This window comes from Panthera pardus, unplaced genomic scaffold (assembly GCF_024362965.1).
Source record: "Panthera pardus isolate Hobbes unplaced genomic scaffold, ASM2436296v1 HiC_scaffold_27, whole genome shotgun sequence".
In the NCBI taxonomy this organism is placed as follows: domain Eukaryota; kingdom Metazoa; phylum Chordata; class Mammalia; order Carnivora; family Felidae; genus Panthera; species Panthera pardus.
In genome coordinates this window covers 9,974,433-10,262,790 of record NW_026526843.1, presented here as the reverse complement: position 1 = coordinate 10,262,790, position 288,358 = coordinate 9,974,433, and the positions used below count along the sequence as shown (strand labels likewise).

General features: G+C 43.6%; 2 protein-coding genes and 1 pseudogene across 6 annotated transcripts; 1 reads left to right on the top strand and 2 right to left on the bottom strand.

Moving 5' to 3' along the window:
• Nucleotides 1–50,414: 50,414 nt before the first annotated feature.
• Nucleotides 50,415–132,287, top strand: MCF2 (MCF.2 cell line derived transforming sequence). Of its 5 annotated transcripts, XM_019421533.2 has the most exons (30): nucleotides 50,415–50,479; nucleotides 55,885–55,999; nucleotides 57,489–57,579; nucleotides 74,031–74,150; nucleotides 74,973–75,089; nucleotides 76,689–76,838; nucleotides 78,901–79,034; nucleotides 79,858–79,972; nucleotides 82,638–82,757; nucleotides 84,454–84,645; nucleotides 85,621–85,812; nucleotides 87,740–87,911; nucleotides 89,193–89,240; nucleotides 92,336–92,373; nucleotides 96,012–96,100; nucleotides 98,077–98,143; nucleotides 98,781–98,896; nucleotides 99,023–99,092; nucleotides 100,653–100,745; nucleotides 105,332–105,424; nucleotides 106,726–106,851; nucleotides 107,421–107,642; nucleotides 114,368–114,460; nucleotides 116,568–116,646; nucleotides 117,208–117,274; nucleotides 119,005–119,114; nucleotides 121,490–121,602; nucleotides 124,663–124,775; nucleotides 125,661–125,761; nucleotides 130,507–132,287. In XM_019421533.2, the coding sequence occupies exons 1-30, from the start codon at nucleotides 50,455–50,457 to the stop codon at nucleotides 130,545–130,547; spliced, it is 3,222 nt and encodes a 1,073-aa protein (XP_019277078.2). In that variant the 5' UTR covers nucleotides 50,415–50,454; the 3' UTR covers nucleotides 130,548–132,287. The 5 variants fall into 5 exon arrangements, with proteins under 5 accessions (XP_019277078.2, XP_053747637.1, XP_053747638.1 ...); XM_053891662.1 differs by lacking the exon at nucleotides 89,193–89,240; XM_053891663.1 differs by lacking the exons at nucleotides 74,973–75,089; nucleotides 89,193–89,240.
• LOC109250417 (40S ribosomal protein S26-like) lies at nucleotides 52,098–53,414 on the bottom strand (annotated as a pseudogene).
• A 9,066-nt stretch (nucleotides 132,288–141,353) lies between the features above and the next one.
• Nucleotides 141,354–172,807, bottom strand: F9 (coagulation factor IX). Its single transcript, XM_019421527.2, has 8 exons — nucleotides 172,555–172,807; nucleotides 166,347–166,510; nucleotides 166,121–166,145; nucleotides 161,489–161,602; nucleotides 154,637–154,765; nucleotides 151,829–152,067; nucleotides 142,957–143,071; nucleotides 141,354–142,300 (listed from the first exon to the last, which is right to left on the bottom strand). The coding sequence occupies exons 1-8, from the start codon at nucleotides 172,640–172,642 to the stop codon at nucleotides 141,753–141,755; spliced, it is 1,422 nt and encodes a 473-aa protein (XP_019277072.1). The 5' UTR covers nucleotides 172,643–172,807; the 3' UTR covers nucleotides 141,354–141,752.
• Between the last annotated feature and the right edge of the window lie 115,551 nt (nucleotides 172,808–288,358).

Below are 288,358 nucleotides of genomic sequence, written 5' to 3'. Positions count from 1 at the left end.
TGCGAATTGGATGGGCATGCATTTTCAGACGGGACTCAAGTTATTGATTCCAAATAGCTGATTTGGCCGGGCGCCTGGCTGGCTCAGTCGGTAGAGCACGCAACTCTCCGTCTCGGGGTGGTGAGTTCGAGCCCCATGTTGTGCGTGGAGACTACCTTAACAAAATAACTAACTTTGCTTAACTGCAATCTGTTTCACAACTCTATACAGTGAAAACTATGTATAGGACAAATGTACACTCATGACAATAACAGGTGAACAATCACGAATGGGAAAATTCTAGAAGTAGTAACTGCCTTATGAATGTACGATACAGGGGCGGCAGGGTGGCTCTATCGGTTAAGTGTCCGACTTCGGCTCAGCTCATGATCTCACCGCTCTGTGAGTTCGAGCCCCGCGTCGGGCTCTGTGCTGACGGCTCGGAGCCTGGAGCCCGCTTCGGATTCTGTGTCTCCCTCTCTGTCTGCCCCTGACCCACTCGCATTCTGTCTCCGTCTCTCTCAAAAATAAGTAAACGTTAAAAGAAAAATTTCTGAAAAATGTATGATACAATGTATGCATGTATAAGGTGATTAGTGACCAGGCATTAGTGATTTGCACTACTAAAAATGGTGAACTCAAGAGTGTGATTTCCACTCAGAATTCTCCAATAATTAAACTCATGTGAGCCATCACAGGACAGATGGCTGTGCTATTTAAAACAAATTATAACCTTTAAGGATGAACATGTACTATTGAAATCTAAATATAAATTTGCTTTGAATTTTAATTGAATAGTACTATTGTTTAACAGGTAACACTGAAGTAAAGACTTCAGTGGGTTTTTTTTTTTTCCCATAGAGTAAGAATATATCTCAAATGACAAAAATATTAGTCAAGCAAAGGTTATTTATGCAATTTGTCAATATTTCTGGAAGCTTTTGAAAAGCCTTTTCCTGACATTTAAATTATCTGTTCTATTGAATAAGTTTGGAACTAGAAAGGGAAGACAGATTTTTATCTTGTTTTCTTTTCATGCCTTAAAATTGGCCTATATATAAAATTTAAATAGCAATTTTAACTTTCTTGTCAGTCACTGAAATGTCATCAAAGGGTGTGAATAACATTTTGTTCACCGATAGCATATTTCATACTCGAGCCCCCAAAGACGTTCCTTTTGATTATAAGAAATCTTCTGGCCATTTGATTGAAAGATACTGCCTAATCCAATGTTTGGGTTTCAGTGTCATATCTTTTTACCTTGATTATCCTTGTGGTATTGAAAATACAATTTTGGCTGGTTTCATATTGAAAGCCTAAACGTGTTTTTCTTCACACTTATTAAAATGCTATTGCCAGTGGGAAATGAGTCCACTTTAATACTTAGTGAAAAAAAGTATTCAAAATTATAAACAGTATGATCTCAAAAAGACTGGGGGGAAATGCCATAATATTAACCATGGCCAGTGAAAAACACAATTGAGGCTGGGTTCTTTTTCTTTTTTAAATGTTTATTTACTTTTGAGAGAGAGAGCCTGAGCAGGGAAGGGGCAGAGAGAGGGAGACACAGAATCTAAAGCAGGTTCCAGGCTCCGAGCTATCAGCACAGAGCCCGACGCGGGGCTCGAACCCACAAACCGTGAGATCATGACCTGAGCCGAAGTCCGAGTGCTTAACCAACTGAGCTACCAGGCGCCCCATGCTCTTCTGTTTCTTTACGCTCTTGCATAGTTTGCAAATCTTTTACAATGAGCATGTGTTAGTCTCATAATCAACAAAATGCAAACACAAAAAGCAAACAGTAATTCCCAAAGAATCAAAGTGTAATAAGTTTGCACAGTTTAGTATTTCTATCTCTTCTTAGGCCAAAGCTTTCGTCTGAGGTCCCGTTACAACTTTGTCAGTGAACGCTTTTGGTTTCAATTCCGAAATACACACTGTTGATCCCTGAGAGCTGCTCATTTGTGGCAGACACGGTGCACGTAAATATCACCAGGGCTGTGATATTTCTGGTCGTTTACACGTTCATTTTCAAATGTGGCAAGCTTGCACGACGGAGGAACTGAGAGCCGCTTGGCTGCAAAGGACAGAGAGTGACATGAGTTCCCAGGGCACTTTCTGAGTGGGCACCTGGCCGGATGCCCTTTGCTGCCTCTGCGGCCCCTCTAGTTTCTCCTATACAGTAGTCAGTGTGCCGAGTTTCTTCCGGTTCTCTTCTCCATGCCCTGGGCTTAAGGATGTCACGGTCCCACGATGCCAATGACTCTTCACGGAGAGTTTGAGACGGGGTGGCCGAGATTAAACTCAGCGGCTCAGTCCAAAGTCATGATCAGGTCATGATCTCCTCATGTGAGTGGACCCCCGCGTCGAGCTGTCTGCTGTCAGCGTGGAGCCCGCTTTGCATCCTCTGTCCCTCCCTCTCTCTCCCCCTGCCCCACTTGCGCTCTTGGTTTCTCTCTCTCTCTCAAAAATAAACATTGAAAAAAAGGTTAGAGGGGCGCCTGGGTGGCTCTGTCGGTTAGGTCTGGCTTCAACTCAGGTCATGATCTCACGGTTTGCGAGTTCGAGCCCCGCGTTGGTCTCTGTGCTGACACCTCGGAGCCTGGAGCCTGCTTCGGATCTGTGTCTCCCTGTCTCTCTCTGCCCCTCCCCTGCTCACGCTCTGTGTCTGTCTCTCAAAAGATAAATAAATGTTAAAAAAAAAAATACAATCATAAGGAAGAGAAAATACATTTACAGTACTGTACTGTAAAAAATCTGTAGGTGCCTGGGTGGCGCTGTTGGTTAACCAGCTGACTCTCAATCTCGACTCTCATCGTGATCTCAGGGTCGTGAGTTCAAGCCCCTCATTGGGCTCCACATTGGGTGTGACACTTACTTACAAAGACCAAAAAATCTGCATATAAGTGGACCTGTGCAGTTCAAACCCGTGTTGTTCAGGATCAACTGTACAAGGACTATGTAACCATTCCCTAGCTGATGGCCATTGATGTCCTCCTCTTCCTCCTCCTCTTCCTCCTCCTCCTCCTGCTAATGTGAATGACATGGTAACGCGCTGTGTACAAAAATATTTGCACACGTCCCAGATTAGCTTCCGGTATAAAATCAAAGATGGAGAATTCCTGGGGCAAAGGAGGTGCACATTTAAAATTCCGATATGGGGCGCCTGGGTGGCTCAGCTGGTTAAGCTTCCGAGTCTTGGTTTTGACTCAAGTCATGATCTCAGGGTTCGAATGTTCAAGCCTTGCAACAGGCTCTGTGGTGACAGCTCAGAGCCATCAGAGCCTGGTTAGAACTCTCTCTCCTCTCTCTCTGCCCCTCCCCTGCTCATGTGCACACACACTCTCTCTCCAAACAAGTAAATAAACATTTAAAGAAACTGGAAAAAAATAAAGTAAAAAATAAAATGAAATTCTGATACAGGACGTCTGGCTGACTCATTTGGTAGAGCATGTGACTCTTATGTCAGGGTCGTGAGTTCGAGCCCCACATTGGGCTTCATGCTGACGGCTCAGAGCCCGCTTGGGATTCTCTCTCTCTCCCGCTCTCTCTCTCCCCCTTCCCCACTTGCTCTCTCTCTCTCAAAATAAATACATTTTTTAAAATTCCTATTTTTTGTTTATTAAAAAAAATTTTTTTTATGTTTTTATTTTATTTTTGAGAGCGACAGAGAGACAGAGTGCAGGCAGGGGAGGGGCAGAGAGAGAGAGGGAGACAGAATCCGAAGCAGGCTCCAGGCTCCGAGCTGTCCTCACAGAGCCCGACGTGGGGCTCGAACTCATGGACTATGAGATCATGACCTGAGCTGAAGTCGGACGCCTCACTGACTGAGCCGCCCAGGCACCCCTAAAAAAAATGTAATAAATAAATAAATTAAATAAATAAATGGGGCGCCTGGGTGACTCAGCTGGTTAAGCGTCTGACTCTTGACTTTGGCTCAGGTCATGATCTCACGGTTCAAGTGTTCGAGCCCCATGTCGGGCTCTGTGCTCACAGCATGGAGCCTGCTGGGGATTCTCTCTCTCTCCCTCTTTCTCTGTTCCTCCCTGCCCATGCTCTGTCTCTCTCTCAAAATAAATGAAATAAACACTAAAATAAAAAATAAATAAATAAAAGTAAAAAGAAAATTCCAATACATATTGACAAACTGTCCCTCAAAAGCTTCACCCGTCTATATCCCCAACAATGAGCCCACTTACCCTCACCAGTAAGTATTACCTATCTTTTGTCATTCCGGGTAGATTGGGGGTTGGCAAACTAAGACTCCCGGGCCAAATCCAGTCAGCCTATTTGCTTTTAAAGGGTTGTCAAAAAACGACAACGAAGAACGTGTGAGACAGACTGTATGTGGCCTACAAAATGGAAATGTCTACTGTCTAGATCTTTACAGAAAACGTTTACCAACCACTGATTTAGAGGAAAAGGTAGTGTCTTGCTCTCGGTGGTATTTGCTTTTCTTGGTTTCTTTGTAAATTTAAATATTTTAAACATGTAGGTGTTTGTATTTCTTCTTTTATCAGTTACATTTCCTTTGCCTGTTCTCCTAGTAGGCTGCTCCTCCTTAAAATACTTGCAAAATATATGGCAAAACGTACATATCAGGAAAATGCACATTAAACAAAAATTGTTTAATGTTTATTTTTGAGAGAGAGAGAGAGAGAGACAGAGAGAGAGTGCACGCAGAAGAGGGGCCGAGACAGAGGGAGACCCAGAATGGAAGCAGGCTCCAGGCTCTGAGCTGTCGGCACAGAGCCGGACTTGGGGCTCGAACTCCTGGACCTCGAGATCATGACCTGGGCCAAAATCGGACGCTTAACTGACCGAGCCACCCGCGTGCCCTGAAAATATACATTTTTTACAAGGCTTTTATTTATTTTTTTTTTTAACTAACCTCTACATCCAAGGCAGGCTTGAACTCACAACGTGAGCCCTTTGGATCAAGGGGAATTCTGACAGTGGGAACATCGAAGGCACAGACCCGGAGACAGGAGCTTGTATGGCTCACTGGAGGTACTATCAGGAACGTGGTGTGAGGAAAACGCAGGGAGAGGGGTCAAGGTTGAAATCGGCGAGGTAGGGAAGGTTGGGATCACGTAGAAGCTCGGGAAGGACTTGATGAACACGGACTTAAGTTACGAAAAGATCACCGGAGCCTAATTTTGTTGTCTGTGTTTAAATACGTTTCGTGTTTTCTTATTATAAACTAAATCCTTGAGGGATATATATCTATATATCTTAAGTTCAGGAGGCACGTTAAAGATCTTTTGCTCCAGCGGCACCTGGGTGGCTCAGTTCAGCATCTGTTCGCTGTCAGCGGAGCCTGCTTGGGATTCATTCTCTCTGTGTCCCCCTGTCTCTGCCCCTCCCCAGCTCGTGCTCGTGCTCGCTCTCAAAATAAATAATTAAAAAAAAAAAAAAAAAAAAGATCTTCTTCTCCAGCCCCTGGTACATTGTGAGCAAAACATATTTCCCTTTGGCCCTGGCGGGCTATCTCTTTTGAATGCAAGTTCCACTTCCCCAGTGTTGTCCTTGTAAATAAAACAATTACAAGTTCCCCTTCCTCTACTGTGATACAATGTATGGGGTTTATGAAATTGTTTGAGTTCTCCTTCAAGGCTTCTCTACCTTTTTAGTTGCTGACAGCAGGCTGATTTTGAAACATTTTTCCAAATCTTCGAGTTTAGTTTGAAGTCAAGAGCAAGAACGGATCTGCCCTCAGAGCATGTGACCGGATAGGCTGCGATGAACTGTGTTTCAAGGACAAACATTTGTGGTAAGGATTTCTTGGCCTTAGGCCGATATTAAAAAATGGATTGGGCCCCTGGCTGGCTCAGCCGGAGGAGGAGCGTGGGACTCTTGACCTCGGGGTTGTGAGCTTGAGCCCCACACTGGGTGTACAGATTACTAAAAAATAAACTTAAAAAAAAAATGGATTTAGGCAAGAATGGGTCAGTCCCGGAATATCCTATCCACCATAGGTAGAATTCTGGTCACTTCCATTTCTTACAGTCGTCTCCTTTCCCCCAGAATTCCACATTCTAGGGCCAACGATTTGTAGGACACACTACAATTCCCGTAAAGGTGTATCCGTACGTACAGGCTGTGATAACCGACTTCAAATTTCTGCTCTTCCGGTGCCTCCTAAAATAATTGGGGACCTAAAGGAAAGGTAGGCAGAGATTTCCCGATTCCGGATTAGGACTTCACCAGTAGTAAAGCTGGGGTTAACTGGTGCAACACATCCGGTCGGCTGGCTCTTGGCCGTGAGTGTCACTGAGCTTTACCACGGCGGGGTCGCTGTGGAATCCAAGCGTCTCAGACTCTGAGCCCAACGGTGATAACCTGAGAAACTGCCTCATGGGGCCTAAACTTATGCAAGATTGGCTCCACATCTGGACACCAAATTATTCATTTTCAGTGGGGAGAAAAAACTTTTTTTTTGTTAATGTTTATTTATGTTGAGAGAGAGAGAGAGAGAGAGAGAGAGAGAGAGAGCATGAGCAGGGGAGGGGCAGAGAGAGAGGAAGGCAGAATCCGAAGCAGGCTCCAGGCTCCGAGCTGTCAGCCCAGAGCCCGACGCGGGGCTCGAACTCACGGACCGCGAGATCATGACCGGAGCCGAAGTCGGACACTCAACCCACTGAGCCACCAGGGCACCCCAGGGAAAAAGCCTTTTCACTATTTGTGTCCAGTTCATTTTAAGCAAAACAGTTTTCTAGAACCAAAATGCCTGGAAACCACTTTGGTCCCTAGAAGGCTGGGAAGCATAGCCTTGGAAAGCGCAGAAAAATACAAGGTCTTGAGGACAGTTTTCTACAAGAATATGATGGCATTTGTCACGTTGTTTATGACACCATTGTTTTTATTTTTTGAATATTAAAGCCAGAACTACACAGTTCATTCCTAGCAGTATTTTCCTACAGTATTTGATGTCCCTAAAAATTAAAGTTCATGAAGAATATAACAGGGTAACTGTCCAAATAGAGATTTTCTTATTGAGGAAAAAAAAAAAAAAAACAGATCATTTTTCACCCCTAACATGATGAAACCAAGACTTTTGACAGATTTGAGGGATTTACTCTATGGACCACATTGGACAGACAACTAGAATTTGCCTGGGGTTTTCTCTCTTCTATTTTATTTTATTTTATTTTATTTTATTTTATTTTATTTACTTATTTATTTTTGAGCAGAGTGTCTGGCGAGGCAAAGTTTTCCATTTTCTTTTTGCTCTCTGGTATTGATCGTGGAGGTACAAAGTTTCGGGGAAAGGAGCGGGTACATTTATGTAAGACACGGAGGTCTTCTAAGAATGAAGGGTTGGAACCTTCTTTCTCTGATAGACAAAGTTCTTAAAACCGGTTTGCATCAAAAAGGGCCAAGTAAGGCTCACGGAACTTGGTAGAAGGGGTGGAAAGGGACGGGAGCGTCTGAGCTGGCTGTCCTCCAGGCTCGCTGCACGTCTCTCCTTCTAGAATTTCCTTTGTCTGTCTCCTGGGTTGGATCACTATTTCCCGGATTCCTTGGCTTCCTCTTCACTGAGTTACTTCATTTTGGGGGCATACGCTCTCTAGCAACTTCCTAAGAAAGGTTTATGGAAGATGAGCTTTTTATGTGCTATTATTTAGATGTCTGAATGTGTCTGTAGTCTTTTTTTTTTTTTAAGATTATGATCTTCATTTTTTAAAACGTTTTATTTATTTATTTTGAGAGAGAGAGAGAGAGAGAGAGGGAGACAGAGGACCTCAGGCAGTCTCCGCGCTCAGCGTGGAGCCCCCACAAAGGGTTCCATTACACAACTGTGAGATCACGACCTGGGCCGAAATCAAGAGTCGGACGCTTAATCGACTGAGCCACCCAGGCGCCCCTGGAAAGGTCTTTAGTCTATCTTTGTATTTGTTCGAGACTTTGGCTTAGTAAAGAATTTTAAGGTGCAAAATATTTTCCTCATAATTTTGAGTGTATTTTAAGTAATGTCTACACCCAACACGGGACTTGACTCCACAACCCGAGATCAAGAGTCGCACGCTCCACCCGCTGAGCCAGCCAGGTGCCCCTCATCTCATTTTACTTTTGAGAAGCCCCTTTCATACAAATATTCATGTCCTTCCGTTCTAGAAAATTTTTCTTTTGTTTCTTCTGTTTCTCGAAATGTCCCTCCCCATTTTCCCTGGTTTTTCTTCCTTGGGTTCCTGAGTCTCCGTGTCTCTTCTCTCTCACCCGACGCTGTCAGGCAATCCCACTGCACTCTCTTAGAAAGCCAGTTTTCCAGTCTGAAGTACCCATTTCACCTGTCCCTTCTCGCCTCAAAGTTCCTACAGCTGTTCCTCCTTCTCCTTGCTATCATTTGATGACTTCAATTCCCGCCTTCAGAAGGAAAATTAGATACAGGAGGAGGGGGGATGACTGGGCAGAGAAGCCACACTGTAAAGTCTTCTCATCCAACCCGACGGGAGGGAGGTTGGGGTCGTTGGTCAGGGCGGCCCCTGTTCGGGGCAAGGGAGCTGGACCTTAACACCCTGCGTTGTCCAGTCATTCAATATGGCTTGCCCTTGGCAGGACCTTGGCTTAGGTGGCCCTGTTCAGCTGGGGCAAGCCCTGCACGAGGCTGGCAGCTGAAGACACTTATCTGGCTGCCTCGTCAACAGATGGGAGGACGCAGCCTTCGCTCCTGAAGGGAGAGCTGATTGGCACATCCCGGCCCCTAACACGTTCGCCCACCTGCACCCGGCAGCGGTTCACCGGAACCAGCATCGGTAACGTCGCGTCGGCAGCTGAAAATCAGCCGTGTCGTGGAAAGGTTTGCCGATCACTTTCAGCTCTACGAGCCCCCTTCCTTTTTCTTTAAGGGTTTTATCGATCAAAGTAAACAATTTTTTAAAAAATAAAAATCGTTTAGTTCGGGGCACCTGGATGGCTCATCGGTTAAGTGGCTGACTTCCGCTCAGGTCCCGATCTTGCCGTTCTCAAGGTCGAGCCCCACGTGGGGCTCTGTGCTGCCAGCTCAGAGCCTGGAACCTGTTTCAGATTCTGTGTCTCCCTCTCTCTCTGACCCTCCCCTGCTCTCATTAAAATGTTTTTTTTTTAATGTTTATTTGTTTTCAGAGAGAGAGAGAGAGAGAGAGCGAGAGAATCCCAAGCAGCTACGTGCTATCAGTAATTTCTGCATCCGGCATGGGGGTTGGAACTCACAAGCCCGAGATTAAGAGTCATTCACTCCTCAGACTGAGCCAGCCGGGCACCCCGAAGAGCTCTCTTTCTTGTTCTGTAATTATTCCCTTTTCATAACATTCCATTACTGTTTACATTTTCTCTTTGAAAACAATTTTTTTTATGTTTATTTTTGAGAGAGAGACAGGCAGACAGAGGGAGCAGGGGAGGGGCCGAGAGAGAGGGAGGCACCGAATCCCAAGCGGGTTCCGAGCTGTCAGCACAGAGCCCGACACGGAGCTCGAGCTCACAAGCCACGAGATCACGACCTGAGCTGAAGTCGGACCCTTCACCAACCGAGCCACCCAGGCGCCCCTATTGTTCGTAGATTCGGATAAAGACTTGGCTCTTTCGCTGTCTCAACACTTCGTGGTTTTGGAAGTTAATGTTGTTTTTAAAGTTCTCTGTTCCGCCGAGTTTTTCATTTTCCCATCCATATATCAGCTCTTCAAACAAAGGACCAGGCACTGAGTTAGGTGATGGTGACACAACAGTGAACCGGGCACAAAGGGTCCCCGTCCTGGCGCCTCCCTGCCGGTGGAAGCATCAGACAGCAAACTAATAAATCCGCAAATACAGCATGTGGGAATGGGGGGGGGGGGTCTGTTTTATGTTTTTAAGTTTATTCATTGAGAGAGAGAGAGAGAGAGAGAGAGAGAGAGAGAGAGAGAGAACGTGCACATGAGCGGGGGAGGGGCAGAGAGCGACGGGGGGAGAGAGAGTCCCAAGCAGGCTCCGGGCTGATAGCACCCAGCTGGTGAGATCCTGACCCGAGCCTGAATCAAGAGTCGGACGCTTAAGTGACTGAGCCACCCGGGCGCCCCTGGGGGTGTCTGTTTTAAATTAGAGTGGTCTGGGAAGGTGTGTCTGCAAGAGGGGACATTTGAGCAGAGACCTGAATGCAGTGTGGGGGCAAGCCAGCTCAGCCTTTGCAGGGGGAGGCAGCCCCCCGGAGTCACAGGCTCTGAGAAGAGAACAGCATGTTACGTCAAAGGGACAGCAAGGAAGGAGTCCAGCGAGCTAGCGGGGTGGTCAGATCGTTCTCGCTGTTTATCTGTCTTTGCACTTGGTGACTTAAAAAAAATTTTTTTTAATGTTTATTTATTTTGAGACAGAGGGCACGAGCAGGCGAGGGAGACCCACAATCCGAGGCAGGCTCCAGGTTCTGAGCTGTCGGCACAGGCCCGATGCGGGGCTCGAACTCACAAACCGTGAGATCATGACCTGAACTGAAGTTGGACGCTCAACCAGCTGAGCCACCCGGGCGCCCCTCCACTTGGTGAGTTTTATCAGCCAGAGTTGTACCAGAGAAACAAACCAGTAGGATGTGTGTGTGTGTGTGTGTGTGTGTGTGTGTGTGTGTGTGAGATACATCTATAAATTACCTATCTTTGTACAGGTAAAAAGAGACCTGGAGACAGAGACAGACTGAATCAGAGGTTTATTCCAAGGAATTGGCTTAGACATCCACAATCGTGGGGCCCATCCAGGCAGGTTTGAGAGGAACGGAGCCAGCCTGCAGGTTGGAAACCCTCAGGCAGGCGCTAAAGCTACAGACTTGAGGCCGATTTCTCCTTCCTCAGGGAAACCTGTTTTGCCTTTCAATGGATTGGATAAGGCCATGCGGATTTTCTAGGACAATTTGCTTGGCTTGAAGCCAGCTGATCGCAGCTGCTTTAACCACTTCTACAAAATACCCCATGGCAGCGTCCACATTAGTGTTTGATTGAATGGCAATCGCCTGGCCAAACTGACATATAAAAGCAACCATCACCGTAATTTGCCTCAACATTTATTGATTCTTGCCAGCGGGCTCAGATTTAAAAACGAGGCCCAATGGGGCGCCTGGGTGGTTCAGTCGGTTAGGCATCCGACTTCAGCTCAGGTCATGATCTCACAGTTTGTGGGTTCAAGCCCGGCATCGGGCTCTGCACTGACAGCTCAGAGCCTGGAGTCTGCTTCAGATTCTCTCTCTATCGCTCTCGCTCTCTGCCCCTCCCACACTTGCTCGTTCTCTCTCTCTCTCTCTCTTAAAAATAAATAAACTTAAAAAAAAAATAAAAATGAGGGGCACCTGGGTGGTTCGGTCAGTTAAGTATCCAAGCCTTGATCTCGGCTTGGGTCATGATCTCGGAGTTCATGGGTTTGAGCCCCGCATCTGGCTGCGAGCTGACTGTGCAGAGCCTACTGGGGATTCTCTCTCTCTCCTCTCTCTCTCTCTCTGCCCCTCTCCTGCTTGCACTCCCTCTCTCCCTCCCCCCCTCTCTGTCTCTCAATGGATAAATAAACAAATTTTTTAATAAAAAAAATTTAAAAAAATAAAAAATGAGGTCCAAGTTTATGGGATGTCTTTATCAACTTTTGACTTCTTTTATATATACGTGTATATATATATATATGTATATATTTAACTTTATTTATTTTGAGAGAGACAGAGACAGTTCAAGTTAGGGAGGGGCAGAGAGAGAGGGAGAGAGAGAGAGAGAAAGAATCCCAAGCAGGGTCCGCACTGTCAGCGCAGGGCCCGACGCGGGGCCTGAACCCACAAACCGCGAGAGCGTCGCCTGAGCCGAAATCAAGAGTCGGACGCTTCACCGACTGAGCCCCCCAGGCGCCCCAACTTTTGACTTTTGCAAACCGTATTGGAATCTCTTCTCCTCTCGGAAGCCCTTTCCCATTCTCTTCACCTTTGTGGATTTATAAGTTGATAAACAAAACTACTGCGGCCTCTTAGAACAGAAGAGAAATAAATAGTGCGTTTCACCTGCACTCTGAAACCGCTCAGGCTAATTTTGCATGAAATCGCCTTGGTTAAACATTGGGAAGGAGGGGGGGAAAGGACTGTCCTTAGCATCCTAAGAACCACAGCGGCCCAGGAGGGGTGTGCAATAGAAACGGGTAGAAACAGAGGCAGAACTGGTGGCTGAGATCCAGCTCAAGGCTACAGACCGTCCCAGCTGTGGTTGCCGCCCGAGGCCTCTGGCTCCACGGCCTGTTAGTGGGGGTGGAACTGGGTCCCAGCAGCAAGGGTTTTGCAAAGTCACACCAAAACGTCAGTGTTTTGTTAAAAATCAAGAGATGGTTATCTTTTTTTTTTTTTAAGTTTATTATGAGAGAGAGAGAGCGGGGGAGGGGCAGAGAGAGAGAGGGAGACACAGAACCTGAAGCAGGCTCCGGGCTCTGAGCCGTCAGCACAGAGCCCGATGCAGGGCTCGAACCCAGAAACTGTGAGATCATGACCTGAGCCGAAGCCGGACGCTCAACCGACTGAGCCACCCAGGCTCCCCAAGAGTCGGACGCTTAACTGACTGAGCCGCCCAGGCGCCCTCAAAATCAAGATGTGGTTATCTTCTTTGCTATGTTATAACGTGCTGTTGCTCCCAGGGGAGGCTCGGATGAGGCCGTTCTGTCCTACTGGGTTGAGTGCCTCCAGCTAGGATGAAAAAAGAAGGTCCTGAGTAGAATAGATTATCACAGAGGAGGAGGGCTAGGATACTAAGAAGGAGATCTGACCTGGGTGAAAAGCAGGGAGGGACAAAGAGGGGACCTAAATCAGGGAACAGGAGGTGGTCGAGTTCAAAGGGAAGAGCTAAGAACGGAGCTTAAGAACCCCAGGCCCCCATCCTTTATCCTCTCATAATCCCCCCTATCATAACTTCCGTCCCTGGAACCCCCTTTTTTGTTTTGAGAAAGAATGGGGGGAGAGAGAGGCAGAGAGTGAGAGCGAGAGCATCCCAAGCAGGCTCCATGCTTGGTGCAGAGCCCAATGCAGGGCTTGATCCCACAACCCTGGGATCATGACCTGAGCCCAATTCGAGTCAGACGCTCAACCGACTAAGCCACCCAGGCGCCCCTACCCTCAACCCTTTTAACACTTGCACCCCGTTCTAAGTTTCCTCCACCCCATCCTAAGAGACCTCTGGAAACTGACCAAGAGTACAAGCAGATTCTGAGAACGGATAGATGATAAGGGAACAGAAAAACATGCTCAGCTTCACGAACAACCCAGAATCGGTCATTTCAACGACAATAAGAGACCTCGGAAGGGTTTACACAGAGGAGACAGGTTATCGAAACACTTTGACGATGAGTGTATCTCTGGTCTGAAATTTTAAGGCAGGATATACTTCTCTGTGAACATCTCAAGATTAGATTTTTTTAAATGACAGTGTTCTAAGGAGAAAAACTATTTTGTTCAAACATATCCAGATTTCAATATTTATGCATTAAAACAGCACAGTATCCATCCACTGATGAGTAGATGAGCAAATATTCATTATAAAAGGAACAAAGTATTGGCGTGCCTGGCTGGCCCAGCCACAAGAGCATACAACTCTTGATCTTAGGATCCTGAGTTTGAGCCCCATGCTGGATGTAGGATTACTTAAATAAATAAATAAACTTAAAAGAATATTTAAAAAACAGGAATAAAGTACTGACATATTATTTTTTGAAGTAGATTCCATGCCCAGAGTGGGGCTTGAACTCATGACTCTGAGCCGAGACCAAGAGTCAGATGCTTAACCAACTGAACCACCCACGGGCCCCACGGACATATCCTGTAATGTGGATGAATCTTGAAAACATTACGCTAAGTGAAAGAAGGCAGTCACGAAGGACCAAATATCGTATGATTCCACTTATATAAAAACACCCAGACTAGGAAAACCCATAGAGACAGAAAGAAGATGAATAGTTGTTTGGGGCTGGAGGTGATGGGAGGCTTGGGAAGTGATGACTACAAAGGGTTTGGGTTTCTCTTTGGAGTGATGAAATGTTCTCAGATTAAACTATTATGGGGTGCCCAGCTGGCTCGGTCAATAGAGCTATGGGACTCTTGATTCCCAGGTCATGAGTTCAAGCCCTGCGTTGGGAGTAGTGTTGACTAAAAAATAATAATAATAACATAAAAGTAAATTATTGTGCTGGTTGAACATCCCTGTGAATATGCTAAAAATCATCCTTCCTATTCCATGAGCCTTTTTTTTTTTTAAGATCTTATTTTTTTTTTTTAAGTAATCTCTACACCCAACATGGGGCTGGAACTCACAACCCTGAGATCAAGAGTCACATGCTGGGGCGCCTGGGTGGCTCAGTCGGTTGAGCGTCCGACTTCGGCTCAGGTCATGATCTCACAGTCTGTGAGTTCAAGCCCCGCATCAGGCTCTGTGCTGATGGCTCAGAGCCTGGAGCCTGCTTCCGATTCTGTGTCTCCCTCTCTCTCTGCCCCTTCCCTGCTCATGCTCTGTCTCTCTCTGTCTCAAAAATAAATAAAAACATTAAGAAAAAAAAAAAATTAAAAAAAAAAAAAAAGAGTCACATGCTCCACCAACTGAGCCAGCCAGGTGCCCCAATCAGATCATTTTTAAATTAAATAATAAGGGGGTGCCTGGGTGGCTCAGTCGGTTAAGCATCCGACTTCGGCTCAGGTCATGATCTCTCAGTTCGTGAGTTCGAGCCCCGCGTCGGGCTCTGTGCTGACAGCTCGGAACCCGGAGCCTGCTTCGGATTGTGTCTCCCTCTCTCTCTGCCTCTCCCCCACTCACACTCTGTCTCTGTCTCTCAAAAATAAATAAAAATGTTTAAAAAAACTCACGATTCATTTGCATGATTGTTTCCACTTAAGAAATGCTAAGACTTAGTCAACAGATATAGTCTAGTTCTAGTTATGCTACAGACTAAAATACATGAGCTTAGGCGACTCTCAGTCTCTCAAAGCCTCAGTTTCTTGGCCTGGAAACTGGGTATAAATAAACTGAGTCTTCCTTACAGGTTTGTTGGAAGGACCAAATGAGATGACGGATGAAGAGGAGCATCAAGGTGAGGTGTGAGGGGCCCCTGGCTGGCTCGGTCGGTGGAGCGTGCGACTCCTGATCTCAGGGTCACGGGTTCAAATCCCAGGTTGGGCATGGAGCCTACTGCAAAAAAAAGATGGAGGGTGACAATGGAGATGGTAGGTTGATTAATTTTCTTATTGTTAGTAACAGCAACTCCAGTTATGTCAGATTAAGATGGTAACCTGCTGGGGTGCCTGGCTGGCTCAGCTGGTAGAGATGTATGATTCTTGATCTCGGGGTTGTGACTTCGAGCCCCACGTTGGGTGTAGAGATGACTTAGAAATAAAATCTTGAAAAAAAAAAAAAAAAAGACGGTGACCTGCTAATCTTGTAGGCTTGGATCATTACATTTGGCATTATATGAAGTCAATGACATGTTTTATATTTTTCATTGGTCATCGTTGCCAGATTTTATATATGTATGTATGTATATTTATTTTGAGAGAGAGAGAGAGAGCGCAGGTGCATGAGTGGGGGAGGGGCAGAGAGAGAGGGAGACACGGGGCTCGATCTGTGAACCGTGAGATCATGACCTGAGCCAAAGTTAGACGCTTAACCAACTGAGCCACCCAGGGGCCCCGAAAGTGGTTTTCTTAAAATCAGGCTGTCTAACTTGATCATCTTTTCAGATGCCAGTTTTGAGTTCCAGTTCACTTTAATAAGTAAATAAAGAAATACTAATAAATATTTGTGCAGTACAGAAATTCAGCAGAAAACAATCCGTTTCTATTTCATTGTTTAGGCTGAAATTAATCTTGGCTAATGTGGAAAGAGGCAGTCCTAGTTAGAAATTAAAGAGCTGGGAAGTAATGATTTCACATTTCTACTTGTGACTCGAATTTTGTCCGTTTCCAATATATTCTCATTGCTTGAGAAAGTACCATAGCATTTCATAAAAGGACTGCCAATATTTACAGGAGCAATTCTTTGCTGCACTACAAGTATAATTCCGTTGGAAATACTCTTAAAGCATTTGGCTTATTTGTCAAATATACCCCAAAGCTGAAAAGAAAAAAAGCATTGGGCCATCAGAACTAAGTTAGAAACAGGCACTTCACTTAACGAACAACAGAAATATAAATATCTGCCTCTGAAACGATGCTTTCTTCGGAAACCAAAGTTTGGCTTTTAGAATGGCATCTAATCAAAAATTTTAAAAATAGTAACAAATGAAAAGATTTCTGTGGAATTTCCTGTGAAGGGGTGAACTTAAAGTCAATGTCAAGGACTGAGCTCGATCAACTAATTAATCTCTTTGAACTGACTTAGCCCAGGGTGTCAAACAGGCTCCTCTGTATTTAAATACAAGCATGTTAAATACATGCATGTTAAATACACGCATCTAGAAGGTTTCATGGTGCCAATCTAGAATTAAATGAGAGTATGTGTTGCATTCATCATAATTAGTTGGGGTTCTTTTGGTTGCAAATGATAGAAACCCAATTGCAAACAGGTTTAAGCACAGAAGAATGTATTGATCTATGTAACTGAAAAATCCAGGGGGTGGATATTTCTTCAGGCAAGGCTGGATTCAGATGTTCCAATAACTGCTTTTGTCACATTGATTTCATTCCCCGGCAAGCTGTCTTTGCAGCCCCAAGGCTTACCTCACCCCTGTAACTAACAATCCCAGCTAAGAGTTATTTTCCTGTTCATGGGTTCCCAAAAGCCCTGGGATGGTGTCTCATTGGTTTCAGCCTATCACAGTGGTCAAGGGACAGAATACATTGATTTAGTAGACCTGAGTTACTTCCTTAAGGGCGTGTGTGTGTGTGTGTGTGTGTGTGTGTGTGTGTGTGTGTGTGTGTTACTGACAATCTTGTCTGTAGCACATGGATTTAGAGTGGGACAGGGACAGGCACCTGACTGACTCAGTCTATAGAGCATGTGACTCTTGATCTCAGGGTCGTGACTTCCCACCCCACACTGGGTGTAGAGATTACTTAAATAAATACACTTTAAAAAAAATAGAGCGAGACAGGGAAGATTCTCTATAGGAATATTGAAATACATAAATACTAGGCAGGCAAAAATGTCAAAGAACCTAGCACATTGTGAAACTCAAGACAGCCCTTTATGTACTAGAAACATATTTAATCCAGACAAATTGTGACGTTGCTATTATGTCTATTCTCCAAATGAGTTTTCATTTGGTTACCCTGTCACATGTCAATAGACTTCCCGAATTCTGCAGAACCTTCTCAAAATCAAAGGTGATAAGGGGCAAATAAGGATACCTGTTAATTTTATTGTTCCCCTTCTTCTTTCAGCATTTTAGACATTCTGGTTTCTCAAAACCTGTGTCTAATTTACTATAATAAAATATTTCCTGTTACTCAAATCCCTTCTGATCTACCTAGGCGGGATGGGATTTACGGATTCAGGTAAATGGGATGAAATGTTTTCCTATCACTGTTAGTAGAGGAAGGAATTTGTTACAAGTCTAGCTTTCATTTGTTACAGTCCTTAGCTTTCATCCAAGGGCATCAACAAACTCACAAAGGACCTTATTTCCAAAGATGTTAGTTATATTGTAAGGCCTGTGTCAAGGGCCCCAACGACCTTTCTGTAGAACAACTCAGTGTAGGGGATGTGAGCGTGCTATACAAACTGGGGAAGATTGAGTCATAGCTATGCATTTTCTTCTTCAGCTCTGAGAACCCCTGAGGTTAGTGTTCTTTCGAATAAGGGTCCACAGCAAAATTAAACGACTGTTCAGCCACAATTGCTTTATCCACCCATTTGAGTAACCCACATTTTGAGGGCCTGCTCTATGCCAGGCCCCGGAAGACAGTGCTTAATAAGACATTTCTCCTGTCCTCGAGGACCTCAGAACTGATCCAGATGGCCGACCTACAAGCAGTTACAACACACGATGAGAATCAGTGTGTGGGAGGCAGGACAAAGGGACGTGAGAGAAGGTATCTGGCTCAGAGAGCGTGCTTTACAGAGGAGATAATAATTTTTAGTGACGGCATAATTAGCCATCCTATGGACGACACAGAAGGAGCTTGTGTAAGTCCAGTCTTCTCGTTCTCCTATCAATTTGCCTGTGTATCTATCTATCTATCACCTGCCTGTCAATCGACCGATCGATCAATCTATCTACTCAATGTTTCTTCCAACATGTTTTCAGTGCTTATAGATGGCATGTACTTCAGATTATACCGCATATTGTTTAAAAATGAGATTTTTTTATTTGAAGATAATTGTAGATGTGGAAGCAGTTGTAAGAAAGAATACAGAGAGGTATCATATACCCTTCATGCAATTTCCCCCAATGACATCACCTTGCAAAAGTATAGTACAATATCACAACCAGTATATTGACATTGATACAATCAGGATGCGGAACAGTTCCATTGCTACAAAGGAATGTCATTTTTATTAACTGCTTAATAATCCATTTTATAAATGTATCATAACTTATTAGTCCTGCTATTCTCTGACATCTAGGTTGCTTCCAATTTGGGGCTATAGGGAATAATGTTGTAGAGAACATCCCTGTATATAAATCTTTGCCAAAATATCTGATTATTTCTGTAGGGGAAATTCCTCGAAGGAGACTTGCTGAGTCAGAGGATATGTACATTTTAAGGTTCTCAATACTGATTGCCAAGTTGCTTTCCAGAAAGGTTGTACCAACTTAAAGTTGAGTATTAAAAGTCTTTGCCAATTTGGTGAGTGAAAAATGATATCTTGGGATTTTTAAAGTTTATTTTATTATCATTGAAGGTAAACATTTACATAGATACACACATATGTATATATTAGATTTTTTAAATGTTTTTGAGCGGGGCACCTGGGTGGCTCAGTCAGTTGAGCGTCCAACTCTTGATTTAGGCTCAGGTTGTGATCTCACAGTTCCTGGGATCAAGCCCCTGTGGGGCTCTATGCTGACAGCCTGGTTGGGATTCTCTCTCACCCCCTCTCTCTTCCTCCCCCCCCCCACTCATACGCTTGTGTGTTCTCTTTCTCTCAAAAGTAATTAAAAAAAGTTCTCCTTTTATCTGTTCCTATTTTCTGACCATTTCCATTTCTTATTAATTTATAAAGACTCTTTACATATTAAGGATATTATGTGACAGCTTTATTAAGATAAAATTAAAATACCATACATTTCATCCGTTTAAACTACACCCAATTTCATGACTGCTAGTGTATCTACAGAGTTGAACAGCCATCAGCATAATTTTAGAACATTTTGTTACCGTAAACAGGAACTCCAATACTCTTATCTGTTACCTCCAATCCTTCCATCCTCCCCATTCCCTGGCAACCACTATTCTACCTTCTGTCTCTATACACTTGCTTATTCCGGACACCTCATATCAACAGGATCATAAAATATGTGGTCTTTTGTGCCTGGCTTCTTTTACTTAAGCATATTGCTTTCAAAATTCATCCATGTAGTGGCATGTATCAGAATTTCTGTTTTTATTTTTGATTTTTAAAAAAAAATGTTTATTTTTGAGAGGGCAGGGACGGAGAGAGAGGGGGACAGAGGATCGGAAGCGGCTCTGCAGTGACAGCAGAGAGCCTGATGTGGGGCTCGAACCCACGTACAGGGAGATCATTACCTGAGCAGAAGTAGGACACTTAACCGACTGAGCCACCCAGGCGCCCCCCAAGATTTTATTTTTAATCTCTGCACTCAACATGGGGCTTGAACTCACAACCCCAAGACCAAGAGATGCTTGATTGAGCCATCCACGCACCCCTGCCATAATTGCTTACAGAGCAAAAAGCAAGAGCTCCCCCTTAACCAAGTGACTCCCAATTTCACCCTCCAGAGATCACCACTGTTAGCGGTCTGTATCCTTCTCGACCATTTTCTATGCACATACATATGTGTAGTGTTTAAAAAGTGGGCTAAAACAATGAAAAGGGAGATCAAACTATAAATACTGTTTTGCATCTTTTTTTCACTAGACAATACAGCAGGGCATCTTTCCATCTGTGGATCACATACTTTTTTTTTTTATTATGCTAAGTAAAGCCTTCTCTACCCCATGATTATAAAGATAGCCTCCTAGTCATCCAGTACCTTTATGGACTGCTGTTCTTAGTTCTTTATCTTTCTTTTTGAGAGAGAGAGAGAGAGAGAGAGAGAGAGAGAGAGAGAGAGAGAGAGAGAGAATCCCAAGTAGGCTCCACACTGTCAGCACAGAGCCCAACCCAGGGCTGGATCTAAGGAACCTGAGATCATGACCTGACCTTGAGATCATGACCTCAGCTGAGATCGAGAGTCAGCCGCTTAGCTGGACTGAGCCACCCAGGTGCCCCAGTTTTTAACTTAAAATCATTAAAGATCAACAAGTGTAGCGCTGGTGGAATTCTTAATACCATCTTCTCCACAACGGAGGGGACAATTATAAACCTTTCCTCCTCTGCCCTCAGCACATATTCCAGAGAAGGGCTGGAAAACAGTCTGCCTGTTGACTTAACACATTCAGAGAGCGCTTACCCTGGCCAGAGGGAGAGGTGTGTGAGCGTGTGCGGGAGCGCGTTTTCCCCCCTTACTTTTGTACTTGCCCGCACCCACTTTCCTCGGGTATAAATCAGGGGCTCCCCACAGAGTGTTTACAAGATCCACCTGGAAGGACTGGCCTGTATAACATCAGACCACTCTTCCGGACAGAAACCTTTGAAAAAGGATAAGGATTAAAGAGAGAACTGGCCCTTGCAATTCCCACAAAGACTTCTAGCACTGAAGCAAAATTGGGGGCGAATCCCGGTGGCATTGAGTCGGTTTCAGACTTGTGCCGTGTTTATACTGGCATTCCCTGGCCTCTCCTCAGCAGGCCGCGGGTTCCTGGGGAGGGCTCCCGCGGGTCCTGCTCATTGCAGGCACTGCGGGACCCCATCTCTCCTCTGCCCCATTTCCCACTTGGCTTCTTCAGGAGGGTCGCCTCCTCTCGCCTTTCGGTTTTCTTGTGGCCTCTATACTCCTGGTGCTCTAAGACCTGTGAAGATCCCCAAGTCGCTGAGGGACGGCAGCCCAGGTGTCTGTACCGCGTGCTTCCTAGGACCCCGGCGTTTCGAGAATCGGGGATCTGGAAGGCAAGGGGCTTAGCATCCCCAAGAGATCCGACTGGTGTGTGTGTTTGCGTTGGGGGCGGGGAGGGCATCTTCGGGCTGCAGCACAGACCCTTTTCAGACCATCCAGGGCCAGTCTCTGGGCGCCGGCTGGGACTGCGGTGCCGCTGGGGCCACCCGCCCGTGCGCTCGCTGAGCGACGCCCCCGCGCGGCGGATCCCCGCCTGGCCGCTGCGGGCGGGGATGCTGCGGAACCGTCGAGACCTGCAGGAGTTGCCAGGGGAGTGCGAGGCCGGCCGTCCCCTCCCACCACGCGTGCTCGCCGGGCCCGGCCTTCCCGCCCCTGACAATAGGCGTCTCTGCAGGGGTCCTCCCCGCGGGCTCCTTGAGTCCCTCCTCCGCCTCCTCCGCCTCCACTCTTCTTCCTCCGCGCAGCTGGGAGGGGGCGTGTGTGCGCTCCCCGGGGCGGTCGCTCTCGCTGCGGCAGCCGTCCGAGGCAGCGCGCCGGGGCCCCAAACTCCGAGCAAGTTCCCGGGCTCCGGGGACGCACGCGCGCGCGCGCGCCCGGGCTGCGGAGCCGGTGGCGGGCCCCCTCCGGTCCTGCCCGGATGCTCCAGGGCGGACGCGTGGCGGAATTCGGGGGTCCCGGCCCGGACTCCGAGGCGGGGATGGCGGCGGCCGGCTCCGCGCCCCACCCGGGCGCGTCCACGCCGCCGGCCCGGTCCGCGCGCCTGGGCTCGGCGCCCCGGCCCCCCGCGCTGTGCGGCGGGACCCCGGGCCTGCCCCCGAACCGGGACGGCGGCACGATCGTGCCGGCCGCCCGGGCCGTCCCTGGGCAGGTGGACATGGCCGTGGCCCTGCGGCGCGTGAGGATATCCGAGAAGTACGGCAAGAGCTACCTCTGCCTCCTGCATGCGGTCTTCGTGGCAGGTGAGTTCCCTCCCCGCGCCCGCCGCCCGGCCGCCTCGGCTCCCCGCTCCCTCCCCGGCGCGGCCGGCCGGCCGGCGCGCACACTTTGTTTGAGCTCGCACCCCGCGCACCCTTCCCCACTGCGGGGGGCGCCCGTTGTTCCCCGGGCCGGGCGCGGCGCTGCGGGCGGCCGGGCGGTGCGGGGAGGTCTCCGCGGCCGCGTGTCACGGGAGAGGTGGGGCCGGACGGCTTCTTCCCGGTCCGCATCCCGCGGACCCGAGACAGGCCTCCCCCGGGCCGCGCTTCCCTTCTGCTGGTCCCTGAATGCAGGGAAAGTGGGGGGGGGGGGAGTGGGGGGGGGGGTGGCGAGTAACACGTGCAGGGGAAACCTAGTCCAAAAAGACGCTGGGATCCGCGGGCCGCGGTTGGAGGAGGGGTAGAGAGACGGTGCGGCCGCCGCCGGGGCTTCCCTCCCGCCCCCCCTCCCCCCCGGAGCGGTGGATGTCTCCAGCCGGCCCGCGAGCCTCCTGCCTCCTGGTGGTCCTCACTCCGATGGCCGAAGTTTTGGTGTGTGACAGGACGGACAGACAAAATCGCCCCCCGACTCACACAACTTTCGGTGCCGCCGCCGCGTTTTGGAAAAGGGGCGTGAGCGGCGTAACGTGGCCTTGGCCACTTGCCAGCCGCGGGGCGCGTGCGCGTTCACCCAGTCGGAGGTGCCGGGTTCCCCGCGGGACCGTGCAGACCGGGGCGTGGGGACACCCCGGGGACGGGGTGCAACTCTGGGACCTTAAGTTCAGCCGAGGCTTTCGGGACAGATCTGCGAGGCACCGCGGTCCGCCCAGGTTGTGGTTTTGGTTCAGCAGGTGCTCAGCCTTGCAGTGGGAGTTTGGGCATCCGGAAAAAAAAAAAAGAGTTGGCAATTTTCTGCGCATCAGGGGGTCACAACACACGTTCCAAAGATTCCTCCTTATTCAGGGTCATCCGCGAGTCCAGAGGAGGCCGCCACACAAACCCCTTTACTTATTAGACCAGAGTAGGTCGGGACGGCCATCTGTGCACCTTCGGAACACAGAACTTGTTGGTCTTGTCCGTTTGGGTTTTGAGGCGGTCAGCAGTGATTTCTCTATGTAATAAATCATTAGGGGGCAGTGTGGTGACGGACGCAAATATTAAGTTAGCGCTGCTGTGAAATCCAAGCTGACATTTCTACCGCTGGTGATTTCCCTTATTTCTATATTGTGAAGTTTCATCTTCCGGTATTGTGGAAGGCTCCTGCCCGTGGGCAGGTCCCTGTGGCCTTGGCATCATGACAGAGCACGGCACCTAAATAATACCAGTTGCTGTGCTGTCTTTCCAGGGGCTTGCGGTAGTTTTCTGCCTTTCAGCATTTTTGGCAGGAATGCCTTTCACCTTGTGGATCAACAAAGTGTCCCGGAAGTGGTGCGTACCCGTGCTGTTAGAACACAGGCCATGGTACCAGAATGTTATGCGTGAAAAAGGATTTCATGTGTATTTCATATATTTTAAGAATGCTAATGTATTTAAAAAATGTGTTTACAGTGATTTTCATTGTGGGGCAGAACTTCCTGAAAGATGGTTTCACTAATGATCGTTTATAAACTGCTCACTACCAGGAGCATGGTACCGTGTAATAAGCTAAATTACACGTGCTCGTGCAGTACCTGCTGGGGGCCAGCCAGAGAGGGAATGGTTGCCTCTATTTGAGTCTTCAGGGTGGACAGTTTGCAAGTGCACTGGGGGCGGGGGATAGAGTGGTGGGGATAGGTAGGGAGAACGGTATTCTAGGCAAAGGAACTGAGATTTGCAAAAATAAGCAGAAAAGGGGCAGCATAGTAGGTTTGGGGAACTGTTTTGTTTTTTAATGATTGGAGTGCAAAGTGTGGAAAGTACAGGAGAGAGAAATTTGGAGAGGTAGGCCGGGACTGGATCAGGCAGAGCCTTGTCATGCATACTAAAGGGCTTTACTTCATTTGTAGGGCAATGGGGGAGCCCATGGAGAGGAATACAGCAAGGTTGCTGCATATGGTTGTACAGGTTGTGCACTGCACAGCCCTTAGGGGCTCCATTCACATTTACTGCACCGTGAACAATGCCCTCGCTAGGACTGCACAGTGCGTGGTGTGCACGGTGATCAACGGTGGCAGCGCATGGTGGGGCTTCTTGTTTTTACAGATCTCACCCTGGCCTTTGTGTGGAGGACACAGTGTGTGGACAACGCAGTAGAGAGGAAGCCCTGAGGTAGGGCGGCCAGTTAGAAGGCATTTGTAGAAAGCCGAGTAAGCGTGCACTAAGTCCTGGACTGAGTCCGTTCTGGGACCTGGGGCAAGCTTGGAGGATTGAGAGGGTACAAGTGATTTGACTCGGTGACTGGTCGTGAGGTTTGAGGGACAGGGAAGGAGACCCATTAATTCCGGATTTCTGCTTAGGGTGACTGGGTGGAGGAGGAAGAGCACGTTTTGGGTTCAGTTTTGGGGGTGTGGTTTCTGTGGAACATTCAGAGAGAGCTGACCAGTAGGTCTTGAGCTGGGAAGAAGCAAATCTTTTTTTTTTTTTTTTAATTTATGTATTTATTTTGAGAGAGAGAGAACACACAAGTAGGGGGAGGAACAGAGAAATAGGAGAGACCGTCCCAAGCAGGGTCCGCACCGTCTGCACGGAGCCAGATGCGGAGCTAGATCCCAGGAACCCGTGAGATCATGACCTGAGCCTAAATCAAGAGTCAGGTGCTTAACCGCTTACACGGGTTATCTCGATAACTCAGGAAGTCTAGCACAGAAGTAGCCCACACTTGGGGTGCCTGGGTGGCCCCGTCGGTTGAGCATCTGACTCTTGATTTCAGCTCAGGTCATGATCCCAGGGTTGTGGGGTCGAGGCTTGTGTTGGGCGCTGCTCTGAGGGTGGAGCCTGCCTAAGAGAGTCTCTCCCTCCCTCCCTCCCTCCCTCCCTCCCTCCCTCCCTCCCTCCCTCTCTCTCTCTCTCTCTCTCTCTCTCTCTCTCTCTCCCCCCCCTCCCCCCCCCGCCTCCAGTGCTCTCTCCTTCTCTCTCTCTCAAATGAAAAAAAATAGCCCATAGTTTATTATAAAATTACCTTTTGAACTTGTCCTCAAATAAATGCTGCCCCCCCCCCCCCGCCACACCCTCCTTACCCGAGGATGGAAAGAAAGAGGAAAAAAGAAAGTAATGTTTTACATTCCTTACAGGACAAAAGAATGCAAACTATACCTCGGATAACTCAGATAAGTAGTTGTGAGCACCTGCTCACTGGAAGGTTTATTTTGTGAGGGCGTACATGTCGCATACTGAGTAATTAACTTGTGTTGTCATCCACACATCTTTCGGAGCTACGCCCTTACAAAATCAACACGTGTTCCACATGACTGAGTGTTTCTGGGTAAATGAGGTTTAGCCCTTTTGGTGCTTGATACATCCCCCTCCCCCCGTTGTCCCCAGATCTGTCACATTTTGGGTGGAAAGCCTTTCGGAAAGATGATTTAGTCTCCTAACTCCTGAACCTGGTAATAACTGCATCTTTTTTTTTTTTTTTTTTTTTTTTTTTGATGACTCAAGATTATCCTTATAATAGCATTAGTTACTTTAAAGTGCTGTATATAGTGTTGTCTCAGGGGCTCCTAAAGTCTGGGGGGTTGGGTACAGATAGTTCTGCCTCTTAATTTGTAATGCCTGCTTTTCTAATCTTTTCATATATCCCCTGTCTGTTAGGTCTCATTTTTTGCTGCTGTTATTATTTTTTTTTTTAATTTTTTTTTTAACGTTTTATTTATTTTTGGGACAGAGAGAGACAGAGCACGAATTGGGGAGGGGCAGAGAGAGAGGGAGACACAGAATCGGAAGCAGGCTCCAGGCTCTGAGCCATCAGCCCAGAGCCCGACACGGGGCTCGAACTCACAGACCGCGAGATCGTGACCTGAGCTGAAGTCGGACGCCTAACCGACTGAGCCACCCATGCTGCTGTTATTTTTTAAAAATGCTTTATTTATACTTGAGGGAGAGAAAGCCAGCAGGGGAGGGGCCGAGAGAGAGAGAGAGAGAGAGAGAGAGAGGGGTGACAGAGGATCTGAAGTCGGCTCCCTGCCCACGACAGACAGCCCAAGCGGGAGCTCAAAGTCACAAACCGCCAGATCTGACCTGAGCCGAAGGTGAATGCTCAACCCCCCGAGCCACCCAGACGCCCCTGCTGCTGTTGTTTTAAACTGTTTCTGGGGTGGTTTGTGAGTTCGAGCCCCGCGTGGGGTTCTGTGCTGCCAGCTCGGAGCCCGGAGCCTGCTTCGGATTCTGTGTCTCCCTCTCTCTCTGCCTCTCCCCGCCGCGTGTGCTGTCTCTGTCTCTGTCTTTCTCTCAAAAATAAAAAGTAAAACCATTTAACAACCCCCCACAACTTTCTACCAACCGGCAGTCCGTGTCTAGTCCTCTGGTTCCTCTGCCATTGGCTTCTTCTAACGTGCTGCTCTGAGCAGGCATGCACGTGACGAAACCCGTTAGAATTGTCTGCAAAATAGGAGTGAGTAGATAATGAGTGGGGCCACGGGGAGTCTACTTCCATGAATGTATGTGAACTTTCACACTTGGACTCTGTGCTGTCAGTTCTGATTGCATAAAAGCCTTTTGTTTTCTGTTTTTCTCGTTGCTGGTGGTGTTTTGGAGGGTTGGTGATGTTAAGTAAGTTATCCGGAAAAGCCCGTGTTCTCCTGTCACATGGCGTAGTAATATTTTAGTTTCTTGGAAAACAGACGAATGCGTTTGTTCAAGATCTGTCAGAAAGTCAAGGTTTCTTTTTTCCATTGCATTTCTCGGGCCCCAGGAGGCACCTCAGTCTTAGACGTCGCCCCCCCCCCCCCCCCCAAGGAAAGCAAACATCCCTGTTACAGCGTCTTCTGTAACAGGCACCCTCTGGGGGTGACAGAACTGCCCCTCACCTGCCCCAGGGCGGAAGCGGGTCAGCCCCGGAGGGCGAGATGCCCCCGATCTGGCTGCGGTCAAGGTGAGTCTCCCCTCTCTGTTGCCGCCAAGGTCTTGTCCCGGAGGCAGCTCGCCAAGGTCTTGTCCCGGAGGCAGCTCGCTCCTGGCAAGAGGCCAATGTCACAGCACTTTCTCCTACTTAGTTTTCACCCAAAGCATCCCCACGTTGTATGTGTATGACACACGTAAGGATCTGACCAGCTGGCGACTCCAGCACTAGGAAGGTGACGTGGAACAAACACCTTACGACTCGGGGGGTGTTCCAGGCAGAGGGGACCGTGGGTGTTAAAAGGCCCTGACACAAGAGAATACTGACAAGTTCAAGCCACAGGACAGAGACGCGTGTGGCCGAAGCAGTGTGTTTTGTATTCATGTGTGTGTGTGTGTGTGTGTGTGTGTGTGTGTGTGAGAGAGAGAGAGAGAGAGAGAGACAGAAAAATAAATAAATGAATAAATTGCAAAAAAAAAAAAAAAGAGACCATTAGGATTGGTGATGGTGACAGAGGTGGTGAGCAGTGCTCAGGTTCTGGATCTCTTGAAGGTGGAGCCAAAAAGCGTTTGCCAAAATGCTTCGGTTACACGGTCCGAGAGAAAGAGGAGGGGTTGTCATCGGTCGAGACGGACACGTGTGCAGGGGGAGCGGGTCTGTGAGAAGAATCGGGAGGGCGGGGGTCTGGTTTGGCACCTGTTAACTCGGAGGCGCCTACGTGCTGTCCTCGTGGAGGTGTCAAGTAGGCGATGGGACGTGGGGACCTGGCATTCGAGGAAGGGGCCTCGGACGGGGATGTAGGTTTGGGCGCCATCAGGCTTCTAGGTGGTGTTTAAAGCCTGGATGCGCGAGCGTAGATGGAGAAGAGGTCAGTCACGAGAGACCGTTGTTCGTGCCCCAAAGCAAAATGTTCTTGAGGAGGAACGAGGGCGCAGAGTGGAAGCACTGCTCCCAAAAGACAAAGCGTTGCTGGGATTTGTTGCTCAAACGTTCGTGCTGTCGGATTGGCTCCCGGGTCCCTTGGACTCATCGTGTTCCTTTGCTCATAGTCTGGAACCGGTGTAATCTATGCCTGGGGGTGGAGAAGAGGTCTGTGCTCAGAGCTGTCCAATGAGACAAGCTACAGCTTTAACGGTAACTGATCCTACTTTACTGGGGACACGAGATCGGTAGTTTATTATACAACCCCCTCCCTTTTTTTATTTCTTTTTACAAATTCTCTAGTTTACTCTTTTATGGTTTAAATTCATGCCGGAGATGAATCCTTTCCCATCTTATTCTTCCTTCAGTCGAAATATTAAGCAGCTGTTATTGCTTTCCAGTTGAGAACCTTATTCATTTATGTCCTATCGTTTTCAATACCTGGTATAATTTTCTTTTTTTTTTTTTAAACCATTGCACTTAAAAAATTTCTTTTTATTTGAGAGAGAGAGAGAGAGAGCGAGCGAGCGCATGCGTGTGGAGGAGAGGGGCAGATAGAGATAGTGTGGGACGGGAGGGGCAGAGAGGGGGAGGGGTGGGAGAGAGAGATAGAGAGAGAATGAATCCCAAGTGGGCTCCACGCTCAGATCCCATGACCCTGGGATCATGACCTGAGCTGAAATCGAGAGTCTGGATGCTGAACTGACTAAGCCACCCAGGCGCCCCCCCCCCCCCATGGTATAATCTTCTAAAAAAAATTATATCTTAATGGAAAAACCAAAAGGTGATGGCATATTGGAAAGAAGGACCATGGTACACTCACAATTAAGTTTGGGGCTTATCAAATAGTCGAGTTGTGGTTTTCCAAGGTACCCCAGATAGCAAGTATAGTGACGTTTTAATATACTGAAATTTACTCTTAAAAATAGATTATCTTCTCTCTGACTTTCAAATATTTAGTAATGATATTCTCATCTCTGTCATGAAGAGGTTATGTTGGCTGTTAACCCTGCAGATGCTGGGTTTTATCGCAGTACTTAAAATTTACATATGTGTATTCTGCCTCTTGAAAATTATGTGCTAGCACCCGTATGGAGATACATCTACTCTCTTTTCGGATAATTTTTTGCATCATTTTGTTTTTTGCATTATTTTGAAAAGGGAAAGCAAGGAGGAGGAGAAAAGAGGTTTTTGAAAAAATTTTGTTAATGTTTGTTTATATTTTGTGGGGGGAGGGGCAGAGATAGAGCAGGAGACACAGAATCCGAAGCAGCCTCCAGGCTCTGAGCCGTCAGCCCAGAGCCCGACGCGGGGCTCGAACTCACAACCATGAGATCGTGACCTGAGCCGAAGTCAGACACTTAACTGACTGAGCCACCCAGGCGGCCCTCAAGGTTTTTTTTAAACTGCTTTGTTGAGATATAATTCACATACCATGCAATTAACCCATTTAAAGTGTACACTTCAGTGGTTTTTAGGATAATCACAGAGTTGTACAGTCATTACCAGAAGTTCAGAATATCCCTGTCACCCCGGAAACAAACCTGCCCACCGCTCATCCCGCCAACCCCTGATGGCCGATACTATACAGTGCTTTCTACCTTTCTAGATGTGTCTATCCCGGGCATTTCAGATAAATAGAGTCATATAATATGTGATGTCTTGGGGCTGGCTGTGGTTAGCATAGCGTTTAAAGGTTCATCCATGTTGTAGCATGTATCAGCATGTATTCGGTTGATGGACATTTGAGTTGTTTAAACCTTTTTGGCCACCGTGAGTAATATTGCTGTGGACGTTCTTAGACAAGTTTTTGTGTGGATGTATGTTTTCATTTCTCTGTTTAAAACAATTTTTTTTTAAGTTTATTTATCTTGAGAGAGACAAAGACAGCATGAGCAAGGGAGGGGCAGAGAGAGAGAGGGAATCCCTAGCACTCTCCACACTGCCAAAGTAGCGCCAGGGCGCTGTGGGGGAGGGGCAGAAGGGTGGGGACAGAGGACCCGAAGCGGGCTCCGTGCTGACAACAGTGAGCTCGATTGGGGGCTTGAACCCACAAACCGTGAGATCACCACCTGGACCAAAGTCAGACGCTCAGCCGACTGAGCCACCCAGGTGTCCCCCTTTTTTAAATAATACATATTTTTTATGTCAAACGTTTCAGATCTACAGCATTCGATGTTTGCATATACTGCAAAATGATCACATTCACTCTAGGTGACATCTGTCACCATGCATAGTTTACAAAATATATTTATTATAATGAGAACTTTAAAAATTTACTTTCTTAGCAACTTTCAAATATGCAATACAGAATTATTAATGCTGTACATTAGGTCCCCCGGACTGACTTATTTTGCAACTGGAAGTTTGTACATGTTGACCCTTGTTAAACCAGGCACTACCTCCCTCCCCCCCGCCCCGCCCCACACCCCACAACCACCAGTCTGTTCTCTGTATCTTTGAGCTTGCTTTTTTTTTTTTTTTTTAAAGATTCTGCATGTAAGTGAGATCATCCATAATGCCCTCAAGGTCCATCCATGTTGTTACAAAAGGCAACATTTCCTTTTTATGGCTGAATTTATTCCATTATACACACACGCACACACACGCACACACACCAGTTTTCTTCATCCATTCATCTATGGATGGACACTTCATTGCTTCCATATCTTGGCTATCCCGAATAATGTTGCAATGAATATGGGCGGGGTGGGGGGCAGGTGGTTTTTTGAGTTAGTCTTTTGTCTTCTTTGGGTAGCTACCCAGAAGTGGGATTGCTGGATCTTCCAGTAGTTCCGTCTTTAACTTTTTGAGGAACCTCCATATTGTTTTTCAGAGCGGCTGCACCAATTTACATTCCCACCCCGTAGCCCACGAAGAGCGTCTTTTTCTCCGCATCCTCCCCAGCAGTTGTTATTCTCTTTTTGGTGACGCCCATCCCGACTGGTGTGAGGTGATAGCTCACTGTGTTTTGGTTCGCATTTCCCTGATGACTAGGTAATTGTTTAAGCACCTTTTAATGTACTTCTTGGCCTATTTTTTCTCTGGCATCGTCTGCCTTTGGTGTCCCATATGAGAAAAGCTGGCCTGGGGCACCTGGGTGGCTCAGTTGAGTGAAGCAGCCGACTCTTGATATCTTGCTATCGGCTCAGGGCATGATCTCGCGGTCATGAGTTCGAGCCCGTGAGTTTGCGCCGAGCGAGGAGCCTGCTTGGGATACTCGCTCTCCCTCGCTCTGCCCCTCCCCCGCTTACACCCATGTGTGTTCCTGCTCTCTCTCAAAATAAACGTTAAAAAAAAGAGAAAACCTGGCCTAATCCAAGATCACAAAATCACACCTATGTTTTCATATGTGTTTTAGGGTTTTTTTTAAATGTTTATTTATTTACTTATTTATTTTGAGAGAGAGAGAGAATGCACACAAGCGTGCACAAGCAGGGGAAGTACAGAAAGAGAGAGAGAGAGTCTCAAGCAGGCTCCAGGCTACGAGTGCAGAGCCTGTCACGGGGCTCGATCTCATGAACTGTGAGATCACGACCTGAGCCGAAACCAAGAGTTGGAAGCTTAACCAACTGAGCCACCCAGACGCCCCTGAGTTTTAGAGTTTTAGCCCTTACATTTAGGTCTGATCCTTTTTGAGTTGATTGTTGTGCATTATGTGAGTTAGGGGTCCAAGTTCGTTGTTTTGTGTGCACATGTATGCAGGCGTTCCTAGCATCGTTTGTTGAAAGAATAGTCGTTCCCGCCGAAACGTCTGAGTACCCTGGTTTAAAATGACCATAATGTAAGTGTTTATTTCTGGACTCTCAGTTTAATTCCACTGCTCTATCCACAAGTCTGTCATACCTGTATCGCTGTCTTGGTTATGGCAGCTGTGTACGAAAATTTGAAATCAGAAAGCGTGAATTTTTCAACTTCGTTCTTCTGTTTCAAGATTGTTTTGGCTATTCTGGGACCCTTGCATTTCCATATTTTAGGACCAGCTTGTTAATTTCTGCATAAAAAAAAAAAACTAGCCGGGATTTTGCTAGGAATTTTGCGTTGAATTTGTGGATCAACTTAAGGAATGCCTGAACTTAATTTTTATGAGGCTTCCCTAAATTTGGGGTAGTCACATTTAAAGTATTTGGAAATTAGGAACTATGATGCATTCTGGCCCGTCAGTCAGTGTTCATTTTGGATGGTTATTCGTCTGTCGTTTTTCATGAGTTTAGGAAGGTTACCATATACGAACTCATTCCCCTTGTGGGAATTATTCTCGAGCCCCTGCCGAAAGCTTAAGAGGCAAAAAAAGAAAAAAGAAAAAAAATATCCACAAGAATTTTTCCAAGGAAAAACAAAAGCACAAGCAAAGACACAAACATCGAAATAGTCACTAACTCCATTGCCTCAGTGGTCGTGATTCAGCCTTTGTTGTGCAAGTCTGTGTGGGAGCGGGGCGGGATAATCTAGAGAAAATGAGAGGCACGTGTTTTGATACTATATTGACCAGGAATCTGCAAAGACCTTTCCAGGGCAAGACCTTTTGTCAGTCAAATGTGCCATCCGCATCCCTGCGGCTGGCTGGAGAGGTCTTTTAGGAAAATAGATTGCAAAGCCTAGACGGGTAAGCTTAGGTCAGCCCTGCTGTTGCTTTAAGGAGGAAAAAAACAGTTATTTATCCCTAGTTTTCCTTCCAGTAAATCACCACATACGGAGTTCTTTATGAAATGGTTCAGTCCCTCTCAAAATGTACCTGCCTGTAGTTAGGAAAACCTGCTGTCTCCATTGGGTGGCTTTTAATCTGAAGGGGGGAGGGAGGAAAACCTTTCCATAGCTATGCTCTTATTTTTTTTAAGTTTATTTATTTATTTATTTATTTATTTATTTATTTTTGGGGGGGAAGGGCGGAGAGAGAGTGAGAGAGAGAGAGAGAGATTGAGAGTGAGAGAGAATCCCAAGCAGGCTTGCATTGTCAGCGCGGAGCCTGACGTGGGGCTCGAACCCATGGACTGTGAGATGGTGACCTGAGCCGAAACCAAGAAAACCAAGAGTCGGACGCCCAACTGACTGAGCCCCCCGGGCACCCCCAGAGCCGTGCTCCTAATTAAACCTACTGCAGACATGGGCGAGGCCCGGCAATCTGGGACACCAAGCCCTGGGGTAGAGGTCGTCCCTTCCCACCTGCTGTACCTCATTTTCCTCAGGTACTTTTTGGCCCTTTCATTGCTTTCTCTTCACGGTTTCTTCTGTGTAGCTCTCACCTCCTTGCCTAGCGCCTTAGATACTCCTTTTTTTCCTGTGTGTGTCGTGTGTTTGTTTGTTTGCGTGCAGGGAGGAAGTATCTTTTATTTTTCCAGTTTCTTATGTGCTTAAATCACGTCTATATGATGTTTGTCGAACATCTAAACCGCAAATGCCCATAAACTAATGAGTTGAAAGTCACCCTTCTGCCTAGCCCAGTCCTACTCTCTGGAGGAAAACGCTAACAGTTTGGCCGTAGGGAATTTTCTGTGGGCATAGATAGTTCAGTAAATATTTATTGATCACCTTCTACGTGCTAGACACTGTTGGCACGTTTCGCTGAACAAGACAGACACAAATCCCTGCCCTCAGGGAGCTTATTTCTAACCGGTGAGGACGACAATTTAAGAATCCAGCCGTATCTAGGTGTTTTACCGAAGTGGGATCATACCCCATGTGTTGATCTGTGGCTTACATGTGTATGTGTTTATTTTTAAATGATTTCATTGTGGAAACTTTTTTACATTTATTCATCTTAGAGAGAGAGAGAGAGCGCCTGAGGGGCAGAGAGAGAGGAGAGAGAGAGAGAGAGAGAGAATCCCAAGCAGGCTCTGCACTGGCAACGTGGAGCCTGATGCAAGACTCGAACCCACAAACCATGAGACCATGACCTGAGCCGAAACCAAGAGCCGGATTTCATAATTTTCAAGAAACAAAATACATGCTTTGAAATCATTCTGCTGTGTTACTCGAGCGTTTTCCTTCCGTAGAGCACAAAGGCTACTCCATTTTTTCAGCACAAAAAAAAGCATTTGTCCCGTTTTGTCTTAGTGGGCCCAGGGTTGAAATAAACCCAGGGAGAAGCTGTCGTACTTGAGAATGATACATTCTTTACCCAGTTATCCACACTGCTTCTGTCTGAAGAAGTAGATCAAATTTTATTGAATCTTTCTGTATTTCCTTGATCTAGATGGGACCAATTTCATACTGAGACCACCTCCAGCTACTTAGGAAATTAGTTAAGATGAACAGGAGATTTTTTCTTTTTTTTCAACAAGAGATTCTAATATAGACATTATTGAAGAAACCGATCCTCATTTGTCTGATATGTGTTTATGGATGTATACGGCCAATGGCTTGAAGATATAATTTCAGTGTCACTGTTATTAATTTATTGTTATTCAAATGATCTCTTAGAAGTAGAAGTTTGAACTTTATTTTTTTTTTGAATGTTTATATATTTTTGAGAGAGAGAGAGAGACAGAGCACAAGTGGGGAAAGAGCAGAGAGAGAGGGAGACACAGAATCCAAAGCAAGCCCCAGGCTCTGAGCTGTCAGCGCAGAACCCGACTCGGGGCTCAAACCCACAAACCACGAGATCGTGACCGGAGCCGCAGTCAAGAGTCGGATGCTTCACTGACTGAGCCACCCTGGTGCCCCTAGAAGTTTGAACCTTAAAAAATCAAGTTATCACTTCCCATCCCCCAAAACCGTTCCATGACAACATTTTCTCACTGGAAATAAGATTTAAAATCAAGTTACACACACACACACACACACACACACACACACACACACATAAAATATGTGTATGTATATGTGTATATATGTTGTATATGTATTACACATATATTATATATAATTATATACTGATTTCATTTTTAGTAAGTTGCTAATGACTCTTCTTTGTAAAGCCTGCAGGCAGAAGAAAGCTTGTAGATGCTACTAGAATATTAATTTTAAATAACTTCGTGGCCAGAAAGTCTGGCCTGGCAGTGGTTGAGTTGCCTTTCCAAATCTACTTTGGTTGGGTCGTCTGCTGGTGATGTAGCCAGGAGAGCTCTCATTCGGGGACACTGGGTTTTCTGTCTCTCAAACCTTCATTTGCACTCGCAGCCCATAGTTAAGTTGAAGCATTAGCTGTTTAATGTATAGTCTGATCAGAAAAACCACAGGGGATGATTTTAAATAGCATTTCCTCTATTGAAACTGAAATGGGGGACGTCCGGGTGCCTCAGTGGAGGTCTGACTTTGGCTCTCAGGTCATGATCTCACGGGCTGACAGCTTGGAGCCCAGAGCCTGTTTCGGATTCTGGGTCTCCCTCTCTCTCTGCTCCTTCCCCGCTCAAACTCGCTCGCTCTCTCTGTGTCTCTCAAAAAGAAATGTTGATAAACAAACGAACGACCGACCGAACCGAAATGGTGTGATGAGATATCCTTAGACTCGTGGATAACACTTAAAAGTAACGTGTGTGTTTTTGAGGGGCATCTCTGAGTTTGTGACTGATCACAGCAAAATGCAGCAGCCAGCCCTGGTTTTTACTGCCGTTTTGCACTTGACAGTTTACAAAAGAGGGTCACGGTTGCTTCCTTAGTTAACACGTGCCAGGGACCACAAACAGACGACGTGTGTCTTTCGCATGCCTTCTAAGCGAAATAAAGTAAGTCGTTTTCATTGGATTTACCATTGCAGATGCTGGGTATTTCAAAATTAGGTTTTCTGAACCCGAGAAGAGGCGGATGGGCACGGAATAGGAGATGGGGCAGGTAGTCGTGTGGCTGCGTGGATGTCGTGAGTTCTGACGTTAGTGGGTCCATCTTGTGTACTTTTATAGCTCGTGCTTTAAATAGCTGCTCTCGAAAGGCCTGAAGTTATAATAAAGATTTAAGAAGAGGCTAAGGTGAATGTTGATTTTGTCTTTAAGCTCATGTTCGGACGTGTCCCTGCTCATCTGTACTGTGGGCGCTGAATTGCGATGATTTGGACGAATAAAATGATGCCCCTTTGATTTACATGGCTTTTCCCCAAATTTCTTTTGTTACGGAATGAGTAGGAACATTTAAAATTGTGCGATGAAGAGGGTTTTTAAAAATTTTTTTAACGTTTATTTTTGAGAGAGAGAAAGAGAGACAGAGCGCGAGCAGGGGAGGGGCAGACAGAAAGAGAGGCAGAGAATCCGCAGCAGGCTCCAGGCTCTGAGCTGTCCGCACAGAGCCCGACGCGGGGCTCGAACTCACAGACTGTGAGATCATGACCTGAGCTGAAGTCCGATGCTCGACCCACTGAACCACCCAGGCATCCCGAAGAGGCTTGTTTTTTTGTTTTTGTTTTTGTTTTTTTTTTATTAAAAAAAATTTTTTTTAATGTTTATTTATTTTGGGGAGAGACAGAGACAGAGTGTGAACAGGGGAGGGGCAGAGAGAGGGAGACGCGGAATCCGAAACAGGCTCCAGGCTCTGAGCCATCAGCACAGAGCCCGACGCGGGGCTCGAACTCACAAGCCATGAGATCATGACCTGAGCCAAAGTCGGACGCTCAACCGACTGAGCCACCCAGGCGCCCCTATTTTTGTTTTTTTTAACTGTGCTTTCAGAAGCACCCAAGGAAGCTAATTCTCAAAGACATTTATTTTCAAAGATTTTATTATTTTTTTTCAAAGATTTTAAAGTAATCTCTACACCCAGTACAGGGCTCAAAGTTACAACCCAATATCAAGGTCACTCTACTGAGTGAGCAAGAATGCCCTTCAAAGACATTTATTTTCATAACAGTTGTATAGTTTTTTTTTTTTTAATTTTTTTTTAACGTTTATTTATTTTTGAGAGAGGGAGAGACAGAGCATGAACAGGGGCGGGTCAGAGAGAGAGGGAGACACAGAATCTTCTCTGTATCGTTCCAATTTTAGTATATGTGCTGCCGAAGCGAGCACGAGACACAGAATCTGAAACAGGCTCCAGGCTCCGAGCTGCCAGCACAGAGCCCGACGCGGGGCTCGAACTCACGGACCGCGAGATCGTGACCTGAGCTGAAGTGGGACGCTTAACCGACTGAGCCACCCAGGCGCCCCAACAGTTGTATAGTTTTGAAGATGATGGGGATACATTAAAAAAAATTTTTTTTAATGTTTATTCATTTTTGTGACAGAGAGAGACAGAGCATGAGTGGGGGAGGGGCAGAGAGAGAGGGAGACACAGAATCTGAAATGGGCTCCAGGCTCTGAGCTGTCAGCACAGAGCCCGACGCGGGGCTCGAACTCACGGACCGTGAGATCATGACCTGAGCCGAAGTCGGACGCTTAACCGACTGAGCCACCCAGGTGCCCCGGGGATACATTTTTAAAAGCACTTTTACTTGGGTGCCTGGGTGGCTCATTTGGTTAAGCGTCCAATTCTTGATTTTGGCTCGAGTCATGATCTCAACGGTTCGTGGGTTCGAGCCCTGCGTCAGGCTCTGCGCTGACAGCGCGGAGCCTGCTTGGGATTCTCTCTTCCCCCCCCCCCCCATCTCTCTCAAAATAAAAAAATAAAACGTAAGCAAAATAAAAGTACTTTTACCAGAGTTCTGGCATCAGTAAAGATTTAATCAATTGTGTGTGTGGGGGGGGGGGGGGACTGTAAATTTATGTTATTTTATCATCGTTTTTTGTTTTTTTGACCGTGGTTGACTAAGGGGCTGCAAATTAAAATTATTACAAGTTTTTAAAAATTTATTTTGAGGGAGAGAGCACGATGGGGGAGGGGCAGAGAGAGAGAGAGAGAGAGAGAGAGAGAGAGGAAGAGAGGGAGAATCCCAGGCAGGCTGCACGAGGGTGGCACGGAGCTCGAACTCTCGTAACCTGAGTCAAACGCGAGAGTCCATGCTCAACTGATGGAGCCACCCAGGCGCCCCGGGGCACATCTGAAGACACGTGTTCAAGTCACCCAAGAGCTTCAGAGCTGGGGTGAAGAGTAAGAAAAGGCTCCACACTTCAGGTTTTACCTTTTCCTGTCCCTGTGAGCCTCTTCATATTGCGTATTGACTTTACAAGTGATCTTAAAGACGGAGGAGTGAACTTTCCAGGCTCGCCACACGGCTGATGGCAATACTAAAAATTTTCCTACCTGAGCGCTACGTACCTGTGCGCAAACCCATAAACACCGGTGTTTGCAGAAGTTGCGGAAATGCCTGCTTCCCCTTCATTTGCGGCACCCGCAAACGTGTGTGATCCGTGGAAAGGTGAGGAAGCTCGCCGCTCTCCTCGTTGGAAGCAGGTCACCTTAGAGTAAGGTGCGGCCAGGATCTGAAACTTCGATGCTGCCAGTGAGTCCCAGGAGGTATTCGGCATAGGTTAGGCCATGAAACTATTTCTTTGTTCTTGTTTTGTGTTTCTACATTATCTGTTTTGTGGGTTTAGTGCCGGATGTCCTTTTGTCGCTGTGCTCCCAGCATCCTGGGCTCAGTGCTGTTTTAACTCCGCACTCTGGGCTGTTACTGCCTCCTGCTCCTGGACGAAGAGCCTTGTGGGGTCCAGGTCAAGGTTTTAAGCGCTTTCAGTGTCTCCGGCACTGCACAGAGCCTGGCATGAGATGGGAGTCTGACGATGGTTTGTCAAAAGGAATACGTGAGTGGTTCGTGTGGCTGATCGATAAATGAGAGGCATGTATGTAACGTTGGGTCGCAATGTGGATTCCTGTTTTGTGTTTCCTGTTCTTTCCTTCCATCCTCTCATTTCTTCCTCCCATTTCCCATCTTCCCATCTTCCCCTAGAGTTCCACTCGGTGCTGCTGGGGTAAAACCGTCCCACGGGTCCTGCCTTCAAAGCACAATTAAAAGGTTGAGCACCTGAGAACAGCCAGACCTGTGGATTTTCTTCCCTGAATTGGAACCTATTCATTGTCATGTGCAGTGTAAGCACGTGGTAAAATGGTGTTGAATGCATAGTAGGTACTCAGGCCACGCTTCCCAATGTGTGATTTGACGTTATATGTGTCTTTTATTTTATTTTATTTTATTTTATTTTATTTTATTTTATTTTATTTTATTTTATTTTATTTTCATTAATGTTTGTTTATTTCTGAGAGAGAGACAGAGCGTGAGCTGGGAAGGGACAGAGAGAGAGGGAGACCCAGAACCCGAAGCAGGCTCCAGGCTCTGAGCTGTCCGCACAGAGCCCGACGCAGAGCTCGAACCTGTGAACCACGAGATCATGACCTGAGCCGAAGTCGGACGCTAAACCCACTGAGCCACCCGGGCACCTCTGACGTTATATGTGTCTTTAAAGGGACCTCAGAGTTCCTTTGATCTTTGTTGCCACATCTAACTGATTAATTTTCCATTTTAGACTGTGTTAATCGCCGTATTTATCCTTCAGCTCTAGCAGGGTAGAAACTCTACCTGATACATTTTCTTACTGTTATCACTAAAACAATTTTTAAGGTGGTTCTTTCGAAGTGGATGCTCCGTGGAAAAAGAAATCTGTAGTAACAGCCAAGGCCAAAACCAAAGCATACCTGTGGTTATGTTGTTGTATGTACAGGTGCTTGCTAATGTTGGTTTTTAAAAATTGTTGCTTAAGTGGTTGGTAGAAGAGATGATCTTATTGTCCTTGAAATTTGCATTTCCCACAGTACAAATGCAATCAAGGACCTTTTTTTTTTTAATTTTTTTTTAATGTTTATTTATTTTGAGGGAGAGAGAGAAATAGAGTACAAGCAGGGGAGGGGCAGAGAGAGAGGGAGACACAGAATCCGAAACAGGCTCCAGGCTCCAGGCTCCGAGCTGTCAGCACAGAGCCCGACACGGGGCTCGAACTCACAAACTGTGAGATCATGACCTGAGCTGAAGCCGGATGCTCAACCGACTGAGCCACCCAGGCGCCCCAAGGACCTTTTCAAACGTGTCGTCATCTTTGTGAAATGCCCGTTTGTGTTATTTTTTTTCACTATTCTATGGGGTGATTTGTCTTTTTTTCTTACGGACTCTCATACATCTTTCACATATCCTTGATTCTATTTGTCACTGTTTCGCAAACACCTGCACATGGTTTGTGGCTTATCTCATTTTCTTTATGATGTCTTTTGACGAAAGAAAAATTTAAATTTAATGTAGCCTAAATGATCAGTCTTTTATGCTTTGGGCTGCTTGTGTTCTGTATTTTCTCTGATCCGATTCCCAGTGCCGGAGACTTTGAATCTTTACTAGTGCGTGACCATGAAAACCAAGTTCTAAGTCACCTGGGATTTGGCAGGTGCCAATAGGGCAACTGCTCTTCTCAGTTGGCCCGTCTCTCAGGATCTGCACCCCCGTAATGGTTTTGGCCTCTGAGGATTTCCTTGTTTTTCCAGCTCAGCCATACATTTGAAAGTTCAAGTTTTATGGTCAAAGAGGAGATCTTCTAAGAGTTTTCCTTGTATACAAGACCTGAGATACGGACAAGGAACCACAACCTATTCCCCCGTTTGCAGATGAACCAAAAGATGGAAGTAGGGGCGCCTGGGTGGCTCCGTTGGTTAAGCATCTTCTTGGTTTCGGCTCAGGTCACGATCTCACAGTGCGGGGGTTCGAGCCCCGCATCCGGCCCTGTGCTGGTGCCGTGGAGCCGGCTTGGGATTCTCGGGTCTTCTCTCTCTGTGCGCCCCTCCCCCACTCACACGCTATCTCTGTCTCTCTCAAAATAAATAAGTGCATGTTTATCTGCCGCCCGATTGCTCACTGGTACGCTAAACCTTTAACGTTACAGTGTGGCTTTTCTTTATTCTTTAACAATTTCACATTTATTGAGCACTTGCCATTGCAGCGGGCAGTGTTCCAAGTCTTCGTGTGTACCGACAAGTTTGCTCATGATAGCAGCCCTGTGAAATAGGTCCTATCACCGTCCCCATCTGACCAGTAAAGGAAACTGAGACGCAGGCTGCTTTAGCAGGTCGTCTAGGGTCCAAGGTCCTGCAACTTGCAAGGGCTGAGGGCGAAATTGGAATCCAGGCAATCTGTCCCTGAAGCGTGTGCTCCAAAGTACTGTGCTATATGACGTCTCTAAGAAATATTTATTTGTGTGAAATTGTGTGAAAAAAAAATCAGAATTTTTAAAAAATGTTTTAATGTTTATTTATTTTTGAGAGAGACAGAGACAGAATGCGAGTGGGTTAGGGGCCGAGAGAGAGGGAGACACAGAATGGGAAGCAGGCTCCAGGCTCCGAGCTGTCAGCCCGGAGCCCGACGTGGGGCCCGAACTCACGAACCGTGAGATCATGACCTGAGCCAAAGTCAGACGCTGAACCGACAGAGCCACCCAGGCGACCCCCCAAAAATCAGAATTTTATGTGTATACATCACCCAAGATAAAATCCAGAATAAAACCACCATTTTAACCTATTGCTTCTGTGATGTCATTGTGCTGAATCGTTATGCACAACCTTCATCTTTTTTTTTTTTTCCTTAACATTTATTTCCAAAAGTTGAGCTTACTTCTGTTGGTTTTTCGTGATTAACTTCCCAAGGAAGGAGAGATAGAAAAGGTGCATCCTTGGCTCCGAGGAACTTTTTTCTTTCTTTTTTTTTTTTTAATTTTTTTTTCAACGTTTTTTATTTATTTTTGGGACAGAGAGAGACAGAGCATGAACGGGGGAGGGGCAGAGAGAGAGGGAGATACAGAATCGGAAACAGGCTCCAGGCTCCGAGCCATCAGCCCAGAGCCTGACGCGGGGCTCGAACTCATGGACCGCGAGATCGTGACCTGGCTGAAGTCGGACGCTTAACCGACTGCGCCACCCAGGCGCCCCAGCGAGGAACTTTTTTCTTACAAACACTAATTCTGCCCTTCATTTCTTTCTTTTTTTCTTTTTTTTTTTTGGTAAGTTTTATGGAGATATAATTCACTTATCATACAATTTGCTCATTTGAGGTATAAGATTCACTGTTTTAGCACATTTACAGAATCGTGGCACCATTGTTGCAATCAATTTTAAGACATTTCATCATTTCTTTTTTAAAAAAATTTTTTTAAAGTTTAGTTATTTTCAGAGAGAGAGGATGAGTGGGGGAGGAGCAAAGAGGGGGAGAGAGAGATGGAGACAGAGAATCCCAAGAAGGTTCCTCACTGTCAGCACAGACCCCTACGCGGGGCTCAAGCCCACGAACTGTGAGATCATGACCTGAGCGTAAATCAAGAGTCGGACCCTCAACCCACTGAACCACCCAGGTGCCCCAACATTTCATCCTTCCTAAAAGAAACTCTACCCTTCTGCCAACATGCCCTCAACTCCTCCATTTCCCTAGCCCTAAGCAACCACGAATCTGCTTGGTGTCTCTCTCCGTATGCCTATTCTGGATATTTCATATAAATGGAATAATAAAACCTGTGGCTTCCTTCACTTAGCAGAATATTTTCCAGACCCATCCATGTCGTAGCACGTATCAGCCCTTCATTACTTTATTGCCAACGAATGCTCCATTGTATGGATGTGCTACCTTTAGTTTATTCTTCAGTTGATGGACGTTTGCATCGTTTCTACCTTTTGGTTATTGGGAATAATGCTATTAACATTTCTGTGCATGTTTTTGTGTGGATGTACATTTTCATTTTTTTAAGAATTTATCTTTAGATGAACTCTACACCCAACGTGAGGCTCGAATTTATAGCCCCGACATCAGGAGTCACAGACTCCATCCACTGAGCCAACCAGGCACCCCTGTCTTCATTTTGGGGGAGGTATATGCTTAGAACTAGAATTGTGGGCCATATGGTAATTCTCTATTTAGCTTTCTTTCTTTTTCAAAAAATGTTTATTTATTGTGAGAGAGAGAGTGCGAGTAGAGGGGGGAAGGAGCACAGAGAGGGAGAGAGAGAATACCAAACAGTCTCTGCATTGTCAGCACAGAGCCTGATGTGGGGCTTGATCCCACAGCCATGGGATCATGACCTGAGCTGAAATCAAGAGTCAGATAGACGCTCAACCAGCTGAGCCACCCACGTGCCCCCTTGCCTTTTTATTATTGATTAGTAAGTGTTTATGCATTCCAGATGCATATTCCTTAACAGATAAATGATTTGCAAATATATTCCCCCTTTCTGTGGATTGTTTTCACTTTCTTGTTGGTGTCCTTCGAAGCACAAGAGCTTAAATTTTGACAAAGTCAAATTAACTATTTTTTCTTTTGTTGCTTGTGCTTTTGATGTCATGTATATGAAGGTTTTGCTTAATGCAAGGTCCCGAAGATTTATTCCTATATTTTAAGTGTTTTATTGTTTTTAGATCTTATGTTTCTTTTTTTTTTAATGTTTATTTATTGGGGTGCCTGGGTGGCTCAGTTGGTTAAGTGTCCGACTCTTGGTTTTGGCTCAGGTTATGATCCCACAGTTTGTGAGTTTGAGTCCTGCATCGGGCTCCGTGCTGTCAGCTCTCTCTCTCTCAAAATAAATAAACTAAAAAAATGTTTTGAGAGAGAGAGAGTGTGAGTGACTGTGGGGGAAGGGCAGAGAGGGAGAGAGAGAATCCCAAGCAGGCTCCGTGCTGTCAGCACAGAGCTCAACAGGTGGCTCAATCTCACAAGCCATGAGATCATGACCTGAGCCGAGATCAACAGTCAGACGTTTAACTGACTGAGCCACCCAGGCACCCGTAGGTCTTCTGTTTCAATGTTTGATTCCTTTGCGTTAATTTTTGTATATGGTGTAAGCTAGGGTCCAGTTTTATTTTTTTCCCCAACGTTATTCATTTGAATGTGGACATCCTGTTGTCCCGTCACCATTTGTTGCAAAGACTATTCTTTCCTCATTGAATTGTCTTGTCCTTGTCAAAAATCAATTGATAATGTTGTGTCAGTTTGGTTTCCTCAGTTGTAACATGTACCTCTCTGGTACATCTAAAATGACAGCTGTGGGGGCACCTGGCTGACTCAGTTGGTAGAGCCCGTGACTCTTGATCTCTGGGTCGTGAGTTCAAGCCACGTGTTGGGTATGGAGCCTGTTTAGAAAAATACAAATCAAATGACAGTTGTGAAACCTAATGACATGTGTACGTGTGTCTACATGTGTGTGTGTGTACACATGTTTATGTATGTGTATATATCTCAACCACAAAGAGATTGGGAATGTATTTTTTAATTTCCTGTTTTTCCTTGTTATGATTGCAATCGATTTGTTCTGAGGTACTTAATAACATAGCGTTTTGGATGGAAGAATGAAAAACTGAATAAAATGTGATGGTGAATCTAAGGTATCTCCAGATTTCAGAAATGTTAACATTGGAAAATAAAAAAGAGCATTTTACAATAGTACTCAAATCAAGTTTTTTCTGGAGTTTGGAACACACACTTTCCTTTTCCTTCCTGCACGCTTTGTTGTGTAGGTGCTTAGAAATTACCCGAGTTCCGGGAACCTTCGGTGAATTGCCTGAGGTTACACCAGAAGTGGGTAGCTAACCGATCATGGAATCCACCAGTCTCTACAGCCCTGTTGTCGTGTTGCAGGAGTTGCCTGCCTGGAAAATATCTTCATGCTAAGTCAGTGATCCTGGATCAGAGGCATCTCAGAAGCCTGTTCTCTGGAGGCCTGCAGAGTTCTCCGTTTTTTGCTTCTAGTCATGCTTTCTGGCTTTGGCTAGACTATCCCGTACTCTAAACTCAAACCATATCAGGCCACACGGAGTCTCCCATACCTTCACCTGCTCCTGCACAGGCCCCTTGTTTCTTTTACCTGGAATGTCCTCCGTTCGCCGTCCACGTATTTGAACCCTGATCGGTTTTCAGGGCCCAGCTGATGTTACATCATCTCTGAAACTGTCCTTTTTTCTCACTTCCTCAATTTAGATGTAATAATTCTCACCCCTTACATCCTATATTGTATATTTCTATTATAGCACATACTGCACTATATATTATGGCCTGTTGTTTATATGTTGTATCTTCTGTTAATTTTTAAGCTTTAAAAAAATTTTTTTAATGTTTATATTTTGAGAGAGAGAGAGAGAGAGAGAGAGCGAGCATGAGTGGGGGAGGGGCAGAGAGAGGGGGAGACACAGAATCCGAAGCAGGCTCCAGGCTCTGAGTTGTCAGCATAGAGCCCGACGTGGGGCTCAAACTTGTGAACCACGAGATCATGACCTGAGCTGAAGTCAGATGCTCAACCGACTGAGCTACCCAGGCGCCCCCATTTTGTGATGGTTTCAGAATGACCCTTTTGTTGATACTACTTAAAAAAAATTTTTTTTTAACATTTATCAATTTTTGAGAGATACAGAGTGTGAGGGGGGGAGGGGCAGAGAGAGAGGGAGACACAGAATCGGAAACAGGCTCCAGGCTCTGAGCTATCAGCACAGAGACCCATGTGGGGCTCGAACTCTCAAACTGTGAGATCATGATCTGAGCCTAAGTCGGACGCTTACCTGACTGAGCCACCCAGGCGCCCCTGATTCTACTTTTTAAAGCATAACACAAGTTCAGCGTGTTGCATGTGCTAAGTCATTGCTGTTTACAGATGGATAGTGGATCTGCCTCTCATATCGAAAGAGAAAAAATTACACCCCTAGAATCCCATGTGCCTGGCGACAGGATTTAGGACTCAAGACCTAATTTTATCTGAGTTCTGCACATCAGCAACAGGGAACTTTCAAAGAGATGATGGCTAAAAGTAAGCATCATTGTTAAGAATTTCAGGCTGGAAAAATAATGGTGTTTCTTGCAAAAGATTGTTGGTAAACAATCTTGGTATAGTTTGGAATGAAACTCTTCCTGGAAGGAAATGGCAGGTGATGGAGACCTCCCTAGTTAGTAATTTGCATTAGAGCTAATTGTGGATTTTCTTCCGAGGGCAGATTTTAGACCGTCTGTCTGAAGAAGGCTAGGGGACCGAATAGATAGGGCTGTAAAAGCTTCTGCTAAATCTACTGGTTTCTACCACAGGTCTGAGCAGTGCTTGCTGCCTCATAGTTGTTCAGTGTGAATTTCTTGAATGAATAAGTGTGAACGGGAGCCTCTCCGAGCCTGTTTCCTCATCTGGAAGGTGAGGGTTTCAATACACATCTTGGGAGATTGTTGTTGAGACCAGAGAAAATGCATCCAAAATGCTCTGTGCTGTGCCTGGCAGATAGTAGGTGCTCGGCAAATGACGTGTACTGCTAATCATATGCTACAGTTTTCCCGTCTGTTTTCATCCTGGTGGTGGCCATGGAAGAGACTGGATCCCTCCAGTTGACGGTTCTGTTGTTTTCCCTTCTATTTTAATCTGAGCTCCGTTTTTGCTTTTTATTTTTAGGAAAACTTGAGGATATTAGTGGTGTTTGGCCTTTGAAGCAGTTTGTTTGCCGTGGTTCTTTTGCGCCCGGACAGAATGGCGTGTGTGTGCAGCACGGTTCAGAACTCCGTTTTCTTCTATCGTCTAGGGACAGAAACCCCGGAGAAAGGATAAACGTCCCTGGGAGAGAGCGTCACTGTGAAATAAAGCTCAAGGGTTGGAATTATTGCTGTTACACAGCAGGATGTAGAGTAAAAACGTCAGTGGAGCGTGCGACTCTTGATCTCAGGACTGTGAGTTCAAGCCCCGCGTTGGGTGTAGACATTACTTATTTTTGTTTTAAAGTAGGTTTCGTGCCCAACGTGAGGCTTGAACTCACAACCTTGAGATCGAGAGTCACGTGCTCTACCCACGGAGCCAACCAGATGCCCTGGGTGTAGAGATTACTTAAAAATTTTTTTTTTAAAAATATAATTTATTGTCCAATTGGCTTCCATACAACACCCAGTGCTCATCCCAACGGGTGCCCCCCTCCATGCCCATCACCCGCTTTCCCCTCCCTCCCACCCCCATCAACCCTCAGATTGTTCTCAGTTTTTAAGAGTCTCTTATGGTTTGCCTCCCTCCCTCTCTATTTGTAATTTCCCCCCCTTTCCCTCCTCCATGGTTTTCTGTTAGAGATTAGTTAAAATTTTTTTTTACAAATCTTAAAAAAAAAAAAAAGAGAATGCTCGTAGGTACCAAGTTACCTAACTTTCTAAACTACCATTTTCCCTCTAGGGGTTGATAAACCCAGTGGAGTTGTGGTTCCTTGGAATGGAAATACATACTCACATCATGGAGGCATGGACTCTTGGAGAAGTAGGACACGAGAGAGAGAGCATTTATTCCAAGCCAGCTGCGTGCTTGGTTGTCCTCGCCAGCCTCCTTCCCACAGAGCAGCTCGGCCTGTGTTCAAACACTATTTGTGACGGGGAGGGCTGCTCTGTCTACCTCCCATGGCAGTCATTTCATCTACAGAGCATTCTGACTTGTATTTTTTATTTATTTTATTTCTTTATTAAAACAACTTTTTTGATATTTGTTTATTTTTGAGAGGAAGAGAGGCTGAGCATGAGCGGGGGGGAGGGGCGGGAAGAAAGGGAGACACAGAAGCAGGCTCCAGGCTCTGAGCCGTCAGCACAGAGCCCGACGTGGGGCTCGAACTCACGAGCTGCGAGATCAGCCAACCAACAAACCGAAAGTACGTGATCAAATAGCACGCATACTGCAGACATAGCCCAAGGAGTTGCATGGTGCGTATGTGTCTGTGCTGGGGGATGTTGCGGTTTGCTTCAGACTCACGATTTCACAAACTAATGTGAACGCGAACCTTTACTTTCACCCAGAACATCTATCCACACTTAACAGTGTGTAACACCTAGTAGGGACTGGATAAATGTTTGTTTAAAAAAGCGAATGCATACAACATCGGTCTTTAAAAACGATATTTTTTTGTTACTTTTTTTTAAAGTAGGCTCCATGCGGGGCGCCTGGGTGGCTCAGTCGGTTGACTTCGGCTCAGGTCACGATCTCACGGTTCGTGGGTTCGAGCCCCGCGTCGGGCTCTGCGCCGACGGCTCGGAGCCCAGAGTCTGCTTCGGATTCTGTGTCTCCCCCCGTCTCTGCCCCTCCCTTGCTCACACTCTGTCTCTCTCTGTCTCTGAAAAATAAACAAACACTGAAAAAAAAATTTAAAGTGCACTCCATGCCCACCGTGGGATTTGAACTCACAACCCTGAGATCAACAGTTGCGTGCTCTACTAACAGAATCAGTCAGGTGGGTGCCCCTAAATTCTTCAGATTGGAATTCTGAGCTCGTCTCCTCATTTGCGCAAACCTTTGTGTGTGTGTGTGTGTGTGATCTCTATGTCCAACGCGGGGCTCACACTCACCACCCCGAGACCAAGAGTTGCATGTTCTGCCGACTGAGCCAGTCAGGCGCCCCTGCACAACTGTCTTTTATAAAAGAAACGTTCATGATCGGTTCATAATTTATGGTCAAGGCAGTAAAAACTTGTCCTCGTTTGCTTCCTAGTCCTATGTATGGAATGAATGAATTGGCAAGCACTTTACCTGTCTTTTGCTTTTAGGTTGTGTGTGGTTGTGTTAGACGGTTCAAGTGCATCGTCGTCCTGCAGAGCTCTTAGTGAAGGGCTGCTCCGTCGGGGGGGGGGGTTTACGGTGTTCGTAACCAGCTCGTTTTTGGTTTAGCAACCAGTCCCAAGTAAGACAAATGTGTGCTTTTTGTCTAAGATCTCTCTCTCTCTTCCTCTCCCTCTCTCTCTCTCTCTCTCTCTCTCTCTCTCTTGTCAGCAGCCGTCTCCCCTTATCTTTTGTGGCTGCTCAGTGATAACCCTGTGTCTTCTGGCTCCTCTCCCTTCAGTCTATTTCCGATCCAGAACGTGATCATTTCTTAGAGTAGTGACGTGTTCCCTTTCACCCATTATTTCCCCCTTTTTCATTAGTGTGGAGATGTTCCTTTTATGGCACAATTGGGGGGTGATATTTTACTATAGAAACATCAGTTTTTCTTGTAACTATGGATTTTACCTGCTCTTGGATCTCCTAGAATGGAAGGGGACCAAGAAAGCATTTGTTTTCTGAAACCGGGACAGTGAGGCCGGTGGTCTGGAGTAACTTGCTCAGGGTCGCAGCGCTGCTCCGTGGCCCGGCCCGCACTAGGCCTGCGTCCTTCCACTCGCAGCTCTTGGCCTAATTTTATTTTACGCCCTGGTGCCTCTTACTACATGAACGGATTAAAGAATTGTAGACTAGGGACGCCTGGGTGGCTCAGTCGGTTAAGCATCTGATTTCAGCTCAGGTCATGATCTCACGGCCCCGTATTGGGCTCTGTGCCGACAGCGTGGAGCCCGGAGCCTGCTTCGGATTCTGTGTCTCTCCCTCTCTCTGCCCCGCCCCCACTCATGCTCTGTCTCAGTCTCTCAAAGATGAATAAATATTAAAACAAAATAAAAAAATTTTAGGTTTATTTATTTATTTGGAGTGGAGGAGGGAGGGACAGACAGAGAAGAAGAGAGAGAATCCCAAGCAGGCTCCGTGCTGTGGGGCTCGAACCCATGAACCGTGAGGTTATGACCTGAGCTAAAGTCAAGAGTCGGGCGCTTAACCGACCGAGCCACTCAGGGGCCCCACAAACACATTCTTTGATGTGAGGAAACTTGTAGCATTAAACAAATAACTGTTCAGCAGTCTGGATGTGAAGGCTCACAGATGGAAATGCACGGGCCTGGGCCTGGGACGTAGCAGGAATCTACTTTTTTAATGACAAGACGTTTTGGGGAATTGACTGTTATGTCCTGAGAGATTGCAGATTTTTAATGGCACGCGTTTTATGAAAATGGTACGTCACTGAATTTTTTTTTTTTTTTTTTTTATGTTTTACATCGGGAGGATTTATGTGAGGGTGGGTCATTCCATGACTGATACCCATTACGCTGTCTAGGGTGGACCCACCGAGAACTTGGGTTTCTAATTCCTTTCTAATGTGCCATCAGCCTGACACCACCATCTACTTGGTCTTTGAAGGCGCTTTGTGTCCGAGAGCCGTGGAAAACGTGGCTTCTGTAGGGGATGTGGAGCCACAGGCATTAAAACCAGCCATCCAAAATAGCCCTGTTTCATGACCTGTTTCCTTTAAAAGGTTATCCCTGCCCATGGACCAGAGGCAGGTAGTAGGCTTTGATTTTTGGCTCCTGTAGAGTTCACTGGAAAGGGACATGAGAAATTAGCACTGAAGATCTGGGGCAACTAAAACCCACTTAGCAATGCCTGGATGTCGTTCCGCCTCTAATAATCAAAGGCAAGTTCATATGTTACCGTTTCCTGAACGCCAATAAGCTGAAAGATGCGAGAAGTGCTCTGTAATCGCTAATAAGCTTTGCAGAATGAAAGGGATTATCATTATCAGAAGTAGAAGACCGTCCGCTACGGTGTCTCTGTGTGACAGCCTACCCTTTAAACAAATCGGGACGTCCTGGAGCTGGGACCTTGGCCCCTGGCTTTCTGGTGAGGGAGAGTAGCTTATGCCCTAGGTATAGACTCTGAGAACCGGGACACTGGTCCCGCTTCCCCAGCGATATTTTCAAGAGTGCGATTTCCTTGCGGTGTAGCCCAGAGGAGTAGAGGGGGAAGGGCAGCGGTGTGTGTGCGGGACCCCCGGGGTTCTTTTCGGCATGATGAGAAATCGTGCGGATGCTTCCGGCCGAGCTCCAACACGCGTGTCATCTCTCTCCCTTTCTCGTTTGTCATAGAAACCCAGCTGCTGCTCCATGTGAAGGACATCAGTCATTTCTTAATGCAAGATATCGCCTTCTTGTCCGGTAAGCAGACTTTTCGTATGTTTAGACTAGAACAGTGTATGAATTTCTTTTTGTAAATTATGTATTTCCTCACTCTCTAACGCGTGTAGTTTTTTTTTTTAATTAATTCATTTATTTTGAGAGACCGAGAGCGAGCGGGGGAGGGGCAGAGAGAGAATCCCAAGCAGGCTCCTCGTTGTCAGTGCAGAGCCCAGCGTGGGGCCCGAACCCACGAACTGTGAGATCGTGACCTGTGCCAAAATCAACAGTTGGATGCCCAACCGGGTGAGCCACCTAGGCGCCCCAAATGAACGAATTTCTTAGCAAAACGAGTGTGGTCACCCGTTTATTATATAAGTAGCCGCACACATAGGTGCACGCGGAGTTTGGGAAGCACTGTTTGTTTTTTTGTTTTTTTTTAACTTTTTATGTATTTAAGTAATCTCTGCACACGACGTGGGGCTCAACATGACCCTGAGATCGAGAGTTGCTTGCTGAGAGGCACTATTTTAATGAACGTTTATGCATTATGCACATGGTTGCTAAACAAATAGACGTTTACAGAATAGAGGTTTTAAGTGTGTTTCGATTCGTGACGAAAACAATCTTGCTACCCTCGTACGTTTGCCTTTCAGACACGCCTTTGGAAATCTGTGATAGGTGCAAGCAGAATTCTGAGAGAGAGGGTGGTAACTGAGGTGACTTCCTGGAGATTTTCTCTTCTGCCATAGCTCTGATTATTTAAAAAAAAATTTTTAATGTTTACTTATTTTAGAGAGAGAGAGACAGACTGCGAGTGGGAGAGGAGCAGAGAGAGGGAGACACAGAATTGAAGCAGGTTCCAGGCTCTGAGCTGTCAGCCCAGAGCCTGACGCGGGGCTCGAACTCACGAACCGAGCCGTGAGATCATGACCTGAGCCAGAGTCGGACGCTTAACCGACGGAGCCACCCAGGCACCCCTCTGATTATTTAAATGTTTCTTACAAATGCCATCAAGTGACCCTAATTAAGCAGCTTGTACTAAGTTATTTTTTTTAGAGTTCCATTTACGAGAAAGTTTTACTTTTCACATATATGTTCTATGCCTTGGTGTATGCATATGCATTTGTACGTAGTTTTGAAAAATTGTGATAAAATACTCATAACGTAAAATTGACCACCTTAACCATTTTTTTTAAATTTTTTTTTTTTAACGTTTATTTATTTTTGAAACAGAGAGAGACAGAGCATGAACAGGGGAGGAGCAGAGAGAGAGACACAGTATCCAAAACAGGCTCCAGGCTCTGAGCTGTCAGCACAGAGCCCGACGCGGGGCTCGAACTCACGGACCGTGAGATCATGACCTGAGCCGAAGTCGGACGCTTAACCGACCGAGCCACCCAGGCGCCCCCTTAACCATTTTTTAAAAAGTATAATCTCCATTTGGGGCGCCTGGCTGGCTCAGTGGGTTAAGCATGTGACTCTTGGTTTCCACTGATACCATAATCTCACAGTTTGTGAGGTCGAGCCCCGTGTCGGGCTCTGTGCTGACGGCATGGAGCCTGCTTGGGATTCTTTCCCTCTCTCTACCCTTCTCGTGCTCTCTCTCGCTCCCTCTCTCAAAAGAAAGAAACATTCAAAGAAAGTATAATCTCCCATTTTATCTTTTTCCAGAGAACAGTTTTTCTTCGGTCCTCAAGGTCTTAGCTCCTGACATGGGTTTTGGTCGAGGTCGTGGGGCAGCACCCACGGGTCTAGATCGGGGTGGGGGTGTTCGGTCCTTCGGGGCTTCACGAGAGCGATTCCGGACTACCTTGCGTAGTAATGTAGTCTCATACATGGCTTGGGAAGCACATAGGCATTGAAGACACTACCTTGGGAAATGTCCCTGATGGCAGTAGCCTCTACTGTGGTCTGAATACCAAAATTCTTCTTCTTCTTCCTTTTTTTAAGATTGTATTCATTTTCTTAAAAGTAGGCTTCATGCCCAGCATGGAGTCCGATATGGGGCTTGAACTCATGACTCTGAAATCAAGAGTCACATGTTCTACTGAGTGAGCCAGCCAGGTACCTCTTGAATAATTAACTTTTTTTTTTTAAGTTTTATTTAACTATTCTCTACACCCCACGTGGGGCTCAAACTCATCACCCCGAGATAAGAGTCACCTGCTCTTCTGACTGAGCCATCCAGGACCCCCTCAACCCCCCACCCCGAATAACAAACTTATTTATTTTTTTTTAATGTTTATTTATTTTTGAGACAGAGCATGAACAGGGGAGGGTCAGAGAGAGAGGGGAGACACAGAATCTGAAACAGGCTCCAGGCTCTGAGCTGTCGGTACAGAGCCCGACAACACGGGGCTCGAACTCACAGACCGTGAGATCGTGACCTGAGCCGAATTCGGAAGCTCAACTGACTGAGCCACCCAGGTGCCCCCGGAATAACGAACTTCTTAATGGCCTTGTCCTTGGGCATGCAATGAGTGCAGTTGCTACAGCAAATAGGCTGCATGTGGCCGTGGCCCTTTGTGTCATGACCCTTATTCCTTCTCTTCTTGGTTATCTTGGAAGTGAGGACCCGAGAGCGCCATCTTAACCCTTTTTTATTAAATATGTATTTTTTGAGAGAGAGAGAGAGAGAGCGTGCATGAGCAGGGAGGGGCCGAGAGAGAGACGGATAGAGAGGATCCGAAGCAGACTCCGTGCTGACAACAGAGAGACCAATGTGGGGCTTGAACTCACGAACCGCGATATCATGACCTGAGCTGACGTCGGACGCTTAACCGACTAAGCTACCCGGGCGCCCCATTAACCGTTTTTAAATGTATAGTTTGGTGGCATTAAGTATGTTCACGTCGTTGTGCAGCCATCCCTGCAGTCCATCACCAGAACTCTTGATCTTGGAAAACCGAACCTCTGTACCCACTAAAAAATAACTCCCTGTCCCCTTCTCCCCCCGGCCCCTGGCTACCACCATTTTGCTTTCTGTCTCTGGGTATTTGACTACTCTAGGTTCCTCATATAAGTGGAATCATACAGGATTTGTCTTTTTTGTGGCTGGCTTCTTTCACTTGGCATGATAGCCTCAAGGTCCATCCAAGTTGTATATGTCAGTATATGTCAGAATTTCCTCCCTTTTTAAAGACTGAATAATATTCTGGGGCATCTGTGTGGCTCAGTTGGTTAAGCGTCTGACTCTTGATTTCAGCTCAGGTCATGATCTCTCTCTGTCTCTGTCTCTGTCTCTGTCTCTCTTTCTCAAAAATAAACATGGAGGGGGGAGCCTAGATGGCTCAGTCAGTTAAACAGCCGACTTTGGCTCAGGCCGTGATCTCACGGTTTAGGAGTTCGAGCCCCACATAGGGCTCGCTGCTGTCAGCGCAGGGCTGGTTTTGGATCCTCTCTCTCTCCCTCTCTCTCTGCCCCTTCCCTGCTCACACGCTCTATCAAAAATAAATAAGCATTAAAAAAAAAAAAAAGATTGTTGTTTAAGTATACTGTATCCTTGCAAATTTCCTGTCTAGTTGTTCTGTCAGTTGTTGAGAGAGGGGTGGTGAAATTTTTTGGCTCAAGTTGTGGATTTGTCGGTTTCTCCTTGTAGCTGTATTAGTTTTTGTTTTATGTATTTTGAAGCTCTGTTATCAGGTACATATGCATTTAGGATTATTATGTTCTTTTGATGAATTTACCACTGTTTGATCATCAAATGATTTTCTTTTCTTTTTAAAGTCTGTTTGTTTATTTTGAAAGAGTGTGCACAAAAGAAAGGAGGAAGAGCAGAGACAGGGAGAGAGAGAGAATCCCAAGCGGGCTCCACGCTGAGTGTGAGGGACCCAATAAAGCCATCTAATTTTAGACAAAATAGATTTCGGAGTCAGGAATATTACTAGATATTAAGAAAATCATTTGAGGGGCACCTGGGTGGTTCAGTCGGTTAAGCATCTGACTCTTGATTTCAGTTTAGGTCATGATCTCACGAACTGTGAGATTGAGCCCTGACTCAGGCTCTGTGCTGACAGCGTGGAGCCGGCTTGGAATTCTCTCTGTCTCTCCCCTGCTTTCTCTCTCTCTCTCTCTCAAAATAAATAAGTAAACTCCAAAAAAAAGAAATTAAATTAAAAATAAAGTGTGTTTCTTGTAGGTAGTGTATAATTGGGTCTTGATTTTTTTTTTAATCCAACTTGATCATCTCTAACTTTGAACTGGGATGTCAAGATTAGTTTCATTTAATGTGATTATTCATATAGCTGGGTTTAAATCTACTATTTTACTATTCGTTTTCTACTCGTCCCATTAGTTCTTTGGTTTTTTTTCGCTCCATTTTTGCTCTTTTGCATTAAGTATTTTTACTCCATTTTCTCTCCTTTGCCATCATCATAGTTTTTTAAAAGTTTATTTATTTTTTTAAGTAATCTCTACACCCAACGTGAGGGTTGAACTCACAACCCTGAGGTCAAGAATCGCATGCTCTTCCAACTGGGCCAGCCAGGAGCCTTGCCCTTGTCATATTTTTATTGCGCGTTGAATTTTTTTTATATCCTGATATCTTTATTCACTTGAATTCAGCCAAATAAGAATTACAACTAAACTTCTCAAAAAATTTCCATTAGCAAGCTAACTTCGAAGGCCACCCTATAACTTTCCTCCTAAAAGAATCCTTCAACTTCCATTTAGCACTAAGTATTTATTGAGCACCTACTCTGTGCCCAGCTGTTGGGCAGGCTGTAGAGTAGGACCTTAAACATGTGTAAGGCTCATCCCTGCACTTAGATGGCTTTCATTCTGAATGTTCCATAGTTTCCGAGCTATGGGGAGGGCTCTGGGGTAGGGTGCGCACTGAATTTTAACTCACAAAGAATTTATGGTCTTTGCTGTTTCTTTGCATTCATCAGTAAGAGTTCTATACCATTGTCGCCGTTACTGCTTATGTTGTTTCTTCCACAAATCCATTTGAACATTGCTTATTTCCTGTAGTTTACATCCTGTGTTCTTTCAGGCTCACCATAGCTGTAAGTGGTTGACTCTATCAAGGTTTCCATTTCCTGTCAGGCTGTCAGTCACCAGTTGGGATTTAGGCCCTTAGCATTGGTATGGAAACAGTTATTCCCCAATACTCTTGGCTGTCCAATATGAGGGCTCAGCTGTGGTTTCAACTACATTTATTACATGCATTCTATGAAAATTTCTTCGGACTCTAATCACTCCTTTTGCCTTCTCTCTTGCTCCCTCTTCTTTCTTGCATTGTTTTCATGTAGAACTACTTGGCTGCTTCTTAAACTTTGGAGCGTGTTGCCATTTTGATTTATGCGGAGACCATCATCCTTATATAAGTTACATTGGCCCCAAACTGTCTTCTAACCGCCCCTTTCGAATCCTCTCCCTTGTATTGTTGTCACATGAATTGTTAATTCGGCTGATTTTTTTTTTTTTTTTTCATACTGTTTTAGGTGGCCGGGGAAAGGATAATGCTTGGATCATTACTTTTCCAGAAAATTGTAATTTCAGATGTATACCGGAAGAAGTGATAGCGAAAGCGTTGACTTACTTGACATCTATTGCAAGGTATGGCGTCTCGTTACATTTTTTTCAGTTTGTTATGAATCAGGTACCCATTTGAATGTAACAGGAAAATGCCTTTGTAGTGTGGCTGTAATTATTATTGTAAGTGGATTATAAGACTCACCTTCAGAGGAGATAAGAAAGAAAACGTGTAAGGGGAAGCGGACAGCCACCTAAATTGGTAAAAAAAAAAATTGTACCGAGGATCTAGGAAAACAAAATTGGGAGTCTAGAAATAATTGTCCTCGTGAAGAAAAGCATACGTTGAAAACGATGATCAAACTTAAAGCCTTCGATTTGTCTAAAAGGAAATCTTCCTAGCCAAGAGTGAGGGTAAGTTTCCAAAGCTTCCTGAAAGATTGTATTTAGGTTGAAAACAAATTTTTATTTATTTTTTTAAAAGTTTATTTATGTACTTTGAGAGAAAGAGAGAGAGAATCCCAAGCAGGTTCAGTGCTGTCAGCACAGAGTTGGATGCGGGGCTTGAACTCATGAACTGTGAGATTATGACCCGAGCTGAAGTCGAGTCGGACACTTAACCGACTGAGCCACCCAGGTGCCCCCAAAACAGATTTTGTTTGTTTGTTTATTTAAATGTGAAATTTATTGTCAAGTTGGTTTCCATACAACACCCAGTGCTCGTCCCAACAGGTGCCCTCCTCCATGCCCGTCACCCACTTTCCCCCAAAAACAGATTTTTAAAGGAAACATTTTCCACTTATTAACCCTGAAGACTAAGAGGGCACAAGTCTACAATGGTAAAAATATGAAGAGTCTCATGAACGAAAAGTCAAAATCACAGAAAACTAAATTTATAGTGCACCCCTTAAAGCCTAAAAGTGGTCTTTTTAGGGCAAATAAAACATTCGTTAAACTTCCTCCTCTAAAGGCACAGACAGGATAGAAACCTGTATTTAACAGTGTTTTTCTGAGTGAGTGAATGGATGGATGGATGGATGGATCATGGGCTCTTGATGGATTGCCATGAAAAGTTAAATCTGTGTAATGAAGGACAGCTGTCTATAAAGTTTTCCCACACCCAGGATTGCACTATGCCAAATTTATCCTAGTGGCCTATTTGCATTATGCTATCCCTTGACTATTTAAAAGAATGACATTAGGGGCACCTGGGTGGCTTAGTCGATTAAGCATCTGACTCTTGATTTTGGCTCAGGTCATAATCTCACGGTTTGTGGGATTGAGCCTTGCACTGGGCTCTGTGCTTGATAGTACGTTCTCTCTCTCTTTCAAAATAAACCTAAAAAAAAAAAAAAGAATGACTTTAGTGCCGAAAAAGAAATTTTCAATATTGAGTGGTGGAACACGGAATTAAACTGGTTTTCCCATGTAGCGCTTTGTGATAGCTTTCCCAATCCAAATAAATTTATCTTTGGCTGAGACAGCAAATGTAAATGAAACAGTCAGAATTAAGGACATACCTAGCAAATTTGGGTAGTTACTAAGCAAAACATGATTTCTTCTTATCTTGCAGGCAAAATGGATCTGACTCCCGGTTTACCATTATTCTTGATCGAAGATTGGATACATGGTCTTCTCTCAAAATTTCTCTTCAGAAAATCTCAGTAAGTACTGGGGCGCCTGGTTGGCTCGGTTGAGCGTCCGACTTTGGCTCAGGTCGTGATCTCACAGTTTGTGAGTTCGAGCCCCACGTTGGGCTCTGTGCTGACAGCTCGGAGCCTGGAGCCTGCTTCGGATTCTGTGTCTCCTTCTTTCTCTGCCCCTCCGCCGCTTGCACTCTGTCTCTGTCTCTCTCTCTCTCTCAAAAATAAATAAACATTAAAAAATTTAAAAAAAAACCTCAGTAAGTACCAATGCATTCTGCAGATACTTTTTTTTTTTTAATGTTTTATTCATTTTTGAGAGCGAGCACGAGCGGGAGAGGGGCAGAGAGAGAAGGGGACAGAAGATCTGAAGTGGGCTCTGTGCTGACAACGGCGAGCCCGACTCGGGGCTTGAGCTCACCACCTTGAGATCACAGCCTGAGCCGATATTCAAGAGTCAGATCCTTAACCTGCTGAGCCCCCCAGGTGCTCCCACTTTTTAACATTTTGATGTGTGTCTTTCAAGACATTTCCTCCCCTGGGATAGAGTAGGGCAGTGACTCAACAGTAATAGAACTTAGCTCCCCTGTTGGATTCTAGCCCCTAGCTTCCCAAGACCCGGATGGAGAAAACAGTTTCCCTAAGAGAAAAACATGAGAGCTGCAGTCCTGCTCACAGCCTGGGTGATCTTTCACATTACTAGGCTCACGTGGATGCGGTGGCATTGTCAGACCCTTCTTCATAGAAGAGGAGGGCAGTGTGGGACCCGTAGACTACCTAGCTGGCAAGATTGGGGCTGTCTGTAGAAGTACCATGCGGTTAACTTCCTCTATCAGACCAGAGTAGCTGGGAATCAATGTGTGTGTGTGTGTGTGTGTGTGTATTTAATGTTTATTATTGAGAGACCGAGCATGAGTGGGGGAGGGGCAGAGACAGAGGGAGACCCAGAATCCCAAGCAGGCTCCACGCTCGGAGCACAGAGCCCAACACGGGGCTGGATCCCACGAACCGCGACATCGTGACCTGAGCCGGAGTCGGATGCTCCAGCCGACTGAGCCCCCCAGGCGCCCCCAATACATTCTTTTCTTTGAGAGTCCAGCATCATCCATCATCAGAAATCTTCGTCTCCCCACTGACATGGGAGGCCACTCTCACCGGAGGAAGTTGATTTAGTGGCGAAGGCAAGCCAGAGATCTAAGTTGTTGGACTTCTTGACCGGCGTACCTTTTCCTGCGCTAGCCTAGCCAAAGAGCGTAAGAAATCTACCGGCACTCACATGGTAAAATGCATGAGATTCTGTTCATACCCAGCTTGAATGATTCTTCATCTTGAGCCAATCAGCCAAGTGGGTTTTTTTTTGTTTGTTTCTTTAACAGAAGTGTTTAACTATAAGCAATGGAGAGAAGAATACCAAATTCATACATGTGACTGAAATAAAATAGCAAAGCCTTGACTTCATGTAATATATTTTTGCTTTTTCAAGTGTTCACATTTATTAAGTAATGGTCATTCTGTTTCCTAAGTACTGCAGGCAGGTATCATTATAATTGTCTCATAGCTGAGGGAATTACGTCGATATACACACTCAGGAAAGGTTTTGTGTGAAATCCAAGGTCAAATATCTAAGTAACTAAAAGAGGCGGAGCAAGAATTGAATTGTCATGAACTTCAGTTGTTGCACTTTCCACCTGCTGCTTTCTATCATTTTCCAGATGACTTGTGGATAGACCAAAAAAAAAAAAAATGTTAAATTTTTTTAATGTGTATTTTTGAGAGACAGAGAGACAGCGTGACGGGGGGGGAGGGGCAGAGACAGAAGGAGACACAGAATCCGAAGTAGGTTCCAGGCTCCGAGCTGACAGCACAGAGCCCCACTCCGGGCTTGAACCCATGAACTGTGAGATCATGACATGAGCCGAAGTCGGACACTTAACCGACAGAGCCACCCAGGTGCCCCTTAAGTGTTTTTTGTTTTTTGGGTTTTTTTTGAAAGGTAAAATTCCTTCGGAGAGCATAAATCTGCCTGGTGTATACTATTGAGCCGTGTCAATGGGGCAAAGTCAAGTCAGAGCTGTTGACCTTGCTCTGGCCTTTTAGGATCTGTCCTTGCGCTTGTTGACGAGATTTCAGTTTACAATTCTTTTCTACTTAATATAGCACTTGTTACAATAAAACACTTTTTATTACCCAGCCCAGCTTTTTTCTTTTGGCCAAAACAATCTGCTTGATTAAATTAATTTTCGTTGAGTGACCGTTTGGCACATAGCATCAGTTTTTTTAAGGTTTTATTTTTATTAATCAAATAGGCCACTTGGAACAGAGGGTTGTTTTTTGTTTTTTGTTTTTTTTTTCTAAAAGAGAAATATCAGATTTGGTCTTCATGCTGTTGGTTGCAAGTCAACGGAGCAGAAATGACTTGTTTCTTGGGAGGTGTAGCTCCCCTTTCTGCTTTTCTAGGGACGATCTTTCAGTGGGGAAGTGTGAACCCTGTTCAGCACAGACCTTGGCACGCAGGGTTCCTTCATTCTCTTTACTGCCAAAGTGATGGCGCTGGGCAAGATTGGGAGCCCAGGTGATGAAGCGTATAACCAGCTATAGATTACTTTAGGTGTTGTTTCTTTTTAACAGGTTAAATGTTTCTGCTTGTGGTATAGTTTCTACACCCATACTCAAGAGCACATTCATTACAGGGGTGCTTGGGTGGCTCAGTCGGTTAAGCTTCCAGCTCTTGATTTAGGCTCAGGTTGTGATCTCATGATTTGTGAGATCGAGCCCCACGTCAGGGTCTGCACTGACAGCACAGAGCCTGCTTGGGATTTTGTGTCTCCCTGTCTCTGCCCCTCCCTCCCTCCCTCTCTCTCTCTCTCTCTCAAAAATATTTTTTTTAATGTTTATTTTTGAGAGAGAGAGAGACACACAGATAGAGCGTGAGTGGGGGAGGGACAGAGAGAGAGGGAGACACAGAATCTGAAGCAGGCTCCGGGCTCTGAGCTGTCAGCACAGAGCCTGATGCGGGGCTCGAACTCACGAACTGTGAGATCGTGACTTGAGCCAAAGTCGCACTGAGGCACCCAAGTGTCCCTGTCAAAAATAAATAAGTAAACATTTTTTAAAAACCCAGCACGTTAATTACATCCCAACCATTAGTAGCCATTGGGCACTGTTTGCATTAAAGATAAATACTGAATACAAGCTAATTTCGAGAGCAAAAGTTGGATTCAGCAAAAAGGATTTCTGGCGAAAATTGCCACTGAAAAGATAAGGTGTAACTGTCTTTGGTATGTTACCTTAAACATCTATGAAATAATTACACAACTCAATTTGAAGACCTTAATTTGTAAATTCCAAAATAAACTGCAGTCAGGTTATACTTTTTAATGATGGGAAACAAGATTATTTTCAGTTTGTACAATTGGGGGAAATGTCAGTCTGGGAGAGAAGCCTATCCATTATTAGAAAGTTTGTGTGTTCTTTCTAGATTATCATCAAGACAACATTCCACCAACCGGTAACCTGTCACAAGGCTTAAACTCAGAATAGCATTTAACCATAACAACAACAACAAACCTGGAGTGAATTTTCAGTTACGGATCAGGGTAGGACAAGAATAAGGGTATCCGTTAATACTACCTTCACAGAGATTCTCAGCATTCCACCTTAAAAATCAAACTGCATAGAGGAGAAAGCCAGTCCCATCAAGCCCCTAGGAGAGAGTCATTTTTTTTTTCCCCCTTTCTCCACTCTCAGGACATGCCTCATCTTCAGCGGTCCGGCAGGAGCTAATCCATGAGGTTCAATCTGGCTAAGTAATTGGGGGAATGTGTCAACTCTGAATTACAATGAGCAGCCGGGAAGGCTCGTCAGCTGACTAATCAGGAAGAGTGGGTGTTTTTGCTGTGCTGCCACGCTGGTAATGGAAGCAGCTACGGTAGCTTTGTTTGATAGAGATTTTTGGCTGCCGTTTTTAAATACTACCCAAGAAGCAGCTCATATTTCATCTGTGTTGCACTGACAACTGGAAGAGAAGAGTGTTATTGTGTATAGTCGAGATGGCAGAGGCAACTCCCCCGAGAGGCAAGATGAGGTTCAGAAGGAATGCGGTAAGGGCTCTGCCTGCGGTCCTGGAAAGCCTATATTCCCAAGTTCAAGTGCAGGGATGCTGCGGCATGGTGCTATAGCACAAACTGCTGCCGAATGAGGCTTTTAAAGGACAGATGGAGAGAGAATGGAGACTTGTGTTTGCATGAATTGCATTGATGCGATCACTGTGATCTTGACATAGGGAAACATAAAGGAGTCAAGGAGGTTGAATGCAATTTCAAAATCTAAATGTGATCAAGTTTATGAGGAAACATCGTCAGGCGTGTTATTTGTCGAAGGCCATGTGAGCAGTTTTGAATCGGTTGGCAGAGTAGCTTTAAATCGCGAGTTAAGATAATATCTAACAAAAGGATGCATCCTTTCACCATGGTCAAGTAGAGTGTGATATCATGGACAGGTCTGGAGCTGACTTCATCAGCGTTTGAAAAGGCAGCCCTTCCTGGGTGTTACTTACTGTTCCAGTGAAAAATTTTAAAAGTCTGATGACTTGAAATCTTTCTGATTGCAATTGTCTTCCAAATTCAAACTTTAAAGATGCAGAATTCTAGCCTGTTGACAACTTTTTTTTTTTAAGGGAAAGAAGTGACTTGATTTTTATTATAGACTAGAATTTAGAAATCTCTCCATTCAATAGGTTTCAAACACTTTTCTAAGTAAATTTTTCCCTTCATTGGTTCACTTGTGTACTAAATTCCCAGCAAATTTCTTAAGTGACGTTTAGATGTATTTTGGGGGTGTGTGAAATAACACTAATTTAATATCTGGTCATCAACAAGGTTTTAAATGTCACTCTTTTTCTTTGAAAAGTTAATGTTATCGATGTTAGGATTTAAAATACAATCCTTGCTCGTTGAAAAAAATCAAGACAACACACACAAACATGAGAAAGTAAAAATCAGCCTTAGGAAAAAAAAAAAATGACATCTGGAATCAAAAGTAAGATAAGGAAACTAAACCAGTAAGAGTTTTATTGTGGTTGAAGGAGTGTTAACTTCAATGGGTGAGTAAATGCTTTATTTTCTACTCAAGGTCTTGGCACAGAATGATGTAGTTTAAACTATAGTTTAGGTTATGAATCTTTCTATTTCGACAAAATTGTGTATCTTTAGCTCTACACATGATTTTGTACTTTGGGAATAAATAGTTTCAGACCCGACAATTTGTAGTGTGCAAGAAATGCCTTTGTACGTGCTTCGTGGCATTGGGGGCAGCTGGCATCGGTACTTTTGTTATCAAAAGTAACTGGCTTAAGCTTCCGGAAAGTTCCCGATTCCTTTATGTACACAGATATTTTGTCGGCGACAAATTTAGTTTCGTGTATACGCACCTACGTTAATAGACACACAAGTGAATTCAGGACACGCGCACTCATTGAATACATATACCTAGTAGTAGGCCAATAGACTACTGCGTTACACACAATATAGGTTTCGCCAAGGTAACTATGGCGTGACTGTTGCACTGAAAGAGCTCTCAATCTATTTCGCGAAGGGAGGACATGTTCATAACTAACTCTTACCAAAGAACTTCCAGGTGGATGGCTTCATGAAGGAAATGAATATTGGTTTGGACCTTAAGCAAGAATGTAGGTTTCTATTACCTTTCTTTGTTTCTCTCCTCCATTCTTCTCTTAAATGAATTCTTTCAAGTGGCCCCTAGGGATCAATGTCTTGAAATGCAATTTATTGGATTAAGTCGGAAGCCCAGAACTCTAGTGGAAGTCGCATTTGTTCTGTTTACATGGGTTGGCTTGACCAGGGCAAAAAATGTGAAACTCACCGGTGACACAGCGGTTTGACCTTGCAGGATCTCTGGAGTTGGGCTGATTTCGGAGACTGTGATATAAGTAGCACCTGAGAGGATGGGACAGTGGATTTAAAGTCCAGAGAGAAGATTGAATGGGTTACTTGGTGGAAATTGCAATGACTGTGGCCAAGTGGGAGGGAGGGCATGATAACAGATAAGTGACGAGAAGGACAGATGTCAAGGAAGGACCGTTGCCCACGACTCTTCTGCCCCTGAGGTCATGTGGCAAGTTACTTGGAGGTCTGCAGAGTCACTCCTACTTTCTGTACTCTGTAAGGGCGCGGTCTGGGAGAACAGTGTGGAATTCGTTCACGACGCTGGAAATTCTGCTCTGTACCTGAAGTCATGAAATTGTCCTCGGTGTATTCTGAAGAGGTAGTTCGGACCGTGTCAAGGTCAATCACATGGCCACGCCTGAGCATTCTATTCTGTTAGGCTATTGGATTAGAGCAGTCTCTGTTCAATGGGCTCCATGATGCCAGATTCTTTCCCCCAGTTTCTTTTGACCATTAATATTTGTCCCATTCTGTTAGATGTTCGGGTCAAGTGATTCCTGAACGCCAGGCAGCAAGTGTCAGTGTGCATTCAGCCTGTGTAACACTGAAAAGTGTTCTGTGTCTTAGAAAGAGCTCTCCCTGAGGATTCAGGTAGGCCTGGGTGCCCCTGCTCACTGGCTGAACCCTGGACAAGTTACTGCACTGCTCTGTGCTTCGGTTTGTGCATCCGAAAAAGGCCGTAAAAGCTACTCGACCGCAGTGTTATGGGGGTTCACTAGGTAATGTGTGTACCAAGCCTCGCACATCTGTAATAGGCTTTCAGCCAAAGGTTTCGTCTTAGTGTTACTGCGTTGCTTTGCCTTAGAGATTAAAAAACGGAGAAAGTCTGTGGGAATAGAAGTTGTTTTATCGTAATGTAACCAAACTTCTGCGATGTATAACGCACTTTAAACATTTTTTTTCCCAAGTTTATTTAAGAGAGGGAGAAAGAGAGCAAGCACCAGGGGGGTAGGGGCAGAGAGAAGAGAGAGAGAGGAGAGAGGAGAGAGGAGAGAGAGAGAGAGAGAGAGAGAGAGAGAATCCCAAGCAGGCTCTGCACTGTCATCGTGGAGCCCTACACGGGGCTCGAGCCCACAAACCGTGAGTTCATGACCTGAGCCACAATCAAGAATCAGATACTTAACCGACTGAGCCCCCCGGGCGCCCCTGAACATTTTAAAAGAAATAACTACAGAATCACAGACAAGTGTATACAGGGTGTATGAATTGCCTCTCTTTGGTACTACACAAAGGATTTAGGCGAGGTTAATTTCCAGACTTTAGGAGTGAGATGATGCGTCCAAGTGTATGCCTTTTGTTGTTCTTGCTGTCCTTACTGCTATAAGGCTATGTAGCTGTGGAATTTGAGGGTAGGCGTGAGGAGAAGGGAGTAGATCTTCTCTAGGAAGGAAAGGTGAGAGAGAGAGCGAGCTAATTCTGTGCCCATTAACCGGAAGAACCAGAGAGATCTGCTGCGGGGGCGGGGAGGGGGGGGAGGGGGGGCGTGTCGCGTATAGTGACTGGAGAATTGTTGGCATGTTCATTCTACGGAGGTGCCTTTAAGCAGTCACATGTTGAAACTCCAAAAAAAAAAAAAAAAAAAAAACCCGCAAGAAGCTAAAAGCAATGCTGTTTCCTCTCCCATGCTGGCTTTTTTTTTTTTTAATAAAAATAAAAACAAAATAAAATAAGGCTGACCTTTGGTCACATCCCTTTGCTCTTTTGACAGGCTCTCAAACACGATTTATAGTTTTACAATCTGGGGTTTGTGGAGAAAATAGAAATTGTGCTTTTTCATGTTTATATAACCATAAAGATTAGGGATTCTTAAAGCAGCATACCAAAGAATTTAGAAATGTAGTATCCCCAAACAGAAATGGAAAAGCTCAATGGTCTTGGGTTATCTTTGCTGTAAGATATGTGCGTCTGATACTAGTTATGATAGGTGATATGCTGTTTGTTCATTTAAACACTAGTTTTGGGGCGCCTGGGGGGGGGCTCAGTGAAACATCCGACTCTTGATTTGAGCTCCGGTTGTGATCTTGTGGTTTCTGAGTTTGAGCCCCACAGTCGGGCTCTGCACTGACAGTGTGCAGCCTCCTTGGGATTCTCTCGCTCTCTGCCCCTCCCCCGCTTGTGCGTGCTCGCTCTCTGTCTGAAAATAAAATAAACAAAAAATAAACAATAGTTTTTGTTTTTAATTTTTTTTAACGTTTTATTTATTTTTGAGACGGAGAGACAGAGCGTGAACAGGGGAGGGTCAGAGAGAGGGAGACACAGAATCTGAAACAGGCTCCAGGCTCCGAGCTGTCAGCACAGAGCCCAATGCGGGGCTTGAACTCACGGACCGCGAGATCATGACCTGAGCCGAAGTCGACTGCTTAACCGACTGAGCCACCCAGGCGCCCCTAAACAATAGTTTTAAAATGGATTATCTTGAAACTTTTAGGCAAATGTGTGCATACTGTATAGAGAAAAAGCACTCTCTCTCCCTATGTGTATGCTCATAGTCAAACATCTGCAACCTGATCTTAAATCCATATGGCCTTTCTGGTTAAAATTTCTCGAGTGCTCTGTCCCGTCGAGATTCTCCTAGCCAGCGATCACAGAGAGAGGAGCATATATTGATACCTACCCATGTTCAGATGACATGAAGCTTTAGGTCACAGGTCACAAACTGGTAGTCCAAAGATGTGTTCTGTTTAGGTCATACAGTGTTTCAACAAACTTTGAACTTGTTTCCCATCTTTAAAAATCCTGATGTTTCACACAACTCTGGATTTCTGGCTTCTTTTGAGAAATTGAAGATTTGGCAAAGCCCACCTTTCCACCTGACATTTAGCTGAAACTGACTAGTGGTGCCCCCCCCCCCCATGCTCTCCAGTTCACCATAATCCCCACCATTTCCGGTGACTACTCACCATCTGGGAAGAGTGTGAGTTGCCATTTTCCACCTCCTTCAGGCTGTGTTTTGATGAAGCCCTGCCTACTTCACGTGTTTCCATTCTTCCCCTAACACGTGGTAGGCATTCACATTGGTCACCTTTGTTTTGGGTTTCAGGTTTAGACTCTTGACCTTGAACCCGATCCTTGTACCATCGTTGCCACGCTTCCCCAAATTCCTCCTGTTGCTCCTTTTTCTATCCATTAGGAATTTCTCCAGAGGAAGGAAAGCTGAAATGAAAATACTCTTTTTATTTTTCAATCATAGCCTGTTTAAGAGTCAGGGGAATGTGGGTTTTTTTTTTTTTAATTTTTTTAAATTTCTAATGTTTGTTTATTTTTGAGAGACAGAGAGAGACAGAGTGTGAACAGGGAAGGGGCAGAGAGAGAGGGGGACACAGAATCCGAAGCAGGCTCCAGGCTCTGAGCTGTCAGCACAGAGCCCGACGCGGGGCTCGAACCCACGGACCGTGAGATCGTGACCTGAGCCGAAGTCAGACGCTTAACCCACTGAGCCACCCAGGTGCCCCAGGTGAATCTGGGTTTTCATTCGGCCACTTACAAGCTAGAAGTTTTTGGAAAATTGCTAACCTCCCACAACCTCAGTGTATTACTTCCCTTTTGCTGCTGTAACAACTTACCACAAACTTAGCAGCTCGAAACAACACAAATGTATTCTGTTAACAGTTCTGGGATCAGAAGTCCAAAATGAGTCTCACTGGGCTAAAAGAAAGGTGTTCGTAGGGCAGCGTTCCTTCTGGAAACTGGAGGAGAATCCACTTCCTTGGCTTTTCCAGGTTCTAGAACCGCCCACCTTCCTTGGCTCTCGGCCCTGCGTCCCTGCCCTGGGCTTCTCATGTCACATCTTCTCTGACTCTCCTGCCTCCCTCTTCATCTAGTAAGGATCTTTGTGATTACATTGTTCCCACTGCAAGAGTCCAGGATTATCTCCCCATCTCAAGACCCTTAACTTCCTCATGTTTATAAAGTCCCTTTTGCTTTATAAGGTAATATATTTACAAGTTCCAGGGCTTAAGATGTGGGCATCTTTGGGGAGTGATTATTCAGCCTACCACAGGCAAGTTCTCCAGTTGTGAAATAAGGATAAAAATAGAATCTAATGTATGCACTCAGCACAATATCGTAATTATGCTCATGGCGATCGTGATTCTTGTAAAAGGCTTTCAGTAAAAAGCGACATTCTCACCCATGGCCAGCTAGTCAGTCTCCTTTCCCTTACCATAAGGCCTTCAGAGGTCCCAAACATACATAAATGTGTGTGTGTGTGTGTGTGTGTGTGTGTGTGTGTGTGTGTGTGTGTATTTTAAAAAGTTTTGGGGCGGGGCGCCTGGGTGGCTCAGTCGGTTGAGCGTCCGACTTCAGCTCAGGTCACGATCTCACGGACCGTGAGTTCGAGCCCCGCGTCGGGCTCTGGGCTGATGGCTCAGAGCCTGGAGCCTGCTTCCAGTTCTGTGTCTCCCTCTCTCTCTGCCCCTCCCCCGTTCATGCTCTGTCTCTTTCTGTCTCAAAAATAAATAAACGTTAAAAAAAAAAAATTAAAAAAAAAAGTTTTGGGGCGCCTGGGTGGCTCAGTCGGTTAAGTGTCTGACTCTTGGTTTTGGTTCAGGGCATGATCTCATGGCGTGTGAGTTCGAGCCCTTGCATTGGCCTCTATGCTGACAGCGGGGAGCCTGCTTGGGATCCTCTCTCTCCTTCTCTCTCTGCCCCTCCCCCTCCTCTCAAAATAAGTAAATAAACTTTTAGAAAAAGTTTAAAAATGTTTGTGTTCGAATATAGTTGACGCACAGTGTTATGTTAGTTTCAGGTGTGCAACACAGTGATTGGATCCTTCTATAAGTTCTACTGTGCTCGGGGCAAGGGTAGCTACCGTCTGTTACCCTACAAGGCTGTACAATCTCATTTTCTGAATTCTTTGTGCTGCACGTATGTAAGTGTTTGCTCGAGAGAGTTATGAAACGGAGTCACTCATGCGAGGCTATGGATTTGCTGTAACTAGACAAATATGGCAAGCACCTTTTTAGGTTGGGAAAGTAAATGGGACCGGGATCAAAAACTCCAGTCTATCCGATTGGCACAGGGGATTCAATGGGTGGGAGGGATACAAACCGTATACGTGGTCTGAACTGTGTGATTTCATTTTCTAAAAAAAATAAATAAATAACCGACCAGTCAGATGGATTTATTCCTCTAAGTGGCTTTTAAATTTGAGAGTAGCTATTAGTTTAACGGAGCCCGTGTGTTCCAGGACGATCTGTGTGGTCGCGAAATAAAGATTCTCTGCCTATCCCATCATGAAAAACACTGTAAATGCAAGTATGCAGGCAATAACTGAAGTTTTCATCCTTGATAAAATTTTTCTTTAAAAATGCTACTTTTTGTGGGCTTTTGGCCACAAGTGAATCCCTAAACATTTTGAAAGAATTAAGGAAGGGCAACGTATGGCCGAATAATCAGGAAGTTTTCCTTAAGCATGATATGATTAGAATGTAGAATTCTCTTTAGAAGGATTTTTTTTTCCAGGTGTCCATGTTTGGGGCAAACCACTTTGTCAAATATAGGCAATGACTGATTCCGTAAACGGGGGCGCCTGGCTGGCTCAGTCAGAAGAGCGTGCGACTCTTGATCTCGGGGTCGTGAGTTCAAGGCCCGCGTTGGGTGTAAGAGATCACTTAAATAAATAAATAGAAGAAATAAATAAGTAAACGAGACAGTTAAATGAGATGGTTAAAATGTTAAAAATAATAGCTACTGTGCTCGCTTCGGCAGCACATATACTAAAAATAATAGCTACATAACATCCCTGACTTTTAAGCAGCGGAGCACCCCCAAACCCTGCCTGAATTCGCTTCCCTGTGGATTCTATAGACCATGATTCTGCTTTTTCTCTCCTCTCTCCTTTGTTCCCTGCCGTGTGATGGACCTTGGACCTAGGTGCTGGGACAACCTTGCTCTCCCTGGCGTGGCAGGCTAGAGACCGGGGCCTTTACCCCAGGCAGAGAGTTGCCAGGCTTTAAGTTGGTCAGGCTTAGGGCCACCTAGAGATTTCCTATGTGATACCAGAGACTATGGTGTTAAGGAAAGTCCGAGAGGAAAAGATGATGAGACCAGATCAACCTAGGGTCCATGAAAGAACAAAACACATTTTGCCATAAGTGTTGACAGAGGTCGGGTGCTTTCAGTTCCATTTGAAAGAAAAAAAAAAGTGGAAAGGCAGCTGGGTCAAGGCAGGAAAGTATAATGGTTTTGGGAACTTACCCGTGTGAAGAAGAAGGAGAGGCTTAACTCCTAAAGCAAATGGCATCGAAGTAGAATCTATGCTTTCTATCTAAAAATAGGCCCAGAGGGGCACCTGGGTGACTTGGTTGGTTAAGCAACTAACTTCAGCTCAGGTCATGATCTCTCGGTCTGTGAGTTCAAGCCCCGCGTCAGGCTCTGTGCTGACAGCTCGGAGCCTGGAGCCTGCTTTGGAGTCTGTGTCTCCCTCTCTGCCCTTGGCCCGCTCGCGCTCTGTGTGTGTGTGTCTCTCTCTCTCTCTCAAAAATAATGAACATCAAAAAAAAATTTAAAAATAGGTCCAGAGTTTTCCCAAGGCTCTGTCAGAGTCTCCCCTTTAAGCAAGCCTTTATCAGAGCCCCTGGGTGGCTCAGGCGGTTAAGCATCCAACTCTTGATTTCCGTTCAGGTTGGAATCCCAAGGTCGTGGGATCGAGCCCTGCATCGAGGGAGAATTGGGATTCTCTCTGCCCCTCCCCTGCACACGCACGCTCTCTCTCTCTCTCTCCCTAAGTCAATAAAAAAACTTAACCCAATACGACAATGTATGTTAACTAACTTGAATTTAAACAAATTAAAAAAAAAAAAGCAAGACTTTATCAATATCCTGGAAGTTTTCTACCTAAGCCTACTTGTCTTTAGATCTAAGAATGCAAGGTAAAAATTAAAGCCTATCTTCTTTTTTTTAGGGCTTAACAAAGTTCCTCTGTGTTCATTATTTAATTTAATTCTTACGATAACTATAGGAAGTACGTACCATGTTGAACATAAAATACACACTATGTACATCATAGAGGGTGTGGTATATAGCATCGTTGGGACTCTGTCTCTGCTTCTAGTTCTATACGCATGTTAGCTGCGTGCTTTGAAGTAAGTTTTCTCCAGCAGGTTCACGGCGACCAGCAGCTCTGGAATTGCACCCTCAAAGTGTTCTTCCCTCCACACTGGTGTGAAAAATCCCAGGGCAGGACTTCATCCCACTACTAATCGCTGTGTGTTAGGAGGGCAAGGTCATGTAGGAAGATCACAGTTCTTTTTTTAAAATCTTTATTTTTGAGAGAGACACGGTGGGAGCGGGGGAGGGTGGCAGAGAGAGGGAGACACAGAATCTGAAGCAGGCTCCAGGAGGGGTGAGGGGTCTCTCTGGGGTCTCTTTGATGAGGGCACTAGTCCCCTTATGATGGCTCCGTTCTCATCACCCAGGCACCTCCCAAAGGCCTCTCCTCCTACCAGCCTCACATTGAGGGCTGGGTTTCAGCACAAACTTTGGGGGACATAACCACTTAGTACCTGAGAGAGGGGAAGAAGTCTCTCCTGAAGGGAGAGGGTAGCAGAGGCACGGCCACCTGGGGGAGTTCGGAGTTGGACAGCCAGCCCGATTTGTGTCTGTTTATGATCATTGATTAATTTATTGATTTCATTTTGACCTCTTTTCTTTCACTTATTTGTGAGTCTCCCACTCGGTCCTCTTCCCTTGCTCTGGTTCTCATGGCCACTTAACTGTTGATGCTTTATCACCGTCTCAAGTTGTATTTACGGATTTTATTTTTAAGTAACCTCTACACCCAGCGTGGGGCTCAAACTCACAACCCTGACGTCAGGTGTCTCACGCTCCACCGACTAAGCTAGCCAGCCACCCCTCAAACTGAATTTAAAATATCCCCATTTTCTTTTTTTTTTTTTTAATTTTTTTAATGTTTATTTTATTATTTTTGAGACAGAGAGAGACAGAGCATGAACGGGGGAGGGGCAGAGAGAGAGGGAGACACAGAATCGGAAGCAGGCTCCAGGCTCTGAGCCATCAGCCCAGAGCCCGACGCGGGGCTCGAACTCACGGACCGCGAGATCGTGACCTGAGCCGAAGTCGGACGCTTAACCGACTGAGCCACCCAGGCGCCCCAAAATATCCCCATTTTCAAATGTGTATTTCCCAAGAGTCTAGGTCTTAAACCTGAGTGAAAGTTCCTCTTTTTGTTAATACCCACCTCCTAGCTCGTCTGTCTGCCTCCACTCTTGTCCAAATCTAGTCCTTTCCTAAAGCTGAAGTGATCCCTCTAAAATGCTGATCGTGTTGCTCCGCTGCCTAAAACCTCTTAGAGCCTCCCCTTGCCTCCACGAAAAAGCCAAGGTCTTTCCTGATCTGGCATCTACCTGTCTTTCTAGCACCATCTCCCGTTGCTACACTCTCGAGCATCATTTTCCTCTAGCTTTCCTGACCGGGACGTCTCGAAGAGATAGGGAAGCGTACAGTGATTAACAGCCCCGACTTACGGGGCACCCGGGTGGCTCAGTGGGTTAAGCGTCCGACTTCGGCTCAGGTCATGATCTCGCGGTTGGGGAGTTGGAGCCCCATATTGGGCTGTGCCTCTGTCAGTGAGGAGCCCACTTCAGATTCTCTGTCTCCCTCTCTCTTTGCCTCTCTCTCTCTCTCTCTCTCTCTCAAAAATAAACATTAAAAAAAAAAAAGAGCACTGATGCAGGCATAGATTAAGACTTCACCAGCCAGGGCAAGTTAAACTCTCTGAGCCTCAGTTTCTTTCTTTTTTTTTTTTTTTTAATGTTTATTTATTTTTGAGAAAGAGCGAGCAGGGGAGGGAAAAAGAGAGACGGAGACAGAGAATCTGAAGCAGGCTCTGCACAGAGCCCAATGTGGGGATTGAACTCACCAACCGTGAGATCATGACCTGAGCTGAAGTTGGACGCTCAACCAACTGAGCCACCCAGGCGCCCCCGCTTGCTTTATTTGTAAAAGACGCTAGCTTAACTACCTCACACGATTATTATGAAGAGGAACTATGATAATGTTGGCAAAATACTTGGCATAGAGTAAGCATTTGATATATGGTAGTTCATTATTAACGTTGGGCCATACTGTTCTGTCTCTCACTAATTTTCCATAGTCCCCTCCTTATCTTTTTAAAAAATGTTTATTTATTTTAAGATAGAGCACAAGTGGGTAAGGGGCAGAGAGGGAAGGAGAGAATCCCAAGCAGGCTCTATGCTGTCACCGAACACCCTGATGCGGGGCTCGATCCCGTGAACTGTGAGATCATGACCTGAGCGAAAATCAAGAGTCAGATGCTCAACTGACTGAGCCACCCAGGCGCCCACCCTCCTTGTCTTTCTTTCAGCAACTATTTCTTGACCACCTACATGTCCGTATTCTGGAAACGGGGGAAACATTGGTGCACCAGAATGGCATTCTGATCGAAGTAATTCCTTTTCTTAGGCTTCAAACAGACCGTTTTGACCGTCTGTTGTGGATTATTCTTCTTCCTTTGTTTCACTTATCAACTTGTGCTATAGAGTTAACGATTACTAATGAACTGCACTATTAGACTGATTTTCTTGCAAACTGGGTAGGGACTACATCTTACTAATTTGGGGACACCGACTGCTAACAGTGCGCGACAGTCGTTCGCTTAGGTACATGGAATGGACATGTAGAAGAGACTCCGTGAATGTTGCTTGGATGAAAATAAAAATATGATTCCATAACACAGGTTTCTTCCATTGCTTAGTGCATGTATATAATGTTTAAGCTCCCTTTGACTTTTGGGGTTATCCTAGGAACCTGCGTTCTAATTCTGTTTCACAGGGAATAAATGCAATTCAAATACAAATGACTAACTTTAAAATGACGTTTCAGGGGCACCTGGGTGGCTCAGTCGGTTAAGCCTCCGACTTTGGCTCAGGTCACGATCTCACGGTTCATGGGTTCGAGCCCTGCATCGGGCTCTCTGCTGACACTTCGGAGCCTGGATCCTGCTTTGGATTCTGTGTCTCCTCTCTCTCTCTGTCCCCCTCCCCCTCAAAAGTAAACATTAAAAACATTTTTTTTTTAAATGAAGTTTTAGGGTATGGTTCGTGGGGTGCCTGGCTGGTTCAGTCGATAGGGCGTGTGACTCTTGATCTCGGGGTTGTGAATTCAAGACCCATGTTGGGTGTAGGGATGACTAAAATAGAAATAAACTTAAAAAGTAATAAATAAAATAAAAACCTAGATTTATTTTGTAAAAAAGTATAGTTGTTCTTAACTTGGGATCTACTTTTGTGTGAGAAAATTCCCCGCCATGAACATCGCAAGGGTCTGATCTGATGACCTTACATTAGTTCTGTTTCTGTTTCCAAGTTTTTAGATTGTATCAATATCCATTTTTAAAGTTTTGTCCTTCTAGTGGCTTTTATTGCTTTAAAAACGGTTTCCTTTAATTACGTATTTTCTGATACGTGCTCAGTCGAGTGCACGTTTTGACAATTTGTTCTTCCTTTCCTGCGTTTCTCCTTTCCGTAGGTTTCTTTTCCTGGGAACTTGCACTTGGTGTTGGTCCTACGTCCCAGCAGTTTTCTTCAAAGGACTTTCACAGACATTGGATTTCGATTTAGTCAGGAGGATTTCATGCTGAAGTTACCAGTAAGAGTATATTGTTTAAATGTTTTGTCTCTTTAATTCTTGTGAGGACTTTGTACCATGCTGTTGATGCTTTACCCGTGCTCACAAAGCATCTGAAAGAAAAGAAATAGAATTTGTCTTCCCAAACTACAAACTTGAAATCCCCCAAAGTCTTCTGTTTCTATTGTTAAAATAAAGGAAGAGTTTCGTCAATTTGTAACAAAGCAATCCCTGTTGAATGAGATCTATGTCACCTACGTTATTTATGTGTGTGTATATGCACGTGTGCGTGTGTGTATAAAATCAGGACGTTTTATTTTTAGGGAAAAAATGAGCGTGTGTTTTACGTATTTGAACTCCCATGAACTTAGCATCCTGAGCTAGTTCATAGTACCATGATCTTTTTTTTCAAATATATTTTTATACGTTTATTTAGGGTTAGGGATAGAGTCCTCGTAAATTATGGTACTTTTGCGAAGATCAGCCCCTCCTGATAAGTTATAACTTACTACAGAAAGCCCTTTTCCTCCGTCGTAGGCATAACATTCTTTCGGAAGGTTGGCCATTAATAATGCAAAATTTTAGATCAAGGAGAACCAGCGATTTGGGTTTCTATGGAGATTAACTTTGCTTTACAGAGAAATGTTTCGTATGTGAAAACTGTTATTACCGAAGAACGTAGTGCAGACGGACGTGGGCGGGGGAGGGTGTACAGGAGAGAACTGTTAGAACCATTTGCAAAAGGTAACTTTGTGCTAAGGAAATGCTGAAGTTCATTGTACAGTTGAATGGAGGGATGCCGCGAAGGGCAGTTAACAGTATCTCTCTTGCTTATTTATATAGGTGGTTATGCTGAGCTCAGTTAGTGATTTGCTGACATACATTGATGACAAGCAGTTAACCCCTGAGTTAGGCGGCACCTTGCAGTACTCCAACAGTGAATGGATCATCTTCAGAAATGTATGTTGCCTTTGCTCTTACCGTAGAGCCTGTAGTTCATATTACCCTTTAAAATCTAGTTCCGGCATTGTGCTCCTCTTTGGGAAAGACAGCTTGCTGCGGCTCCTGTTTTTCAAACACATATAATTCAACATCTTGATTTTCTTCCCTAGGAAATATCTAGAAATGATGAAGAGGCACTGAGGATGGCAGTTGAAGGAGAGGCCTAGGGAGTAAGGCGATCATGCTCTGTCCACTGCCTCCGGTGGCCGTGTAGTAACTTGGAGAAACAAAGCGTTTTGGGTTCAGACCTCAGCACTGCTGATTTTTAGCTGTGTAACCTTGTGCACGCTATATAGCCTCTCTGGCTCTCAGTTTTCCCAACTATACAATGGGAATAATACTACTTTACGTCATAGGGATTTTGGGAAGATTAAATGAGATAACAGATGTAAATTGCGTGGCACAGTGCCTAACAGATGACAAGCCCTCGAAACATGCTAAGTAATACGATTCATGTCATCCTAGCGATGCTTCTGAGGCAGTTAGGATTACGGTAGAGTTTCCTTCGGTTCTAGACATTGGCAAATAGGCAAAGACCCTGTGCCTCGCAGATGTGAGTTTATACTAGAAGAATCTTTGTCCCAGATCCCAGCGATAAGGGAACCCTTCTGAAGGAAATGATTTCTCATTCAATCAGGATCCTGTTTTCCTCATCTTTGTCACTCAGCAGTTCTTTTTGTTCATACGAAAGCGTATCGTCAAAATTAGTAGCGTCTAGCCTTTCATAACCTCTAAAACTGCAAACGAAAGAGCAGATCACCTCGAGCTGCGTGGTAAGCAGAGGGTTTATAAGGTCTCTACGGGTTGCTCCCCCCCCCCCCCCGCCCCCACTTTTCTTTTCCCGAGCAGTTGATTTTGGAAACAATCAACAGCGCAACGCGACTTGACATTTGAGGGCGACCGAACCTTCGCGATCACAATTTCAAGTCTTGTGCCTGAATGAATTGTTGTGGCCAGTTTGTTCCCCCATCACCCTCGTGCATTGCTTTGTTGGAATGCTAATGCTTGCTCATAAGTTATAATAAATGTCCGGTGGCTTTGGTGTTCTCTTCCAAAGTAAAGTTAGTATCAAGTAATTTTACATTTGCAGGGTCTAATGGGAGAGACCTAAACAAAGTCAGAAAGCAAATGACTCAGTCCACGGCATCTTTAAGAAATTGTTTTCAGGGGCGCCTGGCTGGCTCCGTCGGAGGAGCACGCGACTCTCGAGTCTTGGAGTCGTGAGTTCGAGCCCCACGCTGGGTGTAGAGATTACTAGAAAAAAAGAAAGAAACTTTAAAACAGAGACATTGTTCTCATTGGCGTTCAAGAGATGAGTACAGAAGTTTAGATCAAAGACATTCAAGAAGACTCTTTAACCTCACGTCAGTTTCGTAGAGGCTTAGCTACAAAGGTAGCGTTGATTGCCAAGGGCAATGCCAACTTTCCTTAGCAGAAGAGAGGTCATAGTATATGTGCTTGTTGTCATACCTAGATGAAAGTGAGTATAGTTACTGATCTAGGTATTGATGTGCTGGCAGTTTCCATGGAATTAAAAGGATCGCTGGGTCTTTGCAGGCTATAGAAAATTTTGCTCTCACAGTGAAGGAAATGGCTCAGATGTTACAGTCCTTTGGAACTGAACTGGCGGAGACAGAACTGCCAGATGATATTCCTTCAATAGAAGAAATCCTTGCGCTTCGTGCCGAGAGGTATCACATGTTAAAGGTATGTCTGAAAGCGTCAACAAACAACCATGACCCATGGCCTTTCTTTTACGGCGCGCGTGCATTTCACACTGATTGGTGGGTGGGGGACCCACAAGGGGAAAATGGCCCGGATCTGTTGAACGTAAGTGGCCCCCTTGTAACTGGTGCATTCTCTTGAGAAGTTCTTTATTTGTTAATGGAAGAGTCCATGCTGCCCCAGAATAAGAAGTCTACAGTCCTCTTTGTTATCACGGATTCTTTATCTTTTCAAAAGGCCCGCTCATTTGGAAAGCTGGAGAATCAGAAGGCAGATGGGTGATCTAGTTTTACGCCCACCCCAGGTGCGACGTGAAGTGGAGAAGGAGAACCAGATGAGGAGTCAGGGGGCCTGCGACCAAGGCAAACATTGTTAAATTGATCACAAGCTTTCTTTTACACAGAGTACTAGGTTTTTTTTTTCCTTTTTTTAAAGTAGGCTCCACACCCAGCACGGGGCTTGAGCTCACGACCCTGAGACCAGGCGTCACGCGCTCCACCGACTGAGCCAGCCAGGCATCCCCAGAGTACTAGCTTTTGTTGTTTTCTACCATAGACCTTAGATGGCAAGTTGACTTTGCCCTCCTACCCAGTTGTCTGGAGTGTTGGGTTGTGAAGGATTCTGAGTCACAGTTCAGACAATCACCAAGTACTTTGAGATGCACGTTCTCCCAACAGTTGAAGAATGATCTCAAGAAGCACCAGGCTCTATCACTCATGTCCTTCTGGGGCGGGGGGTGGGGGGGGTGGGGGTGGGGAGGCGGCGCTCGGATACGAGCTCTGTGTAGAGACGACGCTCGTATTTTAGTTTGAATTGCTTTTTGAGGGGACATTTGTAGATGAAGAGGAGAGAGACTGAACTCGTGAATCATAATCTCAAAGTAAAACTGTTCCAGTAGAGAAAGCTCTGACCCTCATAAGCTGTGTGATCGGGCAGTTTGCCCCCTCCCTCTGAGTTGAGACAGGGAGAGACAGAGCACGAACAGGGGAGAGTCAGAGAGAGAGGGAGACACAGAATCGGAAACAGGCTCCAGGCTCTGAGCTGTCAGCACAGAGCCCGATGCGGGGCTCGAACCCACGGACCCTGAGATCATGACCTGAGCCGAAGTCGGACGCCTAACCGGCTGAGCCACCCAGGCGCCCCAATATTAGCTCTTTTTTTTAAAAAAAATTTTAATGTTTTATTTTATATTTGAGAGAGAGACAGACAGAGACAGAACATGAACAGGGGAGGGGCAGAGAGACGGGGACAGAATCTGAAGCGGGCCCCAGGCTCTGAGCTGTCAGCACAGAGCCCGACGCGGGGCTCGAACTTACGGGCAGTGAGATCATGACCTGAGCCGAAGTCGGACGCTTCACTGACGGAGCCACCCAGGCGCCCCGGAAATATTAGCTCTCAGTGCTTATGTTCTTATTTATATTGGTGGTGGCTTAGAACCTGTTCCCGGACAAATACAGGGCACCCACATTTTTGCCTAACAGTTCAGAGGACCCTTGGATTTCCTGAAGGGAGTCATAGCTCACTCTTAGATGCCCGAAGAATCTACCCACCAAGGTTAAGACCTTCTGAATAGAAAGCAGCGTATGCTCTGTGAGGAATTAATGAACCCAAATGTGACGTAACATAATATGGCAGGCGGCGGTTGATAACCATCTCCCTATCCCTGAATGTGCATTAAATATTATGTTAACTGTATGCTTTCCAATGTAGTAGACTTCATGACGCTACGACTGCTTTATTAGAGCACGTTAAAAATATTAGTAGAGTAGAATGAGTTAGAACTTTCTACCAGTAAGAGAAGGAGACTACATCTGGACCACAAAGGACTGCTGCCTATAAAGATCTTATAAAAATAGCGATCGCAACACCCGTCTCAGTAGGCAGAGGCTTCTTGGAAATCCTCACGGGTTTCGGATTCAGTAGAGGCTGTTCTAGAACTGCTGTTTCTCTTCTATAGCGTGCTCTAGCTGTACGCTTCCTTGTCGTGAAGTCATGCGGGATGGGTTGCTAGCAGGCTAATTCATCCCACCGTGCCTTTTTCCAGAATGATATTACAGCTGTAACCAAAGAAGGAAGAATCCTCCTCACAAGTCTGGAAGTGCCTAGCATTGAAGATGTCGTCAGTTCAAGACTTGAACGTCGGCCACAAATCAATGGTGACTGGCAAACCGTTAATAAGTGAGTACTCTCCTTTTGGTTTGGAATTACTGATCTTACACTTTCGAACGGGAATTCTAATTTTGCTTCAGTCTCTTAAGTGTGCAAGTATTTCTGGACCTTTGGGAATCTGAAAACAACTTCCCTCGTCTCACAGACATCAGTTTGCTTGTAGGAGAGGTTCTGTGGACATTGATGGGCTCTTTGTGGACCGAGAGTCATGGTCTCTGACTTTGCTTACAATTCTTTTTTTTTAATGTTTAGTTTTGAGAGAGAGAGAGAGAGAGAGCGCGCGAGCGCACGTGTGCAGGCACACGTGAGTGGGGGAAGGGCAGAGAGAGACGGGGACATAGGATGCAAAGTGGGGTCTGTGGTGACAGCAGAGAGCCTGATGTGGGGCTTGAACTCACGAACCCTGAGATCACGACCTGAGCTGAAGTCAGACACTTAACTGAGCCACCCAGGTGCCCTGACTTTCCTTATAATTCTTTTAAAAAAAATTTTTTTTTATTTATTTTTGAGAGAGAGTGAGAGAGAGAGCGCGCAAGCGGGGGAGGGGCAGACACACACACACACACACACACACACACACACACACACACACACACGCACACACGCAGAATCCGAAGCAGGCTCCAAACTCTGAACTGTCAGCACAGAGCCAAGCATGGGGCTCGAACTCATGAACCGCGAGATCGTGACCTGAGCCGAAGTCGGACGCTCAACTGACTGAGCCACTCAGGGGCCCCTCCTTATAATTCTTAATGTCCGGACCAGATTTATGTACTTCCCTACAGAACAAATCGCTGGTGTGAAGGAATTCTAACGACTTTTCTTTGTTAAGATTGCTGACTCAAGTACATGATATGGAAATAGCTTTTGATGGATTTTGGGAAAAACACCAACTAAAAATGGAGCAGTATCTGCAACTATGGAAGTTTGAGCAGGATTTTCAAGAGGTCAGTTAAAACATTCCTTTATACGGGGTTTTTCATTATTGCCAGCGGCTCTTACTCCTTGATCATGAGAAGTACAGTCTCACAAGATGCCCACTGACACCCAGAGAGGGATGGAAAGGGAGCAAATGTGAGCGAACCCTGCCAAGATGTCTTTCTTGCTTACTAATCTCCTAGGATAATGCACTGAACTTGTAAGGAGGACTCAGTTGCTGTCCACCCTGATGTTTATTTTTGAAACTTATTTTACATATAAAATGCTTTCAGGCTATGGACTAGGTTTCCAAGGAAATAATACCCACTTCCTTCTTGTTGTTGTTGTTTTAATACCATATACTTATACTGACCGTATTTAATACGACCTAACAAAAACATTTTTCTTTTTTTTTTAATGTTTATTTATTTTTGAGAGAGAGAGAGAGAAAATGAATGGGTGGGGGAGGGGCAGAGAGAAAGGGAGAGGGCTCTCAGAGCCCGACGTGGGGCTCGAACCCACAAACCGTGAGATCATGACCTGAGCCGAAGTCAGATGCTTAACCGACTCTTCCACCCAGGCACCCCAAAACATTTTTTTGCTGATCCAGTAATTTATTTCTATGAAAAGCCTGATGGGTGAAGTGAAATCGTGTTCAATTATGCATTATTTGAAAGGCTAAAAGTACATTCTAGTTGGATGCTTCTGGAAAATACATCACACTTGGTCAAGCGACATAGTCTCTTTCATAGTACTTTTCCAGGAGATCCGAAGAAAACTCACCTCTTTTCTCTCTCACATGTGGCTGGCTTGTTTTCTACCCATGACTTTCTTACTTACTTGGTATTTCATCTGTGTGAGCAGAATTGGGTTTGGGTGCCACATTCTGGACACAGGGCTCGGGATTGCCAGACCTTTCCCTCCTGTGACTCAAACAGATTTTGGAATGCCATGGTCTCTGTGAAATCTTCCTTAAAGAAAGAATAGGCCAAGTTGCTCTTGGTCCTTCCAGATCTTTCCCTCCTCCCCAACCGAATCCATGTAAGAACAACACTTTTCCTGAATGTGCCCCATTGTCCCTCCACTCCGGTGTTAGTTTGCATCCATACTGCATTCTTGACCTGGAGTTACATTCTGTTTCTTCAAATCCTTGTTGCCTCTAATCGGTATTGTTCTTTTCCTCGGATCGTAACCTCACTGACGTGATCTGTATCTCATGGTGATTTGTCGATAGGTTCTGTGTATTTAGGAACTTCACTTAAAAAAGGTCTTATTCGTAAATTCAGATGTACAGAAAATTTGAATATTCTCAAACTTGAGATATTTTTGAATCTACAGGATAGGAATATTCTCTTGCATAATCACAGGACAGTTATCGAATTTAGGACATTTAACAATAACGCATTCCTTTTATATCACCTACCATTGGTATTCCAGTTTTATCAATTGGCTCAATAATGCCATTTATATCATTTCCCCCCCTCCAGTACAGGAGTCAGTCTTAGAGGGTTGGGTGTTGGATAAGTTGTCCTGTCTAGTCACCTTTAATCTAGAACAAACATTTCCATAGCCTTTCTTTGTCTCTTATGACACTGACATTTCGGAAGAACACAGTGCTTTTTAATATAAAATGTTCCTCATTTTCCATTTGTCTGACATTCTCTCTCTTTTTTTTTTTTAAAAGTTTATTTATTTATTGAGAGAGGGGGCTGTGTGTAGGAGCAGAGAGAGAGCTAGAGAATCCCAGGCAGGCTTCTCACTCACAGCACAGAAGCCCGACACGGGGCTCGATCCCACGAACTGTGAGATCGTGACCTGAGCTGAAGTCGGACGCTTAACCCACTGAACCACCCAGGCACCGCTGTCTGACATTTTCTTATGATTAGATTAACCATTGTATGACCAGCAGGAATACTCTATGAGCGATGTGTTCTGCTGAGGGTATTGTTCTTGGCCCTTCCCGATCTTTCTCTCCTCCCCAACCGAGGGAGTTAATGAAGTCCACCTGCCCCTCATCGTTGATGTGCATTTCAATTACCCAGTCAGGCTTCCGTGGAGTTTCTCCACTAATGACTTTCCCCCACTTGTAACTAGTAGGAAACGTGTGGGGAGAAAATTTAAGGTCATGCAAATATCTTCCTGCTCATCAGAAGTTCTTCATGGTTTGTGATTCTTTACTGTTCTTAACTATTTTGGTGTTTCTGACTGGCTACTGTGCCCTTGTGACACATCCAGACTTTTTTCGGGTTATCACTTCTTTACTTTCTGGCATAAAGAGATGTTCCAAGCCTATCTTGTACCTCCTCTGCTTTAGCCGTGGAACCAGCCATTTTCCTGAGGAGCCTTGGTTTCTTTTTCTGGGATATGATAGGAAAGACCAAGATCTGGGTTCCAAGTATGCTGCTAATTACTACTGGGGGAACCTTCTTTCCTGGGACCACTCACCATAGCGCTAGGGAGTATATATGCAAGTACATAGAGATATTTACAGATCATGAGTATCCACTGATATCTAGTAGGTTGGGTGTTAATAGATTATATCGATTCCTGGGAATAAAATGACAGAAGTGTTTGCCACATGTGCGATTTTTCCATATCGCTGTTCTTATTTACTAGCACTGCCTATGAAAATGATCAAAGGAAAAATGCTTAATAATTTGTATGCTTAAAGCCTTGGTTTTTTCCTATTTGCAGCTCGTGAGTGAAGTCGAACTTCTGTTAAACCAACAAGCAGAGCTGGCAGACGTCACCGGGAACCTAGGTCAAGTAAAACAAAAAATTAAAAAGTTGGAAAACTTAGATGAAAATTCTCAGGTAAGAGGACATCTCAGACGGTCGCTATTGTAATAGTTCATTGTGAGGGTTCAGGAGCATGAGCCCTCCCGGTTCACTTTTCCTGGTAACAGTCTGCGTAATGGGTTTAATAACACCGGTCTGTATTCTTTCCCAATCAACGCGGGCCAGAGGTGACCCTGCCGATGCGTCATGTAGTTGCAACGGGCAGTCTCTGAGGTCACCGTGTGAGCGGTTTCAGGCCCACCGATAGGAACAGAAGCATAAAGCATTCTGAAGAAGCCAGCAAAATGTCTCTCAGGAATGCTACTTGGAAACAATAGAAATGTACAAGAGCATAATTTCTTAAATACCCATCATGTGGTATCTGCAGTTGAACCAAATATGGATTCAGACAGATAAATCTGCTTCGTCTTACTAGCTGCATGACCCTGGGCAAAGTGATTAAATGTTCTAAGCCTCAACGTCTTCATCTATAAATTGGGGCTAAAGTGGCCTACTTTGCAGAATGATTAGGGGAGGACTGTTTTCGATGTTGTAGATAAAACACTTAGCACAATACCCGGGAAATGTGGTTGTAGAATAAGTACTCAAAACGATGATCACTTTGCTGGTCTTAAAGCTTGGACTCATGGCTCTAACAGTTAACAAACTAGCTTTGCTCTTCTGTCTTGTATGAGAGAGCAAGGCCACTGGTTTTTGTTTTTTGTGTTTTTTTAGTTTTTTTTAAATGTTTATTTATTTTTGAGAGAGAGAGAGAGAACACAAGTCGGGGAGGGGGAGAGAGAGAGGGAGACACAGAATCCGAAGCAGGCTCCAGGCTCTGAGCTGCCAGCGCAGAGCCCCACGCGGGGCTCGAACCCATGAACTGTGAGAGCATGACCTGAGCCCAAACCGAGAGCCGGACAGTTAACCAACTGAGCCGCCTGGGCGCCCCCGCCCCCATCTTAACCATTTTTAAGTACACGGTTCGGTAGTGTTAAGTGTAGTCACATTGTGGTGCAACAGATTGCCAGAACTTTTTTTATCTTGCAAAACTGAAGCCGTACCCATTAAAAAAATAACTCCCTGTTATAATCCTGTGTTTCCCCCCGGCTAGGTAGGCCAGTCACTTCATCGTTCCGGGCTTCAGTTCTCCTTATTTTACCTCGCCAAATATTTCCTGACCTCCTGCTCTTTCAGTTGCTAGGTCGGGAGCAAGTGGGGGACCAGGGTGCGGGGGGGCGGGATGCCAGTAGTTGGTAGAGTGGAGGCAAGGCCGCCAAGATCCCTTTGGACTTGAGAGCCCTGTGGTGTTCACTTCAGGATGTCAAGGAGGCGGGCAGGTGCTGACTCTAACGAGATTTCCAGAGCTGAGACGGCATGAAATCCGTTCGCTTTCGTTTGGCTGGTGTGTCCCTCATCTGATATGTGCAGTTCTGTTCTAAATCTGTACATACCGGGAGAAGCAAATCTCGTCCACACTCTGAGCAGGCTGGTTCATTTTCTGTTTCTGTGACCAGAAACACGTGGGCTTCTGATGACGTCACTGCCGTAGCTAATTACTTGTAACCCCGAGCTTTCTGACAGCCTGCAGAAGTATGACAATGCAATCATATTTTTGGCACTCCGTCCGCCCTGCCTAAGCCAATTTGCTTCTCGGTTGCTTTCTTTTTGCCCCCTCCTCTATTTGCACAGCGATCATACGGTGTTTATTTTACTTCTTTCTTAAAATTAGGATCTGTTAGCAAAGGCCCGCTTTGTGATATTACACGGACACAGACTTGCTTCAAATCACCATTATGCACTTGATTTGATCTGCCAGAGGTGCAATGAACTCCGTTACCTTTCTGATATTTTGGTTAATGAGATTAAAGCCAAACGGATACAGCTCAGCAGGATCTTCAAAATGCATAAACTCCTGCAGCAGGTAGTGTCGTGAGACCTGATACATTTCTTAATAAGAAGACCGTTTGTTTTTGCTTTCGCGTTCTAGGGTGAGGGTCTGGTATAGCCTCGGAGTTGAATGTGCAAGAGGTGGAAGGACTGAATTTGATGATGTTTGCTTAATCCATGTACCTCTGCAGTATTCCTGGCAGGTCTAGTATCGTAAGCATTGCGGGTTCTGGTGTGAACATTGAGATCACGGTCGCGATGGCTTCCTTTCTATTTTGGGTACATCTCTGCATCCTCTCCTCTGGTGATAATTTGCAGTCGGAACACTTTTCACAGCCCTAGAGGCAGTTTGCTAACGCCAGAAACTCCTTCCACATTTCATAGTTACCGCAATAAGAAATTAAACAGGGACTGGAAAATACTCCTCCCTGGCTTGTGGGTCTGACCCCTCTCAGAAAGAGGCAGCGAAAGGAAGATCTGGCCTCGGAAGCGGAATGTAAACGAGGGATATCATTTACAGACATCGCATCTGAGCGTGAACAGTTTAACCTGTCCCCCCTCCTTCTTTGGCAAGGAAACTTTCATCCTTGTCCTTGGCAGGTCACTACACATTTATAGGACACTATGTATTTTGCGAGGTGTTTCATATTTCACTTACTGATTTGGGGAAAATAGCACGCAGCTGACGTGTTAGCGCTGAGAGAATGGTCAGACTCTCGCTGCAGAATGAATTCCTTGTTGTGAAAGAAAATACCGTGCTTCTCAGCCTTGGCTATGCGTGCATCAGAAATACCTGTGGAGCTCTGCAGAGCTATGAACGCCTGGCTTAGGGCCCAGAGCTACTGAATCAGAATTTCTGGGGGCTGCACCCAGGTATCTTTACTTTTTAACAGCTCTGGAAGCAGCTCTGATTCACAGAGGCTGCTAAACACTCCTAAAAGGCGAACATATTTCTGTTTATTCATTCATGGTTTTGTGTGTGTGCGTGCGTGTGTGATTTGCTCGCCAGGCTCGTCAGTGCTGTGATGAAGGAGAATGCCTTCTAGCTAACCAGGAAGTAGAGAAGTTTCAGTCTAAAGAAGATGCTCAGAAAGCCCTCCAAGACATTGAAAATTTTCTTGAAATGGCTCTGCCCTTTATCAATTACGATCCTGATACCCTACAGTATGAATTTGATGTAATTTTATCACCCGAGCTTAAGGTAGGAGGCTGTCGTGATTTTTTTTTTCGCCAAATAAACGCATTTTTTAAAAACTATGATTCCAGTCAAGTTCACAGCTAACTTTATTCAAATTGTAGTTACACGGCTCTCTGAAGGAGGAGGGGTGATATTAGCCCCACGGGTAAGCATCAAAGAATCCAAAGGCTTGGGGAGCCTGGCTGGCTCGGTCAGAAGAGCGTGTGACTCTTGATCTTGGGGTCACGAGTTTGAGCCCCATGTTGGGCGCAGAGATTACTTTAAATAAATAAACAAACAAACTTAAAAAAAAAAAAGGAAAGAATCCAAAGGCTTATGCTTGGCTGTGTAATGAGGAGTGAGGAGCTCTCACGTGCCATTGTTTTGTGCATCCTTGGAGACGGGGCCAATGCTGTCCTAGGAGAACACTGGGTCCGTGTCGAGAGCATTCTACGGCAAATGTCTTGTCTTTCTGCTGCCGGGACCACCACCGGTGCTCTGTGGACACAGATCTGGCTCTCCTACTCAGCTTCTTGGGGAGGGGGTGCCAACAGATGTTGGTATTAATGAGGCAGAGACCTGTGGATTAGCTCGGTGCCCCCCTGTTGGAGATGTCGTGAAGCCCTCTCACCACACTGTAGCTCAGAGCTTTTGTGATGCTATTTGTGGCCAAACTGTATAGTCGACCCCCCTTTTTTTTTTTATCTTTTTTTAATTAAAAGAAAATTTTTTTAACTTCTTAAAGCTTAACTGTTTACTTTTGAGAGACAGCCAGTGAGCACGAGCAGGAGAGGGGCAGAGAAAAAGGGAGAGAAATCCCAAGCAGGCTCCGTGCCGTCAGCGCAGAGCCCAGCGTAGGACTCGATCTCACGAGCTGTGAGATCACGACCTGAGCTGAGATCAAGAGTCGGACGCTTAACTGAGCCACCACCCAGGCACCCCTGCGTAGTTGACTCTTAATTGGAACTTTATCTAAAACCGTGCTTAGCTGCACATCTTAGGGGGTGCCCCAGAAAATCAGAAATGTGCCTATAGCAATAACCAAGTGATTTCTCTGGAAGCCACCAAGCGAAACTAACTGCCTCATATCATCGAGGAGAGTCAAGGAGGAGCTTTTTACAACACAGAGAGCTATAGAATGTCCCGCGGGCTACAACATAACAAACTTCTAAGACAGTGCTTACCTTGGTGGCTTTCTTGTGCTTAAACATGCCTTCTTTTCCAGCCGTTGCTTTGTTCCAGCCATGAAGGGTAAAGCACTTTATACAGTGACCGATTTCATGACTGCTTGAGAAATTTCTTTGTTTTATTATACTTTTTTTTAAATAATTTTTTTAAAGTTTGTTTACTTATGGGGCGCCTGGGTGGCTCAGTCGGTTAAGCGTCCGACTTCGGCTCAGGTCACGATCTCGCGGTCCGCGGGTTCGAGCCCCGCGTCGGGCTCTGGGCTGATGGCTCAGAGCCTGGAGCCTGCTTCCGATTCTGTGTTTCCCTCTCTCTGCCCCTCCCCCGTTCATGCTGTGTCTCTCTCTGTCTGAAAAATAAATAAACGTTAAAAAAAAAAAAATTAAAGTTTGTTTACTTACTTTGAGAGAGAGAGCGGGAGAGGGGCAGAGAGAGAAACAGAGAGAGAGAATCCCAAGCAACATGGAGCTCGAACTCACGAACCATGAGATCATGACCTGAGCTGAGATCAAGAGTCGGGTGTTCAACCGACTGAGCCACCCGGGAGCCCCAGTAAATTTCTTTTTCAAGTTGTTTTGGTTGAGAGCTTCGGGTTTTATAACCGTGTGAAGACATTGCATTCATCTGTTTTCTGTTACTTTCCTCATTTTTTCTAGTTACATTTTAAACTCTAAATTAATTTTTTGACTGAGTCTGAGAAATGTAATAAGATTTGTAATGAGCCCAGTCCGGAAAATACTTCATAGAATTCTTACGCAACCTGTAGGTGCAAATGCAGACAGTCCAACTCAAGCTTGAAAACATTCGGAGTATATTTGAGAACCAACAAGCTGGGTTCAGGAACCTGACGGACAAGCGTGTGAAGCCAATCCAGTTTGTGGTACCTGCTTCTGACAGTTTGATCAGATCCGGAGTACCCTTTTTGTCACCGAAACATGGTAAAGTATCTTGCATTCACGTTTTAAATCTCTTCCTTTCCTGCTGTCGTTTGTTACTCCTGATGTAAACACTGAGTTCGTTCTTCGATCCCGATGGATGGAGATTTTATGTCAGCATCTTTGGTCACGTTTAAACTCTGATGCACAGGGCAGGAGTCACGGCTGAGAGGATCATACGACAGTAAAGCATAGGAATGCAGCGTAGTAGGGACTGATGAAAATGTGGACTGGATAGTCCAACCTTGCAATGAGCATGAACATTTTACCAGCATCAAACTCACCCCTTTCTTGAGCAGGTGGAGGAAAGGATATGGATCTGGTCTACACACGCAAGCGTGTGCACGCGCTCACACATAGTTACTACTTAAATGGATAAACTATTACTTGGTTCTTATTCGCTTCTAGTAAGTGAATGGCTCAGATAACAGAATGGATTGCCTTTTGTAAGTGCAGATAAATAGAATGATTCTGCTAGAAACGAACTGTTAGAGTCCATTCTCCTGTTGTAATATTTGTAGACGAGTTTTAGCCATGTAATATCCGTTTCCTTTCTGCATTCTGTGGGATAAAATAATTTTCGTGACGGTGGTGTTGAACTAATCTGGAAGTGAGATGATTCGATTGCCCAAAGCTGCCCTTGCGCGACCTCTGGGGAGAATAATTTGGCCTTTGGGGCCCTAAGTTAGTTGAGTAGGTGAACATGGGACTAAATTCGGTCTGTCTAATCTGAGAGGATCACAGGTTTCATTAATATATGTACGAAATGCTTTGAAATGCAGAGAAAGCTTGAAGGAGTATAAAAACCCAGGGCAGTCCCAGCATGGATCATCTGAGAAAGAGGTGATGTAGGCATGTAACTAAGCTAAGACGATGAAAGCTGTGTAGCTGATGGTTATTAAATATAAAAATATACTCACAAATGAATAATGTCGACTAAGAAGATACTGGGCAAAAAAACAGAACCAAACAAACCCCCCCCCCCCCAAAAACCAATAAGGGCATAAGCATCTACCGCTAGGAGAATAAAAATAGAATACGTTGATATTCCTTAGCAGAAGACAGACCTCAGTTAGACTTCTGGCTCTGTTTCCTGGCTGTGTGACCTCGGGCCGTTCACGGAACGTTCTTCAGCCTCGGTTTCCTTGTATGTAAAACGGGAACAATAACGCCTGCTGCCTTCAAAGGGTTGCAACGAGACAATCTGTTCCGTTCTGTTTTATTTATTTTTTCTTTCTGATACTCTCATTTAATGCCATTACACTTTTTTTTTTTGTCCTGCAGTGGGAGTTGGATACTCTTTCTTTCAAGCATGTAAACTTTTTTCAAAAGGTACCCATCTTTATTACTTCGGTCCATTTTCTGAGTTTGTGCACACGTGAAAAACCAGTTTGACGTCTAAAGCCAGCAGCAATTTATTCTCGAATGTTGCCTGCAATTAACTGTCTCCCGTTTTTCATAACACGCATCCGTTATTCTCTTAGCATTCAACTTACCTGGGAAAACGACTGTATGAAAAGTAGACGATGCCTCTAAACTCCCATTTCATCGAATGACCGCTCGTAAAAAGAAACCAGGGAAACCAATCGGCGATGTTAAATCAAGGTTTCTTTCATTTTAGCGACTCGGGTGTCATCCGCAGTACAGCTGTCTGTTGGGAGCAGCTTAGATCGGCTTCAGCTTAAGACCGCCTCATGTATTTATGAGGAAGAAGGCAGCTTACCGAATAAATGATATGGATGGATAAGTGATTTTACCCACTATTTATCATGGTTTCGAAATGAAATCAAAGCATTATTTACGTTGCAGGCATTGCTACGCCAAACATACAAGATTTGGTCCAATCAAATTGTGTTCGTTTTTCATACAGTGCGTCAAACTGGTTTTTTGGGGGGGGGTTGATTTTGTTTATTTTTATTAATTTGCGTCAGACAGGATCCCATACCTAGCGCAGTGCTGGCACCTAGGAGGATGTGATGAGTGTTGAATTAACGATTTACTACAAGGGGTACAAGTTAGCGAAGAACACTGTGAGGGGGGACATGTGGTTTGAGCTGTAAAACCTGTAGCTCTAGTCTACACCTTTCTCATATGCTTCGGACGTGGCATTTACAATTCGCCTCCTTGAATTTCCTGTAGGCAAGTCAGATTCCACATGCAAACCTTCTTTCCAACCCCACTGTTAGCCCTCACTGCCGCGTCCTTAATCCCAGCTAACATCTGTTGCCTTGACAACCGCAGCTGTCTCCCTGCCTCCCCAGATGCCCCTACCTGTCTTGCCTGTTGGATTTTACAATACTCTTCTCTCTCTGGGATGCTAGTCCCTTCCCTCTCCCTTTCCCCTTTGCTAGCTCTTCTTCTAGCAGATTTCCTGTCTCTAGTCCATTCTCTTCAGGTAAGCTTTTCTTTCCTGCCTCTCTTACCCCCCCACCCCCCCGCCCCGCGCCCAGTTCGCTTAGGTGTTCATGCTGTGGGCTAACAACCCCCCACTTTGGGTCTTCACAGCTTTTGTGTAATTGCCTCTTTTCTGTCTCTCTTGTCAGCCTGTAAACTCTGTAAGGACAGGGACCGTGCTCAGTTCACCTTTGCATCCCCAGCACCAAACACAGAACCTAGCACGTACCCTAGGTGCTCCATAATTTTAGGGATACAGTAAAACCTCGGATCGCGAGTGACTTAGTCCGCGAGTGTTCTGCCGGACGAGCAAACATTTCCCGTAAATTTTACCTTCATGCACGAGCGATGTCCTCCGTTACGAGGAGTACGTGACGCCGACCGCGGCGTGACAGCTGAGCCAGTGGTTCTTGACATTCGCTCTGAGAGATGAATGCTTTGGGTGACAAGCATGTTTCTGGAACGAATCATGCTCGCGAGCCAAGGTATTACCGTACGTTTACGTTGTTGCGAGAATGAACTTGTCTACCTTGCTTTTCAGAAAAAAAGATGCATTCCTCATGAGTTTTGTGTCTATTCCTTTTTCATCTCTTAGTGCAGTTGCAAGGAATCAATTAGTAAAGCTAATTAGAGAGGCTCCCTAAGTTACCTTTATAAATAAGTTCGGATCTCTGTGGATCAGGTGTCTTTTAAATGGTAGACATCAGTGTTCATGGAGAAATTGATTTTATGTGGTAAGTGCCACTACGTCTAACTTATATATTGATATAGCTGATGTTATAAATGTAAAACTTGTATATAAAAAATACATATTTAAAAAAATTTTTTTTATTTGAGTATAGTTGACACACAATGTTACTTTAGTTTCAGGCATACAGCACAGTCATTCTACGTCTGTATATATTTTAAGTAGGCTCCCTGCTCAACATGGGGCTTGAACACACAACCATGAGATCACAAGTCACATGCTCTACTAGCTGAGCCAGCCAGGCGCCCCTAAAATATATTTTTAAATAATGAAAGCGAAGTATAAAATTTGGAGAACAAAACAGCGCGGCCTTTCCCCGAGGTTGCCTTGCAGTGGTTTCTGCCGAGGAGGAAAGGACAAAAAGTATATTCCATAGAGAGAAGAGATCCATGAAGCCTGTGTGGGTGGCAGCCTTTTTAGCTGCAAATAACAACCTAGTCTTGCACTTGAACCATGCCCTGGGCTTTGTAGGGACGTTTGGACTCCTTGCTTTAAATAATATAGGGGCTTACCCATCATAAACAGAACAGAAAGAAAAGGAGGGGGGAGCCTGGCTGGCTCAGTTAGAAGAGCATACGACCCTTGATCTCTGCTCGTAAGTTTGAGCCCCACGGTGGGTGTGGAGATTACTAAAAACGAAGAAATGAACTTAAAAAAAAAATACAGATGACTTTCCTTTCAACGTGTTTAAAAAGAGGACAGAGGAGAGATTAAACAGGAAGAGCAGAAAGATTAAAGCTCGGATTTTGACAAAGTTGTGTTGTTTTAGCATCTTACCGTGCTTCAGAATTGTTGTTTTATGTAGCTGTTAGAAACGTATATTCTGACGGCGGACTATGCACATTTGAATACCACCTCTGCTTCCTGGACAGGACACTAACCATACTTATCTACAAAGTGGGGATAGAAATCGTCCCTTTCGGGTAGGGTCGATTGGAGGATTAAAGAACAAAATGGCCGTGTAGGGCTTAGAACAGTACCTGGCATATGCAGTAAGTGCCAAATAAATGTTACTAACTCTTCGTGGTCACTTGGCAATCAGGGGAATGCTTGATGAGTCAGAGAATGGGTGAGCACATAGCAAGATGATGCTGAATAAGAAGTCGAAATCCTACAGATAAATCTGACCAGTCACCTGTTTCGTGTAGCGTGATTTAAAAGTACTCGTATAAATAAGTTGGAATAGTCCCGTGTCTCTAATTGCTGAATAAACATTCGTGTATTTTAATTAAAAGTGTTGATTTTCATTCTGGTCTGAAATTCTTCTTTCATATTTTTCTACCAGGGAAGAAGAGTTGGAGACAAAATCAGAGCAACTTAAAAGTAAATATCATTAATTAATTCAACATTGGCTTTATTGCTGTAGTTGCAGAATCGGTGTGGAGGCTTAAACCATATTTTTAATCCACTAAACCAATATTGTGTGCTCAAAAGCCTCTTTAATCCGAAAGAAAAAGCTGCTACTGATGCATTGTGTCTAATTGCGGTACTGACATCTCCCCAGATGTGTGAGCGGTTTCTTAAGTCTTGGCTCAAGTTCAGAACTAGTTTCTGTAGAGCATCTATAAGTCCCAGCTTTTCTTTCCCCCACACCACTTCAATAAACTTAAATAAGTATTGCACCTTTCTACAAAAGATTTCTTTCATAATTGATTACATTCCTATAAGTATGGAACACGGACAGAGGACAGGTTCTAATGGTCCATACTCGGGGCTCAAAAAACACACATCTGTTCATTTCTTGATAGAGACAAGATTCCTTCTCAGTTACCCATGATATTCTGGTACCTGCAGAGAGTAGCCTCGTCATAACTGTAGGGCCCTACATTTTCCTTGTGTCTTCTTGATGGTCAGTAAGGACAAGAACATCTATCTCCGAGAGGCAGTATAGCAGTGATACGGATTATTGAGCAATTGTAGAGACTACCTGGGTTTTCATCCCAACTCCGACAATCACCGGCTGCGTGACCTCGGGTAAATTCTCTCGCACTCCCGTTTCCTTATCTATAAAATGGGGATAATAGAACACCCTCATCATAGAGTTAGTGTAAAAATGAGATAATATTTGGGAAGTATTTCCAATAATGCGTGCCATACGGTAGTGTTCTAAGTGTCCAATACCATTATTAGGCTAGAGAATGGCCTATACTGATATACCATGCCTGGTTATCACGTTGTGCGGTCACGGCTTGTGTTTTCAAGAAAGAAACGGACTGAATGCCAAATTCCATCATCTTACGTGTCTTACGGTTCCACGTTCCTCTCATGACACCTTAACATTCCTCTATGTGGATCTTTTTATTTGCATGTCTCAGGGAATAAATAGGAGGCTGTGGCTCTGTACATTTTCTTGGTGAGATTTCTAGCTGGTGGACCCAGTTCCAGAAGGCACACCTTCTTCCAATTCTAGCCATTTTGCACAATCCTTAGGCATTTAAAGGTATAAAGTTACGTTTCAAAACTTTCCAGCCTTGGAACAGAAACCTGTTAGGAGTAAATGATGCTTACCTATCTGATGAGTGACGTACATGGTATTTTCAGTCTTAGTGTATGAAAATGGTAACAGTTAATACATTCAGATAGAGTAAATCAGACCATAGTCTTGAAGAGGGAGCATAATGGTGACACATCACAGGCTTGACTCTTTCATCGCTTACCAGGTATGTGACCTTGGCCCTGTTGCTATAGCTCTGAGGCTCAGTTTTCCCATATGTAAAATGAGGATAAGTGTGCCGTAGCTTGGTAAATTGCTGGGGGCGGGGAATGGATACAATATATGCACAATAGATAGGAATATATAGGAAGTAGTCGATACATGTTTGTTCCTTTCCACATGGATTTGTCATATTTTGTGGAAATGCTTTTTAGCCGCTAGATCTTGTACTTCATTTTTGGGTTCTAGTGCTACGTTTACGTGGAGTTCAGAGATTTTTGCAAGCTCAAAAGTCCCGTACAGCCAGCATCCCTGGAAGATACTTCTAATGCTTCTGAAGAACAAATAACCATCCCAGAGCTCCTGTAGTTGACTCACTGGGCCAGTCCAAGGACTGTAGAGTCTTTTTTTTTTTTTTTTTAATTTGAAACTAACATTACTTTTATTGATTTTTTTAATAAGAAGCTTATTGTCAAATCGGTCTCCATACAACACCCAGTGCTCATCCCCACAGGTGCCCTCCTCCATGCCCATCACCCACTTTCCCCTTCCTCCCAGCCCCCATCAACCCTCAGTTTATTCTCAGTTTCTGTGGTTTGCCTCCCTCCCTCTCTAATGGTTTTTTTTTTTTCCCTTCCCCTCGCCCATGGTCTCCTGTTAGGTTTCTCAGGATCCACATAAGAGTGAAAACATATGGTATCTGTCTTTCTCTGTATGGCTTATATCACTTAGTGTAACACTCTCCAGTCCCATCCACATCGCTACAAAAGCCAGATTTCATTCTTTCTCATTGCCACGTAGTATTCCATTGTGTATATAAACCACAATTTCTTTATCCATTCATCAGGTGATGGACATTTAGGCTCTTTCCCTAATTTGGCTATTGTTGAAAGTGCTGCTATAAACATTGGGGTACAAGTGCCCCTCTGCATCAGCACTCCTGGATCCCTTGTGTAAATTCCTAGCAGTGCTATTGCTGGGTCGTAGGGTAGATCTGTTTTTAATTTTTTGAGGAGCCTCCACACTGTTTTCCAGAGTGGCTGCCCCAGTTTGCACTCCCACCAACAGGGCAAGAGGGTTCCCGTTTCTCCACATCCTCGCCAGCATCTAGAGTCTCCTGATGTGTTCATTTTAGCCACTCTGACTGGCGTGAGGTGGTATCTCAGTGTGGTTTTGATTTGTATTTCCCTGATGAGGAGCGACGTAGAGCATCTTTTCATGTGCCTGTTGGCCATCGGGATGTCTTTAGAGAAGTGTCTATTCATGTCTTCTGCCCATCTCTTCACTGGATTATTTGTTTTTCGGGTGTGGAGTTTGGTGAGCTCTTGATAGATTTTGGATACTAGCCCTTTATCCGATATGTCATTTGCAAATATCTTTTCCCATTCCGTCGGTTGCCTTTTAGTTTTGTTGATTGTTTCCTTTGCTGTGCAGAAGCTTTTTATCTTCATGAGGTCCCAGTAGTTCATTTTTGCTTTTAATTCCCTTGCCTTTAGAGATGTGTCAAGTAAGAAATTGCTGTGGCTGAGGTCAGAGAGGTTTTTTCCTGCTTTCTCCTCTAGGGTTTTGATGGTTTCCTGTCTCCCATTCAGGTCCTTCGTCCATTTTGAGTTTATTTTTGTGAATGGTGGAAGACAGTGGTCTAGTCTCATTCTTCTGCATGTTGCTGTCCAGTTCTCCCAGCACCATTTGTTAAAGAGACTGTCTTTTTTTCCATCGGATATTCTTCAAGGACTGTAGAATCTTCGAAATAAGATCGTGGTTTAGGATCAGAGAAATCACCTGTAGCAAAAGCTGACATGTGGCAGAGAGCAGAGGCAGAAATAAACAAGTTACGGCCATTTTAAGAAAGAATAGTTACCCACGTGTTATTAGCCCCAGAGTGTTAACCCTTGGATTTTATCACATCATTCATGTTCCTGATGATACCTCTGGATCATTGGAAAGAGAGTCAATGATGTTGTGTTTAAAGGACTCCAGGATTCATGTCATATTTCCTAGAAAGGCTTCCATTAAAAATCATTAAGGTTAAAAAGCTGGGTTTTTTCTTCAGTAGATAAACGAGTTATCTGGAAATTCAACGTTTTATACATTAACCTCACTTCCCCGAAGTGCCAAATAAAACGTTATTTAATGTGTACAATAAATTCTAATTAGCATTTTAAATCTGAAAAAAAAAATCCTAGTGTTATTTTTCAAGTTATGTACACACTTAGGACCTAGAGAAAACTTAGTTTGAACTAGATTTCCTTCAAGAGGAACTATACGTACATAGATGCTAATTTAAGTCTCATTTTCATCATTTCAGATCGAAGTGGTGCATGATTGTCGGGAGCAGAGAAATTCTGGTCAATCCTCCAGTCTGGACAATGACAATAGCTTGGATATTTTACAGAAGTATCGTTTCTTTATTGACATACACTTCTATACACATCTACCAGTAGGAATCTCTGATTCAGTGGTCAAGGCGAATGTGCTCTGTTTGTGTGACTTGAAAATTAGCCAGAGTTTTCTAGATTCTTCATCTCCTCTATTGTAAAAGAGATGACAGGGAATGGGACAGTCGCTGTTTCAAAAACTACAAGGATTATTTAGACATACAGTGTTATTTTAGAGATGTTAAAAATAGCGTGCTCACTTTTATAACGTTACTATTTTAGACATAAGAATATTCACCTTTCGGGGGGGTGCCTGGGCGGCTCAGTGGGTTGGAGCATCCGACTTTGGCTCAGATCACGATCTCGCGGTTTGTGAGTTCGAGCCCCGCATCGGGCTCTGTGCAGACAGCTTAGAGCCTGGAGCCTGCTTCTGATTCCGTGTCTCGCCCTCTCTGTGCCCCTCCCCGCCTTGTGCTCTGTCTCTCTCTCTCTCTCTCTCTCTCTCTCTCTCTCAAAAATAAATAAACGTTAAAAAAATTAAAAGAAGAAGATTCACCTTTAACATTTTATATCCTAGAGTTGTGTGGCGATACATATTCAGATAAATAATGTTAATGCTTATAAATGTAAAAATAAAAGAAAGGCAAAGGTAGAAGTTAAATGTGTTACCTGTATTGGAGAGTGAGGAAATGAATTTTATTTATTATTTATTTTTTATTTTGTTAACGTTTATTTATTTTTGAGAGAGAAAGTGAGAGAGAGAGACAAAGCATGAGCGGAGGAGGAGCAGTGAGAGAGGGAGACACAGATTCTGAAGCAGGCTCCGGGCTCTGAGCTGTCTGTACAGAGCCCGATGCGGGGCTTGAACTCCCGGACCAGGAGGTCATGACCTGAGCTGAAGTTGGACGCTCAACCAACTGAGCCACCCAGGGGCCCCAGGAAATGGATTTTAAATATGGTATTGAGTTGCCTGAGTGGCTCAGTCAGTTGAGCGTCCAGCTCTTAATTTCGGCTCAGGTCATGATCCCAGGGTTTTGGGGTCAAGCCCTGTGTTGGACTCCTTGCTGAGCGTAGAGCCTGCTTAGGATTCTCTGTCTGTCTGTCTGTCTGTCTCTCTCCCTCTCCCTCTCTTAAAAAAAAAAAGTGTCAATTAGAAATCACATTGGAAGAAGAATGTATTTTATTTTAAAGAGATCAAAATTACTAAGGTTTAAATATGATCTACATTTAGGAAAACCAGTAAAATAAATCCATTTCAGGTCTTGGAAAATTTCAGAACATTACTGGGAAAGGGGAAAATCGGGCATTAAATGTTAATATCATTATGTTTTTGGAGAGGGAGAAAGAGAAACTGTCTTTTTTCCTACCCCCCACAACAAAATAAACCAAAGTTTTAGGAATAGATTTTTGAATTTTTAATAAATTGACTCTTAAGCTTAGTGAGATAGAAATAAAGTGGGCTTTTTTTTTCATTTTGAAAAATAAGTCCTGAGTCCCCTTTCCTTTGTTTTAAATATATTTTATTTTTATTTTTTAATTTTTTTAATGTTTATTTATTTGGGCGGGGGAGAGAGAGAGAGAGAGAGAGAGAGAGAGATAGAGAGATAGAGATGGACGGATGGGCAGAGAGAGACGGAGACTATCCGAAGCAGGCTCCAGGCTCCAGGCTCCAGGCTCCGAACGGTCAGCACCGAGCCCGATGCGGGGCTCGAACTCCCGAACTATGAGATCATTACTTGAGCTGAAGTTGGAAGCTTAACCAACTGAGCCACCCGGGTGCCCGCCCCTGTTTTCAATATATTTTAAAGCGTCTTGTGGGTGATATTTATTCTAGAGACTGTATGATTCACTCCATATTTTGATGATAAAGCCAAAACCATTGGTAGTTCCTAGGTGTTAACAATTTTTACCTTAGACAATTTATGATGATAACGATTGAAAGATTATAATTCCAAGGCAACAAAATAACTGATAAATATTGTCTTTTCGCTTTAGCCACGTCCTAAATGAGCTGATACAGACAGAGAGGGTCTATGTTCGCGAGCTGTTTACTGTTTTGTTGGTAAGTGACTCAAATTCTATTTTCGCACCTTTGCCCCAGTGCTCTCCCTGCTACGTTCATTAGGAAGTACTGAGGACAGTCTTCTCTGTCCCTTTCCTTCCTTGTCACATGCCAGCAGTAGGTGTTTCTCCCATTGTTTGAGGCTGCCCATGCGTTAAATGTGCGTATTCGGGTTCTCCCTCAGTAGTGAGAATTGTGCTGTGTAGAAATGGTGCTGGAAAGAGTTAAAGGTAAAAGAAAACCATTCATTTGATACACATGTCATAATATTAATTTGGTCTAAAAACCCACACACTTACTGGCAGCTTAAGGAGAGGTTAATGACCTGTAATACAGTTTTTCCTGCTTGATTTCTAGTTTGTTTCCTATACCATCAGCTACCCTGAAGGCCAAGAGAGTCACTTTGTTCTACGCGCTGAGCGGGCAACGATGATTTCCTTGTCTGGCTTTCTGAGAACAACAGTTTTTTGTAAATGGGTAACTTCGGGTACTGGAAGATTTGATTGTTGGAATTACAAACAGCTTTCACCCAGGAGTCCTGCCGTACACATTTCTGCTGTAGCTATACCCTTTGGTGGCCCAACCGAGTGTTAACGTGAACGTGTTTTAAATGAACAAATGTATTTATTTTGGGTAGGGCTACAGAGCGGAGATGGATAATCCTGAGATGTTTGATCTTATGCCACCTCTCCTGAGAAATAAAAAGGATGTCCTCTTTGGAAATATGGCAGAAATCTATGAATTCCATAACGAGTATGTAATTGCCGAATTGAATGTTTCTTTTGCATCGTATTATTTAAAGGGCTGTTGACTAATTTACTGTATTTGATGTAAAATTATATCGTGGTTTTTTTTTTTTTTTCTCTGACATTTTCACAGCATTTTCTTGAGCAGTCTGGAAAATTGCATTGACGCTCCAGAGAGAGTGGGACCTTGTTTCCTCGAAAGGGTTTGTTAATTATTATTTAAAAATATATAAATATGGGCCACTAAAATAGCAGCTCGTTGTATAGAGACCGGATTTGTATAGGTATTGTTTTTTATGTCTTTATGTTTTGGGAGGAGACCCATCACTCCAGCAAGTATTTAATGGTAAACCCAGTTTTGTTACAGAGACTGATGGAATCAGACGCTTCAATGGCTCAGCTTGTGCCCACTGACCTCTGGGTGATCCCAGGAGTCCAGGGACCAGCCTGGCTATGAAGATGTGAGAGTAGGAATCATCTTAGCTCAACCATTCTTGGATTGGTTAATTTTTAGCCTAAGAGATGCCTTGGTATTCCCCTCTAATGCACGTAAAGTCTTAGAATCAAACGTAGTCTGGCTTTCAGACACCAGGGCATCTATCATGGGGACTTTGCAAAACAGAGGGCTGTCTGTTCTTTTTATTCTATGAGATCATTCAGGGAGGCTCATTTCTCCACATCCCAAGAGAATACTTAGCACAATGGACTTCCCAAGCTTTGTAATCATACTCTCCTCCATTAGAATTTTCCTTAGAATATTCTCTGCTTATCTACTTATCTACTTCCTCCTCTTCCTGAAAAATCAGTTCCATCTTGATTTGAGAGTCAATTTGATAATGGTGATCATTGAAAGCTTCCAAAGAGATGTCTTATCGCAGAAAGCGTTAATGGACTCAGAATATGATATGGTTAAGAAAAAACTGTTTGTCCTTACCTTTCTCAATATATTCGGACTTTAAACATATTTAAGTGGTAGCCAGATTCTTCCCTGACTTCCCTAAGCAACACCAGTCTTTTTCCTTCGGGCTCATATAGTACTTAATGTCTGTGCTGCTCGTTGGAGATTTTATATTTGACCAAGACTATATTCACAGAGAAGAACAGGGGGAAAATCATTGTATACAGTGTGAGTTGTGCTGTATCGGGAATATACGAAAGATCCTGTAAGAGCCAAGAAGAGGGGCATCTGACATAGATTGGAGGTATAAAGGATGGCTTTCCAGAAGAGATGACTCATGAGGTGGGAGTTAGAGAGTGACTAGGAGGTAGCCCATTAGATGGGGGTCCAGGAAAGATGATTCCAGGGGGAGAGAATAGCATGGTCACACACCCAGCGGGGTCATGGTACAATGATGATATCCCAGTGACAAGCCAAGGGACTTGGAAGTTAGCCACAAGTTCATTCACTAGGGAACTGAGAGGCTGGTGGCATGGAGACGGCGTGTTCCTTGGTACCCTCTTGGCTTACAGCTGTGAACAAATTCATCTATTTGTATAGTTCAGTCGGAGAAGGCTTTTCCCTAGCTCTCCAACTTGGTAAGTGGAGGTGGTGAAATTCCTGAGATAATTATGTGTTCCTCTGCTCAGTCTGGTGGGCATGTTTTTCTTGGATTCCAGAGAGGGATCCTGACTTACTGCCAGTGTGGCAGGCCCTTTAGGCCACGTGTAATGCTTGGCTCTACTCATTCTAGCTCAGCCTTTCTTGATAAGAACAGTACATGTTCACAGGTTGATAATACGTTTGAATGTGCTTTTTATCACAGAAAGATGATTTTCAGATGTATGCAAAATACTGTCAGAATAAACCCAGATCAGAGGCAATTTGGAAGAAGTATTCAGAATGCGCCTTTTTCCAGGTATAGTAATTATTCAGGTATTGGATATACTCTTTCCGGAAGACACTGGGATAGTTCTTATTTATGAATCCATTCCTACTGTGAGTTGTATATAATACAGATAGATCAAAGAACAACTTGACCCTGCCACACAATGTGTACGTGCACACGCGTGCGCACACGCGCACAAATCTGTGTGCTGCTTCCCAGAGGCAACCACTCTCGGTTCTTTCAGCTGCTTCCTTTGATATTTACTTCCATGTTTCCGAATAACATTTATATCGCTACTTTAGCCCTCTTTCACTGCCCCTGCCTCACCACCAGATACATACACATACTTCTTTTCCTCCAAAACATCCAATATGGTTATAAGTTTAGTTATATCGATACAGTGGTAAATTAGTAAGACTAGGTAATTCCTATGTTCAGACGAATCCTCCGGTATAAGATGGTTGCATTTCCATCCCTTTTTTACCCCTGCAATTGTCTTTTTTACTTCCTTAGTTTTTTAGATACTTTTCCCTATTCTACCTACCCATAGACTCTCCGAGTTAAGAGAGTTACATAAATTTCTTCTTAGTACATTTAAACATATTCTTTTTTCTCTGAATTTCATTTTGAATTAATCTCTCCTGGACTTGTTTGATCTGCTCATCAAGGCTCACTAGACCTGTTGCACAGCTGTCAACTTGGGATCTTGTTGAATATAACTTTTGGGATTCTGTTCATGGTCTCTTGCGTAGGCTCTCCTGTTTCCTAGGTGCCATATTTTTTCCTTGTTTCACTCACTTGTTTTGTAGAACATATCCTCCAGCAGTTTTACTGAGAAAGTGTGCCTGGGAGGTAAAAGTTTTGAGAACTTGTATGTCTACTGGGAGGTAAAAGTTTTGAGAACTTGCATGTCTACAAATGTCTTGAGTGTATCTACCCTAACACTTAATTGCTAGCTTGGCTGGGTATAGAAGTCTATACCCAGTAAGTAAAAAATAATTTTCCTCAGAATTTTAAAGGTATTTGCTACACTGTTTTCTGGCTTCCAGTGTTGCTGTTAAGAAATCTGATGCTATTTTTATTTATTTATTTTCTTGAGAGAGAGAGAGAGAGAGCATGCACACACACAAGTGAGCACAAGTGGGCTAGCAGCAGAGGGAGAGGGAGAGAGAGAATCTTAAGTGGGCTCCTTGCCCCATGCAGAGCTCAATCTCATGACTATGATATCATGACCTGAACTGAAATCAAGAGTCAGATGCTTAACCGACTGAGGTATCAGGTGCCCCCCCATTTTGATTTTCCATCCTTTGTGTGTAACCTATTTTTGTCTTCTCTCTGAAAGCTTATGGGAACATATTGTATTTAGAGTTCTGAAATTTCACAAATAGTGCCATGACATTGGCACTATTTTCATCCGTTATGTTAGTCTTGTGGTGATCCCTTTGAATTTGGAACCTCTTGTCCAAATTTACTTGGATTTTTTTCTTTGATTTTCTCTGCACAATTTTTCTATTCTGTCTTTCTGGAATTTTTGTTGTACAGATGTTGGACATTCTCGACCATTCCTCTAATTCTCTGATCTTTTCTTTTTATTTTCTGGCTGTCTTGCTCTAATTTTTGGAATTTGTCTTTCAGTCCTTTTATTGAGAGTTTTGTGTCTGCCATTATATTTTTAATTTTGTAGAGCCTCTACCCTTTTTTGTTCCCTCAATGTTCCTTTCAATAGAACCCTGTTTTCATTTCATGAATTCAGTATCTTCACTTATCTTTATGAGGGTAATAAGAATAGATTTTCCTTTTAAAACTAGTTTTCTTCTCCTTGCATAATTTCTGCTGTCTTCAGATTGCTTTTGTTTTTTCTTTTTCTTCATTTTGTTCCTGTCACTCATATTCGATACTTCCCACAATGTCTGGTGACACTTGTTTGGCCACTTACCTTGAGAGTAAGCACTAGAATACAAAGCTCGCTGGAATTTTCCTGCACATATGTGGATTTATTGACCATGGTCCTCACTATTGAGTGATTTGTGTCAAGGTGTTTCCTTGAGGGGATCCCCACACCTGTATCTTTCTCAGGCTGGTTAGATTCCTAAGTCTACTACCTGGTGAATAAGGACCTGGTTGCCAGTATTCTGGTAGCCAACTTAGGTGAAAACGCTGAGAGTATTTAATTTGGTACATAAATATTCAAGTAATCTCTTTGCTTTCAATATGGTACTCTGTCTTCAACTGGATCAGATATTCCCTAGTTCATAGGCCTTCCATTTTACTTTTTTCAGGTAAACATCCATTCTCCTGCTATGCGATGGGACAGGCATCCACCTAGTTGTGCAAGGTGGCATGGTTCTCTGAGCCTTCTCTCCTTTTTTTTTTTTTTTTTTAACTTTTCTGCTCATTTAATTTTGGGGGTAGCCACTTCATTGAGGTGTAATTAAAATTCCATAAAATTCAGCCTTTTCAAATGTGTAATTAAGTAGTTTTACTATGTCCACAATGTTGGGCAACCATCACTGCAATCAGTTTAAGAACAATTTCATGACTCCAAAAACAAAAAAAAACAAAAAAACCCCACCCATACCTTTTTAGTAATTACTTCCCGTTCCCCGCCCCCCTCCCCCCCCCCCATCCAACAGCCTTCTGTGATCGGTAAGCTACTTTCTGTCTTTCTAGATTTGCCTGTTCTAAACATTTCATATAAATGGAATCATAAAATATGTGATCTTTTGTGTTTTGCTGATTTCATTTGGCATGATGTTTTCAGAGTTCATCCATGTGGTAGCAGATATGAGTTCTTCTTTCCACTATATGGGTATTCCACATTCAATGTACCCATTCATCAGTTGATGGTAATTTGGTTCTTTTCCACCTCTTATGTACAAGTTTTTCTGTGGACATATGTTTTCATTTCTCTTGGCCATGTACCTGGGTATGAAATTTCTGGGTCATTTGGTAACTCTCTCTAGCTTTTTGAAGAACTGTTGGATTGTTTTCCCAAGTTGCTGCACCATTTTCCATCGCGGCCAGCAGTGTGTGATGTCCTGATCACTGCACACTCGCACCAATGTGTGTTAGTGTCTACTTTTTTTTTTTTAAAGGTATAGATTTATTTATTTATTTATTTGCTTTTTTTTTTTAGAGCATGTGCGAGCAGGGGGAGGGGTAGAAGGTGAGAGAGAATCTTAAGGAGACTCCATGCTTGGCCTAGAGCCCAATGCCGGGCTTGATCCCATGAATCTGGGATCATGACCTGAGCCCCAAATCAAGGCTTGGACGCTTAGCTGACTGAGTCACTAAGGCACCCCAGTATCTCGATGTACTTTTTTTTTTTTTTAAGTTTATTGATTTTTGAGAGAGTACGAGCAAGCAGGGGACGGGTAAAGAGAGAATCCCCAGCAGGAGCCGCACTGTCAGTGCACAGCCTGAAGCAGGGCTCAAACCCACGAACTGTGAGATCATGACCTGAGCAGAAATCAGGCGGCGGATGCTTAACCGACTGAGCCACCCGGGTGCCCCTCTACTTACTTCTTAAGCAGACTTTTAACAACCACATTTTTTGAAACCTGACCTTCCTTTCCCCCCTTTCAGAGGTCCTTGATGTCTGTAATTCTGGAGTCTTTGTGGAAGCGGGGAGAAGGTGTTCTATAACATAAACTGACTTGTTCCTTGGCTTTTCCGAAAACTCTGCCAACTTGAGAGTCACGTTTCTCTAGCGTGCACAGTTGTCTAACGTTATCACTTTGGCGTTCAGTTTCCATATTTGGTTGATGTGTTTTTCCTCTCCCATCTTTGTAACTTTGGGTTTTGCCTTGTAAAAATTACTTTTTAATCATTTCAGTTGGGTTTCATGAGTAAGGGGAGCTAAATGGATGTATCGGTCCATCATCTTTAACCATAAGGCGCTAACTGTGTGAATTAGATTGTATGTTGGTTTTTATCTATATTCAGAGGCAGGTCCCAGATCTTACACATATATAGCCTCTCCTACTCTCTCTGTGTTCTGTACTGCTTGCATGTACATTTCATCCAAATCAGCCCCATCTCGCCCTAGTTAGGGACCCTACAATGTTCCCAGGACCCAAAGGCATGACCCTCATATTTATAGTGGCAGCGAGCCAATAATCAGATGAAATATAGCACCAGTTGATGAGGTCTCCATTTTTCTTGTGGTGTTCAAAAAACCTCTCCTCATACCCAGTTTGATTTATATTCAGCACAACCTGTTTCTTTTCTTGGCCTTGACCTGTGCAGCTGAGCCCTTTAAAAATTTTCTTACGTACGTTTTTTAGTCATGTTTCATGTTTAATCATGTTCATCTATGGTCATTCATTGCTTTCTCATCTTTTAGGCATTCCACATCAATGCAAATTTTAGGTAAAAACTTATTAGTATTTGAAATCTTGGCATTTTATACCTCTCAAATCCTTAAGGCAACATTTACAGTGGTTTTTTTACGTATACCGCTGCTTATAATTTCCACACCATATGTAACAGTGGTTTTCCTGGTAAATTTCCCTTGAGATGTAAGAAACCTGCATGCATTGGGTCTAATCAGTGAATGCTTGGTATTTTCATGGGTGCATGTCTTAAATTCATTGATAATTATATTTTAATGACAGGAATGTCAAAGAAAATTAAAACACAGGCTTGGTCTGGATTCCTATTTGCTCAAACCCGTGCAACGAATCACTAAGTATCAGTTACTGTTAAAGGTAATTACATAAAGCCTTTCTTTCTTTCTTTCTTTCTTTCTTTCTTTCTTTCTTTCTTTCTTTCTTTCTTTCTTTCCTTCCTTCCTTCCTTCCTTCCTTCCTTCCTTCCTTCCTTCTGTGGGTCAAATGTATCAAAGCCATTAAAAAGGAAGCAGGTGACTAGGAAGCACCAGGAATAGGTAGGCTCAGGGCCTGGGTTCACTGTGGCCCTTAAAGTGCCTGGCGCATAGATATAATCTGAGGCTGTCTGGAGTCTTTATAGCGAGTTAATTATCCATACCAGTTACGTTGATGTATGTGTAATGCCGAACTTTTACTATTTAAAAACAGTTTTTTTAATGTTTATTTATTTGAGAGAGAGAGAGAAAGAGACAGACAGAGCATGAGCGGGGGAGGGGCAGAGAGAGAGGGAGACAAAAAATGTGAAGCAGGCTCCAGGCTCTCAACTGTCAGCCCAGAGCCCCATGTGGGGCTTAAACCCATGAACTCTGAGATCATGACCCAAGCCGAGATCAAGGGTTGGATACTTAACTGACTGAGCCATCCAGGTGCCCCTAATGTTTATTTTCGAGACAGAGAGAGCGCGAGCGACCACAAGAGCAAGCGAGCAGGGGAGAGGCAGAGAGAGAGAGGGAGACAGAATCCGAAGCAGGCTCCAGGCTCTGAGCTGTCGGCACAGAGCCCGACGCGGGGCTCGAACTCACGGACCGTGAGATCATGACCTGAGCCCAAGTCGGACACTTAACTGACTGAGCCACCCAGGCGCCCCAATCTTTTTACCATGGTTGAGAAGAACTAAACACACATTTCGTAGAGTTTGAGACAGTATTTCATAGTAGCCTTCTTGATGAAAATTGGAGGAGGCTCACCCCTCGTGTCATGTTGAAATTCAGGTTACAAAAATGTTAAGTGTAAGCACCGAGCTTATTTGACAGTATGTTTTCACGGTGTTCTGTGGTCTAGGCAAAATGAATAAGACAAATTGTTGTATGTCGAAGGCCAGAAAAGTGTGATTACTTTAAACATAAATCTCTAGTGGGTCCTAATAGCTGTTTTTCTGCAGCTTCAAGAGCAGTGAGTGCCCTTTACTCGATGCCGTTTAGTCACTATTCCATTTCTTCCCAAATTTTGACACGGTTTTTAAAATATAGTACTCATGGGACGGATAGCAAATGAAAGGTATTACTCACAAAATGACATTATCTGTGGACTCCTCCTTGAAAGCATGTTAGCCAGAAATGTATTCATTTTCTCCCGCTATTAATATGTGCCCAATATTAATTTTTGACTTCTAATCACAGGAGCTGCTGAAATATAGCAACGGCTGCCAAGGGATTGAACAATTAAAGGAGGCTCTGGACACGATGCTGGATTTACTGAAGTCAGTTAATGACTCCATGCATCAGATCGCAATAAATGGCTATATTGTAAGTAAATTGTAACGATTGTCGCAGTTTTGTGGGTAAGCGAGTTAAGATCTCTTTCTTCGTCGCCACCCGGAACCAGCTGAGAAATAAAAAAGAGCCGAAGAATGGGAGATCTTGTTTGAAGGAATGTTTCGGTCTTCTAAGGAGATGTATTGCCCCGGAACTGCTGCTCGCATAGTCCCAGATAGATACGGAAGAAAAAAAATCAAGTCTTTAGACTTAGCTCTGCCTAGTGGGGATCCCTGGACCGGTAGATGTCAGTCGCCAATCAGGATTGAGGAGAAGATGGGCGGGGGGTGGGGTGGGGGGTGGGCCTACCCCGAATACATCCACATGGAAACAGGAAGCCAGGGAAAAGGAGCTTTCTTCTGTCTCTTGTCCCCGCCCTAATTATGTACCCGTGTGACACATGGCGTGTTTTCATGTAAAGTTGTGATGAATGACGTTTTAAAGACCGTGCAGATTGTGTTGCAGGAATTTAGTAGCTCAAGCTACACGGTACAACGTTGATGTCAGAGGCCCGAAGGTAGCTCCACCTTGTACTGATGAGTGTTGATTTTCCTTCATAGGGAAACTTAAATGAACTGGGCAAGATGGTAATGCAGGGAGCATTCAGTGTTTGGACTGGACACAAGAAAGGTGCTACAAAAATGAAGGATTTTGCTAGATTCAAACCAATGCAGCGGCATCTGTTCTTGTACGAGAAAGCCATTGTCTTTTGTAAGAGGCGCGTTGAAAGCGGAGAAGGGTCTGATAGATACCCATCGTACAGCTTTAAGCACTGTTTGAAAGTAAGACAATTTAAATTGTGTAACGTAATGTTATTTCATATGTAAAAAAGCTTGTGCACCTTTTCAAGTGAAATGAGTGGGTTTTATACATGCATATCCCTTTATTTATTTATCTACTTATTTATTGATTGATTGATTGTTTTTTATTTGAGCGTGAATGCGAGCAGGGGAGGGGAACAGAGAGACAGAGACAGGGAGAGGGAGAGAGAATCTCAAGCAGGCTCCCACGCTCACCGTGGAGCCCAACATGGGGCTTGATCCCGCAACCCTGGGATCATGACCCGAGCCAAAATCAAGAGTCAGACGCTCGACCAAGTGAGCTACCCCAGGTGTCCCTCACATCCCCTTTTTTCAAATGAAATCTTTCTATTGAGGCATTATTGACGTATAACGTTATATCGGCTTCGGGTGTAAAACACAATGATGTGATATTTGTGTGTGTTGCAAAATGATCGCGATAAGCCTAGGTAACATCCATTACCACACCGTTGTAAGTTTTTTCTTACGGTAAGAACTTTTAACATCTTCTGTCTTAGCAACTTTCACGTGTGCAATAGAGTATTATTAACCACAGTCACCAGGCTGTACGTGACATCTCTAGGACTTACTTATTTTCTGACTAGCAACTTGTACCCTTGAACTCCCTTTGCCCGTTTTGTCCTCCCCCAACCCTCAAAATCTTCAGTAGAGGTCTTTTTTTTTTGTTTCTAATGTTTACTTATTTTTGAGGCAGAGAGAGAGAGAGAGAGCGCAAGCGAGCATGAGCGGAGGAGGGGCAAGAGAGAGAGAGAGGGACACAGAATTTGAAGCAGGCTCCAGGCTCTGAGCTGTCAGCACCGTCTTAGTCGGTCACGTAACTGAGCCACCCAGGCGCCCCTCAAGTTTTAAATTGTACAAGCAGGGGCGCCTGGCTGGCTCAGACGGTGGAGCATGTGACTCTTGACCTCGGGGTTGTACGTTCGAGCCCCACGTTGGGTGTAGAGATTACTTAAAAATAAAATCTCAAAAAAATTGTAGAGGCAATATAACATGGAGAAAACTATTGCCTCGCCTCCCCAACCACCCTGACTTGAGTCATTTTTTATGAGCATGTTCTTTCCTCGTTGTCAGCCATTTGAAAATTGACGACGTTTTCAGCAGCAGGGACAGAGGATAAGCGATGTGTCCCGAGGTGTTTTGTGTCTGGAGTCTCCCAGATAAGCAGGCCCTGCTTTTGATTCTCCCCACAAGGCCGACAGTCCCAGGCTGTTGGTAACAAGGTTCCTACCCAGAGTTACGACCCGATTCGGGCCTCTTCCTACTGTCGAGTTTCCCCTGCTTTGCTCTGAACCCTCAGCAGCGCCACAAGTTTCCTTAACTCCGGCTGCTTTTACAGCAAATGCACCGAGTTGCCCTTTTGACATCAGCAGCCCGCCTCCACGTCCCCCAGATCTCCGTTGTTCTTTTATGTCTCCAACAAACATCGATCGAGCACCAAGATTTTATGGTTGACCTCAGCCAGGGTTTAGATCTCTTGCTGTCTCTGTGCCTATTTCTGGGGATGAGACTCTCTCCATAGGCGTGTTGGACCCAAATGCATTTGGTTAGCTTTTTATTTGTAGAGTGACCTAGCCAGTACCTAATGTTGTATTTCTGATTTGTATCGATTTTTTTTTTTAACTTGAATTTGTCACTGTGGTGGGCAACAGAATGTTTCTGAAGTACATTAGAGTGAGGAGGGACTGGTATTCGGGAACCAAGTCATGAGAATTCAAACTATAATGGTTACCATGGAAACAGGGTCGGCTAGATGCAAGAAACATTTCAGTGGAAGGAGACCGACGGGCTTGGTGACTTACTAGATACAGGAAAGAAATAATACCTGCCATTTGAAGGGAAAAAAAAAATCAGTCTCCTTTTTCTTTGGTTTCCCGATAATGTCTAATATTTTTAATAAAAAAGATTATTCAGTGCTGCCTGCAAAGATTTAGGCCAGGAGTACCAGGAAAATGGTGATCGCACTGACAGACAAAGATGGAAATTGGGCTAGTTCCTTTTTCTTTCTTTCTTTCTTTCTTTCTTTCTTTCTTTCTTTCTTTCTTTCTTTCTTTCTTTTAATGTCTGTTTATTTATTTGGAGAGAGAGAGAGAGAAAGCACAAATCGGGGAGGGGCAGGGAGAGAGAGAGAGTCGCAAGCAGGCTCCGCACTGTCAGCACAGAGCCCGGCGTGGGGCTCAAACCTACGAACTGAGATCGTGACCTGAAGCAAAGCCAGACTCTTAACTGACTGAGCCACCCAGGCGCCCCGAGTTTGGCTGTTTCCTAAGCCTCAGTCTGTTTACTTCTTCTTGCTTTCCTATTGTGAGATTCTGGGATTAAATCATCGCTAGCAGTACTAGTCGGTGTGTGACGTAACGATTGGGGTTCACGGACCGTTGTCTTGAGTTCATCCTATCAAGCTAGAATCCCGTGGCCTAACAATCGCATGCTATATTTTAAGCCGGCCACTTCTGTACAAAGGAAAGGCCCTCAGGTCACAGCCAGACGGAGAGGTTCGAGTTCTTCAGATTCCTCAGTTCCTGCATTTATTATCATCACCTAATTTTTTTTTTTAATTTAATAACCCTGCATGGAGTGCTTACTATTTGCTAGAAGCTGATCTAAGTGTTTATAAATGGCACTGTTAACTCATTGAACCCAGATGGCAACTTTAGATGAAGTAGGAACTATGATGAGCCCCATTTTGAAGGTGGGAAAGCCAAGTTCCAGAGAGGCGACTGATTTGGTTAAGGGCACATAGCTAGTAAGCCGCGCAGCACGGGTTCAAACCCAGGTAGATGGTTCCAGAGTCCATGCTGTTAATCACCGCACCATGCTGGAAGGCCTTGTTTTTTTGTTCGTTCATTCTTTCATTCCTTCCTTTGTTCCCTATTCTCCACACTTAATTTCCTCTCTACTCCTGTAGCAACCATTCTCATTTATTTGATGTATATCCTTCAGTTTGCGTGTTTTTGTTAAATGTGTGTTGATGTTCTGTGCGCATCTAGTTTAATTTGCATAAATTGTAATCCGTTATAATTCTCTTTTTTCTTTCTTCTTCTTTTTGGTCTCAGAAACTGTTTTTAAGATACAGCCATGTTGGGGCGCCTGGGCGGCTCAGTCGGTTGGGTGTCCGACTTTGGCTCAGGTCATGATCTCACGGTTCGTGGGTTCGAGCCCCGCATCAGGCTCTGTGCTGACAGCTCGGAGCCTGGAGCCTGCTTCGGATTCTGTGTCCCTCCTCTCTCTCTGACCCTCCCCCATTCATGCTCTGTCTCTCTCTGTCTCAAAAATAAATAAACATTAAAAAAAAAAAAAAAGATACAGCCATGTTACCGTTTTATACCCAGTATCTTTCTTGTACCTGCCTCATAGCACTTACATTTTAGCTACATTTTTTGTTAATGTGATTCAAGATCAATTTTTTTAATGTTTATTTTATTGAGGTACCTGGGTGGTTCAGTCAGTTCAGTGTCCGACTTCAGCTCAGGGCGTGATCTCACGGTTTGTGAGTTCGAGCCCCACGTCGGGCTGTCTGCTGTCAGCACAGAGCCCGCTTTGGATTATCTGTCCTCCTCTCTCTGCCTCTCCTCTGCTTGTGCACACACACACACACACACACACACACACACACTCTCTCTCTCTCTCTCTCAAAAGTAAATAAACATTAAAAAATAAAATAATTTTTTTAAAAACAAATGTCTGTCTTATTTAATTTTGAGAGACAGAGCGCGAGTGAGTCAGGGACAGAAAGAGATGGAGAGAGAGAATCCCGAGCACGCTCCAGGCTCACTGCAGAGCCCCACGCGGGGCTCGATCCTGCTACCGTGAGATCGCAATCTGAGCCGATATCAAGAATCGGATGGTTAACTAACTGAGCCACCCAGATGGCCCTCAATATTTTAAATTATACTAACCCAAGAAGTAAATACATTCTATTCCGTAAATATAAATGTCTTCAGCTTGGTAGTTGTTGGTGATCATTGCCGAGTTCTTGACCCACTGGATGACTTTTAACAATGTAAAGATTTGACATCTTTACGTTACCTTGATGACAAAAAATTAGGTTACAAGTTGGAGCCCTCACTACTTGACATACTGAGATGTCTTCAGATAAAATGCTTTATAATAAAGGATTTATGTTCATAGCTACCAGGAATATGAATGCAAACATAATAGATACAGCAGAGACCACAATTCGGATGTAACTATAGAATCAGGCTTGTTATTATATATAATATGTACTATAGAGTACTATATAACTATATGCATATAGTTAGACCTTTAACTGCCTCTAGATTCTAAAACTGAGTAAATTTCACGGTATAGTAAACACTTCATGGTATCGTAACATTTAATAACATCTGACAACCTTTCAGTAAAACCTTTGCATTCCAGTAGATCATTTGTAAGTGAATTGTTTGGAACTCAGAACAAGATTGTCTGCTCGACATCATGGTTAGATTACCAGGGCAAATCAAAAAAAGCTCCTTTAATCTATAATGCTACGTATGCTATACGTATGAAGTGAAAAATAACAAAACTACTGTAATTCAAACAAGGGTAAGTTTACAAAGCAAACTCATACTTTAAAAAGCTCATTATACGATCTAAGCATTTAATGCATGCTATTTAATCCTTTAATCTACCCTGTGAAGAAGGTATTCTTTCCGTTTTAGAGTTGAGGAAACTGCCATTCAGAAAGGTTAAGCAACTTCCATCAGAACACATAGCTCTTAATAATACGAGATGAAATTCCAACCCGGGCCTCTCAGACTCCAAAGCCCAGGTGTGATCCATCTTGAGCGATTAAAAGTATGTGTTGAAATGCAATCAATTTAAATAGGGATTGAACATGAGGTTATTATTTATCTTAAATCCTGATGTTTCAGCCAAAGTACGTTTAGTTGGGGCGGTTGAGTAGGAATACGAAGATATTTTTGGAGGGGTGCCTGGGTGGCATCCAACTCTTGATTACGGCTCAAGTCATGATCCCAGGGTCGTGAGATCGAGCTGCATCCGGCTCCACACTCAGTGCTTAAGTTTCTCTCCCTCTGCCCCTCACCTCTGCTTGTACACATGCTCGCTCGCTCTCTCTCTCTCTCAAAAGAAGGGGCGCCTGGGTGGCTCAGTTGGTTAAGCATCCCAACTCTTGATTTCCGCTCAGATCATGATCTCATGGTTTGTGAGATCAAGACCTGCACCAGGCTCAGCACTGACGGCATGGAGCCTGCTTGAGATTCTCTTTCTTTCTCTCAAAATAAATAAATAAACTTTAAAAAAAGAACCTTAAAAAGTATTTTTGGAGACTCTGGAAGTAACATGGGACCACATTCAGGGTAGACATCAGAGACTCTTGTATGTATGCATCTCATTTCTAAGCATAATCCCCTTTCTTTCCCTTTTTTCAGTGTATGTTTATTTTGAGAAAGAGAGAGAGAGAGAGAGAGAGAGTGCACATGCACAAACAAGGGAGAGGCAGAGAGAGAGGGAGAGAGAGAATGGGGCTCAAATTCACTCATAAACCATGAGATCATGACCTGAGCTGAAGTCGGATGCTTAACCAACTGAGCCACCCAGGTGCCCCCCTTTTCTTTCCCTTGATATGGTGATCTCACTAGGGGTGCTTTTAATGCTTAGCAACTCTAATCAGCGCTGTTTGGGGTACTTATAAATGGAACAAAGAATGAGATATTCCTTTAGATAATTAGACGGGAATTGAACAAAAACAGAAGGCAGAAGAGAACTAAAAGAGAATGTGTGTGTGAGGGAGTGAAATGGCACAAAATAGAATTAACCAAGCTATTAGCACAGGATGAAAGAAAATTGAAAAGTTTGTGCTTTGCACAATCATACAGGGAAGAAAAAATTGTGGTAATGAAGGGATATTGCATACAAAAACTTCACTGGTTGGGGCGACTGGGTGGCTCTCTTGGTTAATTGATTTCGATCAGATCATGATCTCACGATTCATGAGTTCGAGCCCCATGTCTCTGCACTGACAATATGGAGCCTGCTTGGGATCCTCTGTCTCTCTCTCTCTGCCCCTACCCTGCTCGTGCTCTCTCTCTCGCTCTCTCAAAACTAAGTAAATAAACATTAAAAAAACAATTTCACTGGCTACGGGAAGATCTCACTCTGCTATGACAGATAATTTGTCTTCCAGAGAGGCTGAGAGGTTGGTGGAATAGAGGGGACCCTTGTGTACCTAGCTGGTTTTCCCCCACCCCATAAATTGGTTGTTTATCACTTATAAGGCTTCCATAGAGATAAGTAATAATCTGTCAGATGAATTTATCTGACAAAGGATTATTAAAAGTAACCATTTAAATTACTTTGGGATGAGCTTTTTTATTGATGTTTAATGACTTTTAGTTCTGCGTTTGACACAATAATTTGTTTTCATAGTGTGCAGTTAATTGTAATGGGATTCGATCTTATGGGGACTAGTTGGAGGTTCAGATTTGTAACATTTGTTTCCAGCTCTGGAATGGAATATGTAATCTATACTGTAAGCGCATGGCTCAGTGAAAACACTTAAATACTCAGGTCTGTGGTTGTATTTATCATTTCATATTCTTGAATATAAAATGTGTATTTTGCCAAGTGAGAAATTCTGTTTCATTTAGAGTATGACGAGTGTAGATTTAATGTAATTTCATATTCCAAATAAAACCCTCATGACAATTTTGACTAACATATTCTAGATGGATGAAGTTGGCATCACTGAATATGTAAAAGGAGATAACCGCAAGTTTGAAATCTGGTATGCTGGCAAGGAAGAAGTTTATATTGTCCAGGTTGGTCCTTTAAGAATTATTCTAGAAGCCATAACCTGCAACGAACAAAAATAATTTTGGTTCCATTATAAAAGTTCTCATTCCTCTCACTTAGGTCGCTTAAATATTATTTCATATTTTTTTGTGGTGTAATCAAGCATTTTTTCAGTAGCACATGTTTTCTTTAACTTGAGATGGGTCTATGGTGCTTTCTCGGGCTTTGAGTTTTTAAATGAATTTTTTTAAGTTTGTTTATTTATTGTGAGAGAGAGAGAGCACAAGCAAGGGAGGGGCAGAGAGAAGGAGAGACAGAATCCCAAGCAGGCTCCTTGCCATCAGTGCAGATGCCCGACGTGGGGCTCGAGCTCACAAACTGTGGCACTGTGACCTGAGCCAAGGTCAAGAGTTGGACGCTTAGCCAACTGAACCACCCGGGTGGCCCTCTAGGGCTTTGAGGTTTTACAACTACAAGGATACTTATCAACCGGAGCTGATAACCAAGAACTTGGCAGCGCTTCTCTGTCCCCGTCAAGCATCTAGAGTTACAGATTTCGAATGGTTATGAGTTTTTCTTGGGCTTGGTATTCTCATTTGTGAGATACAGTGATATGACAGTTCAGATTTGGTCACTGTCTCTCAAAAATTTGCTTCAGAGTACCCTTATCATGATGAAAAAAATAAACATACGCTTAAAGCCCTGGCGTGATGCACTATAAGGTCCAACCTGTTTCAGGGAAGGGGAGACGAATGAGAGCATTTCAAGAGGATGTTGTCATCGTGATAAGTATTTGTATATGACTTGTGACCTGTGAATGTGCTGTTATTTGTTGAAATTGCTCAGTGGTTTTTCTTCGTTTTAGTTCTATATTAGGTGATAAGAATTCACAAAAATACATTTTCTGAGTTTGATTTACATATAAGACTTCTTGCTGTCCTTTTACAAACTTGTAAGTTATCAAGATTACAGTAGATTATCTTTTCAGAATCAGGAGAACTTGTTTCATTTTTACCAAAATGAAACATAAAAATGTTTATATATACGTGTATATATACATATACATACATATACATATACACGTATATATAAATATAATTTTATTTATTTAATAAATATAATTTATTGTCAAATGGGCTAACATACAGTGTGTACAGGGCACTCTTGGTTTTGGGGGTAGATTCCCATGATTCATCGCTTCCATACAAACCCAGTGCTCATCCCAACAAGTGCCCTCCTCAATGCCCATTACCAATTTCCCACCTCCCCCACCCCCCCATCTACCCTTAGTTTGTTCTCTGTATTTAAGAGTCTCTTATGGTTTGCCTCCCTCCCTCTCTGTTTGAAACTATTTTTCCCCTTTCCCTCCCCCACGGTCTTCTGTTCAGTTTCTCAGGATCCACATAAGAGCGAAAGCATATGGTATCTGTCCTTCTCTGTATGACTTATTTCACTTAGCATAACACTCTCCAGTCCCATCCACGTTGCGACAAAAGGCCATATTTCATTCTTTCTCATTGCCACGTAGTATTCCATTGTATATATAAACCACCACTTTTTTACCTATTCATCGGTTAATGGACATTTAGGCTCTTTCCATTATTTGGCCGTTGTTGAAAGTGCTGCTATAAACATTGGGGTCCAAGTGCCCCTCTGCATCAGCACTCCTGTATCCCTTGGGTAAATTCTTAGCAGTGCTATTGCTGGGTCCTAGGGTAGTTCTATTTTTAATTTTTTGAGGAACCTCCACACTGTTTTCCAGAGCGGCTGTACCAGTTTGCATTCCCACCAATAGGGCAAGAGGGTTCCCGTCAACATTTATATTTTTAAAAGGACCCTCCTACAAAGGAAAAATAATTTAGATTGTATTGTGCTTTTTCTCTGAGCATTATTTTTTTTTTTTACCTGAGCATTATTTTTTAAGGGCAGTTTCAAAAGGGTTTTGATGATTTCATCTCATCTGATGGCTACCTACTTGCTTCTTAGAAGTTTTAAGAATCAGATAGTAGAGTTTGAATTTGGTGGTTTGGGATGTAGATCATGTGTGATATACTTAGTTACATTTGTTTTGTTGTGAAGCGTTCTTTTTCAAAGGAAACCTGTCCTCTCCTCCTCCCTTTTGAAAATCTTTAGGCTCCGAATGTCGATGTGAAAATGACATGGTTGAAAGAAATACGAAGTATTTTGTTGAAGCAACAGGAACTTATGACAGGTAATTTCAAGCTTGCATTCTTCAGAACAAGAAGTACAGTAACAGCTCATTGACTCCTGTTTTGGGATAATTTGTACCGGGAATGGGGCTGATATTTACTTTATACTATTTATAGTGAAAGGGTTTGTTAAACTAATTAGTAGAAGACCAAGGTTCAAGGGGTTGTTTGAACTCTCTTGGTGAATGAACTTTACACTGGCAAGTGAACTCCACTGCTTGAGAAGTAACACAACAAACTAACCGTATTAACTCTAAGTCCTTCCCATGAGTGAACTCTGCCAGGGACCTCAAGCAATGTTCACATGGTGATGGTTACAGTTATAAACTTGAATTTCTTGATAAAATACTACGTAGTTCAGTCCTTTTCCATATTTCACATCCAGACCGGCCTTTCCCCCTGGTCATTTCCGGTCTGTGAAGTTAATTCTAATGGGAATGGTGTGTGTGTGTGTGTGTGTGTGTGTGTGTGTGTGTGTACACGTACGTGCATGCGTGTGCATGATTCATGGAAGAAGTGCGGCTTGTGAATGGTGCTCCCATAAGCTTTGTTTTCTTTCACAGTTAAAAAACGAAAGCAACACAATCAGTTAACACAACAGGATCAGCTTCCTACTCAGCAGATTGATGCGTAAGTGATTATTCTTTAAGAAATTATCACTCCTGCAGTCTTCTGTTTTCTGTATGTCCACGAGACAATGTTATTATAAAGTATCTCTGAGAAAAACTACCCTCTCTTTTAGGAGTAACTCATCAAATTCCATAAATACATCATCTTCTCAGCTCTATCCTTATACGTGGAGCCTAATGATCCTTAATATTATCCTATTGTTTCTCTGGATGTTAAAAATAATATGAGAGTTTGGGCTAATTTTTTTAAATGTTTCTTTATTTTTGAAGGAGAGAGAGATTGAAAGCATGAGTGGGGGAGGAGCAGAGAGAGAGAGAGAGAGAGAGACACAGAATCTGAAGCAGGCTCCAGGCTCTGAGCTGTCAGCACAGAGCCCGACGTGGGGTTCGAACTCACCAACTGTGAGATCATGACCTGAGCCTAAGTCGGACGCTTACCCGACTGAGCCACCCAGGCACCCCAGAGTTTGGGCTAATTTTTATTTTATTTTATTCTTTCTTTCCATCTATCTATCTACCTCTTTATTGAGAGGATGTTCATCTATCTATCTACCTGTTTATTGAGAGAGAGAATGTGTGTGCGCACACGAGCACAGGAGGGGAAGACGAAGAGGAAGAGAGGGAGACTCTCAAGCTGGTTCCACATCCGGCACAGAGGCCGACGCAGGGCTTGATCCCACGATCATGAGATCACGACCCGAGCCGAGATTAAGAGTGAGATGCTTAACTGACGGAGGCACGCAGACGCCCCTGGGCTAATTTTTAAACATGATTACAGATGCTTTGTCCTCAGTATATCCTGGAGGGAGTAGCGTGTTGGCAAACAATGGCTGCACTCGTGGCTTTCTGTTCAAAATAGTTTTGGTCACCTTCAATCTGATTGGAGAAAGAGAGTTGTAAGAGTAACGAAGGACCGGCAGCCACTGCTGCACAGAGGAAGAGCCATGCTGAAATAGAGAGATTCCTGATGACATTATTTAAGCTCCTGGATCCATATGTGTCCAGTGTTAATCCTTAGACTTTCAGTTACAAGAGCCAATAAAGTCCTCCTTTTATGGGACTTTTTTGTTTACATTTTCCCAACTGTATTGAATTATAGTCGACAATTAAAAACGATATATATTTAAAACTTGGCTTGATATACATACACGTTGTGAAATATGAATCCCAACCATCCTTTTGTGTGTGTCATGAGAGCATTAAAGTCCACCTCTTAGCAGGGGCGCCTGGGTGGCTCAGTCGGTTAAGCATCTTGCTCTTGATTTCGGCTCAGGTCACGATCTCACGGTTCTTGAGTTCGAGCCCCGTGTCGTCAGGCTCTGTGCTGGCGGCATGGAGCCTGCTGGGGATTCTCAATCAATCTCTCTCTCTCTCTCAAAATAAATAAATAAACTTTAAAAAAATTATTTAAAACAAAAGATCTACCTCTCAGCAAATTTCAATCATATAATACAGCACATGATAAGAATTTTAAACAATATACCTGTCGTGGGCCCTGAAGGGAGTACCTTTTTCCTTCTGTGTTAAAGAGAGATCCTGCTGGCTTGGATCAGCTTTTCTGATATTACTATCATTCCACGGGCTGAAATTCAGGGGGCAGTCAGCTGGGTTTGAATGATTCTTAGAGCATGTTCCTAACGCACGAGATCAGTGGGAAAATTCCATGTTTAATTTCTTGTTACTCTTAAAGCATATAAAAGCTCACTTGTTTTTACACACTTACTGTCTCAGAAGGCAACACGGATCCTTTATGGGTGCCGAGGAGACTGAATCAGAACACAGCAGCACTGTGGTGGACGTCCGGGAGACCGTCCCACTGGTTCAGGCCGAAGCGAACACAGGTATGCATAGTGGCCGTAGGAAGGTAAGACTCATGGCTGTGCACAGTGTTTCCTCCCGTTGTTAATTTGGAAAATCTTCCTGTCCGCTACCTTAGTATAGAGAAAGCAAAATTAACCCATTTTCATAAGGTCCTTTTGTTTTCCGCGTGCAAGATAACGCTGGCGGGCCCTGCGGCTTGGGTGTCAGAGCTGTGCCTGGACCAGTAGCATCAGCATCACGTGGGAACTTTTAAGGAAGACAGACTCTCTGGGTCTGCCCCAGACCTTCTTAGTCAGAAACTCTGGGAGTGAGACCCAGCCATGTGTGATTTAACACGTTCTCTATGTGGTTCTTCTTCTTCTTTTTTTTTTTTTTAATTTTTTCTAATGTGTATTTATTTTTGAGAGAAAGGGAGACAGAGAGAGAGAGCACAAGTAGGGGAGGGGCAGAGAGAGAGGGAGACGCAGAATCGGAAGCAGGCTCCAGGCTCTGAGCTGTCAGCACAGAGCCCGACGCGGGGCTCGAACCCACAAACCGCAAGATCACGACCCGAGCCGAAGTCCGACGCTTAACCCACTGAGTACAGAGATGAGTGAAACATCTCCTGGCTTCGAGGAATGCACACTTCACTCACCATAGCTTTAATGAATAGAGAAGAGTCATTTACAGCTGGAATCTTTACTTATTTTTTTGCAAATTGTGTCATTTAGGCTGATTTCAAACAAGTTGGTTAATTCAACAACTATAACCCGGGCTGTGTGCCAGGAATTGTGCAAAGCTTTGGGCATACAGTCTAAGATGCACTCAGTTGTGGGGCACCCGGGTAATTCATTCGGTTAAGCCTCTGATTCTTGATCTCAGCTCAGGTCTTGATCTCAGGGATGTGAGTTCAAGACCCACACTGGGCCCTGCACTGGGTGTGAAACCTACTTTAAAAAACAAACAACAAAAAAAGATACACTCAGTTGCCATCCCTATGAAGCCAGGAGGGTAGAACGATCATTTAAGAAGCAATTACTGTGTTATAGTAGAGAAATATAATAGATTGCTGTAGAAGCACCTGGCAGGGTCACCTACACAACTCTGGGATAAACAGCATAGACTTTTCTAGAAAAATGCTTAAGAGAAATGCTTAGCAAATGTCTGATACTTGATACGTGAATAAGAAGGTCCTCAGTCCGGACGAGTTCTCTCCTAGTCGAAGAGAAACAAGCAATGACAGCCTTGTTCAACTGAAAGTCACTTCCTTCAGGTCATCTATGCTGCGGCCCCTTGAACAGTCAGGATGAGGGCCTGGTACCGTTGCCTTCATTTGCCAGATGAGGAAACCAAGTTAGAGAAATTTGACGTGATTTTTCCAAGATAACATGAATAGTTTAGTGTGGCCAAGATGAGATTCTGTTAGTTCTCTGCCTGTATGAGATTATTTAATCTGTATCAATTCAATATATTTTTATTTTATTTTTTAATGTTTTTATTTTATTTATTTATTTTTTTGAGAGAGACAGTGAGAGCTGGGGAGGGGCGGAGACAGAGAGGGACAGAGGATCGGAAGCAGGCTCTGTGCTGTCAGCACAGAGCCCGATGCGGGGCTCGAACTCACAAACCACGAGATCATGACCTGAGCCTAAGTTGGATGCTTAACCAACTGAGCCACCCAGGCGCCCCTTTGATTTTTTTTTAATGTATATTTATTTTTGAGAGAGAGAGACAGAATGCGCTCATGAGTGGGGGAGGGGTAGAGAGAGAGGGAGACACAGAATCCGAAGCACGCTCCAGGCTCCGAGCTGTCAGCACAGAGCCTGACGCGGGGCTCGAACTCACGGACCGTGAGATCATGACCTGAGCCGAAGTCGGACACTTAACCAACTGCACCACCCAGGCGCCCCTGATATATTTTATGAATTAAGCACCTCTTACACGCAGGACTCTTACGGATATACAATGTACGACCCACGGTCTTTGCCTAATAAGGAAGTAAGACAGGTCAAAGATAATAATATTATTAGGTAGGATGTTGTAAGTGCTGTTTGAGTAGGACCAATAGCAATTCCATAGAAAACAACTTTGGAAGGGATTATATTCTCTTCTCTATAATATTCTCTATATCGAAAGGGTCAATATTCTCCGGAATGTTATTTAACTTATTAGTTTTAATAATTCTCCCACCAACTCCAACTTGCAACCATCCTAGGAAGTAACAGAAGTATGTGACATTCCAGGCCCTTTCTGAAATATCAGAAATTCTAAACTAGTACAGTCTAATTGGAGGTGTTATTATATAAGGATACTGTTCTGGGCCATTGACGGTTATAGCCTTAGTTTTACTTCACTCCCTGTGTTAGACCAGCACCATTAAGGAACTGCACCCCCCCCCCCCATGTTTTTCTTCTAGTTTGGACCCAGATGTCATCACCTGCAGAAATTTCTGAAGACCCTGAGGAGTGGTCAAGCAACTATTTCTATTCTTCTTATGATGACAATGAAGAAGAAGAAAGGCCCCTAATGGTCAGTAATGACATATGCAAGTAAATAAATAAAGAAAAACGGTTGGGGCAGTTTTACTGATGCAATAGTGAGGCACGTGGGGGCAGTCTTCCGTCCAGATCCTCGAGGCCGTTAGGTATATTTCGTAGCCAAAAGATTTGAAACCAGTCTTACCATGAACATTCAGTAGTAAGCACTCCTCTCTGCTGGTAGAATGGGTTTGAGCTCCCTGTGGCGCTCTTGCTGAGCGCCAGCAAGATGTCAGATGGGACATGTGGTCTGTCAATTCCGCGTTTCTGTACATGGACCAGTTTTCTCTCTCGTTGAACTTCACCCCTGTCTTCAATCGCAGCGGCGGAGATAAAATCAGAGAGCACAGGAGAGAGTCACGTCTACTTTACTGATCAGTTTCGATTCCAGATTGGAAAACCTAGGGAATAAACTTTACACGTATGAAACTCTTTGATAACATCTGGGGAGCACATTTTTGTGGGTGGCCAAAACATGTGTCAGTGGTGCCACATCGGCCTGACGGAGCAAGGGAGCACCCCATAAAACTAAAAGTTTGTTTTAGAGTAAAAGTAACTTCTAGAAGAAATAGTGTGTGCTGTGGTTAGGATCCGAGCCGATTATTAGGAGAGGGGCAGTTAGGACTGTTTAGGGTTCTGTCTACAGTTTTCCGAGGTCAGCAGCTTGGAGGGTGGGAACACTCCTGTGGAGCGGACCTCTCCTCGGTGCCCTTCAGAGCAGCAAATGCAGTTGGGCCGTTCTCGTGTTGGGCTAAGGGGGTTAGTGGTGTGGATAGTCACAGAGCTGCGTAGCACCGACCCTGGAATGCTTTCTTTAAGAAGGTAACAGAATTAGGGGCGCCTGGGTGGCCCAGTTGACTAGGCATCTGACTTCAGCCCAGCTCATGATCTCGTTCGTGGGTCTGGGCCCCGCATCGGGCTCTCTCCTGTCAGTGCAGAGCCCGCTTCAGATCCTCTGTCTCCTCCTCTGCCTCCCCTGTGTTTCCTCACTCTCTCTCAAAAATAAATCAAACCTTCAAAAAAAAGTAACAGTAGTCTTTCTCTGAATGAAACAGTGGCCGTAATACATATTTGGAAGGGAGTTTTCTTTTTTTTTTTTTTTTTTTTTTATTTTTGGGACAGAGAGAGACAGAGCATGAACGGGGGAGGGGCAGAGAGAGAGGGAGACACAGAATCGGAAACAGGCTCCAGGCTCCGAGCCATCAGCCCAGAGCCTGACGCGGGGCTCGAACTCACGGACCGCGAGATCGTGACCTGGCTGAAGTCGGACGCTTAACCGACTGCGCCACCCAGGCGCCCCTGGAAGGGAGTTTTCTTAATTAAATACTATCTGAGGACGGGAGAGAGAGTTCAGACGTGAGCAAAAATTCAGAGGAAGCCAGTTCGGGTTTAGATGTTTTCTGCAGATGTTCTGTGAAGGGCTCGTCAGGAGCTATCAAGGTGCTGAGTAAGCGTTTTCCCAGCCACGGTGGCAGAAAACGAAGCGTGTAGGCAGCGTGACTTTCATCACGGGATGGGGATGGAGAAGACCCTGTAAGCTCTGTCTCCTCGCCGTTATTCCCTGAGTTGCGCTACTAAGGAGAACATACGAGAGAGCAAAAAGTAAAATGGGTTGCAATGAGCCGCTCTGTTAGGCTGATGAAAAGTACTGCTCAAAAGATGTTTGGCCCGAGTGATGTGGATATTGTTTTCAGGTTAATTCCTTGGCATGTGCAAAGAATCGATACCACGTAACTCTTTCATTTAAAAGATTTTTAGTTACGGTACTCGTTTTAAATGCCCGTCTTCAATGGGTGAGCTGCTGTGCTGGAAAATGCCTCATCTCAGGGCACCTTTGGACTTGGGGCGCCTGGTAGGCTCCGACGGTGGAGCACGCGACTCTTGATCTTGGGGTTGTGAGTTCAAGCTCCGCACTGGGTGTAGAGATTACTTGAAAATAAATTCTTTTTTTTCTTTGTAAGTTTATTTATTTATGTATTTATTTTGAGAGAGCAAGCACGAGCCGAGGGAGGAGCAGAGAGAGAGAGGAGAGACAGAACCCCAAGCAGGCTCTGCGCTGACGTGAGGCTCGATGCCACGAACCACAAGATCATGACCTGAGCTGAAATCGAGAGTCGGGCGCTTAACCAACTGAGCCACCCGGGCACCCCGAGATTACTTAAAAATAAAATCTTTAAAAAAAGAATACTTCTGGACTTGAAAATTATTTCGTCTCTCTCTACGTTGTAGCAAAGTGCAATCAGTGGGCCTTGGATAATTTATTTAGCTTCTTAATGAATCAAGCTCACATGATAGCTGTCAAAAGATTAAGGCCAAGTAAAGCACAGCAGTATGGTTTAATGTGCTTTTATTGGACCCAGAATGTCTGTGTTCATTACTTTTACCTGTGCAAAATGATACAAATCCCAGAAATCCTTTTGAGGGTGTTAGTCTTTGCTTAGGGCTGCTGCCTTTTGTGTGTGTCTAGATAAATTTTCCATGGGAGCAGTTTACAAGTAACCGTATTGAAAAATTAGTTTCACACTGGGTTTTTTTCTGGGTTTATGCTTTTTTTTTTTTTTTTTAAAGTTTATTTATTTTGAGAGAGAGGTGGGGGGAGGGGCAGAGAAAGAGGAACAGAGAGAATCCCAAGCAGGCTCTGGGCTCACAGCACAGAGCCCGATGCGGGGCCTTGAGCTCACGAAACCGTGACATCGCGACCTGAGCCGAAATCAAGAGTCAGACGCCTAACCGACGGAGCCACCCAGGTGCCCCGTGGGTTTGTGCTTATAATTCATAGAAGTTAAAGTCATCGTGCTCTGTTATCTTCTGTGTAGTTCGTGCTCTACTTCTCTTTTTTGCAAACAAAAATGAATTCTTCAGGCTCCATAAGCCCATGTTCTGCTTTTTCTTCCCCCATCGCAAACGGTTCCGTGTTTGCTCATCCCCGCTGGGCTGCTGTAGCCACCACTATTCCCACTGAAGGGTGAATTCTTTATGTCATAGAGCATGCAGTTACCCAGGCCGTTTTATAGTCAAGTTTGTAATGTGATCTTTCAAAACAACCTTATAGTCTCCAGGCAATTACAAAGCCCTAGCAGATGGCAGGAAGAGGGGCCCAGAAGACCTCCTGATCAGAAATGGAGATGTCTTTCGGTTTCTCCATGAAGATGCCGAAGGTCAATGGTGAGTGTGTTCTCCGTGCTTACGATGACCTTTGCCGGGGGCACATGCATATCTAATCAAATGTTCCGCTTTACTTGTATCTTTGTTATACAGTCCCAAGAAGCAGAAATATCACATTTCTTATCAGTATCTCATTTTCATTGCTTCAGCTATGCCTCTATAGCTCACTGAAAGGAATGTTAACCTTTGGTGAGTGAAACATGCTCTGAAAGAATGAAATGCTATGAGTCTGCATGCTCTTTTGTGGTTTACCCTTGGCTCAGACATTTCAACTGAGAGACCTGGCTTTGTAATGGCTACAGATCCCACTACATTTGGTCGTTGAAGTCACTCATTGACTCATCTCATTTTTATTGAATGCCTACCAGTGTGTGCCAGGAACCATGCTTTGCTACTTTACGACACAGTCACCTTCTCTTTGTCAATTCACATATTGACTTTTTAGTCCTACCATTCTACTCTAATGCATTTGACTTCACTTAGCACCGATTGCCAAGATGGTTCTGCCGAATATACTGTGTAATTATAGAGAGTCCAAAGCAGGAAGGAAATCTTGTTTGGGAGAGGACTGAGTGAACGAAACTTCCATAAATCTTTTGGAACTTTGCTGTGAAATGATTGTTGTCTTCACTGTGCCCATGACGTTAGCTGAAAGGCTACATGGAGTGTGTACTTTGACTCTAAAGGTGGACGAGTACAGGCCAGGGTGAAAAGTAATGACGGATCATTAAAGTAATCAGCATTTTTGCTAGTAACCTAAGTCCCTTGTAGGTCACTCAAAGGACTCAAGGACAGTGTCATGAAGGTCATTGGATTACATGTGTTTTTTGTTGTTGTCGTTACCGTATATTACCACTGTTGGCTACTAATTCATTTATCATTCAGGTTGGTGAAAAATCTAAACAGAAGAAAAGAAGGTCTGATTGCCGGGAATACTTCGCAGATTTTAATTGGTGACTATGGGTTTCGGAATGCCAAAGTTACAGGTATAATATGAACAGACTGTATACTGTTTGTTTAAAGGCTAACAGTTTTAAAGCTCCACCAAGGATGCAATCGACATAGGCAAGAACTTCTCTGCACTTAGAAATAGAGCTGCAAGCATATTATGTTGGCTAGGATTTTATTTTTTTTTTTTTCCTTTCGTAGCTTTAAAATAACGAAGAAAGATTTTTAAAACATGTTACACTTTTCCCTGCGAGGTTGACTGGTATGGAAGAGAGTCTCAGATACCAAGGTGTCTTGTAAGAGATCCTTCAGAACTAAATACTGATGATGTGCTTTTAAAGTACCAGCCTTATACTGTCCAAGAACGCTTTACCAGTGTGTTTTAGTCAGTTCTGAGTACGTTGTTTCCTTACATTAGCTTTCAGCCACATACACACACACACTCGTGTCTGTGTCCAAGACGTCATATATGAAGGTAGCATAAAGTAATGAGTGCTGACCTAATATTCCCTTCTATTAACCCTACACTTAATACATAAAACTTCTGTATTTGAAAATAAACCAGTATTCTTTTACATTTTCCCCCTAAGTAATACTGAGCTATCTATCGAAAGGTATCACCAAAAAAACCCCACGAAAACACAGACTTTTTGTGAACATTCTTATCATATGCACATATTTCCTTTGAATTCCTAGGTTTGGACTTGTATTGGAATTCTGTATTGGCTCAATTAGAAGAGCATGCGACTCTTGAGCTCAAGGTCGTGAGTTCAAGCCCCACGTTGGGTATAGAGATTAGATGGTATAGAGATTAAATGGCATAGAGGTTGGGTATAGAGATTAAATAAATAAAGGTCACTTCTTGTTTGCTTTTTTAGGTACCCTAAATCTGGGTCACCTTTTAGAGTTTTTCCTCACCGGTTGTTGAATTATTTAGATAATTATTGAATGATTTACATAATTAGTAATCAGAAGAGTCTGACATATCTGAACTAGTTGACATTTATTTAAAACCTGCACCCAACGACTGTAGAATACACCATTATTTTTAAGTGTACATGGAACATTCACCAAGATAGATCATATGCTGGGTCATTAAAATAAGTCCCAGTAAATTTCAAAAGACTGTAATCATATAAAGTCTTAAAAAGCATTAGAAATGGATGTCCGTGGATCTCTGGGTGGTAAGCAACGCACCTCCAAAGAACACGTGGGACCAAAAAGAAAGCACGAGAGAAATTGGAACTATTTCAAATTGGATGTTCAGATACTTGTGTTACAAACTTAAAAATCACCGCAATTCACCATGTGAACGTAACAGAGGGGGAAATTATGTCATCCTTTAAATAGCTGACAAGAGTCCATATTCATCCGTGATAAAAACTCTCACCAGACGAATAAAGGGAATTTCCTCAATCTGATCATGTACGCTCATGAAGAACCACAACTAACATCACACTTAATGGTGAAATATTGGAAGCCTTCACCCTGAGATTGGGAACAAGCCAAGGATATTCACTCTCACCATTTCTATTATAGCCATTTTCATAACTCAAGATAAAGAGAGAACAAAATGAAGGGAAGAGGCAGCACCGTCATGCCGAGCAGATCACGTATTTGTACAAAACCATAAGGAACCTCTACACAAAAAGACCCTAGTAGAAGTAATAACATTTTATAAGGCCATAGTGTACAAAATCATTATACAAAATAAACTGTAATTCTCGATCCTAGCCACAGAGAATTGAAAAAACTGATTTCAAAAAACAATACCATTTACATTAGTCATATAAAATGTAAAATAAATAGGGATAAATCTAACAACAGATGTCTAAGCCTTCTATACTGACAACCACGAATCACTGCTGAGATATATATAAGAGAACTTAATAAGGGGGAGGGAGAGATACCATGTTTAAGGATTGGAAATCACAGTGTTGTTAAGAAATCCGTTGTCCCCTGGGGCACCTGCATGGCTCAATCAGTTAAGTGTCCAACTCTTAGTTTTGGCTCAGGTCACGATCTCACAGTTCATGAGTTCAAGCCCTCATTGGGGCTCTGACAGTGCAGAGCCTACTTGGGATTCTCTCCCTCCCCCTCCCCCTCCCCCTCCCCCTCCCCCTCCCCCTCCCCCTCCCCCTCTCCCTCTCCCTCCCTTTGTCTCTCCCTCTGTCTCTCCCTCTCTCCCTCCCTCCCTCCCTCCCTCCCTCTCTCCCTCCCTCTCTCCCTCTCTCCCTCTCTCCCTCTCTTTCTCTCTGTCCCTATTCTACTTTTGCTTTCTCACTCTGTCAAAATAAACTTTAAAAAAATCCATCGTCACCCAATTGACCTATAGAGTTCACGCACTCAAAATCTGAGTATTAAAAAAAATGCAGGTTTATTCTAAAATGCATATGGATGGGTGCCTGGGTGGCTCGGTCAGTTAAGCGTCTGATTCTTGATTTTGTCTCAGGTCATGATGTCATGGTCGAAGATCGAGCCCTGCATCAGGCTCCACACTGAGCGTGGAGACTGGTTAAGATTCATTTTCTCTCCCTCTCCCTCCCCCCCACCTCTCCCCCCCCCACCTCTCTCCCCCACTCATGTTCTCTCTCTTTCAAATAAAAAAAAAATGCATATGGAAAGGCAAAAAATCCAGAACAAAAGAATCTCAAAAATCTGGAGGACTTACATATCTGGTTTCAGGACTTACTATAAGGTCATAGTAACAAATGCGATGTGGTATTGATGTAAGTGTAGAAAGATACAGAGATTTCTAACATGGATCCACATGCACATAATCGAAAAATGTTCAATCAAGGTACCGAGCCAGCCGGATGGGGAAAGGCAGGTTGTTTTAACAAGTGGTGCCTGAGCAACTGGGTATCCGTATCGGAGAAGAAATGAACCTTCATCCGTACATCTCATACCGTATACAAAAAGCGGTTTGAGTTGGATCATAGACCTGAACATAAAACCCAGAGTAAAAGCTTCTGAAATCTGAAAGCACAGGACAATATCTTCATAACTGCAAGTAGTTAACAGTTTCTTTCTTTCTTGCATTATACGAGGCAGAAGAAGCACTAACCATAAAAGAAGAGTATCAAACAGAAACCTTGCACATGCTGAATTGAAAGTTGCACATACAACTTTAAAAATTTGTATCTGTTAGAATAAGATAAAATCTAAGATACTAAAAGCCAACACTTTCAGAAGCCAGATAGTTGTACCGAATCACATGTCCCCCCAGATTTCACTGATTCCATCTGCTACATTGAAAAGTTTGAAAATCAACATGGCCAGCTTTCTGCTAACTGCTTTATGCTTATTTAAATGATTGACGACAGGGGCGCCTGGGTCGCTCAGTCGGTTAAGCGTCCGACTCTTGATTTCGGCTCAGGTCACGATCTCCCAGTTCATGAGATCGAGCCTGCTTAGGATTCTCTCTCCCTCTCCCCACCTCTCAAAACAATAAAATAAATGATTCATGAGAGAAGAAATACAGGAGTCCCTGAAAGTACATGCTGGAGAAGCTGTTGAAAGTAACGTATATAAATCATTTTTTATGAAGCAGTTCAAAAACCAATAAAGCCATGTGTGTATTGGAAAATAATGGCGTTTCTTGTGCTCCGGTCTCCAAGATTCAAAACTGAAAACACCAAGTATGTTCATCTAGCTTCCATATATATAATACAGGAAGACTTGGTAGGTTTTCCATCACTTGTATCATCATTTTAAATGTAGAGCCAGATTGTCCTCATACTTAATTCGGGACAAAGTTAATTACATTACATTTCAGCTAACTGAACTGTGGGACATGTAAAATTACATATTCGATTAGCTTTAATTTGAAGTGATTCCATTACTGTAACCAATCACCTTAGATTCAGTGTGTGTCACTACCCTCTGGAAAGCACGTGGCCGAACAGCTTACACTGGCTTTGGGCCAGTGCTTGTTTTCCAGACGGCAAAGGGCTTACTCTATGTTTGTTAACGTGTACACTTTAGTTGGCAAAAACCGCATTATCTTTTCTAGTTCTTTTAATTGTCTACCGTAAGTATAGTTTTCCAATAGCCTTTTCTTTGTTTCATGCCATCGGGAGGGTAGAAATGTAATGTATTGATAGATCACCAGCACTTAAAGCATTTACTGCTCTCAACGCGGTATGCTACTGGATCAAGGCTCTAGGTCCCCTTGGTCCCTATTCTCTAGAAAGTTCTGACTTCAGACCTTTTGAGAGCATGCATGCCTTTCCCATCACGTGCATTTATGACTTAAGTCCTTTGACACATTGATACTCATTGGTAGATTTTTGTTGAATGCTATAATATCAAGTGGTCTGGATTGAGATCTACCCTCATTACACTGCATGGAGCAAAACAGTGTATTGTGGCCTACAAAAATTGAATCTGTGCCAGTTAGTGGGTTAGGAAATTACAGTTGACCACACAGGCAACTGTCGGCAGCACTTAGGTTTAAAGATAGACACGAGGCTATCTTATTTGGAATCTGGCAAATACAGGGTGAACATCTCTTTGATACTTACGTGCTTAACATGTTTCCTGTTATCTATATGCACACAAGCATAGCTCATATAATATTTATGAAATCCAGTTGTAGGAGATGTGAATTCTGTTCATTTTGCTGCCAGTAAAGTTATGCCATTCATAAACTAGATGGCTTCAAGAAATAATCTTGTACCAGAATAACACCTTTCGTAGTGAAATAAGCAAGAGACGTCACCTTTGGATTTAGGATGCACCTTTTGAATCCTCACGTTGATCATTCTTCATTATTTTGTAGCCGCTGCTCTGAGTAACACAAGGAAACTAAGTTCCCCTTGAATGAAAGGAGAATGAATAGACTTTTCGAAATAAGATTTCCTTGGGAGGTGTGAACTAGATTATATTTCTTAAAAGCGTTACAGATACGTAGCACAAGAGTCAGGATGATCTGTGCTGCCCGTGACATTCACAGAATTTCCTCAGGACTGAGAAGGACTTTGTCATTCGCAGTTTGTCTCATTCTTGCAAGAACCATCTTCACACCTTCCGCCCCCCCCCCCCCTCAGGTGACAAGTGCAGGTTACTTCGCTTCCAAGTAGGGTTTTCCACGACAAGCATTCGGACTCCATCTAAAACCCAGAGATCAGTCACTCGGAACATTTCCAGGCAAAACGCTTTCCCTGTAATGTTCGGGGTGACTTTTCAGTAACAAAACAAAACGAAATTCCAAAGAGAGAAGAGAGATAACCAGAGAGTGTAAACCCCTTTGTGGGCTGATGGTTTTATTTCATTATTTACTTCTGTTATCTGTGGGACTCTAACGTACCAAAGGGATGTGTTCTGAAGGACCTCTTTTGCACTTTGACTGGTATTAGGGTTGACAGAGCTGTCTTACGGCTCTGGAAAGATCCAAAGCCAAAAATCCTGTAGTTAGGATGTGTTGAAGTTTACATTTTACGCATTGAAACTTGGATACACGTGTCACAGCTTTAAGTGAAAGACTCCTATTTGCACAAGAGGTGTTCCTGTTACAAAGCTCTACGTTTCCAGTGTCTTCACTTGCTTTTGCGTTTTGTAGAAAAAGCAGTTCTGGTAAAGGTGTTCTTAAGTTATATTGTGTCTCTTCCTAGGGTTTTTGTTTTTGTTTTTGTTTTTGTTTTTGTTTTTGTTTTTGTTTTTTGTGATCCGTGTAGAGATGTCTTTCTTCTAAATATGTAAAAAGCGTGACCACTTGCTTTAAAGCCCAGGGCCAGCTTTTGCATGCGGTGTTGAATTTATGCTTGGAGTATTTTCTTTTATGGACCACTGAAGACAATGGTTTGAAATTGCTGCCTTTTGAATCACGGGCTGTGAGTTTTCCTGTCAAGTTGGCACATTAGGCGCATGGTTTTTGATTATGGTTTTATGATAAACACCACGATAACTATATTAGACATAAATGTATCTTTTAAGTAGGTTTATGTGTCATGTTAAGATCATAGTTAATGCCAGTGGTATCATTTGATGTAACAGTTTGTATGACAAACGGATTGTATTTTATTCAAAGGTACCTGCAAATTATAAGTCTTCGAATGTCCAATTTGCCGAATTTATGATGATTGATTTATAACTCGCTCATGAAAATGTCCATAAATGTGATGTTTCGCTTAATGCTTCTACGACAATAACAACAACAAAATGAGACTAAAGTACGTTTCTCTTGAGTGCTGACCCTGTGGTTAGAAGACACAGCTAGGAGATAAAATTTTTGATTGATGATGCCCCTCTGCACAAAACGTCTTCATTTTTATGGTATTAAACTAGCGATTTTAATCCTTTAAGACGATACTGAGTTCTGTAGTTTCAAACATACAGTTATAGTCTTTTAATGTCTTAATCACTGTACAACGAATGCTACATTTGTATATGTATTTGTACATGGAAATGCACTGTATTAATTTTATTGGGCTATAAATGTGTGTTACTATAAAACATAACAGCAATTTCCCTTTAAGTCTTCAAAACTTAATTACATTGTAAATGTACTTACAATGTAAATGTACTTGTGTTAATTCCACATTAAAAATATTCAACCTTAAATTTAGTCGTGTATTTTTTTCAGTTTAGTATAGTATCAATTATATGTTGAACCCTCCTTTCCTCTCCTTTATTAGCGACACCCGAAAGATACCAGAGGTATTTTGAGTTAAATGTTGACCTTCAGGTTCGTCATAATGCGGTAATAAATAAAACAGTGAGAATTAGCCTCATGGTAGCCAGATACAATAGAACAGAGAAGAGAAACCAGAAACAAGGTATTACACATATGGAATTTGCTGTGTTATTGGATGTAGCATGGCATGTGGGGAAATTGGGGACTGTTTAATAAACGATGCTAAGAAAATTGGGAAAAATAGATGTTTACCTTGAGCCTTGCTTCATAATTCCCTGAGAGACAGAGATGGAGAGATCTGACTAGAACTAGGATAAAATGTTGTGTTCAAAAAGTTTCTTCATTCAGGGGCGCCTGGCTGGCTCAGTCAGAAGAGCATGTGACTCTTGATCTCGGAATCGTGAGTTCAAGCCCCATGTTGGGTGTAGAGATTACTTAAATAAAGAAAAACTGACTTTTTTTTTTCTAGGGCTCCTGGGTGGCTCAGTCGGTTAAGTGTCTGACTCTTGATTTCGGCTCGGGTCGTGGTCTCACGGTTCATGAGTTCGAGCCCCACATTGGGCTCTGTGCTGATGGTGTGGAGCCTGCTTGGGATTCTCTCTGTCTCCCCCCTCTCTCTGCCCCTCTCCCGCTTGCAATGTGTCACTCTCTCAAACTAAATAAACTTAAAGACAGTTTCTTCCCCCAAGACAGCTGTAAATGAGGTTCCAGGGGTCAGATGGATAGCCACATTGGTGAGTGGATATTTCTACACTCTGAAAAAAATCTGCTTCCATATCATGGAGCCCAAGGAAACCCGGAAAACAGCTAGATCTCTGAGATGGTTTTCTGAACCATTGCTTTTGCAAAGGGCACCTAGTTGGGTTCACCAGACTTCACCTCTTCCAAAGCTCACTAGGGAACCAGAACTTTGGGCTTAATACAGAGAAGGAACAAAAATCTATCAAGTTGGTTCAACTGAATCTTCTGTTCTTTAAAAACTGAGAAATGTTTCAGGTGCCTCAGTGAGCATCCCATCGCACAACGAAACATTTCTTTTGCCTTTAAATTTACTTTGAGTTTTTTTTTTTGAGCAAGTGCTTTCAGTGAACTAGTTAGAAAGAAGCTAATCTCCAAAGAGCTCCTTGAAAATTAAAATGGGTATTCCAGTTTTTATTCCTATGTTGGCTGAAGAGTAAACGTTATTGGTGACATTTCCAAAATTGCGTATGAATCTCATAGAGTTGTTATGAAAGCCATGCTGACATCTGGGCTCTAGTATTCTCTTAAGAAGCGAGGACATTTCTGAGTATATTTTTGTAAATGTAAGGGAGTATAATGCTTCACTGGAAGAGAAATTAGTGATTCTGTTTGGGGCTTGGTCAGAAATCACTCCAGTTTCACTCAATAGACTTTCTCTGAGAAAAATGCTTATTATTAATAGGTATTAGAACATAGGAACCTGCTTCCCCTAGGGGCAGTAAACTCGAGAGTGCTTAACGAATCAAGTCTCAAGCAAGTAATTGTCAAAGCAAGTTATTTTTATCACATTTTGGTACACTTCCCTACATTGATTTGAAATGGTCAGTTTGCAGTTGGTTTCATGGGGCCTGCCCAAGGCCAGCAAAACGCTTAGGAACAAACCAGTGCTGGGGCGCCTGGGTGGCTCAGTCCGTTAGGTGTTGGACTTAAGCTCAGGTCATGATCTCACAGTTGGTGGGTTCGAGCCCGTGTTGTGCTCTGTGTTGACAGCTCGGAGCCTGGAGCCCGCTTTGGATTCCGTGTCTCCCTCTCTCTCTGCCCCTCCCCGACTCACACTCTGTCTGTCTCTCTCTCAAAAATAAACAATAAACATTAAAAAAAAAAAAAGGAACCAGTGTTAAAGAGAAAACTTAAACCCTTTGTATTGTTGAAAAGAAAATCAGTAGAAGTGACAATAGGCTTTCCTTTTTAGTTCAAAATGTATTATATATATTAAAGCTCATGCATGATATATTTAGGTCTTCAGTTTTGCTTTGCACTTAGCGAGCGCCTATCCGATGTTTGTTGATCACCTCATTTTCACACGTACAAATTAGCGCACTAAATTCTGGGGAGATGCTTTCAGCGTATGACCTCCAGATAGGACTATTAACGTGTATTGAGAACAGCCAGTGAAGTTGGACTTCATGAAGATGCATTCCTTCAGCTAAATGAAACTTTGGATAAACCCAACCAAGATCAAATATAAACCATTTCGAAGATACATTTCATCTGCATATTTGTGAGAGAGACTCATTAACTTAATCACTATCAAAATAAGCAAAGAAATGCAACCAGGCTGGAGAACAATTAAAATATCATAATGGAGCAGAAGAGAAAGTCAAAGATTTGAAGCATGAAAAGAGCTTGATGTGCCTAGGATTACTTCAATTAACTTTTTTTTTTTAATATTTATTTTTTGGGAGAGCACAAGCGGGGGTGGGACAGAGGATCTGAAGTGGGCTCTGTGCTGACAGCAGTGAGCCCGATGTGGGGCTCGAACTCACAGACCGCGAGATCATGACAGCGGAAGTCGGGGGCGCTCGACCTCAACCCACTGAGCCACCCAGGTGCCCCCTACTTCAGTTAACTTTTACTCTCAGTTTGATAGTGAATGTGCTCTTTTCCATGACAATCTATGAGAAATCAAAGCAGAACAAATAAAACATTAGTGACTAACGGAACCGGAACTTTTCCACCATGGCGGACATTTTGGAATCTATCTTCAGAAGCTAAAATGATCTCTTTACTGCAGCTGGGGAAGATATAGGGCTATACCTCCCTGCACATTTACAACTAGTTTTAACATACCTGAATTCAGTGCAAAACAGCCATCTTACATACCGGAATTAGGACCTTAGAAATCTACCTGGATTCTGAAAACACCAAGTGCTGGGGCAGGGGAGGGGGTGGGATGTGAAGCAAGAATTCTTACACGGTGCTACCGGGAGCATAAACTGGTGCAACACTTCGGTAACAATTTTCCAATAGTAAGCAAAGTTGAAATGAGTACTGTATAACTTAGCAGTTCCGTTCCTAAATATCTGCCCCAGAGAAACACACACGTGCTCGAGATGTGTCCCAGAATGTTCATAGTAGCACAGTACAAAATTTGGAGACCACAGGAATGACCATGAACAGAAGAATGGGATATTATGGAATATTCTACAACAAAATACTGTGTAGAGGTTAAAAGGAAAGATCTAGAGGGGGCGCCTGGGTGGCTCAGTCGGTTGAGCATCTGACTCTTGATTTCAGCTCAGGTCATGATATCAGGGGCGTTGGGATTGAGCCCTTTGTTGGGGTCTGCATTGTGTGTGTAGCCTGCCTGGGATTCTCTTTCTCTCTCTCTGTCTCTCTCTGTCTCTCTCTCTCTCTCTGTCTCTCTCTCTCCCCCTCCCTCTGCCTGTCTCTCCCCTCCCCCCCACTTGCATGCTCTCTCTCTAAAATAAAATTTAAAAAAAAATAAAAAATATATAAGAGCTCAGGGCACCTGTGTGGCTCAGTTGGTTGAGCATCCGACCAGGGCATGATCCCTGATTTCTGCTCAGGGCATGATCTCCCAGTCGTGGGATCGAGTTTGGAGCCTACTTGAGATTCTCCCTCTCCCCCTCTCTCTTTCTTTCTCTCCGCATGCCCCCCCTCCCCCGCTTAAAATAATTAAAAAATAAAAGATCTAGAGCTATGCTGTCATTAATGAATCTCACAGGAAACTGCAGGATAAATATGATACCATTTGTATAAAGTTTTAAAATATGTGTACTTTTAATGGGTAATTTAAAGTAAAAGTATATGCTGGATGATGATGAACATCAAATTAAGGTTGGTAGCTGAGGGTCGGGGAGAGAGAAGGAATGGATGGGTATTCATACGTGGGAGCTCATGATGTTATTCTCTATACATTTTTATGCATCCAAAACATTTTATGCTGTAGAAAACTATGCTCACTTTAATTCAGTACTGAAAAAGTGCAGTATAATGTCTTATCCCCTGATGGCTGAAATGTAGTGAAGCCCTGCCTCAAACTCCTGTTCCATACATCCCTGTGCAGATTTTTTTTTTAATTTTCATTAATGTTTATTTTTGAGAGAGAGAGAGAGAGAGTGAGACAGAGCATGAGCAGGGGGAGGGGCAGAGAGGCAGACACAGAATCCCAACCAGGCTTCAGGCTCTGAGCTGTCAGCACAGAGCCCAAGGTGGGGCGTGAACCCACGAAGCTCAAGATCATGACCTGAGCCGAAGTCAGACGCTTAACCGACTGAGCCACCCAGGCGCCCCAGGGATTATTATTATTATTATTATTTTAAATCTTACATGCTGGCTGAGAACTCTCTTTGTCAAGAACTGTCAAGAACTCTTTTCCACTCTATTCCATTTATAAATATTGTACAAATTACAGTGAACGAGCATACCAGCAGAAAGCGAGCACAGAATAAACCTTTGTCAATTTACCACTGTGTGAACGTGTTATATAGGAGAAATATTTGCATTTAAGGAACGTTATGTTTTCTTTGACTACATAAAGTACCTGTTGCTCTCTGAGAACAATTTTAAAGGTCTGATTTTTTAGGCTTTCTAGCTCGTGAATATTATGCTTTCTTAAGTAACTTCTGTATTTTAATTCACAGTATTATTTAGTGCTCCCTTACAGCAATAATTGAGTAGCAGGACTGTAAAAATGAAGACTTTTTAGTCAAATAATTAGATTCTACCCACTGGTAGGTTAGTAAATGTTAAACAACTGGGTCTCTTTAAGAAACAAACAGGGCATGATCTCACGGTTCGTGGGGTTTGAGCCCCTCGACAGCATAAATCACGGGACCACTTTATCGTTATGAGGTCAGTGCTTAAGCCACTTCCCGGTTACTGATCTGGAGAAGTCACAGAGGACTGCATTTTTAAAAGTTTAAGAATGACAGCATCCAGGAGATTTGCTATTTCAGCAAATTTTTATAGATTAAGATCCCATATTTAACATTGCAATGAAGCAACCTTTTGAAAAGAAGTCTTTGGAATCAGGAATATCCATGTCCTTATTTCTACCCTTCTCTCAACCAACTGGGAAAACTCCTACCGGAGTGAGCGATCTGGCGGGGCATTCGAAATCCTACCGTTGTTCTGTAAGGGTGTGGAGAAAACGCTGTGGCCCTGTTCCAGAAGCCATTGCTTCTTTATATCTATATATCTATATCTATATCTATATCTGTATCTGTATCTATATCTATCTATATCTATATCTCTATATCATCTATCTATAGGTAATATCTATATGTATCTATATATATCATCTATATCTGTATATATCTCTATCTATATATCTCTATATCTCATCTATATCTATATATCTATCTCTGTATCTCTATATATCTGTCTCTCTGTGTCTATATATCTACATATCATCTATCTATATCTATACCTATATCTATTTCTATAGGTAGATAAAAGAATCTGCGTCCTACTCTTCTTTCTGGTAACTTTCCCCATGCTCGAGGCTGAAATAACTGCAAATCTCAACGCAAGCCCTAAGTTCAAGGCTAGGGTGGGAAAAGGTCTGCCTCGAAACTACCGTCGGAGAAAATGAGTAGAGTGGCCGGCGTGCCCGGACTGGTTGAAAGGGGCAGAAATTCCAGTCTTTTACCCCCTGGGACTCCTTTGGCAGCCTCCGCGGTTTGCAGAACACGTTGATTTGGGGGGCTTTTAACCATGAGATTTCTAGCCGGCCTTAGCTTCGGATTCAAGAGGAGCCCCGGTTCCCGAGGGCGTGGCTCAGACGGGCCTGGGGGCGGCTGAAGCCGGCCTCCTGGTCCCCCACAGCTGCTCTGCGTGGGGAGAAGTTCGGCTTCTGCGGGCCTCTCAGCTTCTGGAGTGGTCTGCCGTGGCCCGCTGTGTCTTAGCCGGCACAGCCGCAGTCAATTGAATCGAAACGTTGCCGAATGCCTGCGTGCCGGAGGACACCGACGAACCTGTTCTAGAAGTCGGGTGTCACATCTGGAAGGCCCAGTGTGCACGGCCGGGCTAGAGGCTAGAGCCCAGCCCCGCGGGTCTGTCCCACACGTGTTGTGTCACCGAGTGCCTGCCAGGAGGCAGTGGCCGCAGCCGCAGTGTGCCGCTCTACCTTCCGGACGACCTGTTGGCCTTGATTTGGTCACCTGCAGATGTCCCCGGCTGCCCTAAAAACAGCCGGCTGTCCGATCGAAAGCTCTATAGAGTGGGGGACCTGAGTTCGAGTCCTGACTCCTCCAGTGTGTTCCTCTGGGCCCGGCCTTATCTTGGCCTCCATCTCCTCATCTGTTCAATGGGCAGAGTGGTTTTGATGGTGTCCGAAGCATTCGGAAGCTGTTTGGGAAATCATAACGAAGCGACTCTGTGGCCTGGTCTGTCGCGGTTTCGGAGAGTAGAGAAGAAAACCCATTCTTTCTCCTTTGGCAGAAAAATCGGACAGTGCTCCGTTCCCGCCATCAGAAACAACGGGGCTTCGTGCGGCCCCCCGAGTGGCTCGGTTGGGCGTCCGACGCCCGCTCGGGTCACGATCTCACAGTCCGTGGGTTCGAGCCCCGCTTCGGGCCCTGGGCCGACTGACGGCTCAGAGCCCGGAGCCTGCTTCGGATCCTGGGTCTCCCTCTCTCTCCGCCCCTCCCCCCGTCGCACTCTGTCTCACTCTCAAAAATGAATAAGTGTTAAAAAAGAAAAAAAAAAAAAGAAAAGAAAGAACCTACGGAGCCTCAGAAGAACCAAAACCCGTCATACTCAAGCACTAAGATGACCGCCCTGCGTGAACACACATTTCTTCCCTCAGCGTGAGTTCTGTTCTAACCTGTCGCTTCCAATATTGCAGCGGTGTGTTTCCACCCGTTTAGGTTAAGTAGCTGCAGCCGTTTGAAGCGCTAACGCTTCTTCCATGGCCACTGCCAGCGCCCTGGGTGGAGTCTAGCGAGGACCTGGCTGTGAAGTCGCTGGCTATCGGGCGGGCTTCGGGGCCCCCCCACGTGTTGGGTTGTGGCCACACGTGGCAGGTGGCTCCCGATGACTTCAGTCGTTGTGGGAAAAGGAGAACCGTGGCTGGGAGACTTAGGGGCCCAGGATCTTCTTTCTCTGCCACGGGGAGGACCTGTCCCAGGAAGTGTCAAGCCACCCCCCCTTGCGGCCTTTGTCGATGTGGTCTCCGTGGCCACCGGGCCTCGACTGGCTCACTTTGATCAACCCTGGAGGGCTGGGGCTCCAGACCGTTCGTCATTCACACATGAAGTAACGCGTTTGCACGCGTGAATCGGGATCCTCCTCAAACCTAAGGCGGCCAATCGGAGTGTCTCCTGTCTCTCCCTCCTTTAGCCAACAAGAGCAGAACTGGCTTCCTCTGTTCGTGAAGCATCAGCCTCACTCACTATTTTTATTCCGGCCTCCTTTCATGATACGTCATTTTAGTGCCGTCCCAAGATACATAAACGTGGATTCATATTGGACGAACACGTCAGCGTTTGGCACACAGTGTTCAGTCCTTGAATATTTGTTGAATAAAGGAACGAGACATCCCGAAATCACAGACTAGCAAGGTCCATGAAAACTCAGATGTGCTGTATTGCACTTGGGCCCATTACGCCGAGGGCCCTGCCGAATGTAGTGTTTGGGACACGTCTCTGTGAATGACGCGACAAGGAACACTTTCTGAGACGTTTGAAAATGCATTTATTGATATTTAGGTTTGGAAGCCTAAAGTAAAAAGGTATGAACTAGAGGCACTTGAAAGACCTCAGCGAGAGGGAGGCCTGGCTGGGGGTGAGGTGAGGGCAGCAGCTCGGTGGGGTCAAAGTGGTCCCAGACGTGATTTTGTCAGTAGTTCCCCACGTCATGAAATACAGGATGCCTGATTCACATCAACCAAGTTCACAAAAAGCTGAGCTGTGAACCGGAACACCAGTTTATTAAATCATAAAGGGAGCTATTCTAACACACTGAGGTCTATACGCAGGTGGGTCAGCGACCCCGTAGAAAAGGGGAGTGAGTTGGTGGGTCAGCCACCCCAGAAGAAGGTGAGTTGGCTCCCTGGAACGACTCATGCCTGTGAGCCCCCCGGGCACCCTTCTTCACTGTGGGGATGGGCTAGTTTAGGACCCATGATGCTTATGTTCTCTGGTCTAGGGCAACTTCTTCCTTAGCCTCGGACGATATTGGAGACACGTTGGTGAATTCTTCCTCGAAGACTGTACTAGGTCTAGATTGCACGCTGACCGTTCTCTTTCTGTTAACATTTTTTTCAGGTGGGAGACGAGACACCTGAGTGGATGTCACCATTCTCAGTTACCTCCATCACAACTCAACTGCAAGCTCTTAGAGAACTATTCTGGTGGGCCATTCCTTCCATGATTCATGTATTTTAATAACACGACTCTCTCAGAGGATCCTTCCCCTCAAGCTCCTCAGGCCCCTTACGTCATCCCTTTGCTCTGAAAAGCAAGTCAAAGACCAAACCGAAAGCAAGTCTGGGTTTGATAGACATGTGTAACCGTGGACAGCGGTCACACAGAATGATGTGGCCCTTCCCTCCTTTAATGCCCATGTAGGGAAAAGGAGAAAGGGAGGGGGCTGATTTGGGGATTAGGAAATGGAAGAGATAAAGGAAGCGGGAATAAGGGTACAGAAAAGGAACGGTGTTTCTGGTGAGTTTCACCCTGTCACCTGCTCCTGTGTTCTTCCTTCATGAGTGTGATGCTGGTCTTATCGTGAACTAGACCAAATATCCTGGATACAGATCTAATAAATTGTGACGTTTTGGTGGGAGAGGTAAGAATGCTCTGGAACATGGAATGCTGCCAAGGTGGAGAATCAGAGAGTTGCCCCAATGGAGGATGAAGAACTTAACTTTACAATGTTGTCAAGGGTTGGACCTGTAGAAATGGTCACAATTTCCTATCAAAGTATATTTCTGTAGTGATTACATTTTCTTTTTTTAAAAAAATTTTTAATGTTTATTTTTGAGAGAGAGAGAGAGAGAGAGACACTTTTTTAATGTTTATTTTTGAGAGAGAGAAAGAGAGCATGAGCAGCAGAGGGGCAGAGAAAGAGGGAGACACAGAACTCAAAGCAGGCTCCAGGCTCTGAGCTGTCAGCATGCAGCCCAACATGGGTCTTGAACTTGTGAACCATGAGATCATGACCTGAGCCGGAGTCGGAGGCTTAACCGACTGAGCCGCCCAGGTCCCCCTAGTGATTACATTTTCTCATTGACTTACTCTAGTAAAATAGGAATTCTAGTTAGATTTTTCCCCATAAAGAGAGAGAACAGTAGTCATAGAATGTATACAGTCAAATCTAAAGAGATAGGAAAGTGATTCGTTAGTAAAGGACCCTGACCATTTTCAACCCCCAATATGTCAACCTTGGAAATACATTTTACTTTAAGTGAGTTTTGTCTTTTCTTTAATCCAGTTGACATACCGGGACACCTTGGTATATATTCCGTATTTTCCTTTCATTGCACACTCTTCACCCCAGCTAATAATTCCAGTTAAGAAATTAATGCCTTCCACTTCGGTAACATGGGGTCCCCCGCTATCTCCCTGGCACGAATCTTTACCTCCCTCATGGAAGCCAGCACAGAACATGTTATTATAGATGGTGAACTTGGTGGACCTAAGGCATGTGGCTCGGTCAACAAGGGGGACTTTAAGGTACTGAAGAATGGTGGCCTGTCGCCCTTTGTTGAAGACTTTCCCCCAGCCACTCACGTAGCCATATCCAAATTTGAGGAAGGTGTTCGTGTATTCCCTGTCAGCAACGCAAATAGGTGTTACGTAGCTGTTTAGCGTTAAGGGCTCGTCCAGTTCCAGAAGGGCAATGTCATGGCTGTACTTATTAACAGATGCATTGTAGCTGTGGTGAAGAATAGTGCGAATCACGTTTCGCTTTTGCTCTGTATATTCCGTCTCCTCGGTGTTATGTTCACCTACGGAAAAGAAATTTCTCTTCAATCACAAATAGTCTCTCCCGTAAAGAAGCAGATTTTCCAAGATTTTCGGCATCGCTGAATTCACTGGTAGCCAAGTGTCAAAGATCCCAATCTTACATCGTTAGGATTTTGGTAACACGTAACGAGGGCCGATGCATACTTTCCAGACCCAGAACCCATTCAGGACCATCGTGGGCTTGTTAGTTGACCCAGGCTGATACAACTCTTACATCGTTCGCGGATGATCAGGAATCTGCGTGTCACGAATTATCCTAGACCCTCCTACTTTCAAGTATTTTGACCCCCTGTTTGAGCACAGATAATACATTCATTTGCTCATTCGTTCAGATGTTAGCTGAAGGCTCGCTACATACAGGCTCCAAGATGAGTGATATGACGTGACTTTTGGGGAGGCTCAGTGCGCTGGAGAAATGCGCACCTCAATAAATAATTCTACCCCTGTGAGGCGGGCGCTAACATAGGCACACCCAAGGAACAGTGGGGGGCTTGGTGGATGCAACAAGTTGGGTTCTGGAAATGTGTCTCCTCTAGCACTAGCCCAACTTATTTAGGAAAGCTCTTCTTAGACCTTAGGAAAGTACGATGCCGCATACAGTGATACCACAGATTGCTATCCTGTTTTGTTCATTTACCTGCAACAACAGTAATTTTAACATCCGGATTAATACAGTGGGCTGCGGTTACCACCCATTTTTCATTGATGATGGAACCTCCACAGAACGCATCAATTTTCCCTTTCAAAAGGACCTGTGGAAACAAAATTGTGAAACTCACTACATCATGTGCTTGATCTAGAACAAAATAAATTCAGGTGCTGTTTATAGGAGTGGGCAAAACGTTGGATTCTAGGTGCTGGCAGAACTGGAGCGTTTCTGGAAAGTGTCAGCTTTGCAGATGAGTGTTTCCAGAGCACGATCAAAAAAGCCATTTCTGCAACGGTCTCAAAGAGAATGTGCAATGAGAGCCAGGGGGAGCTCTAGATGAGGCAAATATGAGGGAACAGCTTCGGTGATTTGTGGCCCTTGGATGCCTTTTCCAGGTGAGTCAGATGCTCTGATGGCACACACATCGTTTCATGGGGATATGGCAGGTAAATTCAGAGATGCGCTGACTTGACTCCTCCAGATCCATTGTTGTTATTGGGTCTTCTGTCCCTGCGTGAGGAACTCTTGCTAGAGGGTGGTTTGCAAGAGAAAAACTACTGATATTTCCATGAGGTCCTTTTTTTTTTTTTTTAATGTTTATTTTTGAGAGAGAGAGACAGAACAGAGTGTGAGCAGGGGAGGGGCAGAGAGGGAGGAGACACAGAATCCGAAGCAGGCTCCAGGCTGCGAGCTGTCTGCACAGAGCCCAACGTGGGGCTCCAACATACCAACCGCGAGATCATGACCTGAGATGAAGTTGGACGCTTAACCGACTGAGCCACCCGGGCGCCCCTCTGTGAGGTCTCTTTAAGTATGAATTGAGACCACTGGGCTCCATAAGGGCAGTGCTTACAGCCATCCAGGCAGTGAGACACAGCAGGACACATGCACTCCTTCCCTTGTCCCCCTAGCCATATTCCACACCCCTTGGCTAGATATGCAAGCTGCCTCTGTCCTGAAAAGGTCTACTTAGCTGTGCTTGGGCAAAGTGGACAGAGGTGTTTGGGTGCCTGGTTTGAGCCTGGGCGTTATTAGACAAGAGGCCGATCCATTCGTTCATCTGTACGTTTATTGTATAATCAGAGTGGACAATGAATGTTTTTACCACCTCAATATCTAGATCAACTTGAAAAATTTCACTTCCATTGCACCCTGAGCCACCTGCTCAGGAAAAAAAAAAAAAAAAAAAAAAAAAAAAAAAAAAAAAAGCTGAGCAGTACAGACACTAGAGGGCGCACTGAACATTTGGAAAACCTTGTGCAAGTTGCTGAGTAACTCCTATGAACTCCTGCCCTTTTTCCTAAAGCACGCCTTGTCCCAGGCATAAATCCGTTTCTAGACTAGAGAAAGGGAGTGGTCAGTCCCCTTAAGTGGGAGTCTGAGAAGGTCCTTGGCGCATGTTCTAGTGAAGATTCTTTTTGTCCCGAATTCAATTTACTGAACACCTACTAAGTCCTAGACACTGAAGCATTGGCCTCCCCCCCCAGAGACCTATGGGGCTGACCCACTGCAAGCCTCTGACCCCTTTTACCATATTTTAGCTTTCTCTCTCATTCTAGCTGTTGCTTTTTAAAAATTTATTTTATTTTAAATTTATTCATTTTGAGAGAGAGAAAGAGAGCGCATGGATGAGTGGGGGAGGGGCAGAGAGAGAGGGAATGAGAGAGAATCCCAGGCAGACTCCACACTGCAGGCCTGGAGCCCAACCCAGGGCTCGGCGGGGCTCAACGCAGGACTCAAACTCATGAACCATGAGATGATGACCTGAAGCCGAAATCAAGAGTTGGTGGATCAACTGACTGAGCTCAGTGGGGGGAGAGGACAGAGGGAGAGAGAGAATCTCAAACAGGTTCCACACTCAGCGTGGAGCCTGACGTGGGGCTGGATCCATGACCTGAGCCGAAATCAAGGGTGGGACGCTCAACAGACGGAGCCACCCAGGCAGGCCTAGCTGTTGCTTTTTATTTTGAAAAGTTGTAAAATATAGGAAAACTCACAGAATAATATAATAAACACCAGTGTAGCCACCACTCAGACTTAACCGTCTCCTTAATTTTTTTGAACATTTATCGATCGCTTCCTGTGGACGAATCATTGTGCTAAGTGTTTTACGTCGGTTTAAAACAACACTTTATGGAGTGATATTAACATATCCATTTACAGATGACCTCACTCCCCTAAGGTTACTTAGGTTAGTTAGTGGTGAAGCTGGGATATAAACCCTAGTCTGCCTGGCTTTGTAATCGATGCTCCTAAGCACACAGTATGTCTCCAAGTGGGGTTAGTGGGCCAGTTGCAGTAGAATCACCTGGGATGTTTGTAAAATGCAGAATTTATTTTATTTTAAAAGTGCTCAGGGGCCCCTGGGTGGCTCAGTCGGTTGAGCGTCCGACTTCGGCTCAGGTCATGATCTCCCGGTTTGTGAGTTCGAGCCCCACGTTGGGCTCTGTGCTGACAGCTCAGAGCCTGGAGCCTGCTTCGGATTCTGCCTCCCTTTCTCTCTGCCCCTCTCCTGCGCACACTCTCTCACTCTCTCTCTCTCTCTCTCAAAAATAAATAAACATTAAAAACATTTTTTTAAGTGCTCAGTTCACCCCAGAGCTGACTACATAATTTGTGGGGCTCAGGGCAAAATGAAAATGTGGGGCCCCTTGTTCAAAGACCAGGAAAAAACATGCCATTGAAAACACTAACATACAAAACGCTTCTCTTTCTTCTGTGGTCTCTTGAGAGCTATCATGGTGTTTTTAGTTTATTACTTAATGTCACGCTTTCTCAGGTGTGGGGGATATTTGTTGGGAGAGTGCAGACACTAATGGGTGCCCAGGAGCCACACCCTGTGATTTAGCATGCAAGCACGAATGTCCCTGGCCGTCAGGTCCCCTCTCCCACCAGCCCCAAGGGAAGATAAGTCAATCTTCCCTTCTCACTGGCCCACTGCAGCGACCAGCAGTGGAGGGGGGGGGGGGGGATTCCCAAGGGATTACAGCTTCCATGCCAGGATGTGCTCGGTACCTGGAATGGAGGTGGGCAAGAAGCTTGCTCCCACCATTCACCCTCCAAATGTGCTGTGACAAACATCTGGTCCTCAGATGCTCTGTGGCCCTGACCCGTCCCCAAATGGCATAGAATGCGTGCACCCAACCTCAAGCCTCCCTGCGCCTGTGCAAGAGGAGGGTGACAATGGAAGCTGTTGGAGATGAGGACGGAAGTGTGCCAGCGTGCCACGGGTTGAGGGGTGGCAGTGGTCATTGGGCAGGGGGGACAGGGAGTGGGAGGGTCAAGAATCCATCCCCGGGAGGTGGGGAGAGGTTCCAAGTTCTCAGCGCAGGGCTGCTCCACTGTCTCATCAGACTTAAGTTACAAAATACAAAGCATTAAACTCCAAATTCAGGACCTTTCCAAAAGCAAGGCCCCACGCAAGTACACTGGTCACAAGCTCATGAAGCTGGCCCTGACCCCAAGGGATATTTTATCACTAAGCAAATTTGGGCAACACTGTCCTACACGGATCTGAATGGTCACATCTGAAGACACCTGTCTAGTAACTGGAGTTCTTTTCCTTTTTCTTTCTTTCTTTCTTTCTTCTTCTTCTTCTTCTTTTTTTTTTTTTTTTTTTTTTTTTGCCAATCGCTGATTGGTATTAAAAATTTTAGCAAATATCTTTGCCAAGAAAAAGCCCTAAAATATATTTGCATTTAAAGATATTACATTGGTTTTGGAATGTTTACTTGGCTACCTCAGGATCACAGCTATCTAAATATGAGCTATTTGGGGATGAGCTGTCTGCTTGGCCAAGGACAAGTTCTAGTAAGACATCCCTTTGGCAAATGAAGGGGAAAATGGGAGAGCATGTGCTCTGAGCAAAGCATCCAAGTTCTGATCTGTCAAACATTTTCATGTTTGTCCAATCCTAAGAGGAGCCTGTTTTCTCTCTTTGTGACACATGCACAGAGGCACGCCCAACACCCCCACCTCCAGCCACAAAATACACATACACAGAATAATAGTCTAAATGTTCTGTCTAAAATAGTTTTGTGGGGCCAGGTGAGATTACATATGTCATCATCTTATTTCTCTTAATTGACACTTGAGCTAGGAAAACTAGAGGGTTACTTTTTCCAGGTGAAGATATGTCTATAGTCTTAGGACCTTCTTCTGAAACCTTTTCCCCAACCCTCCCCTCTTCCAATAAAAAAAAAAAAGAAAGAAAGAAAGAGAAAGTTCTGATTCATGCGTATGGTAACTGCATGCTGTCACGGGCGTGTGTCCTAATCAAATGGAAAGCATTGGGTGCGTGTAGGTAGCTGCACAGGTCGAGAGCTCGGGTACCTTTAAGGAAAGCTTCAGGTTAAGCTGAGGAAAGCCGAGACTGGGGAAAATGCAAAGACGGTTTAAAGATCGTTTAGGCCAAGAGCAGAAGAAAGAAAAGACAGAGTGTTTCTAAGACATTTTGCTGGTTGAAACGGTTGAATATTGGCAATTGCATATGAGACAACCTACTACAAAGGTCACTTGGTGCCCACTGTATTCCATTTTTTTTCAGTTTGGTAGAAAGATTTCCCAATTATTAAATGTCGAATAAATATGGCTCGGGTGCCCGGGTGGCTCAGTTGGTTGGGCGACAGACTCTTGGTTTCGGCTCAGGTCATCATCTCAGTTCATGAGTTGGAGCCCTCCGGGGCTCTGAGCACTGACAGCACAGAGCCTGCTTGGGATTCTCTCTCTCCCTGTCTCTCTCTCTCTTCCCCTCCCCATCTTGCTCTCTCTCTCAAAATAAATAAATGATCTTTAAAAAAGGGAATAAATATGACTACTACAGAGCTGAGGCCCATGATAAAACAGGAAATAGACCAGGTACTTCACATTCAAGGCCCAAAGCGGAAGAGGTGGGAGGGGCTCTTGGGGCAATTTTGCTCGGGCTCAGACTTGGCTGACAGGGTCAAGGGCGTGGGACCCAAACCAAAGTAAAGCTTTAGAAAGCAGAAACGTAGTGTTGCTTTCTCTCAAATCTCTCTTTTAAGCTGTTGATGAAGGTGATCTCGTAGTATTTCCCCTTTTTTCTCTAACGTTCAAAGGTTTTCATGGCTTCCCTCTGCAGCTGTAGGAAATTGGAGTCTTGTTTTAGTTCTCCACTCTAAGGATACAGTGACGCTAGGAAACATCCTTTCTGTTCCCATATAATGCACTTGACCCTCTAGCTTCCTCTCCGAGCTCACGGCCTCGCGTCTCCCACCGCAGCGAGTTTAGAGGTCCCGCACTCAGTCTGCGCCATTGGCCTTGGGTGGGGGCGGGGCTGGCTGCGCCGCCGGAGCCGGAGGGGCTTCTGGGAAGCGCCAGGCGCAGGGGGCACGTTCCGTGCAGCTTCGCCTCTCGCTCGGAAGCTGAAGTGAAAGCCCTCGAATAAAGGTAAGAACCCGACGCGGCCCTGCACGAGCTACAGGGAAGGTGAAGCTCACCTCTTAGGGTCTCAAGCCTGGATGGGGTGGCAGCGGTCCCCTGTCCTGCTCTAATCCCCCCACCGGGCGAGCCAAGGCCCTCAACGCTCTCCCCGCCGGTTTAGCAGGCCGGGGCCGTCCCCAGCGACGGAACAGCTCTTCCAGTTGACAATTCAACAAACATTTGTTCAACCGACGTTTCCTCCCAGAGCTGCTCAGCCCACGGCACCGACACTGGTTGGAAAGGGCTTTCTTAACCCAGCGTCAGAATCTGCCTGCCTGCCTGCCTGCCTGGGAGATTCACCCGTAAGCCCTCAAAGAAAAAGCCGTCTTCCCCTTTCCTCTGTGGCCCCTTAGCTCTTGCCGACCGCCAGCTTAAACCTTTTCCTTAGCCAACGAAACCTTTCCAGCTTGTTCCCGCCATTCGTTACTCCAGATGAAAGCGACCTCCCTACGTTCTTCTTTGTGCGATGCGTTCACCCAAGTGGTCGTTTGTATCTCCCCCAGCCCCCTTTACTGAAGCATGGGAATGTTGAATCCTGTCTAGGTGAGATCGCGAAACCGTTTCGAATCTCAGAGCCCTAGGTCTACTGTTGTGGCCACTGAAACCCCAGCTGTTGCTTGCTTTCTCCTGATGCCTCGGCTGCAGCAGGTGTGTTTGCGGTCTTGCGTGCAAGCAAGTCAAGCGTTTCCACCTTGCAGATTAGCCGCGCCGTGGAGCTGGCGCGTCCGCACACGAGAGAGTCCGACTGGTTGCATTTCCTGCTTGGTCTTTGTCTGCAAGTGACTTTTTGGACCCTCAGTTTACCTCCTGGTTTTGAAAACCGGTAGCCTTTTGTGAGAAACTGGGTGGAGGTGGGTGTGGCGAGAGTGCTCTCGGGTGAAAAGGAACCAACGCAGGGGGGTTTTGGGGCCTTCTTCGGCTATGCTGCAGAGTAGCTCGGTTTTTCACCTTTGGAAAAGACTGAAACTTCGTGCTTTGTGCCTCTCCGGTCTGCAGTCCTACTTCATATGGATGACATAGGGAGTGACCATGTGCATGAGTGATCTTGAACTTTCCAGATGAGCTTAGCTAGGCTTGATAGGAAAGAGTCAACAGGTATACTAACTATGTAAGTGTGCAATGAGGAGGGTATGAAAAGATTTGAGATGATGTGTATCCTACCTTGTTCCTCACAGCCATCATCTAATAGTTTGTTCTGCTTAAAAGAAAAAAAAAATAGCTAGCGAGAGCAACTAAAGTTTCTATTAGGAAAGACTTGCATTGATAAAATATTGGCAAGCATCTGGTTTAAGGGGGTGGGTGGAGAATGGAGAGATTATGTGACTAAATTGACACTGTGTTACCCCCCCCCCCCCAGCTCTTATTTAAACGTGTTTGGCAGTTTCACTTCTGGGTTGACAAGGGGACAATGCTAAGCTCACTCACAATGTGTGCATCCTGAGACATATTTTTTTATCCTTTTTTGAAAATCTTTTTTTTTTTTTTTTTTTTTAAGAATAGTCACCTTGGGGGGCACCTGGGTGGCTTAGCCGGTTAAGTGTCTAACTTCAGCTCAGGTCATGATGTCACAGGTCGTGGGTTTGAGCCCCGTGTTGGGCTCTTTGCTGATAGCTCAGAGCCTGGAGGCTGCTTTGGATTCTGTGTCTCCCTCTCTCTCTCTGCCTCTCCCCCACTCACTCTCTGTCTCTCTCAAAAATAAACAATCATTAAAAAAATTGAAAAAAAAAAGAATAGTCATCTTGGCACTAATAAAACACCCCTGGGTTTGTGTATCCTCCAGCCTAGGGACTGCCTTATGTCCCACAACCCCAAGGAAGATCATTGTTATAAAGTAGGGTCTTTTGTTCCAACCACCTATCCCTGGAAGTTGGATACGTATTGAGAAAGAGAATGCACAAGAGCACAAATAGTAACATTAGATAGATTTAGATCCATGGACGTTAAATAGAATGAAAGCATGATTAGAGTTGCTGGATCCAATAGGGGCTGTTCAAGGAAAGGTCAATGTAGATTATGAAGAGTCATGAAGGACGGTAAAGGAGTGGATGAGGGAAGAGATACTGGTAGGAGGCCTAAATTGGGGGTAGCGGGGGCGTAAAGGAACATGCGGTGTATTTTATTGACTGTAAGATCAAGTCCAACAGATATTCTTAAAAGCAAAGCCAAGGTAAAAGAACAGAAAATATAGTCTTGGTCGTGATGGTCCACCACCATTCAGTACCATCGTCTGCAATGACTGTCCAATACCTGCCTCCCAGGTATATGTTCAATATATTACACCCATCATATTGGAAAATGCTGAAGAATCCTGAATAGATACATAGTCTTAGAAAACTCCAGGGGTGTTAAACCTGGGATGATTACATGATCGTGGCTTAAACTGTTAACCGGTTTGATGATTGAAAAGTCTTTGAAGCTACTGGTTCCTGATGGCAAAAGTTCCAACCTCAGCAGAGAAAATATTTTGGAGTGAAGCATCCTTGAGATAGCCACAGAAGCATATAATTGTGGCTACTAGGGAGTTTTTAGACTATTATAAGCCATGTCCGATAGAACTTTCCATAACGATGGAAATGGTCTGTATCTGTGCTGTCCAGTACAGTCCAGCCACGTGTGGCTGTAGTGCACTTGAAATGTGGCAGTTGTGACTGAGATGAATTTTTAATTTTACTTAATGGTGTTTAGAGTTCAATAGCTACACGTGGTTAGTAGTTATGTTATTGGACAGCACAACTTTATATAAGGGCCAGCCTGGCTCCTTGCTTCTGGGGTGGGGTGGAGGGGGTGGGGTGGGGGGGCTACTTCTTCTCTCAGATGGAATCACTTAGGCTTTAGCTGTAGGGTCAATTGCAAGTTTTGCTACAAATCTAGCTCTTGGACGTTGCCCCGGAAATGTGCACAGGTGATTCTGTGCTGGCACAGAAAACTGCTAACAAGTTTTCATGTGATTCTGATGCTGGCACACTTTGAGGCTTCGACCAAGCCCCTGTCACATACCCTAGTTCCAGTAACTCAGTTCTTGCCTTACTCCTTCCTACGTCAGTCCTTTTAAAAATGCCTTCGAAATCAGTGTCTCTAGACCTGGAGACTTTCTCTCGCCACTTCTCCCACGAGCGGAAGTAGCACCCTGAACCCCAAGGCGCACGACCTCACTCCCAGACCTTGTTGCATGTCTGGAATGCTGCTATGCTATTTCCATGATGTCGGACTCTCCTTGACCTTGTGTGGTAGCTGTCCCTGGACTTCGCATTCACCAGCTCCCCACCAGTGAGGGCTTCTTCATATTGCTTAGCGCTGAAACTTGCCCAAACGCTTCCCTCACCCCAGTAGACCTGTCTGGTGTCCTAACGTGAGCCCCCACCTGGCCTGTCCCTTGCCCTCTGGGCTCCAGTTGTGACACACCATTAATATAGAGTACCTGCCAAGGGAATTGACCTGGTTTGGCGGTTTTTCCACCAACAATTCGAGTCAAGTCGTTCAATGGTTGGGTGACGTTATCCACATTTTTTTCAGCTTCGGTAGAGTTTTCATAGTCCGTAGTGGAATTTTCATAGTCCGTAGTGGAATTTTCATAGTCCGTATTGAGAAAAAGCGTTTCAGCGCGGGTGTGCGTCGTAGAAATGTGTGGGACGGAAACTCTTCCGCATGGAAATGGCACTAGAAAAATGGAAAAAAAAATTAGTGTTCTGATATTTCTCATTGGCAAGCAGAGCGTGTATTACAGAAATCGAGAATGAGGCCCATCCTTGTCACTTCTGAGAAGCAGGCCCATCAATATTTAAAAAATCTAATCAATGAATATAGTCTCAAACTAAAAGGTTAATTGCATTATTTTCATGGAAAGTTTTCAAACCCTTCATGAAAAGAACATTTGGCTCAGGAATCCATCATCTTTACGGAAATAGAATAGGTGTTCCAGAATCCAATTTTGTGAGAGTTTTATAAAGTCTCATGACTTTCTGTTGTGTTTCTTTTCTAAAAAGTCTCCGTCCCAAGGCCTGTCCCTAAATCGAATTCTGAGTGGTGCCATGGAACTTTAACTTTAGAATTAGGTACTTGGGACCTCCGCTGCTTTTTGTGAACCAGGATTTCTTTTGTAGACTGGAATGCCTTCTAGACTCCAAGGTGGATTTAAGGATCTGCTGGGAAGAAATCATGATTTAATTATCTGGCTTGGTTAAGCATTAACCAAATAAATTGCTGGGGCACCTGCCTGGCTCAGTCAGAAGGGCATGTGACCCTTGATCTCGGGGTCATGAGCTTGAGCCCACAATGGGTGTAGAGATGACTTAAACTGAAAAAAAAAAAAAAAAAAAAAAAAACTTTAACCAAAGAAATTGCTAATATGATTATTGCAGCCACATCCACCTGGGACCTAGCCACCCTTTTACCTTGGGTCAGTTTATTTCCTAAAGACAGGAAATCATGTACTGATACGTTGGGGACAACCAGAATGGAAATCTGTAGTCAAGCAAAGTCACCTCACATTTGATTTTCATTTCTCACGTTCCTTCTAGCCACATTCCTTATAACAGACATTTCTATAGCAACCAGCTGTAGCAAAGTATCATGAAGACAGCATGTGGTTGGGAAAACAGGAAATTAGTTCAAAATACTTATGTATAAATATAAATCAACAATGGCTGGAGAAAAAGGACCATTGCTATTGAAAGGCAGAAAAGCTCATTTTAGGTTTGGCCTACTTTGCTAAAGATAAGGCTATAATCAAATATAACACTGAATAGTAAGAGGTGGTTCTCAATTCTCTTTTTCCTTCTAACGTGGAAGGGCTTATGAGGGTTTAGCTACTATGCCATCTGTCTACACTGGAAGTTAGATTTTGAAGGCTTTTTTTTTTCCCCTGAATATAAATCATTTTATTTTTAAAACGACTTCAGATTTGAAGGTTAAAACATAGAGATACTCTCCTCTGGAGGTGAGCTAGCTGTGAAGCACTGTATGTGAAGAACCAGGCAGAAGACAGGTAGGTAGGTCCGTGAAGCATTAGAGACTGCCCTTCGTTTTAGTTGCAACAGCATGTATACCCTTGGCTTCTGGTCGTTTCTTTAATTTCCTCTGCCGGGTGCTTTGGTGAGATAGGTATCGAACCCAGTTACAGAGGATTGGTGCATGATTTAATGTACCAATTTAATATCAGGCTTTGAAAATGCAAAAGAAATTATATCTAGTGTGCTTCAAAAAGGCCCCTCATTTATCAACTATAACTGATCCTGCGGAGCCTACTTTTTTTTTATTTTTTCTTTAATCAAAGTTCCTCTTGCTTTCATGTTCAGAGGATAGCAATATGAGCGTGGAGTGGAGATGTTCTGAGTACCACCAGTCAGCTGTCAGCGTGGTGGCCCGGTCGACATGACTGGGAAACATTGTTTTGTTCACTGCTGTGGAGATGGACCGTGTGAGTCAGCCTGGCACAACTTGAAACAGATGGTCGTCAGAACCATGCTGATGTCAAGCGCGTAAACTCCGCTCGAGACCCGAGGATGGGAAATGACTTTCTCAGAGTAAGCCAGCCACACCCTGGCAGAGTCCCGCGTTACATTCCCCGTTCCCTGTGCTAGAAGCCTATGGGTCCATCATTTGTGTACCTTTTTGTGGTCTGGGATTACTATATTAATTTGACTTGGTTAATTACAGATCTATAGAAATCATATAAATTGATTGCTTCATGATATAAAAGTCAGGAAAAAAGTGGGCACAGTGAAGAATTCAGACTGAATACAGTCCTAGAATTTCTATTTAAAATGACTATGCAATTTGGAAAATTGTCCCAGCTACTAATCTCTTCTGTGATCTCAAAGGAGAGGGGAGCCTGGGTGGCTCAGTCGGTTGAGCGTCAGACCTCGGCTCAGGTCATGATCTCACGGTTTGTGAGTTCAGGCCCCCACATCGGGCTCTCTGCTGTCAGCGTGGAGCCAGGTTCAGATCTCTCGGTCCCCACTTCTCTCTGCACCTCCCCCCCCCTCCCCCCGCCGCTCATGCGTGCGCGCTCTCTCTCCCTCTCCCACAAATAAAAGTGAACATTAAAAAATATATCAGGAAAAGAGTCCACCTATAATTAACAAAACACCAGAATTATTTAAAAAAAGAAACAAGTAGAGATTATAAAAGTACATAGGCCAGTTAAGATGCTGAAGGTTCAAATAGAGATTTGGAGAATGCATCCCCCTAGCTTACAGACGACAACAACACTTATTTAGATTTTGACCTGCTGGTTCACAGGACTTTTGGTCCTCCGCAAGTTGGTATCCGGTAGTACAGGAACAAACCACCTTGTTATCAGCATCCAATTTACAAAACTGCTTGCACCTGCCATTCTTAATGTTGCACGTTACATCTGAAAGAAAGCCACATCAAAAGTAATAGCGTCAGTTCACATGCATTTCTAAAAAGTACATGAAACTACTCACTCATGTGAAGGTCAGATCTAAGCAGGGGGCATTCATGGAGAGAAGCTTGGGAGCCTCGAGCTAAGCGTAGAAAGCAAGATAAAATTCTGAATAAGGCATCAAAAGGGCAGCAATATATTTGATTTGGCATAAAACTGAAGGTTTGGATATTCTGCTTTCACTAAATCTTGGACTGCAATTAAAAAAAAAATCTGTTTATTAGAGTATAGTCTACATTCAGAGAAATCCCCAAAACCTCGCGGTGAATTTTCACAAAGTGTGTCCACCCGTTTAAACACCCAACGGACCAATGCATAGGACGCGATCCACATCTCAGAAGCTCTCCTAATGCCGCCTTCTACTGCACCATTCCTCCTTTCCAAAGGCGCCATCCCCCCCAAATTCTAACAGTGAAGTTTGCCTGTTCGTGAACTTTGTATCAGTAGAAGCTCGCAGTGTGCCCTCCTCTGTGTCTTTTCATTTAATACTTTGTGAGATTCATCCGTGTTCTTTGTACAGCAGTTCATCGACATGCTGTGTCGTATTCCATCGCGCGAATATTACTATCTTCATCCGTTTTACCGTTGATGAATATTCGAGTCGGGTTTCCAGTTTTTGCCCCTTACGTATAATGCCGTAATGAATGTGCTTATACGTATCTTTTGGTAATATGCGCACGAACACTGGATGTATACCTATGAGCGCAGTTATTGGATCATCTGTTCAGGTTTGGTAGACACTGCCAAGTGCGTTTTCTAAAATGTGCAAATTTAAATTCCCACCATCGGTGTGTGAGAGTTCCAGTTCTTAGACGTACGTAATGCAGGTTTCTTCTCCCACTCTGACTTGCGTTTTTGTCTCAGTGTGTTTTGCTGAATAGGAGTTCATGGTTTTAATAGAATCCAATTTATCTGAGCACACTTGAAGCTGGCCAAGGTGGGTATATATTAACACAGGAGAATGAAATTGGGTCCCTTAAGGTGGCTCCATGCCAAAGACATTATGTGTTGGCAAGGACGAGCGTTCTGGTGGCCCGCATTCTCTTGACTTTCCTGTACAGTCTCCCTTATTCATAGGAAGTGTTGTTCTTTGTTTCTTACAATGCTTTTTGTCTTGGATTCTATTTTGTGTGAGATTAAGATTGCTTCACCGGCTTCTTTTTGTTAGCGTTTACCTAAAAATCTTTTTATATCCCTGTATTTTAGCCTCCTGGTGTAATTTTATTTTAGGTATCTCTCTTGTCAACAGCATACAATTCTATTTTTCACTCCAGCCTGAAAATCTGCCTTTAACCCCACTTCACATTCACGCTGATTTCGGGTATCTTTGGCTTATTCCTGCCATCTTAGTCGGTATTTTTTAATTACTGCGCTTCCCTTGGTTTCTTTTATGCGATCTCGACCACCGGAAGTAGCATGGTTCAGGGCTGGCTAGCCGAAACCCGCTGAGTTCAGACACGCGGGCTCTGCCCTTGGGCCTATTTCTGTCTCTAGAGCAGCCCAGGAACACGCTGACTAGGAGATCCCTTCCCCCTTCCCTACCTGCTCAGCCACGTACAACAGAAACGCTCACTTGTGGGTACAGTTAGACCCGGAAAGTTTGAAGGCGAGGGACTATACTAGACGCCTCCTGTGTACCACCTTCCTTCCTCTCAGCCTCATGGGTGTCCTTTCCCAGCACTGAGGCCGTCAGCTCTGCCTTGACTTCTCCTGACCTCACACGGGTGCAGCCTTGAATTGCCTGGGCTCATAGCTGCACTACGGGCCTCTCCCTCTTACCTCGGCTCTTCCCTGTTGAGGCCGAGGCACGGGATGCTGTATGACCTCTCCAGGTGCCCCAGCACGTACAGCCTGGAGATGTGGGGGGAGTTAACACCCCCTCGACTAAACTTTTGACCACTGGGAGACAGGTGCTGATGGGCAAACTCCCGTCTTCTCCCCTCTCAGATGGACTAAGCCGAGGCCAGTTCTGTGGCTCCTTGGAAAACTGTCCCAAGAGATCCAGTAATCAGTTGCAGATGAGGAGGGATGACCCTTTCTATTATTGGTTCTCCTTTCCTCCCTGCCTCACCCCCCCCCCCCACCCCCCATCCCTTACTCTTGTTCTCTAGGATTGCACACCCTAATAAGTAAGCTTGAGTCACAGACTCTTTTTTTTTTTTTCTGGAAGAATCCAGTCTAGTAGAGTGACTATATGGTTTTGGAGTATATTATGGATTCTTGAGTGACAGATGTAAATTTTCAAATTTATTTTACATGGCTAGCATAGGTTAACGTAATAATTTGCTCGTGTTCCTTCCTGACACTTAAGGAATTAAGGGGAGGCAGGGGCGCCTGGGTGGCTCAGTCGGTTGAGTGTCTGACTCTCGATCTCAGCTTGGGTCTTGATTTCAGGGTCATGAGTTCAAGCCCTGTGTTGGGCTCCACATTGGGTGTGGAGCCTAAACAGGAATTAAGGGGAGGCAAATCAGCTGTTGCCAGGGAGGCAAAGGAACCAGCTTGAGCTTTAACCTTTGCTGCCAATAATCCACTAAGTGCATGATCCAAAAAGATGGCACTTGGTCCTTTGTATTTAGTTTTCAAAGACCTTTCTCCTCACTTGTGGTGATTACATCCCTGGCCCTTTTCATGTTTTTGGCTATCATTTTGTTGCTACAAAGCAATACTAAAGTGTTCAGCCAAGTCAAATACCACCTGTAGAAAGTGTTCAGTCACTATGACATTGGGGTAAGTCAACAGAGGTAGGTGGTAGGTGCTGTGGCCTAGTTTGGTTCGGACCCCGCACAACGGGAATGAATGAACTCTGTGTGGTTTTCCCAATTCTGCTTCTGTGTCCTTGGCTAAGTGATTAGACCTGTCTACCGTTTTCCTCATCTGCCATTTTTCTTCATGGCTTGGGTTGTATGTGCAGTGGGGAGTGGTGCTGTCCAATCGGCAGTCTTTTGCTCTCAGGTAAAGGACTCAAGATTCTGGAAATAGAATAATAGCTCAAGGAGTTCCAGTGGAGACGTCCCTAGCCCAGGATCTAAGGAACCGTTACTATGGGGCTCATTCATCAGTGCTTTATTGAGCATTTAGATGTCAGGCACTGTGTTGGGTATGGGTTCTCCCTGGTCCCGAGGCTGGTCTCTGTGCCTCTAGACTATCCGTTGAGCCTCTCAACTCATCTGTTCTTTTCACTTCATGGTAGCACGAAGGCCTCTTTCTAATTTTCCTCACGCCTACTGCCAAAGTTATCCTGTTCGGCTTTCTTTTACTCTGCCGCCATCCCCCCTCATATATTCACTCTTGTGAAACCAAAGCTTGGACAAAAGATGTTCTATTTCACAAGGTTACCATAGCATATGCTCTTATTCAGCTAAACTCAAGGTGTTTTCTCCATCCCACAGAAATACTCAGTAAATGAGAGTGTGGTATCTATGATGTGTTCCCAGAGTGAAAAAAGTGTTTATGTTGCTTGTGATTTTGTTTTCCTCTCCATCCTTGCTTACTGTAGGTGGATGCCTCTTACACTCTTTAGAGGGGACAAGAGTGACCCAAGTTCTTACACACCTTGATCTATCTGGAAAGGCCTCAGATGTAATGTGTAAATGGGGACATATGGTGGTCATTATTCTAACCAAAGGGACACAACAGCCAATTAATTGTTATTCTTTTAACTAGAAAGCATGCCCTAAATGTTTGTACTCCTTTCTCTGGAGAGGAGCCTGATGAACAAGGGACAAAGCAAGTAACATGATCTTGACAATGGAAATCTCCCTTTTCCCCCCTCTGGAGACAAGGGTGAGGCAAGAAACTCGGGGCCTCGGTTCTCTTATAAACTGTGCCACTTAGCAGCCTTTGAGGTCAGTCTGTGGATCAGTTTGAAGTGACAGCTTAAATGGGAGTTTGTAAATGCTTTTGCTTTCCTCCGGTGTCCGAGATAAAGAGATTTTTGAGAGGATCCCCACTTTGTTTCTGAACCGACTGTGCCGAGAGGATTTTTCTAGACCTTGATCAGGCACGCTGGGGGAGATCGAGGCTCCCTAGGGGCCAGAGGTGGTGCAGCTGCAGAGCTGTGACCAAAGCAGAATGTGGGGGACCTGAGGCCTGAGACGGTGGCAGCTGTAGACTTAGCACTTCTGCTGTGTGGCCCGTTAGCTTCACGCAGGCGATGGAACGTGTTACAGAAGTTTTGTGCTTACGTTTACATTCCTCGGGGTGATTCTCCTCCACTAAACCGTCTTTGTTTTGTTTTATTTTATTTTTAAGTTTATTATTTATTTTGAGTGAGAGAGAGAGTGAGCGAGTGAGCTTGGGAAAGGGGGAGAGAGAGAATCCCAAGCAGGCTTTGCACCGTCAGCGCAGAGTCCGATATGGGGCTCGGACTCACGAACTGTGAGATCGTGACCGGAGCCGAAACCAAGAGTCGGATGCTCAACCGACTAAGCCACCCAGGCGCCCCTAAAGTGTCTTTATTTTAAACTAAAGACATTTAGGGACACTTAACGCTAGATGCTATTTTTTTCAAATTGCTCCTTATTTTATTTTATTTTACTTTCTAAAGTAAGTTCTTGGCCCAACGTGGGGTTGGAACTCAAGACCAAAAGTTGCATGCTCTACTGACGGGGCCAGCCAGGCACCTCACTAACCACTATTTTCAATTATACTTTGCTACAGTGTGCCCTTCATTTTTAACAGAGACTAATTGAGTCATTCATTCCCGCAGCTCCAGTGGTTATATTATTTAAGCTGATAATGAGTAACTACTGCAAAGATTTCCGTACGTTTCCACAATAGCAGGATCAGATTTATCTAGGTAAGTCTGAATTTGAAATTAGAACCTTCCCAATGAAAGCGCTGCTGAGATCGTGAACCACACCCACAGGGATCGGGAGGCTTTGCCCCCACGCTGGGAAATCTGAGGGGTGGGGGTCCAAGCCAGGGCTGTCCGCCTGCATCCACTCTTTTCTTCTCACATGTTTTTGCCCGGCCACCTTTTCCTTTTCTTATCTTCTTTTCTTTTTTATCTTCTAGCTCTCAAAGGAAGATGATCACTGGAGTTCTCTGTAGTGCTGAAAAGATTCCTAAATGACATTACAGGCGACTTTTTTTTTCTTTCCTTTCTCTGCAGGACAATTGCAGCTGGTGACTTTCATTTTGTTTTATACCTTTTTCATCTGTCTGGCAGGTGGATGGCTAGAAAGTCTTAATAGACTCCTGCTAATTTTCTGCTCTTTGCCCCTAGTCACGTAGGCTGTGCTGTTAAATTCTTTCCCTAGGATTGCATCTCCATTCTTCCAGAGTTTCAGAGTAGAAAGAGGATCTGTCATTAGCGTGGTCTGTCTTTCACAACCATAATACCAGTAATCTTGCATCCAGAGATAATAAGCAAGTAGGAGAGGACTTTGGGATTTAATGCTCCAATTGCCAAAACCTCAGCAAAAAAAAAAAAAGAAGAAAGAAAAAAATTCTAGACTACAAGGAGGAAAGATGCGCAGTGCTCATAGGTTTGCTATGTAACTCTTTCGGTGTGATCCATGTGGTCAGATTCGGGAGCGAGCTCTGATTTTTGTCAACAAATGTAACATGCGAAGCGGTTCGTATGTGCCAAAAAGCGCCTGTTTTAGGGAGAATTGGCCTCCCCGTATCTCAATTCTGTACTTAATCGACTGCCGCCGCCTATGTTGATAACAGTTTAGTCATGAGTGCAAACAATTTTATGGGTTCGGTTTTCTTTGCGTTTTGTGGACAGTAGTTAGAAGCATGGGTTTTGGTCAAACTGAAGTTCAAGTTCTGGCTCAACAACCATTTATTGCCTCTATGATTTTGAGCCGTAGTTTCCTCATCTGCATAGAATGGGGATAATAATGGGACTGACCGCATATGGTTGCATTGAGGGATAATAGCAAGGGGGGAGCATCATGACCACATAAGATTAGCTACCAAATATTATTGCTCTTGCCGTAGTTTCTTGAGCTCGTCCGAGAAACTGTGACTACAGACAAACTGAATGTTTATAAGGTTTGGAAGTATATGACTCATACCCTGGAATATTATTCGGCCTTTTTAAAAAAGGAAACCCTGTCCTATGCGACAGCATGGATGAACCCGGAGGACATTATGCTAAATGAAAGAGGCCAGTCACAGAAGGACAAATACTGCCTGATTCTACTTATCTGAGGTGTCTAAAAATAGTCAAACACAAACAGAGACTACAATTGTGCCTGCCAGGCGCTGAGGGAAGGGGAAAATGGGGAGCTGCTGTTCAGTGGGTATGAAGTTGGAGTTCTGCAAGCTGAGTGAGTTCTAGAGATGTGCTTGCAGTACAGCACGGTGTCTAGTTCTTTACTGCAAAAAGAGCACGTTTTTCAGAGAAACTTCTACATAAATATTACATTTTCCAGTTTCATCTGGTTCCACAGGCAAACATGGAACCATGAGTAATCAAAAAAGAGTTACTTACCGGGGCGCCTGGGTGGCTCAGTCAGTTAAGCGTGTGACTTCGGTTCCGGTCGTGATCTCATAGCTCGTGCGTGGGTTCGAGCCCCGCGCCGGGCTCTGTGCTGCCAGCTCAGAGCCCGGATCCTGCTTCGGATTCTGTGTCTCCCTCTCTCTCTGCCCCTCCCTGCTCGCGTTCTGTCTGTCTGTCTCTCTCAAAAATAAATAAACGTTAAGAAAAAAGTTACTTACCTAACTCACAGTTCTTCCCTTCAAATCCAGTCTGACACCAGCATTCATAGGAATTAATGTCATCCTTGCATATGCCACCATTCAAACAGGGATTGGACTCACATTGATCTCCATCTTTGAGATAGGTTAAGATAAAGTTGCGTTAGCACGTGAACCGCTTAGAATGCCTCCTTGTACAGACTCGTGGGGAGGGGAGCCTCCCTGATTCTAGGGTCAGGACTGCTGATGCTGCTCCTTGTGGGATGACCCTGTCTTCCTGAGTTTCTAAAAACAACCCAAACAAAGGTTCCCCGGCTAATACCGTGCTAGGAAATTGCTCTGGGGCAGCCGTGCTCGTAGTTGATGCAACCCAAGGGACGAGGAAGAGGGGGAAGAAGGTCTGAGGTTAGAAATGGACTGTGCGAGCATAGAGAGAGAAGGGTTTTCATTCCTTTCTTGTAGAACGATGGCAAGTGAATTCTAAGTCAAGTGACATCACTTCAACCATTATTATCTCTGTGTCATTCAGGGCCCACTATCAAAGGTCTTGCCGAACACGCCGAGCATGGTAGCATATGGCATTTGCACTCAAGGAACCGGCAGCCTAAGCTTGGAGCAAATGCATCTACTTCCTTGTGTTGTCATTTCACTTTTTGTAAAAAATTGTAGCAGGCAGTAGTGGTTCAAAACCTTGGAAGAGATGCCGGGAGCATCTCTCGCTGCTTAAAGATATTCTGCTGTCTGTGAAGTGGTCCCAAACGGTCTAGGTCAAGTGAGAAGCAGCTTTTATTTATTTATCTCTTTTTAAGTTTTTTAAAGTGGTAATTCTTTACATTTAAAAACAAATTAAAAAAATATTTTTTATTACGTTTATTTATTTTTGATAGAGACAGAGCACAAGTTAGGGGAGGGGCAGAGAGAGAGGGAGACACAGAACCCGAAGCAGTCTCCAGGCTCCAAGCTGTCAGCACAGAGCCCGACGCGGGGCTCGAACCCACGAGCCGCGAGATCATGACCTGAGCCGAAGTCGGACGCTCGACCAACTGAGCCACCCAGGTGCCCCTAAAACCAAAGTTTTAAGTTTCTATTTTAATCTCAGTCAGTCGACATAGAGCATCCTATCGGTTTCAGGTGAGAAATAACTTTTAATACAAAGAATTAAAAACGAAAAGGTCTGAAAAGAGCTGAAGATCTGCTTTATTTATGTAGCGATGGGCTGTGTGTCCTGTCCGCCCTTCCTGAAGTTTGTACCTTCCCAGCGTCCTCGAGAGCCTTTGAAGACACCGGTGGAAAGAAAACAGGAGGAAAGAATCGGCAAGAGGGGAAGGGTCAGGATGAGAAGGGAGCCTTTCAGTCTGGTTTCTGAACGCTCCGGCTCCATCCACACTTCTAAGGAAGCTTCGGGAGAAAGGGATGAATAGAACCAGAGGGGAGACGGGTACACGCTTTGAGCTAAGAGAAACAGCCCGGAAGAAAACAATAGGAGCTAGATCTGCAAGAGGAAGAGGTAAAAGCTGACATCAGAATGAAAGAAGGAAGAAGAGGGCAGCAAAAGAGGCATTTCTCGTTGTCAGTCATACTCAAGAGCCAAACTCCCTGCCACCTAGCCTGTCCGTGTGCCTGCCCTAGGGAGTACGGCGGCGCATCTGTCGTGCTCCCGGTCACTGTGTATCCGGGTCCCGTCGACCCGGGGTTCCTCTCCCTTTCTCAGAAATAGTCCCTTCTCTGGGAAGGCTGCTTGCCGTAAAGATTAGACCTTGTCCCCTCTGCCCCTTGATCCAATGTGCTTTTGCACAGCTAGTTCAATTTGTTCCAATGCTCTGAAAACAAAATACGTTATCTCTGGGTTATTATTATTGATGTTCGAACCGGTCTAAAAAACGAGCTACGTTTGCGCTTTATATTACAGACCAACGGGTCTGAATTATTTAGGATGTTTCACTGAAAGGGTCTGGGCTTGCAGCCAGCGACGCAGCAACTCATTTGCTGAGACATATCTTTAAACCGAGTGTCATTTTATCCTGCATTTAGTCCTCCTTCGGGTGCTGGCCTGCGTGTACCCTGGGCTCGGGCAAAGCCACGGACGGCAGGGGTCAAAGACAACAAGGGACAAGATCTTGCCAAGCGACAGATTCCCGTTTAAGGCTACTAGGTGGTGGTTTAATGAATAACTGCATTCAGAGTTCAAGGCCGGGAGGGGTGATTGCGAAAGAGAAGGGCTTGCACGTTAGGGAATTTGGGTTCTTTTCCGGGCTCTGTGCCCACCCCCGCCCCAGCTGGGTGACCTTTAGGCAAGTCTCTTAGCCTCCCTAAGCCTCAGCGTCCTCCGTAAAATGAGGCGAATACTGCTTTGCTCACAGGGTCGGTGTGAGGCACCCACAGTGCTTGACCCACGCTAGCTAATGTGCTCGGGCATCTTTCTGCTCCAACCGGGCCCTGTCCGGGGTGAGTTGATAGCAGAGAATAAAGCAGGCGAGTGAGGGCCCTGCGCCCCGCAGCCTGTAAAAGCCCGCCCGGTGAGAAATAGCATCGGCTGTTTCTTGCTGCAAGCGAAAGACTTAGGCATGGCGTTTTGGTTTTCTTTTTGCTTTTTTGTTCTTGTTTTTGGCGGACAGAGCGGTAGGGACAGAGTCGCGCCTCTGATGTTTCCGAGATAATCTTGGCCCCAGATACAGTAAACAGTGCGGCCTGTGGCCTAGAAGGCAGGGGCCCGGCTTCAAAATGCGGTGCGGTGCTTGCGAGGTTTGGGCCAACCCTGCTGGGGGGTGGGGTGAGCGAAGAAGCGGTCGTGGGGGTTTAAGTACAGCCAGGGGTTTGGGAGGGGGGGAGGGAAGTAGAAATTGATTTGCTTTAAAAATTTCTCACAGGGCACCTGGTGGCTCAGTCGGTGAAGTGTCTGACTCTTGGTTTCGACTCAGATCTCATGGCGTGTGCGTCCAAGCCCCACGTCAGGCTCTGTGCTGACAGCGCAGAGCCTGCTCGGGATTCTCTCTTTCTCCCCCTCTCTCTCTGCCCCTTCAGCGCTCGCTCTGTCTCTCTCAAAATAAATAAATAAACTTAAAAAACTACATGTCCCAAGGGGCACTTGGCTGGCTCAAGTCAGTGGAGCATGCGACTCTTGATCTCCGGGTTGTGGGTTCGAGCCTCACGTTGGGTTGTAGAGATTACTTAAGAATAGAATCTTGAAAAAAATAAAAATGTATCACAAGATTTAAAGTTGTAAATATAATAGAAACGGAGAATAAAAAGACTTCTTTGCGCTAACTGCAGGGGAATTACCTGAGGAGAGAATTGCCACGGTCGCATTCGTTACTAACAAGGAAAGGCAAAGCGAATGTAATAGAGTGCACCTCGTCCGTCCTTCCTCACGATTTAAAAACAAAAGTGGACGGGGCACCTGGCTGGCTCAGCCAGTTAGATCACGTGTCCCTTGATCTCAGGTTTGTGGGTTCAAGCCCCATGTCGGGTGTAGAGACTACTTAGAAAATCATCTTAAAAAAATGAAAACAAAAGCGGAGACATTATGAGTTACCAGCCTATGAATAAGTCTAACAGTGTCCCCAGAATAGCAACTGGAAAATAGAACTAGATCTCAAAGTGTTGGAAACTCCGCGAATTTGCTCTCTAGGTTTTATCCGTGCAGACAGATACGCCAACCTGTGGGGCTCACGCTGCCTCAGAATCCTGCTGCCGGATTCTACGTGAGTTTGCGAAGCTTAGTTGTCACGAAAGTTTGGCTTTTCCTCTTTTTGGTCGACCCATTCAACAAATATTTACTCAGCGCTTCTGTACCGGGAGTACGTCAGTAAACAAAACACTTGGACGCCCCCGCCAACGGGAAGCTTACATTCTTACGAGGTGGGGAAAATAGATAATAAGTGGCACAAATAAGAACGTTATAGGTTACCTCAGATGGTGAAAAGCACTACGAAAAATAATAGAGCCGGATGCGGTTGCTAGGTGATGGGGTTATGGGGAGGCAGCTGAAATACTAATAGATGATCAGGGTGGGCTTCATGGAGATGGTGACGCTCGCGTGAAGAGCCGAAAGAGGGGAGGGAGCGCCCCTAGGGGAACCTGGCGGAAGAGAACCTGGCACCGTAAAGGAACAGCCGGATCAAAGGCCAAAGCCAAAGCATTCCCGCAGCATTTCCGGGGTGTGCAGGGAGCCGCAGGGAGGCCAGGATGGCTGGGGAACACCCCCCTCTCCCCCCTACTTCCCACTGTGTGTGAGGAGGTGAGCAGGAGGAGAGGGTCCCAGGGCCAGTGGAAAGGGAGGGCCGGGACCATCACGGGGAGCCTTGGGGGCCATCACAAGGAGGAGGACTTGTACTAGACAATACACATCTCAGTCCGTCAGCATTCTCACATTCTCTGCTGAAGACTGCGAACTCTGATTCAGTCCCCAGACACAGGGACCTGAGTTTCCTCCTTCCGGCCGCCATGTTTTGAAAGCCCTGGGGAGGAGTGAGCTTATCTGCCAGCTGATCCCTCCCATGCTGGCATAAACCTGTCACGAATCACCGTTGGGTCTTGAGTAAAAGAGTCGGACCCTTTGGACGGAGTCTAATATACTGTCTGTTTACACAGAGAAAAGAAACGTAGTTCTCAAATGTTTCGTGTCCCAGCCAGAGGAAAAAATTAATTGCTTACCGACATACTGCTTCCAAAATTCAGTCTATAAAGAAAAAGAGGACAAGTTAATGGCAGTACTTAAAATGTTTTGGATTTGATTGCTTCCCTTCTGTAACATTTGTCATACATCTATGTGTGTAGCTATTTAAAAATTTCAGAGAGACGGTTCTTTTTTTTCTTCTTCTTTTTCTTTTTAGGATTTCTGTTCTTAGCATCTGAAGTATGTTACGTGGAAAATACTCACGGTTTTTTCAGTGTTTTCAAAAACTTCTCGTGCTTCTTCAAAGCTACACTTTTCTTCCATACATTCTCTCTCAAGGTTCCCTTGAACAAACTCTTCCAGTTTGCCTGAATTATACCTCTTGGGCCGGCTCAGAACTTTCGTGGCATCTTCATGATCAAGAAAAACTGCAATTTAAAAGAACTGTTCTTTAGCTTTAGGAAAAAGAAAACATCGTGAAAATTAAATACACCTCTGAAGAAGGGCTTTGTTTTTAATCCAAGGAATCCCAAAGCCAATTTATCTTTGGGGCCTAGAGCCAAAAATCTATGATGTCCTCACAGCACCGTATACACACGGAGCTTTAGGAATTAAAATTCAATTTGGCTTTTAGTCAAGAGAGCTCCAGTAATGAACGGTCAGGTTTTCAATTGTATTTGGATTTACTTTGGATGAAAAAAGAAAGTTCTCAAATAAGCAGTTAACTTCACACTTTGTCATCATTTGAAAATAGCTAATTGCAGATCCGCGCAAGGTGATCCATCACCCTGGCCGGGCTGTGTTTTCAGGATGCGGTTGCCCAAATGACTCTGCAGCAAATTTCTCTGGGAAAAACAGAAGCCTGATTGTGGGCCCGCTGCACGTGCAACCCCAGTGTCTCTCACTAGATGTTAAAGAAAAACCATTGCACTAATTTGTTTATTTCCAGACTCACAACACCATCGGTTGGCACGTGTTATGGGAATTACAGTGACAAGTCCGTCTCTGGGATTCAGGATGTGCCTGCCTGTGGGGCAGTCCTGAACTCTGGAGGACTGAGGTCTCTAACCTATTTGTCTCCTTCCGTCCCTCCCTCCCCACACTCACTCACTCACTCACTCTCTCTCTGTCTCTTTGTCTCTGTCTCTCTAGATAGATATAGAAAACATATCCATCTCTATCATTTTTTTAAAAGTTTATTTATTTATTTTGAGAGTGAGATAAGGTGCGAGCAGGGGAGGGGCAGGGAGGGAAGGAGAGACAGCATCCCAAGCAGGCTCTGTGCTGTGAGCACGGAGCCCGATGCCGGGCTCCGACTCCCAAACCGTGCCATCACGACCGGAGCCGGAATCGGATGCTTAACCGACTGAGCCACCCAGGTGCCCCTCCATGTCTATTATTAATAACAGGAACTTGAGAAGTTGCCGGAGTTGTTCCTTTCTTCGAGGGACCCATCCCATGTCAACAGGACCAAGTGCTTACAAGATGAACTTTCCAGGCATTTTGGGACTGCTTGCTCATGAATTCAAAGAAAAAAAGAACGAACGAAAGAAAGAAAGAGAAAGAAAGAAAAAGAAAGAAAAACCAACTAAACCATATTCCCTTAGTTTCCCTGCAGCTGGTCACTTTACGGACACTTCTAGTCCCTCGGCAACCTCGCTTTTTCTGTGGCTCTGCGAGTCCTCTGGGGCGTCGCTTGTTTTCCTGGATGCAGCAGACTCTTCCTCTCCAACCCTTGCCAACTTTCTCGGTTCCCTTCGCTCCCTCTTCCGTGCCGCGGGATCCTGCGGTTCCCCGCCGCCAGATCAGTGCGGCCACCTGCCCGTCTTGCCTTCCGAGGCAGCCCGGGCGCCGTGGGAGAAAGCCACGCGCTGCCGCCACCCAGCCTTGCCCAGCGGGCCCTCCTCTCTGCCTGGCGATCCGTTTGCTTGGCCCCGGGCTCCCCTACCATGGCCTCTGGGTCTGCGTCCAATTTCAGCCTGGGCCGGGCGGAGAAACAGGGGTTTGCAGCCAGGTCCGACCCACCCGGATGTGAGTCCCGTGTCGACCACCCGTCGGCCGGGGGGACGCCAGGCGAGTGACGTGAGCGCCGAAGCTTTACCTCGGCCAAGTGCAAAATGGGTACGGCAGTCGTACGATAGGAACATTGAGCTCACGGTGTTGTGGGACCGGGATGGGTGAGCGGATACGCGTGCGCAGCACGTGGCGGACGCGGGCTCTGCCCTCTTTCTCCCCGCTCCTCTCGTGCTGGCCTGCCTTCCTGTTTCTCAATTCCCTTTGTAGCTCCTTGGTGCCCTTTTCTGGGGCTCTTTCCCTTCTTTGCTCCCATGCGTATCCTGAAATGATTCCTGTCGGGATCGGCGGTGACCTCCTGAAGGGTAACTTTGAGTCCACGCATTTCTTGACCGCCCCGTAACATTTCTAATGCTTCGTCTCTCTTACTTCGTGGTTCTCTTTCCACGAGGCCACCCCATTCTGGTTCTTCTCTTTGCTGTAACTCCTGTTACTCATCCACCACTCGAATCAATTCACTCCCCTTTGCCTGCCTGCCCCTTAATGTCCGAGTTCTCCCAGGTTCCTGCCCCGCGCTTTTCATGCCATTCGACTCTACCAGGTACCCGAGGCATCTGGGGCATAGAACTTAAGGAGACACTCTCTCTCGGTGCGTGCAAGTACATTTATGCTCTGTGTGCCTTGATTGCCTCACCCTAGTCCAGCCCTGACTCTTTCAACACTATTTTCTTTTTCTTTTTTTAAAGTTTATTTATTTTGAGAGCGAGAGAGAGAGAGACTCCCAAGTAGGTCCCGTGCTTTTAGCGTGGAGCCCGACGTGGGGCTCGAACCTACGAACTATGAGATCATGACCTGAGCTGAAACCGAGAGCCGGCTACTTAACCGACTGAGCCCCCCAGGCGCCCCTCAACACCGTTTTCTGAGCGCTCACCGCAGTCAGGCACTGTGCTCGATACCACATTATCCGTGCTCCCTCCCTGGATCCTCACACACGGTTGTAAGTGCGGTTTCTACAACGGTGGGCTCCGTTTTTTGGTTTTTTTTTGCATTTTAATTTTTTTTTGATGTTTATTTATTATTGAGAAACAGAGCATGAGCCTGAGAGGGGCAGAGAGAAGGGGAGACACAGAATCCGAAGCAGGCTCCAGGCCCTGAGCCGTCAGCACAGAGCCCGACGCGGGGCTCGAACTCACGGACCGCGAGATCGTGACCTGAGCCGAAGTCGGACGCTTAACCGCGTGAGCCACCCAGGCGCCCCGACAACGGTGGGCTCCAAATAGCCATCTCTAGTCAGATATATCTTCTGAATTCCAGATCATCTTCCCAGCTCCCTAACTGTACATTGTCATGCGACGAGTCGGAGCTGATGATTATCTAATGCTTCTGCAGTGCTGGACGTGACGCTCTGTGCTTTGCAGCCATCATTTCATTCCATCGTCACAGCAGCCCCATGAGATTGATCCCGACATCTCATTTTTGTAAAGGAGGAAAATGGAGGTTCACAGAGGTTTAAGTAATTGGCCCCGGGTAACACACTGAAGTGTCAGAACCAGGGTTTAGACTTTGGCAGTCAGACTGCCCGGTCCACGCTCGGAGGTACCGCTCCGTGTCCTGGAATCACATCAGATGCCCCAGATGTGTACTCCACACTTGTCTGAACCTGTTCCCCTTCCATAGCCAGAGGGGTAAAAGCCCTGTCCTTTCTACGTCCTGGATGTCACTTGATTCCCTTTCCTTCCTCTCTGCACAACTAATGTCCAGGCTCCGGCCCCTCATGCCTTCCCAGGATGATTGCAGTGGCCTCAAGACGGTCACCCCATGTCTCGCCACCCCTTCCTCCAACAGTTCACTAGAATGTTGCCAGACTCATGATAGGTGATGGCGCCTAAAGAGTGCCCTTGTCGCGGTGAGCACCAAGTAATGTATAGAATTGCTGAATCACTATATTGTACACCTGAAACTAATGTAACGCTCTATGTTAACTACACAGGAATGAAAATAAAAAATGCAATAAGAAAAAAATGATAAAAATGTTGCCAGACCGAGCATTCTAGATCAGCCATCATCAGCGCCATTCACGTTTCCACGTCCGTTGACCCGACGGTTGGGCTCTGTTGTCCAAACTCCTTAGTTTCAGGCCTTTGTTATCTGGTGACCTGACCCTGTCTAGCTATCCTACTTCACTTGTCATATTTAATATTCAAAACACCCTGAGTTCCTGAAAGACCTCACATTCTTTGTGGATCTGGATCTTTGCACGGGAGTGAGTCTCTTTGCGTAGGATGCCCTAGATCAGACATTAAAGGACAGTGAACCTACCCCTCTTTTAAGACCCAGCCCCAAATACTGTCTCTGTGCCGAGTGTTTCTCCAGTTAATATATCCCTTTGTCCTCCTGGTACACATGTTGTCACGTTACATTGAAATCTCTCACCTGACCTCACGATACTTCAGGTCAAAGAGGGAGTCCAGATGATCCCTGCGCCCCTAATACCTCACCCCAGCACCTGGCACCGTGGTCACTCAGTCTTGTGAAGTTCTGCAAAGCATACGGACCGAGGCTGTCTTTCTTTCTTTCTTTCATTTCATGCATTCGTTCTGAATTGAAGACCCCTTCAGTCCGTATACGTTACAAAATCGAATTAGTTCTGCAGAACGGGTTTGATTTCAAAATTCTAAACTGGTGCAAATAATGCCTAATGGCAGCAGCCATGAAAATGTAACATCTCCGTAAGTCATTCGTAGAAACAGCTCTTAGAAGCCAGTGACCGCTTAACAGCAGAAGAGAGCGCTGCATTAGAACTGTCCATCCTTTGGGAAATTCCCTCGGCTCTCTCCTCCAGGGCCTGTTATCTCTGACTGCAGTGACTCCAGAATCACACTGCCTTTCTACACAATTGTTTGACGGTCGTATATTTAGCCTCTCTTCGGGTTTATCTCTTCTAGCCATTATTTCCCCAGCTCTGAAATCCTACTCCCCGTCCCCGCTCCATACCTATCCTTTTTTCTCCCCCAACATCTGAGGTCTTCAAGGGAGCAGTAGCCTTCCAGAAACCTCCGTCATCTCACCACTTATCTTGAAGGAAGGGCTTGGATCTTCTGTGGTCCTAGATCTCACACTGATGAGCTACGTGTAAAGACTTAGCCTTATGTCCCACTTGGTGAATTTTCCAGCTAAATTTCTTCACCGTACCCACTTTGCCAGTTTGATTTAACCTTTGCCTTCTCGTACCATCATTTCTGCATTTCAGCGTGCCATCATGTCTGGAGTGGGAAGCACGGGGCCAGTCTGCTTTCCGGGGACCCTTGGGGTTGGCACCCTGATCCCGGCACTGGCAGCTGCTAGATTTGATTATAGTGGGTTGACAAGTAAGGGTGATAAATGCTTCCTGTGAGAACACGCCGTTTGCCTAAATGGGGTAATTCCTCCCCTGTGTGCCTGCCTTTGGGAAGTGCATAAAGTCACTGAAGTTGAGGGGTGCCTGGGTGGCTCAGTCTGGGTGACTTCGGCTCAGGTCATGATCTCACGGTCCATGAGTTCGGGTCCCGCGTCGGGCTCTGTGCTGGCAGCTCGGAGCCTGGAGCCTGCTTCCGATTCTGGGCTCCCTCTCTCTCTGTCCCTCCCCTGCTTGCGTGCAATCTCTATCTGTCTGTCTCTCTCTCAAAAGTAAATAGACATTAAAAAAAATTTAAAAAGTCACTGAAGTTGTGAAAAAACCAAGCGATATGCATCGCATTCACTCTGTTCCCACTCCTTATGTCAGCCTTGGACTCGTTTTGCTCAAGTGAGTATTGGGTTTCCCCCTGTATTAACTCCGAGATGTTTAGAAGCAGAGACAAAAGAATTTCTCCTAATCCATGAAAAAGTTTAGGGATAAATAACAACTTAGTAACGAAGACTTCGTTTTAAGTAACACGTCAAATTGAAAGTGTATGCGTTTATGGATATTTAAAGCCACAAGCCTGCCGCATTTTATAGTTCTAACATTTTGAACTGTACCAGATATCTTAAAAATCAAGCTCTTTCTGTAAATAAAACCATTGTGGCTTTCATGTGTCCCGTTTTGATCTCAAAGTGGTGAGTAAAAAAAAAAAACAAACCACATGACAGAGTTAATGTGTTTCATATTCTGCTGTGTCCTGGTTAAAACGTTTTCCCACTTTTATTTTTCTTTAACCCAGGAGATGACTGTTTTCAAAGCAAATTTACCTGGTCAAATCATAGGCCTACCAGTGTCCGTTAAAAAAGAAAAAAGTACCATAGGCATTGTGAATCTAGTTTTCGCAGTTAAGAAGACACAGCTCCTAGAGAACCGGCACCTACCAACTCACATGCCGATGACTGGGATCTTAAACGTTGCTGTCAAATCCTGTAATCACTGTTTAGTGGAAAAGATAGCACCAGACATTTCTATATCTAAAAGGCAAGCATACAGTGTATCTTGAAAAAGGAAACCAACCTGTACAGTCAGCACCGAGTAGATATCCTAAAAGGCAGATGGTGATGAGGCCCGGTGGTTCTGCCATGATCATGTTCAGGCACTGCATAACCTTTGCCGACAGATTGTGCAAGTAGCAAGGTTGACCAATTGTTCCAAAGTACAAGCTGAGCTGTATTTACTTCTGGGAAACAGTGTCCGTCTCCCCCAGTGGGTCTTTGGGTGATTTCCAGTGGCTTCTTGGGTTAAGTGAAGAGTATAGGCAGTGTCAATCTTTAAACTTCACCTCTGATTCTGTGGACTTCTACCGCAGTGGCTGATGGGAGACTGAAGCAGGAAATGACACATCATTAGAATGGGGTGGGGGGAGGGGTGGTGCAGCGGGTACAATGGCTGGAGTGGCCGTGGCAGCAAACTTCATCGGTGGGATCCATGTTTATCCTCGTCAGGGAGCACTAATGGCATATGGTTTAAAAGTAAAGAGAGACAACGAAGTCATTTGGTTACCTACCTTAAAACTCACTGCTCAACATACGTTGGGCCGCTTGGTAGATTCTTAGTATGTTCCTTCTCACGACGACTCAACTTCCTTGTGCCATGTACCCAAATGGTGAAACATAAGGACCCTACTCAGAACACACGTATGTATGAGTGTGTATGTGTGCATATATACTTATATATTTCTATGATACGATGGACGAGTAGTAGTATATAATAGTTTGTGTTAATATGTCCTACCACTTCACATACAATACAAAACATCGACGTATACCAACGTTTACCTATCATTCTTTGTGCTGTTGTTGTGATACATTTTATTTGTACATGTTATAAACTCTACGTGATATGATTCTGCTTTAAGCAGTCAGCCTTTCAAAGAAATTTAAAAATGAGAAGAAGTAGTTTCTATTTAGCCACATATTTACCATTATGAAATTCATTTCTTTGTTTAGATCCAAGTTATAATTTTTCATCACTTTGAATACTCCAACAATTTTGATAGTATAGGGCTTCTTATGATGAATTTTCCCCGCTTTCGTTTGAAAATGTCTCCATTTTACCTTCATTAAAAAAAATGTTTTTTGAAGTTTATTTATTTTTGAGAGAGACAGAGACAGAATGTGAGTGGGTCAGGGGCAGAGAGAGAGGGAGACACAGAATCTGAAGCAGGCTCCAGGCTCCGAGCTATCAGCACAGAGCCTGACGCGGGGCTCGAACCCACCAGCTGTGAGATCACGACCTGAGCCGAAGTCAGACGCTCAACTGACTGAGCCACCCAGGTACCCTTAGGGTCACAGGAAATTGTAAAAACAGTTCAGCGAGGTCTCGTATACCTTTCACCCAGTTACTCCCAATGTTTATATCTCACATAAATGTAGTATAACATCAAAATCAGGTAATGGATGTTGGCATAATGTGTGTGTGTAATTCTACGTAATTTTATCACGCGTAGATTTATGTAACCACCACTGCGGTCCGGGTACAGAACAGTTCTATCACCACAAAGATCTCTCTTGTGCTACTATTTTGTAATCACACCCACCTCCTTCCTCCCAATTATTCCTAACCCCTGGCACTACTAATCAGTTTTCAGTCTCTGTAATGAGAATGTTGTATAAATAGTCACAGAGTATGTGAGCTTTTGAGACTGGCGTTTTTCATTGAGCACAGCGCCTTTGAGATCCATCTAGGTTGCTACATGTTTCAATAGTCGGTTCCTTTTTGTTGTTGAGAAGTATTCCATGATGTGGATGTACCACAAATTGTTTATTCACCTACTGAGGAACATTTCGATTGTTTCCAGGTTTTGCTATCGTAATAATGTGCTATAAACTTAAATGTACAGTTTTCTGTGTGGATGTAACTTTTTAATTTCCCTGGAATAAATGCCCAGCAATGCAATTTCTGGGTCATATGGTATGTTTAAGCTAAAGTTGAATGTTAAGCTTTTAAATACACTGCCACACTGGGGCGCTTGGGTGGCCCAGTCAGTTAAGCGGCTGACTTCGGCCTAGGTCACGATCTCGCGATTCGTTGAGTTCTAGCCCTGTGTCGGGCCCTGTACCGACAGCTGGGATCCTGGAGCCTGCTTCGGATTCTGTGTCTCCCTCCCTCTCAGCCCCTCCCCTGCTCATGCTCTGTCTCTCTCTGTCTCTCAAAAATAAATAAATGTTAAATAAACTGCTATACTGTTTTCCAAAATAGATGTGCCACGTCTACATTCCCACCAACAATGGGTGAATGATTCAGTTTCTGGGCATCCTTGCCAGCATTTGGTATTGTCACTGTTTTTTTTGTTTTTTGTTTTTTTTACTTTAGACACTTTCATAGGCATGTTGTGATAGCTCACTGTGTTTTAATTTGCATTTCCCTAATGGTTCATGATGTTGAACACCTTATAACTTACTATCTGTATATCCTCTTCAGTGAAATGTATGTTCATTGTTTGATTTCTTGTTCAATTTTTAAAAAAATGTAAACACGAGTCCTTTCTCAGATGCATGGTTTGCAAATACTGTGTCTAAGACCGTTGCTTATCTTTCCATCCTCGTAACTGAGTCGCACAGCCAAAGTTTTAAATTTTGATGTAGCTCAATTTAACATTTTTTAACGACCATACCTTTAGTGTCGCATTTAGAACTCTTCCACTAACATGAATCTTGAAGTTTTTTTTTTTCCCATTAAAAATATTGTATAGTTTTACGCTTTAGATTTATTCTGGTGTTCCATTTTGAGTTAATGTTCTGGTGTTCCATTTTGAGTTAATGTTTCTAATGTATGAGGTTTAGGTTGATTTTTTTTTTTTTTCCTGTGGGTGTCTGATTCCTCTAGCACCATTTCTTAAAAAGAGAATCCTTGCTTGTTGAATTGCTTGTGCGTTTTGTTGTTTTTTTTTTTTTTGACAAATCAGTTGAATATCTTGTTTTGGGTCGATTTCTAGGTTCCCTCTTCCGTTTGATTGGCGTATGTGTGCCTTCCTCTGCCAACGCCACCTGTCTTCATTACTAAAGCTGTCTAGTAAGCTTTTATATCAGGGAGAGTGATTTCTCCCACGTTTGGATTGTGTGGCAAGATTATTTTGTTGCAGGGTTGGGGGGGAGTTACCAAATTACTTTATTTCAAGGAGTGGTACAAATGAAAGAAGTAGATGTTTTGGTACAACTTGGAGAAAAGGTAAACGTAACCCCAATACGCACGCACTGCCCCGCTGACCTGGGAGGTCACCCTTGAGGCAATGGGAAGACAGCGTAAGGCGTAGCTCTCCTTATCACTGTTTCCCAAGGTGTGCTTATCATAGACACTTGGCCCTGCCAGATTCCAGAGCCCCCCGTCTCGCCCAGGTTGATTATGTGGTCGCCGACTTCTCCGGTGAATTTCACCTGCTCATTCACGTAATGCGTCTCCGTGAAGTCCCTCGGACAGGGTCCTTTTTATGAGTGGCCAGTTCGTGCAGTTCCAGGGGTGAGTGATTCACGCTCTTCTCCAAATGTAATGCACACTCTATTCGCAGTCATATCAGGGTCTGGTTCCTTGATACCCTGAAGGAAGATTCGGGCACCTGGTTGGTTTTGCAGCTTCATCAGTTTCTCGGCATGTTCCCTCTCCTCGTGCGATTGGCGAAGAAAACGTTTGGCAGAGTTCTTCAAGGCCACGCCTTTGCGGTCAAAGTAGTAAGGCGTGTTAGGTAGACGGGGGAGGCGTAGAGCTCCAGGTTGCTGTGGTGGTTGAGGGTGGCCTCTGAGTCCTGGTGGTAGTTCTGGCACACCCCTGAGGGGGAGGCGGTCGTCAGGGCGGTGGCCGAGGATGGCCAAGGACAGGGTGCGTGGCTGCGTGGTGCTGGAGTGGCTTCGGGGGCGGTGGGCAGGTTCACGGGCACCGTGAGGAGATGGCAGAGGGCTGGCTCTGAGCGGAGAGCTGGGGTGGGGGACGAGCGCCGGGCTCTGCCAACATACTATTGAAACAGGAAACTGCAGGGGCTCCTGGGTGGCTCAGTCGGTTAAGCGTCCGACTTTGGCTCAGGTCATGATCTCACAGTCTGTGAGTTCGAGCCCTGCGTCGGGCTCTGTGCTGACAGCTCAGAGCCTGGAGCCCGTTTCAGATTCTGTGTCTCCCTCTCTCTCTGCCCCTCCCCTGTTCATGCTCTGTCTCTCTCTGTCTCAAAAATAAATAAACGTTAAAAAAAAAAAAAAAAAAGAAACACAAAACTGCAGTGACTCACAGTGGAGACTGAGTATTTTGAGGCAAGATTATTTGAATTATTCTAGGGCCCATAACTTTCTATATACATTTAAAAATAACCTGTAGCTACAAAAAACTCTTGCTGGGATTTTGATAGGGATTCCATTAAACCTGTGTGTGTATTTGGAGGAATTTACATCTTCACTCTGTTGAGTTTTCCAGCCCCTGGACATGGTATGGACACGTATGTCCATTTCTTTAGATCTTTGATTTCTTTCATCAGCATTTTGTAATTGTTAGCATACAGGTCTTCTATATCAACTTATCCTTGAACAAGACACTTTGAACTGCATAGGTCTGCTTATGTGCAGTTTTTTTTTTTTTTTTTAGTAGACCCACAATATTACATTAGTTTCAGGTGTGCACCATAGCGATTTGACGAGTTTATACATTATGCTCTGTTCAATTCAAGTGAAGTTACCATATTTCCTGATATGTTGCCGTCACGGTACCGTTGACTATATTCCATACGTTGTGCCTTTTATTCCCATGACTTATTCATTCCATAACTAGAAGTCTGTATCTCCTACTCTCCTTTACCCATTTTGCCCAACCCCAAACCTCCTCCTCTCTGGCAACCATCAGTTTGTTCTCTGTATTTATAGGTCTGATGTTGCTTTCTGTCTATTCATTTTTTTTTTTTTTTAGGTTTCCCTTATGAGTGAAATAATATGGTATTTGTCTTTCTCTGTCTCACTTATTTCACTTAGCATAATAGCCTCTAGGTCCATCCACGTTGTCTCAAATGGCACAATCTCATCCTTTTTTATGGTGGCATCATATTCCATCATACAGATGGCCACATCTTCCTTATCCATTTGTCTATTGAAGGACACTTAGATTGCTTCCGTATCTTGGCTACTGTAAATAACGCTTCAGTAAACATAGGGGTACATATATCCTTTCAAATTAGTGTTTTCGTCTCCTTTCGGTAAATACCCAATAGTGCAATTATTGGGTCGTATCATATTTCTGTTTTTAATTTTTTGAGGGTCCTCCACACTGTTATCCATATTGAGTCTGTCAATCTACATTCTCACCAACAGTTCCTTTTCCTTTAAATCCTTGCCAAAACTTGTTGTTTCTTGTCTTTTTGAGTTTTGGCCATTCTAAGACAGGTAAAGTGATATCTCATTTTTTTTTTTAAGTAGATTCTAAGTAGACTCCCAGCATGACCTGACTTGAACTCATGACCCTGAGATCAAGACCTGAGCTAAGATCAAGAGTCGGATGCTTAATTGACTGAGCCACCCCAGGCGCCCCTCATTGTGGTTTTTGATTTGCATTTCTCTGATGATTAGTGATGTTGAGCATCTCTCCACGTGTATGTTGGCCCTCTGTACGTCTTCCTTGAAAAAATGTCTATTCCAGTCCTCTGCCCAGTTTTTAATCAGATTTTTTTCATGTTGAGTATAAGTTCTTTATATATCATAGATATTAACACCTTGTCAGATACATCATTTGCAGTATCCTCTCCCATTCAGTAGGTTGTCAGTAGTTTTTGTTTTCTTGATGGTTTCCTTTGATGTGCAAAAGATTTTTATTTTGAAGTAGTCTCAGTAATTACATTTTGCTTTTGTTTTCCTTGCCTAAGGAGACGCATCTAGAAAAATGTTGCTGTGGCCAGTGTTAGAGAAATTACTGACTGTTCTCTTGTAGCATTCTTATGGTTTCAGGTCTCACATTTAAGTCTTTTTTACAAGCTTATTTATTTTTGACAGAGAAGGGAGGAAGGGGCAGAGAGAGAGGGCGAGAGAGAGAATCCCAAGTAGGCTCTGCCCTGGCAGAGCCTGACATGGGGCCTGAACTCATGAACCAGGAAATCATGACCTGAGCCAAAATCTAGAGTCGGATACTTAACCAACTGAGCCATTCAGGTGCCTGTAGGTGTTTAATCCATTTTGAGTTTATTTTTGTGTAGGGTGTTAAAAGGTGGTCTAGTTTCGTTTACGTGTAGCTGTCCAGTTTTCCCAGCACAGTTTATTGCAGATACTGTCTTTTCTCCATTGTATATTCTTGCCTCTTCTGTTGTAGTTTTTAAAAAACTTTATTTATTTTGAGAGAAAGAGAATGAGTGGGGGAGGGGTAGAGAGAGAGGAAGACAGAGGATCTGAAGTGGTGCTTGAACTCATGAACCATGAGATCAGGACCTGAGCCCAAGTCAGACACTTAACCGACTGAGCCACCAGGCGCCCCTCCTCTGTCATAGACTAATTGACCATATAATTGTGGGTTTATTTTGAAGCTCTTTATTCTTTTCCATTGATCTGTGTCTGTTTTTTTTTTTTGCCAGGACCATACTGTTTTGATTACTACAGCTTTGTAGTATATCTTGAAATCTGAGAGTGTAATACCTCCAGCCTTGTTCTTCTGTCTCCAGATTGCTTTGACTCTTTGGGATCTTTTGTGGTTCCATACAAATTTTGGTATTATTTGTTCTAGGTAGGTGAAAAATGCTATTGGTGTTTTCATAGAGATTGCATTGAATCTGCAGACTGGTTTGGGTAATATGGACATTTTAACAATTGCCAATATTCTTCCAATCCATGGTGGACTATCTTTCCATTTGTTTGCATCATCTTCAGTTTCTTTCCTCAGTGTTTTATAGTTTTCTGAGTTACAGGTCTTTCGCCTCTTTGGTTAAGTTTATTTCTAAGTATTTTCTTCTTTTTAGTGCAATTGTAAATGGTGGTGTTTTCTTAATGTCTCTTTCTGCTACTTTGTTATACGTGGATTTTTTTTATAGTACTTTAAATATATTTTCTTTTTTATGACTTGCTTATTTAAAAAAAAATTTTTTTAACGTTTATTCGTTTTTTTGATAGAGACAGAGAGTGAGTGGGGGTGGGACAGAGAGAGAGGGAGACACAGAATCTGAAGCAGGCTCCATCCAGGCTCTGACCTGACAGCACAGAGCCTGACGTGGGGCTCAAACTCACAGACTGTGAGATCATGACCTGAGCTGAAGTCGAACGCTTAACCGACTGAGCCACCCAGGCGCCCCTTTTATGATTTGCTTATTAATATTTTCTTTCCTTTAGCTTATTTTGTTGTAAGAATACAATATGTAAGATAACATACACAATATGTGTTATCCCACTGCTTATGTTGTTGGTAAGGCTTCCAGTCAACAGGTTATTGGTAGTTAAGTTTTGGGGGACTCAAAAGTTATACAAGGATTTTGATTACTACAGCTTTGTAGTATATCTTGAAATCTGGGATTGTGATACCTCCAGCCTTGTTGTTCTTTCTCAAGATTGTTTTGGCTATTTAGGGTTGGCTCCCCTAAGCCCCGTGTTGTCAAGGATCAACTGTACATGTTTTGGTAGGTGTAAATCTATGTATTTCATTTTATTTAGGGTAATTTAAAATATTGCATTTTTAATATCTGGCTTTGCATATTCATTCTTAGCAAACAGGAATGCAGTTTATTTTTGCACATTAATTTTGTATCTTCTGACCTTGATGAAATCACTCCTGGTTCTAGGAGTTTATTTTTCTTTTTGTAGATTGCTTGACGTGTTCTATGATAAAATCTGCAATTTCATATTATTTGCAGAGTTATAATTTTGTTTCTTCATTTCCAGTCTGTATGCCTATGTATATATACATACATACATCTATATCTATATCTATATCTATATCTATATCTATATCTATATCTGTATCTATATCTCCTACTGTAATTGCTAGAACTCTCAGTACTGTGTTAAATCACAGTGGTGAGAAAAAATCCTTATCTTGGGGCACCTGGGTAGCTCAGTGGATTAAGCATCCGACTCTTGGTTTTGGTTCGGGTCATCATCTCACAATTGATGGGTTTGAGCCTCCCATTGGGCTCAGGGCTAACAGCACAGAGCCTGCTTGGGATTCTCTGTCTCCCTTTCTCTCTGCCCCTCCGTCACTCGCATGCACTCTTGTGCGTGTGCTCACTCTCTCTCAAAAATAGACAGATACTGTGTATTTTCACTCTTATGTGGATCCTGAGAAACTTAACAGAAGACCATGGGGGAGGGGAAGGAGGAAAAAAAAGTTAGAGAGGGAGGGAGGCAAACCATAAGAGACTAAAACTGAGAACAAACTGAGGGTTGATGGGCGGGTGGGGAAGAGGGGAAAGTGGGTGATGGGCATGGAGGAGGGCACCTGTTGGGATGAGCGCTGGGTGTTGTATGGAAACCAATTTGACAATAAATTTCCTATTAAAAATATATAAATAAATAAAAATTAAAATAAATAAATAAACTTTAAAAAATTAAAAAAAAAATCCTTATCTTAAACCAAGAAACAGATTGTTAACTGTAGAGAACACACTGATGGCTACCAGAGGGAGGAAGGGGGGGTGGGTGAAATAGGTGATGAGGATTAAAGAGTACGCTTATCGTGATGAACACTGACTAATATGTAGAATTATTGAATCACTGTATTGTACACCTGAAACTAATAAAGCACTATGTTAACTATACTGAAATTAAAATGAAAAGGCTTTAATTAAAAAAAAAATCTTTGTCTTATTGCTGATCTTAGTGGGGAAGTATTCAGTCTTTCTACAATAAGTACAATGTGAGATGTAGGCTTTTTCTAGATGTTCTTTATTGAGTTGAGGGTAATACTCCTCTTTCCTGAGCCAAGATTTTTTTTTTTTAAATCCTGAATGTGTACTGGATTTTGTCATACTTTCTGTCAGTTGATAGGATCATAGCATTTTCCTTTTTTATCTTGTTGATAATGTGGATTATAGTGATTGACTATCAAATGCTGAACCAGCCTGTATACCTAGGAAAATCCCACTTGGTCATGAGATATATCTATATATCTATATCTATATATCTATATATATAAAACATATATGTTATATATGTATATATATGTATATATATGTATATACATGTATATATATGTATATACATATATATATCTCTACACATATGATAGATTTAGTTGACTATTGTTGAGGATTTTTGCATGTAATTTCATTAATGATATTGGTCTTTTCTTTTTTTGTACTTTGGTTTTGGTTTATGGTAATAATGGCCTCCTAAAATGAGTTGGGAAATGCTTCCTCATTTGTATGTTCTGGAACAGTTTATGTTCCGGCATGAATGCATTCTTTGTATGTTTGGTAGAATTCGCCAGTGAAGCAGTGTGGTTCTGGAGAATTCTTTTTGGGGAACTTTTTGATTACAAATTCAGTTTCTTTCGTGGTGGTAAGGCTATTCAGCTTGCTCATCTTGTTTGAGTTTTGCTGGTTTGTTGTTTTCAAGGAATTTATCTATTTCTTTAACTTGTTGAATTTATGGGCATAAAGTTGTTTGTAGTATTGTGTTCCCTTATTATTTTTGACGGTCGCGGGATCGGTAGTAGCAGACTCTATTTTATTCCTGATAGTGGTGATTTGTTTCTTCTCTTTTTCTCTTCTCAGTGTTGCTACAGGTTTATCAACTTTACTGATTTTTCCAAAGAACCACCTTTTTGTTTAATTAATTTTCTCTATTGTTTTGCTGTTAATTTCGTTGATCCCTGCTCTGATACTTAGTATTTCCTTCCTTCTGCTTGCTTTGTTTTCTTCTTCCTTGTGTTTTCTTGAGATAGGAAAGTAGATTGTTTACTTGAAATCTTTCATTGGAATGTGATCATTACTGCTATAAATTTCTCTCTTGGCACTGCCTTGGCTGCATCCCCCCAAGTTGATGTGTTACATGTTTTTTTTTATTCAGTTTGTTGTACTTTTGCATTTCCCTTGAGACTCCCTCTTTGACACACGGCTTACTTAAAAGGGAGCTGTTTGGTTCTCATGTGTTTAGATATTTTCCTGTTGGCTTTCTCTTACTGATGTCTAGCTTGATTCCATTATTGTCAGAGAATACGCTGTATAATTTAAAGTTTTAAAATTTGTTTTATGGCCGAGAATATGGCCTATATTTGTAGATATTCCACGGTTCTTGAAAAAACTGGGTATTCTGCTGTTGGGTGGAGTGTTCTTTGCATGTCAGTTAACTCCTGTCGGTTGAGTGTGGTGTTCATGTGATCTGTGTTGCTGATTTTTTGTCTAGCACTCCTGTCGCTTGCTTGGAGGTGGGTGTTGAAGTCCTCAACTATAATTTTGGATTTGCCAACTAATCTTTTCAGCTTGATCAGTTTTAGCTTCATGTGTTTTGAGGCTCTGCCTTTTGGTGTACACATTTAGGATCTTTATGATTTCCTGGTGGATTAATCCTTTTAGCATTGAATGTCCTTCTTTACTGCCAGGTTTTCCTTTGCTCTGATGTTTCCTTTCTTTTCTTTTTTTTAAGTAAACTCTTCTCCCAACGTGGGACTCGAACTCATGACCCTGGGATCAAGAGTCCCATGCTTTAGCAACTGAGCCACTCGGGCACCCTATTTAGAATTTTTACGTGTATCTTATTGTGTCATTGTTGTAGCTGTTGCTCCGGGTTTCACAATATGCATATGTGACTTATTACAGTCTACTGGCATTGGCGTTTTAATACTTCAAATGAAGTATGAAGCCTTGCCTTGATTTTGGTTCCTTCTCCTTCCCCACTTTCAAATGTCATTGCCTTGATAGTCAGATGATATTAGTTCTTTTGTTTTAAATATCAAACATGATTTGTGAAACTCATGAGGAGAGGGATAAGCCTAATGAATATGTATGTATGCTGTTTCCATTGCTTCATCTTTCTATCCGTTGCTTCCCATCCAATTCTTTTATCGTTTGCTTCTCTTTTAAAAACTTCCTTTATGGTCTTCAAGCTGTACTACAAAGGCGTAATCATCAAGACGGTATGGTGCTGGTACAAGAACAGACACTCAGATCAAGGGAACAGAATAGAGAACCCAGAAATGGACCCACAAACGTATGGCCAACTCATCTTTGACAAAGCAGGAAAGAATATCCAATGGAATAAACACAGTCTCTTCAGCAAGTGGTGCTGGGAAAACTGGATAGCGACACGCAGAAGAAGGAACATGGACCACTTTCTTACACCAGACACAAAAATAAACTCAAAATGGATGAAAGACCTAAACATAAGACAGGAAAGCCATCAGAATCCTCGAGGAGAAAGCAGGCAAAAACCTCTTTGATCTCGGCCGCAGCAACTTCTTACTCAACACGTCTCTGGAGACAAGGGAAAGAAAAGCAAAAATGAACTATTTGGGACCTCATCAAAATAAAGAGCTTCTGCACAGCGAGGAAACAATCAGCAAAACTAAAAGGCACCTGACAGAATGGGAGAAGATATTTGCAAACGACATATCAGATAAAAGGGTTTATGTCCAAAACCTATAAAGAACTTATCAAACTCAACACCCAAAAAACAAATAATCCAGTGAAGAAATGGGCAAAAGACATGAATAGACACTTCTCCAAAGAAGACATCCAGATGGCCAACTGACACATGAAAAAATGCTCAACAGTCTCATCATCAGGGAAATACAAATCAAAACCACAATGAGATACCACCTCACACCGGTCAGAATGGCTCACATTAACAACTCAGGCAACAACAGGTGTTGATGAGGATGTGGAGAAAGAGGATCTCTTTTGCATTGTTGGTGGGAATGCAAACTGGTGCAGCCACTCTGGAAAACCAGTATGGAGGTTCCTCAAAAAATTAAAAATAGAAATAGCCTACAACCCAGCAATTGCACTACTAGGCATTTATCCAAGGGATACAGTTACGCTGTTTTGAAGGGGCACAGGCACCCCCATGTTTATAGCAGCACTATCGACAATAGCCAAAGTCTGGAAAGATCCCAAATGTCCATCGATGGATGAATGCATAAAGAAGTGGTATATATATTCAATGGAGTATTACTCGGCAATCAAAAAGAATGAAATCTTGCCGTTTGCATCTACGTGGATGGAACTGGAGGGTATTATGCTAAGCGAGATTAGTCAGAGAAAGACAAACATCATATGACTTCACTCATATGAGGACTTTAAGAGACAAAACAGATGAACATAAGGGAAGGGAAACAAAAATAATATAAAAACAGGGAGGGGGACAAAACAGAAGAGACTCATAAATATGGAGAATAAACAGAGCGTTACTGGAGGGGTGGTGGGAGGGGGGATGGGCTAAATGGGGAAGGGGCATTAAGGAATCTACTCCTGAAATCATTGTTGCACTAGATGCTAACTAACTTGGATATAAATGAAAAAAATAAATGAAAATTTTAAAAAATCAAGTTCACCTAAAGAGTATGTATAAATAAGTAAATACATACATACATACATACTTGATGTAGCCATTTTTTAAAGATAGGTCTCCTGATACTAAAGTCTTTCCATTTTCCTTTGTCTGACAATGATGTTACCACTTCTTTCCTGAAGGATAATTTCACTATATAGAATATAGACATAGATATAGAATTTGTGGTTGACATTTCTTTTCCAGGACTTGAAAAAATGTTGCGCCATTTCCTTCTGGCCTCCATGTTTCAGAGGAGAAGTCTACTGTCATTCAAATTGCCCCCGTTCTGTAGATAATGTGCCAAAAAACCCTGGCAGCCATCAAGATTTTTTGTTCGTCTTTAGCTCTCAGAAGTTTAGTTGTGATGTATTTTGGCGTGAGTTCCTTTGGCTTTGTACTGTTTGGGGTTCATTCAACATCTTGAATCTGTAACTTTTCTTCTTTTGCCAAAATTGGGAGAATTTCAGCTATTGTATGTTTGGCCCCACTTTCTTTTTCCTCTGCATCTGGGATTCTGATGACATGAATGTTGCATCTATTTTATTGTCCTAGAGGTCTCTGAGTCTCTCTTCATTAGTCTGTATTTTCTCTCTTATCAAGTAAATTCTGTTCAGTGTTTGGTGAGTTCTGCATTCTCTTTGAATTTGCTGAGTCTGTCCTCTGTCATCTCCACTGTGCTGTTGAACCCATCTGGAGATGTGTTTTTTTGTTTTTAGTTTATTGTGTTTTTCTTTAGCTTTATAATTTCCATTTTCTTCTTTTTTTTATAACCTCTACTTTTTTGCTGAGGTTTTCTAATTAGAAAATTTAAAATTAAAAAATATTTTTTTAATGTTTGTTTATTTTTTGAGAGAGAGAGACAGACAGACAGACAGACAGAGCATGAACAGGGAAGGGGCAGAGAGAGAGGGAGACACAGAATATGAAGCAGACTCCAGGCTCCGAGCTGTCAGCACAGAGCCCGATCATGACGTGAGCCGAAGTCAGACGCTTAACCATCTGAGACACCCAGGCACCCCGAGGTTTTCTACTTTTTAAAATTTTTTTGAGCTAATCTGTATTTGGCTGTTGAAACGTTTTTATGATGGCTGCTTTAATATTCTTGTCAGATAATTTCAACCTGTGATTCATTTCAGTGTTGTTATCACTTGATTGTCTTTTCTTTTTTAATTTTTTTAATGTTTATTGATTTTTGAGAGAGAGGGAGAGAGAGACAGAGCTCGAGAAGGGAAGGGCCAGAGAGAGAGGGAGACACAGAATCTGAAGCAGGCTCCAGGCTCCGAGCTGTCAGCACAGAGCCCGACGCGGGGCTCGGACTCACTAATCGCGAGATCATGTCCTGAGCCAAAGTCAGACCCTTAACCGACTGAGCCACCCAGGCGCCCCTTGATTGTCTTTTCTTATTCAAGTTGTGATTTTCCTGGTTCTTTGTGTAATGATTGGTTTTCATTTGTTTTCTGGACCTTTTATCCAGTATGTTAGTAGACTCTGGGTCCTGTTCAGTAGGCAGTCAGCTGTTAGGCCTAGCCCACATGTTCTGGTTAATTTTTCTGGGCTGTGATTCCAATGCCAATTTAACATTCAGATCTTTTGTAATATTATTTTGGTAATTAAAGTTCCAAGTCAGTTGGTGTTATAATATAGAGATTATCTGGGTGGGCCTGACTCAATCAGGTATGTCCTTTAAAAGCAGAGAGTTTTCTCTAGTTGCTACCAAAAGGAGAAGTCATATTCAAAGTACATGACAGATTCAATGAAGTGTTCGTAGCTTTGAAGATTTGTGGGGGTGCGGGTGCATGTGGAAGGACCAAAGAGTGTTCTCTAGGTAGGAGCTGGGAGCCATTTCTGGCTGAGACCCAGCAAGAAATCAGGGATTTCTGGGGCACCTGGGTGGCTTAGTTGGTTAAGCATCTGACTCTTGATTTTGGCTCAGGTCATGATCTCTTGGTTTGTGAGACTGAGCCCTGTGTCAGACTCCATGCTGACAGCATGGAGCCTGCTTGGGGCTCGCTCGTGCTCTCTCTCTCTCTCTCTCTCTCTCTCCCTCCCTCCCTCCCTCCCTCCCCTCCCTCTCTCCCCTCCCTCTCTGCCCCTCACCTGGTCGTGCTCTCTCTCAAAATAAATAAATAAATTTGAAAAAGAAATCAGGGATTTCAGTCCTATAGCCAAATGAAATTTAATTCTGTCAACAACCTTAATGCGTCTGAAAGTGGATTATGCCCTAGAGCCTTCAGATAGGAGCCTAGTTGGCTGACACCTTGACTTTGGCCTTGTGACACTTGAGATTGCTTGTACTTACTTCTGTTTACTGAACTGTGATATAATAAAGGGATATTGTTTTAAGCCACTAGGTTTATGGCCGTTTGTTTTGTGACAATAGAAAACTAACACTCCATCATTAGTATTTCATTTGTGATAAACATTGCTTTTTCATGAAGTTCTTTTTGAACTATTGGTACCTCTGGGAGGGTAAACATTCCATTTTGAGAACATTAATTTGAGTTTATAAAAGCTTTATCGTTTTAGCTTTTATTTTTTAGTGTATGATATATCTTTTTTTTTAATTTTTTTTTAACGTTTTTTTATTTTTGAGAGAGACAGAGACAGAATATGAGTGGGTTAGGAGCAGAGAGAGAGGGAGACACAGAATCCGAAGCAGGCTTCAGGCTCCGAACTGTCAGGACAGAGCCCGACGCGGGGCTCGAACTCACCAGTTGTGAGATCATGACCTGAGCTTAAGTCGGACGCTCAACCGACTGAGCTACCCAGGCGCCCCATGATACATCTTTTTTAAAAAAAGATTTTATTTTTAATCTCTACACCCAGCATGAGGCTTGAGCTCACAACCCTGAGATCAAGAATCGCATGCTCTGCTGACTAATCCAGCCAGGTGCCCCTATGATATATCTTGAAAAGATTTTGTGTATGAAGTGAGGTTAATATTTCAGGTTAATTTTTTGTTCTTTACAAATAGGGATTTTTGGGGCACCTGGCTGGCTCAGATAGTTAAGCGTCCAACTTTGGCCCAGGTCATGATCTCACGGTTTGTGAGTTCAAGCCCCACGTTGGGCTCTGTGCTGACAGCTCAGAGCCTGGAGCCTGCTTCTGATTCTGTGTCTCCCTCTCTCTCTGCCCCTCCCCTGCTTGCATTCTCTCTCTCTCTCTCTCTCAAAAATAAACGTTAAAATTAAAAAAAAAAATGTATTTTTTTTCCAGTACTATTGATTGAGAAGACTCTCTTTTCCCCCTTCTTATTATCTTGTTACCTTTGTCAGAAATCAGTTGACTCTGTACATATGAGTTTGTTATTGAGCTGTCAATTCTGTTTGCATATATTTGAATGTATACAAATGCGTGTGTATTACATATCTCATTGTTTTTCTTAAATTTTTTAATTCAGCGCCTTCATATTAAGATTCATTTTTATTTCTATGCTCTTACCTGGTCTGATGCTTCCAACTGTTGCCCGATGTGCATATACCATATTTTTTCCCTAACATCTCTCCGAGGTATTGACATCTAGGTGGCTCAAAACACCTTACTTCCGGATACTGCCACAACCCCTCTGGAATAATGGGATAATTTATTTGGGATGTATATTCAGGAGCAGAATGTCTGGGTCTTAGGATAGACATATTCCTGATCTAATTGCTGCCAGATTTTTCTTCATCTTGGCTCCACCAATCTACACCCTTACCAGCAGTGCGTGTAGATTTCTATACTGCATATTGATGCCAATTCTTGGCATTATTCTCCGTTATAATTTTTGATAGTTTAATAGAGAAAGTGCTATCTTATTGTTTTAATTGGTGTTTTCCTTATGCCTGTGAATTAGAACATATCTCTTTGTGCTTTTCAGACTGTTGGGTTTCCTCTTTTCTCAATCGCCTGCTTATAATCATTGCCCACTTTTGTACTAGAATTATAAAATTGAAGGCTTTTCCGAACGTTCGAGATATTAATCCATTATCAGCTTTAGACATTGCAAATAATGTTTTCCATTCCGTCACGTGTCAACTGACTTTGTGATTCTTTTATGCTTTGTTGAATTGAAGTCCTCAATTTGAATTTATTAATTTCATCAGTTTTTGTTTTATAATCTCTGGGTTTTTTTTAAGGTTTGTTTGAGACATAGTTCCTTGCCCCCGGGTCATAAAACTATTCTTTTACATTTTTATACTAACTTTATAGCTTTGTCTTTCGCATCTAAACTTCTAATCTTTAAGTCGACAATTTGATAACAGGATTGATGAACGTATAGGGAAAGTATACTCACATATACTATTGGTAGGAATAGAGTTCTGGAGGTCATTTAGGCCTTTTCAGAAGCCTCAAAAATGCGTATTTTTGACATAGAAATTAAGGAGATAATTATAAATGTAAAAAAAAAACCGGTCTCAAAGGATATATTTTGCAGTTATTGTGATAGCGAACTATTGAAAACAATCCAAATATCCAACAATGAGAATTTTGGTACCAATTAAACAATTGACTGTTGAGCTATTAACATCATGTAGTTTGCCAGAATAGCCAAAACGGTAGGGAGTTGCTGTTTAACAGGTATGAAGTTTTAGTTATGCATGATGAACAAGTCCTAGAGTTCTGCTCTATATTGTTATGCCTATAATTAAAATAAATAAATAAAAGGAACAAAGTTGGAGAACTTGTGCTTCCTCTTTTAAAAATTTACTACAAGGCTATAGTAATCAAGACAATGTAGTACTGGCATAAGGATAGACAGACTGTATTAGTTTCCTATTACTGCTGTAACAAATTGCCACAATTTCAGTGGCTCTAAAAAAAATTTATTATCTTATGCTTTTGGAGGTCACGAATTCAAAATCAGTCTCACGAGGCTAAAGTCAAAGTGTTTTTTGGGGCTGGTTGTGTCTGTAAGCTCAGAGAGGCCAATTTATTTCCTTGGCGTTTTCAGCTTCTAGAGCCTGCCTACATTACTGGCTCATAGCTCCTTCCTTGTGTTAATTTCGGTCTCTTGTTTCCATAGTCATTGCCTCCTACTGACTATGATCCTATTGTCTGTCTCTTACAGGGATCCTTGTAATTACATTATGCCAACTAGATTCCTATGAAATCTTCCCATCTCAAGATCTTAATTACATCTACAAAGTCCCTTTGGCTCTATAAGGCAACATATTCATAGTTTCTGGGGATTAGGATGTGGGCATATTTTGGGGGCCACTATTCAGCCTCCCGTACAGAACAGTGGATTAGAACTGAGAGTCCATAAATTCTCAAATTTATGGTTATTGATTTTGACAGGGGTATCAAGACAATTCAGTGGGTCAAAGAACGGTCTTTTTAACAAATGGTGCTAGGGCAATTGGATATGCACATGCAAAAGAATGAATCCCTGCCTTGTGTTATATAAAAAAAAAACAACTCAAAAATGGATCATAGAACTAAATGTAAGAATGAAAATTACAAAACTCTTAGAAGAAAACTTCGGCATAAATTTTCATGAAACTGTATTAGGCAATAGTTTCTCAGGACACCTGAAGCATACGTGCACAAAAACAAAGGAAACAATTGACAAACTGAATCTCATCAAAATTTTTGCATCAGAAGGCACTAGCAGAGAATGAAGGTACAACCTACAGGGGCACCTGGGTGACTCAGTGGCTGAGCATCTGATGCTTGATTTCAGCCCAGGTCACAATCCCAGGGTAGCAGGATCAAGCCCGTGTTGGGGTCCATGCTGAGTGTGGAGCTTGCTTGAAGTTCTCTCTCCCTCCCTCCCTCCCTCTCCCTCTCCCTCTCCCTCTCCCTCTCCCTCTCCCTCTCCCTCTCCCTCTCCCTCTCCCTCTCTCTCCCTCCCTCTCTCTCTCTCTCTCCCCCCACCCCTCCACTTCATGTTCTCTCTCTGTCTCAAAAACTACAACACACAGGAGAAAAATTTTGCAAATTATATTTGATAAGGGACTTTTTATTTTATTTATTTTTTTAAATGTTTGTTTATTCTTGAGAGAGAGAAAGAACATGAGCAGGGGAGGGGTAGAGAGAGAGGGAAACACAGAATCTGAAGCAGGTTCTAGGCTCCGAACTGTCAGCACAGAGCCTGATGCACGGCTCAAATTTACGAACCACGAGATTATGACCTGAGCTGAAGTCGGATACTTAACTGACTGAGCCACCCAGGCACCCTGATAAGGGACTTTTTAAGCAGCATATATAAATAATTTTTACAATTCAGCAATAAAAATACAACCCAATTTAAAATTGGCAAAATATCTGATCAGATATTTCTGCAAAGAAGATATTACAAGTGACCAGAAAACACGTGAAAAGACGTTCACATTAGTCATTAGGGAAATGCAAATCAAAACTGCAATTAAAAATTTTTTTTTTCAAAACCACAATTAGAGACTACTTAAAACCCACTAGGATGGCTATAATCAACAAAATGGAAAATAAATTCAGGGAAGATGTGGAGAAATTGGAATCCTCATACATCGCTCTTGATGACGTAATATGGTGCAGCTGCTGTGGAAAATAATTTGTTGATTTCTGAAGAAGTTAGAGTTCTACTTGTAGGTATGTACTGGAGAGAAATGAAAACTTATGCCCACACAAAAGCATGTATGTAAATGTTAACATGGCAGTGTTATTCATAATAGCAAAAAAGTGGAAACAACTCAAATACCCATCAACATGTGAATGGATAAGCCAACTATGGTATAGCCCTGTGAGAGAATATTATTCAGCCATAAATGGGAGTTAGGGACTGATCCATGCAACGACTTGGATGAATCTTGAAAACTTTGTGCCAACTGACAGAAGCCTGTCACAAAAGGCCACGTTTTGTATGATTCCATTTATATGAAATGTCCAGAATAGGTAAATCCATAGAGACAGGAAGTAGATTAGTTGGTTACTGAGGGCTTTGGAACGGGGTTGAGGGGAAACGGGATGGGTACAGAGTTTCTTTTGGTGGTGATTAAAATGTTTTAAAATTAATTTTACATGGTTCCACAACTCTGTGAATGTAATAAAAACCATTAAATTGTATACTTTCTTTAGTCATATACTTGGATTCCTTTCTCTGTTTTTCTCTGTTCTTTGCATATCTGTAACCAGTTTCTGATTTTTGTTTTCCATTAGATTTATGTATAACGTCTTATACATATATCAGTCAATATTAGGTTGATGGTTGTTTATGTCTGATTTTACTCTCATCCTTTCCCCACATTTTAGGTATATGGTGTCATACTTTATACTTTTTGTGTGTGTGAATCCCCTGACTCATTTTTATAGGTACTTATTTTAACTGCTTTTGTGCTTCCTACTTTTCTTGCTCCTATTTGCGATCTTTCCTTTCCACTCAAAGAATCCCCTTTAGCATTTCTTGTAGGGCTGCTTTAGTGGTGATGAATTCCTTGAATTTTTGTTTGCATGGGAAACTTATTATCTTTCCTATTCTGAATGATAGCCTTGCTGGATAGACTATTCTTGGTTTCAAGTTTTTTTTTTTCTTTCAGCATTTTGTATGTATCATGCCACTCCCATCAGACCTACAGAGTTTCTGCTGAAAAATCAGCTGATAGCCTTATGGGGTTTCCCTTGTATGCACCTGTTTTCTCTTGTTGCTTTTAAATTTCTCTTATCACACACAAAAAAATAAATTTCTCTTATCACTACCTTTTACTGTTTCAATTACTATGTCTTGGTGTGGACCTCCTTGAGTTGATTTTGTTGGGTCCTTTCCGTGCCTCCCAGATCTGGATTTTTCTTTCATTCCCCACATTCAGGAAGTTGTCAGCTATTATTTCTTCAAATTCTTCAACTTATTTTTCTGCCACCTTTTCTCTCTCTTCTCCTCGATCCCTATAATGCATATTTTATTTTCGATGTTTTTCATTTATTCGATGTTTTTTCATTTATTATCTTTTTTTCTATTATTCAGCTTAATTGCTTTCCATTCCTCTGTCCTCCAGTTTGCCGATCCATTCTTTTGCTTCCTCTAGTCTACTGTTTTTTCTCTCTAGTGTATTTTTCATTTCAGTTTTTGAGTTCTTCATCTCTGATTGTTTTTTTTTTTTTTTTAATCTTTTCTGGCTCTTTTTTGAAGGTCTCACTGAAGTCTTCTACTCTTTTCTCAACTCCAGTGCGTGTCTTTAACAGCATTAGTTTAAATGTCAGGCATATGCCTTATCTCCATTTTGTTTAACTATCTTGCTGTGATTTTTGTCCCGTTCTTTCATTTGGGACCTGTTTGTTGTGCTGTCTCTTTAAGGGTGGGGACTCAGTTTCCTCTCACCCTCTTGGCTCTCCCAGAGCTAAGCCAGCTGATTTTCAAAGTTCCAGGTGGTAAGCTCTGCTGATTATAAGAACTCATGAAATTACGCCCCTCTGGTATTCAAAGCCAAATGTTACAGGGATTCATCTTCCTCGTGTGGGTTCCCCGTGCCTAGGTTGCCTTGTGTGCGGGTCTGTTTCTTTTTCCTGCGGGTCTGTCCCTCCCTCCTGTGGAGAGTCCCATGGATCCGTTTAGCCTCTGACTGCGTCTCCACCCTTGCTACCCTCTTCGATGTGGCCTCTTCTCCACATTTAGCTGCGGAGGGTCTGTTCTGCCAGTCTTCAGGTTTTGTGGGTTATTTACACTGATGTGGGTGTTATCTAAGTGTATTCTTGGGACAAGGGTGAGCTTAGGATCCTCCTACTCAACCATCTTCTCTGGAAGTCGATTACCCCAAAGTTTTCAAACTGTATTTTGCTTGGGCTAGGTTGTAGGTTTTTATTTTTCCTTTTTCCTTGTTTATAATTTAATTTTTTTTTTGTAATGAGCATGTATTTTTTTAAGAATAAAACTCCTGAAGCTTATGTCCTCAGTTACAGCGGTGCTCATGAAGTAGAAAAGTCCATAAAATCTCAGCTTTTCCCCTCTCACCTCTGCTCTGGAGCCATTGGGAGGGGAGATAAACTTTGCATCATTGATATGACAGAATGAACCAGCTTCTTTCCTACAGCGCATTGGAAGAATTGAGGGGATAAGAGGCACACTGTGGTGTTCCTATTTGTTTTGAGGTAAACCCTCAGAACAGCAGGCATATCCACAATCAAATGTAAGCACCCAAAACACCTAAAGCTGGATGGAAATTAATTTTAAAACGCCTGTTATTTTCCGATGAAATTCCCCACATCTTTGTTAATTTGCATTAGTACAAGTGACATATTATTTGGCATTTGTTTGTAAGTTGTTTCATTTTGTATATTTGGTGTCTCTGAGCAGCTTGGGAGTTTTTCAAGGGCATGGGATCTTGGCTTTTATTCCTGTTCTTCTCTCCTAGAGCCCAGTAATGGTGCTTTGCACCCAGCAAGGACACAGCCCATGGAAAATGAAATGGTTATGTTGGCAGAAACCGGGAGACTTTAATCAACTATCCCTACTATCTATTTGTAGCCAGAAAGGGTTTTTGTTTTTTATTCTAAACTTTTGGGGGGGGGGGGTTGCAGAGGAAGAGGGAGAGAAAGAATCTTAAGCAGGCTCCACACCCAGCATGGAACCTGACTCAGGGCTCGATCTCACAACTGTGAGATCATGACCTTGGCTGAAATCAAGAGTTGGATGCTTAACTGCCCGAGCCACCCAGGCGCCCCTGTGTATTTTATTCTAAAACTAAAGTTTTTATTTTTGGCAAGGGGTCCTCACCATCTAACTGTCTTTTAATTAACAAATGAAATGCCCTTTTGGCATATGTTTTAGAGCGAGTCTATCTTGTAATATTAGAAATTTATTTTTGTGCAACAGGTTACCACAAACTTAATGGCTTAAAACAACACGCACTTATTATTTCAAAGTTTTTGTGGGTCGGAAGTCTAGGCCTACCTTAGCTGGGTCCTCTTTGTGGGGTCTTATGAGGTGATTGTCAAGGTCCCAAGTGTGCCGTGTAGTCATTTGGAGACTGAACTGGGGAAGAATCTGCTTTCGTGTTCACTCAGGTGATTGCGGTTCAGTCTCCTGGGGTTTTGAAGACAGAGGGCCCCTTGGCCTTAGGTTGAGTGGCAGCTGCCGTCAGGTCATAGAGGCCACCCCCGGTTCCTTCCTATGTAGGTTTCCTCAATATGGCCACTTACTTTAAGCCAGCAAGGAGTCTCTGAAGCCAGGCCGCTAACAAAATGAAGTTTGTACAGCGTAACCTAATCACAGGAGTAACGTCTCATCACTTTGGCCATTTGTATTATTTAGAAACAAGTCACGTGTCCCAGCCATGGTCTGGATGAAGGTGTTAGACGAGAAGGTGGACACTAAGAGGAGGGCATCATGGAGATCCTTATGATTTATTTGCCAGCCATACTTTGTGAATTATTTTAATTTTTTAAATGTTCATTTATTTTTGAGAGACTGTGTGTGTGCGTGCTCACACGTGAGTGGGGTAGGGGTGGGGGACAGAGGATCCCAAGCAGGCTGACAGCAGAGAGCCTAACGTGGGGCTCAAACTCATGAACTGTGAGATCATGACCTGAGCCAAAGTTGGACACTTAACCAACTGAGCCACCCAGATGTCCCTGTGATTTATTATATTTATATTTATATTTATATTTATATTTATATTTATATTTATTATTTATATTTATTTATATTTTAGAGACAGAGCATGAGCAGAGGAGGGGCAGAGAGAGAGAGGGAGACACAGAATCCAAAGCAGGCTCCAGGCTTTGGGCTGTCAGCACAGAGCCCGATGTGGGGCTCGAACTTATGCACCGTGAGATCATGACCCGAGCTGACGTCGGCTGCTTAACCGACTGAGCCACCCAGGCGCCGCCCTACCCCCCGTGATTTATTTTAAAGTACATGCCAGAAATGTATGCTGTGCTAGGTTAGACATTTTATGATCATTTTATGTATTTTTAAATAACTGACGTATTTGATTTCCTGTAACCACACTCGCAGCTGAAGTACACGAGTCTGTGCTTAGTTGGTAGTCCAGAAAGCTCCATTTCAGTGACTTGTCAGGCAACATTTCCTAGGACTTGCCGATGGTAAAGACCAAAGCTCAGTTGTGGGAACCATATTTATGGAGAACTGCGTACAAATTATGTCATCTACCCATTCCTACGGAAGGGCTACAGCTTTTCTCTAAGCCAGACCTTTGCGGATCTGCCTCCCTGGGTTCGATCACGCTGCCTCCCTCTAGAAGTGCTTTGGCGGGACTGTGCTTTGGCCTGAAATCAGCAGCCTGTAGCGAGCGATCCAATAGGAAACAGCCCTGTGAAAGGTGTTACTACAGATGCTGTAATGTCATGTCTGGTCTTGACACCAGGAATACTTGGGCTTCTCTTGTCTGCCTTATTTCCTGGAGGCATTGTAGATCACGTAACTACTTTTCTTCCTTCACACTCGCCGATTTTGTAGCTTGCTGTTAGCAAGTCTTCCAGACTTTCAGTAGACATTTTGCGTACTAACTTTACTCCTGGCTTTGTTTTTACCTTTCTGCCTTTTTTTTTTTTTCTTAAACCTGGCCCTGATTTCTTTACCTTTTATCTTAGTTACAGTTTTTACTTTATCACGAAATAGAAAATAAAGTATATCATGTTATATATCTAGTAAGCTACCTAAACTTCTACATATAGTAAGCTACCTGTTGGTAACGAGGAGTATAGACAACTCGTTTGAATGTCACAAAAGTCTCAAGGTGAACATTGTGGCTGTGCCCATAGAAGCCAAAGCATTTTTCTTTTTTAAGTTAAAAAAAATTACTTGTTAAAATTTTTTTTAAATTTATTTTGAGAGGGAGCAAGTGAGCACGTGCCAGGGGAGGGGCAGGGAGAGCGAGAATCCCAGGCAGATTCCATGCCATCCCCAAAGAGCCTAACTTGGGGCTCAGTCTCAAGAGTCGGACGTGTAACTGACTGAGCCACCCAGGTGCCCCCAAAGTATTTTTCTTAAATGGAAGGGCAGATGTCATGCTGAGCCTTTTGAACCTACACAAGCTACTGGTATGTTCAGTAGTGAGTCAGAAAGATTGTTCTTTTGTGGCAGTCACTTGCCTTGGCTAATGGGGGTGCCAGTCTAAACGGCTAGGTGCAGAAGAGTTAGCAGGCATTAAGTTGTGGTACTGGGGGCTGATCTTAAAAGAAACTAGAACTGTACAATGCAAGGAGAAGGGGTGAAAACAGAGACGTGGAGGGACCCTAACGGGAATGTTTATTCCTCAGCAATCTTACTTGCTGTAGGGCCGCCTAGGTGGCTCAGTCGGTTAAGCATTGGACTTCGGCTCAGATCATGATCCCACAGTTCGTGAGTTTGAGCCCCGCATCAGGCTCCGTGCCGACAGCTCAGAGCCTGAGCCTGCTTCAGATTCTGTGTCTTCTTCTCTCAATCTGCCCCTCCCCTCCTTACGTTCTGCCTCTCTCTCTCTCTCTCTCAAAAATAAAACACTTAAAAAATTAAAAAAAAAAAAAGAATCTTATTTGCCCTCGAGTTCAGGCTTTTTGTAGGGATGATTCTTATAGTGTTGGTCCCCCTCTCTCAGTCATCCCTGTCAGTCCAGGCCTGTACACAAGCCACGGTCAAACAGGTTTGGGAAGCTGTACACAGAGGCAGTGTATGGGCAGGATTTTCTATGGGGCCAGATTGATCGAAAAGTGTGCTATCGTGCAAGTTATCGGCCTATGCGAGAGGGAGAGAGGATAGAAACGTTCGGTCAGAAGGGAAGCCAAGTTTGTACGGATGAGATTATCTGTCCATCCGAGAGGGTGATTTAAAGTTGGAATGGCCAGGGGGCCCTGGTTCAGTCAGTTAAGCATCCAACCCTTGATTTCGGGTCAGGTCGTGATCTCACTATTTGTGAGATCGAGCTCTGTATCAGGCTGTGCGCTGATCGCGGGGAGCCTGCCTGGGAATCTGTCTCGCTCTCTCTCTCGCTGCCCCTCCCTTGTGCTCTCCCTTTCTCTCTCTCAAAATAAATAACCTTAAAAAAAAAGTTGGGGTGGTGAGGGGCCAGTGGAAAAGAAGTGAGAGTGAGGAAAAAGGTATGGATTGAGCGCAGGGGGGCAGTTGAGGAAATGAGTTCGTGCACACTGGGAATGTGTCAGACTGTGGCAGGGCCAGCTTGTTAAAGCACTCTAAACGGCTGTGCCCTGTTTCTTCCTGGGAAAAGGCCAATTAAAAACTTTCTAGGAGTCGACAGTTGTGGCACGTTACCATTAAGATGGAGTTAGCCATTAAATTAATTTCTGACTCTGCTTGCCTGCCATCTGCATGGTCTCTCTGTGGCCAAAATGGAGCCTCAAAAAATGGTTTGTTCAAATGTCACCATATGCTTTCTTCCAGTAATCCTGACCCTAGAGAAGAACTGTTGAAGCAGTTATCATTGTCAAGTGAATAAAACTGAGAAATAATACCACATTCAAATAAAAATAGCACTTTTTTCAGGACTAACATTGGAAAAAGCAAAGCTAAAAAAAAGAAATCTTTCCAATTTCTTTCCATTCCCTGACTTCTTTCAAGATGCCTGACATCATTCCTATTGCATGGAACTGTCACTAGGATTTAAGGGGTTAGTGTATACGATTTGTTTGGTTTCGTTTTTAAATTTAAGGAGTGATAAGGTAATATAAAAATTCTTTTGCCCATTCCTTATTAAAATATAAAGCAAGAAGGAAGCCTATCACTGAACACCTATTAGGTGCCAGGATCTTTTATACACTGACCCCTTAAATCCTAGGGACAGTTCCAGGCAATAGGAATGATGTTTGTTACGGATGGGGGAAATTGACACTCTGTAGTCACACAGGTTCTGTAGCTTGTCCAAGGTCACACAGATGTGAATTGGGGGAGCCACAATTCAAATCCAGAACTTCCTCGTTTCAGAACCCTGTGGCTAGCTACTATGTTGGCACCTACCTCTTAGAGCTGTCAGGATTAAATAAGACAATCAGTGTAAGGTACTCAGCAGAGTAATATACATAAATAGCTCAATAAAGGGAAACTGCCGAGTAATATACATAAATAGCTCAATAAAGGGAAAGTGCCATAACCACCACCACCAGCAGCAGCACTGTTCTGCTTTCCAAGTAGTTGAGATTTGCTAGAATACGCGATGTGTGAACAACTTGCTACGGAGTCTGAATCATTAAGATGTATTTAACCATGTCAGTGATACTCCCTGAGCGTGAACCATATACCAGAGGTTTTTCTCGCGTTCTTATTCTCTTTTCATCCCAACGACATTGTAATGCTGGTAGTTGGGCTCTCCATACTTTACATAAGGCAGACTGGGCCTGAGAGTGATGAGGCAACTTGCTGAAAGTCACATCTAGAAAATGGTAGAATCCGAACTTGGCTCCAGGTTTGTCTAATTCCCAAGCCTGAGCTTTTTGTGCTGCACCTGCGTGCCTGTCTATAAGTCCAAATCACTGCGGTTATTTCTGTACCAACCCGCAGTTGTACAAATAGTACCCTCCGTGTATTAGGCCATAATTTATGTGAATCCATTCACAGATCCCACTAAAGAGGGTTGGGTTGTGATCACAAATTTCCAAGGACCATAATAACTTTTGTTGCGACTGACTGATTTGTTCAGTTTTTCTGAAATGTGACATCATCAGTTGAAAGAAATCTGGGAGCGTTAAATGCTCTGATTAAGTCTTTGTGATTCACGAGTTCTGATCTCTGTGGCTTCAAAATGGCTCAGAGGATGGTTCAGAATTTAATGCAGACCCAGCTCTCAGAGCATGCCTCGGGTTCAAAGGGATCCATCAAAGGGTGGCCCTGAGAAACGCCCCCATTACACTTTCACGGTCGAGATAACTCGGAGTTTTGAATAGTGCAGCCTGTGAAAGGGAAACCGTTACAATCGACTCATAAAGAAGAACTTTTGAGTAAAAACAGTTGGTGACTATCCTTTTCTTCACCAAAGCCTATGGAATGAGAATGATGATTAAATATGCAAAGAATACTAAAAGTAATTAACAGACTGCTCTGTATTGTAGAGGTTGAAAAAAACAATGACTGAACATAGTGTTGGAGCACCTGAGTTACTAGGTGTGAGACTTCTCCTCCCAGGTTTGTTTAAGCCATCCACAAAATAAATAACCCTCATGCTGCAGTGTATCTGGGAAATAATTACTGCTGTCAGATGAGCTCTTGGTCAGCCAGACAAGCCAGCATGCTCAGAAGATGAGGGCCCAAAGAGCCAGCCTGCGCAGAGCTGGGCCAGAGAATCTCACGCCAAAGATGATGATCTCTAGGGGCGTTGCCGGTACAATTTCATCTTCTCCTTTTCACTTCGCTCTGCGCTTTGCCTGGCTCGGGGAGAGAAAGCCTCCAGAATTATTCCTCCGTCGGTTTCCCCTGAAACACTCTCTTGCGTTTCTGCAAGAGAAACAGACACAAGAAGTCATGGGGGGGATGTGTTAGGGATCCTTGTGCCGATTTTTAGAGATGAATTTGTGTTGCAGGGTATAACGGTGGGGCAGAGAATTCTTCCATTTCCATATATCACATCCTGCAGGGAAACCGTATTGTTTCCCTCAGTTCAATAAACTGCTGAGTATTCTCGCTGCCCAGAGACAACTCTGGTTGTCAGTCTCTGCCTTCTCCATACTGGAGCCTATGGACTCAGCCCCAACCAGCCCTGAGGGAGAAGGGATGTTAAGAAGTCCCATCCTCACCGTTAGATGAGGTCTGGACCTACTTCTGTTAACACGTTTATATCCATTATGCCTGAGGTGAACACCTCCTCCCCCAACCAGGCCGTATGGCTGGGCTGGTGCCTCATTTTCCCCCACCTCGCCCACCGGTTCTCCACTCTCCCATAACCACCTACTGAGCTATATTCTCCGGTACCCATTCTCTCCCTGGAACCTGGAGCTGGTGGCCCTTATAATCGCAGTGGCTCATCACTTCTCAGCCTTTTGGCGAAGATCAAGTGTAAGCTTAGCTGCTCACTTTCCAATTCTGAAATACTGACCAGTGCTGCCAGCTGCCTGGGCCTAGGGACACTGGCCCCTCTGGAGAGTCCTAGCTCCCCGTGAGCCTTTGGGTTATGTAGAGTGGACCGTTGACTACTTTGTTCAGAGACCAGACCTTTGCCTGTTTACAGCTTTCTTCCCCACTGGCTCACCCCTGTCTGAACTTACACTGCTTTTACATCACTGTGCATCGATGGATACTTGACCATCTCCGTGATGTGATGGAGGCATTTTAGTATCATGGAAAGGACAGGAAAAGAGCGATTTAAAAAAATTTGGTTTAATGTTTATTTTTGAGAGAGAGAGAGAGAGAGCATGAGCAGGGGAGGGGCAGAGAGAGAAGGAGACACAGAATCCGAAGCAGGCTCCAGGCTCCAAGCTATCAGCACGGAGCCCCATGCGGGGCTCGAACTCACGAACTGTGAGATCATGACCTGAGCCGAAGTCAGCCGCTTAACCGACTGAGCCACCCAGGCGCCCCGAGAGTGATTTTTCTAATTATGCTTAGCAACCGTCTTTAAGGACCTTTTGTGTGGGTGGAAACAGCTTCTCTTACGTATCATCTACTGAGAGGTCTCATAACTTTGGGTGCGTCTGTGAATTCAAGGCAGACTGTTGGGGCAGCAGACAGAGGTGCAAGCTGCAGCTCCGTTACTGTGTAGGACCTTGGGAAAGACGCATCATTCTACTGGATCTTAGCTTCCTCATCCATAAAAATGGTGGTGATAATGGATACATATATCTCACGATACTGGCGAGATTAACGAAAGATGGGATGTGAAAATGTTTTGGGAACTCCACTGTGTCCTGTGGAAGTGAACCTGCCACTAGAACTTCATAAACTGTTCCTCGCACGCGAAGAAACGTGTCAGGGTATCAGCACATCTAGTGACTGAAAAGTCTGACCACCAACTGGTGCTCGTTAAGTAGTACAGTTTCGTAGCTTCAGGTGTAGGTTTGTGACAGTGCTTAGAAGATCCAAGATGATGCATTTGATTGCAGTCCCAGTTTGAGGAGGCAGCATGTGGTCACGGAAAGAGCATGGGCTTTAGAGTTAGAAATCCTGGGTTCAAATCTCCGCTTAGCTATTTAAGGACTAGGGGAACTTGGGCAATTTAAGCCATCTCTTTGAATCTCAGTTTCATCACGATAACACTACCCCCACGCTGTTGGTTTTTTTAAAAAGCCAGTCGGACAGTCTTTGTCCTGTTGACTGGAACATTTAGCCCAATTAGAGTTAATGTATTTGTGATTATATTTGGGATTAAATTTTTCATTTCATTGTCTAGGGTTCTTGGGTCCTTTTCTTCTTTGTCTTTCAGTTAAGCATTTTTAACCTTTCTGTTGTTTTTCGTTTAGCAGTCAGAAAGTTGTGCACTCTTTCTATTCATTTAGATGTTACCCTATAAATTATGACATAAATAAATAACATATCAAAGTCTAAAGTGAGTCAAAGCCTTTATCCTACTCCTAGCTATTAGAAGAATTTTGGAACATATTTGTATTTTGTTTTCCCCTCTGCACCTTAAGCTTAAATGTTTTATTGCCTGGAATTTAAAGTCTCTGTTTCACTTCTCTTTTTAATTCCAACAGATGCTATTATTGTTGCTTTTATAGTCAATATTCATTTATATTTGCCCACATTTTTAAACAAAGTGTATTTATCTATTTTGAGAGAGAGAGTGTGTGTGCCAGGAAGGGGCAGAGAGAAGGCAAGACAGAATCCCAAGCTTGATGTGGGGCTTGAACTCGTGAACTGTGAGATCATGACCTGAGCCGAGATCAAGAGTCTGATGCTCAGCCGATGGAGCCACCCAGGCAGCCCTGACCACATTTTTAGTACTTTCCTTATGCTTCATTTTTTTTTTTTTTCCCACAACTCAGATATTCCATCTGGTATATTTTCTTTTGGCTTTAAATAAATCTTTTACACTTTATTAGAAAAAATATAGGCTAATGATGCATATTATGATTATTACCATTATTACATTGCCTATAATTGTCTCTATTTTGCATGAATTCTTGAAAAGTATGTTTGTGGAGTATAGAATTCTAGGCTAACGGTTACTTTTGTTCGGCACATTGAAATAGGAGACCGTCTTCTGGCTTCTGTCGTTGGTATTGAGAGGTCAGCTGTTTATTGGTTATTCCTTTGAAGTTAATCTTTATTTCTTGGCTACTTTTCCTTTTTTTAAGTAGGCTCTATGCCCAACATGTGACTTGAACTCACGACCCTGAGATCAAGAGTTGCGTGCTCTACCAACTGAGCCAACCAGGCACCCCTCTGGGCTACTTCTTTTTTTTTTTTTTTAACATTTATTTATTATTGAGAGACAGAGAGACACAGTGCATGAGCAGGGGAGGGGCAGAGAGAGGGGGAGACACAGAATCTGAAGTAGGCTCTGGGCTCCGAGCCGTCAGCACAGAGCCCGACGTGGGGCTCGAACTCACAAACCGCGAGATCATGACCTGAGCTGAAGTCGGTCGCCCAACCGACTGAGCCACCCAGGCGCCCCCACTCTGGGCTACTTTTAAGGTTGATTGAGTCTCTCTTTCATACACACATAACCTCTTCTGTTCCCCCCACTCAACTCTGTCTCAGCTCGGTTTCATTATGACGTATCTAGGCATGGATTTCTTTTCCTTTATCCTGCTTGGAATTCACTGGACCTTTTGAATCAGAATTTGTGTCATTCTTTTGCCTGTGGTGACTATATAATTTATTCGCCCAAGCAGGACTCTGCTGAGAGTGGAAGGAGGTGACATTAAGTTTTAAGCTGGGGTTAACAAGCCTACGTTAGGGCTGTCACAAGGAAACAGGTATATCTGGTCACCATACCTCTGTCCCTCTAGTCATTTTATGCTTACTGTTGACAGGGCATGTCTTTTCCTTGTCATTTACTTTTGACCTTTCAGTGTGTTCATAGTTTGTCTCCTGTTGGCAGCATATGGTTCAATTTTGCTTTTTTATCCATTCTAACAATCTGTTCCTTAAAAAAATTTTTTTAATGTTTATTTTTGAGAGAGAGAGAGAGAGAGAGAGAGAGAGAGGAAGGGAGAGAGAGAGAGGAAGGGAGAGAGAGAGAGAGAGAGAGAAAGAAAGAGAGAAAGAGAACAAGCAGGGGAGGGGCAGAGAGAGCGGGAGACACAGAATCTGAAGCTGGCTCCAGGCTCTGAGCTGTCGCCACAGAGCCCAGCACGGGGCTTGAACTCACAAACCGTGAAATCATGACCTGAGCTGAAGTCAGATACTTAACTGACTGAGCCACCAGGTGCCCCAATAATCTGTTCCTTTTAATTCAAGTACTTATACTATTACTGTTTAATGTAATTCTTGATATGGTTGGATTTAAGTTTACCATTTTATTGTTTTCTGCTTGTCTCTTCTGTTTTGTTGTTGTTGTTCCTGTCCTGTTTTCTCCCTCATTTTGATTATTTGAATATATTTTTGTATTCTCTTTAATCTGTTGGCTTTTAAAAATAAAGTTTATTTATTTTGAGAGAGAGCACACACATGTGTACATGCATGAGCAAGGGAGTGGCAGAGAGAAAGAGAGAGAATCCCAAGCAGACTCCGCACAGCGGAGAGCCAGATGCAGGGCTTGAACCCACGAACTGCGAGGTCATGACCTGAGCTAAATTCAAGAGTTGCGCGCTTAGCCGACTGAGCCACCCAGGTGCCCCAATCTGTTGGCTTTTTAGCTGTAATAGTTTGTATTAGTTTTATTGGTTGCACCAGCAATTAAAATATACATTTCAAAACTTCACTAGTCTATTTAGAATTAATTTTGTGCCATTTCATGTAACATGTAGAAAGTTTTTAACTATATAGTTTCCCTTTAATTCCCACTCTCGTCCTTTATAATTGTCCTATGTGTTAAATCCACCTATGTTGAAAATCAAACAAGAAAATGTGACTCTTTTTCTTCAAATAGGCATATGCACCTTAAAGAGCTTGAGAAGCACATCATTTCTAATGCTTTTCATTTGTTGTTGAGGATTCGTTCAAGCCTCTCTCTAGTACTGTTCCCCTGCAGTCTAAAAAACCCCGCAATGTATTTCCTTAGTTTTCCTTTTGCTGAAAATATACGTCTTTCCCCTTTATTCCCGGTGGATGTTTTCACTGGACATGGAATTCTGGGTGGCTTTTTTTTTTCTTTCTTCATTTTCAATATGCTATTCCACTATCTTCTCTTCTTCATATTTTCTGATGACTAAATCTATAGTCATCCCATATTTACTGTCATCAGATAAATGCAAGTTAAAATCACTGTATAGGACCTGTAGCTTCTTTTTTAAACGGCTTTTTTTTTTTTTTTTTAGTTTATTTATTTTTTGAGATAGGGAGAGTGAGCAGGAGAGGGTCAGAGACAGAGGGAGAAGGAGAATCCCAAGCAGGCTTTGCACTGTCAGTGCAGGGCCCGACGTGCAGCTTGAACTCACAAACCGTGAGACCATGACCCGAGCTGAAATCGAAGGCCAGCTGCTTAACTGACTGAGCCACCCAGGTGCCCCTCTTTTTTTTTTTTTTTTTTTTTTAATATTTATTTATTATTTTTGAGAGAGAGGGCACCTGATCATGGGCAGGAGAGGGGCAGAGAGAGACAGGGGCAGAGGATCTGAAGTGGGCTCTGTGCTGACAGCAGAGAGCCCAACACGGGGCTCCAGCTCACAAACTGGGAGATCATGACCTGAGCCGAAGTCAGGTAGTTAGCCGATTGAGCCACCCAAGGAGCCCCAGGACCTGTAGCTTCTGATATGGTGGTATAATCCCTCAACAGACCAGTCTCCCCCTGGTAGCTCCATTTGACAAAATATGCAAATAACCACCTGAGGATTCTGATGAAAAAAGGAAGGCACACAAACTGGAGGAGAGCTGAAACTCGGGAAGCGTTGGGGACGGGTGTGAGTTTTGTGGTTTTTGTGACCTTGCCTCAAGGGCAGGCATCGGTGAGGGCAGGCATCGGTGAGGGCGGGCAGCGAATGCAGCTTCAACTCAGAAATGGTGCTTTCTGGTTAGGAGGACCAGGGAAAGAGAGCCAGGCCACCGGGACTACAGAGTCCCGTTGGGGAGGGCGTTGGGGAGAGGGCCCTCCTAATCCTGTATATAAATACCATCAAAGTCTCAGGCAGACCCCTGAGCCACACAGGTACAGAATACACTCAGAGGAGCAGAGCAAAAGCAGAAAGACTTGATCTAATGTTTCAACCACAGTCACCCACGGATCATGACTCTTTTATTTGTATTGTATAATTTCCATTCAGTTAAAGGTTTTGAATTTCTCTTTCTGTTATTTCTGTTCTAATTCTGTTCTGGTTAGAAAACCTATTCTGGATGGTTTCATTATTTTAAAATATGTTGAGGCTTTCTTCAAGGCTCAGCATAGAGTAGATTTTAATAACTGTTCCATGTGCCCTTGAAAAAATGTGAATTCTGGCTTTTTTGGATGCAGAGCTCCATAAATGAGTATTACATCAAGTTTGTTAATTGTGCTCTTTAGAACTTTTTTATGTATACTGCTTTTTTTTTTGTCCGTCCTCAGCCATGAAGATAGATGGGTTAGTATTCTTTTATGATCGTGGGGTAGCGTATTTCTCTTGTTTTCTCAGCTTTTTCACTTTGTGTCATATACTTAGAAGCCATGTTATTATGCGTATGCAGTTTTAGGATAGTGATAATCTTCTTATTGATGATTTTGGCCTCGCCTCTTTATCATCATAAAGATATTAAAGAGCTATTGACTTGTTTATCACTACAAAATGTAGCTCTGTCTCCAGTTAATGCTTATTGCCTTAATATTTACTTTGCCTGATATTAGTGTAGTTATGCCAACCGTCTTTTGGTTACTGTTTGAATGATGTATTTTTTTGATCCTTTTACTTTAGACCTTTCTGTGTCCTCGTATTTTTTAGAAAGTGGTTTTTGCAAGCATGTTACAGTTACTTAAAAAAAAAAAAAAAAAACCTATAACAGCTTTACTGAGATATAATTTACATACTATAATGTTCATGATTATAACTGTGCAGTTCAATGGTTTTTAGCACATCCAGAGTTGTCAAACCATCACCACTAATTTTTTAGAGCATTTTCATCACCCCAAAAAGAAACTCTGCAGCCATTACTCTCTTGTAATTCTCTCTTCACCCCAAGACCCGAGAAAATATTAATCCTCTTTCTGTCCCTAGGGATTTGCCTAAGGAGAATATTTCAATAAATGGAATCATACGAAATGTGGTCTTTTGTGTTTGGCTTCTTTCAGTTAGCATGAGGTTTATAAGGTTCGTTCGTATCGTACCATTTATTTATATGCTTTTTAATGTTTGTTTTTGAGAGAGAGAGAGACAGAGCCTGAGCAGGGGAGGCACAAAGAGAGGGAGACACAGAATCCGAAGCAGGCTCTGGGCTCTGAGCTGTCAGCACAGAGCTCGATGCAGGGCTCCAACCCGTGAACTGTGAGATCATGACCGGAGCCGAAGTCGGACACTTAACTGACTGAGCCACCCAGGCATCCCACATATCGTACCATTTATTAATTTTTCATTCCTTTTTATGGTTGAAAAATAACCCATTGTATGTATATACCAAATTTTTTATCTGCTTGTTAGTTGATCGACATTTCAGTTGTTTCCACTCTTTGGCTATCATAAATGATGCTGCTATGAACATTCACATAAAGGTTTTGTGTGGACATATGTTTTCAGTTTTTTGGGGCATATACTTAGGAGTGGGATTGATGGGTTGTATGGTAACTTTAAATTTCATATGAAGAACTGTCAAACTGTTGGGCTCCCAGTTCTGTTCCACTGATTTATGTCTATTTTTATGTCAGTATCACAATGTCTTAATTTGCCATAGCTTTGTAGTAAAATTTGAAATGAAGAAGAATGAGTCCTCCAACTTTGTTCTTTTTTATAATTCGTGTGGTTATTCTAGATCCTTGCATTCTCATTGACTGGATTGTCAGTTTCTATACAAAAGCCAGCTGCGATTTTGATAGGAATTGCGTTGAATTTGTCGATACATTTGGAAAGTATTGCCATCGCGACAATATTAATTGTTCCGCTCTATGAACTTGGGATGTCTTTGCATTTATTCAGGTCTTCTTTAATTTCTTTCAACAATGCTCTGTAGTTTTCAGTGTGCAAGTCTTGCACTCCTTTTGAAAAATTTATTCCTCAACATTTTATTCTTTTTGATACTATTGTAAGTGGAATTGTTCTCTTAATTTCAGAATGTGCATTGGTAGTATATAGAAGCACAATTGATTTTTTTTAATTTTAATGTTCTTTTTTAAATTTACATCCAAGTTAGTTAGCATCTAGTGCAACAATGATTTCAGGAGTAGATTCCTTAATGCCCCTTCCCCATTTAGCCCATCTCCCCTCCCACAACCCCTCCAGTAACCCGGTAACCCTCTGTTTGTTCTCCATATTTATGAGTCTCTTATGTTTTGTCTCCCTCCCTGTTTTTATATTATTTTTGTTTCCCTTCCCTTATGTTCATCTGTTTTGTCTCTTAAAGTCTTCATATGGGGGCGCCTGGGTGGCTCAGTCGGTTAAGCGTCCGACTTCAGCTCAGGTCACGATCTCACGGTCCGTGAGTTCGAGCCCCGCGTCGGGCTCTGGGCTGATGGCTCAGAGCCTGGAGCCTGCTTCAGATTCTGTGTCTCCCTCTCTCTCTGCCCCTCCCCCGTTCATGCTCTGTCTCTCTCTGTCTCAAAAATAAATAAATGTTAAAAAAAAATAAAGTCCTCATATGAGTGAAGTCATATGATATTTGTCTTTCTCTAAGTTCGCTTAGCATAATACCCTCCAGTTCCATCCACATAGTTGCAAATGGCAAGATTTCATTCTTTTTGATTGCCGAGTAATACTCCATTGTGTATATATACCACATCTTCTTTATCCATTCAGCCATTGATGGACATTTGGGCTCTTTCCATACTTTGGCTATTGTCAATAGTGCTGCTATAAACATGGGGGTGCATGTGTCCCTTCGAAACAGCACACCTGTATCCCATGGATAAATGCCTAGTAGGGCAATTTCTGGGTTGTAGGCTAGTTCTATTTTTAGTTTTTTGAGGAACCTCCATCCTGTTTTCCAGAGTGGCCGCACCAGCTTGCATTCCCACCAGCAATGCAAAAGAGATCCTCTTTCTCCGCATCCTTGCCAACATCTGTTGTTGCCTGAGTTGTTAATATTAGCCATTCTGACAGGTGTGAGATGGTATCTCATTGTGGTTTTGATTTGTATTTCCTTGATGATGAGACTGTTGAGCATTTTTTCATGTGTCAGTTGGCCATCTGGATGTCTTCTTTGGAGAAGTGTCTATTCATGTCTTTTGCCCATTTCTTCACTGGATTATTTGTTTTTTGGGTGTTGAGTTTGATAAGTTCTTTATAGGTTTTAGACACCCTTTTATCTGAAATGTCGTTTGCAGATATCTTCTCCCATTCTGTCAGGTGCCTTTTAGTTTTGCTGATTGTTTCCTTCGCTGTGCAGAAGCTTTTTATTTTGATGAGGTCCCAATAGTTCATTTTTGCTTTTCTTTCCCTTGTCTCCAGAGATGTGTTGAGTAAGAAGTTGCTGCGGCCGAGGTCAAAGAGGTTTTTGCCTGCTTTCTCCTCGAGGATTCTGATGGCTTCCTGTCTTATGTTTAGGTCTTTCATCCATTTTGAGTTTATTTTTGTGTCTGGTGTAAGAAAGTGGTCCATGTTCCTTCTTCTGCGTGTCACTATCCAGTTTTCCCAGCACCACTTGCTGAAGAGACTGTGTTTGTTCCATTGGATATTCTTTCCTGCTTTGTCAAAGATGAGTTGGCCATACGTTTGTGGGTCCATTTCTGGGTTCTCTATTCTGTTCCATTGATCTGAGTGTCTTTTTTTGTGTCATTGATTTTTGTATATTAATCTTGAACCTGCAACTTTGCTGAACTCACTTATTCTAATAGTCTTTGGGGGGGTGGCAGAGTTCTTTAGGAATTTAAGATAGTGTCATCATCTGCAAATAGAGATAGTTTTATTTCTTCTTTTCTAACTTGGCACATTTTATTTCATTTTCTCGCCTAATTACATCTTTGTCTTGTTCCTGATGTTAGGAGGGGAAATGTATGATGTTAGCTGTAGGTTTTTCATAGATGTCCTTTTTTAGGTTGAGAAAGTTCTTTTCTGTTTCTAATGTGTTGAGTGTTTTCATCAGGAAAGGGTGTCAGATACTTTTTTTTTTGCATCTATTAGGATGATCATGTAACTTTTGTCCTTTATTATATTAATCAATTAATATGGTTTATTACATTGATTTTCATGTTTTTTATTAAGTATTTGTCTTAATTCCAGTTAACATATGGTATTCTATTAGTTTCAGGTGTACAATACAGTGATTCAACACGTCCATACATCACATTGTGTAATTTTCATAGGTTAAATCACCTAGAATTCCAGAGATAAATCCCTTATGGTCATGGTTTATAGTCCTTTTTATGTCACTGAACTTACTCTGCTAGTATGTCATTGAGAATCTTGGCATCTATATTCATAAGACATACCAGTTTGTAGCCTTATTTTATTGTGATGTCTTCAATTTTAGTAGCAGTGTATATAGTTGTGTTTTGGTTTTGGTTTTGGTTTGTTTATCTTGTCTGGTTTTCTAGCCTTAGTCTTTTACTTGGAACAGTTAACCCCTTTACATTTATTGTAATTACTGACATGACTGAGTTTGTATATATCATGTTAATATTCATTTCCTTCTTGACCCATCCATTTTGTTCCTTTTGTCATCCTTTCTTTCTTTTGGATTAATATAAAAATGTATTGTGCTGTTTTTTTCTTAAAATTTGTACATTTTTTGGCTATTCTGATAGTGGTTATTCTAAAGATTATAACATGCGTTTATGAATTATTTCATTGGAATACAAATTATTTGGCATAATCCACATAACCTTAGGGCTTTGGAGCCTATAAATTCTGTTTACTGCTCTGTTACTGTTATTATTTTGTTATTAATATTCTTTTTTTAATTTTTGATTTTTAATTTTTTTAATGTCAGAGAGTGCAAGTGGGGAAGAGGGGTAGAGGGAGAGAGAGAATCTTTAGCAGTTTCCACACTTAGGGCAGAGCCTCAAGTGGGGCTCGATCCCATGACCCTGGGTCATGACTGAGCCAAAATCAAGAATCAGACATTCAACCGCCTGAGCTACCCAGATGCCTCTTGTTATTAATATTCTTGTCAATAACAAGATATTCAATGTGAATTCTACAAGGCAGTATTATTACTTTGTAAAGTCAATGCTTATTTATATTTGCCCACATATTAGTCCATTCTTTTTTTAAAAAGTTTGTTTAAGAGAGAGAGAGATAGAATGTGAGCAGGGTGGTGGTGGGGGGGCAGATAGAGAGGGGGAGAGAGAATCCCAAGAAGGCTCTGTGCTATCAGTGCAGAGCCTGATGTAGGACTTGATCCCATGAACTGTGAGATCATGACCTGAGCCAAAATCAGGAGTCAGATGCTTAACCACCTGAGCCACCCAGGCACCCCCATATTAGTCCATTCTTGTGTTCTTTATTCCTTCTTGCATTTCCCCATTCTTTCTGGGATGCTTTTCCTCTGTCTCAAGAACTCCCCTTATTTATTTAGTGTAGGGCTTGAAATGGTTGTATACATTTTAGATGTGCTTTTAGGGTCATTTAGTCAGTTGTTACTGAAGCTCTCTCAGGCATTTTTTTTTAATTTAATTTTTTTAATCTTTATTTATTTTGAGAGAGAGACAGAGTGTGAGCAGGGGAGGAGCTGAGGGGAGGGAAACATAGAATCCGAAGCAGGCTCCAGGCCCTGAGCTGTCAGCACAGAGCCTGACACAGGGTTCGAACTCACGAACCGTGAGATCATGACCTGAGCCGAAGTCGGATGCCCAACCGACCGAGCCACCCAGGTGCCCCTCTCAGGCATTTAAAATATGAGTTTTGTAATGTATCCACATTTAATTATCACAGCAAGAGTATTTATTTACTGTAATATCTCGTATTCTACCTGGAAGCAGAAGTTGTGAGATTATTTTTCAACATCTGTTTCTTTCTTTCTTTTTTTCCTTTTTTCTTTTTTTAAAATAGGCTCCAATATCAACGTGGGGCTTGAACTCATGACCGCAAGGTCAAGAGTCACATGCTCTACTGACTAAGTCAGCAGGCACCCCTAAATAGCTGTTTCTTAAACTTGATTAAAATCTACCTGGAGGTAGGAATGCTGTCTGGTGTGCTTAGTTTGGGTTGTCTGCCATTTATAAGTTATTGGTGAATAAATTAATGAATGAGTGAGATAATGTCTATAAACTGCTGCTCAGATAGTAGATATTTGATAAACTAAGTGCTACTTCTCTCTCCTAACTCCTTGATTCCTGTCCACTATATATCATACTAGGGTGGGACCGAAAATTTGCACCTATTATCAGTTATTTTTGCCTACCTTTGAACAGAGAGCAAAGAGAATGGAATAGAATATTTATAGATATTAATAATAGAATATTCTATTTGAATAGAGCAAGTACAAGCATCAGGGAAGACTACGGAGCGGGGATGTTGAGGTACAACTGACTGACCTTAACTTCTATAGGTTTGGGGCGATTTGGGTGGCTCAGTCGGTTAAGTGTTTGACTTCAGCTCAGGTCATGATCTCGCGGTTCGTGAGTTCGAGCCCCACGTCGGACCCTGTGCTAACAGCTCAGAGCCTGGAGCCTGCTTCGGATTCTGTATCTCCATCTCTCTCTGACCCTTTCCTGCTCGTGCTCTGTCTCTCTCTCTCTCTCTCTCTCTCTCTCTCTCAAACATAAATAAACATTAAAAAAATGAAGAAAGAAACTTCTACAGGTTTGTTGGCACTCAGTAACTGAGAGCGTGAGGATTTGACCTTTTTCATTTTACGGTGTTGAGATTTGGGCCGTGCTAGTGGATGATTTGTGAAGTAACCCCTCTCGTATTTCAGCTGCAGAAACACGTTAAGTTCTACTTAGTCTGTTTATGAATTCAAACTGGAGGATGCAATGATAAGCACTTCGCATCCTCTCTGGGTAAAAATCTGCAAATGAGCAAAATAGCCTGGGGAAAATGAGGTGCATACTGTGACTACATGGAGAAAAGGAGCAGAATGGACCCCATTCTATCTAAGTTACATAATAAGGTTTTTGACATACAAGAAAATGGTGCTGTGAGGGTAGCTGGCTTTCAGCGTGTATCTCAGGTTCTTGTAAAAGTAGTTGCTGCCTCCCTGCGTTCTGGAATCAAGAGCCATATTGGTCGGAGAGAGCCAATTATAAGTCAGCTAGCCGCTCTGGTTATCGATTGTTATGACACAAATTGAGGGGAAAGGATTTATACTTGGTCATTTTTCAAAAAGGATGCTCTAAGAGACATTCATTGTCTTGTCTGAACTGCTTAAATTATTAGCCTCAAAGTTGTGACATTTTTAGAAGAGAAGCATCCTATTGCTTCCAAAGAGAATACATCACGGCCAGTGAAAGGTAAAAGGAATTTTTGAGTGACTCAACACAATAATATTCTTTTGCTTTTTTTTTTTATGTTTACTTTTTGAGAGAGACAGAAAGAGCGTGAGTTGGGAAGGGGTGGAGAGAGGGGGAGACACAGCATCTGAAACAGGCTCCGGGCTCTGAGCGGTCAGCACAGAGCCGGATGCGGGGCTCGAACTCGGGAACGGCAAGATCATGCCCTAGGCTGAAGTCAGACGCTTAACCGCTGAACCCACTGAGCCACCTAGGTGTCCCTCTTTTGCTTGCTAAAGTACTTTATTTTTGGGAGGAGCCAAAGGGTTCTACATTTTAACAATTCTGTGTGGTCTTCCATGTTGAGAATAAGTTAAAGTAACTTCCTCCTAGTTGTCCCAGTAGTTTGGCTTATACATGGCTGGCATTTTTTAATTGGCAGAGCTCACTCCCATTCATTTTAATTTGGGTCTCATGGTAATCCTTTGAGGTGGGCAGGGAAAAGAGTAACTATCTGTCTTACGGGTATGGAAACCAAGACTCTGAGTCCTGGCCAGTGTTCTTGCCTTTATCCCACTCTGCCATCCAAGAAGCTGGGTGTATGTGGACTGGCTTTGTTATTATTTGTTCAGCCATTTAAAACCCCCCCACGTTTCACTTTTTTAATATATTAGATAGGAAATGAATAAATGAATTTTTAAATTCTTGCTGGATCAAAAGACCTTTTTCCCTCCAATATTTAATTAGATTTGTATGTGGTACCCTACCACAAACTCTGCTTTCATCTGAGAGGTCCTGTCATGGTAAAATACATCCGGGAGGAAAAATATCGAAAGGTAAAAGAAAAAAAAAATTCAGGTTGAGATGAAGTGTTTGAGTTAAAGAAAAATTCTTGCAACAATAGCTTTCCCACTCCAATGACAGAAACGAGTGGTGAGAAAGGCAGGACTATAGTAGAAAGGACAAACATGATTATTAATTCATTAGTAAACCTCACTTCCCTCCTGTAGCATTGATCATTTTCCTTCTATTGGGCCTAGTCTGTTTCTCTGTTTGATGATGAGCTATCAGATGAAAAAATAATCAGACTTGGTAACTGTTTATAACTGATTATATCCATTTGATATAGCAAAATGAAGAGCTTTCAGCCAGGGGTTGGATGAATCTGCTTTTTTGTATGGTTAATTGAATTGTCAGTAGTGCTTCATCATAAGCTTTGCAAGATTTTTGTAGAGCATTAGGCCTACAAAATTGGCCTTCACCCTAGTGGTGACGCAAGGGACTGGAAACGCCTCTGTTCAGCCACGTCATACCCCTTCTTGTCTGTATTCCTTCATTGCTGACTGGTGTAGGCGCTCTGTGTGTGTGTGTGTGTGTGTGTGTGTGTGTGTGTGTGTGTGTGTGTAAATAACTGAGTGCACCTTTAAAAATTTTTTTTAATGTTTATTTTTGACAGAGACAGAGCATGAGTGGGGGAGGGGCAGAGAGAGAGGGAGACACAGAATCCGAAGGAGGTTCCAGGCTCTGAGCTGTCAGCACAGAGCCTGACGCGGGGCTCGAACTCACGGACCTCGAGATTGTGACCTGAGCCGAAGTCGGACACTCAACCGGCTGAGCCACCTGGGCGCCCCTGAGTGCACCTTTTCTTCAGTGTATACCTACTTTAATAGCCTTATTTTTACTCTGAGTTTACTGTTGCCTTGAGATGAAGTTCATATATTCATATAGTATTTGTTGAGCACTCACTATGTGTTAGGTACTGTTCTAGGCCCTAGAGATAAAGCAAAAAGTAAGGCAGGAATATATCCCTGACCTTATAAAATATACATTCAAGTGACAGGGGAGACAGAATCAAACAGTAAATAACAAGTACGGTATGTTGGCGATAAGTGCCATGGCGTAAAATAAAGGAACATAGACAGGGAGTGTACTTGTGGTATATGGGAGATGGTACCATTTGGGATTGGGTGGCAAGGGAAGACCTCGCTGATAAGGTGCCATCTGAGTGAAGACATAGAGTATTTGAGGGAGTGATACATGCAGACACCAGGGAGAAAGAACATTCCAGGCAGAGGGAGAGTAGCGTCTGTATAGCCAGTTATGTGAAATGTCAGATGACTAGAGCTGAGTAAAGGAGGTGGACCATGATGGCAGACAAAATCACAAATCACATGGAGGTCCAGATCACGGAGGGTCTTGTAGTCTCGTGCCAGGATTTGAACCCAGATTCTGGAAGAAGTTGGGAGCCAGTGCCAGCGTCTGCACAGAGAAGGGATATGATCTGACCCGTGTTTCCCGGATCACTCCACCCGCTGTGTTGAAAACAGATGTAAAGAAGCACGGGCCGAAACAGCTCACTCAGGAAGCCATTGCAGCAATCTGGGGCAGAAATGATGGCAGCCGGACCAGGGCGGTAACCCTGGAGGGAGTGAGAAATGCTGGGGTTCTAGATGTATTCCGAAGGTATTGCCAGTAGGATCTTCTCACAGATGGAGTATGGGTGTGAGAGAATGAGAGGAGTCAGAATGACTAAGGATTTGGCCTGAACAGTAGGAAGGATGTGATTGTTAACTTGGATGGGGAAGACTGAGGAGGGGCAGGTTGTAGGGGAAAGTCTGGGTTTTGGTTTCAGACATGTTAAATTTGAGGTGCCTGTTCGACACTCAGGTGGAACTCTTGAGGAGGCAGCTGGATACACACATCTGGGCTTCAGAAAAAAAACAGGCTTACATTTGTGAGTTTTCTGCATAGAGGTGGAGTTGAAAGACACGGGACGGATGAGACCACCAAGAGAGTAAGTGTAGAGAAGGGGCGACGGCCAAAGACTGGACCCCGGAGCCCTCTAACATTTAAAGGTCAGGGAGACGGGGAGGAGCTGGCAAAGGTGACCAAAACAGAGATGGCAGCGAGATGATCTGAGCGACCCCAAGTGTGTGCCTGACAGAGTAAATGCAGAACAAAATTTGTTTCCGGGAGTCCTTCGCTCTATTCGGCCTTTGGTGGAGGGACTTCAGAGTGGACTGTGTGTGAGGGGTCTCCTCACGTAAGGTTTTGGGGTGGGGGAGACCACCCCCTGATGACTTTGTTACAAAATGGCGAAGATACTGGGCAGTGACAGATGTGTCAAAGCAACTAGTGTAATGGAGCCACTTTTTGTTCTAGCAAATGCAGTGTGTTTTCATTAATGAAGACATTGTTGCATTCCATCCTCATGACGGGTTACTTTAGTACTTTGCCAGTCTTTCTCTTCTTCTTCTTCTTCTTCTTCTTCTTCTTCTTCTTCTTCTTCTTCTTCTTCTTCTTTCAATTTGGGGACAGGACGGGCAGGATAGGGATGTAAAGGTCAGCATGAAGCAAGAGAGACTATTTGAACGTTTGACATCGTTGGTTCTGACATTCAACAACAGGTGACACAAAAGAGGACCCAAGAGCTGTTTTTCCCGTCTGCCACCGTCAAATGTCATGTCACCAGTGACAGCTTGGAAGCTGATTCCATATCTCTGTTTGTTTGAAGAGCTATCCTTGATATACACATGTCTTCTGAAGCAGAAGGTCAAGGCCGTATGTATTGTGAATTGAACCCTCAGCCCAACTTTTGGTTCTTTGCTCTTTGAATTTTACCTTCCCTGAAGTTGCCTGCCAGTATCTGTCATTTGTAATCAATTTAGAAAATCAGTGAGCAGGTGCAAATTCTGAGAATACCTTCAAGTCCCAGGTGAGCCTTCGCAAAGCACAGCGGTGGTGCAGCATCCTTGATGTACCTAGGAATAGTACTAATTAATTTTCAGTGCCTTTCCCCATCTGAGAATTTTGGTCAGAAAGACTCATTTCTAAAAGATGGCCTGGAGCAGATTTAAGCACAGAGCCCTTTAATTGGCGTGAGCAAGCACCAGTTGGACTTTCTGAATTGAGTTCTTTTGTGGTTAACCAGAGCGCATAGAGACAGCGCTAATTGCCTCTTAGCTCCCAGAAGGAGAGGAGGAAAGGGGGTTGCGGGGGGAAAGCCAAGTAGTGAATGGTTTGACTGAATTAGTCCATGGGCATTGTTGCTTGGCTTTGTTTCTTCACGTGCAGCCTCCTTTGAAAATAAAACCTCTGAATTATAAACAGGTAGTGTAGCAGGTGGACTGTGTAATGATTTTTATAATTTGATACAAAACTTCAAAAATCGACTTCTGTGAATCATAGCTTGAAGTGACCGGGCTTAGTATTTGAGCCTGTCAGGTTTTCTGAAACCTTCATTTTCTTTTTGGGTAGGCTTATGGAGTTGAGGCTCTTTTTGATTCAAATACCGGAACATTCTCTTGGTTATTACACCTGCACGCACATACCTACAAACAAAGGGTGCTGGTTTATGAGAGCTTTTCATTTCAAAAGAGAACCATCGAGTTAGTAAGAGAATAAAGACTATAGAGTATGTGCTCAATTATAAGATGTCACATTTTATGTGGAATGACTCATGCCCTTAGGCAGGTAAGCTAAAAATAAACTCTTGCCATAAATAGAGCCTTCACGTATGAATCCAAGAGAACTTTTGACGGGAGAGAGAAGTGGCTTCTGCATTGTGTTGTATTCTTTTTTTAAAAAAAAAAAAACATTTATTCATTTATGAGAGACAGCACAAGCAGGGTAGAGGCAGAGAGAGAGAGGGAGACACAGAATTGAAGCAGGCTCCAGGCTGCGAGCTGTCAGCACACAGCCCGACGCGGGGCTCGAACTCACAAGCTGTGAGTTCATGACCTGAGCCGAAGTCAGACGCCCAACCGACTGAGCCACCCAGGCGCCCCTTTTGTGTTGTATTCTCCAGGCCACTGTTGTTCACGGTCGAAAGAGAAGCGGGGCACCTAGGGGGGTTTTGGGTCCCAGTCTGTAGCCTTGCACCGACTTGCTAAAGAGATCCTGGGAACGCATTTCGTGTTTTTCTAACGGGCTTTCTCAATTCGCCAAAATGAATACGGCGCGGTGTGGCAGGAGTCCTGCTTGACCGAGTTCCAGGTTAGCAGCGCCGGGGCCCGCTCCACACGGCGCTGCCCGGATCTCTGGAGCCGTGGGGGCCGCTCCGTCACCACCACGTCCAGAACATCCATTTTCACAGAGGCCCATCGCGTGCCGATCTGCGGGACTTGCACCTTATCCAGTAGCTGCGGATTTCGACAACTAGGTTGAAATAGTGACGTTCTTCTTCATGATGTGATAAGGGGTTCCGGTCCCACGCTTAACTGCTGCTCACCCTAGCTGGAAATGAGGGTGAGGGGGCCGTGTGCTCGTTTTCTCCGCAGATGTAGGACCCCTCTTTGCCATGTGTCTTGACACAGAGGTGTTCGCCTCGTTGACATCCTTGTTCGGTGCTTTCTCCCTATCTGTCCACGCAGGCCTTTGCCTCGTTTTAACCTCAGCCATGCAGGGCAGCGTATGAATTTCAGGGGTTTTTTAAAGTGTTTATTTATTTTGAGAAGGAGGGAGCGCGCAGGGGAGGGGCAGAGAGAGGGGAAGAGACCGAATCCCAAGTAGGCTCTGCGCTGTCGGCGCACAGCCCCACGTGGGGCTCCAGCTCACCAACTGCGAGGACCGTGACCTGAGCCGGAATCAAGGGTCCGACGCTTCACTGCCTGAGCCACCCGGGCGCCCCTGAAGTTCAGAGTTAAGTAGAAGCAAGACCGGATTATTTTGTCTCCTTCTCTTTATATTCACCGCTTGACTTATTCACTCATTCAGGCGTTTTTCTAGAAATAACTATGGGAATCATCCTGTGATACTTTGCATCAGGTGGTAAATAGCACCTGAGAATTAGCGGCAAAGAACACTGTCAGTGATGGTATAAAGCCATAACTGCAAATTGCTGAAGAAATAGGAGGCAGGCTTCTGGAGAGTCTGGGAATAAGAGGTGGGCGTAGGTGATGAAGATGTCTTCAGAAATGCACAGAACTATCAGTTGTTGGAATCTTCTCTCCCCTTCTCCTTTGTTTCAGAAGCGACCTTATTTAGAAATAGCCTTTTTGGAGGTAATCAACGTAAGAGGACATCTTTAAGGTGGGCCCTAATCCAGTATGATTGGTGTCCACATAAACAGGGGAGATTTGGACACAACAGACATGTACAGAGAGGGGAGACCATCTGCAGGCCAAGGAACACGGGAGGCTACTAGAAGCTTGGAGAGGGGCAAGGAACAGAGCCTCCCTCACAGTCCTCAAAAGGAACCATCCCTGCCAACACCTTGATCGTGGACTTGGAGCCTCCAGACCGGTGAGAAAACGAGTTTCCGTTGTTTAAGCGACCCAGTTGTGGTGGCTTGTTGTGGCGGCCCTAACACACGACCATGGTGGGCACAAGGAGGATTTCCTAATCATTAAATCTAGAGGCCTTTTCTTACTGCGGTCCACCATTCTGTACCTTTTAACCCTAGTAGCCGCCTTCACTTTTGAAATTTGAGAGTCAGCGTGGCGAGATGGCATAAACCGGAGCTCTGGAATTAGGCCAGGCTCGGCTCAAATTCTTGGGCGATTTAATTCATCTTCTCTGTGCCCATTAAATGGCATTTGTATCTACCTCGTATGGTCGTCGTGAGGATTACATGAGATAACGTATGAAAAATAGATGTTATCCAACGAGCACAATGTAGATAAAAACCGAACGTTCGCTCTTGTAGCCAAGCTGGGAGGGACCCGGACACTGGGCAGTTCGCTGAGATGGTAAGTCGTCCTGGTGTCGGGTTTTCCTCTGTGCTCCTGCCATTCTCACTGTGCTTAGCACGCCGGATACTTTGATTTGTGCATTTCCTCTCCTGTTAGATTTTGAGGTCCGTGGGAGTGCGCGTAGTAGATGCTTGATGAACGGGGAAGGAACTGAATGGGACAAACCTAACAGCATATTCGGCCAATCCAAGGGCTAAGTGCTCGTGCTGTTGCATCCAGACTCACTGTGGAAAGCAGAGAGCGGTAGGAGGCTGCGAGATAATAGAAGCTACTGTGAATGAGTCGATCGTTTGCATTAAAATGTGTTTTTCTGAAGTTCTCAGCAATCCCCTTAGCTAGGACTGGATTTCAAAAAAAAAAAAAATTAGTTTTGGGGCGCCTCGGTGGCTCAGTCGGTTAAGCGTCCGATTTCGGCTCAGGTGATGAACTTGCGGTTTGTGAGTTCGAGCCCCGCGTCGGGCTCTGTGCTGACAGCTTGGAGCCTGCTTTGGATTCTCTGTCTCCCTCTCTCTCTGCCCCTTCCCTGCTCATGCTCTGTCTCTCTGTCTCTCAAAAATAAATAAATGTTAAAAAAAAAATTAAAAAGATAAACCTTTTACTTTTGTTTTTTTCTAAGCAGTTTCTCCCTTTAAAAATGCAGAATGCCAAAACCAGAAAGAGCACTCGAGGTATGGGCCAAAATTCTATAAATATGAGTAGATCGGAACTTCCTAGTTCCTGTATCACTCGAAAAAAGCCAGCTGACTGCATGCAAGAATGGACTTCTTCAGCAAATACTAATTTTCTTTAATGAACAGTCTGGAGGCTCTTTGTATTCCTGATTATATGAGACGCTGAGATGGGTTTACATTGATTTTGTTGTAATTCAAACATAAGGGTGCCTTTTACATCAATCTGAGGGTTATCTTTTCTAGTCATTCGGGAGCCTGAATGGCTTTGCAAATAACTATTTACTCATTTTACGCATGGCCCCTCTCCTACCCTCCAATTTTTCTAGTCTAGGTACAGCTATTTCTCGGCTCAAGCCTAGAAAGAAAAAAAATCATGGTGGACTTTTCTAGTGCTATTCATTTCAGGCTTTATTATGGAGCTTAAAAAGCTCTATTTCTGCTTCCCTGAGTAAGAAGGTTTCCTTGGCTAGATAAGATGGTAAGCATTAATAAAATATTATTACGGTTTAAATGCAGGCAACAGTTGTGTTACCCACCCCCACCATCCTCGAAAATAAAAAGCATAAAGTAGGGAGTGGCAGGAGATAAAACTGAACAATGAAGCATTTTTTGAGAAAGAGGAGTAGAGTGCTTCCCAGCTCCAGGCCAAATCCGTGGCCTGACTCTGACCCGATTCAGCGCAGCCCCATGTACATTTCACCCTAAAACTCAGTGTAGGGTAAACATAATCAGTATCCTTTTGTATCCTACAACCCAGGTTGTCTTTTTTTTTAATTTCTTTTTATTGTTTGTTTATTTTTGAGAGAGAGAGAGAAGAGAATGCAAGCGGGGGAGGGGCAGAGAGAGAGGGGGAGACAGAATTCAAAGCAAGCTCCAGGCTCCGAGCTTGTCAGCACAGAGCTCGACGCAGGGCTTGAACTCGCGAACAGTGAGATCATGACCTGAGCCGAAGTCGGATGCTTGACCAACTGAGCCACCCAGGCGCCCCACAACCCAGGTCTTCTTATAAACACCCTGGCATGCATCTTCTCATCTCAGTGTTACGTCTCACACTGAAAAATTAGGAACAGCCCAAATGGCAAATAGTACTGAACTGGTTAAACTAGGATATAGCCATGTGATGGCATGTTATGCAGGTGATAAAAATTTTTGTTGTAAAAGGACGTTTAATGGGGGCGCCTGGGTGGCTCAGTCGGTTGAGCATCCGACTTAGCTCAGGTCATGCTCTCACAGCTTGTGAGTTCGAGCCCCGTGTCGGGCTCTGTGCTGGCAGCTCGGAGCCTGGAGCCTGCTTCGGATTCTGTGTCTCCCTCTCTCTCTGCCCCTACCCCTCTCACGCTCTGTTTCTGTCTCTGTCTCTCTCTCTCTCTAAGATAAATAAATGTTTAAAAAAAAAAAAAAGTTTAATGGCATGGGATGATTTCGCAATATATCAGTGATTAGGAAAAAAGCAAATGACACAATTGTAAGTACAGTAGGAGCCTGGTAAAATATGCGTATACATTCATAGAAGTCTAGAATATAATTTCTCAATTGCTAACAGTGGTTATCTCTGGGTTATTGCATTAAAGGTTGATTTTATTTTTGTGCCTTTTTTGTATTTTCTATACTCTTGGTAATGAACAGGTATATACAAGTCAGAAGAGAAAGAGGTTACCACTTTGTCTTGTAAACACTGTGGGTTGAATGGAGGACCCCCAGAGTACATGTCCGTGCCCTAACTCCTAAAACCTGTGAATGTGATCTTATTTGGACAGAAGTCTTTACAGATATAATTAAGTTAAGGATCTTGAGATCGTTCTGGATGATCTGGGTGGGCCTTAAATCCAATGACAACTGTGTTTATAAGAGACGGAAGAGGAGAAGGCATAAACACAGCAGAGAAAGCTAAGGCAGAGTTTATGATGTGGCTATAAAGTAAAGGAATACCAGAGCCAGAGCTGGCAAGGAAGTGTTCACCCCTGGAGCCTCTGGAGGGAGCATAGCCCTGCCGATTGGCACCTTGATTTTGAAATTCTGGCCTCCTCCCTGTCCCTCTGCTCTTTACTCTTACTTGTGAGGCCTTCCTTCCGATCACTCCGGACGGCACCTGCTGTTTGGTCCAGGCTGAGAGCCTGCCCTTCTGTTTTCTTTGGCAGGCAGACATCTGTTACTACATATTCTCAAAAGGGTTTTAATGGCTGCCCGGGGCCTCTGTATTCTCAAAGGAGACCCATCGACTTTCACCCCCCTTTAAGATAGCTGCTTAAAGAGGGGCGCCTGGGTGGCTCAGTCGGTTAAGCGTCTGACTCTTGATTTTGGCTCAGGTGATGATCTCACAGTCATGAGATCGAGCCCTGTGTTGGGCTGCGTGCTGGCTGTGGAGCCTGCTTGAGATCCTCTCTTCCACCCCTGTCGTGCTTGTGCTCTCTAAAATAAAAATATATATATATAAAAATAAAAATACTTTATTAAAAAGTATCTGCTTAGAGGGGATGGCAGCCTGGGTGGCTCAGTCGGTTAAGCGTCCAACTTTGGCTCAGGCCATGATCTCACAGTTCATGGGTTCGAGCCCCACGTCGGGCTCTGTGCTGACAGCTCCGAGCCTGGAGCCTGCTTTGGATTCTGTGTCTCCTTCTCTCTCTGCCCCTCCCCCACTTGTACTCTGTCTCTCAAAAATAAATGTAAAATATATATATATGTGTATATATGTGTGTGTGTGTGTATATATATACATATATATATGTATATATATATGTATATATATATGTATATATATAAATAAATCTGCTTAGAGAGACTCTCAAATGATATTGGCCCCCAGGGTATCTGACATATGCTATTCTGTTGGCGGAGAAAGGGAAATTCTTTATAGCAACACAGGGTAAAAATCTTTCCCAGTGTCCCTGAAGAAGTTGCCCAGACAGCAGAGGTGGGTAATGTGCAGATATTTTGTTGTTCCTATTTGCCAAGGAAGTAAAGATAGCTCATCAGTGACTCGCCGCAGTCTACCCTGCCAGCGTTGTCTCCCGTCTCCTGCTGATAGTCCGCAGTCTCTAGGTGCTGAGTCCCTCACCCCCATGCCATTGCTCCCACTGTGCTCTGCCTGAAGCGGGGCCCTCCTCCACCATGATCTTCTTAGCCCAACTCACTCCCCTCTCTTTACCCTAATGGTTCAGATGGGGCTCAAGTATCACCTCTAAGACGTCGTCCGTGACCTCGGCTTCTCCATCTGGGCCGGATGCCAGGCCTGGCCCTTTGTGCTTCTTCTGTGGCGTCACCTCACCTCCCGCTGCTCTAAAGCACAGTGTGTGGAAGCGATCTCTTTGTGGAGGTGGGACATTTTCAAGTTCACGGTGCCTGATGCTATGGTTTCCCCAAGACAAAGGAGAGGGAGAATTGAGCCAACTTTCCTTCGGATGGAATATCGTCTGTGGCTGAAAGAACTCTGCAAAGAAAAGGCTATAATAAGCCACTGCCATAAAAATCTCTTCTCTTCTGCCCACTGGGTCTATATGCAAGATTCCCTAAGCAAAACTTTCATTTTCTCTCGCAAGAAAAAAAAGAAGGTGGAAGCTGATGGAAAAAAGTAGAGCCGGGGCTTCCCAAATGTGAGAAAATGCTTGCTTTGAATGCTCATAATAAAAAGGCTCTGTCTGGCTCTTCTCTACTGTACTGTGAGCTACTCGAGGGAGGCGACCTTTGTACTTAAATATTTGTGGACTAGGAGACACCTGGGTGGCTTGGTCAGTTGAGCATCCGACTCTTGATTATGGCTCGGGTCATGATCTCCCGGTTCCTGAGATCGAGGCCCATGTGGGGCTCTGTGCTGACAGTCCGGAGCCTGGTTGGGATTCTCTCTCTCCTTGTCTCTCTATCCTTCCCCCCGCTCGTGCACTCTTTCCCTCTCTCTCCCGAATAAAGAAACGTAAAGAAAAGATATTTGTGGAATAAAAGAGAAAATATCTTCCTCGTGGCCCTGTGCTTTCCGTTCTGGAACTGTGAAGAGAGAAACAGAGCAAACAGTTTGATACCAAATCTGCCATTTGTCCGGATTAGTATCCTGAAGCCCTTCAGACAAGACCTGCCTATCACCCGTCTGAGGAGCACGAAAGCCTGACGGGACTTTTAGCAGGTGAGAATGGGTAACAGCCGATTACGTTCTCTCTTTTCAGTCTAGAAAAAGTACCAACGAGGAGCTTTATGCCCCAGGAACTTGATCAGGACACTGCAGACAGCGGGGAATCAAGGCAGAGTTCCTCTCTGGTCAGTAAACATGGAGATTTTGCTGAGAGACTAATCAACTCCGGTCCTGACGTCCCTCCACAATAGGACCCAGGATTTCGGGAATGATAGATGGAAGGTGACGCACCCAGGCCTTTGCAAGCTGTCCTACTCGTGCTAAAATGGGAGGCGTTTTTCAGTTATTGCTGTCAGACCCAAGCACAAAATTTGTAAGCGGCTCCACAGTTATATGACCTCCCCTGGGCTGGGATAGAACTACGACTCCTGGTTAAGAGGTCTGGGGGCCAAGCCAAATGGTGTCTTGGAACTGAGTCTCAGGAAGTTCTGCGTCTGGAGGACGAAGGCAGTTTATAGCTGGGAAGGAATCAAGAGCAGGAGAATCAGGAGCCACAAGATTGACCACACAGGGCACCACACTGGAAGGGCGGTGTTAGCTAGAAGCCAGATAAGCGTAAGGGAGCAAGCAGGGAGGAGAGCACAATGTGGGGGGCTGAAACAGGTGCCCAAAGTCATTTCATGAACACAGCCTTCCTCTACATGGCCTGGTACGTTTCCCCGGCAAGGGGCATGCTTCTAAAGCTCTAGAATCGTTCTTTCCTTTTTTCCTGGCCCAACAACCATGAAAAATTGTATGTTTTGACGTCGAGTGGAATTGGGAGACCACTGCCAAAGGCGGCACTCATGTTGAAGGGTTAATTTGAGGATTAATGATATATTCTTCGTGAAACATAGAACATCACACACTTCAAAACATAGTCACTGAGCTGTATTTATTGAGGGGAAGACACTCTAGAGTAAGGAAGGCATACGTAGCAATAGAAATGGGTATTACATTGCCTGTTCTCAGTAAATTTATGTCTCAAATACTAAAAGCAGGGAAAGAGATTAGAAAACGTTGCTCGTATTCCATGTAAAGTAGGGGTGTGACAGGGAATGAGGCTGGAAAGATAGGTCAGGGTAAACTCCATTGCTAGCCAGATTAGCTCCTTAGAATGCTAATTGGACAGTACTGTATAGAATATCTTGGAAGCGTGGAAGGCAGGTGGCCGCTTAGACAGTAGTCTAAGTCGAGATGAAGTGAGGCTGACCTAACCTGGTGACAGTAGGAATAGAACAGGGGAGGCAGGACTGACGGACGTATTGGAGAGCTAAATTGGCTTTGACTTGTGATGGGCTGACTGTTGGAAATAAGGCAGAGAAGCAACGAAGATGACAGCAAGTTTGCAGGCCTGGGCGACTAGATGAATAGGGGCTCTCCTAGAAATAGAGAAATCGGCTGCAGTCATTGATGCGAAAAAGGAGATCTGCCTGGTTTTGAACATGTTGGGTTTGCGGTGCTGGTTGAATGTCTAAACAGCGATGCCCCCAAAGCTGTCAGAAATGTGCCACAAGACTAGGCTAGATCCCCCTGCCGGAGGGTCCTAGAGATCTCTCCATTATTCTGCCTACCTCTACTCTCACCACCTTTCCTTGCAGCTCTTTGTGTAATGAGTTTCTATTAGCTTCGTGTAGAGAAAGACTTTGCTTGTTCAGTGTGTAACTGAGAAATCATAGGTTCACAGTACTGTGTTTTGTTTGAAATCGGTACACTGGTGATTGGGAGAGAGGTCGAGGCCAAGATTGATGGGTCACAGGCACAGAAGTGATCATTCAAACCACTGAGTAGGCAAAATCACTGTGGAAGTAATTTTTTATTTTTATTTTTTATTTATTTATTTTTACGTTTATTTATTTTTGAGACAGAGAGAGACAGAGCATGAACGGGGGAGGGTCAGAGAGAGAGGGAGGGAGACACAGAATCTGAAACAGGCTCCAGGCTCCGAGCTGTCAGCACAGAGCCCGATGCAGGGCTCGAACTCACGGACTGCGAGCGAGATCATGACCTGAGCCGAAGTCGGACGCCCAACCGACTGAGCCACCCAGGCGCCCCAGTAATTTTTTATTTTTTAAACATTTTATTTAAATCCAAGTTAGTTAATGATAAGGAGTCTGAGCAGTAAGCCCGCCGACCCAATCAGAGGAGAGACGCAGAGACTCGGAGCACAGTGAAGCGAGGCTTTAATCAGTGTTCTCGCGAGAGCGGGTGCCCGATGGACAGGCACACTGGGGCAGTTACAGCAGACCATTTATCTCCTAGCGTGTAAGTTCCTCCCCTGGTTCCTCATTGGCTGAGGGCTACAGAGGTTACAGCCTTACCCAGAAGTCGCCTATGGCCACGTAAGGGAAAAAGTAGTCTGATTGGAACAAATGTACATTCCTTGAGGTGACGGAGAGACTTCAGTTCTTTGGCGCATGCTCCTTGCGAAGCCTGCAAAATAAGACCACAAAACAGAGAGGGGAAGAACCAGGATGTGAGATGTCTAAGGGTTTGGGATTCCATTGGGGCGGGGGGGGGGGGGGGGTAGGGGTGGGGGCGGCCGGGCGGGTAGTTCATACATATTTCCAATAGACTGTAAACCTATTGTAGACTAGACAGCACAGCTTTTATTTGGTATTTCTGAAAATGAATCCTCTCCCTTCTCACAAGGAGCATAAGGCAAGCTGACACCCCGCACCCCCCCCCAAGGGGGATATGTGTGACATTCCTCAGGCACTCCAGGCTGCCCTAGAGCAAAGGAAAGGACAGAAAACAAATGGTTAAACTGATAGTCTGCATCAGTTTACAAATATCTTTGTAAATTACAAGGAAAGGGCAATCTTATCAATAGCCTAATCTCCAGGAACTTCCTACTGTCTTAATGCTAATGCTTTGCTGGAGGGAAAAACCACCTTAGCTTGACAAGAGCTAGGCCTCCAGTAATCTGTGAGTCTTCTTTAGCATATGTGAATCCCTTTAAGAAATTTCCACTTGACTTTATCTCCCCTAACTGCACACTGTATAACCAGTCACTGTTCGCAACCCCAGTGCAACTCTTTCTGCCCATGGGGTCCTGTCTCCATGCCTTACTAAATCCACCTTTTTGCACCAAAGATGTCTTTAAGATTTCTTTCTGGGCCGTCAGCTTGGAACCCCACCGTCACCCCCAAGACCTTATCAGTTAACACGCAGTGTAATAATGGTTTCAGAAGTAGAATTTAGTGATTCGTCACTTACATATCATGTCATCACTTACATATCACTGGGTGATTTCCCAGTGCTCATCCCCACAAGTGCCCTTTTTAATGCCCGTCACCCATTTAGCCCATCCCCCACCCACCTCCCCTCCAGCAACTCTCAGCTCTCTGTATTTAAGAGTCTCTTAATGTGTGCCTCCCTGTCTTTATCTTTTTTTTCCTTCCCTTTCTCTATGTTCATCTGTTTTGTAAATTCACCGTGGAAGTATTACTGGTGGAATTGTCTTCCCAAAATTCATATGTTGAAGCCCTAACTTCTAATGCCTCAGAATGTGACCTTATTTGCAGGTAGGGTCTTTACAGAGGTAATCAAGTTAAAATGAGGTCATTAGGGTGGATCCTAATCCAGTATGACTGGTGTCCTTATAAAAAGGGAAAACTGGGTCAAAGAGACAGACTTGTATATATATTCATCAGGAGTAGCTGGATAATATTGCCCTAAGCCACCCTTAAATTTCAGTGTTTTTGAACCCATTTCGCAGTGAGAAATGCTGATTTCTCACCCCTACTGTATGACCATCAAAAGCCAGTGGAGAGGTCTCTCTTTGACACAGGCTGACAGAGGCTTCAGTCATCTTGCTCTGTCTTATGGAACACGGCATCTCTTTCGTTGCCTCTTCAAAGAAAAAGCGCATGAACATTTCACACTGCCCTCCTAAGCTTATGTCCCCAAATGACATGTTACTTCCACTCACAATTCATTGGCCACAAACTAGCCCCAGGAGCTTACCTAACTGTAAGGCAGGGGGAAGTGCGGGCTTCATTCACCCGGGAGAAGAGAAGTGGATATTGGTGAGGATGAGTCAGATTTGCCTGGAAGGTGCAGAGAAGCAGAAGAGGGATTTAACCAGGGAGAGAACTGAGCATGTGCGAGGGCCAAGAGAAGGGTGCCAGAGGAGGAGGAATTTGAAAGGGGAAAGGAGGAGGGTGAGAAAAAGCAAGAATTAATAGGGTAAAGTCCTAGAAGAGGGACGGGCACAAAAGCACCAATTAGGATGTGCTTAACCTTCGAGAGGGGGGCTCTTTCTTGAGAGTCATAACGTGAACAAAAGAGGGAGCATGAAGCCTGTGAGATTTTGTAGGGCTCACAGATTCTCATCATCACTATTAGCAATATTATTCTCAGACTAGACCTGTCCTTCCTTTCTCCTTTCCAGATTTCTGTTCACAGTTCTTTCCTACGAGCGGTCAGACGGCTCCAACACTCCTTAAAGGTGAAGCTCGTAGTTGAGTCAAAGCAGATATTTCAGGGTCACCTGGGGATTGGCAATTCGATGTTTTCCTTTTTGGGGTTATGTTTTCTTCTGGGGGTTCCCAGAGTGTCAGCTCTCCTGGTCATTAGCATAGGATTACAGTTTGAAGAGTGAATTACCCTCCTGGGTTAGGGAAATGGTAATGCCATTGCTTCCACCGTACTTATAGTTCAAAGTTACCAGCAACAGGATTCTGGATCGGCAAGGCACCGTGAGGTAGGACCTTACTCAACTGACTAAAGAAGTGAAAAAACGATTGCTTTTCTATTTTTAAAAGCCCGCATCAGCGGCTGACGAGCCATTGGCTCCTTTCCCCCCTTTTTAAAAAGCTAGCCTAGTTCGCTCACCTTGCATTTGAAACGTCTGTTCTCTTGATTTGGCCTCTATGGACCTGGAGAACAACTGTACAAGCCCTTCTGTACATGCAGAGCATTATTATTTCGTCTCATTGTCTTAATTTCAAACATCAGAATATCTTTTCTCTTTACCACAAGTGTATCAAGTGGCTAATAGGTGGTAGTTATTGGGGCTATAAAATTAATAAGGTAATAAGTCAGTGTGCCTTCGAAGGACTTGTAGGGGAGGAAAAATACTTTCCCATGCCTCTGTGGGTCCTTGGCCGAAACCCTGATCCCCCACCCCCGGAGGAAAACAAAGTTTAATGACCTGTATACCTCTCGTATATATGGGAGGTTTCCAGGAAAACGGAATAACTCCCCCAAATAGCACTGGCGCTGTCTATCTCCTCAAGTACCATCTCCAACTAAAGACAAAAGGTGTTGGGGGTGGGGAGGGGAGCCCGATCTGGGAAAGTTTCAGGCAGTGCACAGTTTACTGTTGTGATGTAGATTTAAAGGCGTTGCCTTCGCCTGGGTAAGAGTTTCTAGAGATTAAGTCATCCTCCTCTTCTGGGAGCTGAGACGGAGACACCCTTACAGATGGAGATTTCCCTTATACATTTAAATTTGTCTCACAGAAGGGTAACTTGTTCAGGCTTTCAGAGCTTCTCCAAGTGCCTGGTGCTTCTTAAAAATAACCAGCTCAAGATAATCCATTAATGCCAAAGAGACATCTTTTGGGGTGACACATCTCCCCTTCGAACTCCTAGTTGGAGAGAGCCTCACATTAAATTCTGATGGTTTCTTTCCCTGTGGCTTAACGGAGGTAGGTGCGGGAACAATGGAGCCCCGAGAAGGAATGAATTCTGCCTGGAGCCATCAGGAGAAGCTTCACAGAGCTGCCAACAGTTGACCTCAGTCTTGAAGTCTGAGTTGGGGTTTCGCTTTTGTCTGTGATCTTTAAATCTTCGTGAACTCTTCTACTTCCCTTTTTATTTATGTAACCACTTTCCTATGCCCAAATCTTCCCACCTTCAGGTTTTACCCTGTCCTTTATGGTGGACTCTAAACCCACCTGATGAGGGGACCATAAGGCAAGCTGGGGGCCCGGCACAAGCTAGCATTACCCCACCCCCTACAGGTGGGACGTGTGTGGCACTCCTGGCTGCCCAAGGACAAAGGAAAGGACAGAAAACAAATGGTTAAGCTGGTAGACTCTCCGTCAGTTTACAAATACCTTCGTAAATGACAAGCAAAAGGCAATCTTACTAGTAGCCTAATCTCTAGAAACCTATAGACTCCGTTTCCTGGAGCCCCTGATAGCACCCTCCCTTCCAATTTTAGTTTATGTGCTGCTGAAGTGAGCACAATCACCCTCCCTTTCATAGCATTGTGGGGAACAAAGGAGATGGCCAGTAAAATTGAATTTCCTTGTCACCTGCAGCGCATTGACAACTACTTGAGGCTGGCAGAGGAAGACGTTCCTCCAGGGAACTCCCTGCTGTCTTAATGCTTTGCTAGAGGGAAAAACCACCTTAGCTTGGCAATAGCTAGGCTTCCAGTGATCCGTGAGTCTTTAGCATCGGAAAGTCTCCTTGGAAACTTCAGTTTGGACTTTACCTCCCGCAAGTCCATAACCAGTCATCCTCCGGACCCCAGTGCAGGCAGCTCTTCCGGCCCACGGGTCCTGTCCCCGTGCTTTCATAAAATCACCGTTTTGCACCAAAGATGTCTTCAAGAATTCTTTCCTGACCGTCAGCTCCGAACCCCATCACCCCAAAACTTCATCACGCCCAGGGCAGAGTGGGCCGCCTGGAATACCTCTGCTCTCTCTGGGGATTCTTGGCAAGGGCTGAAGACCGTTTTACTAAGTTGCCTCTGAATCTTGTCCTCTGGTGGCCACTGAATCCTTGATCTTTGCTCTGAGGCTTATCTCCTGGACTCAACCTGCTTCTCTTTTCTGATATTTCTCCATGCCAGTTCTGCACTGGGCTGGGGGAGGGCTTCACTGCCTCCCCATACCTTTGATTTAGGGCTGTGTGCAGTGGGCTTTGGTAAAGGTTTGAAGACATGGGAAGGAGGCAGGATTGAAGGGCGAGTGGGGGCTGAAATTCAGCCCACGAGCCACTCACCAAGCCTTGTGCCCTAAGCTGTGTCCTGGGAGGAAGCGGAACCTTTTTCTAGTTAACCCAGACGTTGGGTACGGATTAGCGGTAGCCCTGAGAAGGATTACATTCTTGGTAATCCTTAGCTAAATACCCAGTTAAATTTGAATTTCAAGTAAACAACGAATGTTTTTTTTTTCGTGTGAGTATATCCCAAGGAATATTTGGGACATACTTATACTAAAAATCATTCCTCGTTCACTTGAAATTCAAAGACAAGGTTCAGTTAAATTCGATCTGCAACCCTAGCCTGTGGGAGATATTCCCAGACCTCCCTTATGTCGGTGCTTCAGGTGTCCGTTGTGCTGCACAGCCTCTTGTTCCTGCCTTCTACCTCTCCTTTCTCCCTCACCTAACCACCCTTCTAACCACCTCACGGTTTTTTGTTTCTTGTGGTGAGCAGTTTAGCCGTTAGGCTGGTCTCAGCGCAGACAGTTCGGGCTGTGCCAAGTGGCGGATGTGAAATGTTGGGGTTTGGAGCGAACGGTCAGGAAAGAATTCTTGAGGCGTCCTCAGTGCATAAAGGGTGGTTTTATTAAGGCACGGGGACAGGACCCACGGGCAGAAAGAGCTGTACTGGGGTTGTGAGGAGTGGCTGATTATACACTTCCAAGTTGGGAGGGGGTTAGGGACAGCGTAAGTGTCTAAGGAATTTGGAAGCAAGGTTTCCGGGACCTTGAGGGGCTAGCTGTTGTTAGGACAAGGTCATTTACTACTGTCTAGTAAAACCTTAGCCGTGAGACCCTTCAGATGTGTATCAGCGGGCCATATGCTCAGAGGATGATTTCTAACCTATATCTTGGGGGATAGAGGTAAAGGAAGTTTCCAGAGGAATTTTTGTGTGTTAAAGAAGACTTACAGGATCCTGGAGGTCAGGCTAATGGTGAGCTAAAGTATTAATATGGAGGCAGTTGGGTTCCCGGAGGAAGGCCACACTGCCTGTCACATGGACTTGTCAATGGGCTGTAAGTTGGAAGCAGATTTAATTTTTTCCTTTGCCTTCGTTCTCTACGTCAGCCGTTGTAACCAAACATGGTTTTTGTCTTAAATAAAAAACAGTTCTCTCCTAGAGAGTCATATTGCAGCCAGCTCAAAGTCACAAGTGTCCCCCTTCTTCACTAGAGTTATGTAGCCAGAAATCGAGCAGAGTTCATGAGGGGGGAGGGGGGTTGACCCCTTTTGTTATAACAGCCGGCCCATCTCTGTTATGATGAATAAACAAATAAATGTAATAACCGTAGTTGGGGAAAATAATGCCACTCATGTATTTTCAATCTGGCAATTGAATCATTGAGCTCAGGATGTTAGGACTGAGTGGGATGATTTTACAGATTCTCTAGTCTATGGATTTTTTCCTCAATTTGCAGATAGAGGAACTGAATCAAAGTCGGGGGGGGGGGGTGGATATAACTTATTCATGGTCACACAAGTTCATGTTAGAGCTTGGACTTCCCTGGATTTGCTGTGCCTCTTCTTGTCTTTCAGGAGATGCAAATGATCTGGCAGAATTTGCTTTTTCGAAGAAGTACCCTCTCTCCCCTTGGTTGTGATTTGGTCCGGTGATTCTTCTGGGTGGTGCTAAGGAAAGGTAAGCTCTACAATGTGGTAATTACTCAGCCTCCCTGGACGAAGCCGAAGTGGTATGTACCTTCCTGGGCCCCCGGGCCCATCTTTGCTGGACCCCAGTGCCAGCTGCTCTTGGGGAGTTGGCTGCCCTCTGCTTTCCCCCCTGGTCCTGCCGACCAGTTGGATTTATCCATGATGATTTCCATATAAAGACAACAATAACCAATGCCTTTACATCATCACTTTCATTGCAACGAAGAGTAAGCCCTCAGCTCTCTCTGAGTTGAAGCGTAGATGTCTTCTCACTGCATAAGTATGCCAAGTGTGATTTCATGACACACGCACACACAAATATAGTTTTTAAAGTGAGCCCTGCAGCCAGCTTGGGGCTTGAGCTCAGGACTCCGAGATCAAGAGTCTCACACTCCACCACCTGCGCCAGCCAGGCCGTCCCCCCAAAGTATTTCCTGTCGGGGTGCAGTGGTGCAGAAATTGCTGTTTGTCCCTCAGCTCTTTTCCTTGGAGGCATTGTGCAAGGGCTGGTCCAGCTGAGCGTTTCCTTTCTGTCGCTGTCGTTTCTCCCAAGTTTGTTGCGTCAGGGAGTGTAAAACACTACTTCCTGACCTTTCTGAATTCGACCAGGCTGCCAAAGGGAGCCACTCAGTCACACTGTGAAGAGACTCAGCCCCTCTGGTGAAGACTGGGACGTTTTTAGGGCTTCCTTGTCTTAACCTCCCCCTGCTGGTGAAAAATAATCCACATACACTCTGTTCAGAAGCTGAAAATTTAAGGGCAGGTAATTTGAGTCTGATGGTGACAAGATGCCTTGCCTTCACTTACACAAAGGTAACGGTTTTGCTTTTTTAAATACTGAAAGATAAATGAATACTTCTCCCACCGTCCATTACCTGATCATTACCTGGCTGTTGCCAGGAAGGAACCCGAGTTCTCTCGCACGCTGTATTTATACATTTCATGTTCACAAATGTCATGAAGTGCGGTAACCCATAGGCTGACACTGCATCCATTCTTTGGCGTTTATGACTTCTGCTTGGGGCTGTTGGAATTCCAGGGGACCGTGAGATGGGATGGATAGCCACTCTGGGGTGACCTAATTGGGTGGGTGGGCCTGGCGGCACAGGCGGTGAAAGAATTTACCCGGGGCAGAACAAAAGAGATAGAAGTTTATCGAATACGCCCCAAGGGAGTAGCGGGCAGGACAGCAAAGGAGAGGCTGTGACGAGGCAGTGGCAGGGGCCACAGTTACAGGGTGGAGAGAGGGAGTATGGGGACTTACGGAATTTTCCCTGTTTTGTTAATCTTAGGAACTGTGCCTGGTTGTAATTGGTCAGGTAGGGCCCATGGCTGTTTCACGGCCGGTCATTTAATGAGCCTGTTTGCATTGAGCCCAGTGGTCACTCTGGGCCCTTTTGCCCTGTTCAGGTTTCCGTTGCTCAGGCCTGTTGCCTAAAAGCGGCCCCTACACCTACTTCTGGCCAACATTTTCCACCTTCTGTTTGCTGCTTTGCATTGGCTATGGGATATGAAAATTAGATGTTTGTGCCCGTTAGAAATGTGCCCAAACTCAGAGTAAGGGTCCCGGAGTGAGCCCTGGGTAACTATGGAATGAACGAACATTAAAGCACCAATGCATTGGGGAGCCTGGGTGGCTCAGTCGGCTGAGTGTCCGGCTTCGGCTCAGGTCACGATCTCACAGTTTGTGGGTTCGAGCCCTGCATCGGGCTCTGTGCCTACAGCTTAGAGCCTGGAGCCTGCTTCAAATTCTGTGTCTCCCTCTCTCTCTGCTCCTCCCCTGCTCATGCTCTGTCTCCCTCTCTCTCCTTCAGAAATAAAAATAATTTAAAAAAATTAAAAAAAAAGAACTAATGCATTGTATTTCTGTAGTGTCTATGCTTGGTAAAATTTATGTTGGCTGCTCAGAGGAATTTTCTGCTTCCTTTTTTATTTTCAACGACTTCACGGTTGAAGTTGATTGGTATGTAGTCTTCGGGTAAGTTAGCTATCAGTATACTATTTGTAATTCTGGGGATTAAATTAAGACGGGAAACAGTGAAAATTATAGGTTATTGTAACAGAAGACAACATTTTCTAAAAATGCGTGATCCTTTACACAGGCTTCGCTCAGCAGCGTACGTCTGTAATTTATGAAAGCTTGTGTGAAGAATGACGTGGGGGAAGACGCTGAATTGTAACATGCTTTATAAATGTTAAATATCTAGCCCTTTTGTCCATTTGAGATCTAACGGTGTAGGTGATCTGTTTTTCTGGTTTGCTACCGTTATCACACATTGCCCCACTTTCCGGATTGCGGGTGCTAATGCTGAAGGGTGTATGGACATGAGCAAGACAGAGTGCCCTCAAGTTGCTGACAGCCTATTAGGGGAAAGAAGCTATAAACACAGTATTGATGAGGAGCATGGATAGAGACCTGTAGTCTGGGCTCTGCTTCTAGTAGGCATGACACTGAACTTCCTGGGTATGAGTTTACTCATCTGTAAAACAAGGGCTTTTTTTAATTAAATTTTTTTAAAATTTTAACTAAACTCTGTGCTGCACATGGGGTTTGAACTCACAACCCCAAGATTAAGCGTCACATGCTTGACCAGCTGAGCCAGCCAGGCAGGCACGTAAAAAATAAGAGCTTTTAGATGACATGAAATTTAAAAGTATCATTCACTGGGGCGCCTGGGTGACTCAGTCGGTTGTGTGTCCAACTTCAGCTCAGGTCATGATCTCACATTTCGTGAGTTTGAGCCCCACGTTGGGCTTGTTGCTGTCAGAGCAGAGCCTGCTTTAGATTCTCTGTCCCTCCCCCCCCCTCCCCTGCTTGCTCTCTCTCTCTCTCTCTCAAAAATAAACATTATATAAAAAACAAATCTGTCAAACTATCATTCAGTGATTTTATGATAAATACCATAAAAATGTCTGACCCATGAGATCAGCTTTCTTTCTGTGTCATTCAGTGCTATTTCTTTAGTAACTACCACGCAAGCTAGCACACAGTGGGTACTCGGTTGTTTACTGAATGACTGAATTGACAGAAACCATACTAAAGAGATCAGGGCAAGGGGAGCTCATTTTTGGATTGGGTGATCATTGAGGACGTTATGGAGGAGATAGTATTCGAAACAGACACTTACAAGAGAGATTTTCAATTTTCAGGTAAGCATTTGGAGTGGGGTGCAGTCGAAGACACTTTGTATCCAAGGAAGGCTATATGGTGTAGTGGGAAGAATACAGGACTTGGAACCAGAAGATCTGAGTTCAAATTCAAGCTCTGCCACTCACTAGAATGTGTCCTTGGGTGAGTCACTAAACTTCTCAGAAGCTCAGTTTCCTTAGGTATAAAATGGGGATGATGATATCAATCCCTCGACAGATTTGTTACAAAGATCAGATGAGATGGTACAAGGTGTTATCATCTGATGCTCAAAACCCGTGAATCTGAAGGAGTAACACGAGTCATACGTAGAAGCATGGGGTTAGAGAACGAGTATATCTGTGGACCGGTGGATATTCTGTGTTGGTATAGGGGTGCAGCTGCAAAAGAAGTTGGATTCAGGCTGCCTAGAGACATGCATGGTGTGGTTAAAAGCGTGGAACAATCTTCTTTTTCCTTCTCGTTCAATTAATTGAGTCATTTTCAGCGGAAGTTTCTTTACCTTTCTGCATGTGTCGACGGGGCTTTCAGAGAAAATTCCAAAACTCACTAACCATTTTTCCCCCCATATCCACATTTATCTCCAGCCAGTCACAGGTGTGGAATCCGCTTAACCCTTTTGGAAATAGGTAGAATTGCATTATTCAGTGATTCTAGTTCAAGTTACTTAAAAAGACAAAAGTACCCAATAGGCATTTAATGGTAAGGGTGCGGCTTGGTCCAGGTCAGCTCTTAATAATCTGAGACTGTCTTTGGGCACCAGGAGCACAGGGGTAGTTCTCTAAGCAGGCCATCTCTCTCTTCAGGGACCACTGCTAGCTGGGAACCGATGGCTTGTGTTCAGCTCAGGACAGTTCTCCGGAAATGTTCCCGTGCAAATCAATGATTGATTAATGGTGACTCACTTAAGCTGTTTTTAGGTAGCAAAGCGTCACCATGAAGGAAGACTGGTGGAAGCCATTGACAGCAGCAAGAAATGCCAGCAAGCCAGGCCAGTGTATTATTGACCATTATTTTTATCCTTTCATTTGTACTTTATCCAAAAAAGGATTTGAGGTGACATGTAATGAAACACAAAGCGCAAGGTAAACAAAAATAAGCGAAGGCTTTGCTTAACCAACTGAGCCACTCAGGAGCCCCCCTGTAAGTGAAGGCTTTGGGTGTGAAGATGGAAAAAGGAAAATGGGCACGTGCCCGCCCTTGGCTGTGTCCTGTGAACCTGAGTATGGCTTTTCAGTCTGGCCCTTCCCTAGTTTTGATGGCTGATTTCGGGTGCATGAGCACAAGCTCTTCCTCTTCTGACTTACCCCGTGACTCGGCATTTCTGGCAAGATCTCTATTCTAGTGACATTGACTTGAAGGCTTGGATCTATCCCAGTTTATTGGGTCCCTCCAGTGCCAGCTCTCTGGGTCTTTCACCGGAAGCTGGAAGCCTTGGCTAATTAATGCATATGGCGGGGGGGGGGGGGGGGGGGAACGCCTAGGTGGCTTAGTCAGTTAGTTAAGCATCCTATGTCAGCTCAGGTCATGATCATACAGTTTGTGAGTTCGAGACCCACGTCTGGCTTTTCATGATGGCTCAGAGCCTGGAGCCTGCTTCAGATTCTGTGTCTCCCTCTCTCTCTCTCTGCCCCTCCCCTGCTTGTGTTCTCTCTCTTTCTCAAAAATAAAATAAACATTAAAAAAAAATGCACGTGGGAAGTACTAGGATACTCTTATTCTCACTCAGGAGAGGGGCCTGAGTATCTGTTGAATTGGAAACTTAGCACCTCTTAGATTGTCCACCTTACATCATTAGAATTTATAGGAGACCGTGCTGGCAACCTGTAGGTAGTTCTTGGCCTCTCGTGGAGAGGATTTTACTTCTCCCCCTTAGACCTTCAATCTAATTTGATAATAGTATTATCATTCATGCAGTCAATAACATTGAACACCATCATCATGATTATCACTAATGATAGCTCAGGGCTGTACTAAAAGTAATTATGATTATGTTCTAGTGAATGTACGGGGAGGAGTGTAACTTAGCATAACTACCCAGTGGACTGCAGAACATCAGCAATCATATCCTTAATAATTTAGTGTATGTTACAGTTGTCAAGAAGAGTTCAAGATTAATGTTATGGATTTATTTAGTTGACTTTTGGGGTGCAGCCTAATCTTTTCTGGTCATCAGGCATCTCAATTTTTAATCGTGGACTATCTCATATGAGTTATCACAGAGAATGAGATTCGTTGTGCTCTTTCATATGCTAGATTTCTAAATGGAATGTGGTAGAAAGGAAAGACTATTCTTTTACACCTGTAGGTATCACTGTGGCATGCACAGAATGGAAACCGAAATAATGAAATGTTTTGCTCTAGGCGGGGTTTTGGTTGTATGATTGTTAGAAGTTCTGTGGTTCATGCCCTGGTGAGTTCTAGAAAGTTCTGATAAGTTTATTTCTATATGCTCTTCATTTTCCTTACTTGGAATTGCCTATCTTGTGTCTTAGTGAAATTTTCTTCATCAGCAAATCGATTCAGTCATTTTCAGCTAAAGTGTGCCTTTCTGCATGTATACTTTAAAAAAATTATATGTTTCAGGTGGACATTATAATTTGACACTTGTGTATGCTGCAAAGTGATCATCCCCTAAAGTTTCATTACCACCCATCACCCTACAAATTGACCTCCTTCACTCCTTTTGCCCACCCTCCCAGCCCCTTTCCCCTCTGGTAAACTAATCTGTTCTCTGTATCTGGGAGTTTGTTTTTCTTCCGTTTGTATGTTTGTATTTTTAGATCCCACATCTAAGTGATATCGTACAGTACTCATCTTTTTCCTTTTGACTTAATTCATGTAGCATAAAGCCTTCAAGTTCCATGCATGTTGTTGCACCTGGCAAGATTTTTTTTTATGGCTGAGTAGTATTCCAATGTGTGTGTGTGTGTGTGTGTGTGTGTGTGTACACCCCATTGTCTTTATCCATTCTTCTACTGATGGACATTTCGGTTGCTTCTGTACCTTAGATATTGTAAATAATGCCACAGTGAACATAGGGATGCATTTGTCTTTTCAAATTGGTGTTTTCATATTCTTCAGAAAATTACCCAATAGCAGAATAGCTGGATAATATGGGAGTTCCATTCTTAATTTTTTAAAAAAAATTTTAATGTTTATTTATTCTTGAGAGAGACAGAGAGGCAGAGCATGAGCCGGGGAGAAACAGAGAGGGAGGGAGACACAGAATCCGAAGCAGGCTCCAGGGTCTGAGCTGTCAGCACAGAACCTGATGCGGGGCCCTAACTCACCAACCACAAGATCACGACCTGAGCCAAAGTCGGACGCTTAACTAACTAAGCTACCCAGGCACCCCTCCATTCTTAATTTTTTGAGGAATCTCCATACTGGTTTCCATAGTGGCTGCAGCAATTTACAATCCCATGAATAGTATACAAAGGTTCCCTTTTCTCCACATCCTCTCCAGCATTTGCTCTTTCTTGTCTTTTTGATAATAGGCATCTAAGACATGAGGTGATATCTCATTGTGGTTTTGATTTGCCTTTTCCTAATAATTCGTGATGTTGAACATCCTTCTGTGTGTCTGTTGGCCATCCATATGTCTTCTTTGGAACGATGTCTGTTCAGGTCTTCTGCCTATTTTTTGAGTTGTTTCTTTGTTGTTGAGCTGTAGGAGTTCTTTATATGTTTTGGACACAACCCCTTATCAGATGTATGATTTGCACATATCTTCCGCCATTCAGTAGGTTGCCTTTTTGTTTTGATCGTGGTTTCCTTCACTGTGCAGAAGCTTTTTAGTTTGATGTAGTCCCAATAGTTTATTTTTGCTTTGGTTTCCCTTGCCTTTGGAGTCTGAGCCACAATAACATTGCTAAGACCAATGTCAAGGAGCTTATTGCCTATGTTTTCTTCTAGGAATTTTATGGTTTCAAGTCTTACATTCAAGTATTCAATCTGTTTTGTATTCCTTTTTGTGTATAGTATAAGATGGTCATCTAATTTCTCTTTTGCATGTAGTTGACCAATTTCGCCATTTATTGACGAGCCTCTCCCTTTTCCATCGCGTGTTCTGGGCTCCTTTGTTATAAATTGTCTATATATGTCTAGGTTTATTTCTGGGCTTTCAGTTCTGTTTTTAAAAATATAATTTATTGTTAAGTTAGCTAACATACAGAGTATACAGTGTGCTCGTGGCTTTGGGAGTAGATTCCCATGATTCATCCCTGGGCGTTCAATCCTGTTCCATTAATCTATGTATCTGTTTCTGTGCCAGTACCATAGTGATTTTTTAATGTTTATTCATTTATTTTGACAGAGAGCGAGAGCGAGCACGCGTGCGCACATGTGCTCAAGTGGGAGAGGGGCAGAAAGGGAGAGAGAGAGAATCCCAAGCGTGCGCTGCACTCTCAGCGTGGAGCCCGACGTGGGACTCCATCCCACCAACCGTGAGATCATGACCTGAGCCAAAATCAAGAACTGGACTCGAACCTGGCTGAGCCACCCAGGTGCCCCCATAGTGTTTTCATTATTGCAGCTTTGTAGCATAGTTTGAAATCCGGGAGCGGACTATGTCCAGCTTTGTTCTTCTTAAGATTACTTTGGCTATCCAGGACCTTTTGTGTAGGTTCCGTATAAATTTTAGCATTATTTGTTCCAGTTCTGTGAAGTATGCCATTGGAATTTTGATAGGGATTGCACCGAATCTGTAGATTGCTTTGGGTAGTGTGAACATTTTAACAGTATTTTCCAGTCCACAAGCACGAAACATCTTTCCGCTGTGTTTCTGTTTTTACTTTATTTCATCAGTGTCTTACAGTCTTCAGCGTATGGGTCTTTCACCTCCTTCGTTAAGTCTATTCCTGGGTATTTTATTCTTTTTGATGTAAACATAAACGGGACTGCTTTGTCAATGTCTCTGATAGTTTCTAATTATGTGTGTAGCTGTTACTTGTATGTAGCAAACATCAGTTCTGATGAGTAGCAGAAATCCTTTGAAAGATTTCTTTAACTAGCCTTAGGTAATACCTTGAGGTTAGGGGAGTGAAAGGACTACGTTGAAGGGCTTACTAGAGCCTCTGTAGGGAGCAGGCATCGAGGGAGAAGCATTGGAAATAGGAGAAGTTAAGAGACAAGACAGAATTATAGGCCATGTTCCTAAGGCATGGCTGCCCCACAGTGGAAAGTGTAGTATCTAGCAGAGTGCAGTGAACTCTTCTTTGACCAAAGGTTATATGGAAATCTTCAGAATTCCAGCTTGTCTGTGTGTATGCGGGTAGGAGGGGGGCATGTGGCGGGTTTGGATGACGTTCTTAAATCAAGTAGAGAATATCTTTTGGTTCTTTTGGAGAAGGTCCTCAAGCAATCGATAGATCCGCTGAGAGCAGGGTTTAAAATCCTATAGGAGAAGCCTGAACAGTTCTGGGATGGGGTATGGCTGGTTTGCAAAGGTGATATTAAGCCCTGGCAGGAAACTGGGACAGAAGCCCATGCAAAAACGTGACCAGTTTCGGAAGCATTCTAAGGAAATCGTGACAGAGCATTCCAGAACTTAGTTCTACCCAATGTACATTTGCCAAGCATTTACTATGTGCCAGATTCTGAGCCAGACATTGAGGATACAATGCCCATAGACCGTAAGGAACTGAAAGGCCAGAGGACAGAGTATGTACCAGGCTGACCGAGGATCATACGAGGGCAGGAAGACGCAGTCTTGATCCCATCTCTTGGTGTAGCTGGGGCTCCCATAAGACTCTGAACTCTAGTCGGGATTGGTTTTAACATTTAGCATATATTCCCTGCCTAGCGCATTATTAGTGCTTAGAACTTATAGGTAGAGAGATACAAATGTATAGATAGGTAGCTTAAAATTTATAGGTGGATGGATGGGTGGATGGATAGATGGACAGATACACAGATGGAGACATACATTGACGGAAATGAAACCCAGTGGTTCCAACGGAGCGGGGTTGCAGAAGGCAAGGGCTTATAGTTTATAGCAATTAAACACCCTTTTATCCTTGGAGAGCCACGCGAGGAGCATTTAACGCTCAAGGTCCCAGTAAACAGATTGGTGCAGCTTCTTGTCACTGTGCATGTTTTCCGAGCTATGAAAAATCTATAGCTGACTAAAAATCCCTGAGTAATCTTGCTTAGGATCAAAAAGCTTTCATTAACGTCTTTAATCTGTGTAATGAAATCTCAAACTATTTTCTGTGCCTTTATTGCTTCAGTAACCCAAGTCCCCAGAGAACCCAGTGAATTAGAATGTGGCCTCAAATCAAGAGCAAAGAGTCATCAATCAAACACGGAGATTATTTGGGGAACAGAAATGATTTGAATACCAAAGAAGAAGCGCTTGTTGACAGAAATACACGTTTGTAACTATTGTTTCATTGGTCCTGTAGGCCGCAGAACAAATCAAGAGCCTACGTCGTATCAAAAAGAAATTTGAGGTGCTCCTGGGTGGCTCAGTCAGTTCAACATCTGACTCTTGGTTTCAGCTCAGGTCATGACCTCACGGTTTGTGGGCTCGAGCCCTCTGTCGGGCTCTCCTGCTTTCTCTCTCCTTCTCTCTCTGCCCCTCCCCTGCTCACGGTCTCTTTCTCTCAAAATAAATAAATGAACTTAAAAAAAACATTAAAAAAAGGAATTTTATTTTAGGCTTCTCTCCGCCACCTTGATTTTCTGGAAGTTCAACTTACTCTCTCTGAACCTTGGTGCTTCGTTGACTCCTTGCCTTGTACCCCATTTGTGATGTCCTCCGTCTTTTCCCCCCTAAGTTTCACCGAGAAATAATATTTTCCATCTTGAAGAAGTGCTCCAAGCTTATTTTTTCCCCATACTCTTCTCTCTGCCGAATCAGGTTGTCATCTACCAGAGGCTCTTTTAGTGAGTCCCCGTTGGGAGAGTCTAATTTAACAAACAGTTCTCAAATGTCAGCGGCTTAACACCATAAATATTCGCTTCTTGGTCATACAGAATCTAGCGTTGAGGTTCCTGGCAAGTCCATTGTCATGGGCAGCTCTCTTCTTGATGGTGGCTCCAGGATGCGGTCTCCTTCCACCTTGTGATGTTGTCATCTTCGGTATGAGTCTCCATGGTTACTGGATCAGGGGAAAAAAGTGCAAGGAGGGAATACCAGAAATGGTACCTACTCCACCTCTGCTTTCATTCCATTGGCCAGAACTAGTCACATGGCCCCACATAGATGCAAGAGGGAGTGGGCAATGACCCCTCTGGCTGGGCACTTCCTTTCCAATGACAACAGTACATTGCTGGTGGTGGTTTCACCATCCTTTGAAAACACTGTTCCACGAGAGTGCCTCAGCTCTTCTGATCCCTAAGGGAGCTGCTCTGTTTCTCTTCCATCTGATCTATGTGTAATCACAAGGTCCTCCACAAGTCAAAGCCACCGGTAAGAAATGCAGTCCTTTCTGTGAATTTAAATAATGTGTCTGGAGAATAGGTGCCTCTTTATGGGCATAGCTGCAACATCATACCGTTGATGCATTCTGGAGCCAGAAAACCCCCTCGTAAAATTGGACCCACCACTTAGAGGATAAAAATGCCCCAATGCAATAACTGACAATAATTTCAGCTCAGATGTTCATATTTATTAACTATCATGAGTTTGGGGAATAAAAACCTCGATCTGCTTTTCTTAGAAGCTAGGTGTTGATGGGCCCAGTTGAGTCCCACGAGTTGTATTCTCTGGTAGTGGTTTCTGACACTTACATGTACAAGAGTGACTCTCACATTTTGGTAAGGCGCCTCTGTCTTAAACATTTTGCTATGGGGTCACCTTTCAGCATAACACATCAGCAAAAAAGGCTAAATGTATGCATATATGGATGGATCCTTCTGAAGGCTGAAAATACTGCGTTTGATTGTCCTGACTCCCCGGAGTCTATTAACTTGCAGAGACCAAGGAATAACCTAGGGTTCTTAATCTTCTGCACTTAATTCAGGTCCTGTTATTTACATAACCATTTATTTCCTGACCAAGGCCTGCTGTTCTCCAAAGATAGGGGAATGGTTAAATAAATTATGCTTCATCTCTGTGTTGGAGTATTAAGAAAGCTTTAAATTTTGTTTCTCAGAATTTTTAATGACCATTAGAAAATGCTCATTTCATATATATGTGTGTGTGTGTGTGTGTGTATATGTATATGTATATACATATGTACATATGTGTGTACATATATAGAAGTGATCTCGATTTGTGTATATGCATATGCATAGCAAAAAAAATTGGAAGGAAATATATCAAAATTTTAACTGTGGTTATCTTTGCACAGTGGGATTATGGGTGACTCTCAGTCTTTATATTTTTCTGTGTTTTCCAGAGTTTAAAAATGAGCATGAATTGCATATGAGGAAAATATTAATCACAATACCTGTCGGTCAAGTCTACCATCTAACTGTTCTTGTGGAAATTACTAGAGGCTAGTAGAAAAGGGAACTTTGTCTTAAAGTGGTTGAACCCTGTATCTTTTTTTTTTAAAGTTCATTTATTTTGAGAAGGAGGGAGAGTGCGGGTGGGGAAGGGAAGAGAGAGAGCAAGAGAGAGAATCCCAAGCAGGCTCCTCGCCGTCAGCGCAGAGCCTGATGTGGCTTGGGGCTCCAGGTCACGAATCACGAGATCATGACCTGAGCTGAAATCAAGAGTCGGGTGCTCAACTGACGGAGCCACCCAGGTGCCCCAGATCCTGTGTTTTTAAACGGAATAAAAGGTAGAACGACCTACCATCCGAAATAATGGCTTTATCACTTTTTCCCCCACTCCCAAATTTTACTGGTGAAACTTAACTAGCCCTTGTAGATAAATCTTTCCATGTGAACTGCAGTTTTGCTTTTTCATTGCAGAAGCTTGTTATAGAATTATAAGTTGTAGGGGTGCCTGGGTGGCTCAGTCCGTTAAGCGTCTGACTCTTGATTGTGCTCAGGTCGTGATCTCACGGTTAGTGGGTTCGAGCCCCCCATCAGGCTCTGTGCTAGCCGTGTGGAGCCTGCGTGGGATTCTCTCTCTCTGCCCCCCTCCACCTCCCGTACTTGGGCGCAATGCCTCTGCGTGCTCTCGCACAAGCTCTCTTTCTCTTCGAAAATAGTTAAACTTAAAAATTCCTTTAAAACAAGATGTGGAAGTACATACCGGAATTGTTAGGAAATGTCGGCCTCCAGGTGGAGAGCATCAGTCTTTAATGTCTTACTTCATAGGAGAAGCCAGTATGGCATGAGCGACCTACCACAGGCTTGAGAGTCCTGGGCCCCAGTCTTGGCTCTGTTACGTACTTACTACTAGCCGTGTGAGTTGGAGCTAGTTACTTAAAGCGTCTGAAACTTGTGTCCTTATTTACAGACTATACATAATACCTGTCTGGCATGTTTATTTTGATGGTTACAGATAAGAAACGTAAGCCTAGCTCACTTGCTTAATTGCCTAATTGCTTCAGCAGCTTAATTGCCGTTGCCGCTGCTTTCGTTACTACTACAGTCGTTACTCCTAGCACTGTTATAACCATGGCCTTCACCTCTGCCGGTAGGAATGCTAACTGTACTGTCTAGCTGTGCTGAAGTCGGCCAGGTCGGTTTTGAGTAGTCTAACTTGCAGTAGCAGTCAGGGTTATATTCAGCTGCTTTCCAAGAACAGGACAGGCCTTCTCACCCATCGCCCCCGTCTCTTCCATCTGGCGATTAAGGAGTTAAATTCTAGCCAAGCAAGGGACATCCGGACCACCTAGGTCCAGCCCTCAGGCCTCCATCTTTCTGATTGTTCATCGAAGATAAATAGTTTGAATACTGTATCTGATTCTAGTCAAATAAAAACTAAGGGGAGTCATTTATTTCCCGTGTTAAAGAGGAAGACAATACCATCGTGGCCAACTGGGTTCAAAGACCGAAGCCTCGAAAAGTAGATTTCCGGGAAATGTAAGTTGCTGGATCAAATCTTTATTCTTCTTCTTCTCACTCTGTGAGTTCCTCCCCCGAATGGCTCTGCGTTCAGGACAGTATCGGTGAATGCAGCTGCTGTGGTCCTTGGGAAGCATCTTTACCGAGAAGGAGGGACATCAGTGACACCAATTGGAAGTTTTCCTTTCTGATTTCATTTTCTAAGAGATAGAAAATGTGTCTCACCACAAGCAAACGAAACAAAAAACAAACAAAAAAAACCAACAACTATTCACTATTAGTTCTTAACTCTTCTCTTGTTGGGATTTTAGGAGAGAAGCCAGAGACTGATATAAACCATGACTCAACATGAACTTTCTGTGTGGTCGTTTATGTACATTGTCCGGCCCCATTATTACATTGCAAATCAAGATCAATGAAGACAATCTCACTCAAGCATTCAGTTCTTGAACTATCATCAATATTCTTATGCAGTTTAATTTGAGAGCTTGGTTATAATTGTATCAAAAAGGGAGAGAGATAAATCTTCCTTGAATTAGATGATCTTTATGAGATATAGTGTGGAATAGTCTCCAAAAATAATTTTAGTCTAACCCAAGCTCTTAGGATTAAAATGTCTGGACTATACATTTGTCTTTTGTTCTTGGGGCACCTGTCTGGCTCAGTCAGAAGAGCATACGACTCTTGATCTTGGGGTCGTGAGTTCGAGCCCCACATTGGATGTAGAGATTAGTAAAAAAAAAAAAAAAAAAAAAAAAAAAAAAAAAAAAAAAAGTAAACTTCAAAAAAAAATTGTCCTCCATTTTCAAGCCTAGAAGGAGAGTTAAGGATGAACTTTCCTTGCCTCTGCATAGAGTTAAATGAAGTCGAACTCTCCTATGGGCTTAATGTTTGTGTCTCCTCAAAATTCATATATGTAAGCCCTAACTCCCAATGTGATGGTATTAGAAGGTGGGGCCTTTGGGCTGTAATTAAGATTAGCTGAGGTCAAGAGGGTAGAGCCCCAATGATAGGATGAGTGCTCTTGTAAGTAAAGGAAGAAATACCAGAGCCTCCTCTCTTGGCCGTGTGAAGACACAGTGAGAAAAGAAGGCGGCTGTCCGTAAGGTACAAAGGGAGCCCTGAGCAAGAACCACATTTGCCAGCCCCTGGATCTTGGACTTCCTGGCCCCCAGAACTGTGAGAAATAATGTTTGTTGTTTGCACTATTCAGTCTATAGTATTCTGTTACTGCATCTTGTGCAGACTAAGACAAACTCCATGACACCCAACCTTTCTGTAACACAGGTTCAGTTTCATTCCTGGCCAAAGCATGTGCTCCAAATACAACAACTGCGTATTGAAACTGATACCAATATTCTCCTTTAAGACCAGCATTATATTAGGATTTTAGGTGTCACTTGTATAGGGTTAGGTTTCTTGTAGGAGCATGGGGTTGTATTTTACCTGCGCCACACAATTCGTCATGCCTGAGGTTGCTGGTCTGTGCCTTGAGAAGTTCTTCATGAAGATCAAGTCATTTGGACAGTGGTTAGCCTGAGCTGGCCAGGGCGAAGCAAGGTATTGGATCCAGGAGAAGACAGATCATCCTTTGGAGTATCGGTGTTTGTGCCTGGGGAGTTGACAGAGCAATGTTAGACACTGTGGACATAGAGATAAGATAGTATTGCTTCTTGAGACTCTTGTGCTCGCAGCCAGGAGAGGCCCATGACAGTAGTCATTTGTTCTGACAACTCCTTGAATGCTTCTGCTGTTTTTAAAGTTGAACAACGTCAAGCCGCCTCCTCAGCCTACCTAGTCGGCCAATCTATAATTAAGGAGATCAGATTGTTGCAACTTTAGCTTCCAACCTTTCTGTGGTCTTTAAAACAAATTCTGCTATTAATATTTCATCCACAAGACTGTATTTCGTTTTCTGAATGTTTCTTGTCTTTTTAGCATTGTGTTCTTATACACGCGTCCAATTTTTAGTCCTTCATTCTCATTTTATGGTGTTTAGGAAGGAACCGTGTGTGGTTTAGGTCACCACAACTGGAAGCCCCCCAACAAACACCGTTTTAGCCTTTCCTAGAGACTGCCCAGGTCTCTCCCCCATCTACTCGGTTAATCCCATCAGACTTAATGCCCCATGTCAATTCCAGCCTGCTGGACCGTGTTCCCTGCTACTCCAGCTGCTACTGTTTATGGAGAGGATCTGCTCCACACAAAGAAACCACTCGTAACAGGTTTGCTTTGTTTTCTACCTGTATAAGCCTTGGCCTACTGGATTTTGGAATTGGGTAGAATTGAGTTCAGATCCTGGTACTGCCATTTACTTACCCCATGGGATAGGAAAAAATCAATGAACTTCTTTGAGCCTGAGTTTTTGTAGCTGTAAAAAGGACATACTATCATTGTCCGAGTTCTAGACTGTCTTGAAGAGAAAAAATTTGCCCTTCAAGATTCTTCTGGCTAGCCGAAGAATGAAATTGACATGAGACAAATTAATAGGAGAAAAGGGAACAAAGCTTAATAACATGTATATGCCCCATATACATGGGAGGGACCCAAGAAAACTCCCTGAAATGACTGAAGCCATCACCTTAAATACCATCTCCAGCTAAAGGCCAAGGAAGTTGTTGGGGTGGGGAGTCAGTTATGGGAGGTGACCAGAAAAAGCACAGTAAGTAAGGATAAAGTTGTTATGCAGATTTAAGTCACTGCCTTCTTCCTTGATGACTGATGCTAGAAATTAAGTCATTCCCCGCTTCCTGGTACAGCCTTACAAATGGAGATTTTCTTTATACATGTAAATATTTCCTATAAAAGGGTAACTTCTAGTCAGTTTTCAGAGTTTCTCCTGTGTCTGCTAGTTCTTAAAAATAACCAGCCTCAAATAATCAATATGTCAAAGAGGCGTATCTTTAGGGCCGCAAAATTTGCTCCCCTACAACTATATGAGTTGAAAGTTTAGCAACATTTTACAGGTTACCAACCCCATAATAGATACAGTAAAGGCCGAACAACTGTGTATGTGCACAATTGGTTACCTCAATGGGGGGGGGGGGGGCAAGCAAATCAGCTATTCGGTATTAAATACAACAGATGTATTTAATTTATTAGAAAGGCCGAATCGACTAATTTAATCAGTATAATCAGGAGAGACGTTTGTGTGGAAAATTTCCCTGAGTTAAAACAAATGAATAATTTATTGGGTTTACCAACTCAGCAGCATCTTTAGATTAGTGGCTTACTAAACTGAAAGCATTCTCCAGTTGAAATGTATCAACTATTTGGGTTGATAAATCCCAAACTGGATAAATCCAGTTGCAAACACCCAAATAGTTGATACATTTCAAATTGCATTCATTCAAATGCAATGAATAAGTACACAGGCCTCGTATGGCCCTTTTCTAGGCTGTGAAATGAGAAGGTGGGAGGGTGAGTGGTAAATAAAAATACACGGCCCCTGCTCAGAAGGAACACACAAGAGAGGCTACAAGATGGGCAACTTAAATCACTACAACAAGCATAATACACGCTGAATAATTTTTTTTTGAAATTTTTTGAGAGAGTGTGAGCGAGGGAGAGGGGCAGAGGGAGGGATACAATCTTTTTAAAATTTTTTTAAAAATTGACATCCAAGTTAGTTAGCATCTAGTGCAACAATGATTTCAGGAGTAGATTCCTTAATGCCCCTTAGCCATTTAGCCCATCCCCCACTCCCACACCCCCTCCAGTAACCCTCTGTTTGTTCTCCGTATTTAAGAGTCTCTTATGTTTTGTCCCCCTCTGTGATTTTTGATATTATTTTTGCCTCCTTTCCCTTGTATTCATCTGTTCTGTGTCTTAAAGTACCTCATATGAGTGAAGTCATATATTTGTTTTTCTCTGGGTAATTTTGCTTAGCATAATACCCTCTAGTTTCATCCACATAGTTGCAAATGGCAAGATTTCATTCTTTCTGATTGCTGAATAATACTGCAGTGTGTGTGTGTGTGTGTGTGTGTGTGTGTGTGTATCACCTCTTCTTTAGGGAGGGATACAATCTTAAGCAGGCTCCATACTCAGTGCAAGAACCCTATGTGGGGGTCAATCCCATGATCCTGGGGCCACAACCTGAGCTGAAATCAAGCGTCAGGGGGCGCCTGGGTGGCCCAGTTGGTTGAGTGTCTGACTCTTGATTTCAACTCAGGTCATGATCTCACAGTTTGTGGGGTTGAGCCCCACGTCGGTTTCTGCACTGACAGCACAGAGGCTGCTGGGGATTTCTCTCTCTCCCTCTCTCTCTGCCCCTCTCCCTGCTCACAATCTCTCCCTGTTTCTCTCAATAAAGAAATAAATAGAAAGGAGTCAGGTACTCAACTGACTGAGCTGCCCAGGCACCCTCTACACTTGAATACATTCTAAGAGCTCATAGTTGTCAGGGGTTTTTTTTTCCCCCTTGCTACACTTGTAGGTTAGAGGTAGGGGATGGCATTCTGGAGGGAGTGGGCTTTCAGTTGGGCTTTTCTTAAAAATTTTATTTTTAAAGTTTTATTTATTTATTTATTTATTTATTTATTTATTTATTTATTTATTTATTTTGAGAGAGAAAGAACCAGCAGGGAAGGGGCAGAGAGAGGGAGACAGAGGATCTGAAGCAGGCTCTGTGCTGTCAGCAGAGAGCCCGCCGCGGGGCTTGAACTCCTGACTGTGATATCATGACCTGGGCCGAAGTCAGGCACTTAACCGACTGAGCCACCCAGACGCCCTTCGTCTGGGCTTTTAAGGGACATGGGCTCCTTGTTGTATTCTTTTATAAGATGGTCAGTCAGGTGCAGTCACAAGGGGAGGCAGAGGAGAGGCTCGGGGAAATGAAGTTTATGACGCTCCTAGGGTAAGAGACCGGAATCCCAGCCTGCCATATAGGGCCACAGGAGGAGGACACCAGGTGGTCAGAAGGCAGAGGTGGTCAGAAGAGAGGACTGAGGGAAGTTTTAGGCGAGGCCTTTGTTGGGGTTTCTGAGGGAAAGGCAAGGGAGGGTGAACAGTTTAGGATCGGCTCGTTGGAATAATTCCCATGGGCTTCGAGCAATCCGGATGATCTCTAGTTGTCAGGCATCAGTGCCCCACCAGGATTAAGGCACAGGAATATTGTTTCCTCGGGTGTAGGGACCAGAGGGAGGAGGTATGGCTTCGGATTAGTTGGTTTATATGTCGATGGCATGCTCCTGGCTTGGCCCTTGGAGGGCCAGACTCTTTCCGGCAAGAAAGGTATTTTTTTTTTTTTTTAAATGTTTATTTATTTTTGAGACAGAGAGAGACAGAGCATGAACGGGGGAGGGTCAGAGAGAGAGGGAGACACAGAATCCGAAACAGGCTCCAGGCTCTAAGCTGTCAGCACAGAGCCCGACGCGGGGCTCGAACTCACGGACTGCGAGATCGTGACCTGAGCCGAAGTCGGTCGCTTAACCGACTGAGCCACCCAGGCGCCCCAGGTATTTTTTTTTTTTAAGGATGTCAAAACATCATAATATATAGGAAATTCAAAATATTTGGAAGCGTATTTCTTGGGCTGTTCGTTTGGCTTTGGAGTCTGTAGGGAGCCAGCAGCACAAAGGCACAGGAGGCAAGCTGGTAGCCGGAGTTCTAACAGGAGAAGCAAAGCTGTTCTTACATGTGGTTGCAAATATTAAGGCTGATGATCTACAGCCCCGTGGCCGCCTTTTGTCAGGGTCTGGAGGTTTGGGTCAGCTGATCTCCGACAGGCCCGAGGCAGCTGTTGTGTCTAATACATCTTTGCTTGAACAATTGGATTAAGGTGATGTTTTGATATATCGCCGGTCATTTTTTATAGCCCCAAATCTCTGACATTCTTGGCTTCCTAGATGATTGTATTCCCGCTGGCTGTGGCAGCCATATGAGTGCAGCCTTTTGAGAGTCAGAGGAACATAAATACACCTTCTAGCCCTTATCCGGGAGTGTTCTGACGTTGGCTTCCATTGGCCACCTTCCTGGTGAAGCACTACAGGAAGGAATGCTGATAACTCACTTGCTTATTTTGTTTTTTTTGACATTTTTCCCCCCTACAGATTGGAGTGTCCTATTGTTTTTTATTCTAACAGATGGCAAAATAGTAGCATTGAAGAAAATTTCAAATCAGATACACTCTGATACCTCCGTGGTTTATTCCTTGGCTGTTACGAGCCCGGTTGGCAATGGTAGGGGTAAGGCTCTGTCTCATACTCAAGGACCCAGACGGACAGTCTGCCATCGTCAACACATGGTTTCTTGTTATTGACATCCAGCTGGCAGACAAGGAAGGAAGCCGCACGGGAGATGTGCGTGGGCCAGGCAGGGAGGTCGTTCACATTTCTCCTACCCAGGTCAGTCGGCCAGAACTCGGCCACATGGCTCTACCTGGATGCAGGAGGAACTGGGACATATACAGACAGGGCAGGCACTTCCCAGCATCAACTCACTTTGGTGCAGCTACACGCAGCTACTGTTTCCTTTCCTTTCCTTTCCTTTCCTTTCCTTTCCTTTCCTTTCCTTTCCTTTCCTTTCCTTTTTTTTTTTTTTTTTTTTTTTTAGTTTACATTCAAGTTAGTTAACATAGTTTAATACTGGTTTCAGTGGTAGAACCAAATGATTCGTCACTTATGTATAACACCCAGTGCACATCCCAGCAAGTGCCCTCCTTAATTCCCATCACCCATTTACCCGCCCCCCCCACCTCTCCTCCAGCATCCCTCAGTTTGTTCTCATTCTGTATACTTTTTAAATGTGTATTTATTTTGAGAGAGAGCACGAGTGGGGGAAGGGCAGAGACAGAGGGGGACAGAGGACCCGAAGTGGGATCCTTGCACTAACAGCAGCAAGCCCGACACGGGGCTTGAACTCATGAACTGTGAGATCAGGACCTGAGTCAAAGTTGGACGCTCAGCTGACTGAGCCACCCAGGCGCCTTGGTCTCTTAAAGAGTCTCTGTGGTCTGCTTCCCTCACTGTTTTATCTTATTTTTTCTTCCCTTTCCCCATGTTCATCTGTTGTGTTTCTTAAATTCCACATATGAATGAAATCATATGATAGTTTTCTTTCTCTGACTTACTTCACTTAGCATAATACACTCTAGTTCCATCCACATTGTTGCAAATGGAAAGGTTTCATTCTTTTTGATTGCCAAGTAATATTCCATTGCATATATATATCACCTCTTTATCCATTCATCAGTCGATGGACATTTGGGATCTTTCCTAATTTGGGTATTGTCGATAGTGCTGCTATAAACGTGGGGGTGCATGTGTGCCTTCGAAACAGCACACCTGTATCCCTTGGATAAATGCCTAGTAGTGCAATTGCTGGGTCATAGGGTAGTTCTATTTAAAAAAATTTTTTTGAACGTTTATTTATTTTTGAGAGATACAGAGTGCGAGTGGGGGAAGGGCAGAGAGAGAGAGGGAGACACAGAATCCTAAGCAGGCTCCAGGCTCCGAGCTGTCAGCACAGAGCCCGACGTGGGGCTCGAACTCACAAATTGTGAGATCATGACCTGAGCTGAAGTTGGACGCTTAACCGACTGAGCCACCCAGGTGTTCCATGGTAGTTCTATTTTTAACTTTCTGAGGAACCTCCACACTGTTTTCCAGAGTGGCTGCACCAGTTTGCATTCCCACCAACAGTGCAAGAGGGTTCCCATTTCTCCACATCCTCCCCAACACCTGTTGTTTCCTGAGTTGTTTATTTTAGCTACTCTGATGGGTGTAAGGTGGTATCTCCTTGTGGTTTTGATTTGTATTTCCCTGATGATGGGTGATGTTTACACACAGCTATTGTTTTAAATTTGGCATCGTTGCAATTATAATCATCGTGTATCTTGCTTTTTCACTTTATATATTAAAACCTTTCCTATTTGTGTAGTTCGCATAATTATTTTTAGTGCTATGATAGTATTCTATTGACGAATCATAATTTACGAGGCCGTGTCTTATTGGACCTCTGGATTATTTTTCTGGTTTTGAGACTTACACAATTTCCATGAACATTCTTCTGCTTCAAGATTTATCCCCCTGGGGCACCTGGGTGCCTCAGTCGGTTAAGTGTCAGACTTTGGCTCAGGTCATGATCTCATGGTTCTTGAGTTCGAGCCCTGCATTGGGGTCGCTGCTGTCAGCACGGAGCCTGCTTCAGATCCTCTGTCCGATCCTCTGTCCCCATTTCTCTTTGTCCCTCCCCTGCTCACGCTCTCTCAAAAATGAATAAACATTTTTTAAAAATTGCTCAGTAGTGTCTAAAAGTGTGCGGGTCATGAACGACCAATGAAGACTGAGGGATTGTTGCCAACTGGGGAGGAATGAAGAGAAATAACAACTGAATGCAAGGTGGGATCCTGGAACAGAAAGAGGGCATTTGTGGAAAATGTGGTGAAATTTGAATAAGGCATGTAGTTCATAGTATTTCGTTAATGTTAATTTCCTGGTTTTGATGATTGTACTATGGTTATGTAAGATGTTAACATTAGGAGAAGCTAGATAAGGGGTAGATGTGAACCCTATTGTTTTTGCAGTTTTTCTGCTGGGAAAATTCCTCTCTGAAGATCTCTGGTCCCATCCCTGAGGGCAAGACTTGCCTGGTTTTCAAGGGGAGGAACTTGATTCCCAGCCTAATGACTATTTCCATAGGACGCACACGTTTATTATGTCTTTGGTGGGTTACCAATCTACAGATTTATAAGTCTATAAATAAAAATGATCTGGTATCCCTAGGCCTGGAACCTCAGAATTATACTGTTTTTGCATGCTTCTAGATGGGTGTTGTCTCTCTCAGGCTCTGCTTCGGGCTTTGTGTAATGACACGTGGTGAGCTCTTGTATGTTGAATGGCAGAAGGCCAGGCCAGTTACCATGGTCTCCCTCAGCCTGCAAGGGGTGTCACAGAGCTATTGCCACCAGGATCCTTTTGCTTCCTATCTCCGAATAGCTCCCGAAGCACCCCTGCAGACAGTAAAAGCCTCGGTTGTGCCTCTAACTCACAGGGTGGATGTCTCCTGTCAAGCGTTCTCCTGGCCAGGGTCTGTCTCCGCACAAGCAGGAGGAGAAAGACTTACATGCTGGAATAGTACAGGCAGCACATGTTCAACAACTGAAATCAACTTGAAATTGCCCTGATGACCCTGTAAAGCAGTTCTGACATGGGAGACTTGCAGTTAAAGCCTCATTGTAGGGTCAGAAATAAATATTGGGCTGTCTTTCCCCCGTTCCTCTTTATCATAGATTGACCATCTAATTTGTTTTAATAGAAGTGAACATTATATGAAAATGACATAGGCTAGCTATAAAAATTCAAGCGACGCAAGAAAGTACAAAGAATATATTTAAAACAAAATCTGAAGTCTCAGTGCTCAGAAATGAGTGATATTATCACACTTTGTAGCCATTGTTATAGTCGCGCTCTCTATAAAGACAGAAGTACGAATGGATGTGTAGGTGTGCAGATAGACACAAATTTAAAACGATTGGATCGTAGAGAAGCATGTTACTATTTTAAGAAAAGTATTAGATTTTATTTTTCCTAGATTTATTTTTCTTTTTTTAATGTTTTTTTTTGAGAGAGCATGAGCGGGGGAGCAGCAGAGAGAGAGGCAGACACAGAATCTGAAGCAGGCTCTAGCCTCTGAGCTGTCGGCACAGAGCCCGACGTGGGGCTCGAACCCACGAACTGCAAGATCATGGCCTCAGCCAAAGTTGGACGCTTAACCAACTGAGCCACCCTGGCGCCCCAGTTTTCCTGCATTTAACACAAAGTAAGATAGGGCTGAGGAAATCACTGAACATGAGAGAAAACTTTCTTTGCCATGCAGTTGTACTTCTCAAAAGATCCCTTTAAGGTTGAGAAAACAGATTCTTAAGATCGTTAAGAGACTGAAGTAAGTATTTGTTATAGGATTCCATATTTCAACTTTAACTTTATGAATCCGTATTAATATTGAGTTCTCTTACCATTTGTCTCACTTCCTTTGTTTCACCTCTCAGTTTTTGGTGCTTGTTTTGGTTTTATGTCATCAGGGCTTATAAATGTTTATGTGTTCCTTTGAAATCACAGTTCCCTCAGTTTTTGTTTTTAAGTAGGCTCACAGCTACCCAGCCCTGAGATCAAGACCTGAGCTTCGATCGAGAGTCAGTCCTTTATTAAAATTTTTTTTTAATGTTTATTTATTTTGAGAGAGAGAGAGAGAGAGAGAGAGAGTGCAAGCAGAGGAGGGGCAGAGAGAGAGGGAGACACAGAATCTGAAGCAGGCTCCAAACTGTCAGCACAGAGCCTGACGCGGGGCTCAAACCCAGGAACTGTGAGATCATGACCTGAGCCGAAGTCGGACGCCCAACCGACTGAGCCCCCCAGGCGCCCCCAAGCGTCAGTCCTTTAAATGACTGAGCCACCCCGGTGCCCCATGATTAAATTGTATGTGTAATTGAATTCAGTGCTTATTGTCCCATTACCTTATATGGTCGTGAAATCTTCATTTGGTTCCCCCTGTTGGTTGGCTGCATTTCATTATCAAATAGTATGTTTTTAAATTTTATTTATTTATTTATTTTTGAGAGAGAGAGAAAGAGAGAGAATGTGCATGTGAGAGTGGAGGAGGGAGAGAGGGAGAGGGAGAATCTGAAGCAGGCTCCACACCCTGCACTCAGTGGAGAGCCCAACAAGGGGCCCCATCCCACGACCCTGGGGTCAAAACCCTTGGAATTTTGTAAGTGAAGGACGTTATAAAGGTGTGTTTTGTTATGTTGGTATGACTTTTGGAATGTCCCTAGATTACCTAAGAATGAGGGCTGACCACCAGAGGAACCAACCTGGTGATTTAAGGGTTGGAACTTTTAGTCCCACTCCCACCAACCTTACGAAGTAGAGTAGAGCTGGGGGTTGAATCAGTTGCCAATTAATAATTTAATCAGTCATGCTTATGTAATGAAGCCGCCATAAAAACCCAAAAGAAACAGGGTCAGCAAGCTTCTGCATTGGTGAACATGTGGGGATTCGGGGAGAATTATGTTCCCAGAGGGATCGGAAGCTCCATGTTCTTTCCCACATAGTTTCCCCTACGTGCCTCTTCCGTCTGGCTGCTCCTGCGCTGTATATCCCTTTGTGATAACCAGCGATCTAGGAAGTAAAATGTTTCTGAGTTCTGTGAGATGCTCTAGCAAATTATTCTCTCCAAAGGAGGGCGTTGTGGAAACCTCTTATCTACAGCTAGTTGGTCAGAAGAACAGGTAACGACCTGGACCGGCGACTGTCCTCTGAAGGAGGGGAGGCAAGGGCAGTCTTGGAGGAAGCCTTTCACCCGTGGAATGTGATGCTCTCTTTGGGGAGATGGTGTCAGATTGGAGTTGAATTGCAGGACACTGAGTTGGTGTCAGGAGAATTGCTTGGTGCTGGTCTTGGAACCCCTCCTGCCCAAGATTCGGGATTCGGATCTGGACACTTAGCCATTTTCGTTAATCTCCGGGTCTTTCCTCCAGGCAGTAGATTCTGTTTACTTGTCATTTCCTATTTATTTATTATAGTGTATATTAAGACGATTTTAGTTTTCATTTTATTTTCTTAGTTCCTCTGTATATCTCCTCTGATTTTATCTTATATTTCATTCTTGTTTTATTTCCTTTTTTTTCCCCCCTGGCTTGAGGTACTCCCAGAAAAAAATGTAAAAAAACTGCTTTGGTTCCTTAAGTTTTGTTTTCCTCCAGATTTGCTGAGTTTTTTCTTCCATTCCAGTCCCCTTCATACCCTTCCCTTTCTCCTTTTCTGCGGTAGTTTTCTTGCATAGTTGCTTTGCAATTTGACATCTCACTCTTACTTAATACTGGCAGCTTTGTCCAAACCTTTCATTTACTCTGCAGTAGTAAGTGATCATGGTCTTTGATACCCTTCCTGTTTTACTTAGATCCATCTTTTAAACCCCAGGCCCATGCTAAGGTACAGTGTGATCTCCGAATATCGGTTCCTGTAGTCTCACAGCCGGAGGAAAGTTCTTGTAGGTGAAGTGGTATTACATGGGGATTTGCAGAAAAACCTGCGTTGAGAACCTTCTCTTCTAAGATCTTGTTAAACATGTCGGGGCCCCTCTACCCACTCGGGTGTATTTCACTAGTGTGGGCTTTGACCTATTTCCTGATGGTGTTGCTGCCATTGCTGAGGTCCCACGGGGACTGGTGTGCTCCTTCATTCCATCTGTCTCTAAGTTGAAGGTCACCAGTAGAACTCTTTTGGTTTATTGGACTCGTCTTCTCTTTTTCCAGTTCTTTTTCTGAGATGTGGGATTGGGGTTAGGAACCCAGGGAGGGTCTGCTCTGCTCAGATTCACTATCCCTTACGTGTGTCATAACCTCCTTCCTTTCCCAGCTTAAATTACGTGCTGATCGTTCCCTTGGTCCTTGTAGATACCTAATCGCTTTCCTGCATCTCTCATGTGGTAAAACCATAGTACTGGCTAAATGCAACCGTGCCCTCTCTGCACATTCACCTGTGTAGCCCAACGTGGCTGAGTGAACACACAGCCTCGCTGACTGGTTTCATGTACCTCAAGTGGGCCCTTAGTGCCACCTAACAATCTCACTACTTTTCTCTAGTCCATTTGTGCACCCACTCTCCCAGATGACTGTTTCACACATTCTCCTCTCTCCTCAAACACCCAACACCTCCTCCCTCGGGCTCTCTCTCAGTGTTCGTGTTTCCTACTCCATTGAGAAAATTGAAGCGATCAGAAGAAAACTTCTGCAGACTTCTACCAAAACATCTACCCACATACGTTCATGTGTACTCATATTTTTTGCCTTCTATCTAGTTGCTAAAGATGAGTTCCCATTGCTTTGAAAGCCAACCATTCCATCTCTGCATTAGATCTTAACACCCCTCTTTTTTTTTAAATTTTTTCTTTTTAATTTATTTTATTTTATTTATTTATTTTTTAAAATTTACATCCAAGTTAGCATCTAGTGCAACAATGATTTCAGGAGTAGATTCCTTAGTGCCCCTGACCCATTTAGCCCTTATCCCCTCCCACAAGCCCTCCAGTAACCCTCAGTTTGTTCTCCATATTTATGAGTCTCTTCTCTTGTGTCCCCCTCCCTGTTTTTATATTATTTTTGTTTCCCTTCCCTTATGTTCATCTGTTTTGTCTCTTGAAGTCCTCATATGAGTGAAGTCACAGGATTTTTGTCTTTCTCTGACTAATTTCACTTAGCATGATACCCTCCAGTTCCATCCACGTAGTTGGGAATGGCAAGATTTCATTCTTTTTGATTGCCAAGTAATACTCCATTGTATATATATATATATACACCACATCTTCTTTATCTGTTCATCCATCGATGGACATTTGGGCTCTTTTCAGACTTTGGCTATTGTGGATAGTGCTGCTATAAACATGGGGGTGCATGTGTCCCTTCGAAACAGCACACCTGTATCCCTTGGATAAATGCCTAGTAGTGCAACTGCTGGGTCGTGGGGTAGTTCTATTTGTAGTTTTTTGAGGAACCTCCATCCTGTTTTCCAGAGTGGCTGCACCAGCTTGCATTCCCATTATTGCGCCTCTTACCTACTCAGGGACATCATTCCAATTCTGCCTTCTCCCTCATGTATTTTTCCTTTTCTACTTGATCAATTTCAGCCACAAAGACATGATATTAGTCCTCTGAGTTTAAAATGTCTTCTGGGGTGCCTGGTTGGCTCAGTCAGTAGAACATACGACTCTTGATCTCGGGGTTGTTGGTTTGCATCCCACGTTGGGTGTAGAGATTACTTAAAAAATAAAATCTTAAATAGTTTTCTGTTGACCCCACTTACCATGCCATTTCCCATCTCCCATTTGCATAAGAATTCATACAGTTGTCTACACTAGCTGTCTGCCATTCATCTCTTCCCATTCTCTCTTGAGCCCACTCCAGAAAGGCTTTTACCCCTACCACTCCACTAAACTGCCCTTCATAAGGTCATTATGGCTTCTTTCAAATTCAGTGGTCTATTCTCAGCCCTCATTTCACTTGCTCTGTTAGCAGCATTTGCCACAAATTGATCACCTCTTCCTCTTGTAAACACTTTATTCACTTAGCTTCTAGAACAATATAGTCTACCTTCTCTATTTTCCTCCTGCTTTACTGGCCATTCCTTCTTAGTCTCCTTTGCTGTCATCTTCTGACTTTGTGACTTTGGCATGACTCAAGCTTCGTCCTTGGATCTTTTTTCTTTCTTTATACTTACTTCCTTGATAATCTTGTCCAGTCTCATGGATTTAAATCCCTTACATGGGCTTTCATCTACCAAATGTATATCTCTTACCTGAGTCTCTTCATTAAGCTCCATATTTATATATCCAAATTCCTACTTGACATACTTACTTGGATAACTAATAACCATCTCAAAACTAACATGCTGAAAATAGGACTCTTGATCGTCACCCATTCCTCATACCTGCTCCATTAACAGTGTCCTGTATATAATTTGATACGAACTCCATCCTTTTCCCTTTTATTAGATCAGGCCCAAAACCTTGGAGTTCGCCTTGATTCTTCTCTGCCTCCTATCCTCTTATACCCTCCATCTAATCCATCAGCAAATTCTGTTGACTTTACCCTGAATGGCTTTTTTTCTTTCCTCCCTCCCTCCCTCCCATCTTTTCTCTTTTAAAAATATTTAAGTGATCTCTGCACCCAATGTGGGGTTTGAACTCATGACCCCAAGATCAAGAGCCACATGCTCTTCTGAGTCAGCCAGGAGCCCCTGTCTGTCTGTCTTTTCTTTCTTTCTTTCTTTCTTTCTTTCTTTCTTTCTTTCTTTCTTTCTTTCTTTTTCTTTCTTCTTTCTTATTCTGAAATCTGACAACTTTTTCTTGCTCCCATCACTATCATCCATGTCCAAGCCACCATATTTTACCTGTATTTATTGCATTAGGTTCTTCACTGTTCTCCCTTCTTCCACCCTGCCCCGTATAGTCTTTTCCCAGAGTGATTGCTTTACTAGTGGGTTTCTTTACTCAAGACTCTCGGGTGGCATATAGTAGCCCATAAGGGCCTACGTGATCCGATCCCTTGTTGTCTCTCTTACCTCATCATTGGCTTGTCTTTTCCTCGATCACTCTATGCCAGCCTCTTTCAGCCTCCTCACTCTTTCTCAAACATGCCAGACACACTCTTACCCGTGGCCTTTGCACTTGCAGTTACCCTCTACTTGGACTTCTCTAATATACATTAGCAGTACCTGGCACTAGTAGTCACTCAAGTGTGTAGAGTTGAATTCACTGAGTTCACAAATTAAGGGATAGATTTTCCGAATGTAGAGGTTAAAAGAGCACCCAACAGATCCAAGTAATCTCTTTATTCTTCGTTGTATTTTGGCTTCAGTTTTTCCCTTGACTCTTCTTTTACGTGTTCAGCGAGGAGAAGAGGTCGGACGCTAGCTCCTTTAGATTCACACCATAGCTTCTTTCCTCATATGTGAGAACTGACCCTCTCAGCCTATTCTGCGCAAAAACCAAGGGTTTTCTCTTGCTGGCATGAGCATTCTTGGGCATCTGGGAAATGTGAGTATCTTCTTGTTTCCAGTTAGCAGAGCCACAAATGAGTGCCCAGAGGGTACATTCAGTCAGTTTCCCATTTGAATATTCTTTCTGGAACTCATAATCAACCGGTTAGAACATTACTACTCGGCACGAAACATTGCTTTAGCTTGGAGAAACAGTGTTCGGGTTGCAGTTGCCCTCATCCTGCTGGGTAAAGCCATTGCCTTTGGTCTGGCGTGCAGGTATTTGTACTAGGTTTCATTTAACAAACACTTGCAGTTGAATCCTGACTTAATTCCTGGGGAGACATACTTGGGTGTTTCCAGTTAACAACATTGCTTCCAACTAATTAAACTCATTCTTTTTTCTCGAGTGGCTTTTCCTCATTTAACATGCATGTGCCCACAGAGTTACTCTGTTACAGTCCTCTCTAACTTTTTGATGTCAGATCTGACTTTTCAAAGAGTGCTGACCTATCTGACTGTTGGCTACCGTTTAACCTTGCAATGAAGTGCGGCGGATGGTTAGTTTCAGGCCTTAAATGGCATTAATGTCACGGAGAGATTGTATTCGTAGGTAAGCAAGATTTGGCAGAGGAGTTGACATGATTGCAATGTATCTCTACTCTTTAGAATCTCTTCCAGGTATATGTTGTGGATATAAGTGGAGAGACAAATGATAAAGAATGAGGAGGGCGAATTTACAGGATTTCTCATCCCTTGGGCTTATAAAAATGGGTTTTTAAGGACACTGCTCGTATTCATCGGGTCTAAGGGAAGTAACTTGTCAAACAGCTCTTGGTACTACTTGGAAATCAAAGATATTGCTGTGGCCATTACAGCTCCCGTAAAAAATTTATTCTGTAAACACTTTCGTTGGTGCAGTCATCACTGTTTTTAGCCTTTTAATTCTCTCTCTCTCTTTTAATCTTATTTGACTAACCTATAAAAGTGTTGTGCTAGGGGCAAATCATTTATTCTGAAGAAAGAACATATATTATTAGAATTTGCCGGAGTCCAGCTCCAGCAGGTCCAGGGGTTCCCGAAGGATGAACGGCGTTGGCGAAAAAGTGAAAATAAAACAAAACTAAAACAAAAATAAAAATAAAAAACTAAAATAAAAATGGACACAGACAACAGCAGTGTTTTGAACTGGCCGATTTAGTGCAGTAAACGTGGCATTGTATTTGCTAGTGATTTCCTTGTAACATACGTCATCTATGTTTTTCTAACATTACCCAATTCTAAAATTGTTCTTTTGTATAATCACCCAATAAGGAATAACATGGTTGTTTTGTCATAACGTTCCCTCCTGCCCTTTGCTTATTGATGAAGTTTTTAATTGTTTTTATTATGTATCTATGTTTATCTATAATTTATAAAGTATTTGCTTTGCTGTTTTCACGAAAGGTCATTTATCTCTCAACACCTCAAGTGGAACAGTTACAGGGACATGACCTCTTAGTTGTTTTCCCGAACCATTCGTGGTTTTGAAGAACAAAAGTGTTCGCCTGGGTCCGAGGTGCCAGGAAGGGGGCCAAGAGGGCCTTAGAAACCCACGCCTTATACGTTCTCAGAGAGACAATGCACCTAGGAACCAATGAACCATTCTGTAGCTTAACCGACTAGGTTCAGTCATCATCTGGAATGCCTCCTGGGGGCCAAGTGGGCCCAGGGGTCAGAGTGACCTGTGTCCAGAGATACACTCCTTAGTTACCGGAGTGGGGCTTTCGGATCCATATGTCTCTCCTTTACAGGCCCTCTTTGCTGGCAATTGCATGAGGCTGTCTTTCCTGTAAGTAGAGGAGTCTCCATAGGGGATGGCGAGGGCTAAACGTAAGGCCGCACAATTTCTCGCGGAACCTTATTTTCTTCCCTAACGGTTCTTTTCCCAGGGGGCCTGCCGAGGGCAATTCCCCAACAGACAATACCCCAGGTAGTTTTAAGGCCGAATTACCTAAAAGCGGGAGGACCAGAAGCTTCCCTGTCGGCGGGCCGCCCTGCAGTCACCAATCCGTCCACAGCCCGGGCCCTGCCACTCAGGCTGGGACAGCTCGGCTTCCAGCCAGAATTTATTTGCCAGCAAGCACTGGGACTTTTTAAAACTGAAGAACTGGTGAAATGTTCTTATTTTCTGGGTTAAGTTGTTTTCCCTCTTGCTGACGTCCTAACCTCTATCTCAGAGGTGTTTTCTTAGTAAGCTAAAAAGGTCCCGGGACCGTATTGCCGCGTGGTTATGTGGCACTTGATTACAGCTGTAAAACACTTTTAAAGACTCCAAATTGTTTCACATATACAAAAATATTCAGAGGTCTGAAGAAAAATGCCATGGTCATGCTAAATAAGAATCCAGTTACAGAACTGTGATACACTTTCCTTAGCAGAGTGGTGAGGAGATACAGATTTTTCGTAACAGTTATCGGTTGAACTGTGCCCCTCAAAAAGGTATGTTCAAGTCCTAACCACCGGCACCTGTGACCAAGACCTTATTTGGAAAATGAGGTCTTTTCATATGTAGTCAAGTTAAGATGAAGTCCTACTGGAGTATGATGGGCCCTTGTCTAGTGTGACTGGTTTCCTTCTAGTAAGAGAAGGGACACGGACCCACGTAGAACACGGCCGTACAAAGACAGAGGCGGAGATTGGAGCTACAGTGCCACAAACCCAAGAATGCCTGGGGGTGCCAAGAGGTGGAAGGGGCAAGGAAGGGCCCTCCATTAGCAGGTTCAGAGAGAAGATGATGGCCCTGCCGACATCTTGATTTCAGGTGGCTTCCAAAACTGGGGAGAATAAATATCTGTTATTTTAAGACACCCAGTTTGTGGTACTTTTTTACAGTGGTGCCAGGAAACAGATACAATTACTGAAAAGCGGGCAGGACATAACTCTCTAAAATGCATTACAACTGCCTGTATGGAGGCATAATTTGATGCACAATGAGGTATGCTGCCTCATCAATCTCTAATTCCGGAACTCTGCATGTGTTTCAAAGGTAGAAGGCAACTGTTTCTGTTTTGACGCTTCCCACCTTGTTTGGACCACAAGCAAAGAATTGCTGAGCAGATATGAAAGGGACCTCGTTGAATCTGACGGTCAGCGGGAGGACTTGGTTTCCCGTAGCGACCTCATCTTCCGATGTTGGGCGTCTTGCTCTGTCAGTCCTTAAGTCCCCTAACCAAATTGGTACCACAGCAATGGTGACAGCATCTGTGTGAATGAGACGATGCAGTGCAGTCCACTCTGAAATCAGGGCGATGGTGCAAAGGCAGCATAATTAAACTTGGATACCAGAGTTTCAGGATTTCCTATCATGCAAAATGTAACCTGTAGTCATGAGCACAGGAAAATCGGACACGTTAGTCAGCCCTAGGTATCTCGGACGGCAGGGCTGTGCGCTGGAGGGGAGTGGTTATGAGTTGTGCCTGTTTTTTATTTTTTATTTATTTTTTTATTTATTTTTTATTTATTTATTTATTTTTTATTTATTTTTGGGACAGAGAGAGACAGAGCATGAACGGGGGAGGGGCAGAGAGAGAGGGAGACACAGAATCGGAAACAGGCTCCAGGCTCCGAGCCATCAGCCCAGAGCCTGACGCGGGGCTCGAACTCACGGACCGCGAGATCGTGACCTGTGTGCCTGTTTTTTAAAGTTCATTTATTTACTTTGAGAGAGAGGGAGAGACAGAGAAAGCAGGGGAGGGTCAGAGAGAGAGAAAAAGAGAAAATCCCAAGCAGGCTCTGGGCTGTAGGCCCTGACTCAACAACCGTGAGACCACGACCCGAGCCAAAATCCGGAGTCGGACACTTAACCGACTGAGCCACCCAGGCTCCCCACAGTTGTGCCAGCCTTATGCTGGGTCTTGATAATATCGACGGACATCAGGGACCCCTTTCTAACTCCCTGTGTAAACAAGGTGAAATAAGAATGAGGTCATGTTCCTAGGTCTCCCTTACCTTAGCCTGTAGGTAGCATCTTTATCCAACCTCTTCCTTTATAGAACACAGCTGATCTCTTTCGCGTTAATGTCCCCCTTTCTGTTCAGCGTGAGGTCATCTTTGCAAGGGGAACTACGTGAATGGTTTTCCTACATTACATACAAGTAAAAACCCAACTGTTGTCTTTTCAAAGTCGGCAAACACAAAAAAGAAAAGTTCCTAAGCACCATCATTGTCATTACCATGATCATCATCAACAACCTGTTTATTTAGTATCAACTGTGTAAAGGGCAGTAACTGATGTCTTAGGAATACAGATAAGCTTAACGCATTGTACACTGGCTCTCAAGAGCTGACAGTCTAGTTGGGAAGGTAGAACATAAAGAAATGAAGTACCAGTGTGGTGTGTTAAGATTTAAATGAATGAAACTTTTGGGGTGCCTGGGTGGCTCAGCCAGTTAAGCATATGACTCTTGGTTTTGACCTAGATCATGATCTCGCAGTTCGTGAGTTTGAGCCTTGCGTCAGGGCTCCGTGCTGACTGTGCAGAGCCTGCTTGAGATTCTCTCTCTCCCTCTTTCTCCGCCCCTCCCTTGCTCCTGCTCTTTCTCTGTCTCTCTCAATAATTAAACTTAATAAATAAATGAAACTTTCAATAAGTATATGAGATGGAAGTTTGCAATGAATTGTAGAGTTAGCAAAGATTTCGTGGAGGTGGGACTTGAGCTTGAACCAGGGGAGAATAATATGGCTTATTTAAGGTGAGATGATGGGAGAATTTCTCTCCTTCTAGACGGAAGGAGTGTAACGAACAAAGCCGTGGATGAGGGAATGCCTGAGGCATGTTTAGGAGACCACAGCTAGATCCATTTAATTAGATTGGAAAGTTCCTCCAGGGGAGCGACTGGAGGCTAGATTGTGGAAAATCTTCAATGTCTGACTTGGGTTTTTTGACCTGTAGGAAACTGCTGAGCGTGAGGATATTTGCAACGCGGTATTTTCAGAGGCGTGATTAAGGGGGACCAAGTAGAAAATTTAAAGATTGTTTGAAGATCTAGACTAAGGCATTTGGAACAAAAAGGAGCTGATTGAAGTAACTGCTATCATTAGGGCAGATTTTGGAGAGGTGACTTACTGGATTTGGCAATGGGAAGAAGGAACATGGGAAGGGAAGGGAAGTAATCAGAGATTCCTCAGAGTTTAAGTTACCTCTTACACCTGCTTAAGAATGTTGTAGTCATTTTTAGCCAACAGTTATTAAGCTCTGATAATGTGTCAAGCAGCATGCTAGGTATTAAGGATATAATGATGGGTGAGAAATGGTTTTTAGCACTGAGGAGCTCACGTACAGACTTTCCAATAATTAAAATCTTTATGTACCTAAAAACAGAGTTTCAAACTATGTGAAGGAAACATTGATAGAATTGGCAGGAGAGAGAGACAAATCCACAATTTTAATCAGATTTCAACACACTTCTCCCCATAATTATGGCACAACTAGAGAGAAAATCAGAACGCGAAAGACCTCAACAACAGTTGCTGTGGCAAGTGTTCTATCTAGTTAGTATTCATTGGTTCCTATCTTGACGGTGTTGTAGATCCCTTTGAGAATCCAAGGAAGGTTATTGTTTGGAATATGCCCATTCCAAACAAATGCACAAACACACACAGTAAAGCATTTGGATGTGCCCATCCGTGCACCCCCAGTTAAGAAGTCTTATCATGGATCCTATTGCAAAGTGCTATAGGAGTCTCAGGGCTGGAGGCACAACATTTTTAGGAGTATCGTGGCAAGCCTTCACAGAAGGGTGGTATTGTCTTGTAAGAAGACAATGCATAGGAGTTAGGGAAAGGCATAAAACTATGAATTTGTATACGCTTAGGGGTTAACGAGTAATTTGGTGTGGCTGGAGTGTGGATATCTGTGGTAGGAACTCAGGGCAAGGTTATGAACACCCTTTTAAGCTATGTTAATAGTATCAGTAACATTAATGAAAATGATAATGATAAGATTTGCTTTTTATGGGGCTTCTACACCCTCTGATAAGTACTTTTTTAAAAGCAGGCTCCATGCCCAGTGCAGGGCTCGATGTGGGGCTTGTTCTCTCGACCCTGAGATCGTGACATGAACTGAAATCAAAATACTTAACCGACTGAGCCAGCCATCCAGGCGCCCCCTTCTAATAAGTATTTTAAATACATTGTCAGTAAGCTTTATATCAACCATGTAAGTCAGGTATTATATGTACTTTATGTGAAGAAATCGAGTTATTGGCGAGATTGACTTCTTATTCAAAATCACACAGATAGTAAGTGGTGAACTGAGACTTTAAACAAGGTCTGATTCCAAAGCTTGTTCTCATTCCACTATGTTATACTATTTCTTTACAAATGTTTATACTGGGTCCTGTAAACACTAGGGAGCCAGCCATCAAAGATTTCAAGGCAGGAAGTAGCATGAAATAAGTGAGTGCTTTAGAAACATAATTTTGTTGGTAATATGGAAAACGGAATGGAAGGGACTGAAAGCCTGGGTGTACGAAGATCAGGTAGGAGGCTCTTATGGAAAGCCCAGGTATGAGAAGATGAAGGTCTGAACTAAGGCAGTGCGTGATAAATGTTTCATGTACACTTGAAGAGAATGCAGTTCTTTAGTGGAGTTCTAGAAATGTTGATTGGGTCAAGTTGGTTATTAGTGTTGTTGAAGTCTTTCATGTTCTTACTGATTTTCTCTCTAGTTGTGTCGTAATTATGGGGAGAAGTGTGTTGAAATCTGATTAAAATTGTGGATTTGTCTATCTCTCCTGCCAATTCTACCAGTGTTTCCTTCACATAGTTTGAAACTCTGTTTTTAGGTATATAAACACATCGTATTGTTATGTCCTTGGTGAATGGTCCCCTTTTTCATTATGAAATGATGTTGTCTTTGGTAATGTTCTTTTCTCAGATATCTACTCTGTCAGATAATAATATAGTCATTCCATATTTGATTAAAGATTTTTTTAATGTTTATTTATTTTTGAGAGAGAGAGGCAGAGCACAAATGGGGGGAGGGGCAGAGAGAGGGAGACACAGAATCCGAAGCAGGCTCCAGGCTCCGAGCTGTCAGCACAGAGCTGGATGCAGGGCTCGAACTCATAAACCGTGAGATCATGACCTGAGCCGAAGTTGGACGCTTAACTGACTGAGCCACCCAGGTGCCCCACCACATTTGACTTGATGAGTGGTAGCATGGTATATTATTTTCCATTATTTTAACTTTAATTTATGTGTGTCTTTATATTTAAAATCACTTATTTTAGGCAGCGTATAATTGAGTCTTGCTTTATTACCCAATCTGACACTAAAGCCGACAATAAAGTTCTATTTATTGGGGGAGAGAGGTTTAGACCATTTACATTTAATGTGATTAAGGGTAAGGTGGGGTTTAAATCTATCTTGCTCTTTGATTTCTCTTTGTCTCATCTGTTTTTTGTTTCTTGTGTCCTTCTCGTCTGCATTTCTTTGAACTGAGTCGTTTTTTATGATTCTATTTCATCTCCTTTGTCAACTTATGAGCTAAAGTTCTTTGTTATTTAAGTGGTTGAGTTCGTTTGTAGTCTACATCTTTAACTGGTCACAGTCTATCTTCAAGTGGTAGTATATCATTTGGTACAAAGTGTAAAAGCCTGACAACAGCATATGACAGTTTCTCCCTTCCTGGCTTTTGTTGCCAGTGCATTGCCATAGTTTTTACTCTCGTGTATGTTACAAAACCTGAAATACACATGACTATTTTTAAGTAGCCAATTACTTTCAAAAGAGATTTAGATAATTAGAAAAATAATTTTTCATTTCTCCATACTGCTCTTCATTTATGTGTGTAAGTGCAGAGTTTTCGCCAGGTTTCATTTCCTTTCTGTGTGAAGGGCTTTCTTTAATAATTCTTATGGTGTGGACCTGTGGGTGATGAATTCTTTAGTTTTTGTACATCTGACAAAGCCTGTATTATCACCTTCATTTGCGAAAGATAAACTTGCTGCAGAGAATTCTAGGTTAAGAGTTTTTACTTCCAGGGGGAGCCTGGCTGGCTCAGTCGGAGCAGCACGTGACTCTTGATCTCAGGGTCATGAGTTCGACCCCCATGACGGGTGTAGAGATTCCTATAAATAAACAAATACCTGAATGAATGAGTAAATAAATCAGTTTTATTCTCAGAACCTTAAAGATGTTATTTCACTATCTTTTACCTTACATTGTCCTCAATGATAAATTTGCAGTAATCTTTATTTGTTTTCCTCTGTAAGTAATGTGACTTTTTTTTTTTTTTTTTTTATCTCTGGGTACTTTAAGACTTTTTCTGCCTCTCAAGAATTTGGAATAGGCCTTCGTGTTCAGAGCATTTGCATTCAATAATTATTGATAGGTGTATACTTGTCATTTTGTTACTTGTTCTATGGTTGTTTTTGTATTTCTCCTCTGTTCCTTTCTTCTCTTGCTCTCTCACAATTTCTTGGCTTTCTTTAGTGATACACTTGGATTCCTTTCTCTGTTTTGCATATTTATTGTTGCTTTTTAATTTGTGTTGAATCACTGTGTTGTACACATGAAACTAATATTACACTGTATGATCACTAGCTGGAATTTAAAGACTTAAAAAAGTTTTCCATCATAGTGTTTAAGATCTGATGTATAAAGTAAGAGTAAACGTCACTCAAGGGCTTTAACCTTCTTTCCTGGGAAAGGGATTGGTGTGTTTTCAGTTGTACGCAGATATCTCTATCATGTTAGGTAGAGTTATAACCTTGTTATTGTCTTCATTTGGAGATGAAGTATGGTTTAAGTAGAAGCATATATGGGTGCCAAGCTGAGAAGGGGTGGGTTTGTGATGGTTAATTTTATGCGTCAGACTTACCAGACCACGGATATTTGGTTAAACTTTCAAGTTGTGTCTGTGAGGGTGTTTCTGGATGAGATTAACATTTGAATTGGTAGACTGTCTCCCCAATGTAGATGTGCCTTAGCCAATCCTTTGAAGGCCTGAATGGAACTGAAAGGCTCAGCAAGTAGGAATTCATTATCTCTGCCTGTCATCCAGCTGGAACATTGGTTTTCTCCTGACTTTGGACTGGAATCTAAACCATTGGGTCTGGTGGTTTCAGGCCTTCATGCTCGTACTAGAACTATACCATTGGCTTTCCTTCGTCTCCGGCTTGCCGTTACAGATCTTGGGACTTCGCAGCCTCCATAATCATGTGAGTCAATAACTTCTATAAATCTCTTTGTTTAACGTATATTAATTCACTTTCTCTGAAGGATGCTAATACAAGTAGTAACTTGCTATAAAATCTAAGGCACCTTGGCATGCTTAGAATACATTGCTTCTTGGGGTGCTTGGATGGCTCAGTCAGTTGAGCATGTGACTTTTGGGTTTGACTCAGGTCATGATCTCGTCGTTTGGTTCCTGAGTTCCAGCCCTGCGTCGGGGCTTTTGTGCCGACAGTGCAGAGACTGCTTGTGATCCTCTGTCTCCTTCTCTCTGCCCCTCCCCTCCTCTCTCTCTCTCTCTCTCTCTCTCTCTAATTAAAAAAACAGAATACATTGTTTCTTCACTTAAAGATCTTGTGCTTGAACAAAACGTTCTTCTTTTACGACTTCGCCCTTTTGTGGCTCCAGACCGTGCTCAGATGTTTTAGTTGGATGCCTATAGCTGTAACTTGGATCAGCTCAGCTAGGAGGCATGTTGGGAATTCTGTGAATGATAGGAAGCTGGGACTGAGGGAACTCGGGGCAGACGCAGTGAGTAAGGTAGTAGCCAGAGGGGTGGTGTGCGTGGTTCTAAGGTCTTTCATGAGGTCAGGCTTCTGTGAGCAGTAATGGCCATGACGTCTGTTATCTTAAGAAGTGGAATAGTTCATGCGAGGCTGCAATCAGGGTTACAATTCTAGATGGTCCGTCTCTTTGTAACAGAATGCCAGAGAGTAACAGGCTGGATATGGGGCACAAAGGAGAGCAGGTTGTCTAGAACTTTGGCAGATGTCAGTCAAGTGGGTTGACTCTCTGGACGAGGTTCTAGTCCCAGCAGAGGAACTGGCCGGTTAAGTGGCAACCACCAAAGGTACATTAGATACATGCTGTGGGAGGAAAGAGAATGCTATGGCTCAGTAGAAATGGGGATGCCCAAGGGTCGTTCCAGTGATCCTAGGTATAATTCTGTACCCTACCCAGTGGTAGTGGTAGTATCTGCTCTATTGCAGCCCCTCTAATGCAAGCCGGTGAAAGAGTTACCACAATCTAACGATCAGATTAATCATTTCAGTGATCCTCCTGTAACTTTTACAGATGTATAGCCTTTGGAAGGGAACTACAACATGATTAGGTCAGGAATTACATGAGTTTCAACGCGAACGAGAGACAATGGAGATGATTCATTAGGAAATAGGAAATTAGGAAATTAGGTGAGGACATGATACCTTTTCCTGATAGCAACAAAAGAAACATTCTTATTGGGTGACTGGGCCGGGGCTAGGGAGAGGCAAGCAAGGTGCCTAGAATTTGTGCTCTGGGTGCCTTGCTTGCTCCCCCTATTAGGGGCCCTTTGGGTTGGCAATGTTGACTCAAAGTTATTTGGTATACAGCCTACGAGATGTGTGGGAAACATCCTACAAGACGTAACAATTGGAAAAGGGAGCGGCGCCTGACTGGCTCAGTCGGTAGAGAATGCGACCCTTGATCTTGGTGTTGTAAGTTTGAGCCCTGTGTGGGGTGTAGAGATTACTTAGAAATAAAACCATTAACATTAATTGAAAAAAAAAAAAAAAGGGAAACTAGAATAGTTGGAAGGCCCAGTGGCAAGAGCACAGATGGAAAGCACCAATGTGGGCAGGAAACAGTAGGCACATTCTCACAGGAGAGTGGAATCACTCAGTGCTATTGGGGAACCTGATTTGTAAAGACAGCAAGACGCCAAAAGCAAAGGGTATCTGAAATAGGACAGGGCAGCTCGGAGCGTGTGCGTGTGTGTGTTATTGACAAGGGAATAGTGTCCTTTTTAAATAGAAATTTCTGGACTTCGTTGTGACATTATACTTTATGGTCCTGTATTTGCCTTTTGTTATTATACCTGGACTTAAATCGGGAGCTCCCCCAGTGTAATCCTGGGCAAGTTGCTCAACATTTTTGTGTTTCAGTTTTCTCATCTGTAAAATTGGGCTCATGTGACACCTACTACATATGGTTACTCTGAAAACTCAATGAATTATTTTTTTCTTGTAACATGTTTTAAAATTTATTTTGAGAGAGACAGATGATGGGAGTCGGGGAGGGGCAGAGAGAGAGGAAGAGAGAGAATCCCGAGCAGGCTCTGTGCTGCCACTGCAAAGCCTCACGAAACTGGGAGATCATGACCTGGGCCAAAACCAAGAGGCCGACGCTTAACTGACTGAGCCACCCAGGCGCCCCTGAAAATGAAATGAATTAATGTACATAAAGTGCTTTGAATAGCACCTGGCAGATCATGTGACACTCAGCAGATATCGCTGCCACCACTACTGCTAAGCTGTGCCTGGGGTATAAAGGGTTCACACTTGCCTATATGGAAAGCTTACCTGGCTTCAGTATGTCATTTTTAGGTACTGTTGTTTAGTTAAGATGTTACCATAAACAGTTACAAAATATTCTCGATGTTTATTTGTTAAAAAAATATTTGTTTTTTTATGTTAATGACAAAAGAGTCTGTCATCACACACACTCACACACACACACACACACACACACACACACACACACACACACACATATTCTTCCAGGAATCACTTCTGCTGGCATATTTGCTACAAGATGCTACGTGCACCCAAACCTGCTCCTCGTAAAAACTAAGCTCCTGATCTCTTCTGAGGAACCCCAGTCCCTTCCAATTAGAGAAACCACATGGCTTGGCTCTGAGGCAAAAAGCCATGGCCATTTCATGTATCACTTCATCATTTCGCTTTGATTTGAGGGGGATGTTTGGTCCCAGGTGGAAGAGAATACCATAATCACGTGACTTGCTCTGTCACCATTCAACGTCCAAGTTTACTTGAGACTCTCGAGGTTTACGTAAGGCCTAGTAGGTGGCTGGAAAGTACTTGGCCTCAAAGCTTGGAAAGCCGTGATGCGTGTGTGTATAATATTTGTATTGTGTTATATAATTTATACATATATATTTATAAAATTTATACATTTATATATACTTCAACTTTGTGACTTGCTCTGTGAACTTGGGCATATCACTTAGCCTCTGTGGTATTATGTGGTATATGAATTCAGCTTCCTGATTCATAAAATGAGGATAATATCACCCTTTTTATCTACCTCACAGGATTATTCTAAGGACCAAATAAGGTATTAGATGAAGCTGTGCTTTTGACCTGTAATATGCATTGGTAACAAGGCATGGCTCTACCACTATCCATTCATTCATTTAACAAACGTTTATTGATTACTGAATAAACATTGGACACTTTTTTAGGTTCTGAGATACAGCAGTGAAAACAATACACTTTCCAGACGGGAGCTTTTATTTCACTGGATAGGAGAAAAACAATAGATAAATATTTGTGACATGATCTGGTAATGATAAGAAAAATAAAGCAGGTTAAGAACACAGAGAAAAATGGGGGCACCCGGGTGGCTCAGTCGGTTAAGCCTCCAAGTTCAGCTCACGTCATGATCTCATGGTTCGTGGGTTCGAGCCCCATGCGAGGTTCTGTGCTGACAGCTCGGCGTCCAGAGCCTGCTTCGGATTCTGTGTCTCCCTCTCTCTCTGCCTCTCCCCCACTCACGCTCTCTCTCTCTTTTAAATAAACATTAAAAAAAAACAGAAAAGTAGAAGATATGTAACAGGACTATTTTAGATTGGGTATGTGGGAATCAAGGGGCCCACTTAGAAGCTGCTGAAAAATTAGAAAGACAGCTAAAGCATATGGAATATCAAAGGCAAGGGAGTGGCATAGTCTCTCGCAAACTGCCACCCACAGCACATTCATATTTTAGTGCCAGATGAGGAAAACTTTTTATGTGTGTGTGCAGCGCACTCACGGTTTTGGGGTTAACAGGAGGAAATTCAGGAGGAGGACGAAATTCAGCGTTTATAGAGCGACACTCCTCCAAGGATTTTGAGATCTCAAAAAGAACTTTGCGTTTTCTCAATGGTAACGGGAGAAATCGCTCAATGGTAAACAAAGTTGCGGCGGCGTATTGCAACACACGGGCATGTGGCGGAGAGAAGATTCTGGCAATCGATGCTGTAGAATTGCCAGTTGGGAAAGCCTGTTTTTGCAACCAGTCGAAGAAGCGAGAAACCTCCGTGACAAGATATCACTTTGCCTTTTGCCAAAAAGTAGCTCGAGGAGGTGGATTCTCTCGAGTCAAGACGGTTGAGACTGGTACCTTGTCTTGTCCTAAGCCACGTGGGCCCTGCCTCCAGAGTGAACTATTTGGCTTTGGAACAAAGGTAGCACGGAGGACGCGCCCAGGAAATATTTGAGTAAAGGAGATCCACGGTCTCCTCGAGCAGCTCATTCTTAATAATTCAGCTCCAGGAAAGCTGGCTATGGCACCAAAGCTCAGACTGAATCAGAAACATCAATCTGTTAATGTACAGTGAAAATATAACTGTCAGATGATGACTCATGTTCATATTAGTGCTTTACCTCCCCAGGAGGGAAAACCATATTAGGAGTGCCCTTCTCAGATGCACTGTGCTTGCGGGGGGCGGGGGGGGGGGGAGGGCAGTGCAGGGGGTTGGTTATTTCATTTGCATTTTTTATCTCAACAAAATTTTAATGATACAGAATCATTGTGAGGAACCACCACGTACGATATACCCTTTACTCAGATCCATTCACTGTTTACATTTTGCCTCTGTTTATTCTCTTTCTCTGGATTATATCTGTCTGCACACTAGACACACACACACACACGTTCGTGTGTATTTTTTTTAAATGAATCTTTTGACAGTAAGTTACAGACATGGTGCCCCACACGTACTTCAGTGTGTATTTCCTAAGAACAAGGGTAAATACAACACGATTGTCAAAATCAGGAAATTTAACACCGATGACAATCCAAACCTGTTACCTGATTCACAGTCCGTTTTCAAATGTAGTCGATTAGCTTAAGAATGTCCTATGTAGCTAATGTTGTGCCTGGTATAGGATACAATTCAGGACGATGCATTGCACTTAGTTGTCATGTGAATTTAATCTCCTTTATTACTATTATTTAAAATTTTATTTTTAAGTAATCTCTACACCCAACGTGGGGCTTGAACTCACAACCCTGAGTTCAAGAGTCACACGCTCTATTGACTGAGCCAGCCAGGTGTCCCTCCTTTATTATTTTCCAGTTGAGCTATAGCTGATATACAGCACATTAGTTTCAGGTGTACAACATAATGATTTGATAATTGTATGTGTTATGATGGTCCACTCAGGAACACTCAGAATGTTAACTCTAGTTAACATTAGGTATCACACACAGTTTCAGATTTTGTTTTTTGTGTGGTGAGAATCTTTTAAGATCTCTCAGTAATTTTCAGATCTGAAATCCAATATTATTAACTCTAGTCACCATGCTGTATATCCCCCTGACTTACTTATTTTGTAACTGGAAGTTTGTACATCCTTTTGATTCCCTTTACCCATTTAATCCACTCCTTGCCTCTGACAACCACCAGTGTGTTCTATGAGCTCAGTTGGAGTCCACATAAAAGTGACATCATATGGTATTTGTCTTTCTCTGTCTGACTTCACTTAGCATAATGCCCTCCAGGTCCATTCACGTTGTCACAAATGGTAAGATTTCATTCTTTTTTTTTATGGCTCAATAATATTCCATTGTGTATATGCACACCACATTTTCTTTATCCATTCATCCATTGAGGGACACGTAGACTATTTTCATGTCTTGCCTGTTCTAAATAATGCTGCAATGCACCTGGGTACGCATATATCCTTTTGAGCTAGTGTTTTAGTTTTCTTTGGCTAACTCCCTAGACGTGGAATTGGTGGGTTGTATGGTAGTTTTATTTTTGAGGAGCCTCCATACTCATACTGGAGCGGCCACGCCAATTTACGTTCCTACCAACAGGGCCCTTTTCTTCACATCTTCACCAACTCTTGCCATCTCTTGCCTTTTTGACGATAGCCGTTCTAACGGGTGCGAAGCGATACCTCATTGTGGTCTTGATTTACAAATGCCCTGATGGAATTTGATCTCTTTTAATCTGGACTAGTTCCTCAGCGTTTTTTGCTTCTTGGATCTTGACCTCATTGAAGAATATATGACAGTTATTTTGTAGATTGTCCCTCAGTACGATTTTGCCTCACGTTTCTTCATGATTAGATTCAACTTATATATTTTTGGCAAAAATATCACAAAAGTGACACTATGTTTTTCTCTTCATCATATGTTTTGATGCTAATATAAATGGACTTATGACTTAGTACATTTCACTTTACAAGTGTTTCCTTTTAATATATAAAAATATAATTGACGGGCACCTGGGTGGCTCAGTCGGTTAAGCATCTGACTTCAGCTCAGGTCATGATCTCGTGGTCTGTGAGTTCAAGCCCCACATAAGGCTCTGTGCTGACAGCTTAGAGCCTGGAGTCTGCTTCGGATTCTGTGTCTCTGTGTCTCTCTCTGCCTCTCCCCTGTTCGTGCTCCGTCTCTCTCTCTCTGTCTCTCTCTCTCAAAAATAAATAAAAACAAAGAACAACAAATATATATATATGTATGTATTTAACGGATTTAGTATATTGATATCATATCCTGATGCTTTATTAATTCTAGTAATTGTTTTAGAAATTCTTTATAATTGTCTATATAAGCAATAATGGCAATTGCAAATAACAAAGATTAATTTCTTCCTTTCCAATCTTTATTATCTTTTTTTCCTTGCTGTATTAGATCATCTACTACAATAAAAATGGCAAGAATGGATACCCTTGCCTTATTAGTGAAGACAGGGTATAATATTAGCTGTAGTTTCTTTGAAGATAAACTTTATAAGATCAAGGAAGTGCCCTTCTACTCCTACTTTTCTGGGTGTTTTTATTATGAAAGGGTGTTTAATTTTGCCAAGATACTTTCTGAATTTATTGAGGTATATATTTTTTATTTGTGTAATCAATTTATTTGTATTATAATCTAATAGGATAGTCCAATATTTCAGAAAAAACATAATTTGAATTTTTATAAAATAAGTTACTGGTGTTTGTAATGTTGCATATTATTATAGTTCCATTAGACAAAAAATTAGTTAAACTTTATAAGAACTAGGTGAGAAGCTTATCTCATGTTTGCTTGAATTATATTCAGTTTCACTCATATATTTATTTATTATTTCAACTGTTCATCCATTCGGCAAATACTTTTGAGTTAGATACTCTGTGTTGGATGTTGCAGGAAATACAAAAAGAATATCTAAAGTAAACAAAACAACAACCATTAACCTTTGTCACAATTACATTTTAGAGGAGGAGGGAGACAATAAACAACATATGTAAGTAAATTTCATGATCTGTTAAAAAATATATCAATAAAGAGGAAAATGAGCTATGGAAATGGAGATAGGCATGAAATTTTAGAATGACCTGGAAACCCTTCCTGAAAAGCCGAGCTTTGCGTAACGACCAAAAGGGAACGAGGAAGCAATTAAGAGGTATCTGAGGGCAGAATAATCTGCAAGCAAAGTGAAATACTAACGGATCTTGTATACTATACTTTGGTTCCGAACTTTGTGAGAAGCAATTAACTGTTTCTTTTCAAGTATTGAATACTATCATTCTCTTTTAAGGGAAAGTAACACTAAAGGTTAAAAAAACCCTACAGCATCTCTATTAGCTATACTATAATAGCCAAATATTGATTTATTTTAAATTCTAAGGATGTAGTTACATACCCACATTAATATTAATTCCTACATTTGAATATAGAAAATGTCTAATCAATGCAAGAGAAAAATGTTTAATAAACATGAGAATGAATGCCTATAATCAGACCTAAGGGTCAACTACCATGAAAATTTAAACTAAGTATTTGCAGGGGCACCTGGGTGGCTCAGTCGGTTAAGCGTCCGACTTCGGCTCAGGTCATGATCTCACGGTCTGTGAGTTCGAGCCCCGCGTCGGGCTCTGTGCTGACCGCTCAGAGCCTGGAGCCTATTTCAAATTCTGTGTCTCCCTCTCTCTCTGACCCTCCCCCGTTCATGCTCTGTCTCTCTCTGTCTCAAAAATAAATAAAACGTTAAAAAAAATTAAAAAAAAAATAAATAAACGAAGTATTTGCATAATTGAGATTTGAGCATATGAGCAACATTTTTATGAGTAGTTCCCAATCCTCTTTACATATATATAGACTTTAATAATGCTTCATTTTTTATGGGTATTAATAAGATACTAATCAATATTACTTATATTCAATTGGAGAAAGTTATAGTTGACTCTTGAACAACATGGGTTTGAACTGCACAGGTCCATTGATAGAAGGACTTCTTTTTTTGATAAATATAGTACAATCCTGTAAATGTATTTTCTTTCCCTTATGATTTCTTATTCACATTTTCTTTTATTGAGGTATATTTTTTTAATTTTTATCCAGTTAATGTTGGTTAACACTGATTGGTTTTTATTTATTTTTAAATAATCTCTTCACCCACCATGGGGCTCGAACCCACAATCCTGAGATCAAGAGTCACATGCTCTACCAACTGAGCCAGCCAGGTGCCCTGACATTGATTTTTTTTTTTTTTTTTTTTTTTTTTTGAGAGAGAGAGTGTGTGCACACGCGAGCGTGCGCGGGCACAAGTGAGCAAGGGGCAGAGAGAGAGAAAGAGAGGGAGGGAGAGAGAAGAAGCAGGGTTCACTTGAAGTGGGGCTTGTGTTTCCCCGAACCAAGGCAGGAGCTCACTGGAAGCAGGGCTCCAGCTCACCCAATGTGAGACTCAAACTCATAAACCATGAGATCATGACCTGAGCTGAAATCAGGTGCTTAACAACTGAGCCACCGTCATTCATTGGTTGATTTTTAAATGGTAATCCAACTTTGCATTCATGGGATAAGCCCCAGATGGTCCTGATGTATTATCCTTTACTGTATAGATTACTGTATAATCTTTACTGAATTATCTTCGATAATATTTACTTACAAAATTTGTGTTTCTGTTTTTATGAAGGAAATTAAAACATAGCTTTCTTTCCTTGAAATGTTTTGGCTGGTTTTTGTATCAGAATAACACTGACGTCATCGAATTGAGAAGGGTATGCCTCTCAGATTTTTGAGAAGAGAGTGATGAGAAATGGTGTATTTTTCTTTCTTAATTGTTTGTTAGAATTCACTAGTGAAGCCATCAGGACCTAAAATTTTCTTTTTGGGAAAGCTCCACTCAATTTTTGATAGATACAGGGATGATATTCAAATAATATATTGCTTCTTGGGTAAGCTTTGATACTTTTGCATTTCAAGAACTTTATTAATTTTGAGTTGTTAAGTTTGGAAAATCTTTGTTTATCCTTTTAATGATTGTAGTATCTATATTGATGTCCTCTCTCTTATTCCTGATATTGGTATTTTGTGGGTTTTCTTTTTCCTTACATTTTCAAAAAACCAGGTTTTTATTGATTTTTCTGCATTTTTTTTCTGGGTAATTGATTGATTTCTGCTTTATGATATCCTTACTTTGGCTTAAATTTGCTTTTTTTTTTTTTTTAGTTTTTTAAGGTAGGATTTTAGACCATTGATAGGAGCTTATTTTTCCCCAATATAAGCATTCAATACATGAAATTTCTTTCTGAGCACTGCTTTATTTTTATCATTCATTTATTTATTTAAAAATGTTTATTTTTGAGAGAGAGAGTGAGGGAGCACAGGAGCATGAGCACGTGTGAGTGGGGGAGGGGCAGAGAGAGAAGGGGACAAAGGATCCCAAGCAGATGCTGTACTGACAGCAGAGAGCCTGACGCAGGGCTTGAACCCACGTACTGTACCGTGAGATCATGACCTGAGAGGAAGTTGGAAGCTTAACTGCCTGAGCCACCCAAGCGCCCCTAAGCACTGCTTTAGTTGGATCACACAAATTTTGATGTTCTGTGTATTTGGTTATGTCAGTTCAAAATGTTTTCAAATATTTCCCCTCGATCCTTGATCCATGGAGTCATATGGATCCATATTTAGAAGTGTTTGTTTAATTGTCAGATAGTTGGAGATTTTCCAATATTTTTCTGGTACTGATTTCTAATTAAAATTTTATTGTGGTTAGAGAATATTCTTTTTTTTTTTTAATTTTTTTTTTTTGACATTTTATTTATTTTTGAGACAGGGAGAGACAGAGCATGAACAGGGGAGGGTCAGAGAGAGGGAGACACAGAATCTGAAACAGGCTCCAGGCTCTGAGCTGTCAGCACAGAACCCGACGTGGGGCTCGAACTCACGGACCGTGAGATCATGACCTGAGCCGAAGTCAGCCGCTTAACCGACTGAGCCACCCAGGCGCCCCTAGAGAATATTCTTTGTATCAGTTCAATCATTCAAAATTTATTTAGACTTAGTTTTTGGCTCCTTATGGTTAATGTTCCAAGTGCTCTTGAAGAGAATATTCTGTTATTTTGGGGTGGAACATTCTATAAGTGTTGATTAAGTCAAGTTAATTGACAGTATTGTTCAAGCATTTCATATTTTTACTGATTTTTGTCTAATTATTTTGTAACGATTGAGAGTTTGGTGTTGAAATGTCCAAATAGAATTGTAGGCATTTACTTCTTTCACTTTTTTTTAAAGTTTATTTATTTATTTTTGAGAGAGAGAGAGAGAAAGAGAACGACCTGGGGAGGGGCAGAGAGAGAGAGAGAGACAGACAGACAGACAGACAGACAGACTGAGAGATGTAGAATCTGAAGCAGGCTCCAAGCCCTGAGCTGTCAGCACAGAGCCCGATGCAGGGCTCGAACTCACAAACCATGAGATCATGATTTGAGCCAAAGTTAGAGGCTTAACTGAGCCACCCAGGTGCCCCTACTTCTTTCAGTTCTATTAGTTTTTCCTCACACAGTTTGAAACTCTGTTATTGGTGGCATACATATTTAGGATCGCTTTATATTTCCAATGAATTGGCCCCTTTATTTTATGTGATCTCCTTATTTTACCTTGGGTGATAATATTCCTTTTTCCCCAAACCTACTCTACCGATATGGATATTGATATTGATAGGGATACTCCATCTTTCTTTTAATTCACGTTTGTGTGGTCTATCTTGTTCCATCATTTGACTTTTAACTAAACACTCTTTATGTTCAAAGTAGGTTTCTTTTAGATAGCAGGTAGTGCAATCTTGCTTTTTTATAAAATTTGTCTACCTCTGACTATTATTTGGTAGGTTTAAACCATTTGCATTTAATGTGTTAAGATGGCTGATTTAGTGTAATTATTTATTTGGACTTAGGTCTATTATTCTGCTTTTTTGTTTTCTATTTGTCTCCTATCTTTTCCCCCATGTATTTCTCCTTTCCTTATTTTGGGTGGTCAATTGAATATTTTTAGGATTCCATTTTAATTTCCTTGTTGACTTTAAAATTTTACCTCTGTTAGTTTTCCACTGATCGCTCTACAGGTTATAAAATGAATCTTTTTTTGTAAATCAATTTATTTATTTATTTATTTATTTATTTATTTATTATTTACTTATTTTTATTGTCAAGTTAGCTAACATACAGTATAGTCTTGGCTTCAGGAGTAGATTCCCGTGATTCATCACTTATATACAATACCCAGTGCCATCCCCAATACCCATCACCCATTTCTCCTCCCCAAACCCCCCCATCAGCCCTCAGTTTGTTCTCTACATGAGAGTCTCTTATACTTTGCCTCCCTCTCTGTATCTTATTTTTCCTTCCCTTTCCCTATGGTCTTCTGTCAAGTTTCTCAAATTCTACATATGAGTGAAATCATATGATATCTCTCTTTCTGTGACTTATTTCACTCAACATAATGTCCTCCAGTTCCATCCACATTGTTGCAAATGGCAAGATTTCATTCTTTTTCATCTCTGAGTAGTATGCCATTGTGTGTGTGTGTATATATATGTGTGTGTGTGTGTGTGTGTGTGTATACATACATATATATATATATACATATATATATGTATATATATATATATATATATATATATATACCACATCTGGGTTTTTTTTAATGTTTATTTTTGAGAGAGTGCGAGACAGAGTGTGAGTGGAAGCGGTGGGGGGGGGGGTGGAAGAGAGAGGGAGACAATCTGAAGCAGGATCCAGGCTCCAAGCTGTCAGCACAGAGCCCAACGCGGGGCTCGAACTCACGAACTGTGAGATCATGACCTGAGCTGAAGTCGAACGCTTAACTGACTGAGCCACCCAGGCACCCCTATACCACATGTTCTTTATACATTCATCAGTTGATTGACATTTGGGCTCTTTCCATAATTTGTCTATTGTCGATAGCACTGCTTTAAACATTAGGATACATGTGCCCCTATGAATCAGAACTCCTGTATCCTTTGGATAAATTCCTAATAGTGCTATTGCTAGGTTGTAGGGTAATTCTATTTTTAATTTTTTGAGGAGCCTCCACACTGTTTTCCGGAGAGGCTGTACCAGGTTGCATTCCCACCAACAGTGTAAGAGGGTTCCCATTTCTCTACATCCTCCCCAACACTTCTTGTTGCCTGAGTTGGTAATTTTAGCCACTTTGACCAGTGTGAGGGGGTATCTCAATGTGGTTTTGATTTGTATTTCCTTGATGATGAATGATGTTGGGCATCTTTTCATGTGTCTGTTTGCCATCCATATGTCTTCTTTGGAAAAGTGTCTATACATGTCCTCTGCCCATTTCTTTACTGGATTATTTGTTTTTCAGGTGTTGAGTTTGTTAGGTTATTTATAGATCTTTGATACTAACCCTTTATCCGATATGTAATTTGCAAACATCTTCTCCCATTCTGTCAGTTGCCTTTTAGTTTTGTTGGTTGTTTTCTGTGCAGAAGTTTTTTATCTTGATGTCCCAATAGTTCATTTTTGCTTTTAATTCCCTCGTCTTTGTAGATGTGTCGAGTAAGAAATTGCTGAGCCTGAGGTCAAAGAGGTTGTTGCCTGTTTTCTCCTCTAGGATTTTGATGGTTTCCTGTCTCACATTTAGGTCTTTCATCCATTTTGAATTTATTTTTGTGTATGGTGTAAGAAAGTCCAGTTTCATTCTTCTCCATGTTGCTGTCCAGTTCTCCAGCATCATTTGCTAAAGAGACTGTCTTTTTTCCATTGGATACTCTTTCCTTCTTTGTCAAAGATTAGTTGGCCATACATTTGTGGGACCATTTCTTGGTTCTTTATTCCCTTGCTCTGTGTGTCTGTTTTTGTGCCAATACCATACTGTCTTGATGATCACATCTTTAGTAGAGGCTAACATCTGGGTTTGTAATGCCTCCCGCTTTGGTTTTCTTTTTCAACATTACTTTGGCTATTTGGGATCTTTTGTGGTTCCATACAAAGTTTAGGATTATTTGTTCTAGTTCTGAGAAGAATGCCAGTGCAATTTTGATTGGGATTGCATTGAATGTATAGATTGCTTTGGGTGGTATTGACATTTTAACAATATTTGTTCTTCCAATCCATGAGCAAGGAATGTTTTTCATTTCTTTGTGTCTTCAATTTCTTTCATAAGCTTTCTATAGTTTCCAACGTACAGATCTTTACCTTTTTGGTTAGGTTTATTCCTAGCTATTTTATGGTTCTTGGTGCAATTGTAAATGGGATCAATTCCTTGATATCTCTTTCTGTTGCTTCATTATTGGTGTACAGAAATGCAACCGTTCTTTACGTTGCTTTTATATTGTACGATTTTACCGAATTCATGTATCGGTTCTAGCAATTTTTTGGTGGAGTCTTTTAGGGTTTTCCATGTACATGTCATGTCATCTGAGAAGAGTGGAAGTTTGACTACTTCTTTGCCAATTTGGATCTCTTTTATTTAATTTTGTTGTGTGATTGCTGAGGCTAGGACTTCTAACACTGTGTTAAATAATAGCGGTGAGAGTTGATATCCCTGTGGTGTTCCTGATCTCAGGGGGGAAAGTTCTGTTTTTCCCCATTGAGGATGATATTAGCTGTGGGCATTTCATAGATAGCTCTTATGATGTTAAGGTGTGTTCCTTCTTTCCCAACTTTCTTGAGGGTTTTTATGAAGAAAGGATGCTGTATTTTGTCAAATGCTTTTTGTGCATGTGTTGACAGGATCAGATGGTTCTTATCCTTTCTTCTATTAATGTGGTGTATCATGTTGATTGATTTGCAAATATTGAACCAGGCCTGCAGCTCAGGAATGAATCCCATTTGATCATGGTGAATGGTTCTTTTAATATACAGTTGAATTTGATTTGCTAGTATCTTGTTGAGAATTTTGGCATCCATGTTCCTCAAGGGTATTGGCTTATAATTCTTCTTTTTAGTGGGGTCTTTACCTGGTTTGGGAATCAAAGTGATACTGGCTTCGTAGAATGAGTCTGGAAGCTTTCCTTCCATTTCTATTATTTGGAACAGCTTGAAAAGAATAGGATTTAACTCTGCTTTAAATGTCTGGTAGAATTCCCCTGAGAAGCCATCTGGCCTGGTACTCTTATTTGTTGGGAGATTTTTGATAACTGATTCAATTTCTTCACTGGTTATGGGTGTGTTCAAATTTTCTGTTTCTTCTCATTTGAGTTTTGGCCATGTGTGGGTGTCTAGGAATTTGTCCATTGCTTCCAGATGGTCCAGTTTGTTGGCATATAATTTTTCATAGTATTCTCTAATAGTTGTTTGTACTTCTGTGGTGTTGGTTGTGATCGCTCCTTTTTCATTCATGATTTTATCTATTTGGGTCCTCTCTCTTTTCTTTTTGAGAAGTCTGGCTTGGGGTTTATCAATTTTGTTTATTCTGTCAAAAAACCAGCTCTTAGATTCATTTTCTGTTCTGTTTTTTTGGATTCCATGTTTTTGTTTCTGCTCTAATCTGTATTATTTCTCTTCTTCTGCTGGCTTTGGGCCTTCTTTGCTGCTGCCTTTCCAGTTCCATTATGTGTGAGGTTAGGTTATATATTTGGGACCTTTCTTGCTTCTTGAGATAGGCCCGAATTGCAATGTATTTTCCTCTTAGGACTGCCTTTGCCGCATCCCAAAGGGTTTGAACTGTCATGTTTTCATTTTCATTTGCTTCCACGTATTTTTTAATTTCTCCTTTAGTTTCCTGGTTGACCCATTCATTCTTTAGTAGTAGATGTTCTTTAACCTCCATGTACTTGGGGCTTTCCAATTTTTTTCTTGTGATTGATTCATGTTTCATAGTGTTGTGATCTGAAAATATGCATGATATGATCTCAATCATTTTATATTTGTTGAAGGCTGTTTTGTGACCCAGTATGTGATCTATTTTGGAGAATGTTCCATGTGCACTAGAGAAGAATGTATATTCTGCTTTTGGATAAAAAGTTCCAAATATATCTGTTAAGTCCATCTGGTCCAATATGTCATTCAGTGCTGTTGTTTCCTTATTGATTTTTGGCCTAGATAATCTGTCTGTTGCTATAAGTGGAGTGTTAAAGTCCCCTACAGTTATGATATTATTATCTATACATTTATTTATGTTTGTGATTAATCGATTTATATATTGGGTGTTCCACGTTGGCATAAACATTTACAATTGTTAGCTCTTCCTTTTTTTAAAAAATTTTTTAAACGATTATTTATTTTTGAGAGAGACAGAGATAGAATGCAAGTAGGGGAGGGGCAGAGAGAGAGGGAGACACAGAATCCGAAGCAGGCTCCAGGTTCCGAGCTGTCCGCACAGAGCCCGACGTGGGGCTCGAACCCACCAGCTGTGAGATTATGACCTGAGCTGAAGTCGGATGCTCAACTGACTGAGCCACCAGGCGCCCCCAATTGTTAGCTCTTCTTGATGGATGGGCCCCTTAATTGTAATATAGTGTCCTTCATTTCTTGTTACAGTCTTTGTTTGAAAATCCAGCTTGTCTGGCTACTCCAGCTTTCTTCTGGTGTCCAGTAGCATGGTAGATGGTTTTCTGTCCCCTCACTTTCAATCTGTAGGTGTCCTCAGGTCTAAAATGAGTCTCTTGTAGGCAGCATATAGATGGATCTTGTGTTTTGTTTTTTTTTAAATTTTTATCCATTCTGATACCCTATGTCTTTTGTTTGGGGCATTTAATCCATTTACATTCAGAGTGATTATTGAAAGATAGGAATTTAGTGCTATTGTGTTATCTGTAGATTTCATGTTTGTGGTGACGTCTCTGGTCCTTTATAGTCTTTGCAGCATTCCACTTACAGAGTCCCCCTTGGGATCCCCTGCGGGCTGGTTTAGTGGTCATGAACTCCTTCAGTTTTTGTTTGTCTGGAAAAGCCTTTATCTCTCCTTCTATTCTGAATGACAGCCTTGCCGGATAAAGGATTCTTGGCTGCATTTTTTTCCCTTTTCAGCACATTGAATATTTCTTGCCACTCCCTTCTGGTCTGCCAAGTTTCAGTAGATAGGTCTGCTACTACCCTTATGTGTCTACCCTTGTAGGTTAAGGCCTGTTTGTCCCTAGCTGCTTTCAGAATTCTCTCTTTATCTTTGTATTTTGCCATTTTCCTGTGATATGTCATGGTGTCGACCTGTTTTTGTTGATTTTGAAGGGAATGCTCTGTGCCTCTGGGACTTGGAGGCCTAGTTCCCTTCCCAGATCAGGGAAGTTCTCAGCTATGATTTGTTCAAATAAACCTTCTGCCCCTTTCTCTCTTCGTCTTCTGGAGCTCCTATGATATGGATATTACTACATTTCATTGAATCACTTAGGTCCCTAATTCTCCCCTTGTGGTCTAGTAATTTCCTTTCCCTCTTCTTTCAGCTTCATCATTGTCCATAATTTTATCTTCTATTTCAACCATTGTCTCCTCTGCTTCCATCATTGCTGTCCCTCCATCTAGTTTATTTTGCTTCTCATTTATAGCATTTCTTAATTCATTGTGACTATTTCTTAGGCCTTTGATCTTAGCAGCAATAGATTCTCTGCTGTCTTCTATGCATTTTTCAAGCCTAGCTATTAGTCTTATTATGGTTGTTCTGAATTCTTGTTCAGGTACATTGTTTTTATCTGTTTTGAGCAATTCTCTGGCTGGAATTTCTTTTGAGGAGAATTCTTCTGTTTAGTCATCTTGGATAGGTTTCTGTCTTTTGTGTGTTTTAGTAGCTTGTTATATGTCCTGCACCTGCGAGTACTACTATATTAAAATGGGATCACACACTGTCCAGGGCCTGGAACTTCAGGAAGTGTTTTGGAGTGTGTTGTGTGCACTCTGTTGTTGCATAATTGGCTTCTCTGTCCCACTGGT

Excerpts from the sequence above, each read along its gene's own strand:
- MCF2 (XM_019421533.2), top strand. The coding sequence starts at position 50,455 with ATGCAAGATATCGCCTTCTTGTCCG. Across the intron at positions 117,275-119,004 it reads CCTACTCAGCAGATTGATGC|AAGGCAACACGGATCCTTTA; the intron begins GTAAGTGATTAT and ends TTACTGTCTCAG. Across the intron at positions 121,603-124,662 it reads AAGAAGAAAGGCCCCTAATG|TCTCCAGGCAATTACAAAGC; the intron begins GTCAGTAATGAC and ends ACAACCTTATAG.
- F9 (XM_019421527.2), bottom strand. The coding sequence starts at position 172,642 with ATGCAGTGCCTGAACATGATCATGGCAGAACCACCGGGCCTCATCACC. Across the intron at positions 154,766-161,488 it reads AGGGAAGAACTGTGAGTTAG|ATGTAACGTGCAACATTAAG; the intron begins GTAAGTAACTTT and ends GCTTTCTTTCAG. Across the intron at positions 143,072-151,828 it reads CAGGTCAATTCCCTTGGCAG|GTCCTTTTGAAAGGGAAAAT; the intron begins GTACTCTATATT and ends TTGTTTCCACAG.